The sequence below is a fragment of the Balaenoptera physalus genome (assembly GCF_965194825.1).
Source record: "Balaenoptera physalus genome assembly, chromosome: 2".
Taxonomy (NCBI): domain Eukaryota; kingdom Metazoa; phylum Chordata; class Mammalia; order Artiodactyla; family Balaenopteridae; genus Balaenoptera; species Balaenoptera physalus.
Window position 1 is genome coordinate 142472369 of NC_138883.1, and position 274343 is coordinate 142746711.

The 274343-nt window shown below is 49.7% G+C and overlaps 13 protein-coding genes and 1 pseudogene across 55 annotated transcripts; 8 read left to right on the forward strand and 6 right to left on the reverse strand.

Moving 5' to 3' along the window:
• The first annotated feature begins 3027 nt into the window (after positions 1-3027).
• Positions 3028-5352, forward strand: LOC309654581 (molybdopterin synthase catalytic subunit pseudogene; annotated as a pseudogene). The gene has a single exon. The product of its transcript is annotated as a molybdopterin synthase catalytic subunit pseudogene (transcript).
• A 31402-nt stretch (positions 5353-36754) lies between these two features.
• Positions 36755-75524, forward strand: SEMA4B (semaphorin 4B). 3 transcript variants are annotated; one of them, XM_082448631.1, is made up of 15 exons: positions 36755-36913; positions 50369-50623; positions 64969-65132; positions 65295-65357; positions 66944-67042; positions 67716-67827; positions 68107-68220; positions 68359-68510; positions 69411-69592; positions 69716-69866; positions 70929-71139; positions 71241-71356; positions 71580-71746; positions 73518-73603; positions 73874-75524. In XM_082448631.1, the coding sequence occupies exons 2-15, from the start codon at positions 50515-50517 to the stop codon at positions 74614-74616; spliced, it is 2469 nt and encodes an 822-aa protein (XP_082304757.1). In that variant the 5' UTR covers positions 36755-36913; positions 50369-50514; the 3' UTR covers positions 74617-75524. The 3 variants fall into 3 exon arrangements, with proteins under 3 accessions (XP_082304757.1, XP_082304758.1, XP_082304756.1); XM_082448632.1 differs by lacking the exon at positions 36755-36913 and having other exon boundaries at positions 50191-50623; positions 73874-74193; positions 74874-75524; XM_082448630.1 differs by lacking the exon at positions 36755-36913 and having other exon boundaries at positions 50194-50623.
• A 633-nt stretch (positions 75525-76157) lies between these two features.
• CIB1 (calcium and integrin binding 1) lies at positions 76158-79391 on the reverse strand. 2 transcript variants are annotated; one of them, XM_082448902.1, is made up of 7 exons: positions 79211-79391; positions 79031-79065; positions 77858-77966; positions 77091-77241; positions 76834-76952; positions 76653-76756; positions 76158-76410 (listed from the first exon to the last, which is right to left on the reverse strand). In XM_082448902.1, the coding sequence occupies exons 1-7, from the start codon at positions 79259-79261 to the stop codon at positions 76389-76391; spliced, it is 591 nt and encodes a 196-aa protein (XP_082305028.1). In that variant the 5' UTR covers positions 79262-79391; the 3' UTR covers positions 76158-76388. The 2 variants fall into 2 exon arrangements, with proteins under 2 accessions (XP_082305028.1, XP_082305029.1); XM_082448903.1 differs by having other exon boundaries at positions 76653-76741; positions 79211-79382.
• Positions 79392-79498: 107 nt separating this feature from the next.
• Positions 79499-95612, forward strand: GDPGP1 (GDP-D-glucose phosphorylase 1). The gene is made up of 4 exons (XM_082448816.1): positions 79499-79980; positions 80219-80333; positions 92762-92818; positions 94259-95612. The coding sequence occupies exon 4, from the start codon at positions 94268-94270 to the stop codon at positions 95423-95425; it is 1158 nt and encodes a 385-aa protein (XP_082304942.1). The 5' UTR covers positions 79499-79980; positions 80219-80333; positions 92762-92818; positions 94259-94267; the 3' UTR covers positions 95426-95612.
• A 114-nt stretch (positions 95613-95726) lies between these two features.
• On the forward strand, positions 95727-110033 carry TTLL13 (tubulin tyrosine ligase like 13). Its single transcript, XM_082448920.1, is given in 19 exon segments — positions 95727-97963; positions 98470-98737; positions 99078-99118; positions 99853-99947; positions 101807-101961; positions 102436-102592; positions 103166-103309; positions 103927-104012; positions 104425-104533; positions 105009-105202; positions 106646-106712; positions 106714-106755; positions 106760-106812; positions 106814-106828; positions 107323-107503; positions 107795-107980; positions 108544-108859; positions 109232-109308; positions 109312-110033. Coding segments are annotated over 18 exon segments (2352 nt in total). The 5' UTR covers positions 95727-97963; positions 98470-98480; the 3' UTR covers positions 109489-110033.
• Positions 110034-110179: 146 nt separating this feature from the next.
• Positions 110180-116678, forward strand: NGRN (neugrin, neurite outgrowth associated). The gene is made up of 3 exons (XM_082448872.1): positions 110180-110400; positions 110792-110902; positions 115581-116678. The coding sequence occupies exons 1-3, from the start codon at positions 110237-110239 to the stop codon at positions 116194-116196; spliced, it is 891 nt and encodes a 296-aa protein (XP_082304998.1). The 5' UTR covers positions 110180-110236; the 3' UTR covers positions 116197-116678.
• A 592-nt stretch (positions 116679-117270) lies between these two features.
• VPS33B (VPS33B late endosome and lysosome associated) lies at positions 117271-140718 on the forward strand. Its single transcript, XM_082448719.1, has 23 exons — positions 117271-121429; positions 124992-125072; positions 125419-125480; positions 126914-126963; positions 127159-127226; positions 132042-132087; positions 133161-133255; positions 133553-133657; positions 134056-134152; positions 134377-134454; positions 134805-134878; positions 135180-135266; positions 135430-135520; positions 136057-136131; positions 136379-136443; positions 136564-136618; positions 137545-137591; positions 138182-138314; positions 138936-139009; positions 139502-139603; positions 139758-139833; positions 139936-140052; positions 140347-140718. Exons 1-23 carry the CDS (start codon positions 121334-121336, stop codon positions 140424-140426), a joined length of 1854 nt encoding a protein of 617 aa, XP_082304845.1. The 5' UTR covers positions 117271-121333; the 3' UTR covers positions 140427-140718.
• A 3394-nt stretch (positions 140719-144112) lies between these two features.
• Positions 144113-173915, forward strand: PRC1 (protein regulator of cytokinesis 1). 4 transcript variants are annotated; one of them, XM_082448686.1, is made up of 15 exons: positions 144115-144297; positions 156366-156498; positions 156864-156986; positions 158824-159057; positions 159141-159311; positions 160631-160780; positions 161086-161233; positions 162037-162173; positions 164763-164858; positions 165959-166105; positions 166322-166432; positions 169276-169386; positions 170618-170794; positions 171121-171162; positions 172733-173915. In XM_082448686.1, exons 1-15 carry the CDS (start codon positions 144287-144289, stop codon positions 172802-172804), a joined length of 1863 nt encoding a protein of 620 aa, XP_082304812.1. In that variant the 5' UTR covers positions 144115-144286; the 3' UTR covers positions 172805-173915. The 4 variants fall into 4 exon arrangements, with proteins under 4 accessions (XP_082304811.1, XP_082304812.1, XP_082304813.1 ...); XM_082448685.1 differs by lacking the exon at positions 172733-173915 and having other exon boundaries at positions 144113-144297; positions 171121-172715; XM_082448687.1 differs by lacking the exon at positions 171121-171162 and having other exon boundaries at positions 144116-144297.
• On the reverse strand, positions 156994-191382 carry RCCD1 (RCC1 domain containing 1). 13 transcript variants are annotated; one of them, XM_082448789.1, is made up of 10 exons: positions 190548-191382; positions 188934-189227; positions 188447-188846; positions 188145-188266; positions 185216-185311; positions 184396-184566; positions 183855-183884; positions 183200-183285; positions 160505-160630; positions 158326-158880 (listed from the first exon to the last, which is right to left on the reverse strand). In XM_082448789.1, exons 2-10 carry the CDS (start codon positions 189106-189108, stop codon positions 158851-158853), a joined length of 1236 nt encoding a protein of 411 aa, XP_082304915.1. In that variant the 5' UTR covers positions 189109-189227; positions 190548-191382; the 3' UTR covers positions 158326-158850. The 13 variants fall into 13 exon arrangements, with proteins under 13 accessions (XP_082304921.1, XP_082304915.1, XP_082304909.1 ...); XM_082448783.1 differs by having other exon boundaries at positions 188447-189227; XM_082448794.1 differs by lacking the exon at positions 184396-184566 and having other exon boundaries at positions 188447-189227.
• Positions 191383-191492: 110 nt separating this feature from the next.
• UNC45A (unc-45 myosin chaperone A) lies at positions 191493-205027 on the reverse strand. Of its 4 annotated transcripts, none has more exons than XM_082448610.1 (20): positions 204890-205027; positions 204504-204665; positions 204235-204271; positions 203760-203935; positions 201908-202000; positions 201232-201399; positions 199574-199742; positions 199153-199323; positions 198105-198276; positions 197053-197353; positions 196151-196245; positions 195775-195916; positions 195255-195395; positions 194925-195052; positions 194650-194716; positions 194062-194175; positions 193719-193834; positions 192741-192858; positions 192476-192631; positions 191493-192353 (listed from the first exon to the last, which is right to left on the reverse strand). In XM_082448610.1, the coding sequence occupies exons 1-20, from the start codon at positions 204893-204895 to the stop codon at positions 192096-192098; spliced, it is 2790 nt and encodes a 929-aa protein (XP_082304736.1). In that variant the 5' UTR covers positions 204896-205027; the 3' UTR covers positions 191493-192095. The 4 variants fall into 4 exon arrangements, with proteins under 4 accessions (XP_082304736.1, XP_082304735.1, XP_082304734.1 ...); XM_082448609.1 differs by having other exon boundaries at positions 192479-192631; positions 204845-204990; XM_082448608.1 differs by having other exon boundaries at positions 204845-204988.
• A 3061-nt stretch (positions 205028-208088) lies between these two features.
• HDDC3 (HD domain containing 3) lies at positions 208089-209754 on the forward strand. Its single transcript, XM_082448904.1, has 4 exons — positions 208089-208264; positions 208573-208628; positions 208736-208976; positions 209281-209754. The coding sequence occupies exons 1-4, from the start codon at positions 208153-208155 to the stop codon at positions 209409-209411; spliced, it is 540 nt and encodes a 179-aa protein (XP_082305030.1). The 5' UTR covers positions 208089-208152; the 3' UTR covers positions 209412-209754.
• Positions 209755-213694: 3940 nt separating this feature from the next.
• Positions 213695-234420, reverse strand: MAN2A2 (mannosidase alpha class 2A member 2). Of its 7 annotated transcripts, none has more exons than XM_082448571.1 (25): positions 234225-234418; positions 233763-233965; positions 232759-232908; positions 231931-232188; positions 231715-231859; positions 229831-230002; positions 229254-229381; positions 228864-229037; positions 228315-228501; positions 225671-225848; positions 225159-225361; positions 224771-224953; positions 224484-224598; positions 224180-224247; positions 223848-224013; positions 223094-223330; positions 222725-222847; positions 222314-222428; positions 221917-222050; positions 221595-221736; positions 219435-219568; positions 219041-219115; positions 217288-217482; positions 217017-217127; positions 213695-216263 (listed from the first exon to the last, which is right to left on the reverse strand). In XM_082448571.1, exons 3-25 carry the CDS (start codon positions 232888-232890, stop codon positions 216111-216113), a joined length of 3528 nt encoding a protein of 1175 aa, XP_082304697.1. In that variant the 5' UTR covers positions 232891-232908; positions 233763-233965; positions 234225-234418; the 3' UTR covers positions 213695-216110. The 7 variants fall into 7 exon arrangements, with proteins under 7 accessions (XP_082304697.1, XP_082304700.1, XP_082304699.1 ...); XM_082448572.1 differs by lacking the exon at positions 213695-216263 and adding an exon at positions 216497-216839 and having other exon boundaries at positions 234225-234420; XM_082448574.1 differs by lacking the exon at positions 232759-232908.
• Positions 234421-239347: 4927 nt separating this feature from the next.
• Positions 239348-252550, reverse strand: FES (FES proto-oncogene, tyrosine kinase). Of its 4 annotated transcripts, none has more exons than XM_082448633.1 (19): positions 252282-252549; positions 251678-251899; positions 251314-251487; positions 249836-249932; positions 249522-249705; positions 247468-247605; positions 247276-247395; positions 247018-247140; positions 246698-246884; positions 246492-246575; positions 245764-245973; positions 245300-245422; positions 244888-244941; positions 243957-244075; positions 243569-243663; positions 243330-243453; positions 242926-243083; positions 242688-242810; positions 239348-242259 (listed from the first exon to the last, which is right to left on the reverse strand). In XM_082448633.1, the coding sequence occupies exons 2-19, from the start codon at positions 251888-251890 to the stop codon at positions 242117-242119; spliced, it is 2469 nt and encodes an 822-aa protein (XP_082304759.1). In that variant the 5' UTR covers positions 251891-251899; positions 252282-252549; the 3' UTR covers positions 239348-242116. The 4 variants fall into 4 exon arrangements, with proteins under 4 accessions (XP_082304759.1, XP_082304760.1, XP_082304761.1 ...); XM_082448634.1 differs by having other exon boundaries at positions 252393-252548; XM_082448635.1 differs by lacking the exon at positions 244888-244941 and having other exon boundaries at positions 252282-252550.
• Positions 252551-253527: 977 nt separating this feature from the next.
• FURIN (furin, paired basic amino acid cleaving enzyme) lies at positions 253528-266542 on the reverse strand. 12 transcript variants are annotated; one of them, XM_082448647.1, is made up of 18 exons: positions 265624-265937; positions 264364-264471; positions 263488-263610; positions 261042-261381; positions 260564-260662; positions 260355-260450; positions 259905-260033; positions 259718-259794; positions 259335-259423; positions 258633-258805; positions 257975-258187; positions 257409-257509; positions 257184-257287; positions 256990-257107; positions 256699-256878; positions 256171-256295; positions 255963-256073; positions 253528-255708 (listed from the first exon to the last, which is right to left on the reverse strand). In XM_082448647.1, exons 4-18 carry the CDS (start codon positions 261216-261218, stop codon positions 255113-255115), a joined length of 2388 nt encoding a protein of 795 aa, XP_082304773.1. In that variant the 5' UTR covers positions 261219-261381; positions 263488-263610; positions 264364-264471; positions 265624-265937; the 3' UTR covers positions 253528-255112. The 12 variants fall into 12 exon arrangements, with proteins under 12 accessions (XP_082304773.1, XP_082304771.1, XP_082304772.1 ...); XM_082448645.1 differs by having other exon boundaries at positions 263442-263610; XM_082448646.1 differs by lacking the exon at positions 264364-264471.
• Positions 266543-274343: the final 7801 nt, after the last annotated feature.

Below are 274343 nucleotides of genomic sequence, written 5' to 3' on the forward strand. Positions count from 1 at the left end.
CCGAAACTCATAAGAAGTGGCTAGGGACTTCCCTGGTGGCGAAGTGGTTGAGAATCCGCCTGCCAATGCAGGGGACACGAGTTCGATCCCTGGTTCCCGAGGATCCCACATGCCGCGGAGCAGCTGAGCCCGTGCACCACAACTACTGAGCCCACGTGCCACAACTACTGAAGCCCACGCACTGCAACTACTGAAGCCCACACGCTGCAACTACTGAAGCCCACGCACTCTAGGGCCCGTGTGCCAGGACTATCGATCCCGCGTGCCTAGAGCCCGTGCTCCGCAACAAGAGAAGCCACTGCAGTGAGAAGCACGTGCACTACAACGGAGAGTAGCACCCACTCTCCTCAACTAGAGAGAAGACCAAAAGCAGCCAAAAAAAAAAAGAAGTGGCTAAAGACAAAATTTCAGTGGGAGTTCCCTGGTGGCCTAGTGGTTAGGATTCCGAGCTTTCACTGCCGTGGCCCGGCTTCAATCCCTGGTCTGGGAACTGGGATCCTACAAGCCACGTGGCCAAAAAATAAAAAAAAATTCAGACATCAGTTTATGCAGGGAGGTGCTGGTAAATGTTTTTAACAACCAGGGTGTGTGTGTGTGTGTGTGTGTGTGTGTGTATGTGTGTGTGTGTGTGTGTGTGTGTGTGTGTTGATTTGTAGCATTTCTGTGGTGTAGATACTTCCACCATGGCCAATGTCTAACTACCAACATAATATCACTGAACACAGTTGCATAGTATTTCCATTTTATAGTATTTTTACCAGGTAGATACAATAACTGTAAATATCCTCAAGAGAAGAAATACTACAGTAAAAAGGAAGTGATGAGTTTTGAGTCTTTTAATATGTTTTATTTAATTGTAAGTTTACATAACTTAATTTTTAATAGTGGCTATGTTTAATAACTGGCTGACAAAATTCCTGAAAGTTTAACGATTGGTTCTCATGAGCCTGTATAAGCTGGCTGCAGCCTCCGCTGAATTAGCCCACGGGTCCTCATTTGGATCCTGTATCTTGGACAAATAGCATTCGTGTTTAAGTTCAGGACCTGGCAACTGGACAAGTGCTAAGGGCAGGTTCAACGTACTTCTTAAGGACCAGTACTCGTTCCCCTGGTAACAGTGTCCTTTCCCCCAGGACACAGCCCAAAAGGTGACCTTTTACTTCCCTGGCTCTAAACTGTTTATCATTCTGACCCACCAGCACCTCCCCCAACTTCAGGGCAGACTGTCTCAGGAATGCCTGGGACATGCACGTAGGGCATCATGGCCGGCCACCTGCTGAACCCACGTCAGGTGCTTACAAGGTCAGCCAGATGGCCAGAAGGAGAGCAGAAGGCCTGAGAAGGAGCTGCCGGCTCCTGGGCTCTCAGCCCTATGGCATCTGCGTTGTTGGGCTAGGAATGCCCTTGGCAAATATACCCCATCGGTCCACTGCCCTCCTATGTTTCAAAACCTGGATCCAAACTACCATTTCTCAGTTTAACCTCACTTCTCTCCATTGCTTCTCTACCCCTGCAAATAACAGAGTCATAATGTTGACAAGTACGGGCACTGGGTGCTTGTTCTAGAATTATCCCACTTAAGCCTCATAACAACCCTATGAAGTAGGTGCTATTCTTATCCCAGTTCTGTGAATGAGAAATCCAAGACTTGGGGTGGTGTGCTCATTTGCCCACAGTCATAGGGGAAGGACCTGGTGTTTTTCCTTTCTCCCTCAACTATCTTCCTTCACGTGGTAGCCTAAGTTCATACATGCTGATTTTGCATTCTTCAACATGTTGCTTCCTCCTAAATGTTCTCAGCCTAGAGATGGTGGTGGAAGCCATGGGTCTGAAAAGATTGCTCAAGGAGAGAGTGTGCTGTGAGGATGGAGAAGAGGAGGGAGCGGAGATGAGACCCTGACGGGCACCTACACCTGAGGGCCCCTGAGTAAGAGGAGACGCAGAAGGGCTGTCACAGAAAATGTGAGATAGCCAGGGGATGGACCGCAGTAGGGAAGTTACAGAGTGGATGAGGAAAGGCGCACCGAGACGTGTCCCCTGGATTTATCCGTCCAGAGACATCCATGACCTTGGCAGGGGCCGTTCCTCCATTGCTCTGCTGGATGGTGAGGAGGCTGCAGCAGGGAAAGCAGGAACTCAGCAGATGAGTTGAGGAAAGGCTGGGAGCTAGTAAAATGGGTCAGCCAGTGTAGACCTCTCTTTCAAGATGAAGGAAGCAGCCTGCACGCTGCGTTGACCTGGCGCCTAGGCTTCCGCGCTGGGATATCGGGCTGGGGTTCCCTGGCGGGATGGTGCCACGGTGCCAGGTGACGGCCTGGAAGACGAGCTGGTTTCTAAAGGCACCCGCGATCTTTGCCCTTGCTTCTCAGATTGTTCGTTTCTAAGAAGACAAGTTTTCAATTTAAAAAGAAATGCACTTAACTAAGAATTCTTTGATGAAATGTGCTCCGTCTGTGCTTTTGCGAACCCTTGATTATTTGCAGACCTCTGATTATTTCGTAGAGAATGATTTGCTCTGAGTCACAGGTGGAAGTGTTGTATTTTGCAAAAAGTGCTGAAATAACAGGAATTCGCTCAGAGACAGTTTCTGTGCCACAAGAAATAAAAGCATTGCAGCTGTGGAATGAGATAGAAACGCGCCATCCTGGACTGGCTGACGTCAGAAATCAGGTGATATTTGCTGTTCGTCAAGAATATGTCAAGGGCTTCCCTGGTGGCGCAGTGGTTAAGAATCTGCCTGCCAATGCAGGGGACACGGGTTCGAGCCCTGATCTGGGAAGATCCCACATGCTGCGGAGCAACTAAGCCCGTGAGCCACAACTATTGAGCCTGCGCTCTAGAGCCTGCGTGCCTAGAGTCTGTGCTCCTCAACAAGAGAAGCCACCGCAATGAGAAGCCCGCGCACTGCAACGAACAGTAGCCCCCACTCGCTGCAACTAGAGAAAGCCTGCGCACAGCAACGAAGACCCAACACAGCCAAAAATAAATAAATAAAATAAATAAATTTAAAAAAAAAAAAAAAAGAATATGTCAAGTTTGGAGATCAGCTCCTCCTGCTTCAATCAGGAGATGAAATTGTCATTATCCCCCCATTAGTGGAGGATAGTGCTTTTGAGCCACCTGGGAAAGGTACAGATGAAGTTGAAGAGAAATCTAAAGATATAATAAAATTCACATCTGAGAAACTTTCAGTAGATGAAGTCTCACAGCTGGTGATTTCTCCACTCTGTGGTGCAATATCCCTATTTGTAGGAACTACAAGGAATAACTTCGAAGGGAAGAAAGTCATTAGCTTAGAGTATGAAGCATATCTACCAATGGCAGAAAATGAAGTCAGAAAAATTTGTAGTGTCATTAGGCAGAACTGGCCAAACACATAGCAGTGTTCCATCGACTTGGCTTAGTTCCAGCGTCAGAAGCAAGCATTATCATTGCTGTGTCCTCAGCCCATAGGGCTGCATCCCTCGAAGCTGTGATAACTTTAAAAGCCAAGGTGCCCATATGGAAAAAGGAAATGTATGAAGAATCATCATCATCTTGGAAAAGAAACAAAGAATGCTTTTGGGCAACCGATGATTAAACCACTTAGGTTTTTAGAGTCCTAAAATTTAAACTTGGTAAATTCTTATCTTTGATCATGTTTTGATTTTTCTTCTCCAGAAGATAGTTTATGGAACATAATCTCTTATGTTACACCAGTGGAACAAAAGAGAGAAAAAAAAGCAAAATAAATGAGTGTTTAGGATGAGGGCTTATATGGGAACTAGAGATAGAGGAAAGAAAGGCTTTAGGGGGAAAATGGAAGAATAATTTAAATGTAAGGAAAGTTGCCTGTGGTAGACATATTATTCTATGACTAAGTTCTAACCGTAACTTGACTCGCACTGAGGTGTGGCCCCTCCTCAGTGACTGTCTCAGAGGCTGCCCCCAACCCCCTACCCCTATGCCCAGTGATATCATTGTTGTCAGGGATGCGTTTTGGGAATGTAGGCAGAACTGGAAGGTAAAAAATGTCCTTATCGGATACTCTTGGTATGATATATTTTTAGAATGTATATATTTTTAAAATAAGCTAAATAAACATGATTTTAAAAGTTTAAAAGCAATATTTTCCTGTTTTTAAAAATTCAGTGATAATACCTAAGATATTTCATCATATGAAGCTTTCTAGTATTTCAGAATCAATAATCTCGCCATAATACTTATTATATTTTATTAGTTATTAGTATTGTATCAATATATAAATTAGCATAAAATTGTTGTAAAACAAGGCAAACTAGCAACAAGGGTGCTTTGTGTTATAATGTTAGTTATAAAATTTTACCCACAACCAACTAAAAAGGAAAATTATATGATTATTTGGTAAAATATTTTCAGATAGTTTTCTTTTTAGCTTAAGCAACATTATCATTAATAAAGTTATGTTTTCTGCCCAAAAAAAAGAAGGAAGCAGAAAAAAAGAATAAAAAATACAAAAAAAAAGGAAACAATTTAAAATTTTTTAAAAAGATTTAAAAAAGAAGAAAAGAAAAGAAGAAGGAAGCAGAAGGGAGAGCCAAGGTGGAAGGAGGCCTTTGAGAATTTGGGTTTTAGATTGGTTGTTTGGTCGGTTGGTAAGCTGGGACTACCTTTGGCAAATTTATTTATTTATTTATTTGGCTGCGCTGCGAGGCTTGCGAGATTTTAGTTCCCTGACCAGAGATTGAAACCAAGCCCCTCAGCAGTGAGAGTAAGGAGTCCTAACCACTGGACCGCTAGGGAATTCCCAATCTTTGACAAAAAAAAAAAAATTTTTTTTTGGCCACGCAGCTTGCGGGATCTTAGTTCCCCAACCAGGGATCAAACCTGCGGTCCCTGCGTGGGAAGCGTGGAGTCTTAACCACTGGACCACCAGGGAAGTCCCTTTGGCAAATTTCAATGCTGAGGTGAGGCTGAATATGCTAGTGAGAGAGGAGGGTAAAGGCGAGAGGTGGCTGAGACCACAGACCCTGAGGGGTCCAAGCCCCAGACGGCAGACAGGAGAACCTCCACCTTCTTTCCTGGGGAGGAGGGAGCCGTGATGGTTGCTGCCTGGTGGCCTCTTTTTCCTCTGACGAGTGGGAGGCAGAGAGTGAGGGGGATGAATAGTCGGGAGCACTAAGGAGGGTGGTGGAGTTTATGACAGCCAGTTTGGGAGAATTGTAGAAGGAGGTTGGCAAGAGATGAACTGAAGTAGGAAGTAACACATGTGCAGAGGGACAGTCGCCACAGGAGTCCTTGCCCAGCACCACAGACAGGCTTCTTTGTGAATGCTGGTGTGTCTGTAGCCCTTCAAGCTCATTAAGTTCATTCACCATCAACTTTCTTACTGCTTTTGCCACCAGGAGGGGACAGTCTCTCCCGATACTAAGGACAGCTCACTGTGACTCCCAGTAAGAACTGCATGAGGGTGTTTCTGGATTTCTTTCCACCACGTAAGTTTACAAGGAGAAGCCAGTTGTCTGTAGCCTGGAAAAGGGCTCTCACCAGACATGGAATCAGCCAGCGCCTTGTTCTTAGACTCCCAGCCTCCAGAATTGTAAGAAGTAAACGTTATCTGTTTCAGCCGCCAGTCTGGGGTAATTTGTTACAGCAGCCTGAGCTGACTGGGACAACATGCATAGTAACCCCATGCGCAGAATGAAGAAGTGAGTCGTTTTGCCCAGAACAGAGCAGGACTTCCAGCTCCAGATCAGTGAATTTTCCACTGTGTCACGGGAGGTACTGCAAGGTGCCGTGTTCTCCCAAAGTCTCCCCTCACTTAATTAAACAGAAAATATGTCCTTGGAACTGGCCTCCCTGGACTCAGCATAGATATAGGAATTCATCAGAAGCATTAACCCTTTTCCTTTGAACCAGATTTACCTCTTCAGTCATTTAAACCTGAGTTTCATTAGGAGGTAATTAGGTTTCCTCTCTGATCAGTTGGTGGTGGTTACACAGAAGGCCCACCTGGAAAAGTTCTGTGATCAATTAGCCAGGTCTGCCAGGGGCAAGGCCTGCGGGAGAGTTAAGACCTGTGCACTAAATATACGCCCAAGCTGGTAAGAAGTGGAATGAGTGATAGACGTTAGGATTAGCTTTGCAAAAAAGCTCAGAAAGGAAAGAGATAAAAGATTTTACGGAAGTCTAGGTTTTTCTGTCTCCTGGGTGAATAGTTGAGGGTGGTATGCTTGCCGATTGAGAAAGTTTATGTCTATTTGGGGGAGTCAAGGCAGGGGTGTCCAGAAGGGAGAAGCACAAACAGCAGCTCTTGGAGTTTGGACACCCCCATCCCCTCCCCCATACCACTCCCACTCCACCCCCCACCCCAACCTTGAACTCAGGGTACAATGAGCAGGGCAGTAACCAAGATTCCTGGGCAAAGTTTCCTCTTGGCACCCAGACCTGAAGAGATCAGGGAGGCCAAGGGTGTGTTGAAATAGCCTGGCAGGACGAATGCTGAGTTTGTCTTCCTGCCGGCGGCAGGCACAAGATGTACCAAATACAGCCTGGTCCTTTGCTCTAGATACAAATGAATCTAGATTTTTGGGGGCCTGAAGCTTACACAGTTGGGTTGGCTGGGCAGGGGATTCTTTTTAAGAAAATAATACAAAATTAGGTAGACCCTTGGAAGGGATCTATGTGAGTGAGGGATCCTGAAGCTTAAGCTTCAGAAAGGGATATGTGTGGAGAAGAAAATAAAATAGTATGAGGAGATAAAGCGTAAGGAAGGGGAGGCTACTCTGGACTGGAGTAGTCAGGAGAGGTTGACCTCTGAGCCACAAACCAGATGACAAGGATCTGTGCGAAGAGCATTCCGAGCAGAAGGAACAGCAAGTGCAAAGGCCCTGAGGCTGAAACGGTCTTGGAATGCTGGGACCAGGAGAAGATCAGTGTGCCTGGCATATGGTGAGCTAGGGGAGAGGGATGGGTGGTGAGTTCAGAGGAACAGGCAGGGACTGCTTCACATTGGGCCTTGAAGGCCTGGTAAGGACACTGTTATTCCAGGATTGGTGGGAGGCCATTGAAAGCTTCTTTTTTTTCTTCAATATTTATTTATTTGGCCGTGCCAGGTCTTAGTTGTGGCATGCAGGATCTTCGTCGCAGCATGCGGAATCTAGTTCCCTGACCAGGGATCGAACCCGGGCCCCCTGCATTGGGAGCGCGGAGTCTTAACCACCGGACCACCGGGGAAGTCCCTATTGAAAGCTTTTAAGTGAGGCTAAATATAAAAAGAGCATTATGGTGGCGTGTGGATAATGGCTTGCAGAAAATCCTAAAAGAGGGTAGCCAGTGGAAGGTGGAGGTGTGTCAGCAGGACCTGGTCCTTCCAGGTCTGACAGGGGGACAGCCACTGGGACAGAGGGGTGGCTCCTCCCGTTTCCTCTGAGGCTCCCTCTGATGAGCCTCTCCCAAGTACTGTCCTCACATTCACCCCACAGAGCAGTTTGGGAACAAAAGGGCTGCCCTGTATCTGCACTGCTGGACTTCATGGTCTGAACAGCTTCTGAAGGCCTGGGTCGAACCCATGGGATAGAGACAACCTCAAGGTACCCTTAGCAACCTCCAGGGACCTCAGGAGTGAGCACCCTTGTTTCCAGAACATCTGCCAGCCCCGTTTGGGGTGGAAGGGAAGGACGCCCTCTGAGCACCCCGCTGCCGTCTGGCTGGGACTGCGGTGGCCACATGCCCTCTCCTCCGCCTCCAGAAGGCTGATCTCCGTGGGAGCCTCTGAGGTGCTCCAACCGTAGAAACATGCCACACAGGGGAAGAGGAAGAAGGAATTGTATCGCTGCAGGTGGCTAATGAATAGGTCTGCCCTGGGGCCAGGAGGGAAGGAAATGTGGAGTGGGAAGAGAATCTCCAAGCCAGGGAAGGAGGGGGGCGGTGGGGGCCTGTGGAGCTGAGCATCAGTGAATATGGCGTGTGCCTGGGAAGCCCTGGCCTCTCGCAGGTTCCTCTCCTCCCCCACTGAATCTGCAGGGACTAAGGGCCTCCCTGGACAAGGCCAGGACAACATCTTTGCATGCCCTGGAATCTAAGACAAGAAACCGGGGACTTCCCTGGCGGTCCAGTGGTTAAGACTCCGCACTTCCACTGCAGGGGGGCACGGGTTCAATCCCTGATCAGGGAACTAGGATCACAGATGCCCAGCGGCACAGCCAAAAATAAATAAATAAAATATTTTTTAAAAATATTATCTTAAAAAAAAAAAAAAAGACAAGAAAACAATCACTATGGTAGCCCAACTGTTTGGGACTTGGGAATGGGAAGACCCAGGAGGTGAAGAGCTGGTCTCCCGGTGGAGTCTGCTGCTGGAGTGGATTTGGGTTTGGGCACCGAGTTTGAGATATCCAAACAAAGGGCTTGGGGCCAGGTCAGAGTGATTCTTAGGGGGCCAAGAGGAAAGTGTTTGCCCACAGTTCAAGTAATGAGAGGAGATACAGAGACAGAGAGAGGGAGAGAGGGAGTTAAACTGTAAAAGAGGAGGTAGAAAAACAGCTTGATAAAACTTGAGAAAATGGTTAATTGGTTATGGGATCCCAGCGGGCCTCTCTAAAAGGGAACAATAGTTGGGGTGTTGCTGGGGATTCCCAGAAAAAACCAACCAACCAACCATCAAACAAAGAAACAATGGAAATAAAGACGCAGATGTAGAGAATGGACTTGAGGACACGGGGAGGGGGAAGGGTAGGTAAGCTGGGACGAAGTGAGAGAGTGGCATGGACTTATATACACTACCAAATGTAAAATAGATCGCTAGTCGGAAGCAGCCGCATAGCACAGGGAGATCAGCTCGGTGCTTTGTGACCACCTAGAGGGGTGGGATAGGGAGGGTGGGAGGGAGACGCAAGACGGAGGGGATATGGGGATATATGTATATGTATAGCTGATTCACTTTGTTGTAAAGCAGAAACTAACACACCATTGTAAAGCAATTATACTCCAATAAAGATGTTAAAAAAAAAAAAAAAAGAAACAATGGAGAGAGACTGGAAACAGTGGTTGTGGCCTGGATCCTTTACGCCAGTGATGGTGGCAGTCCACGGTGAGACCCTGCCCCCAATCAACAGAAAATTAAGGCAGAAAAAGCTATCTTTGGGACTTCCCTGGTGGCACAGTGGTTAAGAACCCGCCGGCCAATGCAGGGGACACGGGTTTGAGCCCTGGTCCGGGAAGATCCTACATGCCACGGAGCAACTAAGCCCGTGCGCCACAGCTACTGAGCCTGCGCTCTAGAGCCCGTGAGTCACAACTACTGAAGCCCACGCGCCTAGAGGCCGTGCTCCGCAACGAGAGAAGCCACCACAATGAGAAGCCCACGCACCTCAACGAAGAGTAGCCCCCGCTCGTCGTCATTAGAGAAAGCCCGCACGCAGCAACAGAGACCCAACGCAGCCAAAAAAAAATATCTTGCCCCCCACTTCCCATTGGTAAGCACTAGATTATTCTCTATATCTGTGAGTCTGTTTCTTTTTGTTATATTCACTAGTTTTATTTTTTAGATTACACATATAAATGATATCATATAGTATTTGTCTTTCTCTGTCTGACTTCTTTCACTTAGCGTAATACCCTATAGGTCCACCCATGTTGTTGCAAATGGCAAATTCTCATTCTTCTTTATGGCTGAGTAATATTCCATCGTATATATATATACCACATCTTCTTTATCCATTCACCTGTTGATGGACACCTGTGTTGCTTCCATATCTTGGCAATTGTAAATAGTGCTGCCATGAACATTGGGGTGCATGTACTTTTTCAAATTAGTGTTTTCATTTTTCAGAATATATACTTAGGAATGGAATTGCTGGGTCATACGGTAGTTCTGTTTTTAGTTTTTCGAGAAACCTTCATACTGTTTTCCACAGTGACTATACCAATTTACATTCCCACCAACAGCATATGAGGATTCTCTTTTCTCCACATACTGATATGGAGATAGCCATTCTAACAGGTGTGAGCTGATATCTCATTGTGGTTTTAATTTGCATTTCTCTGATGAGTAACGACGCTGAACATCTTTTCATGTGCCTGTTGGCCATCTGTATGTCTTCTTTGGAAAAATGTCTATTCAGATCTTCCACCCATTTTTCAATCGGGTTGTTTTTTCTTTGTATGTTGAGTTGTATGAGCTGTTTATATATTTTTGATATTAACCCTTATCAGTCATATCATTTGCAAATATTTTCTCCCATACTATAGGGTGTCTTTTCAGAAATTGGAACTTTTATGCCCTGTTGGTGAGAATGTAAAATGGTACAGGCACTGTAGAAAATAGCATGGCAGTTCCTCAAAAATTAAAAATAGAATTACCATATGACCCAGCAATTCTGCTTCTAGATGGATACCTAAAAGAATTGAAAGCAGGGTTTGAAAGAGATATTTATATACCCATGTTCATGGCAGCATTAATCATAACAGCCAAAAGATGGAAGCAACCCAGGTGTCTACTAATGGGTGAGTGGATAAACAAAATGTGGTTATACATACAATGGAATGTTATTCAGCCTTAAAAAGAAAGAAAATTCTGACACATGCTACAACATGGATTAACCTTGAGGACATTATGCTAAGTGAAATAAGCCAAACATAATACAGTATGTTTCCACTTATATGGAGTACCTAGAGTAGTCAAATTCATAGACAGGAAATAGAATGGTAGTTGCGGGGGGCTGGGGGAATGGAAAGTTATTGTTTAATGGGTACAGAGTTTTGGTTGAAAAGAGCTTTCGAATGAAAAGAATTCTGGAGATGGATGGTGGTGATGGTTACAAAACAAGGAGGATGTACACCTAGAAATGGTTAAGATGGTAAATTTTATGTTATGTGTATTTTACCACAATTTTTTTAAAAAGTCCCTTCCCACTGCCACTCTGTCCCTGCCACTGGGAATTTCTCACTAGACACATACCTGCCAGGCTGAGGCTCCTGCTATTTTGTTCTGGCCCCTTTTCACTTTTCTGACCTTCTCCCCGTCTTCTCCTCTCTTTTGGGGGTCTCTTTCTCCAAGTTCTTGTTAACGACCCCTGTAAAGCTGTTTAGTTCCTCATGTGTTTAACCATGCCCTGGTACCTCCCTTTCCTCAACCAAAGTGGCTGATCCAGATACTTTCCAAAACAAAAACTGTTCTCACCCTGCTAAATGCATTGAAAACGTGGCATCTGGTGTATACAGTGGCCTCCTGAGAAACTGAGTCGTCCAAGTCCACAGCTGAGACTCCATCTTCTCTCCACCAGCTGCCAGGACGTGGGTAGACCTGGGGGCCCCAGGAGTGAATTTGTCAGAGTAAAAGCTGCTCTGGGCAGCCTCTTGGCAGCATGCTAACAGCCCCTGCCGGCAACGTTCCATCTGTCTGAGCATCACAGATCAAGCCTCAGAAGTGCAGGGCCTGAGGAGAAAGCAGAGAACGATGATGGCAAAGAGGGATCCCCAAACCCAGGCCAGGTGAACTCAGTGCAGGATGCAGAGGTGCTTGGGGACCACAGTTGCAGGGGTGACAGGAGGTGATGGAGGACTGGACATTGAGAAAGTCTACACCTGCGTGTGTGTGTGTGTGTGTGCGCCCATGTGTGTAGACATCCCTGGAGAGGTCGTGGGGGTGGTGAAGATTAAAGGAAAGACCAGGAGCTCTCCCAATGGGTGAATATGACAAAATCCTGCAGGGAAACAGACAATGCATTTCCAGGCATAGATCTCCAAAGCAGAGGCAGGAGAGGGCCCCTGAGAAGTCTTCAGAACAAAAACCACCACTTGATAAGTGCTTACCAAGTGCCAGGCGCTAAACACTGATAGTAGCTTCAGTTACTCCTGCTACATTGCCAGGCAGGCCCTGTTCTAAGCCAGCTGTCTAATAAACATACAGTGCCAGCCACATATATAATTTAAAATATTCTAGTAGCTGCATTTTATTTTATTTACTGTTTAAGAAGTACAAACAGGGGACTTCCCTGGTGACGCTGGATAAGACTCCATGCTCCCAATGCAGGGGGGCCCGGGTTCGATCCCTGGTCAGGGAACTAGATCCCACATGCATGCTGCAACTAAGAGTTCACATGCCGCAACTAAGGAGCCAGCGAGCCGCAACTAAGGAGCCTGCCTGCTGCAACTAAGACCTGATGCAACCAAAAATAAATAAATAAATAAATAAATAAATAAATAAATAAATAAGTATAAACAGAAGTTAGTAATATATATACCTAATGTACACATGGGTGATACCCAGGGGGAAAATTAGTAACTGCTCTGTATTTTAAAAAGTTTTTTTAAAAGTGAAATTAACTCTAAAATATATTCTATTTAATCTAAAAGATGCAAAATATTATCAGTGAGATGTTTCACAATCTCTTTTCTTATTAAGTCTTCAAAATCCGACGTGAATTTACACTTAACGGCACATCGCAGTTTGAAGGAGCCACATTTCAAGTGCTCAACGGGTGCAGGTGGCTGATGGCTACTCTACTAGACAGAGTAGTTTAGGTATATTAATTCTCAATATATGTACTTTAGATACATTAATGCACTTAGTCCCCATCATCATGCTTTTGTAATCCTCACTTTACAGAGGGCAGAAGCACTTTGCCCAAGGCCACCCAGGAGGAAGGTGGCTGAGCCAGGACCTGAACCACCAAGTTCAGCAAGTGTGGGCTGGGGATCTGGTCTCCTAACCGCTGTGCTGTGCTGTCACCATTACGTGTCTCATCTCCCTTAGGACTTAAAGAAAAAGGCTGCCTACTCTTATTCTCTCTGCTTTACAGAGTGGGAACTGAGGATAAGAGAGCCTAAATGGTCTTGCCCTGTAGGTGGTCCCAGTGGGATCTGAACCTACGTGGAGCGAAAACTTGGGAGACATCATCTCACACTGCAGTGCATTCCAGGGAAGGAAAGGGCGTGGCTACCTGCATCCCACACTGAAGGTTAAATCCGCTTTGAAAAGTTCAAAGGAGGGACTTTCCTGGAAGTCCAGTGGTTAAGACTCTGCGCTTCTACTGCAGGGGGCACGGGTTTGATCCCTAGTCGAGGAAATACGATCCCACATGCTGTGCAGCACAGCCAAAAAAAAAAAAAAGTAATTCCTGAAGCTGTGCGTTTCTCATGACCAGCGATAACCTTCAGTGTGAAAATCTGAAAAGCCAAGAGCTTGTTTTATTGCCTTCTCTCTCTTTATAATTACACAGTATATTCGTTTGCTAGTGTTGCCATAACAAAGTACCAGAGATTGGGTGGCTTAAACAACAGAAATTTATTTTCTTACGGTTCTGGAGGCTAGAAGTCCAAGATCAAGGTGTTGGCAGGGTTGGCTCCTCCTGAGGCTTCTAGGTTTGCAGATGGCCATTTCCTCCCTGGGCTTCCCTCTATGAGCATCTGTGTCCTAATCTCCTCTTCTTGTAAGGACACCAGTCATATTGGATTAGGGTTCACCCTAATTACCTCATTTTCACTTAATTACCTCTTTAAAAGCCCTGTCTCCAAATACAGACACATTCTGAGGTACAGGGGGTTAGGACTTCAACATTACAGATTTGAGGGACACGATTCAGCCCATAACTCATGTGTTATATTTCTGTGATTACCAAAGCAACATATGTTCACCATAGAACATTTCCAGAGATGAAGACACTAAGGTAATAATCTCTGCAAAAATCATTCTTTTTCGTAGTTTTTTGTGAAGTATATAAAGTGAAAGTGAAAGCCTACCCCTTTGTCTCCACTTCTACCCCCTCCTCCCCAAAGAGCATGACTGTAATAATGAGGGGCACATCTCACACCTTTTCTGGGCTTGTACAAGCTGCTGCCAGGAATGGCCTTATCCAAGCATCCCTACCTGGTCATGCCATGTTCTACATTGTCACCTGTTTCTGGAGAAAACATCCCTTGTGCTGGGGGATGCTGTGGACTAAATCTTTGTGCACATTCACAATGATTCTAGAATTGTACTGTAGGAGGGTATACAAACTTCATCATTAGAGCTTAGATTTAAAAGGAAATTGTAAAAAGAAGGCATATAAGGATAAGGGAGACCTGTCGGAATAGCTTCCGTAAGGCACTGAAATGTTTTGTTTTTAAGGGTGTGACTGGGATTTTTTAAAAATTTTTATTGGAATATAGTTGATTTACAATGTTGTGTTAGTTTCTGGCACTGAAATGTTGACTGTGCTTGACCTTAGGTAAAGGGAGCAGTACGTTATTTTTCCTTACTCCTTCCTACTTAGCTGGATTGTCTACATTTTCTTAAATGAGTTTATATTACTTTTTATAATGGAGGAAATAAATGTAATAGAATACTGCCAGGGAGAACAATGAAAAGGAGCTATTAGTTCTCTTCAGAGCGAGGAGATGAAAGAAAGAGCAGGCCTGCTGCTAGATGCTGGGGGCGGGATGCTGGAAGGTGGGAGCCCATCAGGCGATGGGGCCTTTGCCTTTCAGACCTGGAGGAGAAGTGTGTGTGTGAGTAAGCACCGTCGGGGAGGAACTAGCTCTTAGCTAGCCCAAGGTGGGTTAGAGAGTTTGTAAATGAGCTCCTGGCTCCTCGAAATAATGTTCTTTGGCCTGGAGTAATTATATCCCCGCCACTGGGAAATGGGACTCTGAGTCACTGCCTGTGGTTTTTGAGATATTACAACAGAAAATGAGCTGGAAGGTTGGAGAGGGTCAAAAGGCCATTCCCGATTTTAAAAGGAAAAAAAGTGGAGACTTCAAACATTGAGTTAAGACTCCGAGCTTCCACTGCAGGGGGTGCATGCTGCGAGGTGCGGCCAAAAAAAAAGCCTCTGTCCTGTTCAACATTCTTAATCAATTGCTAGGGATTGGGGTACAGCAGAAAACCAAGAAATATACACCCCTGCCCTCATGGAGTTTATAAACTGGTATAATCTATTCGTTTATTAAGGAAAATTTGTTTTTGTTTTAAGGAAATACAACCACTTCTTTGACCTCATTGAGAGAGGTATATGTAGCTCATGTAACTGTGCATTCGTGGTTTACAGGACTTTGCTGCCCAACAGGTGAGACAGGTCGCAAACCTCTGCACCCAGGTAGAGCCTGGCAATGCCCTAGAGCAGTGTGACTGGGCAGCAGGTCCATGCAGGTGAGACACAAGTCACTCCCCCGGGGCACAGCCCCGAGCTGAGGCCACTCTTTCACTCACTTCAGGAGACGCCACTGCCTGTCCACCCAGCGGCCATTTCTCACCCCTTCCTTTCTAAAAATGCCACCATCCTCCTGCCTCTGGTTTCCACCTCTCTTCCCTGTATCCATATGCCTCAGCGAACGTTGCCCCCACCCCAGGAGTGACCCCATTGGCCTAAGGGGAATCCTATGCCCCTTGAGGTGATTGGTTCAGGAAAGGACATGTGACCCAATCTGACCAATGTCCTGAGGGGAAGTCCAGGGAAAGGGGAAGGGTGACTTCTGGGAAGTTTTCTCCCTCCTAGGAGAAAGCCACAGTGTACCGGTTAGGAATGTGTTCATCAGCGAGTAAGAGAACACACCCCCCCCTCCGCCCACACCCTGACAAATAATAGTTTAAGAGTGAAGATATTTAATGAGCTGTGTACAAAGTCAGGAGGTAGGTGGTTCCTGGTGTCGGTTTGGTGGCTCCAATAATATTAGGATCAACATCTCTGTGACTGTCTTTGTCTTTCATTTATGGTGTCAAGAAGGCTGCCACTCCAGCCATTCTGTCCACGTTAAGGCAGGAAGAAAGGGGCTATCCAGTGACACCTGTGCCAGAAATTCCCTCGTACTCTCCCACTTCCGTCTCATTGGGCAGGACTGTGTCCCGTGGCTGCTCCTCGCTGCAAAGCGAACTGGGAAAGTCAGTTTTTAGCTCTTCTTGTCCAAAGAAGAAACAGGATGGGAATTCCCTGGCGGTGCAGTGGTTAGGACTCGGTGCTTCCACTGCAGGGGGCCCGGGTTCGATCCCTGGTCAGGGAACTAAGATCCCGCAAGCTGCGAGGCGAGGCCAAAAAAACAAACAAAAACAAAGAAGAAACAGGAAAGGGAGAAGGGGGTTGGGAAATGGAACTGGGTTAGCCACAAACAGAAAGTGACAAACCTAATTTCTGAACATCTCAATGTCTAGAACTGCTGCTGCCATCTTGGTTCCAGCCTGAGCAGGAAGCAAGCACTGAAAAGGCCAGAGCGGAGAGATGGAAAAACCCCTGCGTCCAAGGTCAACAACCCAAATGGAAAGTGAGCAAAGTAGGTGAAGACAAAGTTCACAGAAAAGGAAAAACAAGTAAGTAGCCCTTAAGCATAGGAAAAAATGCTCAACTTCACTCATAGTAAGAGCGATTCAAATTGAAATAACACTGTTACACCACTTTTCACCTATCAGATTGGCAAAAATCCAAATGTTTGACAATACATTCTGTTGGTGAGGAAGCAGGGACTCTCATGCATGAAGGGCAAAATGGCACAGTCTCCTATGTCAGGGAAGGAGTGAACAAAGGAACACGTGAACTGAGGTCTTTATGTCCTCACTGAGATGCTGTATCAGCTTACCTGGAAACCACCCTCTCGTGGGACTTCCTATTAAATGACACAATAAATGTCCTCACTGATTAAACCAGCTTGAGTAGGGTTTCTGTTACCTATAGCCAAAAATACCCCAAATGATGCCCTGCCCCCCACCCTGAGCCCAGGAGCAAAGTTATTCTGTCCAGAAGCCAGATCACAGAGTCTAATTGGGTCATTCAGGGACTAGCCAAATCCAAACAGGTACAGGTCCAAATGCTGAGGTCATCAATGACAGCAAAATCCCTCCCAGAGAAAGGGCCACAAGCTGTTCCAAAAGCAGTGGGTGAGCAACTGCCTAGGGTAATATACAATCCTTATAGTCATGAGAAGGGGCTGCATCCTGAGTGGTTAAAAGGCCTGGTGGAATCCAATGTAGAGGTGATCCTAAAAAGTTGGAACTTGGGGTGATAAGATGACTGCCTTGGGCTTTCTTGACCTGATGTCTTCAGCTATTTGGTTCATCTGATTGTCTTTATTTGAATTTCTTATTCACTGAGCAACTTTCTAGTTCCTGAAGATTTCCAAACTGTGTGGCAATTCTATACCCTACTAAAATGAATCAATTAGCATTCTCTTTGTCTTTTGAAAAATTACTAGTGAAGAATGGACAGACCCAGTGGAATCTCTCAATCCTCGCACCCAACATTCCTCACTAATGACCTTCCTGGTCTGAGATGTGGTTAAAACAGTTGACTCCTGCCCTCAAGCTACACCACTTCATGTATTGCATTTCATAACCCCTGACCTCTATACTGAACCCAATGACTGGAGCAAACTTCCAGGCTATTCACAGTCAGAGTGCATGGCTACCACCTGCAGTGTACTACAGCCCCATCCATGTATAGGCCTGCATCAGTCCTGCCCAAGTGTTCGCTGCCATGAGAGTGAGAATACCTGGCTTCTGGGATTGGGAGACTTCATGACTCTGGGGATCCAAAAAACTTGGTTGGCTCTCTTCTAAGACAGAGGCAGGACAAAGGCATAATCAGTAGAACCTCACCGAGGTTGTACTGGCAAGGGGTACTCTGATGCCCCCAGGTATAGCCTTGGGTCGGCTAGAGGCAGTAAGAGGTGTACATGTGGGCCAGGTATCCCTGGTAGTGGTTCATGTTTGACCATGTGGCAACCCAATGATAGGAGCAGGAGGGTGGGAAGGAGTGTGGGGTCTTTGGCAAGGGTGGAACAGTGAGAGGAGGTGCCAGGTAGGCCACCATGCCTTGGAAGCATAATGGTTGTATCTCCAAAGTTGTGTGTTGCTGGCCTCCTTCTTGACAACTATCCAGCCCCAGAAGGCCTCAGTCTTCGGGCCTGGCATTCTTCAAGACTCCTCTCAGACCATATTTCCAGCAAGTGTCCTGCCATCAGCCTTCCACCCACTCTGATTACTGCTCTCAGCACATGTATGTTTAGTTTATACCCTGCTGTTAATTTGTGATTGTTTGCAAGTTGTGTCATGTGTGTATATCCTGTCTAAGGTGGACACAGCCCCTGAGATCAGGATCTGTCTTGTAGTTTTTTTTCTCAATCTCCATCGTCCTCCTCCACAAACACTACCACCAGCAATAACAATGAGCACCTAATACAGGGCATTACGTATTGTAGACAAAAATGCTTGTAAATAAGTTAATATCACCAATGCTCAGAGGTGTGCCCCCATTGCAGACAAACACTATGCAGGTGAAAAGCTGAGTTTTCAAAGCTGAGAAATGTGTAGAGAGGAGCTCTTTACTCTCACAGTTTATTTTATGGACGAGGTATCCACTTGCCCTGACAGGGCTGTGAGAATCACAAAAGAAGTGGAAGGCATGTTCCATAACCTCACGGAACATATTAACCTGGGAAGACTCTTCATAGAACTGGAAAATACCGAAAACAACAATTTTCAGACATCCCATCCTCCTGCTTTAGCAGATAAACATAAAAGAAATTAGAGTCAGAAAAATTTGCTTTGGCGTTGGAAAATCTGAAATAGCTTTTTCTAGAAGTCTTACTATGAGTTTCCTTGAGATATCAACCTAACTTATGTGATTTGTGTTCTCAGCTTTTCAGAAATGTATTTCCTTTTTTAAAACTTCCCTAAAGTAAAGTAAAGGTGTAAATATGTCGTAGTCCGGGAAGACCAAGGTGCTGGCTGTCTCCTGGCCACGAGGGGGCATGGTGTCCCTAGTTCTGAGCTCAGGAGCCGACTCTGGTGACCCCAGCTGTGCCCAGGCTCAGCCTAGCTGGGACTTCAAGCCCCTCCCTTTAGCCCAGGTCAGGGGCTCAATGGACACCAGACCTCTTCTCCTCTTTGGGCAGCTCCTGCAACGGGTACGTCTGGGGTGCAGAAGGCGACGAGCAGTCAGGCTGGGAGGAGGTCATGTTTAAATTACAGACTGGGCAGGAGTGATGTGCTGGCAGCTTCACCCAGGAGCCAGAAGGGCGGTGGTGTCTGGGGCATGACCTTGGGTAGCTGGGGTGCTGGTTAGGGTGTTGGGCAGAGCCTGGCTGGCGAGTCTGAGAGAGCATGGGTGTGGCAACCACAACAGAGGTGGGGGCCACACGGGGCCTGTGAGATCCACTGTCCTGCCCGGCCAGCTCCTCTGAGCCCTGCCAGAATTGGGACTGTGTGGTGTGGCCCAGGCCAAGTCCACACTTTTCAGCAAGGTCCTCTGTGGTCTGGCTTCAATCTGCCTTCCTCAACATTGCCTTCTCTAAAAGTAGCTCTTCTCCTGCCAAGCTGAATGACCTGCTCTTCTCCCAAATGACTTGCACTTTACTTCACTCACGTATTCATTCTCTTATGCATACCATGCAATAAACATGTATTGAGGAACTTCCCTGGTGGTCCAGCAGTTAAGACTCCGCGCTCCCAGTGCAGGGGACCTGGGTTCCATCCCTGGTCAGGGAGCTAGATACCGCATGCAGCAACTCAAAAAAAAAAAAAAAAGATCCCACGTGCTGCAACTAAGACCTGGCGCAGCCAAATAAATAAATAAATATTAAAAACAAAAACAGGGACTTCCCTCGTGGTCCAGTGGTAAAAAAATCTGTCTTCCAATGCAGGGGACGCGGGTTCAATCCCTGGTCGGGGAACTAAGATCCCACATGCCATGGGGCAACTAAGCCTGCACGACACGACTACAGAGCCCACACGCTCTGGAGCGCATGCGCCACAACTAGAGAGAGAAAGCCCACACGCCACAACTAGAGAGAAGCCCGAAAAGATCCTGCATGCCTCAACGAAGACCCTGTGTGCCACAACTAAGATCCGACACAGCCAAAAACATAAAGAAAATAAATAAAATATATTTTTTTAAAAAAGGTAGGATCTTTACATGTATTACCTCATTTATTCCTATTTTTTTTTAAAAAAACAGGACTTCCCTGGTGGCTCAGTGGTTAAGAATCTGCCTGCCAACGCAGGGGACGTGGATTCGAGCCCTGGTCTGGGAAGATCCCACATGCCACTGAGCAACTAAGCCACAGCTGTGTGCCACAGCTACTGAGCCTGTGCTGTATAGCCCGTGAGCCACAACTACTGAGCCCGCGTGCCACAACTACTGAAGCCCGCACGCCTAGATCCCGTGCTCCACGACAAGAGAAGCTACCGCATTGAGAAGCCCGTGCACTGCAATGAAGAGTAGCCCCCGTTCGCACCTAGAGAAACCCCACGCGCAGCAACAAAGACCCAACACAGCCAAAAATAAATAAATTTATTAAAACAAACAAAAAAACAAAAACAAAAAACAAAACGTACTGAGTGCCCACTGTAGCCAGGCACCATGGAGATACAAGACAATGTGCCTTCACGGACAAGAGTCTTATGCCTCCATATCTTTATTCATGCTTTTCTCCCCCCTCACTCTCTGCCTGGCCAGATTTTACCATCCCTCAGTGACTTCCTCCAACCTCCCCAGCTCCAGGAAGTCCCTTCTGATTACTCCAAAGTGAGGAAAAGTACTTAGTCTGTCCATTCACTGTTATATCCTGAATGCCTAATACTGTCCCTGGCATAAGTAGGGGCTCAGTAAATGTTTGTTGATTTGAATGAATCAGGTAATCTTGTTTGTCTCTGCCTTCACAGCCCAGATTGCCTAAAACTTTCACTTGGCAAGTCATCAAGTCCTGCCTGTGACATCTCTCCTACTGAACTGCTGTGTTTATTACCACACAATGCTTGGTGGCTGAGTTAGGCAGGGCTCTTAACTCACAAGGTATGGGAAGGAACTTATTGGCTCATTGAAACACACCACCAGCAGATGGGCAGGAAGGGTTGAGCCTGCCTTAGGGACGACAGGAATCTGAGATTATCATGTCAGGACACCCTGCTACTCATCATGGCTTCTCTTTTTGAGGTCTTCATCCCCTGTTTTTTGCAAACAGGCTTTCTGCATCCAGAAAATCGCTGTCATTGGTCCGGATTTATATCCTTCGAGCTCACCAATCCAAGAGGAACAGGATTTTCCTCTCCAGCTCCAATTTTGAAATCCTGGTAAAAGCTCTGATAGCCTTGTTTTTCTGGATCACACCCTTCTCCTGGACCAATCACTGTGACCAGGGGCAGTGATGTAGACTGATTGGCAGCCCTTACATGAATGGCTGAGTTGGACCAGAGAAAGAGCAGTTTATCCCCCAAAAGATGATTGAGAGAAACAGGCATGGTCCTTGGGAAGAGCTGGGACCACCACCTTGATGTGTATCTACAACAGTGGTGGTGCCTATGTTTTCATGTATATTCCCTGTTATTGGGGGTAAGAAGCATTTACTCATAACAAGAACTTGAAAAATATTGGCTGATTTATAGGAAAAGGAGTTTAGTGTTTTGTCTTGTTTTTGGCTGAAATCCCTGGTGGATCTTCCCTGGTACTTTGCATGAGCCTACAACTGTCCGCCTTGTTGCCGCTGCTGTGGGTGGTGTCGTCTGTCCCAGGGTGTGGAACTAGAGAGAATCCTGGTAGCCATGTTATGACTTGAGCTGTCACTTCTGTTTTTCCTTCTGAGAAAACCTTCTAAGCCCAGCAGTGTGCGTAATACTGGCTTTTTGTCTCAAATGGGGAATGGCTCTAAGACTGGTTTTTCTATTTGTGTTTCTTTGTTTATTTTGGTAGAAAGCAAAGACGGCAATTTTGTAAAATGGCACCTTCCTTGAAAGGTCTCAGGAATGGGGCCTTTTCAAAAGATGAGGCATGCCTCTCAGGAGAGCATCAGGATTTCAACAGCCCTATTGCATAATGTCATTGTACCTATTTCTTTGATGAGGAAACAGGCTCAGTGGTGGTAACATGCCAAGGTCACAGAGTTATGGGAAGTGGGGAGGAGGACAGAAAGACTTGTCTGGATGGAGAGCCATGCGCCAGAGGCTTTGTATATCTCAAATCATTTAATCGGCACTGCAGTCCTCTGAGATCAGAATAAGATGACAAGCTTGGAAATTTTTAAATACCTTGCCGAAGGTCATAGAGGCAAATAGGGCCGGGATTCATTGATTCCAAAGCCCATACTGTTTTCACTTCCTTATACTGTGTGACCTTGCACAGGTCACTTTATCTCCATGTGCCTCCATTTCATAATCTGTAGTATGTAGATGATAATAGTACATGCCTCGTGGGTTTGTTGTGAGGGTTAAATGAAATGTCTCTTGCACATAGTAAGTGGACCTATTGTTGTTGTTATTATATCATGAGACCTCCCTCCGGGTCACAAGTCAGGCCACTCCCTGTTGCAGAAGAACCAGATCCCATGGGAGCCCCTTCCTGGCCCTGGTGCTCCTGAGGCCCAGCTGCAGGTGCCTGAGAAAGTCTGCAATGGGAGTAAAGGGAACAAAGCCTCCAGGTGCTGGTTGATGCTTTGTCTGGCTGCAGGCCCATTTCCTGCTCAATCAGGTTGCTCTTGGCTGGGTGAGCTCCTGGAGTTGACCACCGCCCCCCTCCACTGCCAGCTGAGGGCTGAGCACTGGGCGTAGTGATGCAGGACGAGGCCCAGCTGGGCTATGCCCTTCCTTTCTGGAGCCCAGCCCTGGGATCTCACTGGCTGAAGCTGGAAGCCTTGGGGCACTGGGCCCATCTTCCAGCTCTGCGGCCTCAGTGAACCCCCTCCCATCCTCCATTGGTGGGGTGGCCCTGGGGGGAGAGGCTGGGCCTCAGGGACCAGGATCAGAGACGTGGGCTTGAATGCCAGCCCCAGGAAGGGAGCAGTGGGGCCCCCTAGGCAAGTGGCCTTTCTCTCTGCCTCTCAGTTTTCCTAGTATGTAGGTTTAGGAGGTTGGCTGGTTCCTGGATAAAGCCCTTGAAAGCCCTAAAAATTTCTTGGGGCCCCCAACATGGCATGTAAGAGATGGAACTTCCAACCCAGTGCAGGCTGATCTTAGTTCAACACAAACTAGATCATGTTTCACTAGCCTCTCCTGAAAACCCACTGCAAGCCCTGGCCCGCTGCCCTGCCTGCACTCTCCCCCTACAGCTCCAAACCACCAGCTTCTCGAAGTTCCTTGAACAGGAATTTATTCCTGCCTCGGGGCTCTTGCACTAGCTGTCCTTTTGCACTGGAACACTTCGTGCTCCAGGTCTTCTCGTGGCTGTCCTTGTCACTCACGTCCTAGTTCTCAGGTGCCACCTCCTCCAGGAAGCCTTCTTTGGTCACCCCCTCATCTAGCCCCATCCCTCCTTAACAGCCTCATCCTGTTTCATTTCACTCAGAGCACTCACCTCTCTCTGAAGCTACCTTGTTTTTATTTGTCTCCCTTCCTATTGTCTGTCTCTCCACGGGAATCTAAGCTCCATGAGGAAAGGGCCTTGCCTGCCTTTCCTTCTGCTGCCTCCGCAGCTCCAGTGCAATCCCTGGTGCTCAGGGGCTCTCTCAAGATGGCCCCTTCTGTAAGACCCACTTTAAAAATTTTTTTTTTTTTTAATTTTTGGCCACGCTGCGCGGCATACGGGATCTTAGTTCCCCAACCAGGGATCGAACCCTAACCCCCTGCAGTGGAAGCACAGAGTCTTAACCACTGGACCGCCAGGGAGGTTCCTGTAAGACCCACTTTTGAACGAGGGTCTTGGTGGCCATTCCCTTCACGCCTCTCTGCTCTGGGCAGTGGACCGGAGCTACAGTGAGGCAGCTTTGCAGGTGTGAAGTCACTTTAGGTTTCCAAAACACTTTCACACACGGTGCCTTATTTAAACCTCATGTCACACCTACCTGTAAGACAGGTAGGGCAAGATCAGAAGCCCCGTTTTATAGATGAGAAAATCGAGGCTCCCAGAGGCTTAAGGAACTTGCCTAAAGTCATATGCGTCATAGGTGCTGAACCAGGACTAGACACTAAGGAAGCTCTTTCCAGGACTCCAAGCCAGACATGAGAATGCCTTAAAAGAGAAAAACCCACATTCCAAACCCATTTTTCCATTAGGTCATGTTACAGATGCGCAGATATTCAGAATTAGTGCGTGAGGGGGTAGTACTCTGATCTCCGAGGTTCTTTTCTGCTTGGTTTTTCTTTTTTTTTCTCATTTTATTTTATTTAAAAAAATGTTTTTATTGAAGTATAGTTGATTCTAAGTTTTTCTAGAACTCTATGATATATGTGTTACCCTTAAGTCATATTCAGGGAAACTCTAAAATTTGCCCTTTTTCTTGGCTGAGAAACCCCACTTTCTTCCCTGCTCTTCAGTAGTGCCTCTAAATAGTACCTAGTACCTAGTGCTTAGTGTGTAAGTACATGGTACTTCGTACTCTGCATAGTCGTATGTTACACCCAGTTTCACATATATTCAACTGCAGATGAGGCTCAGAGAGACAAAGGGACTTGCCCACCAGGAAAGTGGCAAAGGCAGGTCTAGAACTCAGCTGTAGAACCAGCTGGCCTGACTCCCAGCAGGGTGTCCTGCCCACTGTGCTCATCTGCATGTGAATTCACTTCCAGCTGCACGGAAGATGGAGTTCTTCAAGGCATAAATGGTTCAAATCCTAAGGCCATCTTTAGATGCCTTTATTAAGCTCATTAAGAGTTTATTAAAGTCCTGCCATGGCCTTCTGCTAGATCTTGCAGCAAGAGAGGGAGGAGATGAGAGGCTTCCAGCTGCATCCTTACGATGGAATACACGGCAGTTCCTCCAAAGGAGGGCTATACTGATTGGTAACTTGATTTGTATGTGCCTATGTGGCCGTGCAGGCGTACATAGAGTCAGTTTGGAAAGATGTACTTCAAAATGTCAATAGTGCGACTTCCCTCATGGTCCAGTGGTTAAGAATCTGCCTTCCAATGCAAGGGACGCGGGTTCAATCCCTGATCGGGGAACTAAGATCCCACATTCCATGGGACAACTAAGCCCGCGCGCCACAAATAGAGAGAAGCCCGTGCGTCGCAATGAAAGATCCCGAGTGCTGCAACTAACACCCAATACAGTCAAAAATAAATAAATAAAAATAAATAAACATTAAAAAAAGAAAAGAAAAGAAACCAAAATGTCAATAGTGGCCTCTCTGGGGATGGCCTGCTGGGTGATTTCCACTGTCTTTTTATGCTTTTTGGTATTGTCTGAGGAAGCGTTTCCTTTATAATCAGAAATAATAATAATAAAGCTGTTTTCATCTTAAAAAGGAATTGAGAAAAGCCATTGAAGAGAAAGGAATGGGAAGAGCTCTTGATAGGCACGTGACCAATGTTTTCGGTCAAATCACTCTGGGAATGGAATGCAGGAAAACCTGTGTCAGCCACTATCGGACCCTCTACTTGGGGGCCATTCAAAATACGAATGTAATAAGGAGTAATTAGACATCTTCCTATGAATGAGGCCAGCACTTATAATCTTCTTGGCACTCTCTTTGAACAGCTCTCATCTTTCTCAGACTCCAAACGATTAATGTCACAGCCCTTCCCAAAGATTGTGTAGTGGCACTCGGAAGAAAACTGAGAAGTGAGAGGACTTGTTTATGGATAATTGTCTGAGTGAGTCAGAACTCAGTCAGAGAGCTCTGGAGTTTCCAGGCCGTTAACTTATCTGCCTGAACCTATGAGTCAGGATCAGTCCAGCCCAAGTTGCATGTGTACGTGCTTCCCTGCCCTGCTCTCCCAGGCCAGCTCCCAGCCTTCACACATGCACATGCACAGGCTCTCACCAGCCTCTGCATCCGTACATCCTGAGAAGGGTGCAGGCACCCTTGGCTTATTCATCTCTCTCTAGGAGGTGCCCACAGCCCTCTTGAGTGCTGAGCTCAGACTGTAAACTAACGACAAGATATGAACCAAAAAGGGAAAGTAAATAGTGGTCCTTCCTTTCCCAGAAATGTTGCAACAGCCTAGCCGTAGCTTAGAGCATGTATTTTGTGAATAACCAAAAACAACCTATATGTCTGTCAATAGTGGTCAGTTGTAAAACATTATGGTATACTCAGAGAATAGAATACTATGCAGCTGTTAAAAAGAATGAAGTAGGGACTTCCCTGGTGGTCCAGTGGTTAAGACTGTGTGCTTCCACTGCAAGGGGCCCCGGTTCGATCCCTGGTTGGGGAACTAAGATCCTGCGTGTCGCTGTGCGGCCAAAAAAAAAAAAGGAATGAAGTAGACTTAGGTAAAGTGACATAGGAAATGGTTAGTTTTAAGGATAAGAGGGAAGTTTCATAGCAGGGTGTATATTATGTTCCCAATTGTGTGAATGTGTATTATGACTTTTTTTTTTAATATTTATTTATTTATTTATTTGGCTGCGCTGGTCTTAGTTGCGGCGTGCGAGATCTTTTTTTTTTTTTTAAACATCTTTATTGGAGTATTGCTTTACAATGTTGTGCTAGTTTCTGTTGTATAACAAAATGAATCCGCTATACACATACATATATCCGCATATCCCCTCCCTCTTGCGTCTCCCTCCCACCCTCCCTATCCCATCCCTCTAGGTGGTCACAAAACACGGAGCTGATCTCCCTGTGCTATGTGGCTGCTTCCCACTAGCTATCTATTTTACATTTGGTAGTGCATATATGTCCATGCCACTCTCTCACTTTGTCACAGCTTACCCTTCCCCCTCCCCGTGTCCTCAAGTCCATTCTCTACATCTGCGTCTTTATTCCTGTCCTAGCCCTAAGTTCTTCAGAACCTTTTTTTTTTTTAGATTCCATATATATGTGTTAGCATACGGTATTTGTTTTTCTCTTTCTGACTTACTTCACTCTGTGTGACAGACTCTAGGTCCATCTACCTCACTACAAATAACTCAGTTTCGTTTCTTTTTATGGCTGAGTAATATTCCATTGTATATATGTGCCACATCTTCTTTATCCATTCATCTGTCGATGGACACTTAAGTTGCTTCCATGTCCTGGCTATTGTAAATAGTGCTCATGCGAGATCTTTAGTTGTGGCATGTAGGATCTTTTAGTTGCGGCACGCAAACTCTTAGTTGTGGCATGTGGGATCTAGTTCCCTGACCAGGGATGGAACCCGGGCCCCCTGCATTGGGAGCATGGAGTCTTAACCACTGGACCACCAGGGAAGTCCCACGACTCTTATTTTTTAAATTATAAATGGATATCTTCTCAAAGGATAAAAACTACAGAAAAATTTAGACTAAGACATGAAACTCCCCATCGCCACTTGCAGCAGTCAGGATAGGCTAGGTTATGATGTGGTAACAAACACCTCTAAACATCTCTGGCTTAAAACAACCAAGATTTCTTTCTTGCCCATGCTTAAATTCCCAACGTGGCTTGCATAGGCTCAGCACTTTGTAGTCAGCACCTTAGTCATCATTAAACTCTTGTGATGCCACCATCCCAACGTGAGGCTTCAGGGCTCACCACTGCAAGGGAAGAATGCATGAGAACTGCACAATGGTTCTTGAATGCCTCCCCCAGAAGGGACACGTGTCACTTTTCCTCACATTTCACTGGCCAGAGCAGTCACGTGGCTACACCTAACTTCCAGACAGTATGGAAGTATAGTCCTCCTATGTATCCAGAAAAAGAAAGGAGCTGGAAATATTGGTGAGCCCTGGTAATGTCTACCACCCACCCCAAACCAGCTGCATCCTTCCAAGCCTTCGTGTTTACATTGATATACATAGTAGTTCTACAGTAATTTAAAAATAAAACACAGGTTTGTTAGTCAGACAGACCTAGCTTTGAATCCCAAGTAGGTTATTCACCTGCTGGGTTCCCTTAGACAAGATGCTTGATCTGCCCAAGACTCAGTTTTCTCACCTGTACCTGCTTCCTGGGCCAATGCAGGCATGAAATGTAGTAGTATAAATGGAACCTTTAATAAACAGTAGCTTACAAAAGTAGTGATGTCTAACTAGGACATAAAGAGTACTTGAGGGTGGTTGTTTAGAGGGCTGGAGGTGGGGTGTACAAAGAAATATGGGAAAAGAAAGCCCCTTTCCATCTATCAGAGTTTTTTTGGGGGGGCCACGCCCTGAGGCATGCAGAATCTTTGTTCCCCGACCAGGGATCAAATCCATGCCCCCTGCACTGGGAGCACAGGAGTCTTAACCACTGGATCACCAGGGAAGTCCCTATCAGAGTTTTCTAGGGCAATATCTGGACCAGTTTTTCGTGTATCCCATGGCCCCAGCTGTGCTGTGGGCTGGGAGAGAGGAGCATCTTATTGGCCCCAGCAGTAGCTGCCTGGTGAGATGCAGCAGTGGATCAGGTGCAAAACAGCTGCCCTGCATCAACCAGCCCTGTTCAGTCGATCTGGGCTCTGCTTCTTCCCACCCTTGTCTTCCCAAAGCTGAGTGTGCTGTTGAAGAGAATAGCTTTCTAGTTAAAGAAGGACCAGCCTTCATATATAAATATGTTGTTTGAAGAAATAACAATCATCACAGCTTTAGAGGATAATCTGGCAGCATGTATCAGAAGCCTTAAAAATACACAGACACTTTAATCCAACAGTCCACAGTGAGGAATTTATCCTAAGAAAATAACAGAACAAGTGAATAAAGATGGATTTTTATTGCTCATAATGAAAAATTGAAAACCTAAATGTCTAGACATAGGGGATTAAACAAACTATAGAATGCTTAATTTATCCAACTATATCTAGACATGAAAGGATGTCTATTGTCCACTGAAAAGTTATATGGAAAAGAGCAATATGTATATAAAAGTGTAGATAGATAGATGATAGATAGATAGGTAGATAGATAGATAGATGTCCTCTGATCTCACTGTTGAAAAAGTATATAGTGAATTCCCTGGTGGTCCAGTGGTTAGGGACTCTGCACTTACACTGCCAAGGGCCCAGGTTCAATCCCTGGTTGGGGAAGATCCCACAGGCCGCACTGCATGGCTAAAAAAAAAAAAAAACGTATACAAATATATACCTTATATATGCTTTGACATTGCAAAAGGATAAATGCCCGAATATTAGCAGTTATTTCCTCCAGGGGGTGGGAATATGAATTTTTGTTTGTTTGTGCAAAGAACATGATTAAGTAATAAAAGACAAAGTTATTTAACTGTGTCTCTTTTTTTTTAATTAATTAATTAATTTATCTTGGGCTGCGTTGGGTCTTCGCTGCTGCACGAGGGCTTTTGCTATTTGTGGTGAGTGGGGTGTGGTGGTACTCTTTGTTGCGGTGCGTGGGCTTCTCATTGCGGTGGCTTCTCTTGTTGCAGAGCACGGGCTCTAGCGCACAGGCTCAGTAGTTGTGGCGCACGGGCTTAGTTGCTCCACGACATGTGGGATCTTCCCGGACCAGGGCTCAAGCCCGTGTCCCCTGCATTGGCAGGGGGATTCTTAACCACTGCGCCACCAGGGAAGTCCCTATTTAACTGTGTCTTCAGCAACTTTTCATTATCAATCAGTGCTTAAGGTAGTCTGCTCACCTCTGGAGGGGACTGGGCCCTGGGCTGGGAGTCGGAAAACCTTGGTTTGTGCTGTGTGTGACCTTGGGCAAGCTACCTGGGGTGGGAGGTATTTGTATAAACTTTTTACAAATAGATACAGACACATAGAAAGGACCCACATTGTGCCCGAGATCCCACAGCTCAGGGCACCTGAACTGGATTCTGAACCAAGGTTTCCCGATACTGGTTAGGATATTCTTACACTACCTTACAGCCGCCCCTCTCTGAGCCTCACCTCTAAGATGACAGGGTCAGAATACAGTCCCTTCCAGCTGAAAAGATTTAATGTCCACACGAAGTTGCCCCTCCCCCCCATTCCTCGTGCATCACGGGCCCAAGCAGTTGGTATGCGTGCCCTATTTGTCAGATGCCAGCCTTCCCCAGGGGAAGGGACTCCAGGCTGGGGGTTAGAGAGTTCTGGCCTGCCCAGGGCCATCTAGAGGGGGGCGGGGGTGGGTGTACTCTTTGGCCAGGCATCTGGCTGCCTGCCTACAGAGCCAGGCGAGAATTGCCCATGAGGGCTGGCTGGGGGCCGAGAACTTGTTGTCTTTCCCTTTAAACAGACACAGGCTGTCTGTTGAGATTCTGGAAACATCTGACCTTTTGCAGAGCATCTCAAGAGTCGTCATGGAGGGCTGGAGAGAGGTCCTTCGCTTTCTGTAAATGCTTTAACCCTTTCCACACAACACTTAACAATAATAACAACAAAAAAGATCAGTTGCCGGCGAGGAACTAGAAAGATTTGTTGGGCCTGTTTCCTTTGGGTTGTCTGGGGGGGTTAAGTAGTGCCTGGGGGCAGAGAAGAGACTTTTAACCCAGACATCTCCTGCATCGCTTTCTCAGCTCCTGGTCTTGGGGGCCAGAGCCTAGAGGGAGGTGAGGGGCTAAAAGGAGAACAAAGAGGGCCTGGGACTTCAGGGCAGAAGCAGGAACTGCTCCTTGACTGACTGAGCAATGTATTCCTTCATACTTCTTACAAAGGTTTACATTTGTTTACAAATAGGGCACCTGCTGTGTACCAGGCACTGTGTGAGGCAACACAATGGCAGCACAAGGGCAAGCAAACCCAGACAGAAATGTCCCATGCCTTCGTGGAAGGCTTATTTTCTGGGGGAGTAGGCTGTGATAAAATAATCATAAGCACAATGTCAAATAGCAATAGGGTTAAGTGCTGGGAAGGAGACAAGCCGAGCTGAGAGTGTCTGATGGTGGGGATAGAGTTTAGGAAGGTCAGAGGAGGCTTTCCCAAGCAGACCTTGAGCAGGGGTCTAAAGCTTCTCTGCTTGGGACTTCCCTGGCTGTCCAGTGGTTAAGACTCCACACTTGCAGTGCAGGGGACCTGGGTTTGATCCCTGGTCGGGGAACTAAGATCCCACATGCCACGCGGTACAGCAAAAAAATAAGTAAATAAATAAATTCCCACTAAAAAAATAAGTAAAAAATAAAATAAAGCTTTCCTGCTTGAAGATTGAGCACAATATCTGCATGCAGCACTCAGAAGTGCATGTGAAAGTCTGAGAAGTGGTGCTAAGGGTTGAACTAGGAGTCACCAGTCTCTGTACAGCTTAAAACTGGAGGAGAACCTTCCAGGTAAGAGCCCTGGGGTGGGAGGGAGCAGACAGCGGGATGGGAGTCAAAGGCTATTTGTGTGCGTGTGTACAGTGGACCCTTGAACAATAACAAGGGTTTGAAATGCGCGGTTCCGCTTCTATGCAGATATTTTTCAATACGTATGTACTACACAGTCTGCATTGGTTGAATCTGCGGATGCAGAACCATGGATACAGAGGGCCAACTGTAAAGGAGGGTTTTGGACGGCTCGGGTGGGCACCCCCAACCCCCATGTTGTTCAAGGGTAATATTTTTTTTAAGTGGGAGAGACTTGGGCACCTTTAAAAGATTTTAGGAGTAAACCAGTGGAGAGGGAGGGAGTGGAGAGGAAGTACAGTGAGGGGATAGACGGAGGAGGAGCAGTTCCTACAGTGTAGGTTTCTCAGCTTCGAATGCAAGCTGGCATCACCTGGGGAGCTTAGAAAATGCTGACGTCTGGGCCCTCCCCTAGAGGCTCTGATTCAAATGATCCGCAGGTGCAGCCAGCTTCCCCAAGTGACTCCAATGTGCAACCACGGGGAGGTGGGGGGGGACACCACTACTGTGCTGGAAAGAAGTCTAGGAGGTGGAAGGGCGATGATGGAAGGTCCTCAGATTTAGACGTATGATGTTATTACCAAATGTATTTGTACCTATAGCCATTGTATTTGTGTGGGTATGTTAAAAAGCACTAATTTGTTGTGTTGAAACATTTAAAATAACTGCATTGGTTGTAACCTGGTTTTGGCATGCTCTCTACCTAGCACAAGACTACCACCCTTTTCCTGAAAGTAGCCTGGGTCTCTCTCAATGCAATTAGGAAAAAGATAAGGGAGACCCCATCCGATGACTTCTATTCTGTATGTGAAGTAAAGGGAGGGTGTTGGAAGCTTGGGGAGAAGGTTGAAGAGAGTTGTTACAGAGAATGGTACAGAGAGGTGACCATAGAAATGAGTAGGACAGCCAGGTGGTGGTGAGGGTCCATCTGATGACCTGGACTTTGCAGTGGAACCTTCTGCCCTGAGTGACGCTCCCCAGCCACTGCTCAGGAAGAAGCACTGAGAAGGTGGATCACAGAGCTCATCCATGGCTTTTGCCAGACAGTGAAAATATAGCAGCAATAGAGTTTAGGGAATTGAGACAATAACGCTGTTGCAATGGTGAATCGTGGACTCTAAGTTGGGTAAGGAGGGAATGAAGAAAGGGGAAGGAGAAATGGGATGGATCAGGAGAAGGTAGAGATGCTGGTGAGGTCCAAGAAGGGTCAGAGGGAGTCTGTTAAACTAGAAAGCTGGAAGGAAAAGAGACTGTGCCAGAGAGAGGGATGCCTGAACCTGAGGACCTTGGTAATGGAGCCAATTACTGGCAGTAAATGGGAGTGGTGGCTGAGGTGAGTGGGGGAGGGCACTGGAGATCTGAGAAACCAGATTTAGGACATGTCTTCCACATGGATGCTGAAGTCATTAAGGACAATGACAGGACTTTAGGTGAAGAGAAGGATGGGGAGCCACGTGCCAAAGTCTCCAGTGACTACAGGGGAATGGCCAGGAGGTGGGTGGGCAACCTCAGGGCATTTACCAGAGGATGGAAGAGTGTGGTTCAGGAGAGGCATGGGGATATGATCATGAAATGTGTGGATGGAGCCTCACGTCCCAGGAGACCTGGGAGAGGTAGGGGAGGGGTGCAGGATGGAGGACAGCCAAGAAGTGCAGGGTATTATGGGAGATGCCAGTGAGGTAGAGAAAAAACTCAGTGAGGTAAAGGTTTTAAGAATATGGCAGTTCTCAAAGTTTGCTTTCTCCACCTGCAGCAGTGGCATCATCTCATCACTTGGGAACTTATTAGATATGTAAATTTTGGGGTCCCACCTGAATCAGCTGGGTGGGGCCCAGAAATCTGTGCTTTTAAAAAAAAAAATTTATTGAAGTATAGTTGATTTACAATGTTGTGTTAATTTCTTCTGTACAGCAAAGTGACTCGGTTATACACATATATACATTCTTTTTTTATATTCTTTTCCATTATGGTTTATCATAGGATACTGAATATAGTTCCCTGTGCTGTACAGTAGGACCTTGTTGTTTATCCATCACATATATAATAGTTTGCATCTGCTAATCCCAAACTCCCAATCCTTCCCTCCCCCACCCCCCTTCCCCCTTAGCAACCACAAGTCTGTTCTCTATGTCTGTGAGTCTGCTTCTGTTTCATAGATATGTTCATTTGTGTTGTATTTTAGATTCCATATATAAGTGACATCATATGGTATTTGTCTTTCTCTTTCTGACTTACTTCACTTAGTATGATAATCTCTAGGTCCATCCATGTTGCTTCAAATTGCATTATTTCATTCTTTTTTATGGCTGAGTAATATTCATATATATATATATATATCTCCACATCTTTTTTATCCATCCGTCAATGGACATTTAGGTTATTTCCATGTTTGTAAATAGTGCTGCTATGAACATAAGGGTGCATGTGTCTCTTCAAATTATAGCTTTGTCTGAGTATATGCCCAGGAGTGGGAAGCAATCTGTGCTTTTAACAAGCTTTTTGGTGATTTTTATACATTGAGACCCACAGGAATATGGTATTGGGAAAAGTGATTCACTTTATGGAAAAAAAAAGAGCTGAATCTCATGAAATCTAACATCACATGAAAAAGTGGACTCCATATGGATTAAAGACCTAAATGTGTCCAGAAAACTATGAAGTTAATAATGTAGGGCTTCCCTGGTGGCGCAGTGGATAAGAATCTGCCTGCCAATGCAGGGGACTTAGGTTCCATCCTTGGTCCGGGAGGATCCCACGTGCCGCGGAGGAACTAAGCCCATACACCACAACTACTGAGCCTGCGCTCTAGAGCCTGCAAGCCACAACTACTGAGCCCACATGCCTAGAGCCTCTGCTCTGCAACAAGAGAAGCCACCGCAAGAAGCCCGCGAACCGAAATGAAGAGTAGCCCCCGCGCACTGCAACTAGAGAAAGCCCGCGTGCAGCAACGAATACCCAACGCAGCCAAAATTAATAAATTTTTTAAAATCTTTTTAAAATTTAAAAAAAAAATGTAAAATGTTAAAGATGTTAAAGAATATCTTTGTGGCCTTGGGGCAGGAATTAACTTTTTTTTTTATATATATAAATTTATTTATTTATTTTTGGCTGTGTTGGGTCTTTGTTGCTGCTTGCGGGCTTTCTCTAGTTGCGGTGAGCGGGGGCTACTCTTGGTTGTGGTGTGCGGGCTTCTCATTGCAGTGGCTTCTCTTGCAGAGCACGAGCTCTAGGCATGCGGGCTTCAGTAGTTGTGGCACACGGGCTCAGTAGTTGTGGCTCACAAGCTCTAGAGTGCAGGCTCAGTAGTTGTGGCGCACGGGCTTAGTTGCTCCGCGGCATGTGGGATCTTCCCGGACCAGGGCTCGAACCTGTGTCCCCTGCATTGGCAAGCGGATTCTTAACCACTGCGCCACCAGGGAAGCCCTACAATACATCTTGCAAGAAGGCATATGAACAAAAGCATAAATTAAACACCTTAAAATGGTAGCCTGTGGGGGGAGGGGTGGAAGGAAGTGGAAAGATAAAAGGAAATGAACAGCCACATTAATCAGGGACCCTGTGCAGACCATGGTGATAACATGCTGTGAACTGAGAAGGTGATTAACTCAAGGCTCTCTGCACCTGAGGTCCCACAGCCAGGAAAGGGGGTGGGTGGAGGGGGATCAATAACGTTAAAGATAAGGCCTCTTTTCAATACATTAAAGATGTTTCTCTTTTTTTCAATAAAAGGCTGGAAGAAGGTTGGAGGAGGAGGACAGGCAGGAAAAGGAGGTGGGCAGAAAGGGCAGAAAAAAGAGGAGGGAGAAGAAAGAAAAGATGGAGAGAAAGGAGGGGGGGTGGGTCATGGACGTGGACGGCATTCTTTCCTGGGGGCTCTGGGTTGGACTGGAGACGGAAAGGGTCAGGGTTGCCTAAAGCCCTCTGGAGCTCTGAGGCCCCACGGGGGAGGCCTATATTTCAGAAGCTCCTCTGAACAACCCGGGCTCAGCAGGACACGATGTGCTCCGTGTGCAGGAAACTCAGCAGTGCTGATTTTTGCATATCTTCCTGTCCCCCCCCACCAATCCAGTAGTGTGTGGAAGGCAGAGTTAATAAAGTGATTGGACTATTTTTAAAGCCATTTGCACAAATAAAGTGCACCACCTTAGCTGTAAGCACAGCGACCACCAATTGGAGACTGTGAGTAGGAAGGAAGAATACAAAGAACAAAAGGTAATGAAGAAGTATGTAAAGCCTTATTGATAAGGATGCTCATCTGGACATTATTTATGATAATGAAAAATTAGTAAAATAAGTTAAATGTCCAATAGTAGAGACTTGGTTAAAAATGTATGCCACATTCATACAATAGAATACACTAAAAATGAAGGTATGAGAGAATTTTTGATGTTACAGAAAAATGTCTGTGATATATTGCTGTCCTAGGGAAAAGTCACAAAGAGTATGCACTGAATAATCTTTTTTTCCAAAAAATGTAAATGTATAACTGCATAGAAAAGAGACGGGAGTATCTTCACCAAAATATTAACAGCAGTAGACTTAAGATCCGTGCACTTTACAGCATGTAAATTGTATCTCAAAAAAAAGTTTTAGAAAATATCAACACTAGTGGTCTCTGGGTAGGGTGATATTTTTCATTGTGTTTATGAAAAAACTTTATGGTAGTAAATATGTGGTCACTTTTGTAGACAGACAACAGAATAACCACTTCTTTCTATGTGTGGGAGAGCATTCTGTGGGGAGTCTGGCAGTCCCTTACCCCACTCTGTCTAGAGGAGAGGCAGCAGAGAAATGGCGGGCACTTAAGCCTAGCCTGGCCTGGGAAGAGCCTGGCACTTGGCCTCTGTTTTCACCAGCCCGTTGACCAGCCAGCTCTGGCCAGCTCAGCCACTTACACGCCCAGAACTAGTTGTTTCAGGAACTGCCCTGAGAGCTGCTGTTGCTTTCCTGGAAGATAGGAGAGCCAGGAGGCAAGGGCTGGAGAGGGACGAGCCAAGGTCACTTGATAAACGCTAGACACTATTTACAACCATATCTCTCACCCCTCCCGCACATCTCCTCGTCTCATTTCACTCCCACAGCGCGGCCCAGGGCAGGTTAAGGGATGCGGTGAGCAGCATTTCCCGCGGGCGGAGACGTGGGTGGTTTCGTGGCGGGTGGCTCTGCGGCTCGGCTCTCCCTTGCCTCTTACTGCAAACAATGCTACCATTATTGAGAGCTGACCATGTGCCAGGTGTGTGCCTACATAACTGCAATTTCTCATAACCCTGTGAGGTCCCTACTGTTCTGAGGCCTACTTTCCAGATGAAGAACTCGAGGCTCAGAGAGGTTAAGAAACTCGCCCTAGGTAACACAGCCAGGTGGGTGGTAGTAGATCGGTGTCAGTAAATTGGCTTTACTATGCATGCGCAGGTAAGGGGAACCAAGTTTGGTTCAGCAACAGATCTAGGGTAACAACCCGGCCCTCCGGATTCCAGCTAGCGAGATTGCCCCCTGCAGGGCCTAAGTCAGGCCAGGCAGAGGCTCCCAAGGTCAGGGAGGGGGCGGCCCCATAGGCCCCACGGCCTAAGGGAGCCGCCGAGCCGTCGCGGGGACAAGTCCCGACTAGGACTAGTAGCGAGCCTAGTGTCGCCATCAACGCCCGGGGGCAGAGGCGGGGGACTGCTGGACAGCGGGCGAGCCCCGGAGGGCGCCTCTGGACAATTCCATCAACACAGGCGGGGCGGGGCTTGGCGGCAGCCCTGCATTTCCGGGGACGCAGCGCCGGATCGAGGGTATTCGCGGGGACATCCCGGATCCCCAGGGAGTCGGGCCGGCCTGGAAGCAGGGACGAGTCTGGGGACACTCTGAGAAGAAGGGCTGCGCCGCCGCGCAGAGGTGACCCTGTTGTGGGCGGTGGTTGCGCGCGGGCCGTGAAACTCAGGTAGGCGCAGAGCACAGCACGGTCAGGAGCCGCGGCCCCGGTAGGAGGCGGAGGGAGCGGAGGCCACCCCGAGGCAGCCGCCGCCCCTGCCCCCCACCTCCCGCCGGGCCCCTCTCCCAAGAGGGCGCCACCTGCACGCTCTGATGGGCACCGGCGCCCGCCACTGAGGGAGCCTGTTGTCATGGCAGCGCAGGAGGCTGGGCCCACGTTCCCATGGCCACCCGGGGCCTCTGAGCCAAACCTGCAGCTGAGAGGCAGTAAATCCTGGCCCTGGAGGGAGATCATTTGGAATTTGGGAAAGGCCTGGGTTCCTCCTCAGAATGGTCTGGGTATGACCTTTGAGTTAGGCTCTTTGTCATAGCTTCTACTCTCTGAGTGACAAAGTGGACATAGGGGTTAGGAGGGAAAGGAAATTGGGGTCCTGGAAATGAGGCTGCTCTAGTGGCGTCCGTGGAGCCATTCTGGTCTGGCAAAAAGACTCAGGGGCCCTGGGTCACCTGGGTAATAAGGTCGTCAACCTCTGCTCACATTTCCTGACCTGTAATGTGAGTATGTCATTTGGTTTATGAATCACAGGTTTCTTGTAAGGGTCGAATGCCATAAGGACAGGGAAGCACACAATCCAAAAAAAATTTTTTTTCTCTGTAGATGGTTTAGCACTGGAAGAGATTTAGAAATCCAGCCGGTCCCACCCCCTTATTACCATAGGAGAAAATGGATCCAGAGAAGTTAAATTACTTCCCAAGGTGACAGTGAGTTGGGAAGGTCAGGATTTGAACCCAGTCTCCTGACTTCCAGGCTGTGACTGTTTCCTCTGGTGGTTATTATTACTGAAGCTCAGGGAAATCTGCGGTATGTCTCCTTGCAACCCGGGGCTCAAACTTTTGGTGACAGGTGATCTAAAGATATGGACATTGGCAGCAGGTGAACCAAAGATGGGAAATGGAGGCTGGCACCTTGAGGAGAGCTGAAAGAGCCTCTCTCTCTGGTGCATAGGTCCTATGCCTTGGGGCTCTTGCTTTAATGTCGTATCTGACAGGATTGCCCTAAATTAATCCCCAGGAGCCAAGCATTCAACAGCTTTCCCAAATGCCATCTCTTCTGAAGCCAACAAATCTGTTGAGACTGTGTGAGCAGGAAATCCTTTGGCTGCCCTAAAGCAGGGAAGTGGGACTTCCCACATCAGTGAGGTGCCTTTCCTTTGAACAGGTTAAGAGGAAGGTGGACAAAGAGATCCAGGGAGGAACACTTGAATGAATCATTTGGAAATGATTTGAGACAGTCAACTAGAACAGAAAACTCATTTATTCATTTAGTAAACATTTACTGGGTGCCTGCTATTTCCAAACATTTACTGGGGCTGGAGATTAAAAACCTGAGTTAGGCAGGTCTGGTCCCTGCACTCAAGGAGCTTTTGGAAGAGATGGGAAGAGAGGGATATGATGTGTAAATGAGTATTTCACTATAGCATCATGAGTGACTTGATGGAAATCTGAGCAGAGTACCGAGGGAGCTCAGAGGAGCAACTCTGGAAATCAGTTGAAAACAGCACGATTCTAGCCTGTGAAGCCTGGGAGCACTTCTGGTGCTCTGCCAGGTTGGCCTTTTGTTGGAGACAAAGGAATAAGTGAGTGAAAGTGTCTACAGAAATGTGGACAAGGGTGGGTATTCTCTGGAAAGAAGAGTTTAAGGAATCTTGATGAACTGGAAGCTCTGTGAAGGCAGAACCATGTCAGTTTCCTTCAGCTTCAGTGATGCTTAGAAGGCAGCAAGTGCACAAGAACTATTTGTTGAGTGAGTGAAAGAAGGAAGGGAAGAAGCGGAGAGGGAGAGAGGGGAGGGAGGAAAGAACAGCAGCTTACATTATCAAGAGGAGGATGGCTATAACTTGAGACAAAACCCTGGTTGAAATTCTAACTATATGTAGAGCATCTACATGGGGTTCTGGATTCAGATCCAGTTTCTGGTCCTAGTCCTAACTTACCACTTATGTGACCTTAGCAAGTCCCTGAACCTCTCTATGCCCCATTTCTCATCTGTAAAGTGGTAGTATCATAATTCCTGTTTCATCCTGTTGTGAGAAATAAATGACTGGTTGTAAAAAACTCAGCACAGTGGCTTGCTTATAGTAAGTGCGCAATAAATGTTAGCCTTATAAATGTCAACTTTGCTTTAGGTGGAATAGTTTGCCAAATAATTCATGTCAAGGTTATATAACCACTCCTAAATGAGGTATAATTTCTTTTTACCTGATAAAGGCTAATTCTGAAAGTTCCCTTTGTCTTCAGACTAACACACCTCAAAGAAATTATTCTTTGCTTTTTTTTTTTTCCGCGGGGAGGAGGGCAACAATCTTTTTGAAATCAGTTGAAAGCTCGGATCCCTCTCATCAGAAGTGGCACATCATTCTTGGGGTTCACAGCTCACTGAAGCTGACCCTGGTGGTTAAGGGGCTCCCTGCTCTGTTCCACTGCTCACAGGCTGTAAGGAAAGAGCTAAGGCTCTTAGATAAAGAGTTTGAGAGGAGCAAGGCGGGTCTGCTCCCTTTCAGGGGGCTTGTGGGGTCCCTGTGGACTGGGTGGGTCTGGCCCCAGGTCCAGGCCCCTTAGAGCCCCCTCCTTGGCTAGAGCCAAGCTGGGTCCACTCAGAGCCTCGTGGCATCCTCCAGCCTGACACTCAGCACATAAATGGTGCTGTCAGGCGTCCCAGGAATCTCAGGCCTAGGTAGCTGGTATGGAAGATCCCTGTCCAAGCATGGATCTTTGGTGCCTCCCTCACATTGGCTTTCTGCGAGCGTTGTCTCCTGGTGCCATTGCTTTCGGGTGGCAAGTGGGCACACCACCAGGGTAATGCATTCCTCCCTCCATCCTATCAAAGCAGTCTTTGGAGCCACAGGAAATCAATGGAACCCACCTGTTCAATCCCCAACCTGATGGGCTCACCTGTCTAGGCCCACTCTCCGCAGGCAGTGCTGGAACCAAGAACAAGGCTCTCTGGGAGAAAGAGTCGTAGCCACCAGGTAACCTAAGGTGACTGGGAAACTGCAGAAGTCAGAGAGCCCCTCTTCTTTGGGAGGGGAGAGCCTTGGTCCTCTGGAAAGGAAGCTTAGTTCCCTGGGGTGGAGGAAGGGCCTTGGCTGGGTCTTCTTTCCCTTCATGTAGCAATGGCCAGGGGTCTAGGGCTCAGAGTAGGATTTAAGGAAGAAGAACTTGGGGGCAAATGGAGAGGTAGATTCCTGGTTTCTTGAGATCTTGGGAATGGAGGGGCCTCAGGTCTGATAAGCCAAACTAGAAACCAGACTGTGTCCTAGACCCTTATGCTTCTCGCTCCCCATCCTTACCTGGCCTAGAACATCTACCTCCCACCTGTGAGTGGCTGCAGTGGTTTCAGGGGAAAGAGAGCCTCTGAGCAGTAATTGTGCCCCTGCGGGATGACAGTTGCCAAGCATCAGCGAGGCCAGTTACCCAGGGTCTCCAGGCCCCTTTGGGGAGCAGGCCTGTGGGCACAGGCAGACAGGCCCTCCTGAACTTGTCTTGGGGGCAGGGACATGACAGTGGCAACTTTGTGTTCTACCGTGTCGAGGCAGGGACAGGCTGAACCCTGCTGGTTGCACCACAGCCCTGTGGGGTAGGGGGATCCCCTCCCAGGGAGTGGCCAGCTCAGGCCCCGACAGGCCCCAGCAGGGGTGGCGCTGGGGAGGGCGGCAGGCTCTTCACCACAGCGGGCGCACCTGGGGCCTGGGCTGGGCGGGCCGGTTCCTTCTCCCTGTAAGAGTTGCAGCCTCAGCACTAGGTTTGTAGGAGGCGGCTGAACCTGAGCGGAGAGCCCAGAAGGGGGTCCTCTGGGTTGGGCATCTAGGATGGTCATGGCCACTTTTAGGTAATGAGGTGAACCGATAATATAATGTGCGTTCACCACAGGCCAGCGCTGCCAGTCACCTTATGTGCACTGTCTCATCAGCTCTCCTAAGAGCCCAGGCAGTACTGTTAGCGTTCCCATCTCACAGATGAGGAAGCTGAGGCTCGGAGAGATCGTATGGCTTGCTCACAGTCCCCAGAATAATGGATGGTGCTGAGATTCTCCTTATGGAAGAACTGGTGTGTTCTTCCCCTGGATTTTTTTTCTTTTTTAGTTTTTGGCCACACCCCACGGCATGTGGGATCTTATTTTCCCCCGACCAGGGATCGAACCCGCACCTCCTGCATTGGAAGGCAGAGTCTTAAACCACTGGACTGCCGGAGAGCTCCCCACCCCTGGATTCTAATCACTTGGCAGAGCAAGCAACATAAGCGACCAGTGGAGGGGCGTGCGGTTTGGGGAACAGAGATGAGGCCATTTACATTTATTGACAGACCCTGGTTAAAAGCCACCTGTGAGATTTGAAGGCAGTGTTCGTGCTGGCCCTGTGAATGCCCTCTCCTGCAGAGGGCACTGCCCCAGGGAAGCTCCTGGCCCCCCGGGATCTGGAACTCATTGGCTGACTTAAAAGCACACACAGGGTGGGCCAGCTGGTGTCACTTCCTCATCAAAATGTACTGATGCTGCAGCCAAGCCACTGCCAAGCCCCGGAGGAGGAGACAGCAGCAGTGTGCCCAGCCAGTGCAGGTGGGGAGCTGCAGCTGCAGGTTGGCATGAGAGGAGGGCTCAGGGCTACGAGGGGATGGTGGCAGGGGTCCAAGGCCCGGGGAGCTGGGCCGTAGCCAGTGCGTGTCTTCGAGGCCTTACTGGGCAGCCTGCCAGCCAGAACCCGGGGATGGGAGGAGCTTGAGTGCTACTCCAGGAGGAGGCGGGTGGGACCTTGGGTTCAAGCTCCTCTGGGCTTGGTAGGAGGCCCCTCCTCCACGGCCAGCAAACAAAGCAAAGCCGTGGCCTCCAGAGTAGAATTGTGGGGGCTGGAGAGCCAGGCTCCGCTGGGTGGGAATGAGAGCGGGCAGGCCCGGCTGGGGGCAGCCTGGCAGGGGGCAGCCTGGCAGGAGCCATGAGTACCCAAGGACAGGGCTGGCCTGCACCTGGGCAGAGGCTGTACCTATAGATGATTAATGAGTACTGATGGCTTGAGAGGCTGACTGTGGTCTGGACTGACCATTCCACTGCCAGCACTTGCCCTGAGCCTACACTGCGTGTTTCCTTTGTGCTGAGCAGTTTAGTGAGGCAGTGGACTCATGTGTTCATTTGCTTTATATTTTTAGCCATGCTTCCCTTTATTTTCTTTCTCTTGTAGCCTTTCATATTTCTCTTCACTTTCTCCCCCTTGTATAGCTAGTCTCATTTTCTTCTTTCACCTGATTCTACAGGTGAGGTGTTGTTTGTTTTTTTTTTTACCTTTCAGTCTCTTTGTTCCCCCCCCACCACTGGCATGATAACAGGTATAAGGTATACATTTACATATAGGGAAATGGACAGATCTTAAGTGTACAGCTCGAGAAATTTTAATATTTGTATACACTTGGGAAACCAACATCCAGATCAAGATATGGAATATTCTTGTCATCCCTAAAGTTTCCTTGTCTGCCTATGAGGCACGTGGTCCTGTTTTGTTTGGCTTCTTTGCATGTACTCCTATGTGCGTTTTACCTCTCATTCTTGCGTTTTTATCCTTCTTATGTGTGTGTTTGTGTGTACAGGAGAGACAGAACCTCAGAGAGAGAGAGAGAGAGAGAGAGAGAGAGAAGGAAGGAGGGTGAGGATGGATGGGGAAAGGCTGTGTAAGTGTAGACGGAGAAAGGGCCAGACTGATGCCTGCATCTTGCTGGCTGGGGGCACAGAAGAAGTGTTGCTTTACTCTTTGTCTCTTTTTTTTTTTTTTTTGAATTTTACTTTATTTATTTTTTATACAGCAGGTTCTTATTAGTTATCTGTTTTATACATATTAGTGTATATATGTCAATCCCAATCTCCCAATTCATCCCACCACCACCACCCCCGCCACTTTCCCCCCTTGGTGTCCATACGTTTGTTCTCTACATCTTTGTCTCTATTTCTGCCCTGCAAACTGGTTCATCTGTACCATTTTTCTAGGTTCCATATATGTGCATTAATATATGGTATTTGTTTTTCTCTTTCTGACTTACTTCACTCTGTATAATAATATTCACTTCACTTCAGTCTCTAGATACATCCACGTCTCTACAAATGACCCAATTTCGTTCCTTTTTATGGCTGAGTAATATTCCATTGTATATATGTACCACTTCTTCTTTATCCATTCGTCTGTCGATGGGCATTTAGGTTGCTTCCATGACCTGGCTATTTTAAATAGTACTGCAATGAACATTGGGGTGCATGTGTCTTTTTGAATTATGGTTTTCTCTGGGTATATGCCCAGTAGTGGGATTGCTGGGTCATATGGTAATTCTATTTTTAGTTTTTTAAGGAACCTCCATACTGTTCTCCATAGTGGCTGCATCAATTTACATTCCCACCAACAGTGCAAGAGGGTTCCCTTTTCTCCACACCCTCTCCAGCATTTGTTGTTTGTAGATTTTCTGATGATGCCCATTCTAACTGGTGTGAGGTGATACCTCATTGTGGTTTTGATTTGCATTTCTCTAATAATTAGCGACGTTGAGCAGCTTTTCATGTGCTTCTTGGCCATCTGTATGACTTCTTTGGAGAAATGTCTGTTTAGGTCTTCTGTTCATTTTTGGATTGGGTTGTTTGTTTTTTTTGATATTGAGCTGCATGAGCTGTTTATATGTTTTGGAGATTAATCCTTTGTCCGTTGATTCGTTTGCAAATATTTTCTCCCATTCTGAGGGTTGTCTTTTCATCTTATTTGTAGTTTCCTTTGCTTTGCAAAAGATTTTAAGTTTCATTAGGTCCCATTTGTTTATTTTTGTTTTTATTTCCATTACTCTAGGAGGTGAATCAAAAAAGATCTTGCTGTGATTTATGTCAAGGAGTGCTCTTCCTATGTTTTCCTCTAAGAGTTTTATAGCGTCTGGTCTTACATTTAGGTCTCTAATCCATTTTGAGTTTATTTTTGTGTATGGTGTTAGAGAGTGTTCTAATTTTGTTCTTTTACATGTAGCTGTTCAGTTTTCCCAGCACCACTTATTGAAGAGGCTGTCTTTTCTCCATTGTATATCTTTGCCTCCTTTGTCATAGATTAGTTGACCATAGGTGCATGGGTTTATCTCTGGGCTTTCTATCTTGTTCCATTGATCTATGTTTCTGTTTTTGTGCCAGTACCATATTGTCTTGATTACTGTAGCTTTCTGGTATAGTCTGAAGTCAGGGAGTCTGATTCCTCCAGCTCTGTTTTTTTCCCTCAAGACTGCTTTGGCTATTCGAGGTCTTTTGTGTCTCCATACAAATTTTAAGATTTTTTGTTCTAGCTCCGTAAAAAATGCCACTGGTAACTTGATATGGATTGCATTGAATCTGTAGATTGCTTTGGGTAGTAGAGTCATTTTCACAATATTCATTCTTCCAATCCAGGAACATGGTATATCTCTCCATCTGTTTGTGTCATCTTTGATTTCTTTCATCAGTGTCTTATAGTTTTCTGAGTACAGGTCTTTTACCTCCATAGGTAGGTTTATTCCTAGGTATTTTATTCTTTTTGTTGCAATGGTGAATGGGATTGTTTCCTTAATTTCTCGTTCTGATCTTTCATTGTTAGTGTATAGGAATCCAAGAGATTTCTGTGCATTAATTTTGTATCCTGCAACTTTACCAAATTCATTGATTAGCTCTAGTAGTTTTCTGGTGGCACCTTTAGGGTTCTCTATGTATAGTATCATGTCATCTGCAAACAGTGACAGTTTTACTTCTTCTTTTCCAATTTGTATTCCTTTTATTTCTTTTTCTTCTCTGATTGCCGTGGCTAGGACTTCCAAAACTAGGTTGAATAATAGTGGCAAGAGTGGACATCCTTGTCTCGTTCCTGATCTTAGAGGAAATGCTTTCAGTTTTTCACCATTGAGAATGATGTTTGCTGTGGGTTTGTCATATATGGCCTTTATTATGTTGAGGTAGGTTCCCTCTATGCCTAATTTCTGGAGAGTTTTTGTCATAAATGGGTGTTGAATTTTGTCAAAAGCTTTTTCTGCATCTTTTTATACTCTTTCCAAGCCACCCCCTGAGCTCTTTATAAGCACCGGCATTCTGGCTGAGAAAGACTTGCCTACAACCCAGAGTGGCACAGGGGAGCAGGAGGCACAGCGTTGGCTTGGGAACCACTCTTTAGCCCACGGGAAGTCAGCTCAAATGAGGTTTTTCTCTGTCAGTCATCCTCCTGTTTTTTCCGCTCTGGGGAGAACAAATTAGCACACTGACGGAAGACAGTGGAGCCCACAAGGCCTGAGGCCACCATGCTGGGGGCATGGGATAGAGGGCTCATCTCCAGGCCAACAGTTGGGTCCCTCATTTTGTCTGCCCTGTGGAGATCCTGCTTGAGTGCCATGCTAGGCAGTGGGGTTTCCAAAGACAAGACCCGTTACTGTCCTCAAGGGGCCTGCCACCGAGTTGGCATAAGACACACTTGAAGCATCTGAGCAGCCATGAGCAGGATATAATTAACCACCAAGCGAGTCTACATCAGCCCCTGCCTCATCTCATCGGAGAGGAGCATAGCAGTCAGACAACCCATGTGTTGCCAAGACACTAGGGCAAACCAGCCTTGCTGTGTGTGGCAAGGCTGAGAAGCTACCTGACATGGAAATTCAGGCACTCAACAAATTCTAATTGACCACATGCCGCTATCAGGCCCTGTTCTAGGTAAGAGCAGTAAGCAGAAGATAGAAGGAAATGCTATGGCTAGTACCTTGATTTCAATAAGATTTCTTGCAATTTTTTTCATATTATTGTTATTATTTTTTTTTTGGCCATGCTACGCGGCTTGTGGGATCTTAGTTCCCCAACCAGGGATTGAACCCGGGCCCTCAGCAGTGAGAGCATGGAGTCCTAACCACTGGACCACCAGGGAATTCCCTCATATTATTCTTATGGATAATATGAAGAAATGTGGGCTGAATGGTACAATAAGGAGGATACATAGCTAATTGTTCAACCTACAAAGGATATTGATCAGTTTCAGCCCGGATGGAGGTCTCCAGTGGGCTCTGTTTTTGGCCCTGTCTCACTCAGTTCCCCCCCCACCGCAAATTTACAAAACACTGATATAAAAACACCCATAACTTTCTATATTAACCAACTGTTAAAACTTTGCCACAGTAGCACTCACACTCTTTCTTTCTTTTTTTTTTTTTTTTTGTTTATTTATTTATTTATTATTTTGGCTGTGTTGGGTCTTCGTTGCCGCGCGTGGGTTTTCTCTAGTTGCAGCAAGTGGGGGCTACTCTTCGTTGTGGTGCGCAGGCTTCTCATTGCAGTGGCTTCTCTTGTTGTGGAGCATGGGCTCTAGGCAGGCGGGCTTCAGTAGTTGCAGCACGCGGGCTCAGTAGTTGTGGCTCGCAAGCTCTACAGCACAGGCTCAGTAGTTGTGGCGAACGGGCTTAGTTGCTCCGCGGCATGTGGGATCTTCCTGGACCAGGGCTTAAACCCGTGTCCCCTGCATTGGCAGGTGGATTCTTAACCACTGCACCACCAGGGAAGTCCCCACACTCTTTCTTTCTAATACATACACACAAAGAACATGCTTGTTTTGGCTGAATCATTTGAAAGTAACTTGTAGACATCATGATACTTCATGTCTACAAACCTCAGCAGGCATCTCCAAAGAACAATGACATTCTCCTAAGAACACAATACCATTATTATAACCTAAGAAAATGAACAATAATGCCATAATATCATCTAATACACAGTGCGTGTTAAAATTTTCCCAATTGCTCTATGGCTTTTTTTTTTTCTTCAGGATTCAAACAAGGTTCACATATTGCATTTGATTATCATGTCTTTTTAGTTTCCTAACCTAAAACAGTTCCCCTGTCCTTTTTGTCTTTTCATCAGTTTGACCTTTTTGAAGAGTCCAGGTTATTTGTCTTGTAGAATGCTGGACATGTCTGATTGTGTCCTCATTATTAGATCTGGGTTAGATGCTTTTGCTACAATGGTTGATGAGTTGTATATTTCTTATTGCTTCGTATCAGGAGGTAAATGATATCAGGTAGTCCACTACCAGTGATATTACTTTTGGCCACTTGATTAAGATGGTGTCCACTGGGGGGAAAAAAAAAAGAAAAAGATGGTGGCCACCAGAGTTCTCCCTTAGAGAAACATTTTCCCACTGGTAATTAGTAAAAGTCATCTGTGGGACAGATTTTGAGACCTTGTTAATATAGTTTCCTAAAAATCTGCCACCCAAAGGTTTAGCATCCACTGATTATCCTTGTTTGAATCTCGATTTTCTAAGTCTACCATTTCTTCTACATTTATCCGGCAGCACTTTTCTACAGAGAAAAGCATCCTTTCTAGCCCTTATCTTTCTCTGTCTGTGCTTTGCCGAGTTTTACTGTGGACTAATGGATTGTTTTATTTTGATGCATTAGAATCCATTACTTCATTATGCTTTCTGTTGCTCAAATTGTCCCAAGTTTGGTCATCCAGCTGGCCCTTTTGACATGACTCCATTAGTCTTTAGTCACTTCCTTGTTTTCCGGCCCAACACAACGTCCCAGGCTCACCTTGTACTTTCCCTTTCATTTCTCCAGGGAGTCCTGGAACCTTTTATTGGAGAGTAGTATTTAGAAACCAAGAAGTGGGTGCTAGGTCTGCTCACCTAATATTTTTATCAATGATTTTAATACAAGGTCAAGAATGCTTATCAGATTTATAGATGACTCAAAACTGGGAGAGCAAGCCTAATGTATAATAGAATCAATATTCAAAATGACCTCAGTAGGATGAAATCTGGACCAGAACCAATAGATTTAAAGGAGATCAGTATAAAGTCTTGTGCTTAGGTTGAAGAAGTTAATTGCATAATTTCCGGTTTGGGGGAATCCTAGACCAAAGTCGATATCAAAAAGTAGCTCTGGTTGTTTGTTGACATGTACCAGCAGTATTCCATGACTCTCAGGCTGCATTCATTCATTCATTTGTTCAGCCAATACTTACTGAGGGCCTACCATATGCCAGGCACTGTTCTAGAGGCTAGGGATATGTTAGTTCCCTTCTCAGTCAACATTCTTGGGGGTGAGAAGGCGGCTAGGGAGTTCAGACAATAAAGAAAAACCACAACAAATAAGCAAATCATATAGTGTTTTAGATGATGAGCGCTTTGAAAAAACATCTCAGGGCAAGGGGAATATTGGGGGAAGTTCTGATTCTTCAAGAAGGTTATCTTTGAGGAAAGATTTGACAGAAACAAGGGACTCAGTCACTTTCTGGAAAGAGTGCTTCAGGCAGAGAGAGTAGCCAGGGCAAAGGTCCTAACACAAGAGTGTTCACAAGTGTGCCTGGGGTAGAGTGAATGGGGGAAGAGCAGTGGATGATGCAATGGTGGTAGGGGTGAGGTAGCCTAGGGCCTTGCAGACCACTGTAAGGAACCACTGGAGGGTTTTGAGCAGAGGAGTGCCATGACCTGACTTTGGTTTTGAAAAACTCCCTCTGGCTGCAGAGTTGAGAAAAGATTGTAAGGGGCGCAAGGGTGGAAGAAGGGAGACCAGTTAGGCGGCCCTTGCAGCATCCAGGAGAGGGCAGTAACTGGGCCCCCAGGAGGTGGTAAGTGATCAGACTGTAGATTTGCTAGTGGACTGGATGTGAGGAGCAAGAGAGAAGAAAGGAATTAAGGTTTTTAACCTGAGCAATTTAAAGATGGACTTGCCATTAAATGAGATGGGAAAGGCTCACACAGATGGAGCATGTTTTGGGGAGGGAGAAGGGAGAGATCAGGAGCTTGGTTTGTTTGAGACCATGTTGAATTTAAGATACCGGTCAGAAAACACAGCCTGGTAGAAATGTTGAGGCCAGTTGGAGTTTAGGACCGAGGTCCTAGCTACAGACAGAAGCATGGACATCACTGGCTAAAGATGGATTGACACCATTAATAGCGGCAAAGTGTCCCAGGCCTAGGCAATGCTGGAACTACGAGTAGTTGGTGCTGCCCACGTCCCATGTGGAATTCTGTGTCCAGGGCTGGGAGCCCCTGTAAAAGGGGTACTGCTGGCCTGGACCGTAGCCATAGAAGGGTATTGGGATGGTGGAGGTACAGAAATCATGGACGCTTGCTGTGCATGAGGAGACCTGGGACCACGTGAGCACTGTGCCCACCCCCTGACAGCCACCCTGTGGGAGGCCCTGGGAGTAGGGTGAGAGCAAAAGGTGCCAGCTCTGAGAAGGCTAATTTTGGCTGAGGGTGAAGAGCCATTGCGGCTAATTCCTGGAGGAACTGTCCCCACTGCCATGGAAATGACTGGCAGAGGTTTTCAAAGTCCTTTTGACTTGAACTACAGGAAGAATTACATTTTACTGTGATCCTGTGCACACTTAGGAAAAGTTGAAACAAGTTTCCTAAAGCTTACTTATCCTTTCTATGGTCATTGCACTTTGGTATCTTCCATTCTATTTCTTTTTTAATGCTGATAGGGATCCACTAAATTGACTTCAGGATCCACTAAGGGATCCAGTCTGCAGTTTGAAACCCCTGGTCTCAGCACAACTGAACTCCACCCCTGGGTATTCACACTGAAGGAGGATTGAGGGTGGGTGCCTCTGGGATTCCAGCCTTAGGGAGTACTTTCCCCTGCCAGGCTACGTGCAGGTTGTGGAGAAGGTCCACCTCCTTGGCAGTACATTAAGTCCTATTATCCCACTTAAGCTAATCTTGCCCGGATCCCCCCATCCGAGGTTTGGCTTCGTGCGGACAGAATTCCAAGCGTGGATGAGCCCGCAGGGTACCTAGATTAAGTGTTAAGCCTGTAGTGAACACTCAAGACCTAAGGTGGAATGACCCGTGCAGAAATTAGGTGCAGAAGCAACTAGCCCCGGAGTCAGTACCAGCTGGGCGGAGTTCATTTGGTTACGGACAAGTGGGTGCCAGGAGCAGTGGGGGGGGGGGGACGGGGTGCGGCAGGGATAAAGGGAGAAGACACGGGAGCGCAGTGGAGAGACCCAAACGTTTTCGCAAACGAACGCGCTGAGGGTCCTAGAGGAGCCGGAAGGGGCCGGGGCGGCTGTGGGAGGGTCTGAGAGGTGGGGGCGGGGAACTAGGGGTCCGCTTTCCTCCGCGCCCCCGCGCTCCCGCGGACTCGGCTGGTACTGATCCCCGGGCTTGGCCCCTTGCGGACGCGCACCAAGCTAGGTGCACCCAGCTGGCGCCCCTTGAGCCTCCAGCGCCCAGGAAGGAGGAAGGGGGAAGGGGCGGGGCGGGCACGAGCGGAGCAGGGAGAGGCTGGACTAACTGCCCAACTTCCTCCTTCAGCCCCTCCCTCCCGCACTCGCGGGCGAGCTTCGACCGAACGGAGCTGGTGGAGGACCGCGATTCCGCTGGGGGCGGAGGGGCTAGGGTTCGCAGCAGCCCACGTGACCCCATTTCCCACCCGGTTCCAGCCCCCAGGTCCGGAGGCGGGGGCCCGGCGACCGACTCCCGGGCCGGACTTCGCGGTGGGGCCGCCGCCCGCGAGTCCTATAGAGCCACCTGAGCCGGAGCCCGGAGGACGCCGTCGCTCCTCGTTGTCCGACTCCCGCGCGCCGCGATGGGCCGGGGGAGCCGGCCGCCGCCGCCTCTGCTGCTGCTGCTGCTACTGCTACTGCTACCGCCGTCTCCGATTCGGGCGCTCGCCCCTCGGATCAGCCTGCCTCTGGGTGAGTGCTGGGGCGACCCCGCGGGGGACGCGGGCTGGGGTCTGGGGGAGGGGAGGCGGCCGGAGAGGTGCCTCGCGCGGAGATTGTGGTGACAAAGGAGGGAGGGAGGGAGGGGGTCTGTCGGAGGCTTGGGGTCCATTAGGACCCCTCCTCCTTTCAGAACGCTCCTGGGAGGGAGGGAGAAGAGAGGAGAGCTGTGGGGCCGCGGGCCCCTTTCTTCCATTCTTTTTAATGGGCAGGGAGGGGGTCTCTTGCCCGTTCTGTCGCCCCTGCTCGCCCCTTGGTAGGGCGCCCTTTCGGCGGTGGCGCCCCACCTCGTTCCCCACCCCCGGTGCTGGCTGCCCGCTGGTCCGCCTGCCCATCTGCTTGTCTTTGATGCTGACCAGAGCCAGCCGCAGTGCCCCCACCCCCGCCCCCGAGGGCGGCGCGGGGTGGAGGGGGCCTTGGTTGCCGTCCCATAAACACTGGGGTTCTGGTATTACAGCAAGTCGCAGCAGGACTCGGGAACCGCGGCGGGGCGGGTGCCCCATTCTCCCTCCGCCTCTTCACCCTGGTGGGCCAGCGCAGCCCGCCCCCCCTCCCAGGCTTGGTGGGATCCCCCCAGGGCCTGGGAGCGACCATACTAGGGATGGGGGCAGCTCTGGGCTCCGAGACTTCCAGGCCCTGGGAAGGACTGCTCCTCAGAGTCACCCTGGAGTACCGTCCTCATTGGCCACGTCCCTCGCCTGGTGCTCACGTCTGCTTCTCTGGCCCCCTCCCTTCCAGCCCTCCACTCTCCCCTCTCCTTACCAACCCCCCCCCCCTTTCATCTGGTTGCTTTTCCAAGTCTTTGAAATCAGAGGGACCTGGATTCCAGTCCCATTTCTGCTACTGGGCAAGTGACTCCCTTTTCCCTGTGCCCCAGTTTCCTCATCTGTAAAATGGGCACTGTCATAGGTATTTTGCAAGGCTATCTTGGAGATTTCATGAAACCAGGTGTATTACTAGGCAACATATATAGATGCCCAATAATGTTTCTCCAAGCCCCTTAACTTGTTGGTTGTCACACTGAATGAATTAGAATAAAGGATGTATAAATTAGTGTTTACAGACTAAAACTGTACCAGGCTTCCTTCTCTTTACAGCATCCCACTTCTAAAAGCATTTCATTTACAAAAGGAAAGAGTAGCAGAATCAGTACTTAAATTAAGTCAGGGCCTCTAGGGAAACCCTACCTGAAACATTGCAGGATAATACTGAGAAGATGGCCTGGGTTCAAATCCTGCCTCAGCCACTAGGTAACCGTGTGACCTTGAGCAAGCTGCTTAACCTCTCTGGGCCTTGATTTCCTCATCTGTAAAATAGGGATAATGATAGCACCCACCCCAAAGTTGTGAAGGTTAAATCATTTTCTGTTTGAAAAGTGCTTAGGGCAGGGCTTGATACGTAGAACCCGCTTAATAAGTGTTAGTTATCATCATTGCTACGTGTTAAGCACAGGCTTCATTCTGGCATATCCTGCCCAGAGCTGGGGTGTGTTAGTTTGACCACAGCCCCTTGGGTGCTCCAGCTGGGTAAGTGAAGGTAACAGGTGTATCCGGACCCAGGCCTGCTGCCTCGCTACTCTTTCTGTTGTGGCCACCACTCCCTTTGCCCTTAGACCCTCTCAGCTCTGCAAAAAGGCGAGGTGAGGGGGGAACAAAGGCTCTGATGGACTCCACTTCTGGCCCTGGGAAAGCTGGACTGGCTCACGGGGCCATGTCGACTGTAGCAGGTATTGTGTCCAACTCTGAAGCTGGCTGGGGACCACTCATAGTGTGACTAAAAGGCAGAAGGGGGAGCTGTGAGGAGGAACTGAGAGGACCTGCTTCCTGGGAGCAGCTAGAACACTTGTTCATTACTACCCACTGCCCTGAAACCTGGCCCACTTCCACGTATTCAGCACCATGGCCTGGCCATAGTACAGGCTACTGTCACACACCAGCACCCTTTGCACAGGTCAGGTGGTGCTATGGTCTGGATGTCTGTGTACCCCCAAAATTCATATGTTAAAATCCTAACCCCCCAAAAGACTGAGACACTCAGGCTCACCTGTGAGGACCCACAGATGCACACATTTTGTGCATGGCACAGAGGTGCCCAGTTGAGGGGTGGAGGGCCTGAAATGCAGTTTCTACTCTGCTTTCCAAGCTGTGGAGCCTAGAGAAAAAGACCTTCCGCTCTGTTCTTGAGGCTGGGACTACCCAGAGGGGACCTCTTTTTCTAGTTCCACCAAAGCCCTGGCATCGTTGAGCAGCACCCCAGCCCCTGAACTCGTGAGCATGCATCCACACTTTGCTGAGCTGCACTGCGCTGCACCCAGAGTGCTCGCCTCCCTGGCCTCCCTCCAGGACCTTGATCCCCGCTGCCCCCCTCCCATCTACATGCAGGTCCTCCCAGCCAGCTGGGAGCCCCAGAGGGGGATCCCTGGTGACTGAGCAGGCATACCCTCTGAGCATGGCCTGAGGCGGTTTCCTGCCTCATCCCTGGGGGCTCATTAGATGTTCCTGGCAGTGTGCCCATACCGGGCAAGCCCATGGTGACCATGGGATGCTGGGCTTGAAGCCCCAGGCCTCTCCCTTACAGAAGAGGGAGAGAGGCATGGAACAGAGAACATACCCTGCTTCCTGCCACCTGCCATCCTGTACTGAATTCCCACCCAGGCTCTCCAAGGGCCCGGAGGCCTAGGGAGAATGGCCTGTGTCTGTGGTTTAAAACAAAATCCTTGGAAGTAGAACATCCAGTTTGCATCTGAGGTCCTTCGTATGGAACCCTCATTACTGTTGATCAGCAGCAGATTCCTGGGGCCATAAGGAGGGGGTTCCCCACTTGTGGTCTCACCCAGTGGACAGGAGTGGGAGGAAGACTGGGGGCTCCAGGGTCAGCTAGGCAAGCAGTGGCCTTAAGAGGAGGTTTCTTGTCTCTGTGAAAGGGACACTTCAAAGAAGCATGTGGAATTTTGGTTCTGTTGCATCAGAGACTGCAGTCAGGACAGAGGCTTTGCAGTGGTTAGGAGCAGGAGAGATGCAGAGTGGAAACAATGGGCCCGGATGTGCAGTGCCTTCCAGCCTGGCCATGTGGGCAGAAACAAAACAACCTGCTCCTATGCTCATGAAAGTCATATCGGGTCCCCTTATTTGGGCAATTAAAAGGAGTTATTAATTTCCCCCTGCCCCAGAAGTGCCTGGCTGGAAGACTCTGGACACAGTGTTTCCAAACTAGACTGGATATAAATCCCTAGGCCTGCAAACCGCAGTCAACAAAACCCCATTGAGCAGAGAGAACAGCGCATTGGCCTGAATCAGCTGCTTGTCCTCTGACCTGGAGCGGGCACCCAGGGTCATGGCTGCCCTGAGAAGCCCCATGCAAGCCACTTTCGAAGTCTTTTCCTGGCTGGGTACCGGCCTCCCTCCTTGATGTGGCCTCAGCTTGACATGAGCATTTGTCTTCAGCTCTGTCCTGTGGTCTGTCATCTTCATGGCCCTTCAGCACAGAGCTGTAACCGTGGTGCTAACAGACGGCTCACCGCACAACCTGGGGCAAGTGCCCACCTCCTCCAAGCCCATTTGCACATTGGCAAGATGGGAGTAATAGCAGGATCCGTCTCTCAGGGTCCTGAGAGGATTACGTGAAATAATGTGTGTAAAGTGTTTGGCCCGGTGCCTGGCACATGCTGTGTCCCCAGTAAAAGGTAGTGGCTACTCTTCTTTGTGGTGGAAATTCCCTGCCCGCCTTGCTGGGTGAGGTTATTTGCATCAACTGGGTAGATACTGGTGAGCGCTGGCTGTATGCAGGCCCTCTGCTAGGTGCTAAGACCTTATGGCCAGGGAATGAAGTGGTGCAGACCCCACCCCCTAACCCAGGGTAGGAGACCAAGCAAGTCCCCCGAGGGCTGATTGGAGGCCATCGTCAGGGGTCCTGCTTAATTTAGTCCACTTTTCAAGTGCTCCTGGTTCAGCTCTTTCAAAGTCCTCCTCTGCCCCGAGAACCTCCTCTGCCTGGGGCTGGACCACACCTCTCCCTCCTCCCTGTCCCTGGTTGCCTCCACTCTGCCCTCTGCATAACCCACATTTAGCTGGGTGTTGAAATGCCTGTGTGCCAGCCCAGCAGAGCTCTGAGCTTGCACAACTTTTGGGGCACAGCTAGATACACCTGCACGTCCCTCTCCTAGACAGGGGAGACAGAGAGGATGGCACGGGGCCTGGAGAAAAAGCTGGACTCAGGTCATGTCCGTCACGCCTTCCTTTGTCCCCTTTCTTAGGGCCTGTGGCCCCACTCCCCCATCCCTGGGTGCTCAGGATCGGAGGCCTCTGATGTGGTCCTCCGTGTGGGTCGAGGGGGAAGAGGAGTGAGAAAATGGGGGACTCTTATGGTCTGGGCTGGCCTGACCTCAGGAGCTCCTGCTGCTGCTTTTCCCTAGCCAGCACCCCCGCCCCTCCCCCTGCCTCTCCTCTTCCTCTCATTCTGACCTCCCTGTCCTGGCCATGCTCCCCCAAGTCCAGGATGGAAAGTAGAGCCCTGTGCGGTCTCCCTCGTCACTCTTTAGCCACCCACCACTCCTGTGTGACTGTCTCCACTATGGGGCAGGAACCAGCCCTTAGGTGGCACAGCTGGCGTCCTTATGTTTGTGTTCCACCATCCAGCACCTAGAAGGTAGAAGGTAAGGTAGCAGGTATAGGGCTACTGTGGGCACCAGGCTTTTAGTATATTATTTCCACTTACATGGTAGATGGAATTATCCCCATTTTACAGTTAAGATAGCTGAGGTTCAGAGAAGAGAAGTATCTTGTCCACGTCACACAGTTCTGCCTTGCAAGCCTGCGACCTGACCTGTTCTCCGTGGGACTTGTTTGGTCTGTACTCATGGGTCCATCTGAGAAGCCCGTCCTGACAGCTTAGTGGCGTTCAGAGAGGTGAGGGGCCTGTGGTGAGGGGGTTTCAGTGGGGATAATAGACAGTAGACAGAAACCTCTCATTTTATCTTTAATTCTTTTTTTTTTTAATTTAATTTATTTATTTATTTATTTTTGGCTGCGTTGGGTCTTCGTTGCTGTGCGCAGGCTTTCTCTAGTTGCAGCGAGCGGGCGCTACTCTTTCGTTGTGGTGCACGGGTTTCTCATTGCAGTGGCTTCTCTTGTTGCAGAGCATGGGCTCTAGGCACGCGGGCTTCAGTAGTTGTGGCACGCGGGCTTAGTAGTTGTGGCTCACGGGCTTAGTTGCTCCGCGGCATGTGGGATCTTCCCAGACCAGGGCTTGAACCCGTGTCCCCTGCATTGGCAGGTGGATTCCCAACCACTGCGCCACCAGGGAAGCCCCTTATCTTTAATTCTAAAGAGGGGCCAAGTGAACTGACTTGCTGCCTCTCTCTTGGACTCCCCTTGCCCATCCTCTGAGAGAGGTGTTAACTGGAAGAGGGAAGAAAACCACCCGGGAGGGAGCGCCCAGTGTGTGCTGGGTGCTGGCCTGGGGTATGGAGGTGGTATTGTTTCATCTTGTACAGATGAGGGACCCGAGGCTCTGAGAAGAGAACTCATATTGTCAGGGCCGTGCAGCTAGAAGTTTCGGGGCGAAGCCTTGGACCACAAGCTCTCTGCCTCAAGAATCACATTCTTTCCATGAGAACATCTGGCTCCTGCTTCACCTGTGAAATGTACAAAAGCAGCGAAATGACCCAGCTCAGCCCTTGAATAATTGATAGGTTATGTATTTCCATCTGGTAAAGAAATCTATTGAGGTCACTCCTTGGATGGGACAAGAGATCCAGCTAAGGCCCTGATGGCACAGCCATGGTCGGAAATAGGGCAGACCCGGCAGACTTGGCCAGGAGCGCGGTGCGCCGGAGACTGGGGCAAACGTCTCAGACAGACGTTTGCAAACGGGGGAGCAACAGGCCAGAGCCAGCATGGAGATATATTTTGTTTGGCATCCAAGTGTTTTAGAAAAATTTTAATGAGTCACCAATATTTAAAACTCAGGAAATTTTCTATAAAAATCCAGGTTTCCAACTCTTCTGAAGACCTGATGAGGCTTAGCCCTCATTCCATTGAGTAACAATGGTCTGGGGGGAAGCAGCAGCTACCCCTTCAGAGGGGCTCCTGCCTGTAGGAGGCTCCACCCCCACCTGCCCTTGTCCCCTTCCCTGTACAAGTGGGCTTCCAAGGTGGCCAGGGGCTGGGAGTTTACTCAGAGCAAAGATGAGGAGTGGGGGTGGGTGGGCGGCATGGGTAGGGCCAATCCTAATTGTTGGTGGCCCCCTAACCCTGGGAGCTTGGCATTTCCACGTGCTGCGTTTATTTGGTCTTCCCAGCAACCCTGCGAGGACTCCCTCCCAGAAACGGCAGGTATCTTGTCTAACTGGTCAGTGATAATAGTAAGGACTCACACACAGACCTTGTGACTCTGCTTTCCGGTCCCTGTGGCCTCTCCCGTCTCCCTGCAGCACTTTCAGCTGTCACACTTCCATCTAGACCCTGGGATTCCAGGACTGAGCTCTGGGGAGGGGACAGGGCAGGGGCCATGCTTCTCAGACACACTCTCGCGATCATGAGGCTTCAGGACCTCTGGACTGCCCCCTTGGAATCTGGTGTCCGTCCCTGGACCAGAGTACCCTGAATTGGGACTTGGGACTCTGTTAGTCATTCATTCAGTCAACGAATGTTTATTGAACAACTCCTTGGAACTCCCCTGGCCAGATGACACAAATATGGACTACAAATAATAAGACAGTTTTGATCCTCAAGGATCAAAGCTTGGTAAGGGAGACAGGCACCTGAGGCCCATCATCGTCAAACAATGTGGCCAATGCACCGCGAGAGGTGTGAGCAGGAAATGATGGGTGCACAGGGAAGGGGCCCTCGCCCAGCTGGGGATTCAGGAAGGCCTCCTGGAGGAGGCGAAACCGAGCTGAGTCTCAAAGGATGGGTAGGAGTTAGTCAAAAGGAAGGGCATTCCGGGCAGGGGGACTGCCTGGGCAAAGACTGGCGAGGAGAAATAGGACCTTGAGTCGAAGTTCACTCCTTTGAAATGGGAGGGGGATGTGGCAAGGGCTGGCCATTAGGGGCTGGGACACAGGGACACAGGACCGTGACAGTCCCCAGAGAGCCCTCTGACCTCAGTGTAGCAGCTGGGCTGGGGGCAGGGGCCAGTTGGGAGGCTGCTGCAGTGGCTCGGGTGAGAGAGGGCAGTGGCCCGGTTCAGGCCCGAGGTAGCGGGGATGGTGAGGGGAATAGATTTGGACAATATTGAGGAGGGAGACTTGGCAGGATTTGAGCATGGATTAGATGTCCACGGTGAGGGAGAGGGAGATAGAAAGTGCGACTCACAGGTTTCCAGCCCGCTGAGCTGTGCCACCCAAAGACGCAAGATCCCAAGCCGAGGAGTGGTCTGGAAGAGGGCGGTGGAGGAGGTGCCCGTGGAGGGTCTCCTGCATAGTGGGGTCTGGCGTACTGGAGGACGACCTGCATACTGGAGGATGAAGAGATTTGGGAGTTGCCAGCATCCAAGACATTGAAGCGATGGGCATGGATGTGTGGCCCAAGGGCCAAGGGCCGACCCTAGTGAACAAGAACATTCAAGAGCGAGGCCTGGAGAGGCTGAAGGTGATTAATAATACAGACTCGGGAGCTGGTGACCCAGGTTCAAATCCCAGCTCCACCGCTCTTCCTAACTGGGTAACTGAGGGCAAATCATTTCACGTGTGCCTCGGTTCTCTCGCCCGAAAAAAGCAGATGGTAATTCCTACCTGACAACGACCTGGCCAGAATTACGTGCACCAGCCCATTTAAAGTGCTGAGTAACTGCTACAGCGCATCAGCTCCTGGAGGGATGGAGGCCCGGGAGGAGTGTGAAGGAGACGTGAGGCGACCCTTGAGATCGGTGTGGCAGACCCCCAGAGGACAGGGGACCCCCGCCAGGCCGTGCCCCTCGGCATCTGGGGTTTGGCGGCAAGGCGATGCCCGGGCCCTGGCGAGTGTGGGCCTGGTTCAGGCCTGACCCCCAGGCAGGGAGTGAGTGGGAGGTAAGGGATGGAGATGGCGCTGGGTGGCTCTTCTCAGGAGTTTGGCTGAGAAGGGAGGAGGGAGGCACACACATTTCTAGGATAGATATTGAGGGAAAAAAAAATTCTTTGAGAGGCAGAGGTTGATGACACAGGATTCAGTTTCTGAGGAGATGGAGGATGGGAAGTTGAGGTTGTTTATGCCTGATGGCCCCAGTTTCCTTAGAAAGGGGGGGCCTCTGAGAGGAGGAGGATGGGGGTAGAGGCTTCAGGAGAGAGGGGACAGCCAGTCCCGGGGCAGAGGGCCAGAGGAGCTGACCTTGGTCCTTGGTGGGCGGGTGGGAGTCAGGCTTCCAAGGTGATGGCAGCCCATGACAGGTCCTGGGTGAAGACTCAGTTGTCCAGATGGACACAAGGAGGGTGTCTGAGAGGGGTGGGGGCCACCTGGTGATTCTGGCAGGAGCACTTGGCCAGCTCACCTGGGGCGGTAGCAGCAGCCAGCTGGGAAGCGGGCTTTCCCGAGCATGCCTGCCCCAGGAACACAGGATGCTTCTAGGCTGGGTTCCCTTGATTTCTTGCCTCTTTCTTGGTTACCTCAGTCCATGGGGAGCACTTGTGGCACACAGTCCCCTTCCCCTATCAAGAGTGACCCTTGCCTGGCTGGGGTCGCTACCCTGGCATTGGCCTGTTGACAGCAGTTTGGCGTGCCGCTTCCAGCCGGTCTGGCCACCCTGCCCCGACATTGGGCGGGGGGGAAGGAGGACGCACAAACAGGTCGGCGGCATCCAGGTCGATGGCCGCCTTGCCCTAGTTTGCTGCTGAGTCAGCACTCCTGTCCTGGAGGTGGTGCTTCTGCTGGTGCAAGTGGGTCCAAGGGTCCCGTGTGACTCCCTGGGGAAGAGGTGCTCCAACAGAGCCTTGGGAGGCTCTCAGGGGTTTGTCCAGGGCCCAGACCCCTCTCTGGGGACCTTGTGATTCAAGCCGAGGGGCAGCCAGCTGCCCACTACGCCCCACCCCCGTTCCTGCTGGGAGCACCTTCCAGGCCCTGACCGCGCAGGGAAGCTGGTGTCTTCTGGCCTAGTCCTGCTGGGGCCTGTGGGCGGCGGGCTGTTAAGGCCAGGTCAGCGTCAGCTGTGGTGCCCCTGGAGCCACAGTGGAGGGAAAGGTGGGGCGGGGCTCTGAGTCAGGGCCCTGCTGCAGCGCCTGGTTGGCAGGGTGGGGATTGCCCGGGGTGGGGATGGTGCTGAGCCCTGTTCCCGCCTCACCCCAGGGAGCTCCAAGCTTCCGGCTGAGTCACAGGCCAGGGGAGAAACTCTAGATGAGGCTGGGGGCTGAGTTGTTCCCGCATCACTTCCTGCTGAGAGCCCAGGCCCTGAGGGTGTGGGAGTGGGGCTCTGCAGGTAGCTCTGACCCTCTCCGAGGGCGAGGCCGAGGGTGGGGAGGACTCAAGGCCTCGAGGTGGAACAGCCCCAGGCCAGCCGCCATCCTGCCTTCTTGGAGCCCTGGAGAAGCCACTGGCTCAGGCCTGCCCAGGCTAGATGGGACGGTTTCATCCCACCTGGGAGAACTGGCCACAGCTTCAGGCAGCCCGGCTTTCTCTGCACTGGACTAACCCGCTGGGTAGAGGGTGTGGAGGATGTCTGAGCAGCACAGGTAGCCCAGGAGACCACACAAGGCACTCTCTTTCCACACAGAGAGCAGGGTAGACACTAAGACTGACCCCAAGGTGGGCCAGCACTCATGGAGCTGAGTGCACAAACACTTCCTTTTAGTCACCTCTGCAGATAGCACCCCAGAGCGAACACACAAGCGTGGACAAGCCCTGTGGTAGGGTGTACACACACACAAACACACACATGGGCGAGCTGAGGCAGGAACCCCACTCAGAACACCGCCGAGCAGGGACCAGCTCTCACACACTGCATGGGCCCCTGACACCGGCCCGTGTCTGAGCTGTAGCTCTCTGCTTGGCCGTGAGCCCCTCATGTGACCAGACGCAGGCCTACGTGAGAATGGCCCAGGATGAGTTTGTTAGCCACGAGGACCAGGGAGGCCCAGCTCTTCAAAGCAACCCTGTTTCTCTGGCAGCTCTCGCTGGGCTGGATTTTCCTGCAGGGCTTTTTGATTTTGTTTTTGATCCACTCGAGTGTTGATCGTGTGCCAGACACTGTGCCAGCACTAGGACAACGTGTGCGAAGTTGTTTTGAGTAAAGCTCCCAGTAAATGTGGGTTATTATTATGTATGTTATTATTTACATATATAATCTCATTTCTTTTTGTAACAATCCTATGAGGCGAGGTGGTATTATCCTCATTTTACAGATAAGGAAAGTGAGGCTCCAAGGTGTTAAGTGGCTTGTCCTGGTAGCAAACGGACACTAAGTGACAGAGGCAGGATTTGAACCCAGGTCTCTGACTCGAGTCTGTGCTTCTAATCTCTGTCGCACTGAGACTCCCAGTTGGTAAGCCAGCCCCACTGACTGGCCCTGGTGAAGTCCACAGGGCAAGAGGGATTGCGGAGGGCCAGGCCTTCGGGACACCATGGCTTTAAGTCTGAGAGACTCAGGGCAGAGGGGTGGAGAGGCAGCGCCCCCAGAATGGGAGTGCGTGGTGTGAGGGGCCCCTTGCCCGTTTCTCCCAGGCATTTTCTGTTCCTTGGCCGTTTCACTGACTGGACTCCCAGTGTGACTGGAGGAGGTCTGGGGGCCTCTTGAGCAGCTGGCTTCTTTGGAGGGCTGGGCTGGACCAGGGCTGGGCAGCTGGCGCCCTGGCTGGCCCTCCAACCTGGCTGTGCTATGTCTGCATGACCCTTGGCAAGTCTCCCCACACCCCCCAGGCCTGAGTGAGTCTGAGCTGCCACCTGGACTCAAGCTTATCTCTGACCTTTGGCATTTCGGTATCTGGACAGATTCCAAGAGCAGCCTCCTGCCCAGACTTACGGGACCCGCCTGGGTAGAAATGCCCCTCCTCTGTAGGCAGATAAGCATGGGCATATGTGAGCCAGCCCTTGCTGTCAGGAGCCTGGAGGGCTGCAAAAGATGAGGAGGGACTGCGGTAGCCGTTTGCCCTGGTCTAACTGACTCCTTGTGAGCCTGCTGTGGGTTTTATTTTCATTATCCCCATGATGTATATGCGAAAACTAGAGTTCGGTGAGATGACGTCCACACTGCCCTACAAAGGACCTACCTACACGGTGCTTCTCAAAGTGTGCTCCTTGGGCCTCCAACTTCAGAATCCCCTGGGAGCTCATAAAATTGCATGTTCTCAGGCCCCATCCCAAGCCAGCAGCGTCAGAGTCTCCAGGGGCAGGTCGTGGATCTAGAGTTTCGATCTTCCAGGTGCTTTTGCTGCATCCTGCAGTTTGCAGACCAGGAGTCCAGAGAGGAGACCTCCTGAGCCGGCCTTCTATCACAGCTTCTGTTTTGCTGTGGGGCTTTTTGTAAGTTGCTTAACGACTCTGAGCTTCAATTTCTTCATTTGTAACCTGGAGATAGCAGCAGTTTCTACCTCACAGGATCATCATGGGCACCCAAGGAGTTAATATCTGCAACATGTTTACCCAACACCTTCCTGTGGTGGCCAACGGGAGGGGTCTCTTTTGAGGGGGCGGTTCTTCCCGGACCAGAATGCAAAATGGTCAGGTTGCTTGTTCCAGAAGGCTGACCAGCTCATCAGCACAAAGTACAAGCAACATAATTGGGCCCCAATTACGTGTTGGGAAATTTTCTGGTTGGGAAAAGTAGGGGGTTAGTGCTGGAAACTTTCCTTGGGCCTCCCAGTATATAGAGTGCTGATAGGAAGTGGTGAGGAGCTGGGAATTTGAGGCAAAAGACCTGGAGTCTAGTGTGATTCTGGACTTAAGTGTTCAAAGAGAGGCCTTAACTTCTCCAGACCACAGCTGCCCTGTGTGGTTTCAGTAACAGAGTTCAGGTTCCGGACATTAGGCTGGACTTTGCCCTGTGAACTCCCAGAGCAGTCCCTGTTTTGGCTCTGGTTCTAGAGTGACAAGCCACTTAGTTGCAGATTCCCTGTAGATTCCTGCACTGGTACCTTGTGATACTACCCACCCTCATCAGGAAGTGAACAGCCTTGGAAACTCCGTCATTCCTGTTTGCTGGTGGGATGTCCCAGTATATGTGCTAGGAAGTCCTACCGAAGGGCTTCCTTCACCATTAGCAGCCAGGTAAAAAGCTTGGCTTCTCCAGAAAGACTGGTATGTGTTCTTCCTCTTGAATAATGAGGACAAGGTAACTTGATTTCCGTTTTCTCTTTGACCACTGGGAGGCTCAGCACTAAATGTGGAGCCCATCTCTGGTAGCTGTGTGAGGACCTTATGACCTGCTTGTGTGAAACCTGTCCTTCGTTTCTGGTTTAGATGTTTTCTTCAGATGTGTTTTTTCCTCCACTCCTGATTTTAGTGTTTATATTTTACTACCTTCTTTTCTTTGTGTTTCCTTGCCCTTTGTGGAACCAGGCCGGGGGTATGTAAAAACACTCACCATGTAAACACACATGAAGCTGTCTTCTCAACTGCTTTGTTGGCATGTTGCATTTTTTGCTTCCTCAGCTTCATGAAACTATTTGTCTTCGTGGTTGCAATCCACCGGTCAGTTAGGAGATGCCTGGGGTTGGGTAGGGTGGCTGCTTTTTGCTTGTTTTTCTTTTCTTATCAGCTGCTTTGAATTTTTAAAATAATTTCTCTCCAAATCCATTAGTCACTGAAAGCACAGATGGTATCGTGGTGGATAGATGTGTGTGTTTATTTTTTTCTTCTTCTTCCTTTTCTTCTCTCTAATTTATTTCTTTAGCATTGCACAAGTATAACCTGTAGAATCCAAAAATGATAACAAGTGCAAAGGGAAAAAAAATTACCTGTAATTCCACCAGGGATACCGCTTTCCAGCATTTTGTGATTCATCCTTCTGGATTTTTTTCTATGTTTATATTTTTCCCACAAACAAATAGAATCTAACTATGCATACTGTTTTATAACCTTCATTTAATGAAAGATACTTGAAATTTATATCAAAGATACATGCACATAATTTTTTTTTTTAAGCATAGAAGGACTTATTGTGAAAAGCAGTAACTGCCTCAGTCTTCCCCAGCCCCAGGCCTGGGTAAAAGGGGCAATTTTAATCATTTAGACTTCTTGTTATACAGTGGTTTCCTCCACTTAAGTAAAACGCTTATCCCACGATTTCTTGGCTTATCTGACTTACTGTCTTGCTGCTGAGAAAAATAAAGCTTTCCATCAGTTCCATCACCCTTCCCCACTTCCTCCAAACATTTTCTGCCACTATATTTGGTTACCTTTGCAATTTAAAATAAGATACTTAAGGACTTCCCTGGTGGTCCAGTGGTTGAGACTCTGAGCTTCCACTGCAGGGGGAGCTTCCACTGCAGGGGGCGCAGGAGCTTCCACTGCAGGGGGCGCAGGTTCGATCCCTGGTCAGGGAACTAAGATCCCACATGCGGGGGGCGGGGCGGGGGGAGGGGTGGAAAAATAAAATAAAATAATATACTTAAGCCTCAGTGTCTTGTTCCACTAACCACGGACAGTCTCTTGTGGCCCTCATTGCTCTCAGAGGAAGATATGGAGACTCGACTTTTTCCTTGACTCCTCTGGCCCCCAGCATCACAATGCCTGTCTGTTGTACATTCAGTGTAACATTTACATTCTGTTTAATAACCATAAATCTTCCATGAGTGACTGTGAGGCAGTATAGTTGAAGACCAGCGCCCCATGTTTGCGTTCCTCTGTAAATCATGTTCACTGCAGCCCACAGGAGTGGGCTGTGCTTACAAGTCCTTCTCTTTGGGTCTAACCCCACTCAAAGGAGAATGTTAAATATACTTTCCTTTCTTATATTCCATCAGGTGCTCAAAATCCATCACTTTATATTTTAGTTCGCTTCATATTTTGACCATGGTTTTTTATGTAACTGTTTGCTTGTTGGTCTGGAGTTTCTAATACAACAGCATTTTACCAGCTGCATAGTATTCCAGCAAAGGAAGTATTTGGGTTTATTTTCACCCAGTCCCCTGTGGTTGGGCATTTAGGTTGTTTCAATTTTTCATTAACGTGAATGGTGCTATAATTGATGTTCTTTTACATTCATCATTGTGCCTTTGTCTCATACATAATGTTTGAGGGTCCGGGAATGCTGCTCCCCTTAAATCCGATTGCCTTGTCCCCAGCCCCATGCCACCCACTGCTTTGCTGATCTACCTTCAGTCAGATTGGCGCGTTCTAGAGGTTGGTATAGGAGGATTCTTGTGGGAGGGGGGGCCCCCAGGAGGTAATGTCCATCGATCGTCCTCTCTCCAGGCTCTGAAAAGCAGTCACTTCTCAGATTTGAAGTGGATCACATCTCCAACTACACAGCCCTCCTGCTGAGCAGGGATGGCAGGACTCTATACGTGGGTGCTCGAGAGGCCCTCTTTGCGCTCAACAGCAGCGGCAGCTTCCTGCCAGGCGGGGGGTACCAGGAGGTGAGATGATGCCCGGGGATGGCTAGCCTGGGTGGAGGATGCCAGTGGGGAAGATGGAACTTCTGGGTCCGAGGATGATGCAAACGGGAGAGGGGAAAGGAAAAGAGGGACATATCCTTCGTTTCCACTTGCACACTTACCTTCCCCTTTCTAATTCCCCAGCTGCTGTGGAGCGCAGATGCAGAGAGGAAACAGCAGTGCAGCTTCAAGGGCAAGGACCCACAGGTGAGCTAGCACCTGGAGGTGACCTGGGCTGAAGGAGGGATGGAGGGTGGTAGATCTGGGCCCAGGATGGAGGCAGGAGGTGGGAGCAGATGCAGCGAGCTGTGGTAGAAAGGGCATAGGCTTCTGAGATGGCCAAACCTGGGTTTGAGTCTCAGCCCTATACTTACTATGTCTGTGACATTGGACAAGTAAGTAGATTTGCCTCTCTGAGCCTTGGTAAAATGGGGATAATGATGCCTGTCTCACTGGACTCACCGTGAGGATTCAGTGAGCTAATAGACATAAGGCACCTGGCACATAATAAGTGCCAAATAAACATCAGCTTCCAGCATGAGCAGTGATTGGGTGGGGGTGGGAGTCTGTCCTTCTGAGGGTGGTGCCTGATGTAGCAGGTCTGACATAATCCTGGCTTGGTTTTGGCCAGACCACTGGGTGGGAGCCAGTCCAGCCTGGGGTTCTCTGGGAGGACTCCCCACCATTCCCAGAGGCCTTCCTGGTCCTGAGTGCAGCAGAGGGCAGTTAAGGTGAAGGCAGAAGAGCACCGGACTTGGGGTCAAGACACAGGTTCAAGTCCTGGCCACCCCTGATTTCTTTTATTCAGCAGAAATGTATTAAGCACTTGCTCTGTGCCCAGGTGCTTTTAGACACTGGTTATTATATCATTGTGAAAAAGAAGGTCAGGTTTAAAAGGTGGTCAGGTTACACTTCATTTAAAAAGTGACATTTGAGCCAAGATTACTTGGCTCAAATGAGGTGAGGGAGTTGACATGGAGGAGGAACAGGACTATAGATTTCACTCTGAGTGAGGTATGTGGGGAACCACTGGCTGGCTGAGCAGGGCAGTGACGTGGCCTGGCATGCGTTTGCAAAAGGTCCCTCTGGCCGCCGTGGTGGAGAGCGGCCTCGTTGCGGCGAGGACAGAGGGAGGGAGACCAGTGAGGGGCAAGAGGCGATGGTGCCCGGACCAGGGTTGGACCAATAAAGGGAGTGAGGAATGGTTGGATCCCGGATGTATTTTGAAGATGGGGCCACCAGGATTTCCTGATGGAAGAACCGGGGTGGCGGGTATCAGAGGAGAGGCGAAGCTGGCTGTGAGGCTCGGGGCCTAAGGAACTGAGAAGGTGGAGTAGCCGTCAGTGCAAGGGGGCAGATGCCAGAGGAGAGAGTTTTGGGGGAACAATCAGAAGCTCAGTAGGAGATGCCTGTTAGACACGCTTGCGGAGGCGATCCGCAAGTCTGGGGCCCAGGGTTCAGGGCTGCGTGTTTCCTCCTGCTCTGGGCATAGCTGCCTCACCAGGTGGGGCCGAGACAGCTCAAAAGGGAGGGATTCTGTGCCTTCACCCCAGACTGAAGAGAAGTTTTCCAATCACGGAACTACCTGAGGCCCAAGGTCCCCCTCCTGCACACACGCTCCGTGGTCCTCCATCTGCTCTGCCCCACGAGGCTCCTGGAGCCTCATTTACTCCAGGATTTGAGTACTGGGGAGCAGAGGCCTCACCCCCAGGGCTGGCCTTGCATCCGTGGGGAGGGCTCGGCGGTGCCCCCTGGTGGCTTGCTTGGGCCTGACATCCTCCTCCCTCCTCCAGCGGGACTGTCAAAACTACATCAAGATCCTCCTACCACTCAACAGCAGCCACCTGTTCACCTGTGGCACCGCGGCCTTCAGCCCCGTGTGCACCTACGTTGTGAGTGCCCCTCCTCACCCCGGGCTCGCCCTCGGCTGGCCTGGGAACTGCCTGTCTTTGTGCCCCAGGGAGCTGGTCTCTAGCACTGACCCCTGGTAAAGGGCAGGGCCCAGGGGGAGGCTTCTTGACAGCAGTGGGCCCCGAGAGCCCTGAGGCCCAGCCCCAGCCCTGATGACCAGGTTGCCCTGCAGGGGGCGGCGGGGGGTGGGATTCCCCAGGCACAAAAATCCTGACTGACCCACAATCACACCCTCTTGCTTCCTCCAGCTCTTTCCCCCGCCCTCACTCAATTCCCGCCAGCCCACCACGTCCACCCTCCTCAACACACGCATACCCTTACGTTTCTGCCCTACGCACGCCTTCATAAAGGGTGGCATTTTGAGGCTTTGGAGCAACCAGCTTTGGAGTCAGACATACCTGAGTTTGAATCATGTCGCTGCCCTTTCCTGGCTCACATTGCCTTTCTAAGCCTCCTCTCCTCTCTGCTACGTGGGGCAACAGTGCCCACCGCGTCAGGTCCTGGTGAGACGGTGCTGGGACTGTGCCCGAGGTGCCGGGATGAGAAGGACGGCCCGTCAGACCCCTCCCTTCTCTCCAGCACACCTCCCTGTTCTCCCGCCGAGCCCGCTCACTCCCTGGCGTGCCCCTGAGCTCTCCCATCTACCCCCTGCAGAACATGGAGAACTTCACTCTGGCACAGGACGTGGTGGGGAACATCCTCCTGGAAGATGGCAAGGGCCGTTGTCCCTTTGACCCCAATTTCAAGTCCACGGCCCTGGTGGTGGGTGAGTGTTGGGGGGCAGTGGGCAGGATGGGCTCATTGAGGCTCCATGTGAGGGCGGGCAGGGGAGCAGGGTGGGCCCCAGGTCTGAGCTGGTGGGTCATGCCACACCGATTCCCAGGGGGTGCGACGACCTTGGGCTGCCCTCGGGTTGGCTTTTCTTAGTTCCTACTCCCTCCTCTGTCCTCCTCAAACAAGAAGGGCAGCACTCGTGTCACTCCAGGCCCTGAGCGGGAAGGGGCTGTGCTGAGGGCTCATTCCCATGGGAATGTCCTCTTGGCAGATGGCGAGCTGTACACTGGAACAGTCAGCAGCTTCCAGGGGAATGACCCGGCCATCTCACGGAGCCAAAGCCTCCGCCCCACCAAGACTGAGAGCTCCCTCAACTGGCTACAAGGTGAAGTCCTCTTGCCCCTCCCAGTGGGCTGTCACGGGGCCCCAGGGAGGGGGCCCTGTCCCCCCAGCAGGGCCTGAGAACAGAGCCTTGCCTGTCTGGGATCCCTGGGCTGACTGCACTCCCCACTGGCCCCCACAGACCCAGCGTTTGTGGCCTCAGCCTACATTCCCGAGAGCCTGGGCAGCCTGCAAGGGGACGATGACAAGATCTACTTCTTCTTCAGCGAGACTGGCCAGGAGTTTGAGTTCTTTGAGAACACCATCGTGTCCCGCATTGCCCGTGTCTGCAAGGTGAGCAGGCCGGGCCATCCCAGAGACCCCGAAGGCTCCTCGGGTATAGACCCAGAAGGCCCCGCACCTGTGGCCTTCTCCTGTCCTCCAAGAGGAACGGCTTGGCTACTGGCTTTTCTCTCTCTCCTTTTCAGTTAAAATGTCTCTGTTTTTCCTTATTTTAAAAAACATGAAAATGTAGAAAAGTACACACGAAAATCACTTACAAGATAAGACGCACCGTGGTATCGTTATTAAGAGCGTAGACTCCAGATCCAGGCTGCCTGGGTTCAAACCCTGCAGGTCATGTGATCTTGGGCAGTTTCCTTACTGAGAAATCTGCTCGTTTCCATCTCTGTTCAGTGGGAATCATAACAAAACTCCCTCAGGGTTGTTACGATCTGTGTAGGGCTTTTAGAGATGTGATGAGCAACCACTAGTTGTCAACTATTGGTGTTATTATCCCACCGTCCTACCACAAGAAGTGACCACTGTTAACAAGTTAGAGTGTTCCTTGCTAATTTTTTTTTTTGGCACATGTGTAAATACATACGTATTTATATTATTTAAAACCATGTACAAACAAGAGTTATACTGTAATGTGATTCTTTAGCTTCCCTTTTTGCTCAGCGGTGAATCGTGACATCCTTCCACATTTGTAGATAGACTCCCCTTCGTCCTTTTCCCTGGTGTCCCACAGTAAGGAAAGCGCTGTCATTTACTTAGCTAGCCTCCCGGTGAGGGGACCTGAAGGCTGCCACCTCAAGTCTTCTTGATTTGAAATGGACTCAGGCCTGGCTTTGGGTCTGTCTGGCTCTTCCTGGCGTCTGTCTCAGCCACCACTGGGGAGGGGGCAGCGAGGAGCACCAAGTGTCCCACCCCTGCTCATGCCTAAGCCCAGGCCCTCTCTCCCTCTCCCAGGGTGATGAGGGAGGCGAGCGGGTCCTGCAGCAGCGCTGGACGTCCTTCCTGAAGGCCCAGCTGCTGTGCTTGCGGCCTGACGATGGCTTCCCATTCAACGTACTGCAAGACGTCTTCACGCTGAGCCCCAGCCCCCAGGAATGGCGTGACACCCTCTTCTACGGGGTCTTCACATCCCAGTGGTAGGGCCCCCAGGACCTAGCTGGGAACAGGGTGGGGGGGACGAGTTGGGGCAGGGATTGGGCCCCGCTGGCCTCATTGTGAGCCCCAGGGCTCCTGGGCTAATCTGGCCATTTCCTTGGTAGGCACAGGGGGACCACAGAAGGCTCTGCCATCTGTGTCTTCACCATGAGGGACGTGCAGAGGGCCTTCAATGGCCTCTACAAGGAGGTGAACCGCGAGACGCAGCAGTGGTACACCGTGACCCACCCGGTGCCCTCGCCCCGGCCTGGCGCGGTGAGTGCTGCCCCCGTGCTGGGAGGATGGGTCCCCAACCGTGCTGGGATCACTTGCTTTCTCTGAGTCTGTTTTCTCACCTTGAAAGTGGGGACAAAGCCCAGGCCTGCTTGTCTTTCTGAGTTAGATGTGACCATGAATGTCGGGGTGGCTTCAAACCTGCTTTAGGCTGGGCAGGGGTGTCCCCCATCAGGACGCTGACTGCACGTGCCTCTCCCCAACTCTACTGTGAGCTCCTTATTTATTGATTGACTGACAGGCCATGGGGAAATAGTCCTTTCTTCTTTCCTTCCAGCCTCATGGGCTCCCCACAAAGCAGACCTTGAGACAAGGATGTGAGTGCCAGCAGTTTTTAGGAGAGGTGATCCCAGGAAGAAGCAGGAGGGAACAGGATTGTGGGAGGAAGGGGCGGAGCTAAGAAAGTGTGTGTCACTGAGCTGCTACTGCTGTGGGCACCTGGAGCTCGTTCCCTGGGGCCCTGGGAGGCTGCGTGGAGCACATCTCAGCATTGTCCCACTGGGGTGTTTGTCACCAACTCCTGTGCAGTTGAGGGACACTCCAGGGTATTAATTCCTGGGGCTTTTACAGAGAATGACCTGGGGCAGAGAGAATCAGGAAGCGCCCCCTGGCAATAAGGGAAACTAACTGCAGGCACCCTCATGCCCCTACACTAGGAAGCCTTGGTCAGCCAGGGCATCCTGAGAGAGCACTGGCGAAAGGATGCTACAGGAGCAGGAAGTGTGGTCATGCTTCTTGAGGCTTGCGGAATGGGGTGGGGGAATGGTGGGCAGGAAGGAGGGATGGTTGGTGGGCAGAGAGGGGTAGACCCTGGCAGCTGGGGCCCTTGGGCGCCCCACACCCTGGGCTTTGCCCTTAGGCCTGTAGATCAGCGCGCTGGCTTCGCAGAACTGGAGTGCTGTGCTGTGGCTTCCAAGGGCGGGGCAGGTACCCCTGCTGTTCACTGGGGAGACAGGGCCGGCAGTCCCAGTGGGATTTGCAGGATCCACATCCTGCTTCCTGCCCTAAGTGCCACTCGCCTCAAGCCACCGCCTTCTCCTTCAGTGCATCAACAACAGCGCCCGTGAAAGGAAGATCAGCTCGTCCCTGCAGCTCCCCGACCGTGTGCTGAACTTCCTCAAGGACCACTTCCTGATGGACGGGCAGGTCCGCAGCCGCCTGTTACTCCTGCAGCCCCAGGCCCGCTACCAGCGTGTGGCTGTCCACCGCGTCCCTGGCCTGCAGCGCACCTACGACGTCCTCTTCCTAGGCACTAGTGAGTGCCCACAGCAGGGCAGGCTCGGAGTCAACGGGGCATAGCTATTGGGACGTGGGCCTCAGGCTCCGCGCAGGGCCTGAGTGCTGTCCATGTTGCAGGTGATGGCTGGCTGCACAAGGCGGTGAGCGTGGGCCCCGGGGTGCATATCATTGAGGAACTCCAGATCTTCTCATCAGGACAGCCCGTGCAGAACCTGCTCCTGGATGCCGACAGGGTGAGCAGAGGAGGAGTCCGAGCAGCGTGCTTGGGGTGCCTGACCCCCGCCCCAGCCGGATGGAGAGATCCAGGCTCCTGGCATAAGCTCTCAGAATGTGGGGGCCCGGGAGCATGAGAGGAGGCCCCCTGTGGGTGGCTTTTGTGTGCACTCGAGCCGGGTGCAGCTCTGGGTGGTGGCCCTGGCTGCCCGCGCCTGCTTCTCATCCCCCATGCCTGTGCAGGGACTGCTGTATGGTGCCTCACACTCGGGTGTGGTCCAGGTGCCCGTGGCCAACTGCAGCCTGTACCAGAGCTGCGGGGACTGCCTCCTGGCCCGGGACCCCTACTGCGCTTGGAGCGGCTCCAGCTGCAAGCACGTCAGCCTCTACCGGCCTGCGGTGGCCTCCAGGTGAGAGCTCCTGAAGGCCCCACCCACTCATCCATCCATATGCACTAGGCCTCCGAGTGCCTTCCCTAGGCCCTCTGTGGAATCACCACACAGCCTCATTTGTGTCCACTGTCTGGGAATAATTATTAATCAGCTCCCCTTCTGACTCTCATTAAGTGTTATAGTTCAAACGATAAATTATGTTTGCCTTACCCATCTGTAAAGCAGAGACAAGATTTGGTAAAGTATGAAATGTCAGAGCTATGAAAAGCTTTGCAGGAGAATGTCGACCGGCACGTGAATGTAGTTAAGGAACAAAAAATAACGGCTACATAACAGTCCGTTAACAAACCCATTAAGGGAATTCCCTGGCGGTCCAGTAGTTAGGACTCTGCGCTTCCACTGCAGTGGTCACAGGTTCGATCCCTGATTGGGGAACTCAGGTCCTGCAAGTGGTGCAGCCAAAAACAAACAAACAAACCCATTAAAAACTGTTTTCAAAATCACTTACTTAGATTTAAAATTTTCATATAGAAAAAAATAGATAAACAAATAAAATAAAAACTACCCTAATCCTACCACCTAGAGAGACTTACAGTGAGATTTTAATATATATCCCCCCAGATTTTTCTACATATGTGTAAAATAAAAATACACATATTTTAAGTAAATATGGGATCTGTCCTATTTGTAGTGTACATACTTCACTCAAGGGGATACCTGGTTCGTTTTATATTTCAAAACACCATGTATGCGTACACATGTGTACACCTGAAGGCACACTCAAAAAAATGCTGCCTGCCATTCTCGCTGGATGGTTGATTGTGACTTTTGTAATGTTTTTAGCCTTTGTGCTTGGTTTTTTCCGGTTTTCTAAAAACAAATCAGTGCATGTGCATTGCTTTAAAAGAGACAGGTACATACATACAGATCCAGCTGTCCTTCCAGACTTTTTCTAAGAGCTCAACTCACTGCTTTTGTAATTCAGGGAAGTATTAACAGTACCTTTTTTTTTTTTAAATATTTATTTATTTGGCTGCACTGGGTCTCAGTTGCAGTACACAGGATCTTTCGTTGCGGCACATGGGCTTTTCTCTAGTTGTGGCACACAGGCTCTAGAGCACGTGGGCTTAGTTGCCGCGTGGCATGTGGGATCTTAGTTCCCCGACCAGGGATCGAACTCACATCCCCTGCGTTGGAAGGTGGATTCTTTACCACTGGCCCACCAGGGAAGTCCCTACGGTAACTTTTTTTTTTTTTTTAATTTATTTATTTTATTTTTGGCTGTGTTGGGTCTTTGTTCCTCTGCGAGGGCTTTCTCTAGTTGCGGCGAGCGGAGGCCACTCTTCATCGCGGTGCGCGGGCCTCTCACTATTGCGGCCTCTCTTGTTGCGGAGCACAGGCTCCAGACGCACAGGCTCAGTAGTTGTGGCTCACGGGCCTACTTGCTCCACGGCATGTGGGATCTTCCCAGACCAGGGCTCGAACCCGTGTCCCCTGCATTGGCAGGCAGATTCTCAACCACTGCACCACCAGGAAAGCCCCCTACAGTAACTTTTAACTGAAGTAAATACTGTGTAGACAGAGGAGATGCCGGCCCAAACCCTGCGGGGTGGGGAATCCACCCAGGGAAGCCGCTTGCCTTTCACCCCCGCTTTGGGCCTGGTGGTCCCCGAGCCCTTCCCCAGGCCCACATCTGCAGGGCTGCGTGAGGGTGTATGCTGCACGGAGGGTGGGCAAATGCGGTCTTGCGGGGGTTCCTGGCCCATCCCGGACTCTCTTTGGTCCTCAGGCCATGGATCCAGGACATCGAGGGGGCCAATGCCAGGGAACTCTGCAACACTTCCTCGTCCAAGGGCCGGAATTCTGTACCAAGAGGTAAGGTGCCCCGTCAGAGGGTGGAGGAGAGGTGGGGGTCAAGTGTGCCTAGAAGGCTCCTGCAGCCACTGCTGTGTGTAAATGCCTTTCCTCACTTCCTCACCCCTTTGGCCCTGCAAGCAGGACCCTGGCAAGTGAGACCCCCAGTCCCCGAAGTCCCCAGAGTTGCTGTTACAGCATGAGGACCATAGCCCAGAGGGAGGTGGGTGAGCCTGGGGCTACCGTGGACGCCAGCCCCTTTACCCGGGACTGTGCCTCTTTTGCCTGCAGGCGAGAAGCATTGTGAGCCAGTCCAGTTCCAGCCCCACACAGTGAACACCTTGGCCTGCCCCCTCCTCTCCAACTTGGCAACCCGGCTCTGGCTGCACAACGGGGTCCCCATTAATGCCTCGGCCTCCTGCCGCGTGCTGTCCACCGGGGACCTGCTGCTGGTGGGCAGCCAGCAGGAGCTGGGGGAGTTCCAGTGCTGGTCGCTGGAGGAGGGCTTCCGGCAGCTGGAGGCCAGCTACTGCCCAAAGGTGGTGGAGGACGCAGTGGCAGACCGAGCAGACCGGAGTGGCAGCGTGCCCGTCATCATCAACACGTCTCGGGTGAGCGCACCAGCCTGGGGCAAGGCCAGCTGGGGTGCAGACAAGTCCTACTGGACCGAGTTCCTAGTGATGTGCGCACTGTTCGTGTTCGCCATGGTGCTCTTCATTTTATTCTTCCTCTACCGGCACCGGGGCGGCATGAAAGTCTTCCTGAAGCAGGGGGAGTGTGCCAGCGTGCACCCCAAGACCCGCCCAGTGGTACTGCCACCTGAGACCCGGCCGCTCAATGGCGTGGGGCCCCCTAGCACCCCACTCGACCACCGAGGCTACCAGGCTCTGTCGGACAGCTCCCCAGGGCCCCGGGTCTTCACAGAGTCAGAGAAGAGGCCGCTCAGTATCCAGGACAGCTTCGTGGAGGTGTCCCCGGTGTGTCCCCGGCCCCGGGTCCGCCTGGGCTCTGAAATCCGGGACTCCGTGGTGTGAGAGCAGACTTCTAGAGGCAGCCTCCCTCTAGGGGCCAGGAGTGCTCAGAGAGGGTCTGCTGGACCTCTGCTCCTCGTGGAACACAGCCGCGGTGCCCAGCCCTCGGGAGCGATGGAGCCAGCTCGCCTGCTGTCGAGAGGCAAGGCCCCTCCACCCCAGATGGCCACAGCCCCACAGGGCCTGGCTCAAGACCAGGGCCTGCCCGAGTGGGCAGAACAGTGCTCCTTATGTAAACTGAGCCCTTTGTTTCAAAACAGTTGAAAATGTGAAACAAGAGAAAACAGTGAGAGAACACAGAACGCCATGCACACGGCCAGGCCAGCCCAGCCTCCGGACTGGGAGGGCTCATGCAAAGTGGTTGTTGGAGACAGAGTTGGACATCCCACACCAACTGGCCTCTTCCACCTTCTGCCTTATCCTACTGCCACAGGCTGCCCCTTCTCACGGCACAGCCAGGGGCCAGCTCGGGCTCCAGTGGGTCCAGCCTCGCCAGCTGGCCAAGTTGTTGCAGCCATCGTTCTGTCACCTCAGGGACCGGAGGGCCACACTGGCACCACAGCCCTCACAAGGCCCTGGGCTCAGACCCACCTCCTGGACCTTTCCGGCCTGTATCAGGCTGCGGCCACATGAGAGAGACAGAGGGCAGCGTGAGCCCAGGAGAGAGTATATGACAATGTACACCTTCCCTCAGAATTCCAGGAAGACTGTTGCCTGCCTTCCTCCATCCCAGCCTGCAAACCTGTGTCCCTTTTCCCCACACCTGCCCTGGCCTCCTCTTCAAAACCAGTCCCCAGTTCACCCCTACACCTTGCAGCCTCCACTCTACGGTATGTTGATACTGCCCAGCACAGGGGCCCTGAGTTTATGTGGGTTTTGTATTCTTTTTAATAAAATGCACTTTACTTTTTTTTTTTTTTTAAATAAAATCTAAAGAATTGAAATTGAATCGTGCCCCTTCCAAAAAGCAAAGGACTGTTGCTTTTTGAGGCTGGTATAGTTCTTTGAGTTCTGGGAGGTTCTAGGCCTCCTCTTTCAGGTGCTAGTGGGCCAGAGCCAGCCCAGCCTGGCCAACCACACCTCCCAGCAGAGCCAGTTTCTTAAAGTGGGGAGTTTAACCAAACACTGATGGGTGGGGGAGGGGACTTGTTCACTTTACTTCAGTCCCTTTACTTTGCATCCCCAGTTCAGTTCCGGGATGGGGCACAGGGGACAAGGTCTTGAGTTTTCTTGTTTTAACTTGAAAAGAATTTTTATCTTTAAAATGATCATACAGTAAAACTAACTTTTTTCTTTTAGTACACAGTTCTGCAAGTTTTAACACATGTAGAAATTCATGTAACCACCACCACAATCAGGATACAGAAGAGTTCCACCCCTCACGTTACCCTTCATACTCACACCCTCACGAGAGGGGTGGGAAGCACGGGGTACAGCCTGACTTCCTGCTGTCCGCTTCTTTAGATCCTTATTCCCAGTGTGACCCAAGGCTCCTACAAGTCCACTCCTTCCTCATGCCAGCGTTTCTAGTGTCACACAAAGGCTCAAAACTTCTAAACCTTTATTATTGATTAGTAGAAACACAAAAACAGCGATGACAATGACAGTGAGAAGGGGAGAGGCTTCGACGTGGAGGACCCTCCCCTGTCCCCGGCAAGACTGCACAGTGCCACCTCCAGGCTGGGCCAGCTTGGCCGGCCCTGGCAACACAGGGGTAACCTTGGAAACTGGAAAGTTTCTTCGACAGGGTGCTGGGACACACGCTGTGGCTCCTGTCACAGGACAATCTTAAAGGAGCTGAACAAAAGAAGAGTGCATTGGGTTTTCTGCTGGCAGAGGAAGGTAGGGACTAAACCCAAACTTACCTACCTCTCCCCCAAGACCTTTTGGAAAGGGCTGTGTCCCATATCTGAGTCCTCTCTAGAAGAAGAGCTACTCTAATACATTCAGAGGAAGCAGGAGGCTTTCTCTAACCCCAGGTACCGCCTCCCATAATAACGTCACAGACTCAGTGCAGCAAATGAGCACCACAGTCATACCTGGCAAAGTCTGGTGAGCGGGAGATGACATGCTGGAATTCAGAAAGATTGATGGTCCCATCCCTATCAATGTCAGATTCTTCTAGGATCTGGGAAAGGGAAAGCTTCAGGCCAAAGCCCAACCCTTCCCTCCTGCTCCCTGGCCCGGCCCAGCCGAGCCGAGCCCGGCCCCGTTGCTCACATTGTCAATGAGCTGCTTCATCTCTGAGGCACTGAGCCGTGTGTCCTCACCCTCTCCCGTGAGGCAGTTCACCAGCTGGCTCAGGTCTTCTCTGTTCAAGGTTCCGTCATCATCAAAATCTAGAAAGCAGAGACACAGGAAGCCAAAAAGGATGTAGTCAGGATGAGCTCCAAGCTCCTGACCCCCAGCACCCAAGCAGTACCCCCACAAAGACCATGTTGGAAGGGGTGGTGTTCCACCCGGCCCCTGGGTTTTACCGAAGATGCGGAAGGCATAGTGGGACTTGATGTCTGGGGTGGCTGTGTCACTGAATACACTGAGGAGGTCCAAGAAGTCCTCAAAGCTCAGGCTGTCTCTGGTTGGGGAAGTGGAGAAGACCCTGCAGATTCGCTCCTTGAAGGGGTTGGCCTAGGCAAGAAAGCCTTCTATGAATGCCACAGGATGCAGCCCAAGTCACACACTCAAACCCCACTGGGAAGCTGGAGGGAACAGTTCAGGCTCTAGAGGGGAGAACAATCAGCGCTTTGGGGCCAGCACGGAGGTCAGGAGGACCAACGACCCAGCTGGGGATGGCTTCCCAGGAGTCAGAGCTTAACCCAAAGGCAGGCCTGGGAGCACAGAAGGAAGAGGAAGGCATCCTAAGCAAAGAGAACAAGATAGGCTAGTTACTTTAAAACACAAAACATTTAACTGAGCACTTACTGTGTTACAGGCACTAGGCCAGGCACTTTGCATAGCAATTTTCACAGCAGCCCTATGGAGAGCAATCAGCCTCTGGAATAGGGTTTCTCAAGTTTTAATAAGGTAATTCAACTCCTCTTAAAGGATAAAACTTGTTTGAACCTCCAAGAATATGTCTGAGAATCCCAGTTTGCAAAACACCCTTCTATATAATTCCCTTGGATGATTTTGGTAAAGCCCTAGCCCCCAGGAAATCAGGGCTAAAAAGGGAAAAGACTAGAATGGGGACCAGTGACCACAGGATCTCAAAAGGAGTAGCAGAGGGAGGCTGGGGGGCTGGCACCTTGAGCTCTGGAAGGCTGAGGATCTGCTCCAAGGACACTCGTGCCTGCAGTGACTCCTCCACACTCCGGTGCTCCTGGGGAAGCAGCTCACAAAACCGCCTGTGGGCTCTGGCAGAAGGAGGGGAAACTGTTGTTGTCCCTTCCTGAGTGTATTACATCCCCACTCCTTGCCTTGCTACCCATTATAAACCAGGTGAGGAGCTAAGCCCCATACACAGGATGTCTGAGTCTCAGGCATAAGCCAAGAGGAGATATATCACAAGACAGTATAGGCTGGGAGTCCATTCTTGCAATGGGTATTGACTGTGGGCCCACTGTGTCCCTGGCACTGGGCCCTGGTTCTAGACCCCCCCGAGGGATAGAGAGGTCTGGGAAGGAGCCAGAAGTTGGCCCTGAAGAACAAATGAAAAGAGCTGAACTGAAATCTCATTCTCATTTCATTTCAAGAATCTCCTGCTGCTCCTCAAAGCAGCTACCCTGAACTATCTCCTCCTTAGGCACCATCTCATTCCCACTGGGATTATTTTTGCCCAGAGAAGTTCAGGAATCTTCTCACTCAAGTGCCCTGGCCACATAAAGCTTGCCCACAGCTAGGAAGGGGGTTCCAGTCCCAGTTCAAATCCTCCTACTCAGTCTTAGGCAAATTATCAAACTGTTTCATTGTCCCCATACCTCCGTCGTGAGGGTTAAATTAGGTAATGTAGACAACCTCGTAGCACAGCCTGGCACATGGTAAGTGCTCAATAAGCGTTAACGGTTACTGTATTATTCAGGTAAAGGAGGAGCCAGGCTCCCCAAGGCTTCTCTGGCTTTGCCTGTAGGTAAAGCAGCCCAGAACTACAGCAGCCCCTGCCGGACTGGAGCAGGAACTTCGGTTATGCAGAAGCCAGTGGAGCGAGGTCAAAGAGCGCCCAACTTTGTCTGGAAGCTGCGCGGTGAGTCCATGGTGCACAGCTGCGGCCGCCGGCGCCAGCGGGGAGGTCGTGCCGGGAAGAGGGCACAGCCTAGCGCCCGGGGCCCTGCACTCCAGTTCCGGCTCAGCTCCTGACCTCAGGCAGGCCCCTGCCCCTCCCTCTGGCGGGGCTTCAGTTTGCCCACCTGTAAGCACCCGCCCCCCACCCCCGAAGTCGTCCCTAGAAGATCCCGGAGGTGAGGTTCGAGACAGCACTTACAGGAGGATCTCCTGTTTGGTCAGGAACGTCAAGTCCTGGAAGGCAAAACAAGACAGGGGGTCAGCGGGCGGCCCGGGGCCAGAGGCCGCGTCCGCCGCCCTGCCGCCGCTCGGGGACACCCCCCTGCCCCCCGAGCGCCGGGCCGCGCGCAAACTCCCTGGGGACTGGCATTTCACGCACCTGGTACTCGACCAGCAGCTCCTTGGACAGGCGACTGCCCGAGCCCCCCATTGCCGCGCCGCGCGTACAGCTCCGCCAACTCTTCTCGGGACGCCGGCAACTTTCTCACTTCCGCCCTCGGGCCGCGTCACCGCCCAGTCCCCGCGGCAACCGCTCCTGGGGCCACCGCCCCCAGGCCCGCCCCCTCCTTAAAGTTCCCAGGCGCTCCCCGCCCGGTTCAGCCAGCTGGATCCCGGCTCTAGGCAGATCCCGGCCAGCTGCAGGCGGGGCCCGCGGCGGGGCCGGACGCTCCAGGGCGGAGCCCAGGCCGCACGGCCCCGCCTCCTGGATGGGCGGGACGGGCCGCGCCCCGTGCCTGCGTGCAGGGTGCGCATGCGTTAAGGGTGCCACGACCTCGCTATGGCCCCGGCAGGATTTGCGGGGAAGGTGTGCGTGTCCGCCTCACCTGCAGTACGTGGCGGCGGGGGCGGGGCGGCTTTGTGCGGAGTCCGGTAAGGGGCATTAGGGAAGTGTTTGGAGCAAGGGTAACCGAGAAACCGTGTGACTCGCTGAGTGGCCCGAGGCGGTCGGCTGCCCCTCTGCCCAGCGAGGGCTCTTCCACCCAGACGTTACCACCGGACGTTACCACCGGGCACCTGCCGTACGTGTTGCAACCCTCATACCACCTCTCCAGAAATAACCATAACCTTTCTGCCTACTGAGGCCGTTTACTGAGGGCCCACTGAAGCGGTCGCTGTGCATAGCTTCAGTTCTTACAACAGTTCTGCAAGGTAAGTTCCCGTTTTACAAATTTGGAAATGCAGAGGCTCAGGGGGGTTCAGTGACTTGTCTAGACTCGGGCATTTACAAAGCCATCTCTCCAGTCTAAGGCTCTAAGAATCTGCCCTGCTGTACTCTTCACTCCAGCCTACATGCTGTCCTCTGACCCCACCCTGCGTCCACACTGCATGCTGGGGGAGGTAGGGATCGAAGCTGACCTGTTTGCTCTTGTCCTCTCTCAACTCCTAGGACAATGCTTGACACATGGTAGGCTCTCAATATTTATTGGATGCATGCATGAATGAATTAACCTACACTGTTCCAAAAGGTGAGGATCACAAGCTACTGCGTGGAGGAGGTGGAGGTGCGGTTAATTTTTTTTTTCTAACATCTTTATTGGAATATAATTGCTTTACATTGTTGTGTTAGTTGCTGCTGTATAACAAAATGAATCAGCTATATGTGTACATATATCCCCATATCCCCTCCCTCTTGCGTCTCCCTCCCACCTTCCCTATCCCACTCCTCTAGGTGGTTACAAAGCACCGAGCTGATCTCCTTGTGCTATGCGGCTGCTTCCCTCTAGCTATCTATTTTACATTTGGTGGTGCATATATGTCCATGCCACTCTCTCACTTCGTCCCAGCTTACCCTTTCCCCTCCCCGTGTCCTCAAGTCCATTCTCTACGTCTGCGTCTTTATTCCTGTCCTGCCCCTAGGTTTTTTTTTTTTTAATAAATTTATTTTATTTATTTTTATTTGTGGCTGCGTTGTGTCTTTGTTGCTGCACGTGGGGTTTCTCTAGTTGCGGCGAGCGGGGGCTACTCTTTGTTGCGGTGCGCGGGCTTCTCATTGTGGTGCCTTCTCTTGTTGCGGAGCATGGGCTCTAGGTGCATGGGCTTCAGTAGTTGTGGTGCGTGGGCTCAGTAGTTGCGGTGCACGGGCTCAGTAGTTGTGGCTCGTGGGCTCTAGAGTGCAGGCTCAGTAGTTGTGGCGCACGGGCTTAGTTGCTCTGCGGCATGTGGGATCCTCCCGGACCAGGGCTCGAACCCGTGTCCCCTGCATTGGCAGGCGGCTTCTCAACCACTGCCCCACCGGGGAAGTCCCCCCTAGGTTCTTCAGAACCATTTTTTTTTTAAGATTCTATATATACATATCAGCATACGGTATTTGTTTTTCTCTTTCTGACTTACTTCACTCTGATAAAAGACTCTAAGTCCACCCACCTCACTACAAATAACTCAATTTCGTTTCTTTTTATGGCTGAGTAATATTCCATTGTGTATATGTGCCCATCTTCTTTTTTTTTAATTTATTAATTTATTTTTTTATTTTTGGCTGCATTGGCTCCTTTGTTGCTGCACACGGGCTTTCTCTAGTGGTGGCGAGCGGGGGCTACTCTTCGTTGCGGTGCGTGGCCTTCTCGTTGTGGTGGCTTCTCTTGTTGCAGAGCACGGGCTCTAGGTGCGTGGGCTTCAGTAGTTGTGCCACGTGGGCTCAGTAGCTGTGGCTCGTGGGCTCTAGAGCCCAGGCTCAGTAGTTGTGGCACACAGGCTTAGTTGCTCTGCGGCATGTGGGAACTTCCCAGACCAGGGCACGAACCCGTGTCCCCTGCATTGGCAGGCGGACTCCTAACCACTGTGCCACCAGGGAAGCCTGTGCCACATCTTCTTTATCCGTTCATCTGTCAGTGGACACTTAGGTTGCTTTCCATGTCGTGGCTATTGTAAATAGAGCTGCAGTGAACATTGTGGTACATGACTCTTTTTGAATTATGGTTCTTTCAGGGTATTTGCCCAGTAGTGGGATTGCTGGGTCATATGGTAGTTCTATTTAGTTTTTTAAGGAACCTGCATACCGTTCTCCATAGTGGCTGTATCAATTTACATTCCCACCAGCAGTGCAAGAGGGTTCCCTTTTCTCCACACCCTCTCCAGCATTTATTGTTTGTAGATTTGTTGATGATGGCCATTCTGATCCGTGTGAGGTGATACCTCATTGTAGTTTTGATTTGCATTTCTCTAATGATTAGTGATGTTGAGCATCCTTTCATGTGTTTGTTGGCAATCTGTATATCTTCTTTAGAGAAATGTCTGTTTAGGTCTTCTGCCCATTTTTGGATTGGGTTGTTTGTTTTTTTGATATTGAGCTGCATGAGCTGCTTGTATATTTTGGAGATTAATCCTTTGTCAGTTGCTTCACTTGCAAATATTTTCTCCCATTCTGAGGGTTGTCTTTTCGTCTTCTTTATGGTTTCCCTTGCTGTGCATAAGCTTTTAAGTTTCATTAGGTCTCATTTGTTTATTTTTGTTTTTACTTCCATTTCTCTAGGGGATGGGTCAAAAAGGATCTTGCTATGATTTATGTCATAGAGTGTTCTGCCTTTATTTTCCCCTAAGAGTTTTATAGTGTCTGGCCTTATATTTAGGTCTTTAATCTATCTTGAGTTTATTTTTGTGTATGGTGTTAGGAAGTGTTCTAATTTCATTCTTTTACATGTAGCTGTCCAGTTTTCACAGCACCACTTACTGAAGAGACTGTCTTTTCTCCATTGTATATTCTTGCCTCCTTTATCAAAGATAAGGTGACCATATGTGCATGGGTTTATCTCTGGGCTTTCTATCCTGTTCCACTGATCTATATTTTTGTCTTTGTGCCAGTACCATACTGTCTTGATTACTGTAGTTTGTAGTATAGTCTGAAGTCAGGGAGCCTGATTCCTCCAGCTCTGTTTTTCTTTCTCAAGATTGCTTTGGCTTTTCGGGGTCTTTTGTTTTTCCATACAAATTGTGAAATTTTTTGTTCTAGTTCTGTGAAAAATGCCATTGGTAGTTTGATAGGGATTGCATTGAATCTGTAGATTGCTTTGGGTAGTATAGTCATTTTCACAGTGTTGATTCTTCTAATCCAAGAACATGGTATATCTCTCCATCTGTTTGTATCATCTTTAATTTCTTTCATCAGTGTTTTATAGTTTTCTGCATACAGGTCTTTTGTCTCCCTAGGTAGGTTTATTCTTAGGTATTTTATTCTTTTTGTTGCAGTGGTAAATGGGAGTGTTTCCTTAATTTCTCTTTCTGATCTTTCGTTGTTAGTGTATAGGAATGCAAGAGATTTCTGTGCATTAATTTTGTATCCTGCTACTTTACCAAATTCATTGATTAGCTCTAGTAGTTTTCTGGTAGCATTAGGATTCTCTATGTATAGTATCATGTCATCTGCAAACAGTGACAGTTTTACTTCTTTTCTGATTTGGATTCCTTTTATTTCTTTTTCTTCTCTGATTGCTGTGGCTAAAACTTCCAAAACTATGTTGAATAATAGTGGTGAGAGTGGGCAACCTTGTCTTATTCCTGATCTTAGTGGAAATGGTTTCAGTTTTTCACCATTGAGGACGATGTTGGCTGTGGGTTTGTCATATATGGCCTTTATTATGTTGAGGTAAGTTCCCTCTGTGCCTACTTTCTGGAGAGTTTTTATCATAAATGTATTGAATTTTGTCAAAAGCTTTTTCTGTATCTATTGAGATTATCATATGGTTTTTATCCTTCAGTTTATTAATATGGTGTATCACATTGATTGATTTGCGTATATTGAAGAATCCTTGCATTCCTGGGATAAACTCCACTTGATCATGGTGTATGATCCTTTTAATGTGCTGCTGGATTCTGTTTGCTAGTATTTAGTTGAGGATTTTTGCATCTGTGTTCACCAGTGATATTGGCCTGTAGTTTTCTTTTTTTGTGACATCTTTGTCTGGTTTTGGTATCAGGGTGATGGTGGCCTCGTAGAATGAGTTTGGGAGTGTTCCTCCCTCTGCTATACTTTGGAAGAGTTTTAGAAGGATAGGTGTTAGCTCTTCTCTAAATGTTTGATAGAATTCGCCTGTGAATCCATCAGGTCCTGCACTTTTGTTTGTTGGAAGATTTTTAATCACAGTCTCAATTTCAGTGCTTGTGATTGGTCTGTTTATATTTTCTATTTCTTCCTGGTTCACTCTTGGAAGGTTGTGCTTTTCTAAGAATTTGTCCATTTCTTCCAGGTTGTCCATTTTATTGGCATATAGTTGCTTGTAGTAATCTTTCATGATCCTTTGTATTTCTGCAGTGTCAGTTGTTACTTCTCCTTTTTCATTTCTAATTCTGTTGATTTGAGTCTTCTCCCTTTTTTTCTTGATGAGTCTGGCTAATGGTTTATCAATTTTGTTTATCTTCTCAAAGAACCAGCTTTTACTTTCACTGATCTTTGCTATCGTTTCCTTTATTTCTGATCTGATCTTTATGATTTCTTTCCTTTTGCTAACTTTGGGATTTTTTTGTTCTTCTTTCTCTAATTGCTTTAGGTGTAAGGTTAGGTTGTTTGAGATTTTTCTTGTTTCTTGAGGTAGGATTGTATTGCAGTAAACTTCCCTCTTAGAACTGCTTTTGCTGCATCCCATAGGTTTTGGGTCGTCATGTTTCCATTGTCATTTGTTTCTAGGTATTTTTTGATTTCCTCTGTTTTCTTCAGTGATCTCTTGGTTATTTAGTAGAGTATTGTTTAGCCTCCATGTGTTTGTATTTTTTACAGTTTTTTTCCTGTAATTGATATCTAGTCTCATAGCGTTGTGGTCGGAAAAGATGCTTGATACGATTTCAGTTTTCTTAAATGTACCAAGGCTTGATTTGTGACCCAAGATATGATCTATCCTAGAGAATGTTCCATGAGCACTTGAGAAGAAAGTGTATTCTGTTGTTTTGGGATGGAATGTCCTATAAATATCAATTAAGTCCATCTTGTTTAATGTATCATTTAAAGCTTGTGTTTCCTTAGTTATTTTCATTTTGGTTGATCTGTCCATTGGTGAAAGTGGGCTGTTAAAGTCCCCTACTCTTATTGTGTTACTGTCAATTTCCCCTTTTATGGCTGTTAACATTTGCCTGATGTATTGAGGTGCTCCTATGTTGGGTGCATAAATATTTACAATTGTTATATCTTCTTCTTGGATTGATCCCTTGATCATTATGTAGTGTCCTTCTTTGTCTCTTGTAATAGTCTTTATTTTAAAGTCTGTTTTGTCTAATATGAGAATTGCTACTCCAGCTTTCGTTTGATTTCCATTTGCATGGAGTATCTTTTTCCATCCCCTCACTTTCAGTCTGTATGTGTCCCTAGGTCTGAACTGGGTCTCTTGTAGACAGCATATGTACGGGTCTTGTTTTTGTATCCATTCAGCCAGTCTATGTCTTTTGGTTGGAGCATTTAATCCATTTTCATTTAAGGTAATTATCGATATGTATGTTCCTATTACCGTTTTCTCAATTGTTTTGGGTTTGTTATTGTAGGTCTTTTCCTTCTCTTGTGTTTCCTGCCTAGAGAAGTTCCTTTAGCATTTGTTGTAAAGCTGGTTTGGTGGTGCTGAATTCTCTTAGCTTTTGCTTGTCTGTAAAGGTTTTAATTTCTCTGTCAAATCTGAATGAGATCCTTGCTGGGTAGAGTAATCTTGGTTGTAGGTTTTTCCCTTTCATCACTTTAAATATGTCCTGCCACTCCCTTCTGGCTTGCAGAGTTTCTGCTGAAAGATCAGCTGTTAACCTTATGGGGATTCCCTTCTATGTTATTTGTTGCTTTTCCCTTGCTGCTTTTAATATTTTTTCTTTGTATTTAATTTTTGATAGTTTGATTAATATGTGTCTTGGCATGTTTCTCCTTGGATTTATCCTGTATGGGACTCTCTGCGCTTCCTGGACTTGATTGACTCTTTCCTTTCCCATATTAGGGATGTTTTCACCTATAATCTCTTGAAATATTTTCTCAGTCCCTTTCTTTTTCTCTTCTTCTTCTGGGACCTCTATAATTCGAATGTTGGTGCGTTTCATGTTGTCCCAGAAGTCTCTGAGACTGTCCTCAATTCTTTTCATTCTTTTTTCTTTATTCTGCTCTGTGGTAGTTATTTCCACTATTTTATCTTCCAGGTCACTTATCCGTTCTTCTGCCTCAGTTATTCTGGTATTAATTCCTTCTAGAGAATTTTTAATTTCATTTATTGTGTTGTTCATCATTGTTTGTTTGTTCGGTCCTTGTTAAACGTTTCTTGTATTTTCCCCATTCTATTTCCAAGATTTTGGATCATCTTTACTATCATGACTGAATTTTTTTTCAGGTAGACTGCCTATTTCCTCTTCATTTGTTTGGTGTGGTGGGCTTTTACCTTGCTCCTTCATCTGCTGCGTGTTTTTCTGTCTTCTCATTTTGCTTAACTTACTGTGTTTGGGGTCTCCTTTTCGCAGGTTGCACGTTTGTAGTTCCTGTTGTTTTTGGTGTCTGCCCCCAGTGGGTAAGGTTGGTTCAGTGGGTTGTGTAGGCTTCCTGGTAGAGGGGACTGGTGGATGAGTTGGATCTTGTCTTTCTGGTGAGCAGGACCATGTCCATGGGTGTTTGTGGGTGTCTGTGAACTTAGTATGATTTTAGGCAGCCTCTCTGCTAACGGGTGGGGTTGTGTTCCTGTCTTGCTAGTTGTTTGGCATGGGGTGTCCAGCACTGGAGCTTGCTAGTTGTTCAGTGGATTGGGGCGTTAGCGTTGGGACGGAGTTCTCCGGGAGAGCTCTCACCAGTTGATACTACATAGGGCCAGGAGGTCTCTGGTGGTCTAGTGTCCTGAACTCGGCTCTCCCACCTCAGAGGCTCCGGCCTGACAGCCGGCCGGAGCACCAAGACCCTTTCCGCCACATGGCCAGGTATGTGGGGAGTTTCTTGCCTTTTGGGAAGTCTGAGGTCTCCTGCCAGCATTCAGTAGGTGTTCTGTAGTTGTTGTTCCACATGTAGATGTACTTCTGATGTATTTGTGGGGATGAAGGTGATCTCCATGTCTTACTCCTCCACCATCTTGAAGATACTCTCTGATCCATGTGTGAAGCTTCCAGTTCTGAAGCTTTGACAGGATTTCCTTCCCTCCATTCACAGCCACGTTTCTCTGCTAGCCTGTTGTTGGCAGGAGCCAGTTCCTCACAAGCTGGTGGACTGAGGAGGTCACTTCCTCACTGCTTGTTGGCTGGAAGTCTCAATCAATTCTTTGCCATTTGAGTCTTTCCATAAGGTACCTTACGCATGGCAGGTGGCTTCCATGTATATATGTCTCTGCGGATTCTCTCCCTGGTAGGCTGCTCTCGCACCAGCGTTCCCTGCCAGTCATGGAACTTCCAGAAGCTGAGGAGGCATGCTCCGAGGTTAATTATTTTTTATTGTTGTTTGTTTTCAGCTTTAATGAGGTATAATTTTTTTATATAAATTTATTTATTTATTTATTTATTTTATTTTTGGTTGCATTGGGTCTTCGTTGCTGCGTGCAGGCTCTCTAGGTGCGGCAAGTGGGGGCTACTCATCGTTGTGGTGCGCGGGCTTCTCATTGCAGTGGCTTCTCTTGCTGCAGAGCACGGACTGTAAGCACGAGGGCTTCAGTAGTTGTGGCACACAGGCTCAGTAGTTGTGGCTCACGGGCTCTAGAGTGCAGGCTCAGGAGCTGTGGCACACGGGCTTAGTTGCTCCACGGCATGTGGGATCTTCCTGGACCAGGGCTCGAACCCATGTCCCCTGCATTGGCAGGCGGATTCTTAATCATTGTGCCACCAGGGAAGTCCCAGTGAGGTATAATTGACAAGTAAAATGTAAGGATTAATTCTTGATTCTAACAATTTCATTCCATTTGCTGATCTTTGTAAAGTCTAAATATAAGCATGTCAGTCTCAGTTTAAAACCATTAAGGGGTTAAATACCCAAATCCCAGCCCTCTGTAATCTGACTTCAGCCTCTTTCTCTCTCTGCCGTCTCCTCAGACTTTCTGGGTTTCAGCCACTATGGGCTCTCAGTTCCTCTTCCATCTTATTCTCAGGGAATCCTTTCCTGATAGCCTAGACTAGATTAGGAATCCGTTTTACACTCACAGAGGACCCAGTGCTTCCCCTTGACAGCGTGTATCATGTTTGCTGTCTGTCTTTACTTGGGTGGTGACTGGGTTAATGTCTGTTTCTCCTGCCAAACTGCAAGCCCCATGAGGAGCGATGGAAATCATGATCTTCAGATCTAAGGTGTGGCAGTTGTTGAGTAAATGCTTGCTGAGTGATGGTAATTTTCCCAGCACTCAATAATAATAAGGTGATCATCTGAGAGTGACTTAGTAAGACTCACTGTATCAACCCGTGAGTCCCACCATTGTGGAAATATTCCATTCCAGAAAGTGGAGGCTGCAGAGCAATGGGAACACCAAAACCAGTCAACGTGACTGGAGTGTAGTCTCTTGACAGTAGGCTTCTTCTGTCCAAGAAAGGGTTGGTCTTCAGTTAGTAAAAGGCAACTAGCAAGAAGCTGTCATGGTGTCTCCTGTGCTAGACTGAGGAGAGGGAGAGCTGACCAGCTAAGGCAAATAAATCCCTGGACTTCAGGGTGAGACTGTGTCTCTTCATGGTGAAAATATGGGAATTGGCTCTGCACCATGGTGACCATCTGTGATCTAGATCACCCAGCCACCTCACTTGACTTTGAATCCTTCTTCACTGAACAACTTTTTGATTATAATTTTGCTTCCTGTATGGAGGAGGGTCTATATCGACCATCCACTAAGAGCATGTTGCACTATTTGGCATACTTCTCATTATAAATTTTTTTTTAATTAATTTATTTATTTTTTAATTTTTTGGTTGCGTTGCGTCTTTGTCGATGCACGTGGCATTCTCTAGTTGCAGCGAGCAGGGTCTACTCTTCGTTGCAGTGCACGGGCTTTTCATTGTGGTGGCTTCCCTTGTTGCGGAGCTCGGGCTCTAGGCGCGTGGGCCTCAGTAATTGTGGTTCATGGGCTCTAGAGTGCAGGCTCAGTAGTTGTGGCACACAGGCTTAGTTGCTCCACGGCATGTGGGATCTTCCCGGACCAGGGCTCGAACCCATGTCCCCTGAATTGGCAGGCGGATTCTTAACCACTGTGCCACCAGGGAAGTCTATAAATTATTAAATAGTTATTCTGAGTCATCCAGCAGTCCCTGGTAAGTCTGGTTAGCATATTGTCCTTCCTGTGCCCGATTAACCCTTGACACAGTGATAAAACTGAGTGGCTGATTTAAAAATAACTCGTAGTGCTATTTTTAAACAAAACAATTATTTTGTTTCTTGCTTGGATCTTTCAAAAGTTTATTCATTGATCATTTTTTTATCAAAGTACCAACTCTTGGATTTGTGAATTCTAACTTTTTTTTGTTTTCCAAGACATTTCTTTCCCTGCTTGTAATATTATTTCCCTCTTCCTCTTTTCTTTGAGACATTACATAGGATGGCCACACAAGGTTTGTCTGACGCGGTGATATTTGATGTTTGATGTTTGAGACCTAAATGAGCCAGGCATGTGAAGAATACCTGGGAGAAGGGTATTTTAGGCTGAGAGAACATAAAGCACCAAGGCCCTGAGCAGGAGCAAGTTTAGGAAGAGTGAGGAGCAGAGCAGGCAAGGGGAAGAGTGGTCTGGGAGGAGGTGAGAGGGCAAGGCACCACTAAGCCTTGAGAGCCCAGAGGCCATGATGAGGAAATGGACTTTGTTCTAGGGGCTCAAGGTCACATCCCTAGTGAATGGAAGAGCCAGAATTCAAACACCTTGTCAGCCTCCAAAACCGAATCTCTCACCTTCCTGCCAGGATGATACCAACTGCACAGGCTTGTTGTGAGGGTCACCTGAGTGGACTTGGAAAGCCCCCAACCCATGCCTGGCACAACATAGACATGCGAACAGTGTGCCCTTTCTCCTGGTTTTCCTATGTAGGTTCAGTCCTGTTGTGTGGTCACTATGATTTGTCACTTTCAAGTGTTCCTCTTTATTCCTAGGTATTGTTTTTGCCTCCTAGTTCACTTGAATATAAATACAACCATACCCACTCTCTATTGATTCTATTGACTGATATGTCTTTACTCGTATTTTTAGCCTTGTGGTATCATCTTGGCCCTAGGTCCTTGGTCCTAGCCCCTGGCTTTTAATGTTACTCCAAATTTGTATCTAGCCCAGACCTTACCCTTAACCTCCAGGTTTGGCTGTCCCACTGCCTACACCACTTTTCTTGGATGCCCAGGCTGCATCTCAGAGTCAATAATCAAAACTGAACTCTTGGTCTCTCCCTTCCTCTAGTCAACCTATTCCCACCCCACTTCCCCAGCATCTCCATCTCTGTAAATGCCACTGCAGTGCCTAGTTCCTGATGCCGAGTCACTCCCAGCTCTTCCTTTTCTGTCAGTCCCCATAGTCAGCCTGTCAGCAGGCCCTGTTGGTTCAGCCTTCAAAACATGACCCATATCCCCAGCTCCTTTGTCTCTGTTGCCATCTGTGTTGTCCAGTCGCCCTCACTGCTCACCTGGCCACCAGAGTGGCCTCCAAAGTGATCTCTGCTTCCCCTTTGCTCCCCTACAATCCATTTTCCACACAACAGTTAGAAAAAAGTTTATAAAATACCAGACGATCCTTATACTTAGAACCTGCCAGTGATTTCTTACTCCGTTTAGAATAAAATCCAAGTTCCTGACCATGATGCATAAGGCCCTGCAGCTAATCTGGCCCCTGCCTTCCTCTCCAGCCTCATGGGGGGGCCCCCCTCCCCTGGTCGGCCATACCCCAGTAACATTACCTCCTTTCTGTTCCTTGCACAGGCCATCCGCCTGCCCTGCGAGACTTATGGCCTTGGACTTACAATTTCCTTTGCTTAGAGTACACTTTCCTCAGCTCTTCGTTGTAGGCCTCTTCTCATCCTTCCTGTCTTAGTTCAGCTGTCATTTCAGAGGGCCCTGCGCCGCCCTCTTGTAGAAGTGGGATGCCCTGATCCCACCCCTTAGTCACCCTCTGTTGTATCACTTGTTTATTTCCCACAAAATGCTATCACCATGGGTAGTTAATATTTTCCTTTTGCTTATCATCTGACTCCACCCCAGGATGTAAGCTCCATAAGGATATGTGTGGACTTTGTTCTCTTTATTTGCTACCATTTTCCCATTGCCTCATACACAGCAGTTACTTCATAAATACTTGGGTTTGTGGCTCAGCTGAACGTGGAGCAGGGTGCACAGAAGAGGTGGCCCCAGAATGTCAACAGTGGGGATGACGTAGGCATTGATTCTGAATGAATGAATGAGTGAATGAGAGAATAAGTGAATACTTAGGTTTAGCTCAGCAAATTTTTGGATTTCTTAAATCTATTTTGAGACTCAAATTTTTTCAAGTTGTGGTAAAATATACATAACATGAAATTTACCATCTTGACATTTTAAAAGTTGTGATTAAAAAACACGTAGCGTAGGGACTTCCCTGGTGGTGCAGTGGTTAAGAATCCGCCTGTCAATGCAGGGGAAACGGGTTTGAGCCCTGGTCTGGGAAGATCGCACATGCCGCAGAGCAACTAAGCCCGTGTGCCACAACTACTGAGCCTGTGATCTAGAGCCCGTGAGCCACAACTACTGAAGCCGTGTGCCACAACTACTGAAGCCCGCTCGCCTAGAGTCCATGCTCGTCAACAAGAGAAGCCATTGCAGTGAGAAGCCCGCGCACCACAGCGAAGACTAGCCCCCACCCGCCGCAACTAGGGAAAGCCCGTGCGCAGCAACAAAGACCCAACGCAGTCAAATATAAATAAATAAATAAATTTATTTATTTAAAAAAATATATGGCAGTCTTCATAAGGTAAAAATAAAAAAAAACACGTAGCATAAAATTTAACACCTTAACCATTTCTGAGTGTATAGTTCAGTAGTGTTAAATATATTCACATTGTTTGGTAGCCAATCTCCAGACCTCTTTCCTTCTTGAAAAACTGAAACTCTGCGCCCATTAAACAACAAACAATTCCTCATTTTCTCCTCCCCCCAGCCCTTGGGAACCACCGTTCTACTTTCTGTCTCTATGAATTTGAGCACTTTAGGTCTCTTATATAAGTGGACTCATACAATATTTGTCCTTTGGTGACTGGCTTATTTCACTTAGCATAATGTCCTGAAGGTCCATCCGTGTTGTAACACACGTCAGCATTTCCTGTTTTTTAAGGCTGAATAACATTCCATTGTCTGTATATAACGCATCTTGTTTATCCATTTATCTATCGATGGATACTTAGTTGCTTCCACCTTTTGGCTGTTGTGAATAATGCTGCTATGAACATGGGTGTACAAATATCTCTTTGAGACCCTGCTTTTGGTTCTCTTGGATATATACCCAAAAGTGGGATTGCTGGATCATATAGTAATTCTATTTTTAATTTTTTGCGGAGCTGCTGTACTGTTTTCCATAGCAGCTGCATCACTTTACATTCCCACCAACAGTGCACAAGGGTTCCAATTTCTCCATATCCTTGCCAACACATGTTATTTTCTGTTTTTGATAGCAGCCATCCTAAAGGATGTAAAGTGGTATCTTACTGTGATTTTGATTTGCAGTTCCCTAATTAGTGATGTTGAGCATCTTTTCATGTGCTTGTTGGCCATTTGTGTATCTTTGGAGAAATGTCTTAGGCTCACTTTCAATAGAATAATTAAAGATTTTATGTTTTATTGTCAATATTATGCTTAGCTCGAGTTTAAAAAAAAATTTTTTTATTGTGGTAAAAGACGCATAAGATTTACCACCTTAACCATTTCTAAGTGTGCAATTCAGTAGTGTTAAGTATAGTCCCATTGTTGTGCCACCAGTCTCTAGAACTTTTTCACCTTACAAAACTGAAACTCTATATTCATTAAACTCAGCTTGACTTTTAATATGTTGTTTTGTATGTTTTTTGTTTTTTCTGTTTTACTAATATGAAGTTTCTGGACCAGCAGAGCTGAGGGTACCCAAACTTGTACTGAGGCAACTCTACTGAGGTAAGCTTCATTCTGAAGTCCCATCTGGGCCAACAGCAGGTCGTCTCCCTGACACCTCTGGGTCCACAGGGCTCCAGGGGCCCAGTGGGAGATGAAGACAGGCACCTATATTTCTGCCTTAAAGGATTGGCCTAGGGCACTTATGATTGGCCATGCTCACCCAAATGGTTCTATGCATGGCCATTTGGAATCACTACACAACAGTAGAAAAGCTGTTCCCACAAAGGAGTGGTCAGCTTTGAAGCCTTGGCCATTCTCATGCACTGGAACACCGGTGCAGTTTTCTGGAGGGCAGTTTGACAGACTATATATCAAAAGCCTGAGCCATGAGCCTACTCTGACCAGTGGTCTACTAAGATTTTATTTTAAAGGAAAATAGAAACATCTGCAAAGATAGATACACAGCATGTTCATCACAACATTGCATATAATAGTATGAAATTGGCAGCAACCTAAATGTACAACAGTTGAAGATTTGTTAAAAAATTAAGATCCGGGACTTCCCTGTGGTCCAGGGGTTAAGACTCCGCACTCCCAATGCAGGGGGCATGGGTTTGATCCCTGGTCGGGGAACTAAGATCCCACATGCCACATGGCAGAGGCAAAAAAAAAAGGTCAAGATCCATCTACATATGAAAATGAGGCTAAATGTAAATTGTGATTTTTCCCTGGGCACTGGAATAAGGGTTGTAATTTATCTTTATTTTTTTAATCCATTAAGAAAGTTTACTCAATATATATAATTTTTAGAAAGAGAAAGAATTTGATTTATATATATATATTTTAATAAGTGTGATAGATTCTGACTCTTTTTATTTTATTTATTTATTTATTTATTTTTGGCTGTGTTGGGTCTTCGTTTCTGTGCAAGGGCTTTCTCCAGTTGCGGCGAGCGGGGGCCACTCTTCATCGCGGTGCGCGGGCCTCTCACTGTCGCGGCCGCTCTCGTTGCGGAGCACAGGCTCCAGATGCGCAGGCTCAGTAGTTGTGGCTCACGGGCATAGCCGCTCCGTGGCATGTGGGATCTTCCCGGACCGGGGCACGAACCCGTGTCCCCTGCATTGGCAGGCGGATTCCTAACCACTGCGCCACCAGGGAAGCCCTGATTTATATTTTTAATTCAGTAAAAACGTATGCTAATCTGCAGGTGATAATTATAAGTGATTTCTGTGTTTACAAAATATTTTACCATTGGCATATATTACTTTTCTAATCAGAGCAAAAAGTAAAGGTTATTTGAAAATAAAAATAAGAGAGTTCCCTGGTGGCCTAGTGGTTAGAATTTGGGGCTTTCACTGCCGTGGCCCAGGTTCAGCCCCTGGTCGGGGAACTCATATCCCACCAGCTGTGTGGCACAGCCAAATAAATAAATAAATAATAAAAATAAAATCTTTGGAAATGGGATAGCATCATGTATTTTTCACCTTATGATTGTTTCAGGTCAGCCCCATGGCTATTCCACATGGTTCAAATGAAACTTCCTATTTGCTACCTCCAAACAAGGAGGACTGGGGAGGGCACGGCATTCCTGACTTTGTCTATGGGCAGAAGGAACTCGTGCCAAAACGGATTCAGTGGCCAAGGAACGGACCCAGCCTTTTGGACACTCTGCCACTGTCTCGCTTTGACTCTGCCCTCTGCTTGGCTTGGAGGCAGCGGATGGAGCTGGGGCTGTTCCGCTACTGTCTGGGGGAGCTGCAGACCCAAACTCTCCCTGGTGCCGTGGGGTTTGTGGCTCAGCTGAATGTGGAACGAGGTGTGCAAAGAAGGAGCCCCCAGAACATCAGGAGCGTGAGGCAGGCGTTTGACCCTGAACAGTTTAACTTCAACCAGATCCGGCCAGGAGAAGTCCTCTTCCGCTTGCACCGGGAGCCCGATCTCCCCAGTGCTCTCCAGCAAGACGACATCCTTGTGGTGATCAATGTCAGCCCCTTGGAGTGGGGCCACGTGCTGCTGGTGCCCGAGCCCGCCCGAGGGCTCCCCCAGCGCCTGCTGCCAGGGGCACTGCAGGCCGGGGTTGAAGCTGTGCTGCTGAGCTCACACCCAGGCTTCCGAGTAGGCTTCAACAGCCTGGGCGGCCTGGCCTCAGTGAACCACCTCCACCTGCATGGCTATTACCTGGCCCACAGACTGCCCGTGGAGGGGGCCCCAAGCGAACCCCTGGATCCTGGGGGCCGTCTGCACCTGCTCCAGGCCCTCCCAGCTCCTGGCTTCCTCTTTTACACAAGCGGGCCAGGGCCCGACTTGGAAGCCTTGGTAAGCAGGGTATGTCAGGCCACTGACTATCTGACTGACCACGAGATTGCACATAACTTGTTTGTGACCCGGGGGGCTCCACCTGGAAAGACATCATCTTCCTCAGCCCTCACAGGGGTCCGAGTAATTCTTTGGGCCCGGAAGTCCAGCTTTGGGATAAAGGAAGGCGAGGCCTTCAATGTTGCCCTCTGTGAGCTGGCCGGGCACCTCCCTGTCAAAACGTCCCAGGACTTCAGCAGCCTGACAGAGGCTGCGGCTCTGGCCGTCATCCGGGACTGTCTGCTGCCCCCAGCCCAGGCAGGAGAGGTGCAGGCAGCACTGGTGGCCTTGATAGCCAAGGAGGAGCAGTAATCCTTCCAGAAGTATTTATTTTGTAACCGATCTAAGTCTCTTTCCAGAAGGCTGTCCATCATGGTCATGTGGACACTTTCATGAATGCCTTCTCACCTGTCTCAGCCTAAGGGGAAGGATAAAGAACTGGTAAGTGGTCTCTTTAAGGAGGAGGAACCTTGGAATAAATCGAATGAATGAGCCCTCATGGATGTATCTGCTGCTTTTCAACTTTCTTCTTAGATAAGCCTCAGGAATGTCAAACCTATTGTTAAGAAGAGAGTGTGTGCAAGAGTTAACACACTCCTGACTTGTATATGCCAACTTTTCTCTTCCTTTCTTATCAAATCTTAGCAAAGTGATAGTTTATCACTTCCTCTGTTCTTGCCTCTCTGCCTTTTCTCCCTTTGCCCACCACTGAGTTGTATTTCTTTATCCTGCCCCTACATATGTCCCCTCCATCCATATGCCCTATTTATAGCACATTCTTCACCTACCTGGCCACTTTGAATTTTCCTTCAGCCCCAAAGCTGAGCTGAGTGTTCTTCACATACATCATTTCATGTGAAAACAAGTTGTCCTCACAACTTGAAAGTTGCAGGTCCTCTTAATACCCCCATTTAACAGATGAAGATATGGAGACTGACAGAGGTTTAGTAATTTGTCCAAGGTCAGATGGCTCAAAAGTAGTGGAGTCAGGACTGCAACACAGGCAATCAGATACCTGAAGCTGAGCTGGGGCTGTGCACGTGTGACTGCCATGTTAATAAAGTCTCATTGAGATGAAGCAGAATATGCATCACAACCCATTTCATAAGAAAATCAGTTAAACATTTAAATTCCTATAAACAGTTTTTGGTCACCCTCATGTTTTGGACACATTGCAGTAATTTCAGCTTAATGCCTCTTTGTGCAAGCCTTTGCAAATATGGGCTCCAATAACATCACTTTATTTTGCTCGCTCACTCTCTGAAGGGAGTGCAGATGACCATTAGAGCAAAGTGGACTTTGTGTGTCGAAGGTGATGAGTCCAAATACCAGGATTTCCCCAGTTTTTCCTTAGGATTAATGTTTAGAGGAAAGCCTTCTCTGGCCCCAAATAAGTTTTTCCACAAAAAGTAAAAGTCAAATAGGTTTTCTTTATGGTGGTACTTCTTAGCCATGTATACTTTGTGAATCGTCGAGAAGGGGATTTATGGAAGCTTTTTCTGAGCTTGAATATGGAACACTTAGGAGACCCTTTGTATCCAGAGCCCTGGGCTTTGAGCACAGTAGGTAAGTAAGAAGGGACAATCCAGCTCAGGGGCCCTCTCCCGCTTTGCTTGCTTTTTGTGTGTTTGTTTTCTTTTTTGATGGAGGGTCTCTTGTACTAAGGGGTTTTGGACTTGATCTAATGGGAAACCTTGAAGAGTTTTAAATTGGGGAGTAACAAATATGCATTTTAGGGAAAATACTTAAGCTGCAGTGGATGGATGGATGGATGAAGGAAGGAAGAATAGAATAAGGGAATCCAGTTAAGAGGCTGCTTAATGGTGGCAATTCAGGCAAGAAATGATGGTTCAGGTACTAGAACAGTGCCTGGAACGTTAAATAATTGTCAAAAGAGTGAGAAAAATGTGCGTCCTGAAAGGCAAGGGACTCCAAAGCATTTCAAGGAGGGGGTAATAGAATATCATACACTGAAGGGAGGTCAAGAAATCAATGAATCGGAAAATGTACATGTCTTTTTAGAGGTGAGAAATTTTTAAAGTGTCCTTTAGATTTAGGCACATGGGATAATCTTAAGTGACAAATTGGGCGGAGTTTGGTGGAGGTGGCAATCAGAGGTAAAGTGGATGGACATCAGGAAAAGATGGCGACAGTAAAGGAGCAGTCTGATGAGCACCTCCAGGGCACGTGTGATAATCACGGCCGTCCCTCCCAAGTGCTGGGACTGCGCTAGACATGGTTACTAAAAACACTGAAGGAAGGCAAGCAGGTATTCGTCCCGAACACTGAGTTGGCCAAATTCCGGGAGCTTGGCCCGCGGGTTGAGGAAAGGGTGGGGGTGGGGCTCGTGCGAACTGGAGTGAAAGCGGAAGGACTAGAAGTCCTATCACGCATCGGGTCAGTTGCCGCAAGAATCAGCCCTCCAGTGCCAGGCGCTCGATTGCGCTTCCTACTGCAGCCCCGGGGCAAACGTCTCAGGCACCCGCCCAAGATGGCCTCTGCTGGCGCCCGAGTGGGTGTGGTTCTCGGAAAGGCCCCGCCCCCAGAACGCTTCTCCAATGGGGGCCGCCCTCGTGTCCATGGCGACGGCGGCGGCGGCTGCCTGCTTGCTTAAGGCGGCGCCGCCGGGATCTCCAAGATAGGTGTGAACCCCGGGTGCAGGGGGGAGCGGGACCCCCTCGCGATCGCCGGGGACAACCATTCCTGTGGAACAAGGAGGCGGTCCCGGAGGCCCAGCAATGCCCGGGATGGAGCAGGAGCCGGCCGAAGGGCGGTCGTGAGCGACCAGCTGAGTCCAGCACCAGGCCGATAGGGGCGGACCCGGCAGCCCCTCCGCTCTCGGAACCTGGGGTGGGCAGTGTCCGCCGGGGGCATCCCCTCCGCTGTCAGAGCCCAGGGTGTCTTGGCCATTGGGTGCCTGGCCCCAGTGTGTCTGTATGGAGAAACTGAATCATGGGACAGGGAAAAGGCTGGCCTAGGCGACCTGTGGTCTTAAGCTCTATTTTTCAAAGTGAAGTTCCCCCCAGCACCCCTAGCCATCCCCCATCACATTCAAGAACAAAAAAGCTACGGTCGTGGTCCCTGCCAGCTCAGTTCAGCTCCTACATGCACCCCAGAGTATTGTATGGAGTGATCTTGGATAATTGGGGCTTGTCAGCGAATCTAACATCTCATAGGCATCCCACGGACCCCATTACCTGTTTGGAAACATCCCATTCTGTAGTGAGACTGCTCTGTTCTGAAGGAGCAGCAACATTCCCTTATAACACCATGAAGGTCCTTGGGTGGATTCCTGCCGGCCTTCCTGGGCCTGGAGGGAAGTCACATACATTTCACTCCCACCCCTCTCTCCTCAGAATCTAAGAGGATGGAGCCAAGTACCCGTAAGACCAGTGAATCAGAGGAAGACTATGGTGAAGAAGAGGAATCCGAGGAGTGTGTTAAAGGGGAAGCTACCATCCCTTCTAACCCTTCTCAGCAGGCACTCTCAAAGGCTGACTGTAATGCATTTAGGAATGGAGTTCCTTTATCCATTGTAGCCAAGAAAATACCAAAGAAAATCATAACCCCAGCTGACCCAGATGAATTAGAAGTTGGGAGGAGAAAGAGAAGGCGGAAACACAGGTAACCGTTCCCTGGACCCCGTCACTTGCCCAGGTCCAGAGAGTAACCCTCTGCCCTTCAGCAGTCAGGCTGGGATCCAAAGTCTTCCCTTTAGCCTAGGAAAGAGAACAGGAAATACAGGAGATCATTAGCCTTTTTGTACAACAAAAACAAAATTCAGAATCACTCGGTCTGGCTTAGTTTAGAATTTCAGCACGTTTATATCATCCTGGTCTTTCCTGTAAGTGGCTTCTAGAGAAAATGAATTGCACTGTTAATCTGTTGGGTGTCTCTTCTGGGTGCCTGGCAGCCCAGGGTCCTTCTCTCCTTCTGCCTGATTTCTGCTATTCCTCCATTCCAGACCCCTGGCCATCAATCTGACCAACTGCAAGTATGAGAGTGGTAAGCACCCAGCTCGTCACTCACACCACTTGACATAAGAGGACATTTAGGGCTGCGGCTTTCACTCTGGAGACGGTCCCCCCAATCTGCTCCCAGCCCGTGGATCTTGTTAGGCTGGCCTATAACCTGTACTGAGCCCCCTGGCTCAGCTACCAGTAGCTGACACATCACTGTTCCAGTTAGTCTCAGCAGTAGAGTAGGAATCTCCAGTTAGCTAACAAGAAAAAAAAATGACAAAAATCACCATCCCTCCCCCCGCCGCACCCCAGATTTTACCAGAGATGAGATGAGACCAGGTTAAAACTTTTTTCAAGGCAGCTTTTGAGGTGGCTTCAGCAATTTAAAAAAAAAAAAATCACCAGCTAGGTTAGTCATTTCTTCCTCCCCTCATCCCCACTGGCATCTGTGCTACGGGTGCCCCAAAGTGTGAGGCGCCAGTGTGACCCCTTCCGAGGGTCAGCTCTGCAGGCCAGAAACCATCCTAATTGAGAGGACTGACAGGAACAGAGATCCAGTCTCTAGTTTTCTGTCAAATTTTGGAAGGGCCCTGACAGCCTCATGAACTTGGAATTGTCGCAATGGTAACTAAACTGAGGTAAGCAGAGCTGAGGTAAGAACTACCTCCTTCTTCATCCCGCTCTCTGGTCAGGTCTGTTCCTTACCCAACCCAGCTACAGTCCCAAGGTTTGCTGCCAGTGCCCAGGCCGGCTCCACTGACCTCCCTCTCTCCACAGTGCGTCGGGCAGCCCAAATGTGTGGCCTGAAGGAGGTGGGGGAGGACAAAGAGTGGACTGTGTACTGGACAGACTGCTCTGTCTCACTGGAACGAGTCACATGAAGAGGTTTCAGGCACAACCTCCAGACCCAAGATCCTAAAGGAACTATGCCCCAGAATGACTACTCCTACCTTTGCACCCAGGCACCCGAGGCTGCCACTCTTGGTGGCTATACCCCTGTGCAGAGCAGGAAAGGCCATGGCCAGGGGCTTCTGCACCAATGGAAATATTCTCCTCGTAGGTCTCGTAGGGAACTTCTGTTATCTGAAGGAAGTGTCTGCTGGGCACATCCTATCTCAATATATGCTGCTTGCCTGGAAGCAAGCTCAGCTGGTCCCTCCAGGGCAGGTGAGCCTATCTTAGGGGGAAGACTGGGAGCTTCAGAGCTAACAGTAGAGCCAGCTGAATGATCCAGCCTTCTAAGCAGCTTAGCCTAGCACTCCACATCCATTAAGAGTCAGTGTGGGGTCCTGCATGGCAGCAAGAAAGTCAGGAAAGATGGACCAGGGTCCACAAGAAGATATTACTTCTTTTTTTTTTTTAATAAATTTATTAATTTATTATTTATTTTTGGCTGCATTGGGTCTTTGTTTCTTCGCCCCTTGGAGGGAGGGGGGGCTGGGGGGACTACTTTACATTGCGGTTGCGCGGGCTTCTCATTGCGGTGGCTTCTCTTGCTGCGGAGCACGGGCTCTAGGCGCGCAGGCTTCAGTAGTTGTGGCTCGCAGGCTCTAGGCGCGCGGGCTTCAGTAGTTGCGGCTCACGGGCTCTAGAGCGCAGGCCCACTAGTTGTGGCGCGCGGGCTTAGTTGCTCCGCCGCATGTGGGATCTTCCCCGACCAGGGCTTGAACCCGTGTCCCCTGCACTGGCAGGTGGATTCTTAACCACTGTGCCACCAGGGAAGCCCCAGATATTACTTCTTCATGGTATTTTTGTTATCCTCTAATTGGGTCTTTGTGGTGGTTAGCAATAAAATAATTTAAAAGTGTCTGTAGGCTTATTTTGAGGGAAGCCAAGCAGGGAGCTGAGACTATCACCTATCCCACGAATTATGGGAGAAGAGCGAGAGCGAGAGACTGCTAGAAGCGCTTAAAAAGCCCCTAAGAAGGGGCATGCAGAGAGCAGTTGTGAGATGAGGGTAACAATAACAGCATTTATTGAGGTCGGACACTGTTAAGTGCTTTTACATTCTCACCTCATTAAATCCTCAAAAAGATACCCTTATGTTTTTGTTTTGTTTTGTTTTGTTTTTTTGGCTTCGGCCACAGCTTGTGGGATCTTAGTTGCCCGACCAGGGATCGAACCCGTGCCCCCTGCAGTGAAAGCACCAAGTCCTAACCAATGGACCGCCAGGGAATTCCCAAAAGATATCCTTATGTTAAGGACACTAAGGCTCAGAAATACTCAGTTCACACAGCTCATATGGGGAAAAACCAGAGAGCACTGAACCTCCCAGCCCTGAGGGCCAGAGCAGCGGGGGTTTCCAGCAGGCCACCCTGGCAATGCCTTGCCCTCTGAGAGTGCCACTGCCGTGTATTCCCTGGGGCTGCTCCTTAGTTTCCTTTCTCTTTGGGGAAATGTTTTCTCATTTGCTTTGTGTTATTCCGCACCAGTTATTCCTTTAGGGCTAGTCCCAGGTAGTCTGAGGGATGTTATACGGTGGCTAGAAGGCCCAAGGTCCTGGCTAGCCCTTCTCACCGCCCCTCATTTGCTAACCTTGCTGTGTATGTGTGTTTTGGGGAGAGGCCAAGCGGCAGTTTCTCACCTGCCTTAGGGAACCTTCCTTTTCTCCCTTGGGGACTTGGTGCAGTGTTTACCTTCACTGTGACTTCTCCCTTGACCTCCCCAGTCCTTCTCCACTGCTATCTGGAATGTTCAGGCCCCAGGAACTGCCCCTTACTCTGGGCGATAGTATAACCAACTGGCTCTGTTTCAGAAAATCAACCACTTCCCTGGCATGACAGAAATCTGCCACAAAGATCTGCTGGCTCGGAACCTCAACCGCATGCAGAAACTCTATCCTACTGAGTGCAACATCTTCCCGTGCACCTGGTGCCTCCCTGCAGAGTGAGTGAGCCTGGCTCCCCAGGTTGAGATTCTGGAGGAGGAAAGGGTTCGCCATCTCAGTTCCCACCAGACTCTGGCTCTGGGACCTAGAATGTCTCAGGGGGACGGAAGTAGAAGGGAAGTTTTAGCTGAAAAGAAAAGAGACAGTTAAAGAAAAGTAGGTCTCAAACTATTATGTATAAAATAAACTACAAGGATATATTGTACAACACAGGGAATAGAGCCAATATTTTAAAGTAACTATAAATAGTGTATAACCTTTAAAAATTGTGAATAACTATATTGTACACCTGAAACTTATATAATGTTGTACCTCAACTATATAATTAAAAAAAAAAAGAAAAAGAGAAAAGTAGGTGTGAGACTGATTACTCCAGGAAGAGCAGGGATTGGACAGCAGGAAGAACTCCCCAGGGTCCTGGTTCAGCCATCATGCACAGAAACCCTCTGACCACCACCCTCCTCTGCATATAGCTATGGGGACTTCCAGTCCTATGTTCGTCAGGGAAAAACCCGCACTTATATCTGTAAGCCAGACAGGGGCTGTCAGGGACGTGGCATCTTCATCACCCGAAATCCATGGGAGATCAAGCCAGGAGAACATATGATCTGCCAGCAATACATCTCCAAGGTGAAGGGTGCCTCAGGACCACCAGGTCCCTCTGCCAGCACTGGGTGCCTCATCTCCCCCAAAGCCAGGGAGGAAGACAGTTTTAGGCTCCTATCCTTCCTGCCATCCTCGTTATCTGGGAGGCAGCATGGGCCATGGTTCAGAGCCAACCTGCTCTGAACCTGAGTTTCTCTACTTTCTAGATATGTGATCTTGGGCAAATTTCTAACTTTTTCCATGCCTCAGTTTCCTCATCTGTTAATGGGCATAAAAACAGTAACTACCTTATATGGTTACAGTGAAAAGAAAATTTTTTTTGGTTACTGTGAAAGTTAAATGAGTTATTATGTATTTGAAGCGCTTACAACAGTTTATGGTACATAGTAAGTACTTCAAAAGTACAGTCGGCCCTCCCTCCATATCTGCAGATGTGGAACCCGTGGATATGGAGGGCTGACACCATTTTATACAATGTAGTTGAGCATCTGTGGAGTTTGGTATCCATGGGGGGTGGGGGTCCTGGATCCAGTCTCCTGCAGATACTGAGGGACCACTGTATTATTACTTTTCCCTGGTGGGTTTGCATGCTCTCAGCCCTTCCTCATTGATGGCTTCAAGTTTGACATGCGAATCTATGTCCTGATCACATCCTGTGACCCTCTTCGGACCTTCATGTATGAGGAGGGTCTGGCCCGCTTTGCCACCATGCCCTATGTGGAGCCCAGCCACAGCAACCTGGTAAGAGGCCAGCTGGGGAACTTGCCTGGCAGTCCAGTGTTTAAGACTTCGCCTTCCAATGCAGGGGGTGTGGGTTTGATCCATGGTCCGGGAGCTAAGATCCCACATGCCTCCTGGCCAGAAAACCAAAATGTAAAACAGAAGCAATATTGTAACAAATTCAATAGAGACTTTAAAAAATGGTCCACATCAAAAAAAAAAAAAAATTCTTTAGAAAAAAAAAAAATCCTAAAAAAAAAAAAAAAGAGGCCAGCCAGCAGCACTAGGGTGCAGGGCAGCACCCTCTTCTCTTCCACTGCCACGAGTGCTGAGGTTCTGTGGAGAAACCAGGTAGAGGGGCTTGTCACGCAGCTAGCTTGTCACACATGAACAAGGGGTGAAGCCTGGAGCGCCTTGGCACCTGGCTGGAAGGACAGGATTCAGGGGGTGCTGACTGCGGAGAAGCCATGCCTGCAGGAAGGGCACGCCCCTTCCCCAGGAGCTTACAGGACAGTCCTCCGTGAAGAGGGACAGGAGATGAGCCATCGAGGGGAGGGGTAGGTAATCAGAAGGCAACGAAGGGCTGGAGAGAAGAACTGCATGGAAGTAGCCTGACCACAGGGCCACTCTCTTCCTGGGATGACATCTGCAAGCATCTGGCCAACTATGCCGTCAACAAACACAATGAGAATTTTGTCCGGAATGATGCTGTGGGCAGTAAGAGGTATGCCCTACTCTGTTTTCTCCTCTTTCTCTGGCCTTTAGCCCCACAGTCTCAGCAGAGCTGAGTTGGCCCTTGGGAGGTTGAGCTGGCTCAACCTTTATAGACCCCTGTCTTGTGCCTGACCACCAAGTGCAGCCCCAAACCCCACCCTATAATTAAACCCTGCTCCAAGCTGGTGGCAACCCCTTAAAGCACAAGGAACCTAGGCATGGAATTAGGATTAGTGTTAGGGAGCTTCCTGTCTGCAGCCCGGCCCCACTGGTCTTCCTCTGAGCACTGGGCCTCACAGGAAGCCGTCAACACTCAACGCCTGGCTGCAAGAGCACAGCTATGACCCCCGAGAGCTGTGGGGAGACACTGAGGACATCATCATCAAAGCCATCATCTCAGCACATTCTGTTCTTCACCACAGCTACCGAACCTGTCTTCCCCAGTATCTGAGTGGAGGTACATGTGCCTGTTTTGAGATCCTCGGTTTTGACATCTTGTTGGACCACAAGCTGAAACCCTGGCTGCTGGAGGTGAGGATTATCTCCCAGGCTTTGCAAAACCAAGGTCCGCCCCTGAACAGGTCACCTGGGATAGGAGTGTACTCAGGTGGTAGAACACAGAATGGAGGATGCAGAGGCACTAGGGTGGATAGGATCTAGCAGAAGGTGTAAGACATTTGCACTTTTGACCTGCTAAATCCAATCTTGGTGGTCTCTGGCCTCCACCATAGGAACCCAGGTTTTGGATCCCAAAAGTTCCTCATGTAAGCCTTGCCTTTAAGGACACTATAGCTATAGAGTCAGGCTGTCTGATTTGCTCTCACCAGCCTACGCACTGGAGGGATCTCTGGCAGAGTCCTGTGGCCTTGGAAGTCAGAACATCCAGCTTCCTTGGCTGAGGCCACTGGAGGGGGGTGTCTCTCCTAGAACCTCCAGCTGGGCCTGCAAGAATCATGACGTGCTCAGGTGGTCTAGGAAGGGGATGGATAATGACTCCTCCCGGCAGGTAAACCACTCTCCAAGCTTCACCACTGACTCACACCTTGATCAAGAAGTGAAGGATGCACTTCTCTGTGATGCCATGACCCTTGTCAACCTCCGGGGCTGTGACAAAAGAAAGGTGATAGAAGAGGATAAGCGGCGAGTCAAGAAGCGGCTTTTCCAGTGCCACCAACAGCCAAGAGAAGCCAGGGGCCCCAGGTGTTTGACATGTGTTTAGTTGTGTAACTTACCTTCTTTTGTTATTACTTTCCTGAGAGTAAAAGTCCTTCTCTAGATGGAGAAGGCAGTCTGGGGCTGATTAGCTATTAAAAACTTTTTTTTGGCATCGATAATACACCACATATCATAGATAAGTGATGCATTATCTATGCAAATTCCAAAGACACAGTGAATAGTCTCTCTCCTACCCTCCTCCTCCAGCTACACAGTTTTCCTCCCTGGAGCCAATCAATGTTCCCTGGGTCATGTGTATACTTTCACAAACATTTAATGCACATATATACATGTATTTATATAAATTGTTTTTCTCCCTTTACCCAGACAATAGCATAACTTTCACACTGTCTGTACCCTACTTACCAATGCATTTTAGAGCTATTTCCTATTAGTATGTAAGGAACTTTATGGGGTTTGTTCTTTTTTTTTTTTTATTTTCAACAAAGCTCCTCTAGAAACCATTACCTAAGAAGGTTTATAATTATGAAACAAAGAAAACAGTTTAGTCATTCAATAATAGGTTATTGTTTAAATCAGTATTGTTTACCCAGTTGTTTTAATTGTAAGATGGGTTACAAACATGGTAATGTGTTGCTGATACTCAATTATAATTTGTTAATGATAATAAAAATGAACTTGAGTAGAGCGAGGATTATTCCTGTAACAGCATCACTCTTCACCACTTGCATTGCGATATGCAGGCCAGTGTGTATCTGATTTGCCATGATATCCTGAGGACCTGGCACACAATAGGCACTCAAATGTCTGTGTGAATGAAGGTGAAGTATAACTGTAAATACCCTAGGTATTCCCACGAGACTGGACTGTGCACATGTCTTTCAATGAGGGAAAAAGGTTGAAAACTACTGGACTTAAAAAACTACAGTACGATCATAGAATCAGAATACTAGGCAGCCATTTAAAAATGTTATATGATCCCATTTTCATCTAAAACAAAGAAGGAAGGGAAGGAAGGAATAAAGAAAGAACAAAGTAATGAGTGGCAAAGCCAGGGTTCAAACTCAGTAAGTCCTGCCCTACAGTCCATGCTCATAGCCAATATGCTTATTTCACAGTAAGATTAGAGGTTTTTATCTTCTTTTTGCTCTTCTAAATTTTCTGTAATTAACATATACTACTCTATAATCAGAAACCTAAAAGACTATGATAACTTGGAGTGCTAGTTTACAAGTGGACACCATTGCACTTAAGATGAAAACCAGATTTCTGAAAGTCAAGCCTATTTTCATAGCTACACACAGGTGGGACTGGCCACAGATGGGCTTGGCAGCTTTTTGCCACATGGGCGGGGCCAGAAAGGCCATGAAGCTAGCAGCAGGTTCTCAAAGCCTCAGCCAGCCTTCCTCTCCCTACTGAACATTCTCACAGTCCTTCCTTGACTCACCCTGAGCTTGGTTTCCACAGGCGAGAACAAACTGAGTCATCCCATGCAGCAATGCTGGACCAGGAACGCTATGAGGATTCCCACCTGGGGGGGATACCGGCGGTTCTACCCTGGGCCTGACATGGAGAAGTACGCCCTTCTTCAAGCACAATGGCTCCCTCTTCCGGGAGACTGCTGCTTCCAAGGCCAGAGGAGTGTGCCAGGTACTTTGCCCTACATTCTCCTCTGTCCACCTGGGTGGGGGCAAATCCTGAAGCTGAATTGCTCCTCAGCAGGGTGGAGAGGAAGCCAGACACTTGAGGAAAGAGGAATGGAGTTACAAATTCTATCAAACTTTTTTTTAATCTTTAAAAAAATTTTTTAAATTGAAGTATAGTTAATTACAAAGCTGAGACTTCCCTGCCCCCCCCTCGCTTTTTTTGGCTGCGCCGTGTGGCTTGTGGGATCTTCCCCGACCAGGGATTGAACCCAGGTCCTCGGCAGTGAAAGTGCCGAGTCCTAACCACTGGACCACCAGGGAACTCCTTCTATCAGACTCGTAACGACTGAGTTTAGTAGGTTTCCCCATCTTCCGTCTCCTTCCTCTCCCATCAGTCCCCCAAACAGATCAATTTCCTACTCTTCCCCCATCCCCATTTTCCCTCACCCCCTTTCTAACACAATTTCTCCGGTATCTGAAGCTGCTGTGTCTTGTCAGGCAGCAACTAGAAGAGATCCGCCTTAAGCAGGAACAGCAGGAGACCTCAGGTAATAAGAGGCGAAAGGAAAACAAGGACCAGAACCAGGGTGAATCAGGAAGGGAGAAGAGCCAATCCAGGGCCCGGCTCAGGGGCCTTTCCACCCACTTGGCTTATAGGAACCGGAACCGGGAGAAAGAGGTGTCAGGGGTTTTGCAGCTCTTGCTTTTCTGCAGGAAAACGGGTTGGGACTACGAGAGAAGGGAATCTCTGCTGTCCTCTCCTCCTCTTGTAGGAGAGATGAGTTCCTAATCAGTATGTTGAATCTGACCTTTTGGAACAGGAGGTGAGAAAGTAGATAGCAAAGGGAACCTTCCACCAAGGCCAGGGAAGGGACGGAGGTAGAGTGGGCAGGAGTCTTTCAGCCATCCTTGTTGATGACTGGGGACTCATCCTTGGAGATCCTGCATTCATCTCTCATGTACCTTGTAGCTGCTACCAGTACACCTGGACACTATGCAGCCGCAAGAAATTGTGGAAGAGGAGGAGTTGGAGCGGATGAAGGCCCTGCTACAAAGGGAAAATCTCATCAGAAGTCTGGGTATCGTAGAGCAGATCACCCGCATGCTGTACCCCAGCCACCGGGGCCAGAAAAAACTTCATGAGTATCAGATGAGGGTCCCTGCACAGCCTCTCATAGAACAAGGGAACAAGGGCTCTACCGCACATGGTGGTGGCCACAGCCAAGGAGGCTAATGTGATGGTGTCTGGCAGTGGAGCCTGGGAAAGCAGTGTATGCTGGGCCTTGGGAAAGGGTCTGTTGGTTGCTTTTGCATGTGTTCCGAAGCTCCCTTGTTTCTAGTAATGACATCCAGCCAAGAGCAGTCTCACTTACAAGAGACTTGTTCTCTATATTCCTATCTTGCAATAACCCCAAACTCATGACTGACAACAAGGCCATCACCCTCAGCGGCTTCTGTGTAATCTCTCCCTAGCACTGCCAGTGCTGTGGCTCTAACGGGAGATAAATAAATGATCTTGGGCCAACAAAACAGCTACCAAGTTCACTATTCCCTGGGCTAGTAGCAAACCTGTTGGGTCCTCTGTTTTTGTTGAATCCCAAAGGAGTAACTGGTTAAATAGTGGGCATGGCCTAGAAGAGATTTTTCTTGTCTTATTTTCTTCCACCACACCATCCAGCCTCACAAGAAATGTGGTAAGGGGCTACTCTTCTCCTCTAGGCTAGATTTCACCAGGACGGGCTGGGCAGTCAAGAACTGCAATGTGTGAATCTGGTCCCATTGGTCCTCCTGAGAAGGGCCGCCAAAGAGCAGGGTCCTCATTTCCTGCATCCAGTTCGGCCCCATGAATTGATCCCCAGGATCTTAGGGCCACTGCCAAGCATGAATGCTGCAATTCCATATCATTCCTGGTGCCATCTGCAGCCCAAGAATGTCAACTGGATGAGAGATCCAGCAGACATCAGCCCCTGTTCATTGTCAATGAAGACATGTGGAAGGCGCTATTTTTCCAGCGCCAGAATCAGGCTCACTAGCCGTTAAGTATGCAAAACTAGCTTTGGTCACTCTGACCTGTATAAAGTCCCACTAGCAAATATTACAGCTGGGATGCTCCCAAAATATTATTTGGCACTTCCAGCAGTGTGGGGATGGAGGAGGTAGTGGACCCATTTATTTACCTCCTTCTGTGTACTAAACCCTGGTGATAGACATGGCAGAAATACATCCAACAAATGTAACAGGGATATGGACAAGTAAACACACCAATTACAATACAATGTGGTAAAGATGCTGGAGGGAAGCATGAGATGCCATTCCTCTGTGTTGGTAATTGGGCAACAGTTGGGAAAGAGGTGAGCAAATCTCTTCTGTGAATACCAACTCAGGGGGACCCATGTTTCCACTGCAGAAGGCCAAACCAGCAGAAGGCTAGAAGCCATAAACCGAGCCCTGGCAGGATCAGTGCCACCCTTTTTAACCCCAAGCTAGGGCTATCTTCTGCAACGGGAAAGAGTGGTAAGTGGCTCATGGACTGAATGCACCTTGCCTTCCATGCTAGACTCTGAACACAGAGCAGCCGAGGCCTGGCATCTCACCCTCTGCCCTACCTCTGCACCCCTGCTGCAGCATACCCCTGCACTCCTCGACATCAGGCACCAGAGGTAAATGTAGGAAGGAAGCCCAGAACTCAAGCTGTCCTGGAGAACCCACTCAGGTTTCCAAAAGGGCAAAGCGTCTTCTATCTTTGCTAACTCAAAGACTGCCACCAAGCTTCAGTGTGAAAAGCCCTGGCCAGGAACCCTGTTTGCATAAGGCAAAACACAAAGACACCAAGAATTCCTCAATACCCTAAGATTATTTTCGGATGGGTAAAGACTAAAAGATGAAAAGGAGCCAGGGCCGGCCATGTGCTCATCTCCGTCCTTCAAACCTTAGCCTGGATTTACCGCTAATGATGAGTCTGAACCCTGGGTGCGGCCCGGGGCTGGAGGTTATCCCGGCGACAAGAAGTCCCTTTCCCAGAGGAGCCGAGTTCCCACGGCATGGAGCTTTCGCCATCAGAGAACCGCCGAGGGGACGTCCTGACAGCCGCTGTGGCGGAGACAGGCCGGCCTGGGCAGCCGTTGGGGCAGAGGGGCGGCTCTTGGCAACTGAACTCGTCTTTTTATTAAAGTTTATGCTGTTTTGCAGGAGCGTCCTCTACCTCATACCCGCCTCCGAGTTTCAGAGAGGCCTGCTCCGTAATTACAACGGGTAAGGGTGGGTAGCAGAGCAGTTCAAGCCCAGAAGCCACGCCCCCAGACGGAAGCGGAAAAGACGCGCCTGCCCCTCAGCTTCCCGCCCAATTCCGGTCCCGCCCCGCGGCTTCAGGCGCTACCCTGTGGGGGGCGGGGGAAGGCTTTTTCTCGTCGACATGGCGCTTGCTCTGAACTCCTTGCTGGGCGGGGGTGTCCGTGCAGCGGTCGCTCGCTGTGGGTTTGCTACCCGGGGCGTGGCGATCCCGGGATCTGTCGGCCGTGAGCCGGACCCCGATTCCGACTGGGAGCCGGAGGAGCGGGAGCTGCAGGAGGTGGAGAGGTACCGGCTCCTTCCCGGGCCCTCAGCCTGAAGCAGGGCCTCGGGCCTGGGCGCCCAGGCCGCGCCCCCTTGGCGCCGGGCGTCCTGCGGCGGCCCTTATTTCTCACCCGTTGTCAGGGGCACAGGGGCAGCTGTTAGCTCCTTTGGGACCACGAGTCCCTTCACCAAGGACGTATTTCATCACCCATTTAAAGAATTCGGCAACAGCTTATGGGCTGTTGTTCTTGGTGTTAGATTTCTGGGGCGGTGTTCGGAGCAGGTCTAGGCTGACAGACATGGCCAGGTTGTCCTTGCAAAGAGAAGCGGGCTGGGCGCTCTGACTTAGCCCAAGGCTCTTAAACCACCCAACTGGCTTCCACGCATGGCTTCTGCCCTTGGTTCTCTCTCTCAGCGCCCTGAAACGACAGAGAAAAGCTATCCGGTTCCAGAAAATTCGGAAGCAAATGGAGGCGCCAGGTTCCCCGCCCAGGACCCTGACGTGGGAAGCCATGGAGCAGATCCGGTAAGACTGTTGGCAGTTAGGATCTGCTGTGATGAGAAGTGAAGGATACTAGGACTTAGAACTTAGAACGTTGTTTTTGTATTTTTTGCTTTTTATCTTTCAAGATTTCTAACAGAAAAGTCAAGTAACAAGATAAACGTCGATGAGCCCATCTAGATGTAATGGTTTTTAACGTTATGACACGGTTCATTTTTTGCTGAAATTTTTAAATAGTAAGTTACAGGCGTCACAACATTTAACGCGTATATAGTAAGTAGATCATGACGTTCTTGATCTAAGGACCAGGGATGGAGCTTCCATGGTTACGTTGCTCTGAAGAGAGGATCCGTATCTTAGAAAAGAGATCCTCTTTTAAATTTTAAGTTTTTTGTTTTGAATAGATAATACATATGGCTCAAAATTAGAACAGTATAACAGGGCATACGCATTGAGAGATGTTAATCCCCCCTAGGCTCCTATGGATACTATTTTTAATAGTTTTTTGTGTCATTTTCTAGGTTTCCTTATGCAAATAGAAGCAAGCACGTATGAATACAGAATTTTATTTTCACTTCTATAATCACAAACAGTAGAATACTATAAATGCTGTTCTATACTTTGTTTTGTTCACTTAATATGTTCTGAAGCTCTTTTCACTTCCCAAGAGAGAGCTCCTCATTCTTTTTTGTAGATGCTTAGTAAACTGTAGTTTATTTTACCAGTCTTTTATGGTGGGCACTTGAATTGTTTCCACTCACTTGCTGTAACAAATAGTGCTCCAGTGCATAACTTTGTATACTCTAAATATCTGCCAGAAGTATTTACACTTACATAAATGTATGTGTTGCATACATTCCTAGAAGTAGGGCTGCAACTGAACCGAAGGGCAAATGGACTTGCATTTTGATAAATATTGCTAAATAGTCCTTTGTAGGTCATGTTCCTTTTTCCATTCGCATCAGAATAACTCTGGAATTGAAACTTAGAATAAAGGGGGTTTTATAGAGCTGATCAAGATTCTATGAGCCTGTAGCATCTCTCCCCTGTCAGCTTCCTCTTCTATCTTGAACACCAGCCTTTTCAACCCTTCCATCTTCCCACCTGTCACCTCCCCTTTTGTGATCAATAAATATCTTTTTATTTCAGAGAAAAAACAGGCTATTAGGTAAGAACTGTTTAAAGCTTTTTGGTCTCCTCCTTACCTTCCACTCTCAATCTTGTGCTCTGTTCACACCTCTGGGGAAGTGGTAGTCCTTCACTTGTCTAGGACCAGTTCTCTGGGTGCTGTAGGTCAAGTCCCTACCTAATTTCTCAGGGACCTACATCTGTCAACTTAAGGTTGTCCATGTTGTGTGCCGGTCTCAGTCTGTAAATAACCAGTGTTGTGGCTGAGCCAGCCCTTGTGGTTCTTAAGACTGCAAGATGCCCTTCAGCAATAACCATCAGGAAACTGCTGGGTGTAGGGGGGTGGGGGGGAGGGTTATTACTTACAGGACCTGGAAATTATATGGCACACCTGAGGCCACACAGCGAGGTCATGGGTAGAGAGAGGTGCAAGGGCCTGGGGTTCTGCTTTTATTGGGGTTAAGGGTGGGGGCCTAGGGTTTTGAGGGCTCACTCTTTATTGGTGAATTTAACAGGAATTGTTTTTAATTTTTAAATTTTATTTTAAATTATTTATTTATTTATTTTCGCTGTGCCAGGTGTTCGTTGCAGCATGCGGGATCTTTAGTTGCAGCATGCAGGGTTTTTTTTTTTTAAGTTGCGGCACACGGGATCTTTAGTTGCGGCATGCAAACTCTTAGTTGCAGCATGTGGGATCGAGTTCCCTGACCAGGGATCAAACCCGGGCCCCCTGCATTGGGAGCATAGAGTCTTAGCCACTGGACCGCCAGGGAAGTCCCTTAACAGGAATTTAAAGCACAAGAAGAGAAAAAGCAAGTGGCCCAAGTGGTTAGTTATTGAAGCCAACCATAATCTCTAAAACAAACGTGCCAGTGGAGGGATGGGGGGAAGCCTGGCTTTTTATATAGTTGTGTGGCTGGCATTGTGTTTATTGGAGATAGCCATCTTTTGAAGTGCATGCCTTGGCAAGCAAAGCTTAAGTCAGTCACTTGGATTACAAAGAAAAGGAAACCCAGCTGTCAAAGCTATACTACACTCCCTCGTCCTTTAGTTCCCTGCTGGCTCCCTGGCTCCCTACCCTCATTTTTGTTTGTTTCATCACAACAATGAAACTATTATCCACGAATCTACCAGTGACTTCCTCAGTGCTAGGCATAACTGACACTCAAGGCTTTAGCCTGACTAACATTTCTGCAGCATTTGACCTTGTCTGCATTCTTGAAATTCTCCCTTGACCCAGGCTACCACTCACTTCTATTTCTAGGACTGGTTTTCTGTTTCCTCCCTGGGCTCCCCGTCTTCCTCCTGTATCTTAATTATTGTAGTTTTTAGAGTTGTGTCCTTGGTCGTTTATCTCACTCTGCATATTTTCCTGCCTAATGCCAGCCACTTGCATGGCTTCAACCACTCCTGCTATTGGCTTATAACTTCCAGATCTATCATGTCCAGTCCATGTTTTTCTTCTGAACTCTATATAGTCAACTGTGCACTAGATATCGCTGTTTGGCTGTCACACAGGTTCCTCAAACTCGACATGTACAAAATAGAATTCATCATTATTCCCTGACAATTTCATTCTGCTCCTATTTTTGCTAAAACCCCAAATGGTCCCACCAATCACCCACTCTAAAGATACTGAATCTTGGGACTTCCCTGGTGGCGCGGTGGTTGGGAGTCCGCCTGCCAATGCAGGGGACACGGGTTCGAGCCCTGGTCCGGGAGGATCCCACATGCCGCGGAGCAACAAAGCCTGTGTGCCCCAACTACTGAGCCTGTGCTCTAGAGCCTGTGAGCCACAACTGCTGAGCCTGCGTGCCACAACTACTGAAGCCCGCGTGCCTGGAGCCCGTGCTCCGCAACAAGAGGGGCCACCACAATGAGAGGCCCGCGCACTGCAACGAGGAGTGGCCCCCGCTCGCCGCAACTAAAGAAAGCCTGTGCAGCAACAAAGACCCAGCGCAGCCAAAAATAAATAAATTAATTAATTAACTAAAAAAAGAGATGCTGAATCTCAGCCTATTTCTTCGCCCAATATTTAGTTCCACTTGGCCTTCCTAAAATATTTCTCAAGTCTCTTTCCTCCTCTGCTCTCATTGCCACTGTCTCGGTTCAGACTGCCTGGATTACTGTGACAGCCTCTTGCCTGATCTTTCCATCTCTAGTCTTGCACTGAGAAACTACTGTTACTGAACCAGGTTCATTTGCCTGATACACAGCAAGCCATTGCTGAGACCCCGAGGTTTGCAGCAGAGAAAAGGTTTATTCACAGGCAGCCAAGCAAGGAGATGGGAGAACAAGTCTCAAATCTGCCTCCTTGAAGGAAGAGGCTTAGGATATTTATGGGGTAAAGAAGCAGGGTGGTCTGAGGCTTCGGGAAAGGTGATTAAATGTTAGAAAAAGGTGAAGTAATTGGTGCTCTGCACAGGGGTATCTGAGTTACCTGGTCTTCATGGGATGCATGTTCAGAAAATGGTGGGCAGCATTAGCATGATCTGAGGATGGAGTTTTGGGCCCTTGACATTGAAAGGTCACCCATTCGACACCTGTACAGGCCCAGCTGAATGGTCAGTGGTCTCAACTAGTTTGAACTGGGCAAAACTAGCCCCCTGTTCCTGAACAACAACTTAAGCAACTGTTACCAGAGCAACCCATGGTCAGAGGTGTTATCTATAGGGGGCAGTTAAAGGAGTCTTGTGATATATTGTCTAGGCTATGTGAAGCTTGGAGGGTATGCAGTTTGCATGAACAATTAAAGCAAGCTTGGTCAGTGAAGGCAGGTTACAGGTTATTATTCATTAAGCAGGTTATAGTTCAGGGAATCTAATTGATGACTGCCCTCTTTCACTACCACTGGATTGAGCTTCAAAATGAAAATTTGCTCATGGCATTCTGCTCCTTAAAATCCTTCCTTGGTTCACTGTTGCTTTGGGATAGACTCCAGAATCCCTAAACATGACGTGATCTTGCTCCTGCTCCCACTGTCACACAGATTGAGCTGTTCCCAACAAAGGTGATGTGCTTCTTTGTGTTTCACCTGCTGCTCACTCTACCATCAGTACCTTTGACCTTTCTTCCTCTCCTCCCCTCTGCCAGCTTATGACAACTTCTCATCTCTTCAGACCAGCTCTAGCGTGGACTTCCTGAAGCAATTCCTGGGCCACCCTGCAAACGTGGTGATAGCCTGTCCCTGCCTCTCCCTCCCCGGTGCTCTCACAGCATCCTCTGCTGGGATATTTCTCATAGTGTTTTTGTATGTTACTGTATCTGTCTCCACCACCAGACTGTATGTTCTTTGAAGGGAAAGACAGTCGTCATGCATCCCCAGGATCTAACTGGGGCCTGCCGTGCAGTGAGAGGAATTCAGTTGATATGAAATGAAATGACTAAAAGTAGTTGGGTGTTGCTGTTAGCACACAGGAATGGACCGCAGCCATTTAAGTGGCACAAGATAAACACTGCGTTTACAGTTTTTCCAAGCCCTCTTCTTTTCATGTATTTATCACTAGTATTATCAGTTAACTGTTCTGATAGGAGACTTCTTCACAGATTGAAAACCTGCTTCTTTTTTTCATAGGTATTTACACAGGGAATTTGCAGAGTCCTGGTCCGTTCCCAGATTGGCTGAAGGCTTTGATGTCAGCACTGATGTGATCCGAAGGGTTTTAAAAAGCAAGTTTGTGCCCACATTGGAGCAGAAACTGAAGCAGGATCAAAAAGTCCTTAAGAAAATTGGGCTTGCCCGCTCGCTCCAGCAGCTCCCAGGCTCTGGGGATACCTCAGCACCGCTTTCTGCAAGCCATTCTGTATCGGGCTCTTTGCTGATGCCAGGGGATGAAGCCTCATCCAAAGGCCATGGTCACAGCACAGCTTTGAAAGTGACAGAATTGAACACTCACAGAACAAATACACCAAGGAGACAGAAGGAAAGGAATAAAGGAATCCAGGGACTGGAGGAGGAGAAGAGCTTTGTGCCTGTTGCTGCAGCCCTCGGTCATCCAAGAGAGCTGCAGAAGTTCTCCACCAGTGACTGTGGGGACACCAGAGGAACTGACAGTGATGGATTACCAAGTGACAAGAAGCTGGCAGAGTTGAAGGCAGGGGAGCCAGGTGACCAGAACTTTAGCAACAAAGTCGTGCAGAGGGGACGAGAGTTCTTTGACAGCAATGGGAACTTCCTGTACAGAATTTGAGCTGGAGCCTGGCTTGTGGAAATGCCACATGAAACACAGCTGGGCAAGTATATTTGGTTCTGCCTGGATTTCTGTGTGTGGATTATCCACCTTGGAATGGGGGGTAGTGATGAGCCTGGAATGTGGGCTGAAAGAGTGTCTTGGATTTGAATCTGACAAAGGGCAGAGAACTTCACAGGGTACTTATGTGTGGGAGCGGGGTGAGTGACTGGGTAGACTCCAGCCTCCTGGAGCACTGCTCCTCCTCTGACCCACGTGGATCTTCAGGACTCACCCTTCTTGCTTGGACTCTCTGTATGTTGAAACCAGCCTGTATTGCATGTGTTGTTACAAGTTGCTGTGATACTTGTAGTATGTTTGGGAGGAAATTAAAAGTTTGTCTTCTCACCTCATTTACTTCTTGATTAATGAATACTAACAGTTCTGGAACTGCTTAGTCAGTTATCTTCATTATGTGCAAAATAAAGTAAAATGTAGCAGTCTGTGTTGATTGATGCTCTCTGGGATTGGGAGGGTTTACCTGTGAAGGGAAGGGAAGGGGCAAAGGGTCCCTTGTCTAAATATTGGGAGAGAGATGGGGCCAGAGGAATCCCTAATAAAGGGCTCTGTGCCTATCAGCCCTGCTCAGTGATGGACTTTGACAGCCAAAAACTGGACATTAGGCCTTCCCTAAACACCCAGTCTAAAGCAGCTCCTCTTTCAGTTGCTAGGGCTCTAAAACAAAATGGGGGTGTGGGGATTTGACCAAACAAAAAATGCAAAGCAGGCAAAGGCTTTACAGGCTCTCAACGTAACCTCCAGCCACTTCCAAAAGCTTAAGTAGTATCTTATTGTACAGCTTTAATCAGATTTTTACAAGGGTGTTGTGATTTAGGCAAGAATAGATAATAGATCCCTTTTACAAATATGGTCTTGGGACTTCCCTGGTGGCGCAGTGGTTAAGACTCCGTGCTCCCAATGCAGGGGGCCCGGGGTTCCATCCCTGGTCAGGGAACTAGATCCCACATGCATGCCGCAACTAAGGAGCCGGCGAGCCACAACTAAGACCCGGTGCAACCAAATAAATAAATGAAAGTAAATAAATACATGAAAAAAAACCCAAATATGGTCTCAGGTTTTTGGATATGCCCAAGGTCACATAGCTGCAAATGAGTGACAGCAGTGGGACTTGAACCCAGGTCTGATTCCTAATTCAAGGCTTCAAAAATTCCAGGAATCTATCACTGCCTGGCATAATTTCTGTTAATTCACTGATTCTTTTAGAAATACTTTATTAATATCAGAAAGTGATTATCAAAAGACAAATGGAGACATATTCAAGCAACATAGGAGTCCAATGACAGTTCTCAACAATGTCTCATTTTAACAATTTACCAGCAAAAATTGGCTATTCAGAATTTAAATACATGCAGGATGTTTTTCTAATGAAAACATTGATATTCCAACCCTGTCACTGACAGCCTGGTCATGTGTCTTGTTGCTATTGCAAATGTCATTCATGGCAATTATAATATCACTGTACTGTTAACTTGAGCATCTGTTCAGTAGAAATGGGCAAGGCCCTATCACATGCCAGTCAAAGTTAGGGAATCCAGCTTCTGGTAATAGAGCAGTGGACAGATAAGGCCCTTGTTCTCACTGCTCTGTCACTATCATGTAACTTATAATAAAAACGTCAATATAATTATGATTTTTAAAAGGGTAATTTGCCATTAGAACCTTAGAGGAGGGACTTCCCTGGTGGTGCAGTGGTTAAGAATCTGCCTGCCAATGCAGGGGCCACGGGTTTGATCCCTCGTCCTGGAAGATCCCACAAAAGCCGCAGAGCAACTAAGCCCGTGCAGCACAACGACTGAGCCCACGTGCCTAGAGCCCGTGCTCCGCAACAAGAGAACCCACCGCAATGAGAAGCCCGCCCACCGCAATGAAGAGTAGCCCGTGCTCGTCGCAACTAGAGAAAGCCTGCGCGCAGCAACGAAGACCCAATGCAGCCAAAAATAAAATAAATTTATTTAAAAAAAAATAACTTAGAGGAGCAAGATGCTATTTGAGTGCTTAAATATGCATTTCTAACTCCTGCAAATCATTTGTGCCCTTTCCCCAGGGGACTATGAAAAATTAGAAGCTTTTATTGCTAGCCTGGATATGTTTTCCATTTACCTCATCCACCACCATCCTAATGCTCACTAGCTTAAATCTTTTGTTTCCATTCTTGTAAATGCTAATCTAAGGCTTTTGCACTTACTAGTTCTTTGTCCCCAGATTTTCACTTGGCTGGGTCCTTGCCATTCAGGCCTCAGGTCAAATGTTACTTTCTTAGGCCTTTTCACCCTAGTCTAAAACAGCTCCCTTCATGTTCTATCACCACACCCTGTTTAATTTTCCCTAGTATTTGAAATGTATTACTAATGCATTATTTGTCATCACCCACCTTGCCCCATTAGAATGTAGATCCCATAAGGGTAGGAGACCTGTAGGTAGGAGACCTGTTCATTGCTGTAGTTCCACTCCCAACATAGATTTCTTTTTTTCTGCCTTTTCTTTTTCGGCTCTGCCACGCAGCAGGCAGGATCTTAGTTCCCCCACCAGGGATCGAACCTGTGCCCCCTGTAGTGGAAGTGCGGAGTCTTAACCACTGAACCGCCAGGGAATTCCCCCAACATAGATTTCAAGATTGGTTGAGTGAATGAAGAAATGGCTGGGAAACCTTATACCAATCAGCCAATCCACAATGGCAGAAAGCCCGGCCTTTTACCTTTGCCAGCCTGTGCATCCAGATCTCAACCAAGAAGGCCTAAACTTCCTGCAGGTTGACCTGTTCCTGCTCTATGCTGACAGTGTGTCTCAGATCCTAACCCACTGGCATTGAGGTGTTTGGGGAAATTGTCCCCTTCTCCCCGGCCCCCCACTGCCCCATCCCAAGCAGGGAGGCTGGACAGGTGAATGGGGACTCAGCCTGTGTTCCATCGGGTGGGGGTCATAGGACTCCATGGTGCCCTATTCCCAGGCAGTCCTGTTTCATGACACAGCAAAGGACTTTGACATCACACTGGATGGGGTGGAAATTTGGGGGTGCAGGTGCAGCATCTGGTGGAGGAGGCAACAGATATCAAGACTGCTCAAGCTGGAATAAAAGCAACTGTGGGTGAAATGGGCACCTCACAGCAACTTGGGGCCAAACTCAAGAGGCTGGCAAACTGTACGACAGAAGGGACTTAAATCCCTGCAACGTGGCAGGTGTATATGTCACTCATCTGTGAAGGGCAGCTTCTACCTTTCTGTGCAGCCAAGATTTGATCTAAGGGGAGGGGGTGAGAGGAAGCTCAGTAAAAAATACTAAACAAGCTCTTGAAGCCCAGTGTGAGCATAAAAGTTTTGTTTTGTTTTTTTGCTTAATCTTCTATTATAGAAGTTTTCAAACATTCGAAAAGTAGAATATTGTAATGCAATAAACCCCTGTGTACCCATCACCCAGCTTCAACATTTAACAAATGGCCAATCTTTCTTCATTGCCCCACAGATCCCCTTGGCTTACTTTAAAGCAAATCCCAGACATCATATTATTTCATCTGTAAGTACTTCAGTCTGTGTCTCAAAGAGATAGGGTCTCCTTTTTAACATAGACATATAAGCCATTACTATACCTTGAAAGTTTTAGGAATTCCTTATTATCAGCTAATATCCTAATAATATTCTGGTTGATTTCTTTGAATTAGGATCCAAACAAAGTCCACACATTGCAATATTGCATTGTGTAGTTATGTCCCAGAAGTCTTTTATTCTAAAGTAGTTTCCCCTTCCACTTTCTTCTCATTGTCATTTGACAGGTTATTTGACACATATAATTTTCTGCTTTTTGGACATGGTTGATTTTATCCTTGTGATGTCTTTTATCATGTTTCCACTACCCTCTGTATTTCCTATGAACTGGTAATTAGATCCTGAGGCTTGATCAGGTTTAACATGTGCTTCCCATGCATCTCACCAGGAGATGATGATGTGATGTCACAATTGATTAGTGAGTTCAGGTATTGTCAGCCGGATCTGTCCATTATAATGTCTCTCATAAGCTTTTTTTTTTTTTAACAAGGTAAATATAGATCTTTACCATCACCCCTGAAAATTCCCTAATTTTCTTCCCAATTTTCATCCCCAAAGTCAATCATTTTTCTGAAATTTTTCACTATAGTTTTTCCTGTTCGAGAACCTGATAGAAATGGCATGCAGATGCCACTCTCGTGTCTGGCTTCTTTCATTTATTCAGTTATTTTTAGTGTATGAATATGCCACAGTTTATTTACCCATTTTCCCACGAAGGGCATTAATGAGTCAAAACTCCGGTATTGAAAGGTCACAGCTGGCGAGACTTGGCTTCCATTGGCTCCTAACGCGTTCCTCTTCTCTCCCCTCACACCCGCCCCGCAACTCCACGCGTCTGGCCTCCCGCAGTTCGGAAGCCAGAGAGCTCCCAGCTTGCAGCTAAATTTGTGGAGTAGATTTGATTGACAGCCCAGATCCTCAGTGATCAATGCCCTCCGGATTCCGAGTTGGTTTCGCCGATTTCACCAAGTTCTAAAAATCGAGCAAGTGCCCAACGCTTGCTTGAGTGAGCTAGGAGAATTGGGTGTACCCTTCAAAGTTAGTTTAAGGTATAATTCTTTTATCACAGGAACACTCGCCTCTGGTTAGGAATGAAACTGAACCTTGACGCGTTGCCGCTCGTTTTCAAATGTCCCTTCCAGGACGCCGTCCTTTTCCGGGTACGCTGAGCGCAGGGCGAGTGCACGGGACTTCCGGGAGGTCTAGGAAGTCGTCCCTCTCTTTGGCAGGAGGCGGGTATCTCTGCAGGTGTAGACCCTACTCCTGCGGACCGGCAGAGTGGACCGGGAGGGGTGGGGTGGGACAAAGTGGCTGCAGGCCTGAGGCGAGGTCCCCCGAGGCTGCGGCTGTCCGGCCAGGAGGTGGCCATTCATTCCTCCAGTGTGGCTGAGGAGCGAGGGCCCCTTCGGGGGCTCTTTCGAAGTCCGTGCCCTTACCTGAAGGAGAGCCATCCTGCGCTTACCCTGGGGCGCTGCCGGCCTTCTCAGAGCGGAGGGCGTACGCCTTCTTCCACCCTGCGGCCCAGGTGACCGCTGCCATGGCTTTTCCCCATCGGCCGGATGCCCCAGAGCTGCCTGACTTCTCCATGCTCAAGAGGCTGGCCCGAGACCAGCTCATCTATCTGCTGGAGCAGGTCAGTGCCTGTCACGCTGGGGGCCTTTACTGTATCAACAGCCAGCACTCACTGGATGCATAGTTCTTTCTTACTGAGCTCCCTTGGTCTTGCTCTTGGCCCTTGGTATTGTCCTTGCAATTTATGTGGCAGGTCCAAAATGAAGCACTCAGGGAGGAAAACTTGGGACGATCTGGCCAGAGAGTTAATGGAAATCCCCCCTCCCCCCCTTTTTTTTTTCATACAGACAAGGGAGACACCACTAGTGCCAGGCATCACTGGGGATGGAAAGGTGGTTAAGACAAATTTGTCCTTAGGGTTCTTACGTTCCAGTGGGAGCAGTATGAAACACAAATTACCACACACAGGGTATCATGTGGTGAACGAGTGACAGCTAGGGTGCCTGAAACAATCATTTCTAGCTGGAGTGATCTAGGAGTTTCCAGGAGCTGGAGTGTGAAGATAAGCATATTTTCCTTGGAGATGGGAGAGGATGTTCCAGGCAGATGGACCGGTAGGAGCAAAGTTGAGGAACCAGGGAAGGACAGGCATGTAATACAGAGAAGAGAGGGATGAGAAGTTACACAATAGGCATTAGGCAGCTACTGAAAAATTTTCCCCAATATGTGACATGAAACAGTACTTGAAGATGATTCTAATAGCCATTGTGAAGTTGGATAAATGGGCAAAACAAGAAGGCCAGTGAGGAGACCATAGATCAGATTGAAGTAATAAAGGCCCACACAAAATTAGTGGCAGTGGAAATGAAAGGAATTGATGGGTTTTTTTGAGTCAAAGACTCAAAGACATTGATTGGTCGTAAAGGTTAAGGGAGAAGCAAAGCTGAGTTTGACATTTTTAACTTGAGCTAATAAGAAAGTAATGCTGTTACTGTAATTTTAATGGATTACGTATATAGTCATTTGTTTAATGTTCATATTCCCCACTAGATTGGAAGGTCCTTGAGGACAGGGACATACCTATTTTGTTCAACATGTATACCTAGTGAGTACCTAGCTTAGAATCAGGCACTTAGCATGTGCTTAATAAATATTTGTTGCATGAACATTGAATAGAAATGAGAAAAAGAATTAGAAAGAGGAACAGTTTTGGTGGGGGAAGTTGAGTAGTTTGGGTTTGGATAGGGTGAAGTTAAGATGCTAGTAGGAAATACTGCTTGTAACATCAGCAGATAGAAAGGTAAAATTGCAGCTGGGGTAAAGATGGGGACTTGGGAGAACCTCAGGGGATGTGGGACCATATTTTCTTTCTCTGTAATGTGTCCTGTAGTGGTAGCACAATGATTGGCACATGAAAGACACCCAACAAATGTCTGAGGAATTGAAAAGAGATGCTAGTTAGAACCACTAGTTCAGGTGAGATCCCCATGAAAGACAGTAAATGAGACCAAGGATAGAAACTTGTAAATAGAATGACCTGAGGAAGAGCTGCCCACAAGGGTGACTCAACGTGGCCAGAGTGGATTTCTGTGCAGTAATGTCCTCTTCAAACTAACTTCCTCTGACTTAATTCTTATTAATGGGCACTGCTATTCAGGCTTGAAACCTCAGAATCATCTTTGACTCTTCTTCCGTCCTCACACTTAACTAAACCAGTTGCTGAGTCCTGTGGATATTTCCTTACACCTGGCTTTTTTTTTTTAATTAATTAATTTATTTATGGCTGTGTTGGGTCTTCATTTCTGTGTGAGGGCTTTCTCTAGTTGTGGCAAGTGGGGGCCACTCTTCATCGTGGTGCGCGGGCCTCTCACTATCGCGGCCTCTCTTGTTGCGGAGCACAGGCTCCAGACGCGCAGGCTCAGTAGTTGTGGCTCACGGGCCTTGTCGCTCCGTGGCATGTGGGATCCTCCCAGACCAGGGCTCGAACCCGTGTCCCCTGCATTGGCAGGCAGATTCTCAACCACTGCACCACCAGGGAAGCCCTACACCTGACTTTTAAAATGGTGATTATAAAATAACACTAACAAATTCTAGAAAATGCAGAAGGTAAAGTGTAAAGAAAAGAAAATCACTTATAACCCTACCATCAGATACAAGCACTGTTAACACTTATTTTCTTTCAAGTATTTTTAAAAATTCTATTACACGTTCCATGTATCTCTTAAAAAACCTATTTTTGTTCACATCACCACCAGCCTAAATCAGGTCCTCATTCATTACCACAGGCTTGGGCTGCTTGTTTGTCTTTTGTTTTCTTGCCGCACCCCACTGCATGCCGCACTTCCCCGACCAGGGATCGAACCCTCACCCCCGGCAGTGGAAGCACAGAGTCTTAACCACTGGACCGCCAGGGAGGTCCCTGGGCTGCTTGGACTGTTGCATTAACCACATAAGTGTAGTCCTTACCTCTAGTTTCTCATGTCTCCAATCCATTTTACCCACAGTTCCCAGATTTACCTAATGAAAATTCCCAGCTGATTGGATGCTTCAGTGTACAAAAGCTTTCTATTTTTCCTTGTTCCATAGAGGATCAACACCAAACTCTCTAACTTGGCATTTGGGACCCTTCATGCTCTAATTCCTGTGAAAGATTTCAATCTTGTTTCACACCATTCCCCTACATCAAGATTTCTCAGCCTTGGTGCTATGGACATTTTGGGCTGCTTAGTTCTTTGTGGTGGGACTGTTCTGTGCATTGTAGGATATTTAGCTGCATCCCTAACCTCTACCCACTAGATGCCCGTAACACCCCCTGCCCCAAGGTGGACAACCCAAAATGTCTCTAGACTTTACCAAATGTGCCCTGGGGGGCAAAATCAGCCCTGGTTGAGGACTACTGCCTTACATGTACCTTACCCATCAGGCAAACTGAATTGCTTGTTCTGCCCTTACCATTCAACCTGTTCTCTTTCCCTGGCCTTTGCTAGATTGCCATCTCAATCTATCACTGCCAACATCCTACCCATTTGTCAAAGCCTAGTTGAGAGGAAACTTTCAATGACTTCCCCCTCTCTTCTGCTCAGTATGACCTCTCCTTCCTCTGGACAGATGAAAAAGCAGCATCAAGAGTGATGAAGCAGGAACCAGATGACAGGGATTTGGCCTGGGAGAGTGGGTGTGTGGGTGAGGACTGTCCTGGGTTAAGTTTTCCGCCTTGAACATAGGTTATTTTTGTAATTAGAAGAAAAATGCCATTTAAAGAGATATTTGGCAGTTAGTTGAGGGGCTGCAGGATACACGGCGCGGTTTTCTTTTGTTTGGCTTCGTTCAGCAGGAAATCGATTGGGTTATCAGGAGACAGAGTGGAAGAGGCAGTGGAGTGGAGGAGCAATGATGTAGAACAAGGTCACAGGCAAGCAGGAGGGTTGAGTGACAAGGACTTAACCTTAGAAAGAAGGTGAAATATCTTTCCACTGGTACAGAAAATGAGAAGACAAAATAGGTGAATATGTAGAGAAATGTCAGCTGTGGATATAGGCAATAAATAAGGTGCTGGGGTAGATGAGGTCTAGTGCCCTTCCAACTCAGAGACTGTGCTTCTATTAAATGGATGGCTAGATGAGCTGTCAGCCGAGGGAGCTTGTGTGACCTGAGAGTAACCCAAGATACTGTGTCTCCTTCAGCTTCCAGGAAAAAAGGACTTGTTCATTGAGGCAGATCTCATGAGCCCGTTGGATCGAATCGCCAATGTCTCCATCCTAAAGGTACCTGCCCCTTTCCCCACGTGTATCAGGCCCCTTTTTCCTATTAAGCAGTTTTTCTTTTGATGAGCAGTACATATTACTGAAGAGTGACTACCCTTATAGGGTAAATAGAGGATGGCAGAGTTGCAGTGACAAGGGGGGATTGATACTCTTTGTATTGTTTTATTTTTGGTTTTTCTATTGACAGTTTGAGGAAGGTTCAGTGGGATGGTTGTCAGGGAGGTACTTGGTCTGCTAGAATTAGTATAAATAGGAGGGAGCCCTTCCAGAAGACCCCTGTCATTGTATCAGGCTTTGGGTTTCCAAGCACACTTATGTCCATTGTTTTGTTGGATTCTCTCTGTAGCAACATGAAGTAGACAAGCTGTACAAAGTGGAGAACAAGCCAGCCTTCAGCTCCAGTGAGCAGTGAGTGTCTGGGAGACTCTGTCTCGGCTCCAAGCTGGAGGAGGTCCCTACACATTTGCCTTTGATCAGTCCTTGGCCGAGATCTGGCACCATGATGTTTGTGACATGGTTCACTTCCCTCCTCTTTTACAATTTCATCCTTAGGTTATGCTTTAGCCTCTTAATTGGTCTCCCTTTCTGCGGTTTCTCCCTCCCTTGTCCTCTTCTCTCTTTAACCCAATCTACCATCTCTAACCAGATTGATTAATCTTCAAAAATATTTTCACTGGGCTCTCCTGAAGCACCTTCAGGGCTTCCCTTACTTACCGAGTGAGGTCCTCGTTTTTCGTCATAGATTCCAAGGCTGCCTGCAGGGAGGCCTCTCACCCCCTTTCCAGCCTGGTCTCTTTCACGTGCCCACTACTCAGCTCGCACTTTTGCGTGCTTCCCAGCTCTGCACACGTACCTCCGTGTTTTTGGCCACTCCACCCACTCTGCCTGAAATTCCTCTCCTCACTGTTCTTGCGACAAATACCCAGCCTTCAGAATCCAGCCCCGCCTCCTCCACGCAGCTCTCAGTTGCCATTCTGGGGTGATTTTCTCCTCCTCTGGACTTACATGGGGTTCAGTGTTTGTCCTGTTCACCTGGCACACAGTCACATCCTGCGTGTTGTCTGGTGTTTGTTTTTATTTTTAATACTTCTCAACTTAAGTAATGTACACCCTCCCTTAGAGGAAAAAATTCTCCTAGATACATGGAGAATACATCCATGAACCCCAGTTTGAAGAACACTATTTTATATACTTTCTTGTATTGTTTTTTAACACTTGATTGTTAATATACTCCATACATATATGCATCTTATTTTGCCCAATAGACTGTAAATTATTTGAGAGCAGGAACTCCTGGGTCCACCATAAGGCCAATAAGTGCCCCCTGCCCACCACGATATACCTGTTTTATCGGGGGGAGTCTTGTGTGTGTGTGTGTGTGTGTGTGTGTGTGTGTGTGTGTTTAAACTCTTAATTATATACTCATTTTTTAAAAAAATATTTATTTATTTATTTGTTTGGTTGCACCAGGTCTTAGTTGCGGGAGGCGGGCTCCTTAGTTGCAGCAGGCGGGCTCCTTAGTTTTGGCTCGCCGGCTCCTTAGTTGTGGCATGCTAACTCTTAGTTGCAGCATGCATGTGGGATCTAGTTCCCTGACCAGGGATTGAACCTGGGCCCCCTGCATTGGGAGCGCAGAGTCTCATCCACTGCGCCACCAGGGAAGTCCTGAGTCTTGTGTGTTTGGTATGTGGTGAGCCAAAAGAGCTGGCAGGGCTTTGGCTGGGGTGAGAACTGTAGCAAATGGTGAAAGAGTTGACATTGTTTAAGTTTCTTCTAAGCTGCTATCACCAACTTCATGATTTTTCCTCGCTGAGGTTTTTTCCCCCCCTTCTCTCCCATAGATTGTGCTTCTTGGTCAGACCTCGCATCAAGAATATGCGGTACATTGCCAGTGAGTGTGCCATGGTGTTCATTATAACTAAGACCTGGGAAAGGGTGGGAAGGTCTAAGGACCTTGGCCATAAGAACCCTTTAATAAGAAAAGAATTGTTTGGGTAGGCCATACTCCTCGTAGAGGCTCTCTGCTTCCTTGCTTTTAGTCTAACAAAGGTCCATGGCTTTCGGGTTGCATCCTTTCTGTCTGTAGATCTTGTCAATGCTGACAAAATGGCTGGCCGAACTCGGAAATACAAAGTGATCTTCAGTCCTCAGAAGGTGAGTTTGGACCCTGGTGGAAATGACATAGGGTAGAACAGGATTGGGGACTGGGAAGGGGTAAGGGGCCAACAGCTATATCTCCCTCAAAGCAAATTATAGGTGACTGAGTAAAACACCTGTCACTTTTTTTTTATTACGGTAGCAGAGTCTGTCATCAAATTGCCCCGAATATAGATTGTACAGTTGTGAGAGGTGTGTGTCCTCTACATAGATTTCTTTAAATGAAAAGATTGACATTTTTGAAGTAGAACCTGCAATGTATCCCTTCTAACACCAATTCCTATATAGTAATGGTGCACAATGTTATGGCTTTTCAATGACTTTCTCCCTATATCTCTTTAATAACAAACACAATAAATCTTCACCCCCCGCCCCATGCTCATCGAAGGCATGTGGCTGGGCTGCCCTTGGGTTATCAGAACCATACCAATGTACTTTGGAAGAGGCTTTTCTTACACAGGGTGCAGTAAAATGGTCTCTAAGCTTGGAGCAGCTGAGGGAACTGAAGCCCACAGTCACATAGTGAATTAGCATAGCCAGGCTAGGTTTCTTCCATCTTTACCTCAATAATTGCAGTAAGTGTTAGGTGATCTGTCATAGTATCTCCGTTTCTCGATTCCGTCAAGTTCCCCTGTCATCCCCACATCAACGGGGTGCATTGTAGGTACATCCTCAACCTGATTGATTGGGAGGAATGATGTACCAGGTCTATACATTGCCCGTCGTAGGACTATACAGTTATACCAAGTAGTGCATGCCACACTTAGAGCAGGTAGAAATTAAAGTTGAAAGGACAGGGATTTATTCCTTTGCAATTTTCCCAAGAAAATTCTAAAGAAAATAGAAGCAATAGGTAAGACTAAAGACACTGAAGCCAAACTGTCTGGCTGTGAATCCATGCTTTAGCACCTATTACCTGTGTGATCTTGGATAAGTTACTTAACTGCTCTGTGTCTCAGTTTTCTCATCTATAAAATGGAGTTGATAATAGTACTTATCTCTTTTAAATGAGATGACTTTCAGTTTCTATTAAGAAGTCTAGAGGAATCATAGGCTTATATTGTTTTCTCATCATTTAAAAGGAATAAGAGGAAAGAACCAGTGATCTTCCTTTGAAGATCATTTGAAGATTGATAGCACAGTCTTACAGCTATTAATCCTGTTTAGGAATATAAATATATCAAGTGTAGCATTATTACCAGGGCAAGAAAATTATTGAGTAAAATAACCAATCAGAATTACAGGTTACTTTTGAATGTTATTAAAGGAGCTATAGCAGTAATTTCTAGTTTTTGGAGTCTTACAAGACCCTTTTTTTCAAATTATACTTCCAAGGACAGACTTGTTTAAACAGGGAATAGAACAAGCTGGTAACAGTTTCAAATAATGCTACAAGCCTCCATATCACACAGAAAAAGAAAATTGATATTTTTATGAAGTTTTTCTTTCTAACACCCTATCTAATCAAATTCTTTGACCTAATTTTCCATCACAGGACAGTGTCTTCCTTAGTTGCTGTAGGGAAGAGGAATTTTCTCTCTCTTCCTGAGACTCCCTTTGTTAATTATGAAGATTGGCAGTTTTCAAACTGGGCTATGGAGTTCCATTAGTTAGCATTAAAAGTAGCCCTGTAGGGACTTCCCTGGTGGTGCAGTGGTTAATAATCCACCTGCCAATGCAGGCGACACAGGTTCGAGCCCTGGTCCAGGAAGATCCCACATATCACGGAGCAACTAAGCCCGTGTGCCACAATTACTGAGCCTGCACTTTAGAGCCCACGAGCCACAACTACTGAAGCCTGTGTGCTACAGCTACTGAAGCCTGGGCGCCTAGAGCCCATGCTCCACAACAAGAGAAGCCACCGCAATGAGAAGCCCGCGCACCGCAACTAAGAGTAGCCGCCACTCTCCGCAACTAGAGAAAGCCCGCACACAGCAACGAAGACCCAACACAGCCAAAAATAAATTAATAAAATTAATTAATTAATTTTTAAAAAATTTAAAAAAAAAAGTAGCCCTGTAGGATTTCAGTTTTACTGACATAAATGAATGAGGGATGAATAGGACTCTTCTGTGTAACCATAAAATAAGGAGCACATAGCATTAATCTTCCACACCTCATAGAATTATGAGGATCAAGAGAGGTATAATGCTTTTATTTTTTATTTATTTACTTTTTAATTTTTTTTTTTTTTGGCTGCGTTGGGTCTTCGTTGCTCCACGCTGGCTTTCTCTAGTTACGGCGAGCGGGGGCTGCTCTTCGTTTCAGCGCTTGGGCTTCTCATTGTTGTGGCTTCTCTTGTTGCGGAGCACAGGCTCTAGGCGAGCGGGCTTCAGTAGTTGCGGCACGCAGGTTCAGTAGTTGTGGCTCGCGGGCTCTAGAGCGCAGGCTCAGTAGTTGTGGCGCACAGGCTTAGTTGCTCCGCGGCATGTGGGATCTTCTTGGACCAGGGATTGAACCCGTGTCCCTTGCATTGGCAGGTGGATTCTTAACCACTGCGCCACCAGGGAAGTCCCTTTTTTAAAAAAATGTTTATTTATTTATTTGGCTGCTCCGGGTCTTAGTTGCAGCGTGCAGGATCTTTAGTTGCAGCCTGCGGGGTCTTAGTTGGGGCATGCATGTAGGATCCAGTTCCCTGACCAGGGCTCGTACCCGGGCCCCCTGCATTGGGAGCACAGAGTCTCAACCACTGGACCTCCAGGGAAGTCCTGATGGCACAGTCTTACAGCTATTTATCCTGTTTAGGAATACAAATATATCAAGTATAACATTATTACTAGGGCAAGAAAATTATTGAGTAAAATAACCAATCAAAATTACAGGATACTTTTGAATGTTATTAAAGGCGCTATAGTAGTAATTTCTAGTTTTTGGAGTCTTACAAGACCCTTTTTTTCAAATTATACTTCCAAGGACAGACTTGTTTAAACAAGGAATAGAACAAGTTGGTAACAGTTTCAAATAATGCTACAAGCCTCCATATCACACATAAAAAGAAAATTGATATTTTTATAAATTTTTTCTTTCTAACACCCTATCTGATCAAATTCTTTGACCTAGTTTTCCATCATAGGACGATGTCTTCCTTAGTAGCTGTAGGGAAGAGGAAATCTGTTTCTCTTCCTGAGACTCCCTTTGTTAATTATGAAGATTGGCAGTTTTCAAACTGGGCTATGGAATTCGATTAGTTAGCATTAAAAGTAGGTCTATAGGGACTTCCCTGGTGGTCCAGTGGTTAAGACTCCTTGCTTCCCCTGCCGGGGACGCGGGTTCGATCTCTGGTTGGGAACTAAGATCCCACATGCTGCATGCCACGTGGCGTGGCCAAAAAAAAGGCCTATAGGATTTCAGTTTTACTGACATAAATGAATGAGGGATGAATAGGACTCTTCTGTATAACTGTAAAATAAGGCGAACCTAACATTAATCTTCCACACCTCATAGAGTTATTATGAGGATCAAGAGAGGTAATGCTTTTAAAACACTGAGAACAATGCCTAGTACATGTGAAACAAATAATACACATCCACTATTATTATTGTCATCATCATTATCAGACAGAAGTGCCCTCAACTTTCTTCCTCATTACCTCCAAATATTTCACCCTTTTCCCACCTGTCTCAAAGGAGGATGAGGGAATTCCCTGGTGGTTCAGTGGTTAGCACTCTGCGCTTTCACTGCCAAGGGTGTGGGTTCAGTCCCTGGTTGGGGAACTAAGAGCCCCACGAGCCATGCAGCATGGCCAGAAAAAACATAAAATAAAAAATAATTTACAAAAAATAAAAAAATAAAAGAGGACGAGACACTGGCCTTTCCCCATCTAAGAGCGGAGGCTCCCCTGTGTTCTTGGCCCCATCCCTGCCTGCTTTCTCCACTCTCTTGCTTCATCAAGTAGACTCTTTTATATCTTCAACCATATCTATCCCTTCTAAACAGTTCTCTCTCCTCATCTCTTGTCCCTGACAGCGACTCTCCCTTAATTTGTGGCCAGACTGAAGAATTATCTGCTGCCACTTCTTCTGCTTCCTCACGTCCACCTTCATCTTTTAATCTAGTCGCCTAAGATCTCTGCTGTCAAATCCAGTGATGTCTGTGTCATGCTTTTCCTACTTAACTTCTCTGGCATTTGAGACTGTTGCCCATTCTTCCTTGAAACTCTGCCTTTAGAGGTGCTATTTAGGGGTGCTGTTTTCTCCTAGTCTCACCTCTTTATGTATTCTTTCTCGGTCTTCTCTGCCCGATCTTGGACTGTGCACCCTTTTAATTTTGGTTCCCTAGAGTCCTGTCCTAAGCTCTCTTCTCTCTGTGTGTTCTTTTGGACAAACTATCCACTTTAAATGCAGTATATGTGCCTTTAACCCCCGAGGCTGTCTGTCCAGACCTCCCTCGGTGTCTGCAGAGGTCCCATGGACATGTCCTAACCAGAACTCCATCCCTCCTCTCTCCACACCATTGCTTTTTACCTCCACCTGCTCCTCCTCCTCTGTTTCTATAGCACTGTCACGCCCTGCTTCCTGTCTCTGCCTGCAGGACCCACCCCTCCATGACAGCTGAATACCTTCTCCTTTATAAAGCTTTTCCAGTCAGGGAGAAAAAAGCAATTGACTTAATAAATGAATGAAATGGCTGAAAAGGAAACAAAGCGTTGGGCCAATGATTCCAGTGGTCCTTTCTAGATCTAAGAGTCTGGGTTCTCTTGTCTTTTTCACTGGGTTCAATAAGTGTGGTCCTCATCAGTGACCACAGAGGAACTCCAGAGAAATGGAAAGAATGGCGAAGGGGGTTACTAATCAGCTTCCCTTTCTCTTTCAGTTTTATGCGTGCGAGATGGTGCTTGAGGAAGAGGGCATCTATGGAGGTGAGAGGAGACGGATATGAGTGGAAAGGGGGAGGACGTGTGCAAGAAGGCCGTGATGGTTGTTCCCCGTCCCCATCTCCTCCTTTTCCCTGCCTCATTCCTGTTGGCCTGGCAGGAGGAGAGGGTCCTGAGAATGGGAAGGAAGACCCCAAATTAGAATACTAGTGGGGCTATAGTTGAAAATCACCGGTGCTCTCTTCTTACCTCCCAAGACGCCCACAAGCAAAAATCGTGCCTTCCCTCCTGTATGTATTCCTCACTCCATCCTCCATGCAACACAAAGCTGGTCACCGTCCTCCCTACTGGAAATCCTGCAGTGGCTCAGATTAAAGCCCAGAATCCTCAGCATGGCCTCCTGCGCCTCTACAGTCTGGCCCCTTCCTGGCCCTTTCGCCTCATCATGTGCCGCTCCTCTCTCCTGACTCACTACCCTCCAGCCATGGGGACTTCACACACCTGTTCTTGTTGCCTAGAATATTCCTCACCCTACGGCTTTTTGCCTACCCAAATCATACTCAAATTCTAAGCCAAATGTCTATTCTTTAGGGAAGTCTTTCCTGTACCCGTAGTTGAGGTTAGATCCCTGAAATGTTTGTGCTCATAGGTTGCTGTTTTACTTCTTTGGAGCATATAACTGTAGTTAAATTTGTCTGGTGTGTACTCTCTCACTACATTGTCAGCTCCAGAAGTCAGGAGCATGTCCATTCTGTTTACCACCATGTCCCCAGTATTTAGCCTAGCGCCGTACATATGTGGCTTTCTGTCAGTATTTGTCCAATAATGCATAAATGAAGGAGTGTTTCATCAGCACTTTTGGTTGGCGATCTAATGAAAACACACCACTGATCCCACTGTATTACAGGCTGTTACGTACATGTCTCCTTTCCTTATCAGCCTGTGAGCCCCTTCCAGGCAGAAACTGTATCTCATTCATCTCTGAGCATCCCATGCTCAGTGCAGTACCTGACGTGTGGCAGGCACTCAGGAGTTTCTGCATGGCTGTAGTGGAGCTTCCCTCTTAAGGTGGAGCCACGTGCCTTCGGCAGGGAGGCTGATGCTCTCTGTACCCACAGATGTGAGCTGTGACGAATGGGCCTTCTCTTTGTTGCCTCTTGATGTGGATCTGTTGAGCATGGAACTACCAGAATTTTTCAGAGACTACTTCCTGGTAAATGCAGGGCCCTTGGGTCTTGGCATCAAGGAGTCGGGACAGACATGGGGTCCTGTGGGCTAGAAATATGGATTCAACCTTCATCAAGCTCATAATTTATCATGAGTGATAGTAATTTGGAGATGGAATACTACCGCTTGATGTTCATGGGGCTTCCTTTGGGGCCAATGAAAATGGACTTTTGCAAGCGTTGCCCAGACCCTGCCTTTCTGCGCAGGGCTTCTAGGCCTATCCACTTTCCAGATGGATCTGTCGGGTTGATCCATATCTTTGTGGCCCATGTGGTCCCTGCAGGAAGGAGATCAGTGTTGGATCAACACTGTGGCACAGGCCTTGCACCTCCTCAGCACGCTCTATGGACCCTTCCCTAACTGCTATGGAATTGGCAGATGTGCTAAGGTGAGCAGTTCTGTGTCCTGATAGCCCCTATTCACTTGTTTTCTAACCACCAAGGATTATTCATGGGCATCTGGGATGTGAGGTATATTCTTTACCTTGCTCTCATTGCTCCGGAGTAGGTCCCCGGAGGGGAGAACTTGTGTGGTTAACAGAATGGCAAGAGCCTGGGACCTCTGGGTAGCATCCCTAAATCTTTGGGGGCGGAGAGACTCCTTCACTGGTGTGGGGCAGGATGGGGAGGGGTAGGAACAGGTGGGAGTAGAAGAGATAATATTGTTAATAATTAGCTCCTCTCGAGGTCAAGGAGAAGGATCACATGGAAAAGGGTTGGGTTCTGTAGGTGTGGGGCTGTACAAGGGACCTGGACATAAGATTGCGAATGTCTTGGGCCCTGGCAGATGTCACATGAATTGTGGAGGAAACTGGAAGAGGAGGAGGATGGTGAAACCAAGGGCCGAAGGCCAGAAATTGGACATGTCTTTCTCCTGGACAGAGGTAAAGTATGCTCAGCAGTCCTCTCATCTGTCGACCCTAGAAGATACAGGAATATGGGAAACATGGTGGCACAGCTGGGATCCTCAAGTTGGGGCTGTGAATGCCAGCGTTCACTGGGGGCGTGGGCACTTGGGACCCATGGAAGGCACTTGAGTGGATACTGAGCAAACTGGGTGGGAGGCTGCATCGGGGAGGACCCTCACGGTCGGGGATCTTGGTTTCAGACGTGGACTTTGTGACGGCACTTTGCTCCCAGGTGGTTTACGAGGGCCTGGTGGATGACACCTTCCGCGTCAAGTGTGGTAAGTGGCATCTCGGCGAGAGGGAGGGGTCCTCAGCTCCTGGGGCTTCCCACGGTGAGGGTGCAGGACTTGTGGGAGAGACCCAGGCTTGGAGTGAACTGCTGCCTTCCAAATAGTTTGGGGGAACGTTTAAATCTTCTTTTCTTTTTTTTTGGCCACGCTCTGTGGCTTGTGGGATCTTAGTTCCCTGACCAGGGATGGAACCTGGGCCCCTGCCATTGGAAGCTCAGAGTCCTAACCACTGGACCACCAGGGAAGTCCCTGGGGGACCTTTAATGGCAGTTCAGGAAAGGGAGGGGGAAGGAAGGACTCATCAAAGATCCTCATAGCTGTTTCCTCTGCTCTCAAAGGGAGTGTCGACTTTGGCCCAGAAGTCACATCCTCTGACAAGAGTCTGAAGGTGCTGCTCAACGCCGAGGACAAGGTGAGCACATGGGTGCCAGCAGAGGATTTCCCCAGGGCCACTGCCACCATGAGGCTGTGGGCCCCGGCACTGGGAGGAGAGGCCGAGTCCCCAGGAGAGAGGGACACCCTGCCAGTTAAGAGCACAACCCAGAGCACATAGCAGGGATTTGACATGTCCTGACTGATACCAGCTCAGCTTTCTTTGTACTTCTGCTAGAATAGCTGAGCACTCTCCCTGTGCTGTTGTTACCCTGATGAGGCAGGAAGGAACAAGGTATAAGTCTGTATAGTAATTTGTTCCTGTCTTATTCCCCTTGCAGGTGTTTAATGAGATTCGTAACGAGCACTTCTCCAATGTCTTTGGCTTCTTGAGCCAGAAGGCCCGGAACCTGCAGGCCCAGTATGATGTGAGGCTCCCAGCCCAGGTCCTCCGTCTGTTTCCTCAGTGGCTCCCCAGGCTGCTGCCCTTTGGCTCCCCTTCTGATGCTACAGTGGGTGGGAACTGAGGGAGGGTAGTGCTTGCTCACATCTGAGGGCAGAGGGGCTGACCTCATGGGAATGTCCCCACAGCGCCGGAGAGGCATGGACATCAAGCAGATGAAGAACTTCGTGTCCCAGGAGCTCAAGGGACTGAAGCAGGAGCACCGCCTGCTGAGTCTCCGTAGGTTTCAGCTTGAGGGTAGGGCAAAGGGATCCCTGCAGAGGAGATCTGGGAGGAGATCCCTGTTCATTTGGAAAATAGTGCTCTTCTTTGGTCTAAAGTGGAAAGAAGTGCTCCTGCACCTTGCCTTAAGAGGTCCTGGGCTTCCCTGGTGGCGCAGTGGTTGAGAGTCCGCCTGCCGATGCGGGGGACACGGGTTCGAGCCCTGGTCTGGGAAGATCCCACATGCCGCGGAGCGACTGGGCCCGTGTGCCACAGTTACTGAGCCTGCGCGTCTGGAGCCTGTGCTCCGCAGCGGGAGAGGCCGCGATAGTGAGAGGCCCGCGCACCGCGATGAGGAGTGGCCCCCGCTTGCTACAACTGGAGAGAGCCCTCGCACAGAAACTAAGACCCAACACAGCCATAAATAAATAAATAAATAAATAAAAATTAAAAAAAAAGAATTAAAAAAAAAGAGGTCCTTATTCTTCTGGACAATAAAGAGACATTCTTCCAGAACCAGGTATATGTCACCTCCCCTTTTGTCCTGTCTGCAGATATCGGGGCCTGTGAATCCATCATGAAGAAGAAAACCAAGCAGGACTTCCAGGAGCTCATCAAGACTGAGCATGGTGACTTGGCTACTTCTCCTGCTTCTGCTTCCCTGGCTCCCAGCCCCAGCCTGCCCTGAAAAGATGCTCTCTGGCTCTTTCCAGCTGATGCTGGCTGTGTGGAATGTTGGTTCCTGCTAGAAGCCCTGGGGGCCCCTTAACCCACCCCAAGGATGGAGAAAGAGATGAGGAGACAGACACCCATTAGCATAGATGGCAACAGCTGAGCCGCTCCCCCAGTAACAGGCTCTCCTCTGATTATTCGCAGCGCTGCTGGAGGGCTTCAGCATCCGTGAGAGCACCAACTACATTGAAGAGCACATAGACCGGCAGGTGAGGTGGGAAGGGGGAGATATTGGGAACAGCGTTTAGAGGTGAGGCTCAAGCGGAAGCAAGAGGAGAGAACGTGTGTTATGAAACTTGAATTCTCCTTGACTCTTTCTTCCTGTGCAGGTGTCACCCATAGAAAGCCTTCGCCTCATGTGCCTTTTGTCCATCACTGAGAATGGTGAGCCCCAGGGACCAAAGACGCCAGATTGAAAAGCTGTACCTTAGGGATAGTCCCCTGTAATCTCGTGGATTCTTTCCCCTGTAAAATAAAGCAGTTTTTGTTTTGGGTGAAACATTCCCAGGTCATAAGGTAATTTATTGTTCCAGCCCTAAACAGGACCACATCCACCCTCCCCAACCCCCCGGCACAAGGCCTGTCCCATCGTAGGACTGCAAAGGGGTAGAGCTGAGCGGCATTTCTCTCATCATTCCATCTGGCCTCCTACCCTCAACAAGATTTCATAATCAAGATACAGTCCAGGAAAAACCAATTTCATAAACATTTTAAAAGCTCAGATTCTGCAGCCTTTCATGGCAACTTGTTTTGAATGTTGAAGTCTTCCAGTTGGCAAATATTCTTTAAGGTTGCTTTCTACCCAAAGACGTTATTTGCTTATTCTAAATCTCCTTTATTGTAGTTGGAAGTCCATTTCTTCTTACCTCTGTGGAGAAAAACATTTAAGACTGCAGTTTGGGAGCTCATGTGAACACTTTTCCTATTCCTCACTAGCTGTTGAGCAGTTCCCCAGAAAACTGGCCCATAGCCAGGGAGAAATGCACGGGAAGGCCCTTGTCCTCCCTCCTGCCGCATCCCACCCCCCACTACGGATTAGATTAGCTTTCGTTTCGGTGTCCCTTCCTCGGGGCTCTTCCTTGGAACTCTCAGATCCAGGCTATATCTTTCAAAAAGCGAGTTTAAATTTAGGAGTCAATTTAGAATCAACTGCATAGGATGCAAGGTTAATGTTATGTACTGACTCCTTCCTTCTGACTAGGGTTTTTTTTTGGTGGGGGGACGAGGGTTGGTTTGTTGGTTGGTTGGTTGGTTTGTACACTTTAGGACACCTCAACTGGCTCATGAACCTTTATCTTCCTTACCCTCAGGTTTGATCCCCAAGGATTACCGATCCTTGAAAACCCAGTATCTTCAGGTAAGGCCAGGAGACCGTGTTCTTGAGGGAACTTGGTGGAGGGAGGTCATTGGACATTTTCGAAAGAGGCAAAAGAAGAAACGGTCCCTTTCCTGTCCCCATCACCCTCCTGTTCCCATGAGCCTCCCTCTCAGAGGTTGTGGGGATGGTCACCTTTCACACGCAGAGACCCTTCCCACTGCCCTTGTTTCACTCTGCTCCCCTCTTATGTGGCCAATGCGGGGGGAATTTGAACAATTCAGCTGTTGGACCCAGTGGAGAGTTCTTATTCCTGGGTTCTCCATTTATTTAGCACCTTGCGAGGCGTCGATACACCTTTCCTTCCAGGTCCTTCTCAAGTCCTACCTCCTCTGTGAAGCCTTCCCCACCTCCTTACATCGATAGCTTTCTGTGCTCTTTAATTGTTCCGTGCTGCTTTTATTCTTTGTTTGGCATCTGGTGATTTCTGATATGAAAATCTTCCCCACAAACAAGTGTGCGCTGTTCAGGACACAGAGCGCATAATCCTCCTCTCCCCCACCTCCGTATCACCTAACAGTGCTAGGCCCTTGGTGGACGCTCGGTAGAGAGCTGAATTGCATTTTCTTCAGAGCTATGGCCCCGAGCACCTGCTAACCTTCTCCAATCTGCGGCGAGCTGGGCTCCTAACGGAGCAGGCCCCGGGGGACACCCTCACAGCCGTGGAGAGTAAAGTGAGCAAGCTGGTGACGGACAAGGCCGCAGGTGAGCAGGGAGTGCAGGTAACCCCTTTCACCCTCCTCGGCTGTTGTTGCCTGTTCTCTCAATGGGCAGAGCACCCTGGTGGGGAGAGAATGAGCTGGGGAAGGAGAAAGTGGTTCCTTACTGTTACTGTCCTGACTGCCACTACTTCTGCTTGTAAGAGCAGCTTCCAGTTATTGAACACTGACGTGCTAAGCCTTTTAGATACACTTTCTCATTTAATCCTCGCAAAGTTTCTATGTGGTAAGTTTTATTATCTCCATTTTACACATGAGGAAACCGAGGCTTAGGGAGGTTAAGTGACTTCTTCAGGGCCCCTTAGTAAGTCAGATTTGACTCCAAAGGCCGTACACTTAACCAGTAAACTAGGATCACCCTGTAGATTGCATTTAGTAGAGGGCTGGTACCCTGTAGGAGGAGGAAGACTGCGGGTGGGAGAAGGGTGGTGATTGTCTTAATCAGTTCCAGGGAACTGTAGGTGAACGGCTTTGAGGGGGATCTTCAGATGTGATAGGTCCTGCTATTTGAGAAGAGGGGGTCCTGTCATTTCCTGAGTGGTATCACCTGCGGCAGCATCATTAATCCATAAACCTTAGATGAAACCAGCGCAGATTTCTTTCCCAGGAAAGATTACTGATGCCTTCAGTTCTCTGGCCAAGAGGAGCAATTTCCGCGCCATCAGCAAGAAGCTGAATCTGGTATGTAGAACAGGGGTGGACAAGGGAGGCAGTGGGGTCAGTCCTTCGTGAAGTACTTTGAACCCACAAAAACCTCTCTGTCATTTTGTTTTTATAAAGATCCTTTTGTGTGGTAGCATTATAGCATGAGCTTAATAATGAGACAAGACACAAAGGTTCATTCATTTAATAAACACATAACTCACACCTACCAATGTCAGAGAATACACTGAGTGCTGCTTCAGTGACAGACATGTCCCATGTCGCTGAAGGGTCAGAAGGGGTCCCTCCTTCCAGCGAGCGTGGAAACTCATTCAAGAGAATCAGCAGGCACTGAACAGCTTTCATCTTTGGTTATGGATTCTTTTTTTTTTTTTCCTCCAAGGCTATTGCTGGTTCTCACTTTAGTTGAAGTAAGAACTGTTCTTAGGGGTATGCCACTTTTCTCTGACCCTGTAAAGGACTGGAGGGCTGAGTGGTCACTTGCCTCATACAGTCCCCTTTGCCCTCTAGATCCCACGTGTGGATGGCGAGTATGATCTGAAGGTGCCACGTGACATGGCATATGTGTTCAGTGGTGCTTACGTGCCCCTCAGCTGCCGAATCATTGAGCAGGTGAGAACGAGTGGCTCGCTCCTGTTCATATTTCATGCTCTCTGCTTTCTCTTAGTCCCGGGCCTGGCCCAACTTTTAACTACCTGAGTGACTAGCAAGAAATGTGACAGTCTGGCTGCTGCTAGACTTGAAACTAGCGCTTGTGCCTTCCCAGGTGCTGGAGCGGCAAAGCTGGCAGGGCCTGGACGAAGTGGTGCGGCTTCTCAACTGCAGTGAGCTGGCATTCACAGGTGCGTGGCCTTGCCCAGTGGGGGCGGGGTGAAATGAGAGGAGGGCCGGATGCATCATCCAGTAGTGCCGGTGAAGAGCTGAGTCTGGTCTGGTCTTTGTAGACGTGACCAAGGAAGACAAGGCTTCCAGCGAGTCCCTGCGCCTCATCTTGGTGGTGTTCTTGGGTGGTTGCACATTCTCTGAGATCTCAGCCCTCCGGTTCCTGGGCAGAGAGAAAGGTGAGATCAGGCTTCCGTGGGATCTGGGGGACAAAGGGCAGCCCTCAGGAAGGCTTCTTTACTGGCCTCTGGGTACCACTTACTGCCATCTTGCTGTGGGCTGAATAGCAGGAAGCCCAGTTCCACCAAGCGTGGCAAGTTGCTGTGCCCAGGAGCATGGCACTGACACATCTATGACTATAAACTGGTGCTCTGACCCAGCCAGGGCCATGGAACTGGAGGGGCTTCACATGGCTGGTGGTAGGGGCTTAAATCTGCTCTCAGTAACGTATGGTGGTGCTTTTGACTCCTTAGGGTACAGGTTCATTTTTCTGACGACAGCAGTCACCAACAGCGCTCGCCTTATGGAGGCCATGAGTGAGGTGAAAGCCTGAACTTTTCCCGGCCAGTGTTGATGTCTTCCCTGGACATGTTCCTCAGTGGGATGCAGGAGTTTGAATCCCAGCTGCTAATAAAATGTCTACCAACTATGCTCCTAAGAGCTGGGGAGCAGGGAACTTATTTGGATTTAGAGAACATATCTGAGGAGAGAGTTTACTTCCTGCCCCAGGATATTTCTTTTTTGTTTATGAAGTACAGCCCATGCTGATGAGATAAGGAGGAAGAGGATCTTTTGCTAAATCCTGTTTGAGTATCATTGTAAATAAAGCCTCTACTCTCAATGTATCAATATTATGTTTAGTTCTAGACAGGCACTTCCATGTTTACTGGTGAAGCAGAGGGGGCTTTACATAGGGGCTTCGTGTATTCCGCGGCATGGACTGGGTAGTAGCTCTGGCCCTGGTCTGGTTCTTCCTTGAAACTTGCACTGGTCTGGTTCTTCCTTGAAACTTGCACTGTACTGGACTTTCCTCAACCATAAAATGAGGATTAGATAGATGATCAGTACGCACCCTTCCAATTCCAAAATTCTGTGGTTCATTACACTTTGGAAAAAATGAGCTTGCTATTGTTTTAACTTAAGGAGTCGCTTGAATTTTAAGCCTTTTGTTTCTTATTGCAGAATGAAAGATTGTGTCCCTTGTTAGAGCAATTTCAGGCATTGGCAAACTGTGCTCCTGTAAAGGTTACCAGTGCCCTCCTAAGTGCTGATTCTAGTGACCTTTCTTTCCCTTTACCCTTTAAAAATTGTGAACACTAACCACATCTATTAGTGGTTGTCTTCTAAGTTGATCTCACTGATGATCCCCTTTACCTTCTTGTAATTCTCATATTCAGCTTCCATGACACACTTTTTTGTCCTCCTGCATTCTCCTAGGCTGCACTTCCGTCTCCTTTGGTTCATCTCTCTGTGTATCCTCCTTTGTTGCATCTCCTGTCTCTGTCCTTTATTGTTATCCACTTGCCCATCCCAAACTTTTGTCTCACTGCTGAGCTTCACGCGATTATTTACAACCTGGTCGTTCCATGGGCAGTTCACACTCAGCATGTCTAAAATAAACTCTCACACTGAACCTTGTGTCCCCACTTGGGATCCCTAAGTCTGCTCCTCTTCATCTGTTTCCTTAATTGACATTCTCATCATCTACCCAAGTTTTGTTCATGCAAGAAATTATATCCTTGGGACTTCCCTGGTGGTCCAGTGGTTAAGACTCCGTGTTCCCAATGCAGGGGACCCGAGTTCAATCCCTGGTCAGGGAACTGGATCCCACATGTATGCCACAACTAAGAGTCCGAATGCCACAACTAAAGATCCCACATGCGGCAACAAAGATCCCGCGTGCCGCTACTAAGACCCAGTGCGGCCAAATAAATAAAATTTTAAAAATTAAAAAAAAAAAGAAATTATATCTTTGACCTCAGATTTTTTTCTTTTTATCCCCCACATGCAGCTGGTCCCCTTACCCATTATTTCTAAATGCTTCTGGTTCATCTTCTCACCATACCCATGGCAGAGGTACTTGTTTTTGGCCTGGGCTTTTGCAAAACTGTCCCTCCCAAGCTCTGCCTCCTATCTGTTGCCCAATCCACAGTGCTGCCACGTCTTTTTTTTTTTTTTTTTTTAATTGGGGTATAGTTTTACAATGTTGTCTTAGTTTCTACTGTACAGCGGAGTTCCCTGTGCTATGCAGCAGGTTCTCATTAGTTGCCTATTTTATACATATTAGTGTATATATGTCAGTCCCGATCTCCCAGTTCATCCCACCCTCGGTGTCCATACGTTTGTTCTCTATGTCTGTGTCTCTATTTCTGCCTTGCATGCCACTTCTTAAAAGAAAGATCCAAACCTGTGGTGTTGGATCATCAAAAGTATTCTTTCCATAGGAGAATGATAATGCTATATGAGTGCAAATTCCAAGGAAAATGCAGTACCTCAAGTATCTAGCTAGAATCTTGACAGTGCTACGTGCTAGTGTGCAAGATCAAAGACACTGCTGACAGGGCTGTTAGTTTGTAGAAAGAATATGTGGCAGGCAGAAAAAATTCTATGGCCAAATGAATAAACAGTGGCAGTGCATTCTAGAACAGCACTGTTCACTAGAAATATAAAATGATCCTTTTTTATACACATTACAGAGTGTTTTACATGCTGAGTATGTGCTCTGAATTGATATCTTCCAACGGTTCTATGACTTTGTTAGCTTCAGAATTACAGTGTAAAGCACATGATAGCAAAATCGTCTTATCTCTGGATACTTAGAACCGTGGCCCTGGGAACCTGTCTGAAGATCACAAGTTTTTGAAGCTTTCTGGAAAACTCTCAGGTTAATCAACAAAGAGCACAAGTAAATTTAAAAAGTGGTGCCTGCAGGCCACATACTAGTGGTGCAGATGTTTGGCACGCTGCTCATGAGTTAAAGGATGTTGAAAGCACCAATGAAGTTTTTCCGAAAGTAAGAAAAACACGGTCTGGAAGGTGAAGCAAACAGGCATCCTTTACTTTTCCTTCATGGAAAAGACAAATGAAGAGAATTCACAGAAGTTACAGTTGACCAATACACATGGGGAAAATGTGCAATTTCAGCTATTATCAAGCAAGTATGAATCAAACAAGGAAATGCCACTTTTTGCCTAGCAAAGAGGTTTAAAAGGACAGTAGTACTCCATACTGCTGAGGGTGAGGAGGGTACTCTTCCAGTGAGACTTCCTTGGTGGTGAGGGCAAATTAATAAATACAACCTGTCTGGAGAGGGAGCATAAAGTAATTACACTTCTAAGAACCAACCCTAAGAAAATAATGCAAAATGCAAAGATTTAGGTATGAAGACATTTATTTGTAGAAAGTACAACCTAAATATCCATTGATGGCAAAATAGTTGAATTATGAATCTACACGCCAATATATTATGCAACCATGAAAAAAGGAAAAAGTGATATATAAGCATTAAGGCATGTAGCAAGGATACAAAAGTACTTTGTCGATTTTGAGTTTTTAAATTTTTATATAACAATTATATAAATTCAGGTAATTTGAAAGAAAACCACGATCCAGGTAATCTCCATTCATTTACAGTCGTTACTTGGGCAAGTCACTCAGACCTTTTTGAGACAGTTCCCTTTGTAGAATGGCGATAATACCTAGCGGGATGGTTGGGGAGATTAAATGGGATCACTCGTCTAGAAAGGTACCAGGTCGGTGAGCAGGGTTCAGTGTCCGTCCCTTCCCTTTCCCTTTAGGTCATGGTTTCCTACATCTGGGGAAATTGCTCGGTCCCCAGGCTTGCTGCCTGAATGAGCAAGGGAAACAAATTATGGCGCCAGGCTTTTCTGTTAATCCCTCTCACGTCACCTTGCCGGCTGAGGGCGGCAAGGCCGTTTACGCGCCACGCCGGGGAGATCCGGACACCGGGCGGTCTCTGGGCGGCGACACGCACTTCGAATCAAAACCGCGCCGGGGCCGGGCTGAACTCCGAGGAGGTTGCCGGCTCGCGAGGTTTGGACGTCCCCTCCCGGCTACAGAAAAGCGAGGCAAAAGAGGCGCGCGTACGCGCACACAGCGACCCCGTCTCCCGCCGGCGCGCGAGCGCTTCCCATGCCCAGTGCGCGAGTCCCCGCCCCTAGCCACGGCGCGCCGGGGGGCGGGGCGAGGCGGGGCTTCGCGAGGAGCCACGGGACGCGGCACCAATCGCGGGGCTCCTCCGCCTCGGCGTTCGGTTTGAAATTCTGCGGAGGCCTAACGGCTCGTGGAACGGCTACCGGGAGTGAGACCGCCGGTGCTTGCGGGTGGTTGCTGCGCTCGGGCCCGCGTGGAGAGGGTCGGGGCCTCGACGCCCGCCCTCTTGGAGCGTCCGCCATGAGGAGAAGGTGCGGGTTGTGAGGGAATAGAGGGGACGTGGGAGGCATCTGTGCCGGTCCCGGGCGCGGGGCGGTGGCGGGGCGGTGCGGAGTCCGAGAGGCCGCCTTAGGCCGTGGGCCGGGGTGTCTCTTCAGCCGGCGCCCGAGTGAGGCTGGAAGAAGCCAGGCACGGCTGGGAAGCGGCGAGCCGGTGCACGGGCCGCGGGCCCTTGGCGGGGTGGAGGCCAGACCTGACGTGCGCCTTCCCCGGGGCCGCGGGCCCTTGGCGGGGTGGAGGCCAGACCTGACGTGCGCCTTCCCTGGGGCCGCGGGCTCCCGCAGGCCCCGACGCCCGGGTGCGGGCCGAGCGCAGGTGCCCGGGAGAAGCGGCGGGAGGCCAGGCGGGCCCGCGGCGCCCCCGGTGCCGGGCGGTCAGAGCTGGCGTCCGGGAGCCCCACCCTCTCCGCCAGCAAAGCGTCTCAGGTGCTGCTTCTTAGCACCGACGGCTTGTCCTAAGTCCTGAGTCTTCTATGGTCAGTGTTTCTAGTTTTTCTTTAAATAAAGCCGTGCAGTTTTTAATTTATCGTTGCTTTTCGATGTATCTGGGTTGCAGTGTTAACACTTTACTTGAATTGGAAAGATAGCTTGGTTTTCGTGCAAGTTGAAAAACTCCGATAAAGGAATTCTTTTCCTGTCGTTTTAACAACTTCTCAGGCAGTGCTGGGAAAGGAGTGTCCGAATTGAAATTGGGACCAGACGCACCACAGTGCCACCTATCAGCCTTGTGACTTTGGGCAAAAATGTTGAATGTCAGTTTGCTCATCTCTAAAATAAAAATAATGTCAGTGCATAGGACTTTTGTGTTAAAAGCGATGCAGATGTTAACCTTATTTTCTATAAGTAGTGGGTGAAGCATTGTGATGATTCATTATTAAATAATTTATAGTTACTAATCAAACTGATTGATGTATGGCTTTGTAAGTTTCCTCCTTCCATGATTACTAATTCCGAGCGTTCTTTTTCAAATGCTTGCCCTCGTGAGAATGGGAATGGAGTACAAATCACTGGTACCATTGGAAAAACAGATCTCAGGTGTAAGGTTGTGGATTACAAATATCTTATATAAAAGACAGCACATTTAAGCTGCTGTGCATTTCAGCTAATGATGCATTCTGAGGACTAGTAAAATTTTAAATGACATTTTACAGGAAACTCTTACTCCAAGTCCATTAACAGTTTTTGGATTGTTCAGGCATCTACTGCTTTCAAGAAAGTAAATGAAGGGGGAGGAAAAGTTATCAATTAACTTTGGTTCCAGGCTGACAGATATAATTAGGCTTTAAAAGAGCAACTGGAATTACTCTACTAACAAAACCAGACCTTCAGGTAATCTGGATTTCAGGTATTCATATTTAGAGAGGACTATGAGAAGTATGCCTGAGGAACATGGTTATCAGAATGGTCACTGAATTAACTATTGGCTATCGATTTCTGAAGCAGATTGTACAGAGGAGCTTAACAAAGCTTCTCTGGAGGGCTATTTAGGAAAAAATAGGACTTTGTTTCAGTAGAATGCTGCCAGAAGGTAGGAAATCATTTAGAGGGTCATTTGGGATATCTTCCAGTCTAGTGACTTAGGTTCAAGAGACTGGAAAAATTGGCCCCCTTTTCAACCTCTGTATTCTTGGGTGGTATTCTTGTAAGCACCCTCAGTTTTTCAGTGATGTACTAAGAAAAAAGTCTCAAGTTTGCACCTTTTAGGGAATTACCTGAAACCATGTAGAAAGGCACTACATAATTGTACCATGATGATTATTTTTTTAACATTTTTTATGCTTTTATTTATTTTTAAAGTCTTATTGAAATTTACAATGTTGTGTTTAATTTCTGCTGTACAGCAGAGTGATTCAGTTATACACATATATTATTTTTTAAACACTTTTATTTATTATTTTTTAAATTTATTTATTTATTTATTTATTTTTGGCTGCGTTGGGGTCTCGTTGCTTCGCGTGGGCTTTCTCTAGTTGTGGCGAGCGGGGGCTACACTTTGTTGCGGTGCGTGGGCTTCTCATGGTGGTGGCTTCTCTTGTTGTGGAGCACGGGCTGTAGGCCCACAGGCTTCAGTAGTTGTGGCTCACGGGCTCCGTAGTTGTGGCTCGCGGGCTTTAGAGCGCAGGCTCAGTAGTTGTGGCGTACCGGCTTTTAGTTGCTCCGTGGCCTGTGGGATCTTCCCAGACCAGGGATCGAACCCGTGTCCCCTGCATTGGCAGGCGGATTCTTAACCACTGCGCCACCAGGGAAGCCCCACATCTTCTTTATCCATTCATCTGTCGATGGACATTTAGGTTGTTTCCATGTCTTGGCTATTGTAAATAGTGCTGCTGTGAACATAGGGGTGCATGTATTTTTTCAAATTATAGTTAGTCTGGGTGTATGCCCCATGGGTGGAATTACTGTATCATATGGTAACTCTGTTTTTAGTTTTTTGAGGAACCTCTACACTGTTTTCCATAGTGGCTGCACCAACTTACATTCCCACCAATAGTGTAGGAGGTTTCCCTTTTCTCCACACCCTCTCCAGCATTTGTTATTTGTAGACTTTTTATGATGGCCATTCTGACCAGTGTGAGGTGGTACCTCACTGTAGTTTTGATTTGCATTTCTCTAATAATTAATGATGTTGAGCATCTTTTCATGTGCCTGCTGACCATCTGTATGTCTTCTTTGGAGAAATGTCTCTTAAGGTCTTCTGCCCATTTTTCGATTGGGTTGTTTGGTTTTTTTGTTGTTGAATTGTATGTGCTGTTTATATATTTTGGAGATTAAGCCCTTATCTGTCGCATCATTTGCAAATGTTTTCTCCCATTCCGTAGGTTGTCTTTTCATTTTTTTATGGTTTCCTTTGCTGTGCAACAGCCTGTAGGTTTGATTAGGTCCCATTTGTTTATTTTTGTTTTTATTTCTGTTGCCTTGGGAGACTGACCTAAGAAAACATTGGTATGATTTATGTAGGAGAATGTTTTGCTTATGTTCTTGTCTAGGAGTTTTATGGTGTCATGACTTATATTTAAGTCTTTAAGCCATTTTGAGTTTATTTTTGTGTGTGGTGTGATGGTGTGTTCTAACTTCATTGATTTACATGCAGCTGTCCAGCTTTCCTAACACTGCTTGCTGAAGAGACTGTCTTTTCCCCATTGTGTATTCTTGCCTCCTTTGTCAAAGATTAATTGTCCATAGGTGTATGAGTTTATTTCTGGGCACTGTATTCTGTTCCATTTATCCAAATGTCTGTTTTTGTGCCAGTACCATGCTGTTTTGATTACTGTAGCTTTGTAGTATTGTCTGAAGTCTGGGAGGGTTATGCCTCCTGCTTTGTTCTTTTTCCTCAGGATTGCTTTGGCAATTCTGGGTCTTTTATGGTTCCATATAAATTTTAGGATTATTTGTTCTATTTCTGTGAAAAATGTCCTGGATAATTTGATAGGGATCACATTAGATCTATAGATTGAGTAGTATACCATGATAATTATTATTTACAGTGACTGCACTCAGGTGTCGTAAGATCATACAGCTTTTTTGAAACATCTTTATTTGTTCAAATATTCTTCTTGAATCTTTATTATATATAAGACACCATTCTAAGTGGTGGGGATTCAGCAGTGAACACAACTGACATCCTTGCCCTTTAGAGGTTACATTTTAATAACAAAAAAAAAAGGTAATAATTAAGCAAATTTTACATTAAATGGTAATAAGTGCTATGGAGAGAAATCAAGCAGAGAAAGGGGATAAGTACTGAAGGTGTGGGAAAGGGGAGTTGCAGTGTTAAAGAGATTGGTCAGGAAAGGCCTCCCTGAGAAGGTGATCTTTGAGAAAAGACCGAAAGGTGGCAAGGGGCAAGCCATGGGACACCTAGGGGAAGACAGTCTAGGTTGAGGGAATGGCAAATGCCAGCGCCTGAGGTAGGCCAGTGCCCGGTGGGTTCCCGAAAGAGCAAGGAGTCCAGTGTGACTGGAGTAGATTAAAGGGCTCTGGAGGCCTTTGTAAAGTCAGAAGATTTTCCTCTAAGATAAGGAATCACTGGAGGATTTTGCGGGCATGGAGGCTTGTGGCTTCCGTGCACACAATAAGCTTAAGGAGGCCAAGGCAGAAGCAGGGAGACCAGTTAAAAGACCAGGGCAGTGGTACAGATGAAGCGATGATAGTGGTGACCTGGACCAGGGAGGCAAAGGCAGAAGTGGGGAGGGGTGAGATTCTGGCTGTCTTTTTTTCTCCCCCCCTTAATATTTATTTATTTATTTAGGCCGCACCGGATCTTAGTTGCGGCACACGGGATCTTTAGTTGCGGCACGCGAACTCTTAGTTGCAGCATGCGTGTGGGAACTAGTTCCCCGACCAGGGATCGAACCCAGCCCCTCTGCATTGGGAGCATGGAGTCTTACTCACTGGACCACCAGGGAAGTCTTTTGAAAGTAAGGGTAATGGCAGGGATGTAAGAAAGAGGTGTCAGAATGATATAAGAATTAAACTCGTATAATTGGAATGTTATAAAGAGTTTTTTAATTCTTTGAAAATATATAAACAGAAATATATAAACAGCTCATGCAGGTCAATATTTAAAAAACAAACAACCCAATCAAAAAATGGGCAGAAGACCTAAATAGACATTTTTCCTAAGAAGACATACAGGTGGCCAAGAAGCACATGAAAAGCTGTTCAACATCACTAATTATTAGAGAAATGCAAATCAAAACTACAATGAGGTATCACCTCACACCAGTTAGAATGGGCATCATCAGAAAATCTACAAACAACAAATGCTGGAGAGGGTGTGGAGAAAAGGGAACTCTCTTGCACTGTTGGTGGGAATGTAAATTGATGCAGCCACTATGGAGAACAGTATGGAGTTTCCTTAAAAAACTAAAAATAGAATTACCATATGACCCAGCAATCCCAGTACTGGGCATACACCCAGAGAAAACCATAATTCAGAAAGACACATGCACCCCAATGTTCATTGCAGTACTATTTAAAATAGCCAGGTCATGGAAGCAACCTAAATGCCCATCAACAGACGAATGGATAAAGAAGAAGTGGTACATATATACAATGGAATATTACTCAGCCATAAAAAGGAACGAAATTGGGTCATTTGTAGAGATGTGGATGGATCTAGAGACTGTCATACAGAGTGAAGTAAGTCAGAAAGAGAAAAACAAATATTGTATATTAACGCATATATGTGGAACCTAGAAAAATGGTACAGATGAACCGGTTTGCAGGGCAGAAATAGAGACACAGATGTAGAGAACAAACGTATGGACACCAAGGGGGGAAAGTGGCGGGGGGTGGGGGGTGGGGGTGGTATGAATTGGGAGATTGGGATTGACATGTATACACTGATGTGTATAAAATAGATAACTAATAGATAACTAACAACTGCTGTATAAAAAAATAAATAAAATTCAAAAATTCAAAAAAAAGAGAAAATTATACTGTCATGAGAACTGCTTCTAGAATATTTGGTAATTCCAAACACTTGTTAAAGTAATCAGCTCCAAGGGAGGGTTAACTTTTTCATTATAACAAATTGTGTTTAGGCCCATCTGCTGGAGTTTAGCAGTCCATCTGCTGTATAGGTGTTTAGTTTTTAATTGATTTTGAGATCTATGAATTTTATCCCAATTTCATGTCATTTTATTTTGTAGAAGTAATTTGACTAAATGAATTAGCAATCATATCTGTTTTTCAAGTAAGTCACAAATTTCACAACTTCCTATTATGTGCCAGATATTTTTAAATAACAGCTTTATTGAGATATAATCCTCATACTATACAATTCACCTATTTAACGTGTTACAATTTAATTATTTTTAGTATATTCAGAGTTGTGCAACTATCACTGCAGTCAGTTAACATTTTTATCATCCCTTTAAAAAACTCATACCTATTAGGGGTCAATCCCCTTTTCCCACCCACCTCCCTCCCCTGAATCCCAGCCCTAGGCAACTGCTAATCCACTTCTTTCTCTATCGATTTGCCTATTCTGGATATTTCACATAAATGGAATCATGATATGTCCTCTTTTGTGACTGGCTTCTTTCACTTGGCATAATGTTTTCAAGGTTTATTGTCAAATATTATTCCATTGTATAGGTATATCATATTTACCTGTTCATTAGTTGATGGCCATTTGGGTTGTTTACACTGTCTTCGTTGTGGCACACGGGCTCCTTAGTTGCGGTTTGCTGGCTCCTTATTTGCAGCAGGTGGGCTCCTTAGCTGTGGCATGTGGGCTCCTAGTTGTGGCATGAGAACTCTTAGTTGTGGCATGCATGTGGGATCTAGTTCCCTGACCAGGGATTCAACCTGGACCTCCTGCATTGGGAGCACGGAGTCTTAACCACTGGACCGCCAGGGAAGTCCTCTTGTAGGTTATTTTATTTTATTTTATTTTATTTTTTAATTTTTTAAAAAATGTTTATTTATTTGGTTGCACCAGGTCTTAGTTGTGGCACATGGGCTCCTTAGTCACGGCTCACTGGCTCCTTAGTTGTGGCTCACTGGCTCCTTAGTTGCAGCAGGTGGGCTCCTTAGTTGTGGCATGCGGCCTCTTAGTTGTGGCATGCATGTGGGATCTAGTTCCCTGACCAGGGATTCAACCTGGGCCCCCTGCATTGGGAGCACAGAGTCTTAACCACTGCGCCACCAGGGAAGTCCCTCTTGTATAGGTTATTTTACATAAAATGCTAAAATTAGGATTTTGACTTGTGGGTTCTTTTGTCTTAAAAGTGAAGTGCAAAGGGATTATTTGTCTGAGGAAGCACTGTAGTTAAACTTGAGTTAATTGAGATTATATTAAATACCTTGATACCTGTTAACATTTCTAAAATGGAGTACAGTAAATTCTTTCTTTTTTAAAGGAATTCCTTTATTTTTATTATTTATTTATTTATTTATTTATTTTTGGCTGTGTTGGGTCTTCGTTTCTGTACAAGGGCTTTCTCTAGTTGCGGCAAGCGGGGGCCGTTCTTCATCGCGGTGCGCGGGCCTCTCACTATCGTGGCCTCTCTTGTTGCGGAGCACAAGCTCCAGACGCACAGGCTCAGTAGTTGTGGCTCACGGGCCTAGTTGCTCCGCGGCATGTGGGATCCTCCCAGACCAGGGCTCGAACCCGTGTCCCCTGCATTGGCAGGCAGACTCTCAACCACTGTGCCACCAGGGAAGCCCCCTTTTTTTTTTTTTTTAATAATTCCTCTTGGCTGCGCCGGTGTCTTAGTTGCGGCATGCACGTGGGATCTAGTTCCCTGACCAGGGATCAAACCCGGGCCCCCTGCACTGGGAGTGCCAAGTCCTACCCACTGGACCACCAGGGAAGTCCCTGTAAATTCTTTTAAACACTCTTCATTATGGGGGTATTGATAATTGGCCGTCCGGTATATAGGCAGCTGGTATTTGTGCAGAAGTTTTTCTTGAACTAGGACAGGCAACATTTGAATTGGGATTTCTTGGCTAGAGAAATGTCTTGGATATGAATATATTAAAACCTAAGGAGGACTTCCCTGGTGGTGCAAGGTTGGGAATCCGTCTGCCAATTCAGCGGACATGGGTTTGAGCCCTAGTCCGGGAGGCTCCCACATGCTGTGGAGCAACTAAGCCCGTGCACCACAACTACTGAGTCCACGCGCCACAACTACTGAAACCCGTGCGCCCTAGAGCCCGTGCTCCACAAGAGAAGCCACTGCAATGAGAAGCCTGTGCACCCCAACGAAGAGTAGCCCCTGCTTGCCGCAACTAGAGAAAGCCAGTGCAGCAACGAAGACCCAACGCAGCCAAAAATAAAATTAAATAAATAAATAAATAGAGAGAGAGGAAAGGAAGGAAAGAAGGAAGGAAGGAAGAAGTGAACAGAAAAGAAAAAAAAAAACCTATGGAGAAACTGATGTTCTTGGAGATCTAGGCTGGTGATTCAGAACCCCTGAATATGCTGCGACAGAGAGGGGGCCAGTGAGAGCCTCTATCCTCATCATTTGCACACAAAGAGCTTCAGTGACTTGTTCGAGGCCTCCTGGCTAACTGATAGCAAAGCACATCCAGAGTTTAGTTTCTCTGGTGCCAGAGTGGTCTCTTTGTTATCCAGGTGTACCAAGAAAGGAGAGAAAATCTCTGTTATTTAAATGCTGTGTGAAGCAGACTAAGGGTTATCATTTTTAAAGTAAAGGTTTTTTGAGAATTCCCTGGCGGGCAGTGGTTAAGACTGCGCTTTCATTGCCGAGGGTGCAGGTTCGATCCCTGGTCGGGGAGCTAAGATCTCACAAGTTGTGCAGTGAGGCCAAAGAAAAAGAAAACTGAAGTTTTTTTTGAAAGATAAAACACAAGGTACACAGTTAAATTTGTGCTTCAGATAAACAGTGAATAATTTTTTAAATAAACTTTTTGTAATTGAAGTATAACATACATTCAGAAATGCACACAAATCAAGTGCAAACTTGATGGATTTTCATAAAGTCAGCACACTGTAACCCCAGGACGATGACAACCACTATCCTGACTTCTCAAAGCAAAGCTTAGTTCTGCCTGTTTTTGAACTTTGTATAATTGGAATCATGTAGTGATAGATGCTTGCTTATATGGCTGTTTTTCCTCTTCTTCCCCAACTTTTTGTTCTGTTTTTCCATCTTAGTTGTTTCTTTTACCTCCCTTTTTTTTTTTTCTTTAAGAATTGAGGTATAATTTACATACAGTAAAATTGACTCATTTCACATGTACAGTTTGAATTTTGGTCACTGTGTATAGTTATGTAATCATCATCACCATTAAGATCTAGAACCATTCTGTCACCCTAAAAATAGTTGCCTTGGGCTTCCCTGGTGGCGCAGTGGTTGAGAATCTGCCTGCCAATGCAGGGAACACAGGTTCGAGCCCTGGTCTGGGAAGATCCCACATGCCGCAGAGCGACAAGGCCCGTGAGTCACAACTACTGAGCCTGCGCGTCTGGAGCCTGTGCTCTGCAACAAGAGAGGCTGCGATAGTGAGAGGCCCGCGCACCGCGATGAAGAGTGGCCCCCACTTGCCGCAACTGGAGAGAGCCCTTGCACAGAAACGAAGACCAAACGCAGCCAAAAATAAATTAAAAAAAAAAAAAAGTTGCCTTGTGCCCCTTTGCAGTTGATCCCCTGCCCCAATTCCAGGCAGCTCATTTGCTTTCTTTCACTATAGTTTTGCCTTTTCTAAAATTTCATAAGATAGAATCATATAGTATGTAGTCTTTTTGCATTTGACCTCTTTCATTTAGCATAGCTCAACGTGATGTTTCTGAGATTCATCCATGTTTTTTTATTCATTGCTGTATTATTCCATTGTAGGAATGTACTGTTTCTCTATTCTGTTGATGGACATCTAGGTTGTTTCTACCTTTATGATATTATGAGTAGTGCTGCTTTGATCATTTTGGTACATACCTTTGGTACATATGTGTACATTTCCGCTGGGTATGTATGTAGACATGGAACTGCTGGGTTCAGCTTTAGCAGATACTGCCAACAGTTTTCAAAGTGGTTGTACCAATTCACACTCCAAGCAGTAGTATATGAAAGTTCTGGCTTTTCTGTATACTCACCAACACCTGATTATTTTTTAAATTTTAGCCATTCTGTAAATTAATAGTTGTAGTTTAAGAACAACAACAAGGCCACCTACTGAATGGGAGAAGATATTTGAAAACAGTATATCTGAGAAGGGGTTAATATCCAAAATATACAGAGAACTTACACAACTCAACGTTGAGAAGAATGAGCAACCTGATTAAAAAATGGGCAGAGGATCTGAATAGACATTTTTCCAAGGAAGACATACAGATAGTCAACAGGCACATAAAAAGATGCTTAACATCACTAATCAAAAGGGAAATGCAAAACCACAATGAGATAATCACCTCACAACTGTCAGAATGACTATTATTATTATTATTTTTGTTTTTTAAAATTTTATTTATTTATTTATTTATTTATGGCTGTGTTGGGTCTTTGTTTCTGTGCGAGGGCTTTCTCTAGTTGCAGCAAGTGGGGGCCACTCTTCATCGCAGTGCACGGGCCTTTCACTATCGCGGCCTCTCTTGTTGCGGAGCACAGGCTCCAGACGTGCAGGCTCAGTAGTTGTGGCTCATGGGCCCAGTTGCTCCGCAGCATGTGGGATCTTCCCAGACCAGGGCTTGAACCGGTGTCCCCTGCATTGGCAGGCGGATTCTCGACCCCTGAGCCACCAGGGAAGCCCAGAATGGCTGTTATTAAAGACAGTAGATAACGCGTATTGGCGAGGATGTGGAGAAAAGGGAACGCTTGTGCACTGTTGGAGGGGATATAAATTGGAGTAGCCACTATGGAAAACAGTATGGAGATTCCTCAAAAAATTAGAAATAGAACTACCGTATGATCTAGCAATTCCACTCCTGAGTATTTATCCAAAGAAAACAAAACACTTAATTCGAAAAGATATGTGCACCTCTATGTTTATTGCAGCATCCAAGATATGGAAGCAACCTAAGTGCCCATCAGTAGATGAATGGATAAAGAATATGTGTATATGTTTGTGTGTGTATGTATGTATGTGTGTGTGCATGCACACACACACTGGAATATTACTCAGGCATAAAAAAAGAATGAAATTTTGCCATTTGTGACAACATGGATGGACTTAGAGGACATTATGCTAAGTGAAATAAGTCAGACAGAGACAGACAAATACCATGTAATTTCACTTATATGTGGAATTTAAAAAGATAAAACAAATGAACAAACATAATAAAATGTAAACACAGTTATAGATACAGAGAACAAACAGGAATTTGCCAAGAGGGGTGGGGGGTAGGGGGAGGAAAGAAATAGGTGAGGCAGATTAAGAAATACAAACTTCCAGTTGCAAAATAAATGTGTCACAGGTATGAAGTGTACAGTGTGGGGAATATAGTCAATAACTATGTAATATCTTTGTATGGTGACATATCATAGCTAGACTTATTGTGGTGATCAGTTGTGAGGTGATTATATCAAATCACTGTGTTCTGTAACAGGAACTAACATAGTGTTATAGGTCAATTATATTTCAAAAACAAACAAACTCATAGAAGAGATTAGAGTCTTAGGTTACCAGAGGCTGGGGGTGGGGAACTGGATGAGGGCAGTCAAAAGGTTATAAGGAATCAGTTTTAAGATAAATAAGTACTAGGGATGTAATATAGAACATGATAAATATAATTAGCACCACTGTATTTTAAAAAATATTTATTTATTTAATTTATTTATGGATGGCTGCGCCGGGTCTTCTTTAGGCATGCAGGATCTTTAGTTGCAGCATGTGGACTCCTAGCTGCGGCATGCACACAGGATCTAGTTCCCTGACCAGGGATCAAACCCGGGCCCCCTGCACTGGGAGCGCAGAGCCTTATCCACTGGACCACCAGGGAAGTCCCAGCACCACTGTATGTTAGTTATGAAAGTTGTTAAGAGAGTAAACCCTATGAGTTCTCATTACAAGGAAAAAAAATTTTTTTCTATTTCTTTAATTTTGTACCTATATGAGATGATGGATGTTTACTAAACTTATTGTGATAATTACTTCATGATGTATGTAAATCAAATCATTATGCTGTATACCTTAAACTTATACAGTGCTATATATGTCAATTATAGCTTAAAAAAACAGGAAGGGAAAAAATGAGTAACAAAATCGCAATAAATTGCCAGCTATTTTATAAGAGCTGACATTTTTGTCTGTTTTTTCTTTAATAAAAGCATTTAAAATTCTGTATTGTACTGCCATAGGTAGAATCATTGATCAAAGTCCAGATTCTGAGTATTATTCAGAAGATTGAATTTCCACACTGAATTGATAATATGATACTGGATTTTGCTTTGCCAGTGTTGTGGTGTTTGGAGGGGGAAGGATAGGAGTGTGTTCAAGATGAGTTAAGCTGAATGCTTGTTTTCAATTTGTTTTAGCCTTGAGCCCACTGCGAAACTAGTTTGTTTAGTTTCGTAAATACTGCTTTTAGGCTGGAGGCAGTGGCTCATGTAGCTGGCTTCTCTTTTGCTTTTTAGTGAGGTGCTGGCAGAGGAATCCATAGTATGTCTCCAGAAAGCCCTGAATCACCTTCGGGAAATATGGGAATTGATTGGGATTCCAGAGGACCAGCGGTTACAAAGAACTGAGGTTGTAAAGAAGCATATCAAGGTGAGTTGAGTAATACTGATCTCTTTGTAGTGGGACAGGGGTAAGGATGTTGGTTTCTCATCTAAGATAGCATATAGAAGTGACACTAGGATGTCACAGGCTCCTCCTGGTTTTTTGTTTGTTTGTTTGTTTGTTTTGGCCACGCCGTGCAGCATACAGGATCCTAGTTCCCCGACCATGGATCGAACCTGTGCCCCCTGCATTGGGAGCGCAGAATCTTAACCACTGGACCGCCAGGGAAGTCCTGGTTTTGTTTAAGTCCTTCCTTTAAAATTTGAAATTATGAGGGTTTTGGTGTTATTTGTTGTTTGAGGCCAATGGAGAAAACACCCAAAACTTTTATGGGACTGTTTTATCTCTCGTAGGACCTCCTGGATATGATGATTGCTGAAGAGGAAAGCCTGAAGGAAAGGCTCATCAAAAGCATAGCCATCTGTCAAAAAGAGCTGAACACTCTGTGCAGTGAGCTACATGTCGAGCCATTTCAGGTACATGGCAGGGTGTCAGGGGATCCTGCTTGGGTCTGAGATTTAGGGAAGAACTTTGATTTGGGGCTACATACAGGTGGAAAGTTTCCTTGTAGGGCTGATACTGGACATGAGAAATGGGGAAAATGTGCTGCCGAGTTACTTGGTTCCAGCAAAGCAGTTTTCACTTATGTGAAGAGTTGCCCTGTTGAGAGGTGAAGCAGCTAAGTGTTGCAATGTTTTAATCAAAAACAAGCCTCTTACTATCAATTTGTAGGACACAAAAATTTTTTTAAACTCTGAGCTAGGCATAGACGATATCATTCCATTCTTTCTTTGAAAGAAAATGAAGAGAGCTACTTAGGAAACAAAAGTGACTAGTGATATAAGGAAAAGTTACCCAAAAAATCTGCCTCTGTGGATTTTTTCATACCCGAAAGCTACATATCCCTGAACGAGCCAGAATGGCCACTTGAGAAGAGATGTATCCACAGCTGGAATATCAAGAGAGCGTAGTCAAATTCAGGGCATGCCATGTTTATCTGTGTACTTTGCTGAGAGGTTGCTGTCCTGTGGTCCAGCACAAATCGGACTTGAATGAGGACACCAGCAAGCATGACATGAATGACAGAGGGACCCCAAAACATATCCCTGGCTAGAACCGGTAAAAACAGTGTTGGGATCATAAAAATGAAGACAAACGTGGAGTTTGGGAAGGTAATTAGAATAGATGTGGGTGCAAGGACAGCACACAGTGGCTAATGTGGTACCAATAAGGTCTCAGGTCCTTCTCCCTGTTCCAGAAAGAACTGCCTGGGTATCTCAGTGGAGTCAGCCTAGGAGGAGGAGACTGTCTTTAAAGGGTTAAGGCTAATTCATTTCTGGTAGCCAAGAGCAGTCAGGTGGACTGTGACATCAGTAGAGCTTCCTGAAATCAACACAAATGGCATAAATATCATTGATTTTGGACAAATAGTTTCTTTCTTTAGTCTTTTTTTTTTTTCTACAAAGGGTTTTTTAGTAGAACAGTGGCAGGATCTGATATATATATATATATATTTTTTAATTAATTAATTTATTTATTCATTTATGGCTGTGTTGGGTCTTCATTTCTGTGCGAGGGCTTTCTCTAGTTGTGGCAAGTGGGGGCCACTCTTCATCGCGGTGCGTGGGCCTCTCACTGTCGCGGCCTCTCTTGTTGTGGAGCACAGGCTCCAGACGCGCAGGCTCAGTAATTGTGGCTTACGGGCCCAGCCGCTCCGCGGCATGTGGGATCCTCCCAGACCAGGGCTCGAACCCGTGTCCCCCGCATTGGCAGGCAGACTCTCAACCACTGCGCCACCAGGGAAGCCCTTTAGTCTTTCTTTTTTTTTTTTAATTTTCAATATGAAATTGGGTGAGAAGTTAGATATACAGTGGTACATCTCCCTTAAATTATATGACAGTTCTTAGTTCACCAATGTTGAATAAAATTTATAGGACATATAACTGCCACTTTTCTTTTTCTCCTGCTTATCAGTTAGGAGTAGAGCAAGGAGTACTAAATTGATTTTTATTGGTTAAGTGATGTTTAGGATTATTGGGATAAACATTTAGTTGGGAGCTAAATATACTACCCTATAGCTAATTCAAAATAAGCTTTTCAACCAATTTTTACCTCTTGTAAAAAGTGCCCTGGTACCTTTCCTTATTGGGGACCTTTGTTAGGGGACCCTCTTTGTGCCATATTCTGTTAGCTGTAAGTTGATTTATTTGTAAGTTTAACTAAAAGTCTGTCATCCTAGTCCTCTTTCGTTGTCTTCTCTTCCTTTGAAGAAATCCGCTTGGAACCTTAACAATGGTACATTGTCTCATACAGGAAGAAGGAGAGACGACCATCTTGCAGCTAGAAAAGGATTTGCGCACTCAGGTAGAACTGATGAGAAAACAGAAAAAGGAGAGAAAACAAGAACTGAAACTACTTCAAGAACAAGATCAAGAACTGTGTGAAATTCTTTGCACGCCCCACTATGACATTGACAGCACCTCAGTTCCCAGCTTAGAAGAGCTGAGCCAGTTTAGACAACACGTGGCAACTTTGAGGGAAACAAAGGTGTGCTTACATTCATACTTACTAAAAGTCATTTGACTTTCCTCTAGGTATCTTGTAATCTTTTTTTTTTTTTTTTTTAATAGGCATCTAGGCGTGAGGAGTTTGTCAACATAAAGAGACAGATCATACTGTGTATGGAAGAATTAGAACACACACCAGACACAAGCTTTGAAAGAGATGTGGTCTGTGAAGATGAAGATGCCTTTTGTTTATCTTTGGAAAATATTGCAACACTACAGAAGTTGCTACGGCAGGTAATGTCTACTCAAATTATGGCCTGGGATCTCCATAGTATCCAGCAATCTGAGAAAACTGCAGTTTTTTCCTTTAAGAGAATGAGATAGGGCTTCCCTGGTGGCCCAGTGGTTAGGAATCCACCTGCCAATGCTGGGGATACGGGTTTGATCTCTGGTCCGGGAAGATCCTACGTACCGTGGAGGAACTGAGCCCATGCGCCACAAGTACTGAGCCTGTGCTCTAGAGCCTGCCAGCCACAACTACTGAGCCTGCGCGCCTAGAGATTGTGCTCCGCAACAAGAGAAGCCACCACAATGAGAAGCCCTCGCACTGCAGTGAAGAGTAGCTCCCTCTCGCCGCAACTAGAGAAAGCCTGCATGCAGCAACAAAGACCCAGTGCAGCCAAAAAAAAAAAGATAATAGTATTATATGAAACACAACCTTGATTTTTTTTTAAACAAAAACCTTAATTTATATATAGCTCTGAGAATGTGAAATTGAGATTTTTTTTTTAATGTTTATTTATTCATTCATTCATTTACGCTGCGCTGGGTCTTTGTTGTGGCATGTGGGATCTTTTTTAGTTGCAGCCTGTGGATTCCTTAGTTGCAGCATGCGGACTCTTAGTTGTGGCATGTGTGTGGGACCTAGTTCCCTGACCAGGGATCGAACCCTGGCCCCCTACATTGGGAGCAGGGAGTCTTACCCACTGGACCATGAGGGAAATCCCCTGAAATTGAGATTTTTGGATGAAATAATAATAGTCATTTGAATTAGCTTAGTGTTTAATTGAAAAAAAAATTTTTTAATTAAAAATTTGAATCCTGGGCTTCCCTGGTGGCGCAGTGGTTGAGAATCCGCCTGCCAATGCAGGGGACACAGGTTCAAGCCCTGGTCTGGGAAGATCCCACATGCCGCGGAGCAACTAGGCCCGTGAGCCACAATTACTGAGCCTGCGCGTCTGGAGCCTGTGCTCCGCAACAAGAGAGGCCGCGACAGTGAGAGGCCCGCGCACCGCGATGAAGACTGGCCCCCGCTTGCCGCAACTAGAGAAACCCCTCGCACAGAAACGAAGACCCAACACAGCCATAAATAAATAAATAAATAAATAAAATTAAAAAAAAAAAAATTTGAATCCTAATTCTTGGGGTCTGAGATCCTATCATAATGACAGCCTTACAGTTTGTTTTCAGAAGTCATGAAAACACACCTCTTCACAGTCTTGTAAAAGTGCTTCTTCTCCATGTGGGTACATATGTGTCTCTGTGGGAGGCCAGAGGGCCAGTTTTCTCTGTGCTGCTGTCTTTGCTATAACCACTGGCTTTCCTTGCTGCAGCTGGAAATGCGAAAATCACAAAATGAAGCAGTGTGTGAGGGGCTGCGTGCTCAGATACGAGAACTCTGGGATAGGTTGCAAATACCTGCAGAAGAGAGAGAAGCTGTGGCCACAGTTATGACTGGGTCAAAGGCCAACGTCCGGAAAGCGGTAAGAAACCCAAAGGGTGCTGGGTCAGCATTTTGGTGTCAAGTCTGATGTCTTTACCAGCTTCTGCCTTGAGTGAGCCTGTTTCTAAGACAAGCGTCAGAAATGAGTGGCAGTAGCCTGCTCATCTTTTATCTTTCGCATATGTTTCTTAGATTTCTGGCTCCTATGATATCATTGTTATAAAGAGTGTTGACTTACCTCTGTGGTTTTGTATTGTAATTTTATTAAAAAGGGGGAAAATATTTTGCAAACCTACGTGAGTATACAAGTATGACAAGCACTTTTAACAGGTCTCTTTGTTTCAGCTGCAATTAGAAGTGGATCGGTTGGAAGAACTGAAAATGCAAAACATGAAGAAAGTGATTGAGGCAATACGAGTGGAGCTGGCTCAGTACTGGGACCAGTGTTTTTATAGCCAGGAGCAGAGACAAGCTTTTGCCCCTTACTATTCTGGTTCGTACAGAAGCGTCGCTCTTCATGTGGCCTGCTCACTTGTCTTTTACAAGTGCAGACATTCACTGGGAAGTATTTCCTCTACTGAACAGACATTGCTACCTTTCCAGGCCATTCAGCATAAATTGCCATTCCCGTTCAAATGAGCATTTGCAAATGCTATTGGGAAATAAGGGATCTCTTGGTTTCTGAAGCAGTATATCTCTGTAGCAGTTGTGAAGCTCAAGTTTATCAGGTGCTTACTCTGTGCCAGGCGCAATGTCAGACTCTTAACAGGATTATCTGACTTAATTCTCATGTCAAGAGATGAGGACACTGAGGCATGTAAATGTTGAACAGCTTAACCCAGAGACACACAGCAGGTAAATGGCAGAGCCCACATTTGAGCCCACGAAGTATGACCCCAGGGCCCAATGGAATTCTAGTCTGACCTGAACTGAATATAAAGATGAAGCCATCTTTACTAAATTCAACATTTTTGGACATTTTCTGTGACTCAGCCCTCTATTGGGCAGGGTGGAAAGGAAGAATATGAAAGAAACCTAAGACAAGGCAAGAGATGACAGAGTTTTGAGAATCTTAGTCCTTTTAGTCCACACCCTAGTCCCTTAGTCTCTAGTCCGTCCCACCAGGCTGATTGGGACAAACCTGGCTTTTATTATCCACAACATACACTTACTCGTGTATCATTTTTACTGTAAGGAAGAAAATTCTGTTTCCATTTTAGGGGGATGAGGGATTAGTAAATTGGGATACTAAACACTAGAGGGATTTTTTAAAACTACTGGGCCTATATCTTGCAGAGGACTACACAGAAAATCTGCTCCAGCTCCATGATGCCGAGATTGTGCGGTTAAGAAACTACTATGAGGTTCACAAAGAACTCTTTGAAGGTGTCCAGAAGTGGGAAGAAAGCTGGAAGCTTTTCTTAGAGTTCGAGGTACTGCGTTAGTTTTTGTCTGTTTTCCTTAGAGTACAGTGAAGTGTTAAGAAAGCGTCCCCTGTATAGAGTCAGAGGCCTGTTTCCTTTGCTCTTTACCAGGTTTCTAATACCATCTTTATCATTAAGTCTGTAAATTACTGCTAACCCATCTGTATTTGTCAAGCTTATATGCAGAAACATGTAAGAGAAAACCCCAAAATTAATGCCTTCAATAAGGTTGAAGTTTCTTGCATAAAGGAAGTCTAAAGGTAGGCAGTGCAAGGCAGGTATGGCTATTCCACAGTCAGGGGGTCCCAGGCTTATCCAGCTCATAGCTCCTTTACCACTAAGGGGTGGATCTTATCTTCCAGTCCAGGGTGGTTCTAGAGCTCCCACCACAGCGTTTCAGGCAGTGTGGTGGAGGAGGGAACACAGAAGGCATTGCCCCTCCACCCCCTCTAAGAGGTTTTCCCAGGCTCTCTTCACAGCACTTCTGCTTAAATGCCACACCAACTACTGTAGCGAGGCTGGGAGAATCACTATCGCAGATAAATTCAGGTTCTATTACTAAGGAAGGAGAGAAAAATGGATGTTGGGGCAGGCAACTCTTCCAACTTTTGTTATTATCTTAGCAAATTGCCTGGGTATTTGGAGCACATTTGTGGTCTGAATTCCTTTTGTTTTGATAGACTTAGCACGAATAGATTCCCTTAGAGCATTTTAGAGCTCAGAACTGGGACTAGGATGAGGCAAGTGAGGCACCTTGGGCACGAAATTCAAGGAGACTCATTCTCAGGTTCATACTGGTCCTGTTAGAGCTTGAACAGGCCTTTAGAGAATCCGGAGTTTAACTCCTTCAAGTTTCCAGGCAAGAAACTAGGACTCAGAAGTGGAAAAAACTGTGAGAGCCCACAGCTGTTTAAGAGCAAGTGTTCTAGTCCTCAGTTACTCCTTACTTCTGGTTGAAAGCAAGAAGGAGGAGTAATAAAAGTCAATAAAGAGCTCAGCCATAAACAAGAATGAAATTTTGCCTTTTGCAACAACATGGATGGATCTACATAGGGTATTATGCTTAGTGAAATAACTCAGAGAAAGGCAAATACTGTATGATACCACTTATATGTGGAATCTAGAAAATAAAACAAACTAGTGAATATAACAAAAAAGAAACAGACTCACAGATACAGGGAATAGACTAATGGTTACCAGAGGGGAGGGGGAAGGGGGGAGGGGCAATAAAGGGGTAGGGGTTTAAGAAGTACATACTATTATGTATAAAATAAATAAGCTATGAGGATATATTGTACAGCATGGAATATAGCTAATATTTTATAATAACTATAAATGGAGTATAACCTTCAAAAATTGTGAATCACTGTGTTGTACACCTGAGACTTATACTGTAAATCAACTATACTTCAGTGTAAAAATAAACCATGTGTACACACACACACACACATATATATATATAAAGACAGTAAAGAACCAAATAAGCGACCCTTGTTTACATGCCAGTATTTAAGAAAAAATAAGAAACTAATTACCATTCCTTTTAGTTATTGCTTATAATCAAGCAGTCTGGAAAGGAAATAGAATTTATCAGTTTGGCCCCCAAATTGTCAAGATTGTTTCTAAACTTTTCTGATTATCTGCCCCGTTTTTTTTTTTTTTTTTTTTAAAGATTTATTTATTTAATTGATTGATTGGTTGCTATGTTGGGTCTTCGTTTCTGTGCTAGGGCTTTCTCTAGTTGCGGCAAGCAGGGGCTACTCTTCATCGCGGTGCGTGGGCCTCTCAGTATCGCGGCCTCTCTTGTTGCGGAGCACAAGCTCCAGACGCGCAGGCTCAGTAGTTGTGGCTCACGGGCCCGGTTGCTCCACGGCATGTGGGATCTTCCCAGACCAGGGCTCGAACCCGTGTCCCCTGCATTCGCAGGCAGACTCTCAACCACTGCGCCACCAGGGAAGCCCTCTGCCCCGTTTTTTAGTGTATTCGCCTAATTTATATTTACAAATTATACACTTATATTACTGTTCTGATATACTGTATACACTGTAGAATAACAAAAAACAGAAAAGTTAAAAAGAATAAGAACCCTAACATTTTACATTTTTTGTCCATTTTGTGAGGGTTAATTTAATAAAAACCAGATTATCTATAAACCCCTTAACTGAGCACATTTAAGCTGCATTGTCTCAATATGTTGGAAGTGAGTGGGCAAGTAAGGGTGCCACCACCAAACCCTCTGAGTGTAGACCTCCCCCTTGTCCTTCCGCATACCTCATTTCCTGTTGGTGACATCTGAACCCAGGAAGGGAGCCAGTGACATTGTGCATTAAATATTAAAGCCTGTCTTACTTTTTAGACTAAAAAGGAAACACTAGTTTTCCTGCACCCCAGTGTATGATCTTGCATATGCCTCAGAGTGTTCACACCCCACTCCCTGCCTTAGGAAGCCACGATTTCTCACTGCTAAAAGTGGATGGGAATGCAAAACTCTGAAGTCTCCCTAAAAATATGTATCTGTTTATGAGAGTGAGGATTCTTAGCAGAAGTGACTGGTCTGACTGTCCGGGGTTCACTCTAATTAAAATGTATTTTTCACAGAGAAAAGCTTCAGATCCAAGTCGATTTACAAATCGTGGAGGAAATCTTCTAAAAGAAGAAAAGCAGCGAGCCAAGCTCCAAAAAACACTCCCTAAGGTAATATTGTTGCTGAAAGAGTTTTTGGTGCTTGGCTACAAAATACCTCACTTTTTGTATATCTCTTGCTTTGAATCATTTTTCCTTAAGTAAGGATAATAAGTATATACTGGGCCTACCTAGTATAAGCAACTGAATATCAAGTTTTATTAGCTTTTTAGGGCTGCCATAACAAAGTACCAGAGACTGGGTGGTTTAAACAACAGAAATTCACCTTCTCACAATTCTGGAGGCTAGAAGTCTGAGATCAAGGTGTCAGCAGAGTTGCTTTCTTCCGAAGCCTTTCTCCTGGCTCCAGATAGTAGTCTTCTCCCTGTATCTTCACATGGGCTTCCTTCTGTATGTGTCTGTGTCCAAATTTTCTTATACGGCTACCAGTCATGTTGGATTAGGACCCACCCTAATGACCTCATTTTAACTTAATTACCTCTGTGTCCCAATAAAGCCACATTCTGAGGTACTGGGGATTAAGACTTCAACATGTGAATTTGGCAGGGGACATAATTCAGCCCATAACACATGGTAACCTTTTGAGAAAGTGCTTTGGATCTCATTACTATTCTCTATTTTAATAATAATAATAATAGTTAACATTTATTGAATTAAGTGCCATATACTGTTTCAAAGTGCTTTCCATTTATTAATTCATTTAATTGTCACAACATCCTTAAGAAGTTGGTATTATTAATTCCATTTTTACAGATGAGGAAACTGAGGCACTGCAAACTTAAGTAACTTGCCTACCTCTTCACAGCCAGTAAGAGGTAGATTCCAGATTGGAGCCCAGATAGTGCCGCTCTAGTGTACACTGCATATTTAACGTTGCTGGTTTCCCCCAGTGCTGCCTCCAACTTCGGGCACCAAAACTGTAGTGGTCAGGCTCTGGGTTCTCGCCTTTTCCCACCTTCATGTGTATTATGAATGAACCATCCCAAGACTGATTTCTGGCCACTCCAACCTGTTCCCACGTGGGTCCAGCTACCTGAAGTCAGGCGAATGATACTCTGGGGAGGGAGGAGGCATTCTTCGGGAGAATCATTTCTTTTGGGCTTCACACCAAAAATTTGAAGTAATTAACATGTCCTTGTTTCTGGTCTCAGTTGGAAGAGGAGTTGAAAGCAAGGATTGAAATGTGGGAACAGGAGCATTCAAAGGCATTTGTGGTGAATGGGCAGAAATTCATGGAGTATGTAACAGAACAGTGGGAGATGCACCGACTGGAGAAAGAGAGAGCCAAGCAGGAACGAGTAAGTGAACCCAGTTTGGGAGGAGGAGAAGATAGCATGAGTGAGCAGCCCAGAGTCTCTGCCAGGGCTCTAGGTTGGTTGAAGGAGTAGCTCATGGCAGCTCTTTTTAGCTCTGGGTGCAGAGACTTGCGCTAGATTTCTGGCCCTGCCTCTGCCCCCATCCCAGACCTGTTCTCCTTCTGGGATTTGTCACTCTTGCTTCTGACTTTCACATAGCAACTAAAGAACAAGAAGCAAACTGAGACAGAGATGCTCTATGGCAGTACTCCGCGAACACCCAACAAGCGGCGAGGACTGGCACCTGGCACGCCGGGCAAAGTGCGCAAGGTAAACATGAGGCTGCATGAACTGCCATGTCTGAGGCATTTTTGAGGCTAGGGCTCTGCCCATCTCTTGCCTTCTGTTCTGCAGAGATGGGAAAGAGTTTTTCTAGCCTTCCAGGTTGAGTCCATTTGACAGTGTGAATGCAATTCCGCAGTTCAATCCTGAGTAGGGACTTGACAGTGACAGTCAAGGAGGGGCCAGCTTTGATGTGTGCCAGTTGTTGAGTCCCAGATTAAACTCGGGGGCCAGCAGCTGCCAACATTCTGTAATGATGAGAACCTTCAGAGGTTCATTCTGTAATTCCAACAAGTGACCATGGCACTACGTGAAAGAAGACTTTCATGCTTGGCAAATGGAATACCTAATACTCCTTAATCTCTAGAGCAGGAAATCAGGGAGTTCTTCCTTCCTTCCTTCTTTCTTTCTTTCTTCCTTTGTTTTTTTTAAACCATTTCTTTAATAAATGAAGTGGAGCATTATTTTCCTCTTCCCTTGCAACTCATTTTATAACACATAAAATGTTTTAAAAATCACCTGTAATGTAACTCCAGGAGAACCAATGAGAATATTTGGTGTTTTTCCTGCTTCTGTAAAAAGCTTTTTAAAATAGTGTATTTTCACAAAATAGAGATCACATATAATTTTGATTTCTGCTTTTTCCCTAGTTGGTATTGGTTGTGATTTTTTTTTTTCATAGCATCAAACTTTCTTCAAATAACATGCTCATTCTTAGCTATATATTCTATTCTTTTGATATAGTGTCATTTACTAAACTAGTTCCCTATTGTTTGATATTAGGTAGTTAATTTTTTATTAGGAAAATAATGTGACGAAATTTTAAAAACATGTTATAAAATTCTAGAAAGGTTTGGGGTTTTTTTTGGCTGTGTTGGGTCTTTGTTGCTGCGCGTGGGCTTTCTCTTGTTGCGGTGAGCAGGGGCTACTCTTCATTGCGGTGCGTGGGCTTCTCATTGTGGTGGCTTCTCTTCTTGCAGAGCATGGGCCCTAGGCGTGCAGGCTTCAGTAGTTGCGACACGTGGGCTCAGTAGTTGTGGCACACGGGCTTAGTTGGTCCGCGGCATGTGGGATCTTCCCGGACCAGGGATTGAACCCGTGTCCCCTGCATTGGCAGGCAGATCCTTAACCACTGCGCCACCAGGGAAGTCCGAAAGGTTTGTTTTCATTAAAAGTTTGAAAATCTCTCTATTAGATGCTGAGAACACAAAGATTAAGTGATACGGCCCATGATCTCAAGAGTGCTGCATCCAAACATTTCTCAAGTGCTGGCTGCACTAATCATTCAGTCTGTGATACCAAAGCAGTTATAACAATTTACGCTTCCAGTGGTAGTGCCTAAGTGCTACGCTGGCTCCAATCTTTGCCAACATGTGATATTTTCAGACTTTACAGTTTTTGCCCATCTGATGGGTGTGAAGTAATGTCTCATTATAATTTTAGTTTGCATTTTCCTAATTACTAATGAAGTTGAACCTTTTGACATGTTCATTAGCCTTCTGGATGTCCTATTCTGAGACAGTTTTTCTGTTGGAACATTTGTTTCTTTCTTGCAAATTTTATAGGAATTCTTTGTATGTTCTGGATGCTACTTCCTTGTCAGTTGTGTTACAATAGCTTTTCCCAGCATTTGTGTGTGTCTTCTGTAGCTTGTCTTTTTTGTTGTTGTTGTGCTGGGTCTTAGTTGTGGCAGGTGGGCTCCTTAGTTGTGGCATGCGAACTCTTAGTTGCGGCATGCGTGTGGGATCTAGTTCCCTGACCAGGGATCGAACCCAGGCCCCCTGCACTGGTAGCTCAGTGTCTTAACCACTGCGCCACCAGGGAAGTCCCTGTAGCTTGTCTTTTTACTCTTTATGGTGTTTTGTTGATGAACGAAAAGTTCTTAATATCAATATAGTAAAAATGTTTTCAATCTGTTTTCGTAATGGCTTGTACTTGCAAATAACCTACCCAGGACCTGAGGCACACAGATATTTTCCTGTGTTGTATTTCCTAGTTTGTGTCTTGTATTTGAATAGTCTTGCTATCCCATTTAATGTTTTTAATCCACCTAGAGTTTTTCCAATTAAAGAAAAAGCTTACAGCTTTATTGAATAAAGTAGACACATAATATTTAACGTGTACACGTTAATAAGCTGTGATATATGTATGCACCGTGAATCCCTCACCACAATCAAGACAGTGAACATACCCATCACACCCAAAGTTTCCTTTTGCCCCTTTGTTTTCTTTTTGCTTCCCTTACCACCCATCTCCCTCCCCCCACCCACTTCCCACTAGCTCCTGGCAACTGCAGCTTTGCTCTGTTACTGTTGATTAGTTTGCATTTTCTAACATTTTATATAAATAGAATCATACAGTATGTATACTTCTGTGTCTGACTTTTTTCATCTGTTGTTGCATGTATCAGTAGGTTACCTCTTTTTATTGTTGAACAGTATTCCATTGGACATATATACCACAGTTTGCTTATCTAGTTGCCTGTGTTGATGGATATTTGGCTTAATTCTAGTTTTCTGGCTGCTACACATAAAGCTGCTATAAATATTTATATGTAAGTCTTTGTATGGATATATGCTTTCATTTCTCTTGGGTAAATACCCAAGAATGATATGGCTGGGTCTTATGATAGTTGTCCGTTTAACTTTTGGAAACAAAATGGTTGTCCCATTTTACAATTCCATCTGCTGGCTGGAACACTGAACGCTTTTCACAGGTGTCCTCAAAGCTCTTCACCATGAAAACAATCTTCCCATCCTCACTCTCTGTAGTGTAGGGGTAGGCTGCTAAGCATGTCATCTCACATCAGTAATCTCTGTTCTTCTCCTTAGCTGAACACTACCACCGTGTCCAATGCTACGGCCAACAGCAGCATTCGACCTGTCTTTTCGGGGACAGTCTGCCGCTCCCCTGTGTCTCGCCTTCCACCTTCTGGCAGCAAGGTTAGTATGCTCTGTGTACAAGCACATCCCCGACACTGCCCCAACCTATGTACTCCGGGGACTGCCGGGAGGTGGAGAGATTGAATACTATCCTCTGGACTGAGAAGGAACTTTGAGGCCGAAAAACAAAGCAGGCAGCTTCATAAAGCGCAATTATGAAGTTTATTGTGGGTAACTTGCATACAGGCAGAATCGGGCAGACGGTGACCCAGAGGCATTTGCAGCTGCACTCAAGCACGAAAGAGATACGGGAGGGATTTAAGGGGGCCAAAGCTAAAAATAGAATCTGACTACTAGGGAGAAGCACATCTGTAGTGACAGGAACTGGGTGGTTTTCCTCCCCCCAGGGTCTCAAGACCATTAATCGTCTACATCAGCAAAAGGCATTCTTCCAGTTTTCTTATCAGATGAAGGCAAGGGTCAAAGTTGATAGGGAACTTATCTGGCTTGGCCTCATTCCTTGTAAGCTGAAGCTCAGTCTTGCAGGAAGGGGAGGGGATGGGACTGCAGGCCTAAGATGGAGCTGACAAAAAGGAGTCAGTATGGTTCAGCCATACAGGGCCCCACCTAACTTATTCCACTTTCTAAGATCCCTGGATTCGGTTATCATTGAGATGCTGAAAGTTGACAGATGTAAGCTAGCTAAATCTGTCAAAAACTAAATGAGAGAAGAGAATGGTCATTTTGAGCCCCATCCGGTATCAAGGGAAGCACTGGGATGTGACTGGGAAACTGAAGAGTCTCCATAGGCTCAGTTCAAAGCCTGGTCTTCAGTTGCTACTGAGCAAGGTCCTTGCATGTGGGTCCAGCCCAGTGACACTGGACAACTAGATGCAGATAGGTACTCTCACCCAAGGAGGGAGTGAGGAGTGCGTGCTAAAATGTGTTCAGTCTTTCAGGTATTTTACAGACTATGCTCAAGATAAGGGTTCTGCAGATCATTAAGAATTTGTATGTTTTTAAACCAAAAGTAGGGACTTCCCTGGTGGTCCAGTGGTTGGGACTCCATGCTTCCAATGCGGGGGACGTGGGTTTGATCCCTGGCTGCTGGGGAGTAAGATCCCGCATGCCGCGCGGTGTGGCCAAAAGATAAAAATTTAAAAAATAAAATAAGCCAGAAGTATAGGATTACAGACACACGAATAATATAAAGATGGTATCAGCCTTTGATAATTTGTGTGTGTGGTCATTATAAGGATGATACATTGGTCGATCTTTCTTTTCTCTACAGCCAGTCACCACTTCCACTTGTTCGGGGAAAAAAACACCCCGTGGCATCAAGCATGGAGCCAACAAGGAGAACCTGGAGCTCAATGGTAGCATCTTCAGCGGTGGGTACCCTGCCTCGGCCCCCCCACGGCGCAACTTCAGCATTAATTCTGTTGCCAGCACCTATTCTGAGTTTGCGGTAATTCACCTTTTCTAATATCTACCAGTCCCTGGGGAGCACACAGTTGGGGCAGAGTGGGTATCTTCCCAAGGGCACCCAGGCTATTAGTTAGGACAGTTCTTTGGAGGCTGAGAATCCCTTTCCTGACTTGACCATGGCATGAGGTGGGGGTGGTTTAAGGGTGGTATATAGGAAGAAAGATGGCAGCAGCAAGCAGACATTTAACCTGGATCCTTCTGCTTAAGAAATACCATTCCCTGGCTGCAGGAGGTGAACCTTCTAATCACTGCCCTGGTGCTCTCTTGGTGGAGTTCTTGGTAATTGTCTCAATTCTTTGTTCTTAGAAGGATCCGTCCCTCTCTGACAGCTCCACTGTTGGGCTTCAGGTCTGTATGGCAACCCCTGCATGTCCCATGTCCCTTTTCCAGACTGATCTGTCATCTGCTGGCTTCATTCCCATCTGGGCACAGGGCTACACTAACCAATAATCTCAGCTGTACTATCATAAAACCTTTTTTTAACAAAGGAAGCAGGAATTCCTAATACGGACTTCAGAAATAATAAATATCTGGCTTAACTTCCCAACAGACTGACTAACCTGCCAATTAACTTGTTCAGACTTGAATTGGATTCTCAGCCCCATCTAAAGTCAGGCAAAGTTTTTTTATCATGTTATTTCACAACAGAAAACTTTCACCCTCCCCAGCTGTGACATTAAAGGCCTCCAATGTGCTGCAAGGAATAGAGGCCCCACCACGTGGGGAGGGGAGCCCCAGCTGTGTGCTGCCTATGAGGTTCTTGGCCTGTGTGCTGATTATTTCCTGGAGTATATGTCTTACTAACCCCTCAGAGCTGAATTGCCAACTTTCTGTCTACTCTGAGCTAGCCAATGCTCATTTCTTGCCTTTGCCTATTTTCTACCACATTGAGCTGCTAAAGCATATATGAGGCACTGGAAGAAAGTAATTTTTTCCCACAATGCTCTTCAGCTCCTAGTAACGTACTCCACATTTACCAACACTTAACTGCAGTGCCCTTTCCTTAACAATGTGTGTTCTCTCTTCCCTCAGTATCTAACTGTTGAGAGGTGAGCCTGCCCCTCACCCTTGTGGGGGATACTGAGTTAAAGCCTAGGGCATCGACTCTCTTGCTGCAGTGATGGAGAATGTGACAGCTGCCCAAGGCTATCGTTCATTTTGAGCACTGAAGCTAGCTTTATATTCTTTTACTTTTGTCAAGTTACTTGACAGGGGTGGTTCTACCTATAGAAGGTGGGTATTTGTCACTCTGGCTAGCTGATTGCTGGACAGAGTCCAGCTTTCTCTTTTGTTTGCTCAGCCAAGCCCGCTTCATCCACTTGCTGCTTACATATATCTGTTTCTCTCTGGCTAGGCCGAGGGAGATTCTTCTGGTTTTGGTTGCTATGGCTGGTAGACTCCACCAGGCAGCACTGAAGCCAGTAGACTAACCTCTACTAACATCTGTCCTTTCTCAGTGGTCATTACTGCTCTGTCTTCTGCTTCTATACCATGTGCTCCAGCATGAGATCAGATCACCAGCAGGTTACAAGGCCCTCAGCCCCAGGGATTGGTAGATATATGTTCTGGCCCATTGTTTCCTAAAGGGCTCAAAAGACCAAAGCTTGTTGCCTACCTAGCTTGACAACTCAGAGAGTACTTTGTGAAGTATAAAGGATTTCTCTTCTGTGAGGTTTTAATAGAATGGACTGGCTGAGGAAAGGGATCAAGGGGCATATGTGCACATGCTTAATCTGTGACTAAGGTGTTCAGCGTCCCTCCCCTTTTGTTCCTAACACAGCCTGTGCTGGGCTAGGGACCACCATCTTAGAGAAACAGCCCTCAGAGGGCTGTATGCTGACACTCACCCGTGCTTACAAGGGCAGGGCATGCATGAGAGGGGACAGTAATGCCACTGATGTTATTTATTTTTCAACAGCGAGAACTTTCAAAGGCTTCCAAATCTGATGCTACTTCTCGAATCCTCAATTCAACCAACATCCAGTCCTGAGAAGCCCTGATCAGTCATCCAGCTGAGGTTTCCTATGCCCTGTGCCTAATTATACAGGGGTGGCTTTAATGTTTCTTCAGTTTAGATGCGCTTGAAAGCCTGGACAGGTTCCATTACCATGGGCCTAACTTACAAAAGTGAATGAGTTACAGATGAGAGTCCATCATAAGCTTAGTACGTCCTTAGACACTTGGTTTTATTTTGACTCAAGAAATACATTAAAACATAGTTCATAGCAGTAAGTGTAAATTTTAGCATATGGAACCTAATTTCTTTTCCTACCCCGTAATTGTACTTGCTAAAGCATGATCAAGGGCTTGTTTTACTTCACCATTGTGTAGTTTAATGATTGACTATGCCCAAGCTTGGGGTATGGGACATGAAGCAGTTTTGGGCTTGTACACTTATAATTAGCAATTAACGTCTTTTTTGTTTAGGGATGTTCAGTTAATGCTATAGCTTCAATAGCTTTGCTCTCACCTAAAGGCCTGTCCCCACCACACAGGACAGCCTTCCTCCTGATGAAGATGTCTGTGTGTCAGAAGTTAGGATGGCCCAACTCACTGCCAAAGAGGTGACAGGGAGGCTGGGAGCACCTTTGTTAAATTGTGTACAGTTTTGTTATATAGGCCAGTGCTGTGGGGGTGTGTGTGTGAACACACGTACTTGTCTGCACTCTGCTTCTTCAGTTTATCTCTGGGTCCAGTTCCCCATCCCTGTGCGCCCTGTGCCTGAGTTCCTCCACCCTCTGCACTTGCCAGCCAAGTTGGGAGGCTGTTTGGATGGGTTGGGCCGTTTCTGTCGTGGAGATCTGGAACTTTGCACATGTCCGTACTGGGGAGCTGTTCCTGCTGTAGCGTCCACGATGAGGCTCCTTCTTTACCTACCCTATGTATCAATCACTACTGTGCTCCCCAAAGCACTATTATTTATTCTCCGTCTGCCTGCACCAGTACTACTGTCAGCACAGTAAATGGTTCTTGGAAGCTTACCAGTGTGGATTTGGTCTGTGTCAGCCATGCTGTTTAGGCATACGTATAAATGTCCTGATTTTAAAATATAAATATTCTTAAAAATAAATTAAAATGTGTATACTTATATTTCAAAGATATATACTGTGGTGTGTGTTTTCGTTGTTCCCCATGTCACTTTTTGGTTGGTTTTTGTCTGTGGAAAATAGAAAGGACTAAAAGAAATACAAGAAATTTTTAGTCGGGAGTATGATTTTCACATTCTTTTGAGTGTTTGTAAATTAAGAACATCTCTTATTCTGAGAAAAAAGTTTTTTTGAGAGGAATAAAAAGCCTAAATCCTGATGTATAAAGAGGCTGAGGTACTATTAGGAAACTTCTGGTTTCATTGCTATGTACACGTCTTTGTATGGAGATATATTTTCTTTTGGCTAAATACCTAGGAGTGGAATAGCTGCATCATACATATGGTAGGTGTATGTTTAACTTTTTAAGAAACTGCCAAATGGTTTTCCAAAGCAGTTGGACTATTTTACATTCTCATCAATAATGTGTAAGGGTTCCAATTTCTTTTCTTTTTTTTTTTTTTTTTTTAATAAATTTATTTATTTATTTATTTTTGGCTGCGTTGGGTCTTCGTTGCTGCGCACAGGCTTTCTCTAGTTGTGAGTGAGTGGGGACTACTCTTCGTTGCAATGCGCGGGCTTCTCATTGTGGTGGCTTCTCTTGCTGTGGAGTGTGGGCTCTAGGTGTGCAGGCTTCAGCAGTTGCAGCACATGGGCTCAGTAGTTGTGGAGCGTGGGCTCTAGGTGTGCGGTCTTTAGTAGTTGCAGCACATGGGCTCAGTAGTTGTGGCTCGTGGGCTCTAGAGTGCAGACTCAGTAGCTGTGGCTCACAGGCTTAGTTGCTCCGCGGCATGTGGTATCTTCCCAGACCAGGGATCGAACCCGTGTCCCCTGCATTGGCAGGTGGATTCTTAACCACTGTGCCAACCAAGGAAGTCCCTGAAGGTTCCAATTTCTTCAATCTTTTCCAACACTTTGTATGGTCAGTCTTTATAATTTTAGCCATTTTAGTAGCTGTGAAATGGTATCTCATTGTGGTTGGAATTTTCACTTCCCTAATGACTAATGATGTTTAACATCTTTTTGTGTACTTTTTTGCCATCATTCTTATCTTCTTTGGTGAAGTACCTGTTTACTATTTTTGGCCATTTAAAAAATTGAATTGTATTTGTTTTTTATTTTTTTGGCTGTGCCCACGTGGCTTATGGGATCTTAGATCCTCAACCAGGGATCGAACCCAGGCCCTCAGCAGTGGAAGTGTGGAGTCCTTACCACTTGACTGCCAGGGAATTCCAAAGCTATGTTCTTACTGTTGAGTTTTGAGAGCTCTCTATATATGCTGCATACAAGTTCTTTTATCAGGTGTATGTTTTGCAAAGATGTTGTCCCCATCTGTGGCTTCTTTTTGTTTTCTTGAAGTATAATTGACATACATTATATTAATTTCAGGCTGCTTTAATTCTTTTAACAGTGTCACTGAAGAGCAGAGGTTTAATTTTGATGACATCCATTTGTTCTTTGGATTGTACTGCTGTTGCTCTAAGAAATCTTTACCTAACCCAAGATGATAAAGGTTTTCTCCTAGAAGTTTAAAGTTTTCAGTTTTACATTTACGTCTGATTCATTTTGGCTCTGTGTGTATCATCTATCTGTATGGCTCCAGGTATGGCTTTAAGTTCATTCTTTTTGCATACAGGTAGCCAGTTGTCCAGCACCATTAGCTGAAAAGCTAAACCTTCTCCACTGTACGTTTCTGTTCCACTAATCTATTTGTCCTAATGACAGTACTACCCTGTCTTAATTACTGAGGATTTATACAAATTCTTGAAATCAGGTAATGTTAGCTTTCCAACTTGGTGCTTTTAAACGTTATTTTGTCTGTTCTGCTTACTGTGCATTTCTGTAAGAGTTTTAGGAAAAAAGCTTGTCAATTTCTACCCAAAAATCTGGTAGGATTTTTATTGGCATTGCATTGAATCTGTGGACCACCTGAGGGAGAACTGACAACCCCCGAACAAGGCATATCTCTCCATTTATTTAGGTTTTCTTTAATTTCTCTCAGTATTTTGTAGGTCATGTTTACAGATCTTTCACATCTTTGTCAGATTTATCCCTAAGTATTTCATGTTTCTTGATGCTATTGTAAATGGTATTTTTTAATAAGAATTTCTTGTTGTTGCTTGGCTACATATAGCAGTTGATTTTTGTATATTGCTCTTGTATCCTGCAGCCTTGCTAAACTTATTAAAAGAAAAGTGAGAAAAAGAAATACATTCTTTACAGATGATTGGCTTTGTGTTGCAGCAAGCCTTTAATGCTTAGCCAGGCTGTTTACAACTCTGCCTTAGCTTTCAGTCTTGCTTGTGTGGAGCCTGAATGCTAGACAGAAATGAAAGCTTATTGTTTTCTCAGGCATTTCTGAGCAAATATCCAGCCCTGGGCATGTGTTATGCTTTGATTCCCCAGTATACTGTGGGACCTTTTAAAAGGCCTTTCTCCCTATCATCTCCTTTCCCAACCTCTTTCTTCCCAGATCTTTCCCTTGCCCAGGTTATTGCAGCCAATACTTGTGCCTTTAAATACTTTCAGCAAAAGCTGCCCAGCCCTGGGAACATTAAGTCTGGCAAAACAAAGGTGAGCTCTTGCACTGATCCTCCAGGGAGCTGCCAGATAGCCTGTAACCCACAACCACCATTCTGTGAGAACTGTTTTCCTCCCTCTGGTACTAGCAACCCACCCAAGCAACTTCCAGGAACTTTAACAGATCAGTGAGTGCCCTTATGTTCCCCCTTCATTTTTCACTTTTTCCCTTTTGGGAGTCGGATGTTAAAGACTAGGACATTCAAAAGTATCTGCATATATGGGGAAAATTAGAAAGTGACCATGATACCTAAGAAAAGGCTCAGAAAAGATAATATTACATTTACACCTAAGGCTGATCCTTGGTACAGAGAGAGACAGCCTACGACAATTAAAAAAAAAAACAATGGCAAACCCTGGAAAAGGGGGAGAATCTGATTCCCGGAGTTACCATATTACCAGATTCAAATGTCCAGTGTTCAACAAAAAATTCACAAGGCATGCAAAGAAACATGAGAGTATGGCCCATTCAAAAGAAAATAAATCACCAGAATCTGTCCCTGAAAAAGACTTTTAATGGCAGCTATATTTATTAGACAAAGACTTGCAAACAATGGTCCTGGGGACTTCCCTGGTAATGCAGTGGTTAAGAATCCGCCTGCCAATGCAGGGGACATGGGTTCGAGCTCTGGTCCAGGAAGATCCCACATGCCACAGAGCAGCTAAGCCTGTGCGCCACAACTACTGAGCCCGTGTGCCACAACTACTGAAGCCCACACACCTAGAGCCCGTGCTCTGCAACAAAGAGAAGCCACTGCAGCCTGCGCACCACAATGAAGAGTAGCCCCTGCAAGTGGGGGCTTAATATTTATTTTTATATTAATATTTTATATAAATATTAATATTTAATATTAATTAAAAATAAATAAACCAGTGGATCAGAGGAAATCACAGGGGAAATTAGAAAATAATTAGAATGAATGAAAAGAAAAACAAAACATACCAAAACTTATGGGATGCAGCAAAAGCAGTGCTAAGGGGTAATTATAGCTGTAAATGTTCACATTAAAAAAACAAGAAAGATCTTAAGTCAGCCAGCTAACTTTCAACTTAAAAACTAGAAAAAGAACAAACTAAACCAAAAGCTAGCAGAAGGAAGAAAATAAAGATTACAGCAAAGATAAATGAAATTCGTATAGAAAAACAATAGAGAAAATCAGTGAAACCAAAAGTTGGTTCTTTGAAAAGATCAATGAAATGGATGAACTTTTAGCTAGATGGACTAAGGAAAAAAGACACAAGTCATTAAAATAAGAAATGAAAGCAAGGGGACTTCCCTGTTGGCTCAGTGGTTAAGAATCTGCCTGCCAATGCAGGGGACATGGGTTCAAGCCCTGGTCTGGGAAGATCCCACATGTCACGGAGCAACTAAGCCTGTGTGCCACAACTACTGAGCCTGCACTCTAGAGCCCACGAGCCACCACTACTGAGCCTGCACACCTAGAGCCTGTGCTCCACAACAAGAGAAGCCACTGCAATGAGAAGCCCACCACCGCAGCAAAGAGTAGCCCCCTCACCTCAACTAGAGAAAGCCCCTGCGTGGCAACAGAAGACCCAACGCAGCCAAAAATAAAAATAAATTTATATATAAAAAAATGAAAGCAGGGACATTACTACTAATTCTACAGAAAGAAAAAAGGGTTTTAAAAGAGTACTATGGGGACTTCCCTGGTAGTACAGCAGTTAGGACTCCTTGCTCCCAGTGCAGGGGGCCTGGGTTCAATCCCTGGTCAGCAAACTAGATCCCACATGCTGCAACTAAGACCTGGTGCAGCCAAATCAATAATTTTTTGTTTTTTTAAAAGAGAGTACTATGAGCAATTACTTGTACACCAACAAATCAGATTACCTGGGTGAAATGGACATGTTCCTAGAAACACAAAACCTATCAAGAGTAAATCACAAAGAAATAATCTGAATAGACCTATAACTAGTAAGGAGATAGAATCACTACTCAAGAATTTCCCAGGAAAGGGCTTCCCTGGTGGCGCAGTGGTTAAGAATCCACCTGCCGATGCAGGGGACATGGGTTCGAGCCCTGGTCCGGGAAGATCCCACAGGCTGCGGAGCAACTAAGCCCATGTGCCACAACTGCTGAGCCTATGCTGTAGAGCCCTCAAGCCACAACTACCGAGCCCGCGTGCCTAGAGCCCATGATCCGCAACAAGAGAAACTACCACAATGAGAAGCCCGCACACCACAACGAAGAGTAGTCCCCACTCACCGCAACTAGAGAAAGCCCGCATGCAGCAACGAAGACCCAACACAGCCAAAAATAAATAAATAATTAAAAAAAAAAAAAAAAAGAATTTCCCAAGAAAGAAAAGCCTTGGACCTAATGGCTTCACTGTGAATTCTACCAAATAGTTAAAGAACTAACACCAGTCCTTCTCAAGTTTTTCCGAAATATTTCAGGGGAAGAAACACTTCCTAACTCATTCTGTGAGGCCAGCATAACTTTGATACCAAAGCCAGAAGACACTACAGGAAAACTACAGACCAATATCCCTTTTGAACATAGATGAAAAAATCCTCATCAAAATACTAGCAAATAGAATTCAGCAACACTTGAAAAGGATTATACATCATGACCAAGTGAGATTTATTCCTGGAATACAAGGATGATCAACGTAACATGCTACATCAACAAAATGAAGGAAAAAAAACACATGATCATCTCAACTGATGTAGAAAAAGCAAGATTCCGTGCCCTTTCGTGATTAAAAACACTCAATAAAATAGGAAAAGAAGGGAACTACTTCCACACAATAAAATCCGTATATGAAAATCCCACAGCAAACATAATACTCAATGGCTTTTCCTCTAAAATCAGGAACAAGGCAAGGATGCCCACTTTCACCACTTTTATTCAACATAGTAATGGAAGTTCTAGTCAGAGCCATTAGGCTATAAAAGAAATAAAAGGCATCCAAATTAGAAAGGAAGAAGTAAAAGTATCTCTGCAGACGAATGATCTTATATGTAGAAAATCCTAAAGACTACAAAAAAGCTGTTAGAACTAATAAATGACTTCAGCAAAGTAGCAGGATACAAAGTCAACACACAGTTGTATTTCTATACACAATGAACAATCCGAAAAGGAAATTACAAAAATGATTCCAGGGCTTCCCTGGTGGCACAGTGGTTAAGAATCCGCCTGCCAGTGCAGGGGCCCTGGGTTCGAGCCCTGGGCCAGGAAGATCCCACATGCCGCAGAGCCAACAAAGCCTGTGTGCCACAACTACTGAGCCTGCGCTCTAGAGCCCGTGAGCCACAACTACTGAAGCCCGCGCGCCTAGAGCTCCGCAACGAGAAGCCACTGCAATGAGAAGCCTGCGCACCACAACAAAGAGTAGCCCCGGCTCATCGCAACTAGAGAAAGCCCACATGCAGCAGCAAGGACCCAACGCAGCCAAAAATAAATTAATTAATTTTAAAAAATGATTCCATATATAGTAGCATCAAAAAGAATAAAATACTTAGGAATTAACCAAGGAGGTGAAAGACATGTACAATGAAAACTACAAAACACTCCTGAAAGAAATTATAGACATAAATAAATGGAAACACATCCCATGATCATGGATTGGAAGACTTAATGTTGTTAAAATTGGACTTCCCTGGTGGTCCAGTGGTAAAGAACCCGCCTTTCAATGCAGGGGACAGAGGTTCGATCCCTGGTTGGGGAACTAAGATCTCACATGCCGCAGGGAAACTAAACCCGTATACCACAACTACTGAGCTCGTGCGCCTCAACGAGACAGCCCACGTGCCGCAAACTACAGAGCCCATGCGCTCTGGAGCCTGCACGCCAGAACTAGAGAGAGAAAATCCGCACGCTGCAACTAGAGAGAAGCCCGAGCGCCACAATGAAGAGCCCACGCCACAATGGAGGATCCCGCATGCCTCAGTGAAGACCCCATGTGCCTCAACTGAGACCCAACACGGCCAAAAAAAAAAATTTTTAAAAAAATTGTTAAAATGTTATTAGTACCTAAAGCAATCTATAGATTCAGTGCAGTCCCTAAAATCTCAAGGACCTTTATGCAGAAATAGAAAAACACTACAACTCATATGGGATCTCAAGGGACCCCAACAGACAAAACAATTTTGAAAAAGACTAAAACTGGAGGACTCAAACTTCCTGGTTTCAAAACCTACTACAAAGCTATAGTAATCACAACAGTATTGACATAAAAAGAGACAGACATATAGATCAATGAAATAGCCCAGAAATAAACCTTCGAATATACAATCAAATGATTCTTGACAATGGTGCCAAGGCCATTCAATGAGGAAAGGACAGTCTTTTCAACAAATGGTGCTGGGAAAACTGGATAACCACATGCAAAAGAATGAAGTTGGACTCCTACCTAACACTATATACAAAAATTAACTCAAAATGGATCAAGGACCAAAATATAAAACCTAAAACAATAAAATTCTTGGAAAACATAGGACAAAAGCTTCGTGACATTGGATTTGGTGATGATTTCTTGGATATGACACCAAAAGCATAGGCAACAAAAGAAAAAATAGACAAATTGGACTTCATGAAAATTAAAAAACTTTTTACATTAAGAGACAGTATCAACAAAGTAAAAAGGCAACCAACAGAATGGGAGAAAATATTTCCAAATCACTTATTTGATAAGGGATTAGTATCTAGAATGTGTAGAGAACTCCTAAAACAACACACACACACACAAAACCAGATTCAAAAATGGGCAAAGGACTTGAATAGACATTTCTCCAAAAAAGATATGTGAATGGCCAATAAGCACATGAAAAGATGCTTAACATCACTAATTATTAGGGAAACGCAAATCAAAATTACAATGAGATACCACCTCACACCTATCAGGATGGCTACTGTCAAAAAAACAGAAAACAAAGTGTTCGGTGAGGATGTGGAGAAATTGGAACACTTGTGCACTATTGGTGGGATTGTAAAATGGGAAAGCCACTGTGGAAAACAGTATGTAGGCTCCTCAAAAAATTAAAAATAGAATTACCATATGACCCAGCAATTCCACTTTAGGGTATATATCGAAAAAAATTAAAAGCAGAGTCTCAAAGAGATGTTTGTAAACTCATGTTCATAGCAGCAGTATTCACAATAGCTAAAACATGAAAGCAACCCAAGTGTCCATCAACCAATGAATGGATAAACAAAATGTGGTATATACATACAATGGAATATTATTCAGGCCTAAAAAGGAAGGAAATTCTGCAATATGCTATAACATGGATGAACCTCGAGAACATTATGCTAAGTGAAATAAAACAATATTTATCTTATAAAAAGATAAATACTGTATGATTCCACTTATATTAGGTACGTAGAGTAGTCAAGAGCACAAAGACAGACACAAGGTATAATGATGGTTGCCAGGGGCTGGGGAGAACAGGGAGTTATTGTTTAATAACTGTAGAGTTTCAGATTTACAAGATGAAAAGAGATGGGAATGGATGGTGGTGATGGCTACACAACAATGTGAATGTATTTAATACCACTTAAAAATGATTAAGATAGTAAATTTTTTGTTATGTGTATTTTAACTCAATAAGAAAAAAGAAACAAATTCCTATCAGTAAGAGAATATAGCGCTTCCCTGGTGGCGCAGTGGTTGAGAATCTGCCTGCCAATGCAGGGGACATGGGTTCGGGCCCTGGTCTGGGAAGATCCCACGTGCCGCAGAGCAGCTAGGCTCGTGAGCCACAATTACTGAGCCTGCGCGTCTGGAGCCTGTGCTCCGCAACAAGAGAAGCCATGATAGTGAGAGGCCCGCGCATCACGATGAAGAGTGGCCCCCACTTGCCGCAACTGGAGAAAGCCCTTGCACAGAAACGAAGACCCAGCACAGCCATATATAAATAAATAAATAAAAATAAATAATTAAAAAAAAAAGTGAATGGGAAAATTCCTCTAAAAAAAAAAAAAGAATATATAACTTGAGGTATAACTCATACAATGGAATACCATATAACAATAAAAATGAATCAACTGCACGACACCACAGATGAATCACACAGTGCTGATGAAAAAACAAGACATAAAAGAACATACACAGAATGATTCTATTTACCTAAAGTTCAAAAGCAGGCAAATTATATTGTATAAAGATGCATACAAGGAATGGTATGAGTCAAAATGAAAACAGGTGTATGAATAACAAAATAAGATGACCTCTAGTGGTTCCCAATCTTAGCACTACCTCCAAATCACAGGGGGTGGGGTGGGGTGTGGCAGCCTAAAAAATCTACCCACATCTAGGTTCCACACCCCTAAGTTCTGATTTCAAATCTCCAGGTGTTTGTTTCTTTTCTTTTCTTTTTTGGGCCACGCTGTGCCACGCGGCTTGTGTGATCTTAGTTCCCAGGCCGGGGACTGAACCCGCGCCCTAGGCAGTGAAAGCGCAGAGTCCTAACCACTGGACCGCCAGGGAGTTCCCTCCGGGTGTTTCTAATGTGAAGACAAAGTTGAGGACGCTGCCTGCTCTAAGGTGGAGCAAGAGGGCTGTGATAGGGAAGGCCAGATGTGGGGCCTCTGGGGTGCTGGCAATGGTCTTCCTTGACCTGGGGGGAGTTTCACAGGTGTTAGCTTCATAATTTTTTACTCTACATTTATTTTATGCCCTTATCTATACATGTCAGCTCTTCTCTTTTTCCACAGCATACACGTAGGTGTTCCAGGGCCCACAGCTCACGGTCCTTACTTGGAGTTGCTTATCTACAAAGTACTTCACACGGCAGGGCCGATCCAAGCTGGTCGTGTCTTTGTGGCCAAGCTGTCCATATTTACCTAAAGTGAAATAAGCTGCTTTGCCATCCTCTCCACTGGGCCTTGTGGCTTTTCCCCTCCAGGAAGGAAAAACAGCCCACTGACTGAAGTGCTGGGCTTAAGCCACCACTCTGCTGGTGTCTGCTCCATGAATTCAGGAGACCAGCACCACAGAGCCTCCAGGACCAGGCAATTCCACAGGTCCCCAAGAGGCAAGATGCTCCTCCAGGCTCCCCACTCCTAAGCTCAGATGTTCAGAGCAGAGATTTTTATTTTATCTTTTTCTCTACCCAGTGCCAGACTAAAAGATGTTTCATGACTGCTGGCTAAATATTCCCTTAAGACAAATACTTTTTCAGAAAAGTAGATGGGAAATACTGATATGTGGCCCTATTTCTCTCTTGTCTGGTCTCTGCCCCTCTGAGTGTGCCTATATCTGTCCCAGAGAAGGGAGTAGACAGCTTTCAGTCCCAATGGTCAGGCCGAGGCCCCTGCTTCCACTTCTCTGCATGGCTGTTGTCACCTGCCCTCTACTCCCAGGTATTTCCTCCCCTTGGTTTAAGTGTCACAAAAGCAAACCTTTTACTTACCCCAGCCCCAGGTGTAGAGCTCCCCCGTTCCTGCAACCAAAGGACAGCAAAAGGACAGTAAGGGGCTGACACCACTGCTCTTTGACTAGGCATTTGTCCAGCTCGGCCTGCCAGCATGTTATGGTCACCATGAGACTTACTTGGCATAGCAAAACATATCCTCTCTCTTTTTAACAACTGTCTAGTCGCATTTGGGGTGATAAAGGATCCAAACTGAAAAAGTTCACCTCCCTATATGGGGACTGATTGGCCTGCAACTCACAGCTGCTGAGTTTAGGACAGCCCTGCTGTCACATGAAAGGCTGGCAACACTAGCCTCCCTCCAGAAGGAAGAACCTTCGGGGCCTGACAGGCTGGGGAGCCACTGTTAAAGCCCCGTGGGAGTGTACTGAGTGGGGCAGCTACTCAGTACATGTCAAAGACGCTTAATTAAAATGGTAGTTTTTTAGGTGACCACACCCTTTTCTGCAGCCACCAGCTAGAGAGTGGGGTGGAGGGACCTCCTGCTCCATCCTGAACCAGCCTACCCAGCCCCACTCACTTGTCACCACTGCTGTGTGCCGGGATCCACAGCTGGCCTTGACTGCATCTGAGCCCAGGGGGAGGTCCAATAAAGCCGGGAAGGGCTGGACAGCTATGAAGGGGGTGGAGGTTCCATCCTCACCCCCGGCTACTCTCTTCACTTCAGAACCATCTTCATTCAGTCCTGAGGCTTCAGAGAAGTAATAAGAGTGATGATGATAATGATGCTGAACACTCACTGAGCGCTGATCTAAACCTCATTCATATACTGACTCACTCACTACAACCGCTGACACACTTGCTCTAGCTCCAAAGCCATCGCTCCCAACCCCACATTCCCTGGGAAGTGCTGGAGTTGACAGGTTTGTGGGGCATGCAGTGCTGACACTGGCATCAGCCTTGCCGTGCTCCCTCTCATAAGGGGCTCAGAGTCCTTCATTGTGTCCTGGGGTCCCAAGGATGTCACATACCCTTTTGAGCACTGTAGCTCTCAGGCCAACAATATGGCCAGGAGTCAGGAATGACAAAAACGTGTGGAAATCAAGAATTGACCCTCACCAACAGACTTGTGGTTGCCAAGGAGGAGAGGGGTGGGGGAGGGATGGATTGGGAGTTTGGGATTAGCAGATGTCAACTATTATATATAGACTGGATAAACAACAAGATCCTACTGTGTAGCACAGGGAACTGTATTCAATATGCTGTGATAAACCATAATGGAAAAGAATATATATATATATATGTATAACTGAATCATTTTGCCATACAGCAGAAATTAACACAACATAAATCAACTATACTTCAATAAAATATATCAAAAAAAAAGAATTGACTCTCACCTTCTGAGGTTGTCTTTCCATCCTCTGCCACGCTCTTGGTGGGCAGGGCCAGCTGCCCTGATTCATTCCAGCCCCAGATATAAATATCCCCAGCCTCTGAAAGAGAGATAAAGGGGCCCCATTAACAGACTGTGATCGCCCCCTCCACCTCCTAAGCATGTGCATCCATCTAGACTCCACTACACCCCACTAGCTCCCTAGAGACAACTCCTGCCTGCCCTGCCCAAGTCAGCACTCCAGGCAAAGTGCTTCCCTCAGGCCCCAGGAGCTTCCTTGTCTCAACAGGGCCCCTTCCCCCTTAAGTGCCTTCAGGTCACCCTATTCTTAAAGGAAGTCTCTTGCTGGCTCTTCCTCTCCACTTTCACTTTTTCCTTTTGTTGTTAAATTGCACCCCTCACTCACCCCGCATGAGTTTGGAAATGTGGCCCTGGAAGTTCCCCAGTGGTCTTTTTTTCACATCCACTGAGCCCAGGCCCCTTTCGTCAGCCCTACCTGCCACCGGTCCTGCTGAAGGCCTTTTAAAAAACTTGTTTTGGGCTTCCCTGGTGGCGCAGTGGTTGAGGGTCTGCCTGCTAATGCAGGGAGCACGGGTTCGAGCCCTGGTCTGGGAGGATCCCGCATGCCACGGAGCGGCTGGGCCCGTGAGCCACAATTACTGAGCCTGCGCATCTGGAGCCTGTGCTCCGCAACAGGAGAGGCCGCGATGGTGAGGGGGCCCGCGCACCGCGATGAAGAGTGGCCCCCACTTGCCGCAACTGGAGAAAGCCCTTGCACGGAAATGAAGACCCAACACAGCCAAAAATAAATAAATAAATAAATAAATAATTCTGCTAAAAAAAAAAAACAAAACAAAAAACCTTCCACCTTCCCCCACCTCTGCCCTGCTCATCTTAATCTCAACCACCATCAGCTCTTTCCTAGACAACAAGAACCTTTTAAAAAAAAAAAAACAAAACTTGTTTTAACTGAGGTGGTATTGGTTTACAACATTATATAAGTTTCATGTGTACAGCATTATATTTTGACTTCTGTATGCACTACAGTGTGCTTATCACCAAGAGGTTAGTTTTCATCCATCACCATCCAGCCAACCCCCTTTACCCATTGCACCCTCCCCCTCCCCCGAAGGCCTCTGGAAGCTCTCACAGCACTGGAGTTGGTTGATTGGAGCAACAGCCCTATGCTAAAAATTCACTAACAGCAGTGGCTAATTTTCATCAAGTGCTTATTCTGTGCCACTGTTCTAAGCACAATATCCCCATTTTATTCAAGAGAAAACTTGAGGCACAGAGAGGTTAGGTCCTCTGCCCAAGATCACAAGGGGCAGGGTGATGATTTGAACCTGGGAGGTCCAGTCTGAAGCATCCGTGCTCCAACCACGCAACACCAAGGCCTCAAATGCCTTTTGGACCTTAGTGCGAGACTTCCCATTGGGCTCACCTTCCAGCCCTCTCTTCTCTTCCCTCCAGCCCAGTCGTTCTCAAGCCTGACTGCTGACCCAGGCCCATTACATGTGAATATGGACGGGACAGTACAGGCATAGGTAGTTTTTAAAGACCCCTGGTGAAACCATGCCCCATAGAGTTAACAGAAGCTGATAACTAATAGAAATTCCTGAACTTCTCTTACAGAACAACAGATGAGGTAACAGCCTGTTAAAACCCCTTTGCTTGTTAAGTGCCTTCATTGATTAAGTTCACTTTCGTTATTTTTCTCTTTAATCGCATACCTTCCCAGCTTCATGCAACTCAGTTGTTTCACAGGAACTTGGAGTCAGCTCCTGCCCAATGAAAGCCAGCTGGGGACTAGTTGGGGCCACTGACCCTAAAACTGGGCCTGTGCAGATGTCCAGTGGATGGCCTCTTGATGTCAGAGGGCTGGAAAACTCCACCCTCAGATCATGCTAAGCGCCTCCACTTTTTTTTTTTTTTTGGCCACACTGCGCGGCTTGTGGGATCTTAGTTCCCCAACCAGGGACTGAACCAGGGCCCCTGAAGTGAAAGCGCTGAGTCCTAACCACTGGACCGCCAGGGAGTTCCCAAAGCGCCTCCATTTTGAATATGCAGAAGCATGTGACCCAGATATGCCTGCTCAGAACACTGATTACCTCCCCTTCTTCCCTACCTCCAATCACCTTTCCCCACACCTAAGACCACCCTGCTTATCCCATAAATACCCCAACTCCCTTCAGGGAGGCAGATCTGAGACTTATTATTCTCCCATTTCCTCTCTTGGCTGCCTTGTGAACAAACTGTTTCTTGGCTGTAAACCTTGGCATCTCAGCGTCTGGCTTGCTGAGCATCAGGACCTGGTCGGTAACGATATAAGTGGCGGCCAGAGCCCCAAATGCAGATCCTTGCAAAGATCATTCGTTCCCAGCCGCACCCAACAGCCTAGAAATCAGCTGCACCTGGATCTCCTGCCAGAGTGGTGAACACAATCTCAAGTGAAACTCCTCATTCTGGTCCTGGGTCACCAGCCATGGCACCACCAGAGCTCACACTCACCATCATCATCCTCCCAGTGGGCATCCAAGTGTCCACTGTGTGCCACACATCACGGCCACCCGGGCAACTGCTGCCTTCTTTTTTTTTTCTCCTTAGCTCGGTTGCCCCTCACCCCTTCATTCTCCCTTGGGGAGTATTTTAGAAAGACAGCCCTGGCTGGAGGCAGACGGAGGGGAGGGGTAGTGAGACCAGTAACAGAAGACAGGAAACAACTGTAACAGTCCGGGTGCGAATGGGTGATGGTGGCGGCAGAGGGGCTGAATCTGAGAGGCATTAGGGAGTCATGAATGACTGGGCTGGCTGATGTGGGAGGAGCCTGGGAGGAGGCCCGGCTAGGGCACCCATCAATCTGCGAGAGAAGGAGGAAGGTTTGGAGCCTACGAGACCTTGAGCTGGTTTTGGAAAAGCACTAGGTCACTCACCACTCACACACAGAGAGTGCCAGCCACCTGCGGCCACCTCAGCCATGGTTAGGCCCTGCAGCGCCTGCAGCAGCCTCGGCTCCGGCTCTGCCTCCAGAATCCCGTGGCCCAGCTGTCCGTGCCTGAGCAAAGGAGACCCTAGTCAACTACAGTCACACCAATGAGTCTCCCTCCCCTTCCCTCCCCAATCACTCTTTCCTGCCCCCTGTATGCTCACCTCCCACTCCGAGCCACATTTACCCGCACCCCACCCCACCCCCACCCCCCGTCATCGCCGCAAAAGCCCAGCCGGCCCACCTCACCTGCCCCCGCCCCAGGAGAACACCTGGCCCGCCGCGTCCAGCAGCAACGCGTGCTCAGCGCCCAGCTCCAGCCGGCGCGCCCGCAGTGTCGGGGCCAGAGGCCGGTAGAAGGGCGGCCGCGGGCTCACGTAGGCGCGAGCGCAGGGCAGCAGCGGCAGCGGCCCAGCCTGGGTCTCATCTCCGCCCGGTCCGTCTTCCCGCTCGGCCTCCGGCACGGCCTGGGCCCAGAGGGGCTCCCCGCGCAGCGCCGAACCGGGCGCCCAGGCCTGCAGCTCCGTCCCGGCCCCGGGTCCCGGCCCCGCCCGCAGCACCACCAGGAGCTCCTCCGACGCCCACGCGTCCCTGCAGCCGCCCACCGCTCCGACGGCGAAGCCAGACAGCTCCACCTGGCCTCCTCCACCTGCGGGAGGCGGAGAGCTGGCTGGGGAGGGGGCGGGACACGCACCCAGGGCTGGGGTCGGGATGGCGCCGGAAGGGGGGCGCTCACGGGTCACGAAGGCGGTGTAGCTCCAGCTCGCGCTCACGCGGCAGACATCGAGGCCCGCACCCGGCGCCCTCAGAGGCTCGGGGCTGTGTACCTGGCGCCCGCGCCCCGAGCCCAGCGCCTGCCCGAAGCCGCAGAAACCGAAGCCGAACCAGGCCCCGCGACGCTCCTCGGCCATGCCCGGCAGCGCCCTCTGCTGGCTGCGACCTGGCTGGGGCGGCCGGCGGGACGGAGGGTTAAGGCTAGAACTCGAAGAGATTCTTCCAGATGCCTTGCGGTACACTGAAGCTGCCTCACCTGTAAAATGGGGGAAATGCCATCCTCCTAACCACAGAGGCAGACGATGTGCATTCCTCCAACATTCGCTGAGCGGGAGCCTTGGCTAAGTCCTGCCAGATTTAGGAAGATTCTGAGCTGTCTAGAGTGGGGCACTTTCCCTGCCTTCCCTTTTGATTCAAACAAGTTTGCTGTCCCACAAAGTGGGCACGAGGTATTTAAATGGCTTCTCTCTTAGGCGTTGGACTAGGATCTGAGTCCCTCCCCCTCCAAATTCCCAATGCCAGGCACATTATCCCATGTAATCTTGGGAACTAGAATTGCCCCCATTTGACAGCAGAGACTCCCAGAGAAAGTAACCCTTACACAATCACATAGCTTAGGACCGAGAGGGGCAGAAGGCTGAACTCAAGGCCCATAATTTCCACATACAGTGCTCTTCCCACCAGTGGAAGGCAGAGCATTTGAGAAACAATGCCCTGTACGGGTTAGGACCAGTTCCAGGGTTCACATGTTTGCCTCTGCAGCTAGCAGTGCCTGTGTCCTCAGCCAATTTACTTAAGCTCTCTCAATCCAATTCAATTTCTTCAGTTTCACAAAGCTGGGGAGTAGGGGAGGTGATGTTTGTACCTACCTTGTAGAATTGTTTGGAACAGATGCAAATAAAGGGTTCAAGTGTTGGCACCTACCATGGTAAGCACATGGTATCAGCTTATTAAGTCCAGTACTTAGAACTGATAAAAATGACCACTGGATTTTCAGGGACCTATATAAACACAATTTCAACTGGACCTTATCTAGCCACTTATTCGTTCCACATGCATTTATTGATCCCTTACTCTAAGTCATTGAGGACCGCTGTCTACTTCCAAGGAGCTCACGCATAAATGGGGAGACAGATGCACAGTCGAGTGGCACGGTAAGGCCACTTTTTCCGTACAGCATGTTCGGCTTGATCAGAATTTCCCTGGCATTTTCAAGCCTGTGAAGTCAGGTCCTGGGTCTCTCCTTGACCCGGGCCTGGGCTCCTGCCCCTTCCGGGTCAAATCCCAGTCCTAGGAGGCCTCTGACCTTGATTTTGACCCTGTGCCCTCCACCCCCTCAGGCAGCTCCTTCCAATGGGCAGTCTTGAGGGAGGAGGAAAGGCCGGGGCGCAGGGCGGCCACCCAGGAACGAGGCTCCTGACAGCCCAAGACCTGGCTGGCAGCCGCAGGAAGGAAAGGTTTGAAGAGCCGCGCCCTGAGCGAGGCGCCCATTGGCTGCCGCCGCCTCCCCGGGGCCAATCACCGGAGAGAGTGGTGACGTCACCGCGCGGGGAGGACAGCCTTGGGCCAAGCTCACCTCGGTTCGGGCGATCTCCGCCGCGGCCTGTCCAGTCCTAGCTCGATCAAACAGGTCCCAAGGCCTACGCTAGGCCGCTGCGGCCTCCGGCGGGGAGTGGGCGAAACCTTCGGTGGGCGTGGGCTCGTTGGGCCAGATGGTCCCGTCCTCCGCAGGCACGCGCGGGGCCGCGGAGTCAGTATTAGAAGCACTTGGGGGACGATGAGAAAGAACTGAGGGGTTGGCGACAAGCGACCCCAGTGACGGGCGCCGCCTGTCAGTCCTCAGTCTGGGATGGCGGCAGCTCGCTACTGGACACGCGCGGGTCTAAGGCCCTAGAAGCAGCACCCGAATTAGGCGGGTGCTGGGCAGCTTTTACCTTCCATTGGCTCGGGATCTGTCACTTACCTCCGTTAAGCCAATGAGAGTCAAGCTGGGCTTAGTCCGCTCTGCAGAGAGCGGAAGTAGGCTCTCAGGGACCACCCGCCCAGGCAGGTGGGGATGCGCGCAGCGGTCCAAGCTTAGCTCCAACCCCGCTCAGCTACTGAAGCTTCCCTCAGGGCTTTCCCACCCCCAGATCCCGAGCTCTGCCTGACTGGAGGTCACTGAAAACTCTCAATACAAAGGCAGAAGTGGGCTTCCCTGGTGGCGCAGTGGTTAAGACTCCACCTGCCAATGCAGGGGACACGAGTTCAAGCCCCGGTCCAGGAAAATCCCACATGCGGTGGAGCAACTAAGCCCGTGCGCCACAACTACTGAGCCTGCGCTCTAGAGCCCCCAAGCCACAACTACTGAGCCCACGTGCCTGGAGCCTGTGCTCCGCCACAAGAAAAGCCAACGCAATGAGAAGCCCACACACTGCAACAAAGAGTAGCCCCCGTTAGCCCCCCTTCACTGCAACTAGAGAAAGCCTACACAGCAAGGAAGACCCAAAAGCAGCCATAAATCAATCAATAAAGGCGGAAGTATTGAAAAGCCTAACGCATGTGTTTCCATGCAAAAGGATACTTTATTGATTCACTTACGTTTACCCTTTGGCCCTCTACAAGGATTAAGAGGCAATTCAGCGGGCCCTGGGGTGGGAATTCATTGGATTCCTTCCGCAGAGGTGGCTGTGCTGCTGAAAAGCTGCCCACATAGGCTCAGCCATGCCCAGCTCCTGCTCCACACTCTGGCCCACAGCCAGCCCTCCCTGCCCACTGACTGGGCACATATTTTGAGTTCCACACACTTTTATTAGAGGATCAGGGGTGGTCCTGCCAGCAGGCTCAGGTGAGGCTCACAGCTGGTGAGGCTGCTTGCTGGGTCCTTCCCAGTGCAGGGAGTCCACAGGCTGAGTTAGGACGCGCCTTCCCCATTCCCAGCTGTCTAAGTAGTACAGGAAAAGTTCCCTGCTGCGTGAGGCTAAAGGCAGTAATGGCAGAGCAGGGCTGTGAACGTGTCCCCTGACTCAGAACAGAGGACATCAAAGGGCAGCTGGGCAGGAGACACCCCAGCACCCACCAGCCAAAGCCACGTCTGCCCTCGCTCTCTGTGCTGTGATAGGTAGCGTGTGTGAGAGGCAGGTCCTCACTTTCCATCCTGGCTGGGTCTGATAAGCCCATATTCCACTGCTTTCCCCAGACAAGCGGCAGCAGCCCTCGTGACGGGGCTCTCCTTGCCCTTAGCCAGCACTGACAGGATCTCCAGCATCTCACTCTCCATCAAGGTGCTGGCAATCTCGCTCGAGGCCTCCACCATGTTCAACACCACCACAGCGCCCCGGTGCTGTAGCTCCTGGTTGGGGCTCAGAAGCAGGGCCTGCAGGATCTCCAGCCAGTGTGTGGTCTGCAGGAAACAGAGCAGCGTGACCACCGAGCAGCAGGGAACCCTGGCAGGGCACTCACTCACACACCCTGGCTGGGGGTTCCTGGCCCACCTCCCCTGCCTCACCAAGAAGGGGCACTGACCACCTGGGGGATGCGGCTGCAGAGCGAGGGCCGCGTGGAGGTGAGCACGGCCAGGCCCCCGGCAGCCGCCCGCCGTAGCAGCTCGTCGTCCTCTCCACTGTACAGCACCAGCAGCTTCAGCCGGTCACTGCCCGTGGCTTCAAAGAGATCCTGCACCTGTGGCCGGAAGCGGGGAGTGCACCAGGTCAGCTGGGGCAAAGTCCAGCCAGGGACAGGTACTTCTGCGTGCCTGCCTGCCATGACCGCCTCCTGGACCAACCCTCACCTCCTTGCTCATGGCCAAGTTACACATGCACTCGGTGGCTGCCCGGCGGATCATCTCATGCTCCTCAAACATGTAGCCCTCAATCATGGGCACAGCCCTCTCCTTCAGGATCTTCTGCCTGTGGGTCCAAGGGTGGAGGGTCGGCATCATCAGAGCGTTGGCATCCATCACCCCCACCCCCGCTTCCCCACACAATCAAACCCGGGGCCAAGGATTTCCCTGGGCAATATCCAAAGAACCCCTGCACCGGGGATGAAACCACCAGGCAGTGGTTTCCAGCCTTCTAACCGGGCCTAGGAGATAGCATAGGACCTTGGGAAATGCTCTAAAGTAGGAGTTAGGAGACCCGGGTGGTGATGATGGCGATGCTAACACCTAACATTCGAGCCCTCACCCTGACCCAGCACTCGGACTATCTTACTTAATCCTCGCCACAGCCCTACGGTGAAGGTGCAGGTGTGATTATCATTACTATTTTGCAGAAGAGGAGACTGAGACTGAGTGGCCCAAGGACACAATCAGCAGTAATAGCTCATCTGTACTGCTTGGGCACATTGCCAGGAGCCAGGCACCTATGTAGTAAATGCTTTTATATGTATTTTCTCATTTAATCCTCCTCGCTGCTCCTCCACGAGCTAGGTACTGTAGCCATCCCATTTCACAGAGGGGGAAACTGAGGCACAGAGGAGTTAAGTTACTTGTGAGATTATACACTAATAAACAGTGAACCCAGGATTTGAACCCAGGCAGCCTGACTCCAGGGCCTGCGCTGTCATTGCCCAGTCCCTTGCTATCTCACGGGACACTGCACAAGTCACGCCTCTCGGCCTGTCTCTTCCGCTGTAAGATGCAGAGGAGTCACCGTGAGGAGCAAATAAGTGAGTGACTGGGGAGTGCTTTCCATGCTGTAAAGCGCTTTCCCGGGGATGGTCCAAACCATGATGCCCTGCCCAGGCCCCACATCCCAAGGGACCTTACCGGAGCCTCTCGCTGATCCCCGCCAGGTTCGTTAGAGCCATGAGCGCCTCAAAGTTCTGCAGGCCGGAGCAGTTGAGGTGCAGGAGGGAGACCAGGGGCCGGACCACCTCGTAGATCTGCGATATGCACCCACCTGTCAGGGCTACGCACCCCTGCTCCCCCAACTCCACCGGCCCTGCAGATGGGAGGGAGTCCAGCCCCCAAAAGAAGGCTGCCCTTCCCACCCCCAGGGCTCAGCAAAGCTGACACTTCCCCAAGGAGGAGCCGCAGCCCGGGTCAAAGGCCATCAGGGCCCCGTGAGGGGGTGGAGGACAGGCCAGCGCTGGGGCAGAAAGACACGCACCCGCTCGCCAGGAAAGGTCATCTCTGGGTTGGAGGTGATAGTGAGCTTGGCAAGAGCCTGGGCTGCCTTCATCTGCCCCACGTCAGTGCCTTCCAGGGCCAGCGGGAGCAGAGCCTGTAGGGACAAGCCCATCAGTGTCCAAGATGTGCCCGGGAACATAAGGCCCAAAGCGCGAGGCTCTGAGGCCCTGACTGTGCTGCCCTCACCTTTCCCCCCCATTCTCTCCCCAGGCTTGACAATGATACTCCCACTCCCACCCCTCTCATCTCTCTGAGGCCTCCCAGTAAGCTACCCAAACACTTCCCGAAACAAATATTAAGGAATAGACGTGGATTGTGCCCGGCACCAGAGCCATGGAGGTCAATGACACAAGGGAAAGGAGAAGAGCTCAGGACCCTAATAGGCACAAAGTCCGGGGCTCTGAAGAGCCCCCGCCACCGCCCCCCAGCATCTCTCACTCAGCAGGAAGACATTCCTGCTGGTCGCTAATAATACTTCTCCGTCCCACACCCAACACTGATCTCTGGTGTAGCAGCCACTCAGTGATGTTTTATACGCCATCGGGAAGGAGTCTGTAAGCCCGCTTACCTTGCCCCCTCCCTGAGCAACCACGGTGCCGCGGTCCTCGGACTCCTCCACCAAAGCCAGGAAGACCCTGTGGGGAGAAGGCTGTGCTGGACGGGCGGGCCCGGGCTCTGGCAGGCAGACCCTCCACTCCTGGGCTCAGCGAAGGAAGGGTGCCATGCGGGTGGCCCCCTGCTCCGAGGGGCCCACGGCACCGGTACCTGCTCCCGCTGTAGTTCCATCAGCAGCCTGGAGGCTGACGGGCTGCAGCAGGTCCGGTGTAGCTGGGGCAGGCTCACCTGGAGAGCAGCTCCCTGCAGGAACTGGTCAGCACAGGGCTCTCGGTCTTCACCATGCACGTCATGGCCGACACCACACCAGCCGCCAGCAGCTTCTTAACCCGAGCCCGCACGAAACTCGGTTTGTCCTGGGGGAGGAGGCAGCTGAGCACAGGGGCCTCGGCTGATTAGGCAGGGAAAGGGGAACCCTCCTCACGGCACAAATTGATGAACATGAAAACAAAGGGAAAGAAACCCGCTTAAACAGAAGGCTCATCTGCTGTGGATGTCTCGGGTCAACTGGCCCCAATGACACGGAGGCCCCCAAACCCCTCCTAGCAGCCCCCTCACCTTGGGGTGCTGCTCGGGCACGTGCTGCTTGGCATACTTGGCCAGCTCCACCATCTTGGGGTCCGGCTCCTCGTAGTCGTAGCTATTGGTGCAGTTCACCAGCGCCGAGGCCACCGCAAAGAGCACCGACCTCTCCTCGGACTGCCAGGAACAGAGGGGCCATCAGTGGCCATCCCAGGGGAAAGAGCAGCACCGGGATAAGCGCTGCCCAGGCTCCCAGTTCTACCCTCAACTGGACCACGCGGGCACCAGGATGAATCTGGGAACCGCCCAGGCCCCAGGGTGGCCCCAGACTTTGGGAGCTCACACACTTGACCACCCCAACTGCTCCAAAGAGATCGTCCTTTTCGACCCTGCTGGTGCAGGCCAGTATGCCCAGGCCACACAGAGCGGCCACTCGGGCTACCAGCCCCCCCTCCCTGGGATCACAAAAGCCATTGGCCAAGACCTGCCAAGAAAGCCCCATAGGCTCTAATCCTAGACAGTGTCCCCGGACGACTGCAGGAGCCCATGCAGCTACCTTGCTGAGCTGGAACAGAGCCTTCAGCGCAGCCTCATCCTCCACAAACTCCTCCTTCACGTCGGCATCGAAGGTAAGGTAGGCCAGACCCTCCACCGCCCAGCGCCGAGTGCCCGCATCGATCTGGTCATTGCACAGCCACCTGGGGGCATGCAGGGCACGGATGACCATCAGAAAGGTGGGGGGACAGGAGGGGCACATCAGGACCAAGGGGGAAAAGCCAGGGGCTGGGGCATCCCCGCCACAGACGGAAGTAGTTCACGTGGCAGCGCAGGAGGGTCTGCCTGGGGGAGGACAGGGCAGTGAGGAGGCCCCACCCTCCTCTTTTGAGGTCTGGCTGACAGGTCGGGAGCCACAACAGTGCTAAATGACTCACTTTCGACACTGCTTGGCCAGTTTGAGCGTGGAGCCTTCAGCAAACTGCTTCATGCTAAAGTCGGTCCCTCCGGCCGAGCCGAGCTTACAGAGTCCCTGGTGGAAGAAGCGAGAACCAGCTGTTGGCTGAGGGACGGAGGCAGAGCAGGGCTCCTCCACAGGTGGCGTGGGCTCCCCCCCGGGCACTCTGCCAGGCTCTCTGGAGGCCATGCACACCGCCACCAGGTTACCACCTGGAACACCGGGCAGCAAAATCACCTACTGGGGTAGCAACGTGACATGGCATCTGGTAGAGACTGACATATTGACCACCATGCTGGCCTGGGCCCCAACCCCTCCCGATCTGCACCGGGATTTGCTGTTCCTTTCCATATCATACAAGGAAGCTCTTTACAGATGGAGCTAAGATCCGTGTGGGGAGAAAACGGGTACCTTAGGCCAGGCCAGGATCCTCACGGAATGGAGAAACCCAGGACTAAGTGCTCCAAGGAGGAGGACCAGCGTCCTCAAGGTGCAGGGCTGCAACAGGCTCAGGGAGGCCAGGCAGTCCCCACACCACCCGCTCCTGGGGCCGCCTGCCGGCCTAGCCTGTCCACACAGCCCTCTGACCCGCCTGCCCAGCGTGTCCTCCATCGTCTCCTCCTGGAGCCGCTCCCACTGCCCGCAGGGGGCAGCCCAGCCGCCCTGCATTCTCAGGTGTCCTCTGTGTACGAGGCTCATCTCCCTGACCTGACCATGAGACCTGTGGTAGCAGGAGCCAGGGCCCCTGCCTCCGGCCTCGACAAGGCCCTGCACGTCTCATACTGTCACCCAGCGTGTGCTGGGATTGCACCCTGAGACACCAGCCAGCCCAGGGCCCCTGCCTGGCTGCCTGCTTGCCCAGCCCAGGCCTGCCCGTCTCACCACCAGCGCCCGGATGCGGATGCTGTCCTTCTCGCCACGCCTGTACAGGTCCTTCAGCAGTGAGACACCATTGGCTGTGATAAACGAGGCCCGCTTGGCCTTGCCGGCCGCGTGGATCAGGGCCTCCACGGCCACCAGCTGCTCCTCCTCCTGCTCTGAGGCACACAGAGCGATCACACTCTCCATGACGCCATTCAGCTCTAGGGCCCGGTTGCCGGCGTCACATGGGCCCTGCAGGAGGCAGGACACCGTCTGGAGGGCCCGCAGCTTCCCAGCCAGCCCTTGGCCCTCAAACCAGCTCCTGAGGAGTACAGGGTGGCAGCTATCACATCAAAGCCAGCATAAAGGGACTCTCCTTCCCTCCCTTCCCCTCTACTGGCCGGGCATCTGCACTACTTGAGCAGCAACAGCAAGAAAAGCTGCCGGAATTCCCTGGTGGTCCAGTGGTTAGGATTCTGGGCTTTCACTGCCGGGGGCCCGGGTTTGTTCCCTGGTCGGGGAACTAAGATTTTATAAGCCACGTGGTGCAGCCAAAAAAAAGAAGAAGAAAAGAGAAGTTGCCAATGGGAAGACTAGGACATCCTCTGGATGGCAGTCATTGGCGTTCTTTATCGAGGCTTTCATTCGAGCCTCCCCTGATGACACACTACCTAATGTAGATCACTCTCACTCACACCACCCTGTTTGCCTCCTTCCCTGTACTCACTAAAATCTGAACTTGTGCTGCTTATTTCCTGACTTGTTTTCTCCTAGCTGTGAGCTCCTTAAGGGTAAGGACTGTCATACTGCACTGCTGTGTCAGAACGGACACACAGTAAGGGCTCAGTGAACACTATGTGCTTGAGGACATTTGTTGCACTAGAGAAGTGATTTGAGAAAGAATGTCCCTGGGGAGGTCACTCTGGAACAAGATGTGGCCCTTGGGACCACCCTGTCTGGCCCCCGCTAGTCCTCCCCAAGGCTGCTCTCCTTGTGAGAAACCTTTCACTGCTGTCCCTCCCCAAAGAGTCAGAACTCTCACGGGAACCCTGGCAATAGGAGGCTTCCCTTACTTGATGTAGTTTTCACAGAGTCGGTGGAAATTCTCCCTCTCGGCATCACACTTCAGGTCATCGAAGAGCTTGCTGAGGAGAATGGAGGCGCTCATGCGGCTGTTTGCTGTCACCGTGAGCTCCCCGGGAGGGTCCTGCACGGAGCCCCCCACCTCCAGAATCTTTTTCAGACCTGAAAAGACACCCTATTTAGACAGCAGAACATGAGTTCCAACCCCTATAAGCAAAGGGAAGAGGTTTCCTGGGAGATGCATGCAAAGGCAGGACCACTCTTGCACGAGGTCAGAGTGCAGACAGGCTCACAGAAGCTGGTGGGCTGGGGGCAGGCGTGGGGTCAGGGAAGGACCTCAGAAGTAAGGTCTGCATGCAGGCCCTGCCCATGGGGGTGAATGCTGTCGGGTTTGGAGGTTCCTCATCTGTAAAACTGAAGGGAAAACAACATCCACGCCTCATAGGATAATTGGGATAACAAGAAAAGATGAGTACCCAACAGATGTACTCAGGCTGGGACTTTGCCAACCTTTCCTAATTTATCTTTTAAGGGAAAAGAGAAGTGTGAACTTATATATTAAACTTGAAGAATTTTTTCCCTGTATATAGAAGTAACACACACTCATTGAAAACACTTCAGATACAGAAAGCTGACCCGGCCTCCCTGTTAACCTGCTCGTGGGCCTGCTCGATGCGCGTGCACGTGCACACGAACGCGGCTGAAGGGTCCAGTGTTCCCTAAGGGTACAGCGCAGGCCGCATGCACTTCAGTACAGACACACGCTGGGTGCAATTCCTCCTGGAGACGAGCAGGCCCAGCTACCCAAGCAAGATGCAACACACACTTGATCTTTCTCTGTCTCTCTGTATTTATTTATCTATTTATCTATCTACCTATTCATTTATTTACTTATATGCCACACCACAACGGCTTGCAGGATCTTAGTTCCCCGAGCAGGGATCGAACGCAGGCCCTCGGCAGTGAAAGCGCAGAGTCCTAACCGCTGGACCACCAGGGAATTCCCTTTCTCTCTCTTTTTAAGACTCTGTCACCTACCTTGGTCGATAACCCAGAGGGTGAGGCTGTTGTTGGGGTCCTTAGGAGACTTCCGGGGCACCACTTTAATCAGGAGGGTCAGGGCACTGTCTCGGCCTTGGCCCGAGACCCCCACCTCAGTCAGTAGCTCCAAGAGGTTACTGATGAGGACCTTCAGCTCCCGGGCGGGATCTAGCAACAAGAAGACATTAGTGGGCTCTACAGTGGCCTAGCCCCAACTTCCCTGGTAGGGAGAGGGGACCTGCAGCCTGAGCGCTGGTTTCCAGCCTACCCCAGAGGCGCCCTGGCTACTTAGAACCTCGAGTAAAATACTGTCAACAAGCCGTATTCCTGAACCACCTGCGGCTGCAGCTGGCCTGGCTGGCTCAGCCCCTTCTCCACGAGAGCCACACCCACAGGACACAGACTTGCTTCCACTCACCCACGATGATGGCGCCTTCTTTGCCACGGAAGCCCTTCTTGACGCCTTCCTTGAGGGCATCAAACATAACCTGCAACAGGTGGCAGGCAGCCAGGGACACGGCCTGGTTTTCCACGCCCAGGATGGAGACCACCCTCCGAGTTCCCAGCACGCTCAGGGTTGCCACTGTCTGGGTGGGAGAGAAGTGGGCAGAGCTTCCAGTTGGTGAAGGGCAGCCATGGAGATCCCTAACTGGGGGTCAGAGAGGGTGGCCAGAGGGGGGAAAACATGTGGTTTCAAGCGCAGCTCCCCGTGAAAGCAAAGTGGGCCTGCTGAGGGTGAGGCCAGGGCAATGCCAGGATTATCTTGTTGGAAGGGCTTCCTAAAGAAACATTCCAGGGGACTCCCCCACTCTCTCTCTCCTCGGCTCCAATCAGAGAAGACAAGGAATACTGTGGCTCTGACGGCAGCTGCTTTGGTTCGTGTCTCCCCAGGAAGGAGAAACATAAGCCTGGACAAAGCTACCTGAATACCCGGCCCAGGGACACCTCATTCCTCCCTGATACCAACCCTGAGGTTCTGTCTACATCCTGGGGATGTGGACATACATGGAACGAACCATAAGGCCTCTGCCCCCATTTCTGAGCTGGAAAAACCCCGAAGGTCTACTTGGGTCCATCCCCATTCACAACAGGGATGGGCAGGAAGGCTAGAGGAGGCAGGCGGAATTCACGTGGCTTTACCGTTCCTACTCCTGGGAGACCCAGAAATAGAGCCCGATCTTGGCCTGAAGTGTTCATAGAATGTTTCACATTTCCACCCCTGATCTAGGAACTGTGGGCTCCTCTAAAAGCAACCAAGGGTCAAGTCCCTGTTCCCTAGGTCCAGTCAGTTCGGGCAAGAGCCAGAGCATGGACTTTGTGACACTGGCCTGGGGCAGGGATGTTCCTGCTGAACTGTCTGTGCAGGACACCCACAGTCTACACTGAGAACCATCTCAGGGTCCTGCCCTACATATCTGGTCTCGATGGTAAAGATGCTGCGGGTCACATCACTGACCACATCAAGCACTGTGAGGACTCCTGTCCAAGGGAAATGCCAGCTTGATGGTGAGGGAAGGACAGGTGCCCTGTTCTTCGCATGCAGCTTGCTTTTACCACACGGACAATGAAGGGATCAATGACCAGGTGTCTCTGTGATCAGCTGCAGGAGAGTTCCCTGGTCCGGGAAGATCCCACATGCCGCGGAGCAGTTAAGCCCATGCGCCACAACTACTGAGCCTGTGCTCTGGAGCCCACGAGCCACAACTACCGAAGCCCGCGCGCCTAGAGCCCGTGCTACGCAACAAGAGAAGCCACTGCAATGAGAAGCCCGCGCACCGCAACGAAGCGTAGCCCTCGCTCGCCGCACCTAGAGAAAGCCCGCGCACAGCAACAAAGACCCAACACAGCCAAAAATAAAATAGATGAAAAAAAAAAAAAAGTGCTCAGGGTGTCAGTGGGCTGCTTTTGCTCTTTCCTGGCTGCACTTTGTCCCAAATCATGTTGGTCTTCTTGTGTCATTTTAATTTTGCCTCTCGTTACGTATCTCCTTATATCTTGTCTTATGAGAGGTGGAAGAGTGGATGGACAGACAGACTGACTGAGGCAGTAACTAGACCCTTCGCCCCACCCACCCACCCGTGATTGGTGTTCAGAGCAAATGCCGACTAGTGTGCGCAGGGCCGCCAGCATCAGGTCTGGCTCTCCCGTGTCCAGCAGGCGCTGCAAAAGCTGAACCCCGTTGCTCCGGAAGATCTTCTCAGCTCCAGCATCCTCCCGGGCCAGCACCACCAGGTTCTGAGACGCCTGCGTCAAAGGAAGTGCACATAACGTGAACACTGTACATGGCACAGGGCAGGGCGAGTAGACGCCCTGAGCTCTGGACCTCACTGCTTCCACTTAGCAGCTGAGTGACCTTAGCCATAAACTTAACCTCTGTGAACTTCAGCTTCCTCTTCTGTAAGTAGAGAAAAGAGCTTGCTCTTGGCATTGACAGTTAGAATAAATGGAGTCCTGAGTTCCTGGCAAAGCCTGAAGGGCAGAAACAGTGCCTCAGTCACCTCTGTACACCCAACTCCAAGCACAGGACCTAAGCACCAACAAGGTGCTTCGGAACACTGGTTCCCTCTCCCTGGCTCACACTTAGGCCCCAGGCCCTCTGAGCTCCCACCCAGGCTCTTTGAGCCCAGCTGCCCGATCTAAGGAGCGACGTGCAGCAGGCCAGGCCAGCAGGGGCTCCCAGGGCCAACATCAGCACACAGGGAGGGATGGGCAGCACTGGGGGAGTTCAGCTCCCACTCACACAGTTCCATACCTTTTGCTTTTTCTCAGTGCCTTTTTCTTGTGGGTCCAATAATATCTGAAACATCTGCTCCACTTTGGCATCCGTCGAAGACATGTATCTCACCTACGACAAATCAGCAAAGCACGGGAGGAACTGCCTCTCTTGACCGGAGACAACACATTCCCTCTTTGTTCTCTCCGGCTCCTCCCAGGGCCTGGCTCTTGACCCTGGGAGGCACAGAAGAATGCCTGGGCTTAGGCTTCGCACCAAGCTACCTTGGGCAGGAAGAGACTTGCCTGGCAGCTTCTCCCAAACTCCCCGCAGCTGTTTTCTTCTCTGAGCTATTTCCCACTTGGGCAGCAGGGGGCAGCGCTGATGCTGAAGGCAGGGCCATTCAGAAGGGGTGGCGTCCTGTTAGCCACGAGGCAACCCACTCCCAGGGGACCATGTACGTTGGGCAGCCTGGTGCGCGGCCCGTGGCACTGAACCAGCATTTATACCTCCTGCAAGGGAGCCAGCAAGTCATGAGGTAGCTGCTGACACGCCTTTTAAGTCAAGGATTCTCTTTTTGATGTTTTTTTAAAAATAATGTGAATGACCAAGCTCATCCTAGGCCCTCTCCCTCCCTAGGGTCCTGGGCGTGGATAGCAGCACATGCCTAGCATGTGTGCGCCGCTCCCCGCTTCCCCTCCTGCAGCCATGGCAGACGTGGTTCATGTCACAACACGTTCTTCTCCTAGGCCCAGGCGACCTGCTTCCTAATCCTTCTCAACACAGGGTTCTAAGCAGCCCCAGCTGATCAGACAGAGCTGACACTGAGAGTGCTAACACTGAGACCTTTCCCAGGTCTCAACCTTTTGATAAGGTGTTTGCCATTATATTACTTGCTTCCACTGGGTCGGCATTTTAACACCAAATTATCTGGCTAATTCAAGCTTGATAATAGTTCATGACAATCTTTAGATTATTTTCTCCTAAATTAATTTTTAAATATGTGTATCACACAATGTCTATTTAAAAAAACAACCAGAAGAAGCAAAATCTTTTTTGAAAAGCTCTCTCAATCCTATTCCTTTCCCTAGCAGTCATACTGTCATCATTTTGATGCACGTCTTTTAAAATATTTTTCTTTGTGTTTACATACCCAACTGTACCCGTGGAAAAAACATGGTATTATCTTGAGTGCATTTGGGGGGGGGATCATTTTAACATAAACGGTATCATACTATACGTTATTATATATTTTGCTTTTTTTTCACTTACAAGTGTCAGCTTTCCACGTCCATATGTGTTGATCTGCCTATTCTTAGTAACTACAACGTAGGAGTCTGTAGTAAGGATGTCGCTTAGTTTATTTAGCCATTCCCTACTGCTGGGCATTTAGGCAAGTTCCAATTTTTCATTACTACAAACAAGGCTGAAACAAACATACACACACCTGCTTGTATACACGGGCAAGGCTTCTCTAGGGAAGACAGCAATAAGTAAACATACTGAATCATAGGACATGCTCATTTAAAATTTTAAGAGATATGCTAAAGGACTCTCCAAAGGAGCTGTGCCAATTTACATACATCCCCTCCAGCAGTCATGAATGAGCCCACGTCCTCCCGCAACCTCACCCCTTAAGTGTGTCTCCCTCCTTCTAGCAATGTGTACAAACTTTAAATGTTTGCCAAAAGACCACCAAAAAAAACAGCACCTTACTGTTCTTTTAATTTCCTTTTACGTAACCACTGGCAAGACTGAGCATCATTCTATAAGGTCATTTGCCATCAGCATCCCCCTTCCAGAGAACTGTGTTTACACCTTTGATCCAGATCCATTTACCAGTGCCCCTCTACCACTGGTCAATGCCTCGCTCTCTCAACTACTCACACACCTTCTCCTGAATCTGGCCCGCGATGTTCCGCAGGGCCTCCTGGAAAACTTTGTTCTTGGGCTCCAGGCTCACACATCTCTGCAGGTCAAGGACGGCCTGGTCGAGGCGGCCTAGCTTCTCTAAGGCTTGGCTCCGCCGGTAAAGTGCTTTGACATCCCCACCGTCCTTTTCAATGGCTGAGCACAAACAGGAGCTCTGTCAGCACCCATGAGGCCACCATCTCCAGGCAAGAGCAGCAGGGAAAGATCTCGAGGGGCAGAGGAAGGTGGGGGGACGGATGTGGGGCTCAGTACTTCAGCCTCAGAAAAGGTGAGGGTAGCTGCGGAAAAGGAAATGCCCCAGGAAGTGGGAAAGAAGAAAGGCAGATGTATTTCAGGGGTGAAAAGGAGGAGGAGAAAGTGACGGTGCAGTGGTCCCGGAATCCTTGCCCACCCCAGAAGTCCCACAGCTCCACACAAGGGCCACATTCCCCTACCTTTGGATGCCTCGGTTTCTGCTTTGTCGTAATCTTCCTGTAAGAGAAAGAACAGGCCTCAGAGGCTGGTTATCTCCTTTTTCGGGCACAACTGGGCAACAAAGTTGTTTTCCTTAGTCACGAGGTTCCCCCACCACCTAGAGACCCAAAAGACGTGTAACAAGTGTGGGTGGCCTGAAAAGGCGAACGTCCAGTCGGAGCCCAAGCAACAGCGAGGTGGGCAAACAGGGGTCCGGGCAGGCCAAGGGAAGAGCAGCCGGCTCGCTCACCAGCTTGAGGTGGCAGGCGGCCCGGTTCCGGTGCAGAATGGCCTGGTCCTGGGGCGTTGCGCCCAGACCCAGGGCTTGGGTGTAGGCCGTCAAGGCGCCTTCGTAGTCCCCGCATTTGAACAGCTCGTTGCCATCCTTCCGCAACTGTTCCACTGAGCTGGCCTGAGGAGGGAAGGGGTGGAAACGTCCGAGGTGGGCTCAGGGTGAGCCGGGGAGCTAGGGGCAGAGGAGCCTGGGGTCGCGGGTGAGTCCCATGGAGGGCCAAGGTTGAGGGAGGAGGAGGCCCGAGAATGGTCAGTGCAGGTGCGAAGCGGTGAGGGCGCAGGGGGATGGGTACGCACTCCGGGGTTGGCGGGCCGGGGCTCGGGGGTCCCTGGACCACTCACGGTCATTGCGCAGCGGACGTCCCGGGCGCGCGCAGGCGTAGTCTCTGGAGAGTGGTGCGTCTAGGCTCGGGAATCCGCCGTCGGCTGCCCCGCCCCAGTCTTGCGTCAGAGGCGGTGGCAGAGAAGGGGCGTGGCCAAGGCGAGAGCACGCCGGGAAGAGGGGCAGGGCGCTCGGCCCGGGTCCGCAGGCGCAGAGAAGCCCCAGGCGCGCTTAGTCTGTTCCCGCCGAGACCGACAGGGGGCGCGCGGCGGAGGACCGAGGGGGGCGCTCGTGGCTGCTCAGGCCCGGTCCCGGCCCAGGTCCCGGCCCAGATCTCGGCCCCGGCCCCGACCGCGGCAGAAATGCACGAGGTCTGCAGTCATCAGGGCCACGAGCAGCAGGCTGTAAAGGCCCCGTGCTAGAAGCGGGCCCGGGCCCCTATGGGAGAGGGTAGAATATCAGGATGCTGGCCCAAGCCGCGCTCTTGTTGCTGCAGCCTGTGGGTTAGAGCCCCTGAGAGTCTGGAGAAAGCCCAGAACTCCCTACCCAGAAAAGTGTAGAATTTGAAAATACAAATTCAGGGAGCTCACAGGTACCCTGAAGCCATCCGTGGACAGATTCAGGATTGAAAACCCCGACTATAATAACGTGTAATCCAGAATACAAGATCCTCTCAGTATTGACACCCGTCCCACCCCACCCACCACACAACACCTACAACACCCCTGAACTTTTCCTTCACAGATTTGTTTGTAATCATGTATTTACGTGATTTTATGTTTGAGATCTGTCCCTCCACTGGTCTGTAAGCTACAAGCCTCCCACCCCAGAAATTAGGAACAGAGCCTCAGGTACTGGAACACCCTGTCAATGTGCCAGTGGCTCTGGGGCTGGAGTTCTCACCTGAAGACGGGAGAAGGCGGAAGGGCAGAGAGATTGATCTGGTACAAGGCCTCAAATTCAGACCGAGTGCAGCAGGAGCCCCCTGCAGCCTGCAGGTGGCAGCAGTAGGCTTCCTCCGGGGTATCAGAGAGCCGAGGACAGAAGAAACCGGGGTAGCGATGGCCATCAGCATCCCAGGCGGTCTGGCACAAGTGGGGATGGTGCGCCAAAGCTGAAGGGAGGGGCAAGAGGGCTGGAGACAGGCAGGAATGATCTACCCACACCCCACTCCACCCCTTTTGGAGAATAAAAGGGATCAACCATTATCAGAAGGGCAGGCTTCCTTCCTCCCCACAAGCTCCCCAGAGTAGCCTATACCCTGCTAAAAGAGTAGGGTACTGGAGGGGGGTGCTGCGCAGAGGAGAGTGCTGTACCTGAGAGAGAGGTCGGCTGGGCAAGCGTCATCCAGCTGAAGAGCAGCAGTAGCCCCACAGACAGGCCTGTCAGCAAAGGGCCTGGCCTCCTCTGGAAGCCCATGAGAGGTCACCTCCACCTCAGCCCTGGTCCTAGAAATCCCAACATCTCTATTTCTAAGCCATGGCTGCAGGCAGTAAGGAAATAAAATCAAAGCCCCAAAGCACCATTAATACAAACCTGAAGCTTCTCTGTCACAGACCTCTAGAGAGAAATGAAAGTGACTGAGTTTCTATCTTCTATTGGAAAATGGGAGGATTGTAGCTCCAAGCTGCCTAAGGTTCTCTGAGCTGAAGGGGAGAAGGCTCAGAAGGCTAGAAGACCGAATGAGGAATGAGAGAGAAGTTGAGCCACTAGCCTGAAGAACAGACAAGCATTAAGAACCAAATATGTTTCTCTCTATACACTCTCAACTTTCAGGCTGCCATGGAAGCCATGGGAATTCTGATTGTTCCACTTCAGGCCCCAGAGACCTCAGTTCCAGCGTTTGGAGCTTCCCTCTCTAACTTCTGCATCATGGCAACCACCAAGACTAGCTGAAAAGCAAGGGTGAGTGCTCTCATTAACTTTTCCCCTGCGCCCTCATTGACCCCAGCTACCAACCAAAGTATAAGAGCTACCAATCTGACTGGAGTATACTTAGCAACCAGCCAACCCCATTTCACAAGAAAAGCTCTTACAGGGTCTCCAGGTCTCTCTTACCAAACCTCATACTTCATAGATGCTGTCTGCTGAGACAGGGAATTTCTCGAGAAGGCCAGAGGCCACCAGCCAGCAGTGTTGTGTTGTTCCAGTGTCTACTGAGGCCTAACAACGTCATGCTCCCAGAACAGCAGTGACACCAGTCATAAGGGGCCCACAGCAGTGCCTGGGGACTGAAGCAGGAACCCTCACGGCACAAGAAAGAAATGCAGACTTTGTTCCCAGCGCCTGACAGCAAAGAAGACAGTTCCTGCAGAAACAACACTGCTGCCTGGGAGCCTAAGTCTGAAACAGTTAGGGAGGGCTCCCAGTGCAGGCTCCAATTTCCAGAAGGTTAAGCACTAGGGTCTTCTGGGCCCAAAGGTGAGGCTCCCATGCCCATAGCAACCGGGCCATTCTTGCAGGGAGAACAATTTTTATAAATTTATTTATTTTATTTTATTTTTGGCTGCGTTGGATCTTCGTTGCTGCGCGCAGGCTTTCTTTATTTGCGGCTAGCGGGGGCTACTCTTTGTTGCGGTGCATGGGCTTCTCATTGCGGTGGCTTCTCTTGTTCCGGAGCACGGGCTCTAGGCGTGCAGGCTCAGTACTTGTAGCACGCGGGCTCAGTAGTTGTGGCTCGCAGACTCTAGAGTGCAGGCTCAGTGGTTGTGGCACATGGGCTTAGTTGCTCCGCGGCATGTGGGATCTTCCTGGACCAGGGCTCGAACCCATGTCCCCTGCATTGGCAGGAAGATTCTTAACCACTGCGGCCACCAGGGAAGCTCAAGAACTATTTTTAGAGCACTTTGAGAATTTTCAGAGCATTGACAGCTTGAAAATTGTTTTGTCACGGCGGGAGAGGGCCCTCCTGGGAGAGGCTGTCTCTGGTCCAGAGGCTAGGTGAATTGCCCTTCCTCCAAGTTGCCAGTCCCCTGTGCCTTCCTGCCCTGGACACACTGAGAGGCTGCTGGCTTATGTCTTGTCTGTTTTCCTCCTTCCCCCAGGATGTGGGTTCCCAGAGCCAGGCCATATTCTTCTTGCACCCTCAGCAAAGCCCACTTAACCAGGGGCTGCGATATTGAGGGCAGCTTCCCACACCCAGTGCCCTCACATCAGCCCCAGAGAAACTCTTCTGGGCCAGACTCCACAATCCCCGGGCCTCCGCGGCGCTAGGGGGCGCTGTGGACGCTCGGTCCACGCTCCCCGGGCTTCTGGGATCGAAGTCGCCCGCCCCACTCACGCGATGGGCTCCGAGGCGGCCCAGCTGTTGGAGGCTGCTGACTTCGCGGCTCGCAAGCACCAATGGCAGCGGCGGAAGGACCCCGAAGGGACCCCCTACATCAATCACCCTATCGGTGGGCGCGCCGCCGGGGGAGCAACGGCTGTAGCATCTAGGGGGTGGGGACCGGGAAGGGAACGCGGAGGGCGTGCACCTCATCGAGCACCTAGTCCGTACCAGGCTTTGTGCCAGGCACTGTTCGTGACTCACCACAACCTGGGGCGGTAGGCATGACTGTTCCCTTTGTACAGTGAACATCCAAAAAAGAGTAAAGGACTTGCCCAAGGTCACCCAGCTAGTGAGGGGCCACATCTGGCTCTACAAAACCCACAACACGCCGCCCTGGGACTCCCTCCTGTCTGACTTCCTGCTTTGCCCCGTCAGGTGTGGCTCGCATCCTGACCCACGAGGCAGGAATCTCTGACATTGTGGTGTTACAGGTAACTTTCCTCCTCTGCTAGGAGGCTGGGGTGCGGGTCAGGGGCCCCATTCAGCTCTGGGTTCCCCTTGGCAGGCGTCACAGGACTGAGTGCGAGCCTGTCCCCAGGCAGCCCTGCTCCATGACACGGTGGAGGACACAGACACCACCCTGGATGAGGTGGAGCTGCACTTTGGGGCACAAGTGCGGCGTCTGGTGGAGGAGGTAACAGATGACAAGACTCTGCCCAAGCTGGAGAGAAAGCGGCTGCAGGTGGAGCAGGCACCCCACAGCAGCCCTGGGGCTAAACTGGTGAAGCTGGCAGACAAGCTGTACAATCTGAGGGACCTGAATCGCTGCACCCCAGAGGGTATGCTCCTCTACCTGCTCTGAGGGAAAGGGGAGGGGTATCCACCTTCTGAAGGCACAGCTTGGTCAGTTCCACTGAAAAAAAGCCCAGGTGTTCTTGTTAATTCCCTAGACTAATCTTAGTAGACTCTGATCTTCTTTCATACACTAGAAATGCAGTAGCTGGGCAAAGGGGAAGTATTCAGAACAAATCCTTCCATCAGGAACTCATCTCACAGCCCTGCACCAAGCCCTCCAGGAAGTGGGCAAAATCCAGTGCCTTCCTGGACGTCAACATGAGCAGTTTTCTGTCCATTCTTATGCAGGATGGTCCGAACACCGAGTCCAGGAATACTTCGAGTGGGCAGCACAGGTGGTGAAGGGGCTTCAGGGGACAAACCAACAGCTGGAAGACGCTCTAAAGCAGCTGTTTAAGGAGCGGGGGCTGACACTCTGAGCAGTACTTGGAGCCATCCAGTGGCACAGACTCCATCCTTGCCCAGGCCAGAGAAGATTCATACTTCAGCCTTTCGGTGCCTCCCGAGCTTCCTCCTGGTTCACTCAGCCCAGATATTAGAGACCAAATACACGTGTCCTTTCTCACTCTGAAGATCTGCCAACTAAGCTGAGCCCCAGATTGTGGGATGATGCGCGCCAGCCATTTCTAATGCATTCACTGCCCTTCTTCAGGCCTTGGGTCTGATTGCATGGTGGGATCTCTGGCCCCTCAGGGACTTGGGCTTATATATAAACGCTAGTTCAAAAGTCATTATGCAAAATAAAACATTTGGATAAAGGTTTGAGTTGCTGCTGCTCCTTCTCCAGCCTCCCCAGTGGGGAACCGATGGGGGGAGGGGGGATACCTGCCCTTCAGTAGGGCAGGGTTCCAATTGTGTGCCCCTGGGACAGATCCCTCAGGTTGAGGGCCTCAACCCCTCGGAGACTGGCTTCCTTATCAGTAAGATAGGTTGTGTAATTATCAGGGTTGGATTATGTGACGTGCCTGACACACAGGTATTCAAAAATTGGTAGGCTTCCTCATTAAGAAAGTTGAATGGGTTGACAGATACATAGGAAAGGAGTGCCAACCTGCTTACTGGCAGCTCTTGCTGAGCACAGGAGAGTCCCCAGAAGCAACATGATAGGGCCAGTGGGGGACTGCGGGTCCCTCAAACCCCGGGTTGCAACGGAAACTTGCCGAGGTTTGCAGCCCACCCCCAGTTTCACCGTCATCACATCTCTGGTTCCTTTGGTTGCTAAGCGACAGGAACTTCCGGGCGCCTGGGGAAGTGGCCTGGGAACTCCACCCTTGGAGCCCGGCGGTAGGCGGGGTCTGGGTGAGGGGGCGGACCTTCTCAAGGTGTCCGCGTGAAGGGATCCCCAAGTGATCGGTTTTTTGGTCGGTGCTGAGCAGCCGAGGCCTATTAGCCCACTTGAAAAGGGTACATCTGTGGGGATGAGGAGGTTGTTAGGTCAAAGGCCACTTCGTGGTCACGAGGTGCTTGATGTTTTTTACAAAACCTTTTCACATGTGTTACCTCACCTGTTCTTTATAATAACCAGATGAGATAGGCAGGGTAGGGATTATTGTTCTCATTTTACTGAGATGAAATATGAAGCTCTCAGAGGTGAGACTTGTTAATGATCAACAAGACCAGAATCCCTCTCTCTTTTTGCCACACTGCTGGGCCTTTTTAACCAGACAAAAATGACCACAATTGAGGTTAGCTCCAACCACGCTGGACATAGTAAAGATCAAGTCTGAAGAGGCTAGTGGATCTGGATTATGAGTCTGGCCTCCCTAGATAACCTGTTTGATCTGAGCCAATATAGTGGATTTTTTTTATTCAATAATTTTTTAAAATAGTCAGAGACTTTTGGAAAAGTGGGAAGTACAGCATAAGTAACTTTTTCCCCTGAACCATTTGAGATTAACTTGCTGACCTGATGGCCTATCACCCCTAAGTACTTTAGTATTTGGACAAAGAAATTCTCCTGTATAAACCAAACTACAACCATCAACATCAGGAAATTAATGTTAATACATTACTACCCTAACTCTCTGATTATACGGGGCTTCACAATTTACTTGTATGCTTAGTTTGGCTTTTGCTGGGCTGGGAATCAAAAGGTTTACTTCCGGCCTAGAATTAGAATGACAACAAAGAGATTCCTGGCCACTCTGAGGATCTGTCCTTAAATGGTCTCCATTTCTCTGGAGCTGCATGGCCTTGTCTTCTGTTCATGGCTGTAGCTGGTCTCTCCATTCTTAGTCAAAGGAGACTTCCTCTTGTTTTGAGTATGACCATGCTTTTACATTTTAAAAAAAATATATTTATTTTGGCTGCTCCAGGTCTTAGTTGCGGCATGCGTGTGGGATCCAGTTCCCCAACCAGGGATCAAACCCAGGCCCCCTGCATTGGGAGCACGGAGTCTTAACCACTGGACCACCAGAGAAGTCCCTTGTTTTTCCATTTTTCATATTTTGTTTAGCATTCTTAGGCATTAGGAGTTGAGGGGGCAGCAGTACAGGTGTGCTTACTCATCTAGTTTGAATGCAAGTCCCCAGGCAGTCTGACAAGAAAACCTGTCTTTCCTCCACTGAGCTTCTCAGGCCTCCACACCCAATGCTGTCTTACATCTTCATCCCTGTCATGTTCCAAATGCCAAGGAGGCCTCATCCCCAACCCCACATAGGCTTCCTGTGCCTAGACTACCTAATTTCAGAGTTCCTTCCTTCCAGGTTTATTCTCAACTAGGGAGGTCTAAGTCAGGAGCCAAAATGGATGGACACTCTTTGCAGCACTTGGTCCTGGCAACTATTATGATCAAATCAGATTTCCCACTGACCCTAAGTAAAACTGAGGTTTGTTGTGAAGGATCTGGTCTCTCATCTATTTTTTTTTCTATGAGAATTGCTCCTTCAAGTGTTTGTACGCATTTTTGTTAGGGAGAAACAAAAATTTAGTTCAGAGGTCTCTTTTGGATGGTTAGCCTCATTCCTACCACCCAGACTACGATTTCCTTTCTCTGTGAGGGCATGAGTGTCATTAGCTAACCACAGTGACAGAGAGTGTGGTAAGCAGGTCAATTTCAGGTAAAGACGCCACTCTCTCCACACAGGTCATACCCATCCCCTAGGCAAGCCAAATCAGAGCACTGTGTGGGCCTGGCCCACCCTGCATGGGGGGACTCAGCTCTTACAGTTTGAGTCTGCCTTTCTCTTCATGGTTCCAGCTGGCCATACAGCCCTCCCTTCTTCATGGAAACAGTATGATTCTATGGATGGAGAGTTGCAGAGAAGAACAGAATTCTATCCATTTCCAGTGGCTGAAGTTGCTTCTGTTACATCCTGGTTCCGTTTTTGTTTTTTTTTTAATGTGTTTTATGTCACTGAAAATTGATTTGTTCAATAACCTGGTATCGATATTGCATACTGGAAAGAACATTTAATTGGCTTTGCCACTGACATAGGTGAGTTCATGTAACCTCTGTGGGTCTCAGTTCCTCATTAGCAAAATGAGAGGGTTGGACTAAATGGCCTCTATGTGCCCTTCTAGAACTAACATCATACATGTTTGTAATTGAAGAGAAATTCCGTACTACTTAACGGAGGATCCTGCATTGAAAGCAGGCCCTCTTGGGGCAAAGGGTGTCTGCCCCCTGAGCTCACTCTTTCCGCCTGAGTTCTCCCTTACTCCTAAGGTCCCTGGTTGATTTTTTTTTTTTAAGAAACACTCAAAAATAGCTTATTAGAAACTGTGTGTCAGATTATCAAATTATATTGACACAATGATTTCTAAGTTCTTTCCAATTCCAGAGTATGGTTTATAGGTTAATTTACTTATATTCTTAACTCCAGGCATTGATCTAAGAAACAGACCAACACTTTAGCCTATGGTCTCTACAAAGGCTGTAGTTTTCTGCAAATCACATTTTATAAACTGAATTACATATACACATGATTTAATTTTTAAACATTTTTGAACTGGAAAGGTGCATTTTTCTACAAAGGGCAAAAGAGATATCTTTTTTCCTACTTGATACCATAAAGGGAAGTCTGTCAGAATGGAGATGGTACAGTTATCAGAGTTCATAAGACAATAATACTTTCAACAAATGGGATCTAAATAACTGTAAAATTGAGTGTCCTTTAAGAAATGGAAGCTGAAAAGTATATTCAAAAAATTTCAGTCAAGCACAAGTAATCCACTTTCCTGAACTGCAAACACTTCCTCAAGTATACATAAGGGATCTGGTTCCGGTTTTGATGTAACCCTCAGAACTGTGAGGCCTCAGGGCCAGAGCCCCGTGGGAAAGGGTTGCTGCTAGCCTTAAAATAGTAGGCCCCTTTCCAAATTACGTGTGCAGAAGACTCACCTGGGAGCTTGTTAAGAATGCAGATTCTTTGGCCCCTCCTCCCAGAGATTGGTCCAATAGGTTCTGCCAAGGAATCTGTCTCTCCTCTCGTGCACTAAGGGAGGGTTTTGGTTTTTGCTCTTGTTACAGGTCGGTCTCTGGGATCCGTGGCTCTGCCGCACAGATGCCCATTTCAGCCTGCGGGCTGAAGGAGGAGCCCCAGTCAGGGCAGGCCAGGAAGCTGGACTTTCAACAAGGAATTCTGGTGATTCTGGACCACACCTTGAGCAATGCTGCCTTATGGAGTTCTAAAAGGCCAGTGTGTAGGAGTAAACATTTCAGTTCCTGGCAGATGAATAACTTCACTGCACATCTAAGACCTCCAGAGAGAACAGCCTTTATTCTGCTAATTTCCTCGGGGGTTCACAGATTCTCCCTTATCATTTGATTACAAATTACATTATACTTGCAAATAACGCCTGCTATAGTGTAACCGCTTAGAATCCTTTACTAATATGATTATAGTTCATATTTACTGAGCTCTTATATGTACCAGGCACTGTGCTAAGCACTTCACACTGATAATCTTCATTCTTTCACTATGACAGACAGGATTCCATGTGCCCTGGCCTGGTGCTGGCAGCAATGCCCTTGGATGACCCGGAAGAACTCAGCTGGTCACTGCTGAATCTTTAGGTCACTGCTTAGCAGGCCCCAGTGACTTGCTCCAAGGAGCCCAAAGCAAGCTATTCTCCTAAAGTAACTGTACTCACCAATTTTTGAAGTGCTGCAAATATTTTCTCCCAAATCTGTCATTTGTTTTAACCTTGGTGGTTTCCATCATATACAAACTTTCAATATATTTTTGGTGGTAAAATCTGTTTATCTTCTCCCTTATTATATCTTTTAGGTTTCATGTTGTTTAGAAAAGACCTTCCCACACCAAAGGTATAAAAATATCCTATATTTTCCTCAGTAATTCTGTAATTTTTTTGTTTTTTCTCTCTAGAGCTAATTTTTGTGGAAACTGTGAGGTAGAGAACTCTTACTTTGATAGGCAGTTACCTTAAAGTACTCTTTATTAAATAGTCCGTCTTTTTCCCACTTAAAATACTCCTCGGGTCCTGTACCAAACCCCCTCACACCTGGGTCTGATGCTAGGCTCTCCCTTTGGTTCCAGCAGTCTGATCCCACTCCAGGTCACACTGACTGAACTCATGGTCAGTCGAGAGTCCCCTGGAAATCTCGTAGGACAAGTGTCTTTTACCCACCTGAGCACCACCGCCCCGGACTCACCATCATTCAGAATTTTCTTGGTCTTCTCACACATTTACTCTTCCAAATGAACATTAGAACCCATTAAATTCCAAAACGTATCCAATCTCACTGGAATACATTGAATTTATGAGCTGATTTGGAGAGAACCAGAATCTTTATAGAAACGTGATGTGCCTTGTTTGCTCTGTTGTCTTCAGCTGATCCTGTTGGATTGTACAGGTCGGCCGTTCTTTAACCCTTCCTCATCTCTCTCATCTGCCACACTGCAGGGGTTAGTAGTGCCAGAACACGGCTAAATAATAGCATGTCCTTGACTAATTTCTGACTTTACTGGGAATGCCGGTGGTATGTGACTCTTTAGAATGCCACTGACTGTTGGTTTCAGATAGAGACACCTTTATCTAGGTTAGGATGTTTCTTTATAATCTTAACTTACTAAGAGTTTAATAAGGGATAGATTTTAAATTTTACCAAATATCGTTTCAGCGTGTCTAGAGACTATCATAAATTTTTTTCTAATAATCGAAGCTGCAGTGAAGGCTAATGAGCAGCCACGGTGCCTCCTAACTTAGTGTACATCTCCCTAGTCCCCGCGCCAGGAAGTGAATACTTCTGTCGAAGGATGTACAAGGCGAAGCTTCAGGGCTGCCTGTAGGGATGATGACGAAAGCTTTCTCGAGTTGCCCACCGCAAGTTGGAGGCTTCACTTTCTTTCCAGGGAAAGGAAATATGCCCGATCAAACGCCCCCATGATGGGAAGCAGCTCTTCGGGACAGTGGTGTCCCGAGTGCAGGACAGAGTGCAGGAACCAAAGAGGAGTCAAGTAGGGTGGCCTCTGCCACCATTCCACAAATCAACACACAGACCAAGTGCCCAGTCTGAGATGGGGTTTTGGTACCTGAAGTGTCCTATGACCTCCGGTCATGACAGTCTTCACGAGTCCTTCCTGCCACACTGCAGCGCCCGGCCAGGGCGTGAGGGTCAGGGAGCACTAAGAGTGGAGCCGTCACAGAGAGCAGCGATTCCTTCTACTCCTCCACCCCACTGCGAACTCTCGGTCCCCAGCCCCCTCCTCCTGGCATCGCTCTGCTTCTGCTTGTCACACACCACAGGACTCCCCTAGAGCCAGCTCTTGCCTACCGTGACCCTGACGCTGGGCTATTACCCACTCAGGCTCCCCTGCTTCTCCTCCATCCCATTCAGGGGAAAGGATGGGTGCTTGAGCCTGCACCCAACTAGGTGGACACGCACAACCCAAAGCAGAGGCTGGCACCACCCACTCTGACCGAGGGCCTTCTCTCCTACATCTCACTGGCGCCTGCCCTATCCACCCAACGCTGGGCTGTGGGTTGCCCCCGAACACAGAAGCAATGATAAAGAGAAAATGAGGGCAGAGCCCAGTCTGTCACAGTTCTGAGAGGTAGATCAGGATAGGAGACCTGGGGTGGCTTGTCCAACCCGATCTTATGTGAAAAGGCCGTCTCTGTGGATGAACTTTCTCTTCAGGCCACAAGAAGCCCTAGCCCAGGCGGAGGCGAAAGGTGGCGATCTCCATGGGCTCCAAATAGATGTCAGTGCTGTTGGAGGGCGAGGCCAGGGGGTACAGCAATGTCAAGGAGGTTGGCTGCAGGAAAACCACATCCAAGCCACGGAAGAGGCTCCCCAGGGCCACCTGTGGGGAGGAGAGAAGGCGCAGGGCAGTGCTGGGGGCTGACACACCAGATGCTGCTGCTCTTCCTCTATATAACTTGTATGAATCTCACAGAAGCTATGGGCCTCTCCGCAGCAAGGTGCCTACATACACAGGTGAGTCTGCGCAACCTTGAAGCCTGTCCACAGACCTTAGGGTAGGAACTGCTGCACTGAGCTGTGAGCTCTTTGAGGAGAGGGACCATGTCTTTTGCTTTTTTTTTTTTCGGCTGTGCCATGCGGCTTACAGGATCCTAGTTCCCCGACCAGGGATTGAACCTGGCCCAAGGCAGTGAAATCACTGAGTCCTAACCACTGGACCACCAGGGAACTCCCAGCAGGGACCATGTCTTGATTCACTTCTGAATCACTGGTGCCCAGCACACGGAGGCATTTATCAGTGCCAGCCTTTGCTGGCTTAAACAATGAACAGAGTATGATGGCTTTTAGTTTTTAATTCCTGGTGTTTCCATTTGTTTGATAGAGGTCCGTACACATGAAACAGAAGTTCTCCACCTGGACACCTTGTCTGGAACTGGCCCCTGCCAGGCCTCAGAGGCTTTGAAAACACATGTCAACAGCTTCTCCCTTGCTCTCCGTAAAGCCCCAGAATAACCCTGACACCTCCCCCCTCGCTGCCCAGCCTCACTGCCACCTCACCAAGCTCTCAGCTTGCCATCCCCAGTGCTCTGTTTCCCTGCCCTCCTCTCCCTTCCCGCACGTGGGCCCTGCTCACCTTGCCTTGGCTTGTGGTGCAGTTGAAGCCCAAGTTCTTGGCCTCAAGGCCACAGTCAAAACCCTTGCGGTGTAAGAGAAGCGCAGTTTCGGCTGAGGGCAAGCTATCGTCCTGGTGACAGACACACAGGGCAGTGGGGAGAGGGGGGTCTCTGCAGGGCTCACAGGTGTAGCAGCACCTCTGCCCGGCAGGCAGGGCTGGGACGGGGAGGAGTCTGGGCGAGGAGGGGCAGGGTCCGCCCCGGAGGGTCAGCACTGAGCGGGACACTCACCTCTGCCTGGAGCGTCCGCAGGTTGAGCAGGTGGAAGTCACAGGGCAGAGAGGAGGCCAGAGGACGAAATGAGCACAGAGCAGGGCCTGGGGGCTGCCTCTTGGCCACAGGCAGGGCGAGCACGGGGGTGTTCAGGTACATGGAAGTCAGGTGACTGAGGAGGGACGGGTAGCTGGTAGAGGGGCCATCTTGGACCTGAAAGATTGGCCCGAGACGTGGGTGAGGAAGTGGAGCGCGGGGAGCAGGAGGATAAAAGCACATCCAGGTCAGTTTCTTTGGAGAGAGCTTCCCTGATGTGTCTGGATACAAGGGGTGCCTGACTCCAGGACTCTTCAAATGCGGTCACTTCCCACCTCACACAGCTTAGGAAGGGCTACCTCACCAGGCCAGCGCTCCTCTAACTCTGGAGGCTTTCTGCTTCCACAACACCATCGTGAGTCACACACTCCCATCAGCAACATCTCCTGTCACATAGAGATTCTCAGTGCAGGGAGGAGAATGGAAGACAGACAGACGGATGCTTCACCATGGAGGATGGGCCCCTGATGGAGAAAGTCTCTGGGGCAACCCTGCAGCTTCAAGCTCGACCCCGTGTCCACAGCACCAGCCCTGATGCTCGGGCCCGGCAGTCCCCACAGCTGTGCTGACTGAGGACTACTCCTTAGATGGCTGACCTGGACGTCACACTCACGGGCCTAAGCTGGACTTTCCTCCACGGCGGCTACTCTTCCATATTCTGGATTTCTGCTCTAAGCACCACCTGCCTTCCTGCTGTCCAGAATCTCGCACTTCCTTCAGCCACGATCTCCATTCCCACCTCGGCAGTGTCCTCACGTCCACCCCTGGCTTCTCCCTCCCATGGCTCATTTCAAGCCACCAAAATTTCCTGCTTGAACAACCTTTAAGCTGTCACCCCTGCCTCCGGTCTCCCTGAAGATCCACCTGAGTCCCTGCTGTGGGAGTGACATGCTTAGGGCAAAGTCCCAACAGTGTTGTCCCAGCTCAGATCCCTCAGTAGCCTCCAGGAGGAAGTCCAGACTCTTCGCCAGGCACTGAAGGCCCACTACAGTCTGCCCCAACCTACCCCCATGGCATCCCAGCACTGGCCACTAGAACTTTCTGCAATCAGGGAAATATGCTATATCTGCACTAGCACAGCAGCTACTAACCACTTGTGGCCACTGAGCCACTTGAAATGTGGCCAGTTTGAATGAAGAATCAAATTGGTTATTGTGTTTTGTCTTAATACGTTTAAGTGGCCACACGTGGCTAGTGGCTATCACACTGCACAGGCGCCTCTGGTCTAGCTGAGTGAATTCACGGCTCTTCCCATTCACGTTCCTTCCTGCCTCCCACCCTCTGCCTCGGTTCAAGTGTGTAGGGCAGACCCCCATTCATCAAAGACGTGCGTGGATGACACCTCCTCCAAGAAGCTGTCCTTGATCCCCTTGGCCCACTATGTTCTCTCACTCCTCAGGACCAGTGGACATACCCCTTTTCGACCTTATATTTTCACACACATAGCTTGGCCCCCACCCATACTCACAAGTCAATTCCTAGAGCTCTGAGGCAGTATCTTATGCATTTGCAGGCCTCTCAGTCCTTACAGCATAGCGGGTGCCCAGCAGCTATTTGATGAGTGAGGGACTGAGCCCCAGACAGGGAGATGGAGCAGCGGGCTCTGCCATCCGCCAGCTCCAACTCCAGCTACAAATAACTAACACTAGTCCAACACCCCATCGCTGGCCCTTACCTCTCGGTGCCCGCTCCTGCTGCTGTGAAAGATCAAGCCCCTAAACATGGCTGCCAGTTTGGAGAAAAAGCCAGGCTGGTGGGGGCAAAGAAAGCCATGAGATGAGCGGGGCAGGAGCAGAGCAGGTTAGAGGACACAGGGGCGGGGGTGGGAAGGTGGGAGATGAGCACGAGGAGGGCACAGGCGACAGGGTGCTGTGGAGAGGGAGGTGCCAGGCTGCATGAGATGGAGCAGCAAAGCATCAGACTCACTTCCCCGCCAACCCAGGAATCAGGCCCTACTCTTGCTACCCTTGCCCACCTCTAGTACGCTCCCCAAGCCCTAGGCTGGAACCCCAGGGCCACCCACGGGGCCTAGCCTGACCTGGCTCCCTAGGGGTAGGCCCAGAACTTACCTCCCTGCCCAGGGTTCGCCGTTCCAACAGGAGACGGAAATGGTTGCAGGTTCTCTTGTTGTCCTTGAGCCCTTGGCCCAGGCCCCGGTTGTCGTCCTGCATTAGTCTCCGGTCCAAGATCACCTCCAGCTGGCCTAGGGAAGTTAGCTGTGAGCCCCCAGCCTGCCTGTCTCACCCCCAAGCAGACACCGACCTCTGGAAGCAGCAGCCCACCAAAGCCCCAAGGGAAGAGCCCAGGGAACCGGCTGGAAGCTGAGTCACTCAGGGCACAAAGCCGCTGTGGAACCTAGAGCTGGAAGGGGCTGAGTGAAGGACTGTGACCCTGGTAGTTCACTGTCTGTGCTCCACGGCTCAGGAGTGGGGGCCGGCCCGGGTGCCCAGGCAGAGAACCGTCTCTAGGCTGGCTGCATGCAACAAAGTGAACAGCAAACACAACAGCCATCAGCAGCTGCTGCAGAGGCCCTGACCCGGGGCAGGTTTTCTCAGGTTGGGTGGATTCTGTTGTGACTGGAACACACGCTTCCAGCCCTGGTTCTATGTGGGGACAGACTCCAGCTCTGCCTGCCACGTCTGTCAAAAGGAGGGAGCAAGAGGACAGACAGATGGCACATCAGGCAGAGGCTCAGATTAGGCGTTATTTGGGGTTGCCCTGCAGACAAGAGATGGCAGAGAATCCTTTGCTTTTTTTTTTTTTGGCTGCACCGCACACGGCATGTGGGATCTTAGTTCCCTGACCAGGAATTGAACCCACGCCCCCTGCGTTGGAAGCGCGGAGTCTTAACCACTGGACCTCCAGGGAAGTCCCTAACCTTTCCTTTCCTTTAAAAATATGTCTGGGGGGACATCCCTCGTGGCACAGTGGTTAAGCATCTGCCTGCCAATGCAGGGGACATGGGTTCGAGCACTGGTCCGGGAAGATCCCACAGGCTGCGGAGCTACTGAGCCCATGTGCCACAACTACCGAGCCCGTGTGCCACAACTACTGAAACTGGCGTGCCTAGAGCCCGTGCTCCACAATGAGAAGCCACCACAATGAGAAGCCCGCACACCGTGACGAAGAGTAGCCCCCGCTCGCCACAACTAGAGGAAGCCCGTGCGCAGCAACGAAGACCCAACGCAGCCAAAAAAAAATTAAAAAATAAAATAAAATAAAAATAAAAATATGCCTGGGGAAGGGGCTCACTCAAAGCTGACATATGTTGGAATGAGGATTTTTCCCAGCATCTGTTTTTTCAAGAGTCTCTTGAGAGGAGCCCATACAGACAGCTCTATCTGCACTCCCATCACCCCAGCCCAGATTCTGACTTACGTAGTTCCTCAGTCTTTACCCTGCGCAACCACAGAAAGGCACACCAAATCCTAAAATGGACCCCTTGCATGTAAAACAATCGCCTGTTAGCGCACTGTTTTCCAGAAGGGCAGAGACCAAGGGAGGACGCTGGGCTGGGTTAAGAGTTTTACAACCGGAGTGATACTGGGCAAAGGGGCAGCAGAGCCTCATGCCTTCCAGCAGAGAGTCAGGTTCCCACTGTGCTTGCCATCGGCCCCGCAGAGCCTGGACTGGGCACTCTTGGCTCAGTCCTGCACAAAGGCTCTGCCCCAAGGACAGACGACCTGAAGGCCTCAGAGGCCACTAAGTGCAAACTGTTCACTTTACCCTGAGGCTATGGGAGCCACCTGGGCTGGCCCAGTGTGACCAGCTCCAGGTCAGTCTCCTCATGTCCTCGTTTTGATTCTTAAGAATGTCATTCTCTCTTTTTTTTTGTCATTCTCTCTTTTAATGACCATTGGTAGGAAGGCAGGAAGTATTTTTCTCCTTTGCTAAATATTTCATTATAACACTGACTACACTTTTCCAACTGTCCCTACTGCCATCCCTGTCAGGAGAAGGTGGCTGCACGCCTCAGCTAAGAATCACCCTTCAATACCCTGATGCTTCTTGAGGGGATCCAACAGGCCACCCACCCCCCAGTCACCTCCACAGCTGCCTCCACCAGGGGAGAGGGTGACGGCAGGTGTCTGCCTTCCTTTCATCTCCCGCTGGTGTGTGACTGACAGACAGGAAAGACACAGAGGCCCACAGAGAGGACAGGCCTCGGTGGCGGGGATGGGCTTCTCGATCTTGCCCTCTCCCCCCCGAATAGCACCTGCTCCCCTCACCATCGTGGAGGCTGGAGACGCCCAGGGCCTGGGCAGTGTGCAGCGTGAGGCGGCTCTGTGCGTCCTGGAGGCAGGCCATGACCGGCATGGGGTAGAAGTTGGCCTGCAGGGGCAGCTTCTTCAGATACCGCCGGGGCTGCACCTGCGGGGGCAAGGCCAGCAGATCAAGAGCATCCGGGCACCATTTGGGCCCCGATCACTCTTGCCTTCGATTCCTCCTGCTCTGTCAGAGCAGATCACCTGCCAGGGCCTGTGATGCAGGCAGTAAACAGTCCAAGTTCTGTTCCATAGGGTCTCTGGGGCCCCAGGCCTGAGGCATCACCTGAAAGCCATTGAGGTCCGTGAAGAAGGTGCCCTGGCTGTCAATGTCTGTGTGGATGCGCAGGGCCAGCTCCTTGTTGACGTAGTCCCGGATGTCCACCAGGGATGACACGTCCAGAGACAGCCCCTCCACCCCTGGGCACAGGACAAAGGGAGAGGCCGAGTGGCGTGAGCCACAGCCTGAGAGACTGGGCTGGGAGAGGCTGTGCCCAAGCCCCGGGCAATTCCCAGCATTTCTGGCCAAGCTCTACTCCCAAGAAAGTTAAGAATCATCCCCATCTCAAATGATACATTTGTTGGGAACAGATGCATGAATAGACAACGGGCAGAAGGAAAAGCATGTCACAGCCCACGGAGCCCGCACCTCCTTCCCTACCTTCCTCGTCTGCAGGGCTCACCTGGCAGGTTATAAAGCCGGACTACCTGGTGAACGTGCTCATAGTAGGCAACCACCTCTGAGAAGAAAGGGCCTTCCGTGATGCGCAGCACGGGAGGGTCCTTGGGGACGTAGGGCTGGGGAAAGAGCAGGTGGCTGCTGAACCCACGGCACAGAGAACAAAGCAGGGAGATGCTGGCCCGCGGTCAGGCAGGAGGACTTGTTCCCAGCAGGCTCTGGGCTGAGACCCCTGGCCGAGCCAGGCCCAGGCCCCCAGGCAACGTTCCTCAGTCTCCCACCCTCCGCAGGGGCAGTGCAGGTGAGGCACCTTGGCAGGCAGGGTCGCCCTGGACGAGGCCCGTGCCCTTCTCCCTGCCCTCCTCTCCTGAGGCCTCCAGGGCCTGCTGGGGTTTGCAAGGTGTCTGTAGGGTACCTTGGCCTCGCCGTCAGGCAGGAAGAGGTAGGCTCCACTCTTGTCTTTGGACGAGCGGGTGCCATAGATGAGGAACTCCATGTCCACCCGCTGCTCCTGCTCCTCGTCCACCCTTCGGATGCTCTGCCAAGAGACACAGCCCTGACCCCTGGCCCCACACCCGCGTGTCAGGCCCGCCCCCGGGAGGGCATGGACGAACTTCCCCCAAGGAGCCCAGCCCTGCTTCCCTGTGCTGTCAGCTCGGGGCCCAGACGGCCCGCTCCCGGGTCCACCATGAGTCAGGTGGCAGCACACTCATGGGCCGGAGGCAGCTCCACGACCCCCCCGACATGCGCGCCCTCCTCCGGCTCCCAGCCCCTGGCCCTTTACCTTGAGGAGCCCGGTAAGGCCTGAGAACCAGACCTGCATATAGCGGTTGCTGAGGGCGAAGTCGCTGGTGCCAGAGTCAATGACGCGTAGAGGGAACGCCTCGTGCCTGCTGACGGACAGCTGCCGCCCATGCAGGTAGATGCGCACGGAGGAGGGCAGAGTGCGGGGCCCGTCCAGACCCAGCTGCAGCTGCAGCACACCCAGGCCCAGCGCCGGCAGGCGGACGGGCACAGACACCTGCGGGCACGGGAAGGGTGAGGAAGTGTGGGCCACGGCATGGGTGTCTGTCTTGGATGCAGGCCTGGGGTTCTGGCCCTGAGAGCCTGAGCAAGTCCCTGCACCCACTGGGGCCTCGGTGCCCTCCGCCCAAAGCGCAGGTGATGTTACTTGCCCCTCGTCAGACTTTCATGAGTCTCAGATGATATTTGGAAAACTATGAGATGGTAAACACACGTTAAGCTTTCAATAAATATTTGTTGAATGAACAAACAATGTGGCAACATAACTGCCATTTTTACTATCATATACTATACCAAACTTCCCCTTCCTTTCAAGGACAGACTCAAAGCCCAGGAGTGACTCTCCTCTGGGCAACCCCTCTCCCCAAGACTCTGGTCCCCAACCTGGGGAGTAAGAGGGCTGCAAGCAGGAGGGTGGAAGCCAGTGTCCGTGGGCAGTGTGAGGCTCCGGGGAGAGGCCAAGGATCAGCACAGAGGGCCGAGGCCGGGCCCCACCTGCCAAGCCCCCGCCTCACCTGGTAGACGTCAGGGACCATGTCAGTGGCAGAGCTCCAATGCGCGCTGACCTGCACGGCCAAGGGCTGACCCTCCTCTGTAAGGACCCGCACCCGGGGTGAGCTGACCAGAAGGGACACTACGCTGAGCCGCTCCTGCTCCAGTGGGTTGAACAGCACCACGTACCTGTGAGCAGAAAGCAGGCTCACCCAGGAGGCCACCGCTCTGGGGCAGTGGAAGCAGGAACAGTGGCCAGGCCAAGAGTCCCTCAGTGGTTTGGCAGGGTGGGGGCGGGAGGGTGCCCAGAGCCATGAAGGGGCTTTGCCTCTGCGCCTGGCCCAGCTCGGCTCACCTGGGTGAGGAATCCAGCTGGATCACTGTGTGCTCTGGTAGGGCATCGTGATTTAAGCGGGTGTCATCCTGGAATGAAGTGGGTGGGAAGAAAGAACTATCATGGGGCTCGGCCTGACTCGGAGTCTTGCCTCCCCCGACCCCCCCCCAACCTATCCCAGATGGGGACCGGCAGCTGCGCCAGGCACAGATCTTTCACTCCAGGACCAGGAAGGAAAAGAAGGGCAACGCCCTCGCACCACAGTTCTCGGCACAGGGCTGCACACCAGAGGGTCCCCCTGAGCAGGTGCAGGAGCGGGGCTCACCATTTGCAGGAAGGGCGCCTCAGGGTCAAAGTGGTAGCTTTTCTTGTCCCCCAGCACCAGATAGTGAGCTGCGTTAATGATGACCTGCTTCAGGTTGACAAGGGAGCGCAGAAGCCTGGGAGGGCGGGCAGGAGAGGGACCATGGGAGAGGTGACCACCGAGAGACTGTCCACCTGCCAACAGGGCGAGCCCTTGGCAGGCCTGCCCACTGACTGCCCGGTGCATCCTCCCTTTTGGGATGGTGGGCCGAGGCGTGGAGCTGATGGGGAAGAGGAGAGGGCTCCCACCTGATCCCATAGTCCACAACAACTGCCTCCTTGGCAGTGCCAGTGATGGCGTCGTGGTGCTGGAAGAGCCCCAGTGTGCGCCGAGCTTCCGTCAGAAGGGCGAAGTTCGAGAGCGGGTACTGGCTGGCCAGTCCAGAGCGCCGGGCATGAGCCACAGCCAGGCTGTACAGAATCTCTGCCCCCCTGCCCAGAGAGAGAAGTCAGCCTCCTGCCACACAGCTCCCTAGGGCCCACCCTCACTCTGCAAGCCCCACTCCTCTTCCTTTCACCCCTTCTCCACTTGTCTTGGTCTCCATGCCCTTCTAGTCCCTTCTGAGCCAATCCAGCCCCTCCTTAAACCCCAAAGGCTTACTCTATCCCTCCAGCCTGGAAGGGGGGCAGGTCTCACCGCAGGTGCGCTTCCAGGACGCGGTCCAAGCTCTTGTAGAAAGGCCGCGAAGTATAATAGCCTGTCCAGTAATGGTCCTCCCGGTCCGCGTAGGAGAAGAAATCCCCGCTCAGCACAGGAAACCCTGGAGGCTGGGCCCCTGGCTCCACCCCTGTCCTCTTGTATAGAGCGTCAAAATAGTCGGAGAGGGTGCCAAACTGGGCCTGTGGGGACCCCAAAAACACACTTCCATCAGTTCCAGAGTCTTCTGGGAATTGTGGCCCCCCAGTGCTGCAGTGGAGGCTAGGGGCAGGGATTTTTGCCTATGCAGAGGGTAGTCACCATATGTCCTACCTTCTGGACCTCGAGAAGCTGAGGAACCTGGGAAAGAACTGTGACATAAAAGGGAAACCGTGCCCAGAGTTGGGAATGAGCCCTTGCTTTGGAGCAGTATCGGGGAGCATGAAATCTCACAGGAAGGGCTGGGCTGCAGCACCACCGAGGTCCCCTCCCCAGTGAGTGCCCCTTCACACCTGCACGTGGAGATCAGGCTTGCTGTTGAGGAAGTCGAAGAGCCGCTGGTAGTTGAAGAACTGGGCATCCCACTCCTGGGGCTTGTCGTATCGGAAGTCATCGCCCAGCGGCACCAGGAGGACGTTGCTTCGGAACAGCCGGGACTTCTTCCTGTACTGGTCCAGGAGCAGGCCTGCCCTGCGGTGGGAACGGGGACGGGCCCCACATGGAGTCTCACATTATAGGATCCTGAGCAGAGCCAGCCTGAGAGGAGCCCTCCGATACATCCTCATCACAGAGTCACTCGGCTTGCGGGTAGATACCTCATGGGGTGAAACCCAGTCCCAGGGAGCCCAGCGTTCTCCAAACAACTCGAGAGTTCTTCCTGATGCGTGGCTTCAATTCCCTGGCCCCAGTTATGCCCTTGGATACCACAAAGAACAAACCAGTCCTCCTTCCCCATGACGGTCTCTCAGACATATCCAAGATGTGCAAACATTCCCTTGTGCTTTCTCACCAGGCTTTGCAATCCCAGCCCCTCTATTTGGTCCCTACATAGCAGTTGAGAATCCAGTCACCAGTAGTTCTCTGAGCAGCCCGTCTGCCAGGATCCCAGAGTGCGGGGCCCAGCGCTGAATAAGGGAGTCCAGGGGAAGGCAGACCACACACCCCAGTCTGGCCAGAGCTGCCGTGGGAGCGGCGTGTTTATACAGGCATGTCTGGCAGCCCCCACTGTCACCCCACCATGCTGACATCAGTGATCGTGTTTTCTGTGCATGCGGCCCAGCAAGATCTTTTCTCATCCTGAACTTTCCTATTCTGTTTGCTGAAGCTAAGGGTAGAACCTTACATTTATCTGATAAATCTTATCTGGTTAGATTCAACCCACGTCCCAACCTACTGAGATCTTTTGGGATCCTGACTCTGACACTCCAGCTTTGTTTGCCACCAGTTAGTGATGCAGCACAGCCCCAGAGTGAAGAGCCTGGACTTGGGGACCAGACTACACCAACACTAGCTCCGTATGCACTAGCTGTGTGACCTTGGACAACTTACTTAACCTCTCTGGGCCTCAGTTTCTATAAAATGAGAGTAACATCAGTACCTACTGTCATAGTATTATGAGAATTACAATGAACTGAGTGAATTAATATTTGCTAAACACTTAGAACAGTGCCTGACACTGTTCTACATAAACATTTATTATTTCCTTTTTCATCCAAGTCATTAATGCAATCAACAGAAAAACAGACCTGTGGCATTAAAACCTCTTTCTCTTTTTAGACCAGCCTGGTAATTGGCATGTTATGGGTGTTACAGTTCAACCAGCCACTAATGTACTTAGCCATGCTGGTGCAGCTTGTTCTATTCCATTTTGCTCTCAAGAAAGGACTCCTCAAATACCACCTTCCCCTAATTTATCATCCTTGTAAGCCTTTTAAAGGAGAAAACGAGAGCTTCCCTGGTGGCGCAGTGGTTAAGAATCCACCTGCCAATGCAGGGGACATGGGTTCAATCCCTGGTCTGGGAAGATCCCACATGCCGCAGAGCAACTAAGCCCGTGCGCCACAACTACTGAGCCTGCGCTCTAGAGCCCGTGAGCCACAACTACTGAGGCCCTGTGCCACAACTACTGAAGCCTGACCTAGAGCCCGTACTCTGCAACAAGAGAAGCCACCGCAGTGAGAAGCCCGCACACCGCAACGAAGAGTAGCCCCTGCTCGCCACAACCAGAGAAAAGCCCACGCACAGCAAGGAAGACCCAACGCAGCCAAAAATAAAATAAATAAATTTAAAGGAGAAAATGAGGTTATCTCCCATGACTTGCTCTCTGTAAACCTGGCCTGGCATCTGTAGATCACAGCTGCTGCTTTCAGAAAAAGCATGCCTTAAAAGCCCTAGATTCTTGCTTGGAATCAGCATTTAGATTTCTGGATTCTGGAAACAAAAGACCACTTTCTTTCCCTTCTGGTCACGTGTTTCACCTCTTGGACATCATGGAAATCGGAGGATTGCAACATGAAAACCCGTTCAACTTGTTATATTCTTAAGGCCAGTCCAGTTCCGGCTAAATCATTGCTTAGCTCTCTCTTAATCCACCTTTTCCCAGGGGAGCTGATTTCAGCAACATCTTTTGGGGTCCCTAAGGATTCTCTCAAAGGGAACAGGTCTGTTTTCTCAGAGGCTGGAGGCTGTTGGGCGGGACAGAATGTGCATCTGAATGGGATTCTGGGTGCACAGACTGAGGATCCCTGGTGACTTCAAGCCAAGGCAGGAGGCCGGCCTGAGCTTAATGCAGGCCTACCAGACTGAAGGCTGTGAGGCACTGCACCTAATCTGAGAATTATTCGCCTCTGAGTCAGTCCACTGGCTCCGACAGTTTGTTAGGACACTGGAAAACATACTCATTTGGGAAAATAAAACCATTCTGGAAAAGGTGGTTCCTTAGAGCCACTCACTCTAGTTTTCCAGGAAAACACAGTAAAGGAACTGTCACTGCAAGGGCTGTGGGCCTGAACTCACCAACCGAGCCCACCCCCATTTTATGAATGTGGAACCCGAAGCCCCCATGCAGCAGAGCCCAGACCAGAAGCCAGGTCTCCTGACTCCTCTGCAGAGTGAAAATGACACCACCACACTTAGTCCAGGTCTGGGAGCAAGTACCTCTCGGCCACGTTTGTCTCTGTGATAGCCCGGGGCGGCACCTTCCAAGGGCAGTTGATGCGCCCCCCGGGCAAGCGCTTGAAATCAAACTGGCAGCAGATCTTGGGATCCGGGCCACATGTATGGGGGACGTCATAGCTGTAGAAAGGCATCATGTGGCAGAAGATGTCTGTGCTGGAGTCCGAGTCTATAGAAAACACACCAAGCTGTCAGCCCCCGGAGCTGGGCACAGGGATGCCGGGGGTGGGAGGGGATCTGCTCCAGCTAAAGGCGTGAACTAGACTTAAGGCTGCAGAGGACATGCAGGCCAATGGTCAGGACACAGGGAGGGCTCTGGAGCCCACAGCTCCTCCAGGAGACAGACAGCAGGCTCCACAGAGGCTAGAGATCAATGTGATCCCCACCTAACCTGAAGGAGAGAGCTTCTGACGGTCTGCACCAGTGTTTGTTGGTCTGCTCTAAAGGACAGATGGGTCTTATTTCCGATATCCCTGCCCTTTCCCAGTGGGAACCACTGCTGTGACCCCCCTCCACCCTACCTGGCCTTACCCCAGGTTTGCCTCCACATGAACTCCAGGCTGTGGGTGGCAGCAAAGTGCTTCTTGATAGCATAATGTACCCTCTGAATCAGCATGCTGGTCAGGTTGGCACGGCGCAGAAGGTAAGGCATGGTGGGGCTGTATCCAAAGGGGTCCACCGCCCAGCCTGAACGCGGGGTTGCACCTGGGCAGGGGCATGGAAGCCAGAGGCCTGAATGTCTCAGGGCCTGGCCTCCCGGCACAGGGGCCCCAGATCCCGTCTTGCCATCACACCACACCCATGCTGGTGGAATTAGCCTAGCAAAGAAGCACCCCCTGCCAATCCTTGTGCCTTACAGCCCCCTGCTGTCCTCTGGGCCCAGCTATGGGGGCAGACTCCCACTCCTGAGCCCGGACTCACCGAGGTTTTTCTCCAGCCACTGGTGTCCCTCAATGAGCTGGTCAATCAATGCAAAGTAGTGGGAGTTGGCCTCATCCGGCATTACCCAGCCTCCTGTTGCAATCTCCAGCTGCCCATTTCCCACCAGCCTGGAGTTAAGGACTCACACTCAGCCTGGGGCAGAGACCCTCTGCTCAGTCCTGCCAACCAGATGCTGGGACCTGTGTGTACTGGCCTCACTGAGCCAGTTCACCCAAACCCAGGACCAAGACAACAGACATGCGCCCTCCTCTCTCTCCAGCCAACCACCATGCTGTCCTGGCTCTGCTTATTCCTGGACCTCTGTCTGTGCTTCCAGGGGCCAGGCCCTATGTTTTCTCTTCCCTGTGCTCACACTACTTTGATTTCTCCTAACACTAGTGACCCTCAAATCAGTTCTTGCCTTCTTATTCCTGGCCCCTCTACCATCACTCCTCATCTCTGCCAAGGTTCCCCTTGCCTCTCCCTGACACCTTGGCACCTGCAGCTCCAGGAGAGGACTTCACACCCATCCTAGGGCCCAGAGGATAGCCCTCCTGCCTCCCCAACTGGCACTGGCCTTCGGACTGCTGCTCTCTTTTGGGCATTGATGTTGTCCCACCACTTGGCGAAGAAGGAGACTTCTGCCCAGATGAAGCGCCGCCGGGGGTCCTCTTGCAGCTTGGACACCATGTTGTTGAGAATGTGCTGGGTCTGCTCTGTGTAGTACTTGTCAAAGGTCTTGAGCCAGCCTGGGGAGCCAACATAGGGTCCCCTGAGGATGCCACCATCTTCTTCAACTGTCCCTCCCTTACCTTTGCCATCAGGAAGCCCACCCCAGCCAAAGCAATCTTAAGAAAAACAGAGCTGGAGGAATCAGGCTCCCTGACTTCAGACTATACTGCAAAGCTACAGTAATCAAAACAGTATGGTACTGGCACAAACCCAGAAATATAGATCAATAAAACAGGATAGACAGTCCAAAGATAAACCCATGCACCTATGGTCAACTAATCTATGACAAAGGAAGCAAGAATATACAATGGAGAAAAGAGAGTCTCTTCAATAAGTGGTGCTGGGAAAACTGGACAACTACATGTAAAAAAATGAAATTAAAACACTCTCTAATACCATACACAAAAATAAACTCAAAATGGTTTAAAGACCTAAATGTAAGGCCGGATACTATAAAACTCTTAGAGGAAAACATGGGCAGAACACTCTCTGACATAAATCACACCAATATCTTTTTTGATCCACCTCTTAGAGTAATGAAAGTAAAAATAAACAAATGGGACCTAATTAAACTTAAAAGCTTTTGCACAGCAAAGGAAACCATAAACAAGACAAAAAGACAACCCTCAGAATGGGAGAAAATATTTGCAAATGAAGCAACGGACAAAGGATTAATCTCCAAAATATACAAACAGCTCATGGAGCTCAATATCAAAAAAGAACCCAATGAAAAAATGGGCGGAAGACCTAAATAGCCATTTCTCCGAAGAAGACATACAGATGGCCAAAAAGCACATGAAAGATGCTCGACATCGTTAATTAGTAGAGAAACACAAATCAAAACTACAATGAGGTAACACCTCACACCGGTTAAGAATGGCCATCATCAAAAAATCTACAAATAATAAATGCTGGAGAGGGTGTGGAGAAAAGGGAACCCTCCTACACTGTTAGTGGGACTGTAAACTGGTACAAACATTATGGAGAACAGTATGGAGGTTCCTTAAAAAACTAAATATAGAACTACCATATGATCCAGCAATCCCACTCCTGGGCATATATCCGGGAAAAACCATAATTCGAAAAGATACATGCACCCCAATGTTCACTGCAGCACTATTCACAATAGCCAAGACATGGAAGCAACCTAAATGTCCAACAGCAGAGGAGTGGATAAAGAAGATGTGGTACATATATACAAAGGAATATTACTCAGCCATAAAAAAAGAAAGAAAGAAATGCCATTTGCAGCAACTTGGATGGACCTAGAGATTGTCATACTGAGTGAAGTAAGTCAGACAGAGAAAGACAAATATCATATGATATCACTTACATGTGGGATCTAAAAAAATGGTACAAATGAACTTACTTACAAAACTGAAATAGAGTCACAGATATAGAAAACAAACTTATGGTTACCAAGGGGGAGAGGGGGGAGGGATAAATTGGGAGACTGGGACTGACATATACACACTACTATACATAAAACAGATAACTAATAAGGACCTGCTGTATAGCACACGGAACTCTACTCAATACTCTGAAAAGACCTATATGGGAAAAGAATCTAAAAGAGACTGTATATATGTGTACGTGTAACTGATTCACTTTGCTGTACAGCAGAAACTAACACAACATTTTAAATCAACTATACTCCAATAAAAATTTTAAAAAGTAAAAAAGAAAGCCCACTCCACACCCTGGCTCCCAGGGTCTGCTGGGCCCTCACCTGGGTCATTGTGAGAGTGGGGGACCACAAACACCTGCAGGTCTTCGGTGTCCCAGTCGTGCGGGCTATAAGAGATGTCAAAGCCTTGCTTCCACACGCCGCCATCCACGTTGTCAAATGGTAACTCCTCTGATACAGTCAGCATCTGCCAGGCAGGAGAGCAGCTCAGTGCCCCAGCCATGGCCACTGTGGGTCCCTGCCAGTTCTGACTCTTACCTGCAGCTCTGGCTTCTGGCCCCGGACCCCCAAAGCAAATTGGCAGTCTTGAGGGGAGATGGAGAAGAAGCTGGGCCGGGGCTCTGGTGGCACCACCCAGGAGCCATTGGCCATATAGTACGGCAGCAGGGCAGGTGGGCCCTCCACGTTGGCCGTCAGCTCCAGCACAGAGTCCTTGATGTGGCTGATGATCTCATGATTCTCCTCCAACAGCTGCTCCAGCTGTTCAATGCGGTTCTGCAGCACAGAAATTTGACTCTGCCAAAAAACCAGAAAGCAATCACCCCCAGCTCCTTATGTCACAAGAAGGATCTCTGCATGGGGCCCACCACCTGAGGCCTGACTATGATCCTTCCCTCCCCAGTCAAAGGCAGGACCATGAGCCTACAGGGTTGGATTGCTCTGGTCAGATAAGGGAAGAGGTGTGAATCACTACTGAAGACTGCAATCCGCTTGGGTTGGGAGTACCCTCACTCTCTAGCTTATGGATGGCAAAGATTTCACCTCCCATGCCTATTCTCAACAATCGGCATTGCCTATCAGGAGCATTGTGCTGACAAGGACTGCACTGGGGCTTAGTGGGAAGGGATGCTGCAATCCATTAGCGATGTCTGCCAATAATTCAGGAGGACAGAGCAGCAGTACATATTGCCATTTTCCCTCCCTCCTTTCTTTTTGCCATCACTGCTTTCAGCTTTGAGTTTCTAGAAAATCTGCCTATTGAGAAGGAATGTTCTTGCCCTGGGCTGACATGACTCTCCAGCTGGGGCAATAACCCGATCCCAGATGATTTGTGTATGAAGAGATCAGCAATCAGGCATGACTCACCCGGGGGAAGTTCCCACCGTTCTGGTGTCGGGTGGGATCATGCTGCACTCGATCCAGCATGAGGTAGAGTGAGAAGACAGCCACACAGAAGATGGCAGCCCCACACACTGTCACCTGCTTTTTCAGCTTCATACTGGCCTCCACACACACCTGGCCGGAGGGATACCAGATGTAGCTCCAGCAGGCAAAAATCCCTTTGGTGGTCTTTCCACCAAATGCCCCAAGGAGTTCCTGAGGGCTGCTCCCGAGGAACACCAAAGAAAAGAAAACTTCTAAGCACTGAATCCCAACACTGGCTATGGATCCTGACCCAACCTGGATCGTATTGTCTTGGCTGAGACACAGAAAGCACTAGTAAGAGGCACATCTGAGGCCGGTCCTGCCTGGTCCTGGTAGCAGCTTTGCCCCTAGGGTGGAGATGATGCTCTCTCCCAGGCAGATGCTATTAAAAAACACGCCCGGAAAACAAAACTTCCCAGCTGTGACTTCTGAGTTCGCCATACAACTTCCTGATTACAACCAGCTGCCCACAGAGCTTGCCTACAAGAAAGACACAGCCAGTTAAATGACGTGGGTGTCCAAGCTCCCTGGCCATGTGCCTCTAATTTCAGAGGAATATACTGGTATCTATTTTGATTTAAAGGATACAGACAAAGCCCCAAAAGCCTAACAAGAAAGCCTTTCTCCCTGCCCGCTTGCATCAGACTGGTACTCACCAGAAAGAGTGACTGGCACAGCTGCTCTCTTATTCAGAAATGCAGAATGAATTAAAAAAGAAGCCACAGCTTATGTTTCTAACATAAAGAGTCCTCTCCCTGTTAGCTCTGACTCCTGCAGTGGGTAACTTTCAGCCTCTGCTTAGAGTATTTAGGGGACCCCCTGGAAGCCAGCAGTGATTGATGTCAAAGATAACCTGGGTAGAGAGAAGCTAGGCACAGCTGCTCGGCTGTGGGGCAACTTCAGAGAATCAGTGTCCTCTGCCACCTCCCGCGGCCCGCACTTGCCTGCTGGGCGGAGGGAGACAGTTAGCTGGCGGCCGAGCGGCGGCGGGAGCGGCAGCTCAGGAGTCTTCCTCCAGCCCTCGGGCTAAGGAGCTCTGTCGCCTCTGCAGCGTTGTGCCCTATTTAGCGCGATCTTATTCCGCTCAGGAGCCTCCAGGCAATATTTTTAGCCCTGGGAAGCTGAGTCCAGGCCAAAGTAGGTGGAGCTGGGGAGAGAGAGTTGGATCTCAGAGGGGGGCCGGCACCTGCCGCCGGGTCTTCGGCTGCTCGCCCGCTCGCCGGCCCAGCCCCCTCCCGGCCCTCGACCCTCCCCGGCTCTGCCGGGCCCCGGAACCGCAACGGCAACTGCCCCGTGCGGGAGCTCGGGCCGCCTCCGACTCCGAAGCGCCGCACGCGCTCCTGCCGCTCAAGCCCGGCCTCGGCCGGGGCAACTGGAGCCCTGCCCGCGCCCGCCCAGCACGTTACCGTCTGCGGCCGGCTTCCGGGCCCCGCCGGCCGAGCTGCGCCCCTCACATCCCCGGGGGCTGCGGCCCGCGCGAAGGCAGCGACGCAGAAGGCGGGCGTCCGCCCACCCGTCGCTCCCACAGGGGCCAGGCCGCCGGCTCCGGTTCCCCACGCTGGAGGCCGCCGGGCAGAGCGGCGTGCGGGGCGGGGACAGCCTCGCCGCGCCCCCGCGCCACCCCAGCCCCGCCTCCTCGCCTCGGCCCCGCCTCCGCCTGCGGTGCGCCCAGCCGAGCCGGGCGAGTCGGGCCACTGGCGTCCCTAGCTCAGCTCCGGTGGGTCGGCCTCGCGCTTCCGGTGCGATCTGCGCCGTGGCCCCCGGCGCCGGCAGAGGGTCCGCAGTGCGCAGCCGCAGCCGCAGCCGCAGCCGCAGCCCGGACCCGGCCTGGGGGAGTTGCGGGTCCGCGAGGAGGGGCGTGCAACTTGAGGTTTTACTGAGTCTTCCTAGAGTAAGCGCATTAATTACCAGTAGTAGAAACATTCCTCCTCCATTTCACCAACTGAACGGTGAAGTACATTTTCCAGCCGCCTCCTGGTTCTGGTGTAGGTATCCTTAATTAGATGCAGTTACGCTCCTCAGGCAAAGGAGTGCTGCCTCCTGTTGGTACCGTGCGTTAATCACGGTCCCTTTCCGTGCTTTCCTCCGGTAAGGCCTATAATTTTCTTGCTTGTTCTTTTACTGGACATCTGGGTTGTTTATAATTTTACAGCATAATAAACCACGCTAGTGAACATCTCCATGAATTCCACATGTCTTCTTTTTAAACTATTACCTTAGGACAAACTTTCAGCGGTGAGGTTACCAGGGCCAAAGCTATATGACTGATGGTACTTGGCATTCTGTTGCTCCCCAAAAGGGTTGTGCCAGTTTCCACCGCCAATTACAAACTGTTGAAAATTGCTTAAGCAACTTTTTGGTTGATTAACCAGATTTACAAACCCATCTCATTGTTTTAACTCCCATTTCTTTTATCACCATCAGAAACATTTTTCTAGGTTTATTCGCCAACTAGCATGCCTGTTACTAAGGTGGTAGACCTAGGCTGGGTTCGTCATCCTCTGTGTCTCTGTGTTTTGTCCTGTGTTCTGGGAAATTTATCTTCCGACCTGTCTACTGAATTTTCCATTTTGGCAATCATAATCTTATTTTCAAGAGCTCTTATTGATTCTCTGGTGGTTCTTTTCTTTTTTTTTAACTGAGATACAACTTACAGTATATGGCACAAGTCTTAAGTGTGCTGCTCATGTATATAAATGGATATACAAGTATAATCACCACTCAGATCAAATTATCACTTTCTCATCACTCCAAAAAGTTCCCCTCTATCAAGAGGTCAAGCATTCCCTAAGTGCAGCCTGGTAGCTAACAAGGCCACAAATCCTTTTGCACAAATCACTGTGCAGCTGCCAGGTGTGCCTACCACACTTCCATGCGACCCAGCCAGTAAGAGGATGACAAGCCCCAATGGGTCCAGACAGCTATTACTCACACAGACAGCAAAAGCAAGACCAACATGGTGTCAGCTTTCCCTAGTCACAGGACAGCACTGAACCAGAGGGACCAGATGACAGGCACCACGATGGTAGGTCTGTCTGTGGCTGAGAAGCCAACTCAACTGCAGTCAGACAATTTTATGACCTGCAGCTACACTCTTAAGTGGGGGGAGGAGGGTGGGGCAAGGTGGAAAGGACTACACTTAACTGAAACTAGGAAGACGGATGAGAAGTGGGCTTGTGGGGCTTCCCTGGTGGCGCAGTGGTTAAGAATCCACCTGCCAATGCAGGGAACACGGGTTCGAGCCCTGCTCCGGGAGGATCCCACATGCTGTAGAGCAACTAAGCCCATGCGCCACAACTACTGAGCCTGTGCTCTAGAGCCCGCGAGTCGCAACTACTGAGCCCGAGTGCCACAACTACTGAAGTCCGCCTGCCTAGAGCCCGTGCTCTGCAACAAGAGAAGCCACCCAATGAGAAGCCCGTGTACCGCAACGAAGAGTACCCCTGCTCGCCACAACCAGAGAAAGCCCGTGTGCAGCAACGAAGACCCAAGGCAGCCAAACATAAATTAATTAATTAATTTAAATATTACATTTCCTTTATTAAAAAAAAGATCTCATTTCCTTGAGCACCCGTAAATCCACTAGTTCCTTGATCAAGACTGTGGTCCCCCCCACTTCCCCATCCATAGCCCTCTGCTTCTTGGTAACCACTTGGCTAGGTCAGGAGAGGTGACCAGTTGTCCCTGTCCTAATTACCACTATCCTAATCATGACACTTCTCCATTGGGAACATCCCTTACAATCAAAAGAAGTCTTAAACATACTTCAAACATCTATTCCCACAATACATTCAACAATGTTATTTACAACCACTTGGGTGTGTATTAGCTTAAAAAGTCTTGGGCTTCCCTGGTGGCGCAGTGGTTGAGAGTCTGCCTGCCAATGTGCGGGACACGGGTTCGAGCCCTGGTCTGGGAAGATCCCACATGCCGCGGAGCAACTAGGCCCGTGAGCCACAACTACTGAGCCTGCGCGTCTGGAGCCTGTGCTCAGCAACAAGAGAGGCTGCGATAGTGAGAGGCCCGCACACTGCAATGAAGAGTGGCCCCCACTTGCCGCAACTAGAGAAAGCCCTCGCACAGAAAAGAAGACCCAACACAGCCATAAATAAATTAAAAAAATTAAAAAAAAAAAAAAGTCTTACCCGGGGATTTCCCTGGCAGCCCAGTGGTTAGGACTCTGCACTTCCACTGCATGGGGCGTGGGTTCAATCCCTGGTTGGGGAACTAAGATCCCGCATGCCACATGGTGCGACCAAAAAAAAAAAAAAATTAAAAGGTCCCACCCCCAAACTACCTCAATCTGTTGTCCAATTTGAGAGCTATTTCCAAATCTAGTAAGAGTGAGTTTTCAGCCATGCTGAATCCATGAGGGGGATTCCATCCAGGGGACTAAAAGGAAGTGATAGACTCTCCCATTATTGTCCAAGGGTGCTTATCAGATGACAGGAATTTATCTTGGACAGGTCACGGTTTCATTATAGCTGTAAAGACCCACTGCAACAAGCCCTGATTTGTCCGTATATTTTCCTCCTCCATATCCACTTCACTGACCAGAATGGTTGTGGCCAAAGTGGCTTGGAGCATGGGGTCAGTTGTTAACACCCAAATGGCTTCCATTCCTTGTCATCTTACATCAGAATTTGCATAGCACTCGCCTTTGCTAGTCGGATAAGCCATGCTTCTATCGTTTCATTGGACTTTTGCCCAAGTCTGTCTCTAATTTCCCTCCTTTCTTACTCATTGTAAGAGTGGATCTCAGCCCATTTCTGAGTGGCAGACTGCCCTTACTCACCAGATAGTGTTCTATCTGTAGTCACAGTAGGAGGGTGAGTAATAACCAGCATATGCCTTCTTTAACTCTGCAAGACCCTCTTTGATTTCCAACGCTAAACACCAGTGGAGCTCATTGGGGATCAGGAACAATCGTCATAGACCACTTGTCTCTGATGTCACCAAACAACTCAGCAGTAAGTGGACACTTAGTGTACGCTAAGTCCACCAGAGTTCTAGCCCATACTTGACTTGACAGCCCACATTAAGAGCACTGTCTCTTCTCCAAAAAAAGGGTTGTGACCTTACCAGCCTCACATTAAGTACCAAAGTGGTCAAGTGGTCAAGCAGTCCCTAGGCGCAGCATGGTGGCTAACAGGGCCACAAGCATCTACTACTGCAGCCACTGGGTGGGCCTGTCACACTTCCAGAGACTCAGCTGGTAAGGAAACAACAAGTCGCAAGGATCCAGACAGCTCATTACTCACACTGACAGCAAAAGCAAGACCAGCATATTGTCAGCTTCTCACATCCCTCCCTAGTGCCGCAGGATGACACTGAACTGGAGGGACAGGTGACAGGAGGCATGGTGATAGGTCACTCTGTGGCTAAGGAGCCAACTCTAAACTCCGGCCAAGCAGTTGTATGGCACCTGGCCTTACTCTACGACAGGAGGGGGCCTGATGGAAAGCCCTGCACTCAACTGAAACTAGAAAGATGGATGAAAAATGGTCTCCCATAATACAGGGAGTCTCCTCTCTAGGCTGCTATGTCCCCTTGCTCCAGGAATAATAGTGGTGTATTCTGTCAAGACTCAAGTCACGGCTTCCCTGGTGCCGCAGTGGTTGGGAGTCTGCCTGCCAATACAGGGGAAGCGGGTTCCAGCCCTGGTCCGGGAGGATCCCACATGCCACAGAGCAGCTGGGCCCATGCGCCACAACTACTGAGTCTGCGCTCTAGAGCCTGCGAGCCACAACTACTGAGCCTGCGTGCCACAACTACTGAGCCCGCATGACACAACTACTGAAGCCCGCACGCCTAGAGCCTGTGCTCTGCAACAAGAGAGGCCGCTGCAGTGAGAGGCCCACGCACCGCAACGGGGAGTGGCCCGCGCTCGCGGCAACTGGAGAGGGCCCGCACGCAGCAACAAGACCAAATGCAGCCAAACATAAATAAATAAAATAAAAAGTTCCCTTTAAAAAAAAAAAAAAAAAAGACTCAAGTCACCCTACTCAAGCCTTGCCTACATGGCCAATGTAGAGACATGCAAGGTTGTAAGGCTGCCACAGCGGAGCTGTTCCCCTACATGCTCATACTGCTTCCTGTCGGAACCCCTCAGACATAACTACTATTTTCATTTTTCTATAGCTTAGTTTTGCCTGTTCTTGAACTTCATGAAATGGAATCATAAGTATGCACTTTTTCACATAGCATTTCTTTGTCAACCTGTCTTTGAGATTCATCAGGGTTGGTACATGTACTTATGGCTTATTCTTTCTTATTCTTATATAGGCATTTGGGTCATCTCCAGTTTATTCTGGTCCAAACATCCCTTTTTCCTTCTGGAACTTCAATTACTCATATTTTGGAGTCCCACATGTTTCTTAGACTCTGTTCTTTCCATTTCTTTTTTTCTCTCTCTCTATTTTAGTTTAGACTCAATCTATCTTCAAGTTCACTAGTTCTGTCTTCTGGTTAGGGAACTAATCCTGAGACTGTGTGTTTAGTCTCTATGATTGTGACTTTATCCTTTAGCTCTATGAATTTTTAGAGTTTGTAATTTCAGACATGGCATTTTTCAGTTCTACCTGCTCCTTTGATTCTTTTAAAATAGATTCCAACCCTGTTGAAATTCTCTATGTTTGCACCTATTTTGTCCACCTTTGTCTCCGTTTAACATATTAAGCATAGTTATTTTAATTTAATTTAATTTAATTTATTATTTTTTAAGTATTTATTTATTTATTTAGTTTACTTATTTTGGCTGTGCCGGGTCTCAGTTGCGGCACGTGGAATCTTTAGTTGCAGCATGCAGACTTCTTAGTTGCAGCATGCGAACTTTTAGTTGCAGCATGCATGTGGGATCTAGTTCCCTAACTAGGGTTGAACCCAGACCCCCTGCATTGGGAGCATGGAGTCTTACCCACTGGACCACCAGGGAAGTCCCAAGCATAGTTATCATTTGTGGGTCTGCTTCTACAGTTTATTTTTCTCTTGTGTATTGGCCCCATTTTTCTCCCTTTTTGCATGTTTTATAGTATTTGAGTGTATGTTGCATATTGGGTATAAAAGAAAGGTAAAATATGATGTTATTCTCTTCCCCAACTTCTCCCTGAGGGTTCCCAGAGTAGCCAGTTACCTTGATATAATCAAGCATTGAGCTGAGTTGGGGCAGTTATAGTTCTGATAAAACTCCATCCTCCCCTGGATCGCCCCTGTCCTCTGAGATTTAGGAAAGCCTGGCCAGTCTCTGTCTCTTCCAGCCCTTCAAGTGCTGCTTTAATGAGATTTTGAGGTTAGCTCTTTAACCTCCCAACCCACACAGGTTCAAAATCTGGCCAATGGGACTTCCCTGGTGATCCAGTGGTTAAGAATCTGCCTTCCAATGCAGGGGAGGCGGGTTTGATCCCTGGTGGGGGAACTAAGATCCCACATGCCGTGGGGCAACTAAGCCTGAACACTCTAGAACCTACGTGCCACAACTGGAAAGAAGCCTGCACTCCGCGACGAAGAGCCCGCGTGCAGCTGCTAAGACCCAATGCAGCCAAAATAAACAAATAAATAAATATTAAAAAACAACAACAACAAACAAACAAAGTCTGGCCAATATCTTGAGGGGGAGACCAATTATTGTTTGTTTCAGGCCTCCTCCCTCTAAACACCTGCCTTTCCAGCCCAGCCCCTTCCTAGTAGCCCATACTGCTCCAGAACTCAGCAAATGTTCCATGGGGGAAAACTGGCTGTGCATTTTGGGTTCCTCCAGGTACCAATCCATAGCACTGTCCCTGTAAGCACCAGAAAATCCATTTCTTTTTTTCCCCAGTACAGCCTTTCTGTTTGGGACAATTCTGATCATCAGAGATGTCCCATCTCAGCAAATGTCTCAGGGAAGAAAACAACTGCCCATCATCAGTTCACCTTGAAGGGGCTTTCTCCTCCTTGAAATTTTAATTCATATGGTCTTTCTTTCTTAACACCCCTCGCCATTGTCTTTAAAAATTATTATTTTCATCTTACATTTCCTCCTAGTTGTTGCAATGGGCGTGGGGACCTGCGGAGACCTACCACATCCTACCCAGAAGCAGAAGTTCTTCAGTTCTGCTTTTTACCACTTCTAATGGCGATACAATTTGAATTGTTAGTGTTTTTACTTAGTCACACTCTAACTTGATTTCCTCTTGTTGAAACAAGTATTGTCTTTTATCTCTTTGAAAATAGATATCAACTACTTCATGGCCATTTTATCTCAAAGTTCTTACTGCTTTGCTCTTTGGCGCTATAAATCTTTCCAGGTTTCTGTTTTTCAGTCTATTCATACTTCTTTGTCTTCTTCTTCTTTTTTTTTTGGCCGCACCATGCAGCATACAGGACCTTAGTTCCCTGACCAGGGATCGAACCCGCACCCCCTGCAGTGGAAGCACGGAGTCTTAACCACTGGACCTCCAGGGAAGTCCCTCTTTGTCTTCTTGACCTTCACCGTTGCTGCTAGAAAAGTTTCACATAACTTTGTAGGTTTCAGGTGAATTTAAGGGAGGAGGTGAGGGCTCCCCGCTCTGCTACCCATTGCTCAGTAAACTTGTCTTGAGAGATGGGAATAGTTTTCTTTCTCTTCAGCTACTCCAGTCCCCTTGGAGTGGAACTCTAACTTCCCCTGACACTCTCCTCTTTCTGTTTCTCATGTGACTGTGGTACACAGACATAGTGTCTCTGACATTTATAAGCTAATGACTTTCAAACCTCAGTTGCCAGCCTTTACTTCCATCTGAGCCTCCAGACTTATATGTCACACTTACATCCCCACAGGCCCCTGAAACGCAACATCTCCAGACTCACCGTACTTCCTGCAGCTCTGCTCCTCTGCCTGGGATCCTAATTCAGAAATAACACCACCATCTGGTCAAGAAGCCTGTATATCATCCTGATCTCTCTCCCTCTTCCCCAAGTCGCACATCCAACAGCTACCAAACCATGTCAGTTCTGCCCTGTGAACACTGCCCGTCTTCCTCCTTCCCCACAGCCACGGTACAGGGCCTCTATTCCTTCTAAGACCTGCCCTCTAGAGGAGTGCACATGCCAAGAGCACTTGATGGGCACAAATGGTTTTTATTATTTCTGCCTGGAAGAGGAATCCCTGGCAGGAACAGGGATGCACAGCAGACACAGAGCTGCATCCCTGCCGGCAGCATAGATACCGCTGGCTGGAGTCCAGGACGATGAAGAGCTGTCCAGCGGCGTGACCTGGAGCTGGTGAGGAGGTATAATCTTGCCTGCAGAGGCCACTGGCTTGAGAAGTGGGGCCCCAGTCTCACCGATGCCGCTTTCGGATGCTCTGCAGCTCCTGGTAGATGGTGCTGAAGCTGGGTCGCTGCCCGGGCTCAGAGGCCCAGCACTGCTCCATGAGTCTGAACACAGCGTCGGGGCACAGCTCGGGGCAGGGCAGGCGGCCCCCTGTGAGGACAGGCACAGCACACCAGGCATGAGGAAGGGGTCTGAGGGGCCCTGGCAGCCCCTGGGCCATGCCATGAGCAATGGGAGCTGCTTAAGGTACAGTGTTCTTAAGGAGCCCCTTTTCTTCAACAAAAACACAGAGATTCTAATCTCAAGCCACCATGTGCTAGTTGTGTGATCCCTGCAAACCTCAGTGTTTCCTTCTGTAAAAGGGACCTATTAATCCCGACCTCACATGTTATGAAGAGTAAATGAAATAAACGATGGCCTGACACACAGCAGGATTTCACTGGATGGTAGCTCTAGGATTATTCTTACTCTGCCTCAGTGGGAAGGATAGGGCGTTAGGAGGCCTGGAGGAGTCCAGCTGGAGCGGTGGGAAGAGGGCTTGGCTCTGAGGCCACTGTCACACCGCAGGGTTCCCTTACCCTTTTCCACAAACTCCCGAGTCTGCTGATTGCTGAGGTTGGGGTAGGGAGAGGCCCCCAGGCTGAAGGTCTCCCAGAGCAAGATGCCAAAGCTCCACACGTCGCTCTCAGAGGAGTAGCGGCCTATGAGGAGGTGAGGCGGCGTGAGTGGGCCACACCCATTGGCCAGAGAAGGGCAGGTGGCGGGACCCATGCCCAGCCTCGGGCCCTGCAGCCAGAGCGGATCAGGCCCAGGTACCGTAGTTCAGGGCCTCCGGTGCGGTCCACTTCACGGGAACTTGTCTGAGACCCCCTGAGGCTGCATAGATCCCGTCGGCTTCCTCCCGGGACATCCCAAAGTCACTGATCTTCAGGACATTCTTCTCTGTCACTAGGCAGTTCCGAGCGGCCAGGTCCCTGGGCAAAAGCAGGACAGGGGCTCATTTAGCCAATATCCACGCAGCACCTGCCACCTGTCCGGCCCGGGCTCCCTAGACACAGCCACGAGCCGAAGCTGCCCCTGTTCCTGGGATGCCTGGTCCGTCAGAGAGGCAAACTCCACCCCCGGAGCTGGTGCCTGCTAGTGAGGGGCAGCAGCGCCTGCATCTGGTGCGGGGGCGGGGGGGCGGGTGTCGGGACTGCCTGCCGCGCCCACCCCCTCACCGGTGGATGCAGCACTTGCTCTCCAGATACTCCATGCCCGCAGCCGCATCCCCTACCATCTGCAGCAGAGTCTTCACCCTCAGGCGGGCTCCCTCTGTCCGGAGGAAGGTCAGGAAGTCGCCCCCTGGGAGTGGACGGTGGGGACGGGGAGCTCGATGAGCCTTCCGGGGGTCGGAGGCGGCGGGGAGACCTAGCCCAGCGGCGCACCCCAGCCCTGGAGGTCAGCTCACTCTGCTCACCCTGCACGAGCTCCATGACGATGTAGATGGGCTGCTTCTGGGTGCAGACGCCGATGAGACGCACGATGTTGGGGTGGCTGTACTGCTTCAGGATCCTGGGGGCGGGGGCGCAGGGCTGCTCAGGCTCCCACCTTGGCCGGGCAGGGGGTCTTACACATTCACCTCGTCGGCCCCGGGAGCCCAGGGAGCCTGAGGCAGGGTGAGAGCAGGGCAGCAGACCTGGAAGTGTGACTTTGGGTGGGTCCCAGAGCCTCAACCCTTCCACACTACGGGGGGGCGGGGCTGTGAAGATGCAACGAAGTCAAGCACTTCCGAAGTCAAGCACCCTGCCGTGCGCAGAGGAGCTCTTGTATGTGGAACCTCCAGGGGTGGGTATTTCATCACCCACCTCGCTTCCTGCAGAAACTTGGCCTTGAGGTCAGGTGGGAGCGTCTCGCGGCAAGATTTCACGGCCACCAGGGTGTTGTCAGCTCTCAGGCGTCCGCTGAATACTTCGCCAAAGTTCCCCTGAAACGGTCTGGGGCTCCTATCTGTCTTCCCTGGACTGTGGTCCTCTCCTGCACTTGGGGCACAGCCCACCTTGTCCCCACCGGCCCTTGCCTCAGTGTCCCCATGCTCAGACCTGCTCATCCCGGCTCTCTGGTTGGGGGACGAAGCGTACACGTGGGACAGGCAGGGCGAGTCACCTCTGATTTACCATGTTCACTGAGAAGTGACATGGAAGTCCAACAATCACTTTTGCTGGGGTTGGTAAAGCGTTCTGGTTTTTAGGAAAGTGACTTCTTTCCTGAGTAGGTATTTTATTTTATTTTTCTTTCTTTCTTTCTTTTTTTTAATTTTTATTTTTAGGCCACACCACGCAGCATGTGGGATCCTAGTTCCCTGACCAGGGATCAAACCTGCGCCCCACCTCACCGTCGCATTGGAGGCGCAGTCTTAACCACTGGACCGCCAGGGAAGCCCCCTAAGCAGGTATTTTATGGCTCATGTGAACAGAGCGTGTCTCTCTTCCCTGAGGAGGCAGGGGTTGGGGGGGAAGTGTGTGCGTGTGAGTGGGGTGGGGTGGGTGCTGGTGGCAGAGCCGTCTCTGGGGAGCTTCCAGGGCAGGTGCTTTCCCCCCGGTTTCCTGCAGGACAGCGTATGGCGGTGGCTGGGCAGGGAGTCAGGGGTCCAAGTTGGAACTCAGACTGAGGCAGGGAGGCTGAGAGTCCTCTGAGGGTGGGGCCCTGGTGTGACTCGGCCTTTGGGATGGAAAGAAGTGATACTGGGGGAGGGGAAAAGCAGGCGGCCAGGAGCCTGGCAGAGCGCACTCAACTCACCCGCCCAATCTGCTCACCCAACACCAGGTCCTCGTGGCTTAGTGCCCACTTGTCCTGGGGAAGGGAGGAGTCGGAGGGGGGGGTTGCATCAGAAGTCAGTGAAGGGAGGGAGTGCTGAGCCCTATCAAGGACTGAATACCCCCTCCCAACGCTGTGTCTTTCATTTCTTGGCACCTTGGTTCGTTGGTCTGCAAAATGGGGGTTGGACACAGGATCACACTTAGATGACTCAGGGACCAGGCAGGGGCACTAAATGGGTGAGCACCAGCCGGGGGTGTGTGGCCCAGGGAATGGGATTGACCTTGACATTCCAAACCTAGAGGGAGGCCGGCCCCCTGGGGAGTGTATGGGACCTGGAAAGCCCTTTTCCTGCTCTGATTCTGTGTGGGCCCCAATCCTGCCACAGACTCACCTTGGGCACAGCCCTGTTCAGGATGATACCGCTCTTCTTGGTGAGGGGCTGCTGGGAGCGCAACAGGTGGTCTATGAGCAAGGGGATGCTGGGAAAGCCATCTCCTTCCAGTCGGTACAGGTTCTGCGGGGTAGGGGGAACTGGGGTCAACAGCCTCCATTGCTGAGGGGGCCTGAGCCCTGGGAGAGGAGAGAAAGAAAGAACGGCAGGGAGAAAGGGCCTGCCTGGGATGAGAGGTAGAGACCTTATGCTGCACGACAAGCCTGCTCCCCCGTCCTATGGGAGGACGCACATCTCTGTTTGGTTGCAGGGACTGGGTGGTCCCTGGGGCCCCTTTCAGCTCTGCCAGGGAGACATCTAAGACATAGCAGCTCCTTTCTACGCTCCCTGGTGAAGGGGAAAGGAGGGGAGGGAGGGGAGGGAGGGGAAGGAAAGAGAAAGGCTGGGGTTCAGGCCCCACTCACGTCAGCATACTGGATGATGAAGTGTCGGGGCTGCCCATCCCACAGCACAGACAGCACGTACTCCTGCTTGCCCTGGCTCTCCCGGACCAGGAAGTCCCCGGAGTGTGTCAGCAGCTCAGCCACCTCTGCCCGTGGGATGGCTCCGTGGTACCACAGCTGCTCATGCAGGGGCTTCTGCACCTCTGGAACGAGCTGCAGCGGTGGGGGGAGCTAGACAGGCACAGGGGAGGAGCAAGGAGGGGTCACTCAGCCAGCCCATCAGGGGATGCCACTAGGCCGGCCAGTTGGGGGGTGTCCGTCTCTCTCTCATATACTCCTCGTCCTCACAAACCACGCTAGTGCCACAAAGAGCCATCTGCAACCCTTGGAGCCAGCAATAAACTCACCCAGGCTGGGTGATCCCAAACAAAGCTTTTGCCTTTTCCTCCAGGCCACAGCCCCCAACCACTCCTGGAGCAGAGAGAGCCGCGGGGTGACGAGGCTGCAGGTCCCTTCCACACACGTGGGTGGTGGAGAGGAAGAGGGTACAGGGGTGGCACGGAATCCCAGGGAAGAGAGGGGCTCCCCAGTAAAAGTGGCCTGGGAAGAGCCTCCTCTCTAGGGCAACCCCGTGACTAAACCCAAAGCACCGTGGTAGGAGGGGCTTAGGGGGACGTCCCTGAGACCGCTGGCCTGGCCCACCCCTTAGAGAAGGGCAGAGGTGTGGGTCCAGGCTGGGCTCCACTCACCGAGAACTTGGGGCGGAAGATTCCTGAGATGTGGCTCTTAAGGATCTCCAGGGTGGGTGTCCTTCCCCCTTCTCGCTCCTGCTCCTGAGGCCAGGGACAGACGTCAGCGGGTGGCCAGGCTTGGGGAGGGGGAGGGCGAAAATGAGGAGCGCGGCCCCGGGTGGGCGGGCAGGGCTGGCGGTGCAGGCTGTGGGTGGGCGGCTCACCGAGGACGAGGTGGAGTGGCGGTCGTCCTGCAGGAGCAGCACGGGCAGGGGCTCACTGGGGCCCAGCTGCTCCAGCTTGGCCTGCAGCAGCTCCTGCTGGGCCTGCAGCTTGGCCTGGCTGCACAGCGCTACCTGCAGCCCCTGCAGTGCCTCCTGCAGCACCTGCTTCTTGCCCAGCAGCTGCACCCTGTGGGCAGGGGCGGATGGTTGGGTGGGGGGAGAGAGGGGCTCAGCCTGCAGCTGGCGGCCAGCAGTGGGTCAGGCAGGCCGGAAGGAGGGAAGGGAGGGCCAGGAGGCTGCTGTAGGCGGGCCCCACTCACCGCTCCCGGGGGTGGGTGGTCTGCTCCTCAGTCCAGAGCTCGTGCTGCAGCTGAGTGACCACCTCCTGCCGGCTGAGCACTGTCTCAGTGGCCACAGCCAGTTCTTCTGTCACTGAGGTCAGCCTGTGCCCAGAGGAAGGGCAGTGTTAGAGCCACGCCCCTCAGATGCATCCCTGTGGGGCCAAGCAAGCCTGCGGGCTGGCCACAGCTCTGTGTGGACGGCGTCCACCCCCGACCCCGAGCCGAGCCACCACACACGTGTGCTGCACGCTTTCCACAGTCAGCTCGTTCAGCTGCAGCTCCCCGGGCTCCAGCAGTTCAGCCTCCTCAAGCAGCGACTCATCAAAGGTGACACAGGGTGGGACGTCAGGTGTGGACCTGTGGGGGACAGTGCCCGTCAGTGCACAGGCCAGCAGCCCTGGCACCCAGCTGCTGCAAGGAGGGGCTTACCCATACTGTTGCAGGAAGCCTTGGTACTCGGCCTCGGGCTGGATGTGGGCAACCGCTGCAGCCATCTCCCGGTGAATGGCCACCACCTCGTCCTGCACCAGGCTGCTAATCTCCAGGTATTCCTGCAGGATCTCCTTCCTGCCCCCAGACGGGACCCCAGGTCAGGGGGGCCTCAGGCTGGACAAGGCTAGGAAGCTTGGGGCCTGTGGCACTGGATTTGGACCCACCCTGGGGTTGATCCTCCCCACCCATCATTTACCAGTCAAATGACCACAGGCAAGTTACTTAGTGTCTCCCGGGAGTTTGTAATAAGGCCCCAATGACAGCCTATGTGCAGAGTGTGTGGTTTGAGGAAGTGCTCAGTAAATGTGAGCTACAAATGTGCCTGCCCTGGGCATAGCCCCACAGCTGGGGCTCCGGGGCTCTGATACACACGTAAGCCATCGATGTGCTGCTGACCCCGCATTTATACCTCCCAGAGCTCCAGTCTCATGTAACTATCTACCTACTCTAAATGTCCTGTTGGACATCTACCAGTTGAAAAATGAACTGCTGGGACTTCCCTGGTGGCGCAGTGGTTAAGAATCCACCTTCCAATTCAGGGGACACGGCTTCGATCCCTGGTTGGGGAACTAAGATCCCATGTGCTGCAACTATAGAGCCCACGCACTCTGGAACCCGCACGCTGCAACTAGAGAGAAGGCTGCACGCCACGACGAAAGATCCCGCGTGCCACAACTTAAGACCCGACACAGCCAAAAATAAATAAATAAATATTAAAAAAAAAAAATGAAAAATGAACTCCTCTTCTTATCTCCTGAACCTGCTTCTCCCATAGCATTCTCCATGTAGCCTCCACCACCCAGGGGCTCCGGGCCAAATCCTTGGAGTCATCCTTGACTGCTCTATCCACACCCCACTTCCAGTGCATGAGGAATTCCCACCGGCTCCACCTTCAAAGTATGTCCAAGACCTGACCACTTCTCCCCTCCATTGCTACTGCCCAGGTCCAGTGGCATGGTCTGTGGTCTGGATCACTGCAGTAGCCTCCTGCCTGGTCTCCCTGGTCCTGTCTTGCCCCCTGAAGTCTGTTCTCAACACAGCAGTCGAACTGACCTCACTAAGACGGCTCAGATCATGCTGCTCTTCTGGTCCACCCAGAGCCAAAGTCCTCACAATGGCCTGCGGGACCCTCTATCATCCCTGGACTCCTCCAGCCCTGTGTCTGACTCTGCCCTTCCCTCACTCTGCAAAGGCTGCACTGGCTTCCTTGCTATTCCTTGATTTCAGGCACTCTCCCACCTTGTGGCCTGTGCGCCTGTGATTCCTCTTTCTGGAATGGCCCTTCTTCAAAATCCCCCTGGCTCACTTCTGCACTTCTGAGGCTTTCCCAGACCACTCCATTTAAAACAGCAAACCTGGGACTTCCCTGGTGGTGCAGTGGTTAAGACTCCACGCTCCCAATGCAGGGGCCTCGGGTCTGATCCTTGGTGAGGGAACTAGATCTCTCATGCATGTTGCAACTAAGAGTTTGCGTGCCACAACTAAGGAGCTGGCGAGCCGCAACTAAGGAGCCCACTTGCCGCAACTAAGACATGGCGCAACCAAATAAATAAAAATGGCAAAAAAAGAACATATGCCTTAAAAATAAATAAATAAATAAATAAATAAACCAGTAACCTCCTGCCCTGTCCCCCTGCCTCCCTATCCTCTTTTCTTTTTTTATTTTTCTCCATAGCACCTATCACCTCTAACATGCTTTCTACTTTACTTATTGATTTCCTTTTCTTTCTCCACAAACGAATGATCCTAGAGGACAGATATTTTTGTCTACGTTCTCTGCTGTATCACACAGCAGAGCCTAGAATGCTGTTCAATAAACATAATAAAACCCTGCAATAAGGGGCCCAGAATAATGTAATTTGGATGTAAACTGACTGGCCCAGGGCGTGTTCTCACGTGACTACACGCCTGTCACTTTTACAGGACTGCGTTTTCTGGACCCTGCCTCTGGGCTTCAGGGCTGTGACGGGGGTCGGGGGGTGTGGGCTTACAAGATGCACGCCATCTCCTGGTGCAGGTCCTGCAGGGACTGGAGCAGGCCGGGCAGCATGAGCCGGTGGTGGTGCTGGTGATGTAGCTGCGCGGCCCGCACGCCCAGCACATAGCGGTTGTGGTGAGCGAACAGCTTCCACAAGCTGCGCACGTACTTGTCCTTGGCCTTGTCACGGTCTTTGTCTGCCAGGTCGGGGGAAGGAGGCGTGGGTGACAGCACAGAGGCCTGGGTAGCACCTCCCTCCCCAGGTACCTGTGGACAGGTCTGGGCTGGCTTGGGATTCCCATCCTGCCAGCGAGGGAAGCCCCGGACCTTTGCTGGCCTCCTGGTACTTGCGTCGGGCCTGGGCGCTGTCCCGTGCCAGGGCTCGGTACTGGCTCTTCAGCTTCTCAATGTCCTGGCTGTGGGTCTGGAGAGAGAGGAGAGACCAGTGTGGGACAGCAGGTCCCCAGAGGATTCCTGCCCGAGGTGAAGCCCTGGACAGGTTCTGCAGTCCAGGCGGGCAGCACATCCAAGTTCATCCTTCAGCAAGGGCCTGGAGACCTCTGGGATTTAGCCATTGCTGCTGAGGTTAAGGTCAGAGGAGTCGGGCTAAGGACAGGCCCCCAGGGGCAGCAGAGAGCCGGACTGGGCAGGCGACAACTGTCCTTCCTTGGCCTAGAGTGGTATCTGGTGGCAACTAAGGTCCAGAGGCAGGCATGTGTGCTTGGTTTAACACTCTGTTGATGCCATCTTGAAATTCTTAATAATTTTTTGACAAGGGGCCCCGCGTTTTCATTTTGCACTGGGTCCCACAATTATGTTCCTGGTGGTCAAGACTGGAGTTCTCATCCCAGTTGCCTGTTTCTGCACTGGGGTACTTAGGGCAAACTCCACTCCTCTCCTCTGAACCTCAGCTTCCCCATCTGTAACAGAGCTAAATGCACAGACTAGATCAGCCCTTTTCTTAAGGGCCAAGTGGTAAACATTTTAGGCTTGTAGGCCATGCAGTCTCTGTTGAACTTGCTGGGCTCTGCCACTGTAGCTCTTTAGTAGCCACAGATAATATGAAAACATATGGGCAAGGCTGTGTTCCAGTAAAACTGCCTGCAAAAGCAGGCTGACCCCTGAATTAGATGATCGTCTGGGAAGAGAGGAGTGGGTGAAGACTGGCCACCAGGGGCCGCTGTGGGTCTGCAGCAAGGCTGGGTTTGCACTGGTAGAAGGGGTGTGGTGCAGGCGGCTGCCCAGCACACTGAATAAGAAGGCTAAAGCATCCGCGTAAATAGCTCCAATCAAACAGCCTCTAGTCAGAGGAGCTGGGCAGGATTCAAGTGCAGGCAGACCCACTTCACAGCCCCAGTCCTTAACCTCCGAGTCAGGGGGCCACGCTGATGCCTTGTGGAGTCTCTGGGTCCCTGGGAGGAGCCAGCCTGGGCCAAGGGCGGGCAGAGTAGCCCTCATTCCTGTCACTGTCTCTCGGACCTGAGGGCCCGCTGGTGCAGTGCAGGAGGTGGGTCACAGGTCCTGCGCTCCTCCCAGGCAATGGCTGGATCACTCATCCTTGTATTCCCAGCACTCTGCTCAGGCACAGAGTAGGGTGACAGAAAAGGCGTGGAGAGGCCCTGCTGCAGCCCGGCCCAAGCTAAGGCAGGAAGGGGGGTGAGGGAAGGAAGCTGGGGGGTGGGCCTGTGGTCAGATACTTACACTTCTTCAGTGAGTCCAGGGGTTCCTTGCAAAACCAGCCCTTTTCAGCTCAAAATGTAGGCAGAAATGACCAGGAGAAGCCCCGGTGCCACCCACCCACCTACCTTGGTGAGCTCCTGCTGGAGCTGCTGCCACTGCTCGTTGTAGGTCTTGCGCAGCTGCTGCCGCTCCCGGATTAACAGGCTCAGCTTGCTCAGCGGCCCTGAGTTCAGATCTTCTGCGTGCTGCCTCAGCAACCGGCTCAGGCCCTCCGTCTGGCTGGTGATCTCTGCCCAGGACTACAGCATGGGGTGGGCAAGGCAGGGAGTTGGGGACAGTGGCTCCCACGCCTGGGCCTGCCCAATCTCCAACCCTCCCCAGTGGGCTCCGGGAAAGGAAGGGGCAGGCAGATCTACCCAGCACCCACAGGGCTTTGTTGGTCGAGGGCGGGAAGGGCGGTGAGGAGCCTAGGGCCCTGTAGAATCCCACCTGACTGATGGGGCTCTGGGGGCTGATGCCCCGGCTCTGGCCCCCGCTGTCCTGCAGTGACATGTGGTGCAGCAGCCCAGCGTATTCTCTGTCACTCTTGACACGCTGGGCCATCCACTTCCTCATGCCCTCCAGCAGCCGAAGCTCAGCCTCCTGCATCTGCTGCACTGCCCCGTGGCCCTGGGGACTGCACAGCTCCGAAGAGAAGCCCATAGTGTGGTCCTGGGGACCAAGAGAGGAGAGGCCACCACTGGGGGCAAGGCAGAAGCTGGAGACGGGCGGGCAGGACAGGGAAGCTAGGGGCTGCCGGGCCAGGAGGAGCCGCAGGCAGGCAGGAGGTGGGGGCCTGTCCCACTGAAATGCAGCCATGGGTACAGAACACGGTCTGGGCTGGGAAAGCCCTCATTGCTTCCTGTGTCCCAGGTCAAGGCCTGGTGCCAGGGGTCTCCTTCCCAGCCCTGGAACAGAAACTTCCCGGAGCCTCCCTCCCTGGGCCCTTCCACCCAGCACCCGCTGCAGGGGCAAGGTGTTCACAAGGCTGCCCCTGCCGGTGCCCCAGGCAGCCGCCGCCCGGGACCCTGCCCTTCTGCGGCCCCTGCCTTACCTGGTCCCGTGTCGCGCTCTCTGATCGCCTGCCGGGCCCCTGCCCACTGCCTGCTGACCCCGCTCCCCGTGCCTGCCGCTGCTGCCTCCTGGGCCTTGGGGCAGGAGTTACCCGCGTGGGCAGCTGATCCTGGGGCCGCCGAGGACCGACTCAGACTCAGGCCCGCACCACCCGGGGCCAGTTCCTGATTCCGCGTTTCCTCCTCCTGCGGTTTCAGTTGGCCCCGGCCCCGGGGCGGGCCGGCTGAGGGGAAGGGGCGGGCGGGAGCCCCCGACGCCTGCCCGCCCCCCTGCCCAGTGCAGGCCGCTGCCTCAGCCGGCCACACGGCCACGGAAACGGAAGGGAGGAGGGGGCTGGGAAAGAATGGCCCAGAAGAGAGCAGCCTGCGCCCGGCACTCCCCAGGGCCCAGACAGCGCCCGGGAACACGGGGAACGGCCCAAGGGGGCGGCGGTGGGCGCCTGGCACAGGGCCGGGCTGCAGGATTGCGTTGGGCCGGGGAGTCTGGGGGTCCAGAGCCTGGGGGCGGGCGGGCAGTCCGAGCAGCAGGCCAGGGCGGCCCCAGAAGAGGAAGGGGGAAGCCTAGTCCAGGCCTTCCCCACCCCACTGGATTCCCCAAGGAGAGCTCAGGCGCCAGCCTCCATTTGAATAAAATTTCCAAGTAAATATCCCGAGGAGAGGCCTGCTTCTCAGGCACAGATCCTGGTGGAACTGGCATGGCTCCTCCACCCCCAGGCAGGGGCTTCCTGTCCCAAGAGAGACCTGTGGCAGGCGAGGGCCCTGGGCTGGGGAGTGGAGAGGTATGGCGTTCCCAGTGTGGGACTCAGGATCTCCCCAGCAAAAGCCATCTTGGTCCAGTTAGGCCCCACCGAAGGCCTCAGCCCTACAGCTGGCGGCCAGGCTACTTCAGCCAAGGGAGACCCTGAGCAACTGGACACAGGCCATCACTCTCCACCCTGCTGGAGTCCAGGCCTGTGGGGGTGGAGGTGCTCAGCTAGTCCCACCCCTGGGGCTCATTAGTCCCACCCCTGGGGCTCATTAGTCCCACCCCTGGGGCTTGTCTCCAGCTGCTATCCCTTCCACACCCACCTAAAGAAGGCTTTGAGCGCCACGGGAAGTGGACTTTGGGCACTTAACAGGTAGGCAGGACATCATGTGGGCATGTAACTCGCCCCAGCCCTCACCCGCAGCCCATCCTGGACGCAGCCCCAGGTCCTGGGAAGAACATCACCACACTGGAGACCAGGCCTGGTTTGCATAGTCTGCATGTTTAATCACTTTAAAACCTCTAACATTATCTCGTGTCCATTAAATAGAACCAACAATGCTGGGCCTGTTTAAATTACAAGAAAAAAAAAAAATCACTGTGCACCAACCCAGTATCTTACAAAACCAGCTGGGCTGGCCACAAGGGTGGGGTGGGGGATGGGAGAGGTGGGGGCACCCCTGGGCAGGTGGCTGGGTGCCAGGAGGGGCTAGGGGAGAGAAAGAAAAGGGGGCTCCCAAACGGGAGGGGACTGATTGTCCTAATGGGAGGGGTACAAAAGGCACGTCAGAAGAGGGGGACTTGGGGGGCAGGACAGGTCAGTGCTTTCTCCACCAGGGCACAGTGTTGGAGGGGGGCTCAGTGCCACTGCCTGCCCACCCCTGGCACTTGGAGAACCAGTGACCCATGAGCCCTTGGCACGAGGAGCCCCATCTGAAATGGACGACAGCCTGCCCCTTCTACTGTACTCCTCCTTTCCTAGGGCCCGCCTGGCCTGGCCTGCCTCTTCAGGACCTGGGGCTCAGCTACTCCTCAGCAACACGCTGCAGACCCCCACACCTCAGGGCTAGGGCAGCCGGGGGGAACAGCAGGGTGGACAGTGGGTGTGGGAAGGTGGATGGTCCAGCTGCTACCCCCATTAAAAATACCAAAAAAAAAAAAAAAAAAAAAAAAAAAAAAGAAATCAGCATCTAAAGTGAAATAATCACAAAGTGAAAATATATCCTCAAACAGCCCCTGAGATCCCCACAGGGGAAAGCAGCATCGGGTGGGAGGCGGGAGAGGCCGGCTGGGCCACCGTCCCTCCCCACCACCCACCCAGGGGCTCCGGGACTGTGAGTGCCAACAGCCCAGGCAGCCCCGGGCTCAGAAAACAGGGACTTGGGCCCTGGCAGGAGGAGAGGGTGCCAGAGAGGGGAGGGTGGTCAGCACACCAGCACGGGGCCGGGCCAGTCTCGCTCAGCAGGCAGCCAGCTGTAGTGGAGGTGGGCAAAGGGACAAACACGTGTGCACACACGTGTGCACCCTGGAAGTGCCTGCCTTGCCTTGGTCCCTTCCCTTGCTTACTGCTTCCGCCCGAGGCTCACCAGAGGTGGGGGACAGGGTCAGGGATGCAAAAGCCCTTAGAGAGGTGGCCTCCTCCTTCAAATACCCCCTAGGCCAGCCTCCCTGCTGCCTGGATGGGGACCATTATTGCTTTAGAGGAACAGGGAACGGGCGAGAGCTGCAGCCCGGGTCAGGAATCCCGTAAGGGAAGGGCTGCCCCTCTTCACTCCGCAGGGAACTCTGGCTGGGGCCTGGAACTTGGAAAGCTGCCCTAAAGGTTTCACTCCTTTCTCCACACGCAGGCGTGCTGGGGGTGGGCAGAGGCCCTCCCCTGCTCCCCAGCTGGTCCTGGGGTCCCACCTCAGGCAGCCGGGGGGCCCAAGGGTAGGGTGGGAAGCCGTCTCTGCCTCTCTTGCCTCCCAGCTGGGGTCCAAACCCAGTCCCAAGATAAAAAAATACTTTGGTGAATTAAAAAGTGCCCCAGGAGGGGATGGGCTCGAAGGGGCGGGCAGTAGGCGCTCGTCAAAGGGCGCTCTGGTCTTTGATAAAGGCGGTCCTCTCGCCCCGGCCCTCGTCCTCTTCTGAGTCGGACGGGCACTCCTCCTGCCAGGCTTCGGGGGGCAGCCCCTTGTAGGAGATGAGGCCACGGTCCATGGTGTACACCTTCACCCCTCGGAAGCTGAAGCCCGAGCGCAGCTGCAGGACCAGGAAGACAGTGACGAAGACCAGCACGATGAAGGCGCAGCTGAGGCCAGCCACCACCTCGGGCAGGTGCGAGGGCAGCAGCCCCTCCCGCAGCCGCGGCTCTGCCTCCACCTCCGCGGGCGGCGGCTGAGGTGGCTGCTGCGGCTGCGGAGACTCACGGCTGCTCTGGCTTTGCCGGGAGCACGTCTGCTCCACAGGGTCCAGGGAGGAGTGGCTGGGGCAGCTGAGGCAGTCTGTGGGGGCTGGCCCCTGGCACGTGGCACACGAGGCGTGGCAGGGGGCACAGACGCTGGCCCGGATGATCTCCACGTCGTTCTCGGTGCTGTAGTGCGTGTCGAGGACTTGGGGAGCGAAGCCTGGAGGGCAGCGCTGGACACAGCTCTTCTGGTGCAGGGAGAAGCCTTCCTCGCACACTGCCGGCACGGGGCAGAAGGTGAGCGTCAGCCCAGCCGCCCATGGCTGTTGGGCCCTGAGCCCCACGACAGTGGCAGCCTGTGGACCTGCAGCCCCAGGCAGTCACCGCCGTCCCCAGGAGCTCCCACCCGCCCCAGGACTGTGGTCACCCTGGGGGTCCCAGCGTCCCTTCACACCCCTTTTCCTCCTTTAGGACAGGCGCCCTCTGTCCCCAGCCTCAGGTTCCCAAGCCCTCGCAGCACCCACGACTGACCCACACAGGCCTGGCTGGACGTGAGGGTCTTGCAGCCGATGCTCTCAGGAGGTGTGGGCAGCCCCTCGGGGGCCGTGCCGTACAGCACGAGGGTGAACTTGGTCAGTGTCCCTATTGAGGGGGGAGGCAAAAGTCAGAAGCCACGCCCGGCACCTCAGACTCTGCCAGCGCTCGTCCTCCATCCCCAGCCCTCGAGCACCCCCAATACCGTAGTTGTTTGCTTCGCTGGTGTTTTCAATCTCCAGGACCCACTCGCCAGAGGGGTCCTCGTCCCAGGAATGGGTCGTCATGAAGGCCCAATCGTTAAACCCGTCTGCAGAATAGTCGTGCGGCCTGGGGAGGAAGGTGCACGTAGCTGCCTGAGGCCTCTGGGGGATCCCAGCCAGGGGACACCGAGCCCACAGCACATGGACCACACACCCTCCCCCCAGTGCAGCATAACCCCGTTGGGCTGGAAATGCCTGCTGGGTGTTTCCCAGCAGGCCAAATGTTCTCAACCAGAAGATTCTGGAAATGTGCAAGGGTACTACGCATGGGAAGGCACACAGACATGGCATTTAATAGGCAGAATCAGGGATTCCTACAACATGGGACAGTCCCATAGGACAAAAACCATCCTTCCCAAAATGCCAACAGTGGAAAAGTATTTGGTGCCCTTCAGGGCTGTGTGAGTGAATGAATGAATGCATGTGGATGTGAGGGACAGGACAAGCTGGACAGAGGAGAGGGCAAGCACCTGGCGGCCAGCAGGGTGGAGCGGGTGCCCATGGGGCTGACCAGGTGGATGGCCAGGTCACCGCGGCGGTTGTAGGACAGGGTGAGCCGCGCCTGAGTGTGTTCCAGCCGCGTGATGTGGCTGGGCTCCCCCAGGCAGGCGGTCACAGTCTTCCGCACCTCCAGCCGCTTCCCGATGTCCCTGCACGGAGAGCACCGTGATGGTCTATCAGCCTGGCCCAGGGGGACCAGCGGGCACCCCTGCGCCCCTCAGGTCCCACCTGCCCCCTCCCAGCCAGGGTCCAGCCCTCACTTGGGCTCAGTGAGGATGTCGATGATGCACTTCCGCTGGGGGGTCACCGTCGTCCAGTTCTGGGCCAGAGCCACCATGGCACCTGCGTCCAGTAACCCGTAGCCATACGAATGGCTCACTGTGGGGCAGGGAAGGCGGGGTCAGTTGGGAGGCACACAGGGCCCCCGCAACCCCCAGTCCAGCCCTGTGCTCACCTTTGCGGCCCACACCATTGGTGGCCCAGTCGTTAGCATTGAGGTGCGCTGGCTTTGAGGTCTGTACCACCAGGTGCTGCATGTCCCGCCAGGTGAGGTTCTTACTGCAGAGGAAGGACGGAGAGGCTTGGGGGCTGTCTCTTCGGAGAGAAGCTGGAGACCAAGGGCTGCCTTGCAGGGGGCGCTGGTGGGGACAGGGTTGCGCCTCAGCCCCCACCCACTTACTTGGCCTCCAGGGTGAGAGCGATGATGCCCGCTGCCAAGGGGGCAGAGGCAGAGGTGCCTGTGTGAGACTCCGTACACTTCTGCCGCAGATCAGTGGTCACCTACCAGGAGGACAATGATGTTGGGCCTGTAATGGGGGGAGGGCACCAGAGGGGGGCCACCTGCCTGCCCTCCCTCTGCCCACAGGCCCTGACCACCATAAGCAGGAGTGGGGAGCCAGGGCCAAGAAACCTTGGTCCCACCTGCTGCCTTGCTAACTTGCTGTGGACAGGCTGATGCCTGGCCCTTTCCGGGCCTCAGTTTCCCGAGGAATGAGAGGATTGAACTAAAGGTTGGCGATCATTAAGAGCAACGCATGTTTTCAGGGAGAGTCTTCTCAGGGGCTTCACCGATGGCTCCAGAGTCCCCAACAGTCTTGGAGAGCTCCCTAGCCCCCATCCCATGACGCCTTAGCCACCACCACCCAGCCACGTGCGGGTGGAAGGCAGATGGGGTTGGAAAGGGGGCCCCGGGCAGAGCCAGCAAGCAGCCCCGTTTCCCCAGCCGCCACCCAGGGCAGGACTCACGATCTGCTTCTCGTTCTGGTTTCCACTGCTGTAGGTTGTGGCCAGCGTGGACGAGCAGGCCTCACTGTACCAGGGCACGTTGCCGGACTGCGTGGCGCTGCTGATGGACAGCGTGTAGATGCTGTTGGTGTAGCCGTCGCAGTTGCAGCTGTCATGTTCCCGGCCCCCGTTCCCAGAGGCCCAGACAAAGATGGAGCCCAGCCCCCCACGGCCCTGTGGACAGAGTGGGCTGGGGTCACTCGAGAACAGGACTTGGGGGAGGCCTGGCAGGAAGATGCTGCTCGAGACTGGGAAGGCTGGAGCATCCTTCTCGGGGGACTCTCTATCCAGCCCCTGTTCCCCTGGGAGACCCCTGGTGGATCTCATCCTTTTTTGCACAAAAAAGAGAGACACAGACCACCAACCAAAATGCTCAGAGTGGTGATTCCAAAGGGTGGAATTATGGGTAATTAGTATTTACTTTTCTCTTTTTTCCGTCCTTCCAGTTCCTTAACATTTTAGTAACATTTAATAAACAAACTTTGTGTAAATTAAAATTAAACACAAGAATAAATAAATAGGAACAGAAAAACACAAAGAAGTATGGAAAAGGTAGCGCCTAGTTTACCCCCCGAGGCTGGGCCTGGTTTCTAGGGCGGGGCCAGGACCCCCACCTCACCTGGCTGACCCCCCGGAAGAAGGCCTCCTCAGCAAGGCGGGCTGGCCCATCCACGGTCTTGCCGTCGTCCTCGGGGCCCCAACTGGCACTGTAGATGTGGATGTGGTTGGGATTCAGGCCCAGCGAGCGTGCCTCTACCGCATCTGTCACTTCACCGTCCAGCATGCGCACCCCTGGCCATGGAGGGGGGTGGGGAGAGGGATGCTGCGTGGGTCCAGCTGCCAGGAGCTCTCCCTGGAGCACACCCAGCCTTGCACCCAGAGGATGGGCAGGGGAGGGCAGAGGATGGTGCTGGGAAACCCTGAGCCCCTAACTCACTGGCCAGCCTCTGCCTTTCGAAGACAAGACGCAGGGGAAGAGGGGAGATCTCCCTGGGCCCCAACCACACATTCTGGACTAGGATGAGTTTCTGGGGTCCCAAAGGAGCATGGTGATCAAGGCCTGCCATGTAAGGACTCAGAGTGGACAGTGAGGATTTAGGGAGACTCCTGCTAAGAAACACTCCCTCTGCCCCACAGCACAGGGCCACCAGCACAGGTGGTTCAGCTTTTTGAGTTACTAAGAACCCTCTAAAGAAGAGCCATGTGGTCAAAAGGATCCACAGCGGGAAAGTGGCAGACACAGGCTAGATGGGAAGTGAATAGAGAAGAATCCCACTGGAAGGGTCCTCCCAAAGACCGGGTAGCCAAGGCCCACACCCACCTCCAATGCGGGCATTGTAGGCCACGCCTACACCACAGACACCGTTGTTGGCCACTGCAGCCACCTCGCCTGCACACCGTGTGCCATGCCTGCCGGGGCCAAGAGCACAGCATTAACAGTGGACAGAGCATGGTGGGTGCAGCCTGAGGAGCAGGAAGGGCCACATGCATGCCCCTCTTCCTTTGCTGTCCCACATCTGTACACAGACCACACCCCCCCCCGCTCCTCTTGGCCTATGGCCACCTCCACGCAGACCGAACCTTCCCTCAGAGCCCCAGCTAGACCAGGACTATGGAAAAGACTTCAGCCTCTCGGGAAGGGCACATCTGCTTCCTCAGTGGAAAACAGAAGGGAAGCAGAGGCCAGGGACCCGCAATTCTTACCTGTTGTCATTCATCTGCGTGTACCGAGGCTGGGGGTCAGGGTCCTGGTCATTGACATCGAAGCTGGCCCCAGGATCCTGGAAAGGACATGGCCATCATCAGGGTCAGCCTGAACACACCGGCAGAACAGGACCATCCCTAGACTCCCCTCGCCAGGGATGGCTGCCTCCCTCCCCAACCTCCTCACATAATTGCCTGCCAAGTCCGGGTGGTTCTTCTCGATGCCATCGTCCAGAATGGAGACCACGATGCCACGCCCCGTGTAGCCCTGGGCCCAGGCCTCCTTCACGTTCAGGTCCCGCTGGGTGACACCAGACTGCAGAGACACCCACCCCCGTCACCCAGCACTTACGAGATGTGGTTGCTGGGTGAGGTTACGGGAACCTTGGAGAATCCCTTTGCCACCCCCAAAAGCTCCTTCTCCACCCGCCCCTGCTCCTCAAATGCCACCACTGGTTGTCTGGGCTCATGGAATTATAAAGAACTCTGGGAGGGCACTCCCCAGGCCTCAGCAGGATGGGCTGGAGTAAGATTACTCAGCAGACAGAGGAAGACTGACAGGAGGCCTCGAAGTCGGCCTCACCCACTCACGGGACCCCTCAGTGGATGGATGGATGCAGCCAGGGAGGCAACGTACCAGGTACCACTGCTGGGGAAACTTGGGGTCCGTGGGCTCCTGGTACACGTCCCGTTTGGTCCGTCGCTTTGCCACCTGCTGCTCCAGCCACTGTACCTGTGAGGGAGTGAGGGAGAGATGGTGTGGGTGGAGGAGTGGGGAGGGAGAGCAAGGCCTCCTGAGAACTGAAAGGGAAGGGTGGCAGCAGGAGGGGCTGGGGCCGCACTCACTTGAGGTTCCCGCTGCAGCCGGCTGTGCCGCGGGCGGTGAGGTGACAGGGACCGCTTTGTCACCGCTCGATGCCAGAAGTGGTAATAGTCGCCGAAGATCTACAACAGAGCAGGGAGACTGAGCTGGGCTTTCCATCTGCCAGTCCTCATGGAGGCGGGGGATGGGGGTGGACAACCGGCTGCAAGGGGAGGCTCACCACGGCAGGGGGTGGTGGGCATCTGCTCCCCGCCCAGGACCCCACAAGGAGGTGCAGCGGGCTGAGGGGGACTCACCCCCCTGGGATACACCGGTCCACTGAGCAACCTAGGCTAGAAGCCCAAGGGCAGGACAAGCCACCCATAACATGCCTACTACCCAGATGCCCCTGAGAAGACAAGCCCCAGAGTTCCTGCTCTGGGTGCCGGAACCCCTGCCCTCGTTGGCCCCACCCCCTGGCGATGTCCTATGCCTCAGCCAGCAGGAGGGAAGAACACCTACCTGGCCCAGGTTGAGGAAGCCATGCTTGCGTGCCACACTGTCAGCCACGGCTGGGCCTCCAGGAATGCACACGGCCCAGGTGTTGGTGAAGACCTTCTGGCCACGGACATCGGCCGCCAGCAGGACCAAGGCTCCTGCTGCTGCTACCACCCATAGCAACCAGGGCCTCAGCTCCATGGGGGGGACAGGTCGCCGGGACCCCGGAGCCCCCGTCTCCTTGGCCTGGTCACAGGGCCTCGGCTCCCGCGTGCCTGCTCACTGACTGTGGCCCGGGGCTGACTGGCGGGGGCATGGGACCGAGACGGGCAGGACTGCACGGGGAGGATGAGGGCTGCCGGCTCTGAGAGGAACAAGGGAGGAGAAGAGGGAGAGTCAGTCGCTCCCCAGCCACGCACTAAAGCTGCCTTCCCACCCCACGGCTCACTCCAGGCCTGAAAGGGGCTCTGGGGGGGAGGGGTGAAAATCCAGCCCCCCAAGGTGAGCCGGATAGATGGACAGAAGGACCGCCTCCACACGCAAGAATACGGAAGTGGGATGAAGAGGACCAAGGCTTGAGTCGCTCAAAATTAGAAGCAACAACTGAATAAATGCTTGCCAGAATTGAAGTCAAAAAGGTGGGCTAGGGACTTCCCTGGTGGCGCAGTGGTTAAGAATCCTCCTGCCAATGCAGGGGACACGGGTTCGAGCCCTGGTCCGGGAAGATCCCACATGCCGTAGAGCAACTAAGCCCGTGCGCCACAACTACTGAGCCTGCGCTCTAGAGCCCGCGAACCACAGCTACTGAGCCCGCGTGTCACAACTACTGCAGCCCATGCACCTAGAACCCGTGCTCTGCAACAAGAGAAGCCACTGCAATGAGAATCCCGCACACCGCAACGAAGAGCAGCCCCTGCTCGCCACAACTAGAGAAAGCCCATGCGCAGCAACAAAGACCCAATGCAGCCAAATATAAATTAATTAATTAATTAAAAAAAAAAAAAAAAAGGTGGGTTATAGGGACTTCCCTGGTGGCACAGTGGTTAAGAACCCACCTGCCACTGCAGGGGACAGGGGTTCAAGCCCTGGTCAGGTAAGATCCCACATGCCATGGAGCAACTAAGCCCGTGGGCCACAAGTACTGAGCCCTTGTGCCACAACTACTGAAGCTTCCACTCCTAGAGCCCGGGCTCCACAACAAGAGAAGCCACCGTAACGAGAAGCCCTCGCACCACAACGAAGAGTAACCCCCGCTCGCCACAACTAGAGAAAGCCTGCGCACAGCAACGAAGACCCAACGCAGACAAAAATTAATTAATTAATTATTTTTTAAAAAGGTGGGTTATAAAGCAGTAGGTACCTATAATCCCGTTTTGTTTTTAAAAAACTATTTATACGTGTATATTTATATAAAACCACAAAACATAATCTGGAAGGACACATGCTAACAATGGTTCTCTCAAGGTGGTGAGAATTATGAGTAATTGTTATTTTCTTTTGTGTCATGTATATTTTCCAAATTACCCAGGTATATTTTATAAAGGAATAAAATGTTAGCTTTTTAAAGTTTTTTAATGGGCGGTGTCTACACAGCTCACTAGGGCTTCCTAGTTCAGCAAAGCAGACCCAGCCATAGGGAGTTACCTGCAAAGACCCACAGCCCCTGGCAAGAAAGAGTGGGTAACCTAAGGTGGGATGGGGGCTTTGGGGGCTGAGCACGGGGAGGGGGGATCGCAGTGGCTTCACCCTCCCTCTTCGGCCCAGACCATCAGCAAAGTCAGGGGCTCAGGCTCTTTTTTTACACAGTTTCCTGGGAAACGCTGGGGCCACCCAGCCCTGGCCTGCAGGCCTCCAGCAGCCCCCTCGGTCGCTCCACACCCACCAGCCTTGCGTAATCTGAGCCCGGGCAGCCAGGGCAAACACTGGCTGCTGAGCCAGGAGCGCCAAGGTGAAGCTGAATCAATAGTCCGAGTGTTGTTTTTCCTCCTTCAGCAAACAGACAGCAGGACCTCTCTGCCTGGGGCCACATAACTGTCCCCACATAGGGCCCCTGGCTAGCCAGAAGCCAAGCCCCTGGGGTGGGGAGAAGCTGGGGGAGGTCCCGGTGGGGCTGCCGGAGGTGTCCCGCCTCAGTGCCAAGCTTGTTGAGCACAGCGCCTGCCCACACGGCCCCGGATGCCCCCACCACTCCCAGGGCCCAGCCCCAAAGGAGGCCACTCTGCTGGACGGCAAAATGAAGCTCCCCATCTCACCCGGGCCCCGGAGAGCTGGACAGGCGGGCTCACCACTGGGAACACTCCTTTTCCAGAGACTGCCCTCAGCCACAGTCAGCCTCCCTGCCTGCTCCTGCTGCAGTCCCACCCTGCAGGCTGGAGAGACTCAACACACAATTCCTGGAGTATTTTCAGTTTACACCAAAATAACCTGACAGCTGATGGCAGGAGGCATCCACAATGCAGCTCCTCCTCACCCTGGATGGGCAGAGTCCATAGGGTTCCCGGACAGGCCTGGAAGCCACAGCCCCATGATGCCTTGGGTGACCAAGTTCCGGAAAGCTGGTCTGAGCAATGGCTGGGCAGCCAGACATCCAGCCCTAGGGGGTGAAGGAAATCCAAGCCCCTCATTTAACAGAGGATATGGAGCCCTAGGGGCAGAGCCAGATAGAAACAAGCCCTCTTCTCCCCTTCCTGCCACAAGAGCGGCCTCTTGGTTCCAGATGTCAAGAAAGGCCATCTCCTGACCACAGTGCTGTGAGCCGTACTGGAACTCCCAAATCAAGACTGGGTTCATCTGCGTCCAGCCCAAGTTCTGGGACATTGTGGATGGAGCTGCAGCTGCTTGGTGGTAAAGGTGATTAACTACTTAATTACCTTGCAGCACCCAAAAAGAAAGCGGGCTTCAGGCACAACCAAACAATCCCCCAAGAAAGGACCAGCCTTTGTCTGCTCAGCATCCCCAGCCACGGTGAGCCGTAGATATGGCTTCCACAGAGCCTGAAGCCTCCAGACAGCCCTGCCTCAGCATCCTGGAGGGAGGGAGGGATGGAGGGAGGGAGGACCCCCTCCCAAAAGAGCAGGCGCTGAGAACAATGAATGAATGGGCTTCTCCCCACCCCCATCCCAGACTCTGACTCACCCTCTGAGTCCCAGTTCGGCTCAAACCCGGAGGCTTGCTGTATTTCCAGCCTCCTGTGAAGCCCTCTCACATGGGAGTCAGCTCCAGGCTGTGGCCACAGAGAGACCTGTGGGTGCTCTTCGTGGCTGTGTTCTAGGCCAAAGCCCTTTTCTCCAGTCCCAGGAACCTCCTGACACAGACACCCACTCTGAGGCAGCCAAACTGAACCTACCCCAGGTCCAGCTGCTGTTTCCCAGGCACTGGGGGTCTGGCGTGGACAGGGCTGCCTGGGAAACCTGGTCCCGTCTCTCTTTCCAGCAAAGAAACACCAAGCCAGGTCCTGTAACAGGCACTGAAGGCTGTGCTGAAATTCTGAATTCCTATCTTTACTCAACTCATTTGCTATGTGATCTTAAGTCACTTCCTCTCTCTGGGCCTCAGTTTCCTAGATGGTAAAACTCCTAGACCAGAGGTTTTCAAACTTTTTTTTAAAGACACAGAATCTTTAAAAAATCAAATCTTATGTGGAAGCCCAGTATAGGAAATTGTAAAACTTGGGCCACTCTGGTTGAAACGGGTCACGCTTGGCTACTCTCCTATGCTGTGCCCACACCTGGCCAGCAGCTGCCCAGCCCTCACTAGGCCACATCACCTGGGTTCCCCTCCCACTTCCCAAGTCAGAAAGAATTCTGACACCCTCCGGTGGAGGAGGGTCTGCACCCCCAGGGGCAAAGGGCTAGGGGATGGCGGGGAAAGCAGGTACTGACCTGACAAGTGACTGCTGTAAGACCTGTCTGGCAAGCAGGCCGCCCCTCAGTCCAGCCACCCCACGGGGGCAGCAGGGGTCTCGGCCAGGCCTCCGCGGGAGGCAGCCCCGGAACCTACCTGAGCCAGCCTCCCAGCGCCCGCGGATCCCGCACCTGAGTGTCTCGCCGCTCAGGTGTGCGGGCGGGGACGAGGCCCGGGCCGTGAATAATCCCCTCCGCCTCGCGAACAGCCGCTCCTCCCCTCCCCCGGCGGGAGCGCAGGCCCTCCCCAGCCGCGGAGTGGGCGAGCCGGCGGCGGCCCCCGAAGGACTGCGGGGAGGCGGGAGCACCCGGCGCCTCTGGAATTCTCTCGCCATCCCGCCCCCAGCGGGGGCCCCGCTGGCGCTTCCTGAGGTCAGAGGGCTCGCCCCGGCCCCAAGCGGAAAAGTACCGGCACCTACAAGGGCTGGGAGCCGAGCCGGGCCCGACGCTCTCAGGTGGGCTGCGGGGCGCCCTTCCTGCTCCCCACGGCTTCACCCTCGGGGCCGGCCCGGGGGCCAGTTTCGAAAGCCGGGCGGGCAGCCGGGCCCGGGCTGCCTCCGCGCCAGCGACCCCGACCCTCCCCCGCCTGGGCGCCCGGGCCGCGGAGCCCGCTCCTCCGGCAGAGCGGCCCAGTCCGACCGGCTCTCCTCGGGCCCGGCTCCCGGCGCGCTGCCTCCACCGGGCCCCGCGCCCTCGCCGCTTACCCTAGGGAGCGCGGGCGGGGAAACTTTTCCAGGCGAGCGCCGCGGCGGCTCGGGCGCCCCTCGGCCGAGCGGAGAGCCCGGCGGCGGGGCCTGGGCTCGACGCGGTCCCCGCGCCCGGCAGCAGCGTCACCGCGCGGAGGCGGGGAGGAGCGGCGGCGCGGCCTCGGCCGGGCCGGCGACCAGGGCAGGGCTCGGCCTCGGCCTCGGCTCCGGCTCCGGCTCCGGCACGGGCGGGGGCAGCGGCCGGGCCGCGGCGGCGGCGCGGCTTGTTTACTCGGGCCGCTGTCAGCGGCTGCGGCGGCCGGGGCTCCTCCTCCTCCGCCGCCGCGCCCCCTCCCCCTCGCGGCGCCACCTCCGCGCTCCCCAGCAGCCGCCGCAGCGGTCCCGCCGCCCTGGCCCGCCGCGCCGCCCATGCCGCCCGGCCCCGGGCCCGCGTTCGGAGCGGGAGAGCCGCAGCCCCCGAGCTCCGGCCTTGCGGGGCGCCCGCTGCCTCCGGCTCACGGTCGGGGCAGGTAGGAAGTGGGGCCAGCGATCCCAAAGCCCTCGCGGCCGCCCGGCGCGTCGCCCAGGCCCCACTGCCCGCACCCCCGCCCCGGGCTCGGCTCTTCGTGCCGCGAGCTCCCCGGGCCGGCGGCCGAGGAGACCCGAATTCGGAACCCCCGGCAGGGGTTGGGAAGGGCTCGAGGCGTCACTCCGAGCCCAGTCTCGGCCGGATTCTGGGGAAGCTGGCCTTCTTCTCCCCCCACTTCCCCACTCCTAAGCCACGAGTTTGGGCACGACCGAGTTAAGTGCCCTGGGATGACGCACCTGGGGTACCCCATCTGAGGTCGGGCTTCACCGCGCCTGGGCAAACCTCCTCGTGGCCTGCAGTTAGAGGACTCACGATTTTATTTGCATTTATATAGACAGGTGGATAAGCAGAACAAGTAGCCCATCCCCTTTTAATTTTTTTAAAACTTTTTTTTTTTTTAACTCCAACCGCCTGCCAGGCACCAGGCCAATCACTTTATATTATCTCCTTCTCATGTACATTATTTAATCTACATAATCCTTTCAGGCTGACATTATTAATCCCATTTTACAGATAAGGAAACTGAGGCGCACAAGGTTTAAATAATTTGCCCAAGATACCACAACTAGCAGGCCTCAGAGCCTGGAAGAGATCTAGGGCTTTGGCAGAGCCTGAATCTGAGCTACTTGCAATATACCAGCCGGCTCCTCTCCCTCCCTGGGTCCCTGCCCTAGAAAACGTCTGTGCTACTTGGCCGAGGCCACCACTGCTTGAGCTGAGAGAGAAAAGAGGGGAAATGTGGCCAAAAGCTCCCCAGGCTGGGTTATTCCAAGGTCGCAGAGCAGTCTCTGCCCATCCTTTCCTGCTCGCTTTGAGATAACCTGGCAGAACAATATTATCCTGTGATCTCTTCAACACCGGTTTGGGGATAATGACAAAAACGAGCACCGAACACTGCAGAGCATGTTCTCTGAGCCAGGAGTAGTTCTCAGCTCTTTCCGTGTGTTAACTTATTTCATCCTTACCACAAACCCTGTAAGGTGGATACAATTTTCCTTTAGGGATCTTTCATGTATCACTATCTACAGAGGAGGAAACTGAGGCCCAGAGAAGTTAAGTAACATTCGTAAAGTAACTCACTAGGTGACAAGTCAACCAGCAAACCTGCGTTTGAAACCCTGCAGTACTAATTTACACTATGCCACCTTAGACAAGTTACTTAATTCTCAGAGCCTCAATTTACCCCTCTGTAAAATGGAGATAATATTCAACTAGTGGGATAAGGTACTGTTTGGGCACCTGTACAAACAGTGCAAAAACCGGAAACTCAGGGAAGAATGTGCAGTGCTAAAAGTTGAGCCGGGAGATAAGTCCAGTTGGCCCCCTCTTGGAATGGGAACTGCCCCCCACAGGGAGCAAAGACTCCTAGGGGCCACCCTGGGGTGGCTCCAACTAGCAGCACCAGCCACAGTTGGGAAAACAATACTTCTTCAGTCAGACCTAGGCAGGAAGTGAGTCACGGTTCTTCCTAAGTCTGTGAGCAAGAGATCCCTATTGAGGGGAAATGGGGACAGGGCTGGTCCCATCTAGCCTCAGAGTCCCCCAGTGCCCTTCCCCCTTGTCTGACTTACAAGAAAGGTAAACCCGGAAAGAAAGCAATCCTGTCTGCCTCTAGGTGCCCCACCCATCCTGGAGGCCGGCCCCAGGGGAGCCGAAGTGGGTCTGAGGAGGAGGAGGGGCTAGCCCTGTCTCAGGCGGCTGCCACCCAGCAGAGGCACTGGAGCTTCCCAGTTTCTCCCGACAGCCGGCCCCTCCAATCCTGCCTTTGGCATAAGGAGAATTCTTTCAACTGTTGCTCAGAAGTGCATCACTGAGGGAAGGAGAGAGGAGAGGACCGAGAGAGTAAGCCCCTGCCCCGGAGGATCTCCACCTTAGTCTTGCTCCTATTTTAGGGTTTCACATACAACTGTATTTTACAACGATTTGGTTGTTTAAAAGAATGTGGAGGGGGGCTTCCCTGGTGGCGCAGTGGTTGAGAATCTGCCTGCCAGTGCAGGGGACACGGGTTCGAGCCCTGGTCTGGGAAGATCCCACATGCCACGGAGCAACTAGGCCTGTGAGCCACAACTACTGAGCCTGCGCGTCTGGAGCCTGTGCTCGGCAACGAGAGGCCGCGATAGTGAGAGGCCTGTGCACCACGATGAAGAGTGGCCCCCACTTGCCGCAACTAGAGAAAGCCCTCGCACAGAAACGAAGACCCAACACAGCCAAAAATAAATAATAAATAAATAACAAATAAATTAAAAAAAAAAAAAAAGAATGTGGAGGGAATTCCCAGGTGGTCCAGTGGTTAAGACTCTGTGCTTCCACTGCAGGGGGCAAGGGTTCAATCCTTGGTCAGGGAGCTAAGATCCCTCATGCCATGCAGCGTGGCCAAAAACAACCCCAAAAAGAAAAAAAGAATGTGGAAGACACCTCCTTGCGAAAAGCCCTCTGGAGAGAATCCCAGCTTGCCACAGCTGGTGACTGCTAGCCAAATTCTTTTTCTCCTGGAACAAGTCCTGTGGGCAGGTTTTGTTCTCTTTATCACTCCCAACAATTTGTCTGAGGCCTTAAAAGCCAGAAGGAGCTCAACTGCCTGCAGAGCCCAGGTCCACTGACTTGGGGCCCTAAGAGCCCAGGGCCCTCTGGATCACAGTTATCCGTTTTACACAGCAGTTAATAGGACAGGGGGCACCACGTGACAGAAGTCTGGCAACAGGGTGGGGGGCGACCTATGGGGTGGAGCAGGGCCTGATGGGTAAGGGCTGAGGGAGGAAGGGGCTGTGACCAGTTCCCACCTTCCCAGCAGGGGGCCGGAGGAGCCGTCCAGCCAGCCAGGCCTCTCTTTATCCTTGGATTTGGGGCTAACCTGGGAGACTCCCAAGAGCAACCGTTGTCCTATGGTAAAATCCACCCAGTCACCCTTACCTCAGGCACTCCCACTGTCCCCTTGGAGTGCTCCGGGGGTCCCTTTCTCTCAAAATCTCTGCCCCACTCTCAGGCACCTCAAACAAAGCCTTTGCAGCAGCACCCACACCTGGGCTTTTTCTTTTCTCTCTTTTTTTTTTTTTTTTTGGCTGCACCACTCGGCATGCAGGATCTTAGTTCCCGACCAGGGATCGAACCCACGACCCCTGCAGTGGAAGTGCGGAGTCTTAACCACTGGACCGCCAGGGAAGTCCCCCGACACCTGGTTTTAATCAAAATGTCTGCACCACATCCACACATACATAGAAGAGCAGACAACAAAATTTAATTGGTATTTTCTCTAAAAAGGTGGGGATTTGAGAGCTTTTTGTTGTCTTCTTTTTGCTTACCTGCATTTTCAGGAATTTCTACAATAACTTTTAGAATAAGATAATTAAAATTTTAAGTCATGCAAAACTGAATAAAGCATGCCCATCCTTCACCATCTAGCTCCAGAACACCTGGGGTCCCTCCTGAACGCTGCTGGGGCAACAGTCAGCCTCCTCCTATCCCATCACTGGGCAGGGCCCTTCCAGTTCTGGCTAAACCACTTTGGGAAAACCTCCTTTATAGGACAGGCAAACAGGGTGTCTGTGTGGGTGGGGGGAGGAGCTAGAAGTGATGTGGTGGTGATGTATCTGGTCACGCTGGGACACGATTGCAGCACGGTCAGCCCTTCTCATGTTCCCAATTACTGGGCTAGCTCCGCACTTACCTTTTACCTGCTGGCTCTGCTGCCTCCCCAAGTCACTGGTCGGCTTAATGGCTGGTTCCCTTCTGCTGGCTCTGTGTCTTTTGCCTTGCCTTCAGTGCCCAGGCAGTGCTACCCACAATTGGGCACCAAATAGGTGCTTTGTGTGCACTCTAGTCTGGCAGACATTCATTGAGCACCTGCTGAATGCCTGGCCCTGGGACCTCAAGCTGAGTCCCTTAGAACTTGTCCTCAGGAAGCCAGTGACCACCTCTGGGAGACTTAGGAGGTACCTGAGACATGACAGTATCTTCCTGAAGCTTCACCCTCCCTTCTGGCCTTGCAGTTCCAACAAGCTCTGCCCTTCCTTCTCCCTCTTGATACAAAAAAGTAAAACAGTCAGTTAACGACTTCTTGTTGAATTTTCCTATCAGTTTTGTTACTGGAACAGGGTTTTGCAACCTCACACTATTGACATCTTGGGCCAGGTTATTCTTGTTCTGGGAACTGTCCCTTGCATGGTAGGATGTTTAGCAACATCCCTGGTCTCTAAACACTAGGGGCCAGTCGCACCCCACCCCCATTATGACAACCAAAAGTGTCCCCAGACATTGCCGAACATCCCCTGGAGGGGGCGTGTAAAGTTGCCCCCGGCTGAGAACCACTGGTCCAGAGTGAGGACTGGGAGTGGTGCGGGAGACGGTTTGTGTGCCAGGGTTCCAGGCATCAGGGGTTGTCTGCTGGGAAATATGCGCTGAGACAGCAGGCAGCAAGGGAGAAAATTCCCAAACCCCAAACCGCCTGGCATGGCAATGCAACAAATGGGGCCATTTAGTGTTCAGGGCAAACGATCTTATGTATCTCCACGACACCTGAGGACATCGCTCTCAGGAACGTTAATGATAATGCTGAATTGAGGAAAGGAACAATCACGTTGATCACACTCTGTTTACTGAGGTGGGGAAGTGGGTGAGCCAGCTTCGCATTAAATATGTATTTAGAAAGCAGATCAGCGGTGGCTGGGGGCAGAGGGGCGGGGCAGGAGGAGACTTTGGGGAGTGATGGATAGGTTCGCTATCCTGATTGTGGTGATGATTCCATGGGTACACACAAATGTCAAAATGGATCAAGTTGTACGTTTTAAATATGTGCAGTTTATAGCGTGTCAATTATATGTCAATAAAGCTGTTTTTAAAATGTATTTCATTGTTTAACATTTTAGTGCTTGAAAGGCATTATTTTGGAAATTTACTAACATAAAGTAGCCATTTCTTGACTGTGCCAGATGAATGGGGGGAGGGGTGGCGGTCACTGCAGTACTTAAAAAGGAAACAGCAAAAAAGAAAATGATCACGGGCCTTAAGGCTGACCTAAGGAAGGAGGAAAAGGGATGCCGAGAACATTCAGCTCCGACGTCTTTCGATGAAGCCAGCGAGAGCCTGTCCGCTGGTTTAGAGGAAACACTGGAGAGTTTTTCCATTGGATGATGCTATCAAACCAACGTGTCTGGAACGGTATTATCAGGGGCTTGGGGGAAAAAAAACCAAATGTACTGCTGGCTGCCAGGAAAGGAACAGATGAATCTGGAAATTACAGGCTCCTCCACTACCATTAATCCCTAAAACAAACACTGCTGGGGGAAAAGCCAGTTAATACCTGGAGGAGGGCGGGTGCTATCCCTCAGTGGGGCTGGTACAGCTGGGGAGCGGAGAGCCTTTATAGGAGCAGGGTGCACGGGAAAGTTGCCAGAATCGACTGTGCCCAGGGGGGTGCACTCAGCAGGGAGGGGTGCCAAGATGCCCAGCAGGAGACCTGGGGGCGGCCAACAATGAGGGGCGTCTCGCGGACAGTTCAAGTGCTTTTTAGCTGATGGAGACCTCCACCGAGGGTCTCAGAAGTCTGGAGCAAGGAAGGGGAGCAAGGAGAGGCCTAGCATGGGGATGTGTGACAATAAAAATCTGTTTGTGGAGAGTTGACTGTGCACCAGGCATTTCAATCATTCCTTCCTCAGATATTGACTGGGTGTGGTGCGGGACCTCCTCCAGTGCTCCAGTTGTGAGGGAAGTCCAGACAGCAGGTAACTAAGCCAGTTTATAAGAGAAGTTCAGATCCTGGTAAGTACTCTGGAACAAAAATAACAGAGGGTGGTGTAGTAGTGCCTGGGAGAGGGGAGGGTACTGTCCCTGGGATGGTCAGGGAAGGCCTCTCTGAGGAGGTGATATTTGAGCAGAGGCTTAAGCAAGAGACAAAGGAGTGAAGATCTGGAGAGAGGGAGTCCCAGGCAGTGAGCAGAGGAAACCAGGGTGCATAGGCCTGGTGTGTGAGCTTGTGCACTTGGAGAGCAGACACTTCTCCGGAGCGCCGTGGGAGAGGGTGACAGTGGGAAGAGATGGGATGAGAGGGGTAGGCAAGGCTAGACCATGCAGCATCTGGCAGGCTGGGCTGGATGCTGAATTGAACAATGGACAGTTTGGAGGAATTTTACTAATTTGGGCCTTTTCAAAGGCCCCTCTGACTACCATGGGGAGAAGACACGTCATGGGGGGTGAGGGTAAGAGTGGGAGCCCCACGACTATTCTATGCAGGAGGCACCATTTGTGACCCTCCCATGTTACATGTGGGGTGAGGGGTCTGGCTTGGGGATGTCGGGGTGACTCTCATAACCCACTAAGTGGGTCTGTGGGCTCCTGAGCAGGGAGCAGGCCTGGGAAGGATGGACGGGAGCCATGCCACTTGTCTGCCCTGGGAAGGCAGAGCCTCCTCAGGCCAAGAGCTGGCCAGGGCACCCAGGCCTGGGGCCCCACTGCCCAACCGCTTGGGTGGGTTCAGGTGCTTCTCCCTAAATCACATCCCTGTCAGCATCTTTAGCTTCAGACTTGGCAAAAAGGGATTGATTGCCCTGAGTTAACAGTAAAACTCCCAGAGCACTCACTGCTCATTCCCTAGCAGGCACCCTGCTATGTGCTTTCCTCTCATTGCCCCCTTTACTTCTCATAGCAACCCTGAGCCAGGCACCATTGTTATTCCCATTTTACAGATGAGGAAACTGAGGCCTTGAGAGCCTGCTTGGAGTCACAGGAAGAGGAAGATCCAGGATTTGAACCTGGGGAACACACAAACTTAAACCACTCAGCTTTCTGCCTCTAGAAGAGGGTGAACAAGGGCTGAATCAGATGCCGATTCCTGAGGCACCGTGATGTGGTGGCTCAGCTGTGATTCACCTTTTACTTTTTCTTGGACAAGGCTTGCTCACCTGCACTCTCCCAGTCATAATGTTGATGTTTCTATAGGGTGTGTGCTGCAGAACCACAGAGCTGCCCTTCCCCCCATCCAGTGTGCTGTTACCAGCCCAGCCCTGGGCTCAGATCCAGCCCTGACACTTGCTTGAATGCTACCCCCAATCCCTGGGCAAATTACTTAACCTCTTAGGGCCTCAGTTTCCTCATCTGTAAACTGGGGTAAAAAATATCCAGCCCATCAGGTGATACCTGTAAAGTACTCACTCAGCACAGCGTCTGGTCCGCAGTGGTAGCTACTATGATTAAATTACACCCTCCTTCTTTCTGAGGCAGGCACACTCTTCCAGTGGGCTGGCTGTGGAGGCTTCTGACTCTTCTGCATTGGTCCAAACCCAGGCGTTCGTGGATGAAATCTCTGCCCTCCCTGTGGCCCTTCTTTGGTGCTGTTAGGTGATTTCTTTTTTTTCCTAGGAGGAGAGCGGCCAGTCTCCTTGCATTGCTGCTGTGCTGAAAGCAGCCTTTGGTGTGGCCTGGTCCCTGGGTGACACATGAGGTGCCTTGTAACCATTTTGCAAGCTGCCTGCTCCTTTGAGGTCAGAGGTCAGCAGACCGTCCTCTGAGGCAGTGCTTCCCGACATGTTCACATCATGACGTGCAGAAAGTGTGGGCAGCCGCTGGGGCAAAGGGACCAGGCTGATTGAGGCTGGTGGGGTCTTGGTGGCAGCTGCCACCCCACACCCCAATGCCTGCTTGGGGACTGGAGGCTCTAGAACCAATTTCAGGAACAGGAGCGGGCAGTGCTCGCTAAGGGGTGCCTGGCGGTCAGGCCATGTCACTGCCAAGTCCTCTCATAGAGTCCTGGGCAGGGCCAGTCTTCTTAGTTCCCTGACCAGGGATGGAACCTGTGACCCCTGCAGTGGAAGCGAACAGTCTTAACCACTGAACCGCGAGGGAAGTCCCGCAATAGGGCTCTTTATCACTGACATGGTCTCAAATCTGAGTCCTGTACATTCCCTTCATGGGAAAGAGACCCCTGCAGCCTCCCCAATGCTGATTGAGGTGTAAATTATTTTTGTTTTATTAGGTATACTCCTTATAGTTGTCATGCAGTCATCAGGCCAAAATGATTCAAAGGTCAAAACTATACAGAAAAATACACATAAAGCAATCTTGCTCATACTTCTGCCCCTTCTGTGCAGCCCCCTTCCACACTTGAGTACCAATTTTAAAAAAATAATTAATTTATTAATTTATTTTGGCTGTGCCGGGT

Coding starts and splice junctions, on each gene's coding strand:
- SEMA4B (XM_082448631.1), top strand. CDS start 50,515: ATGGGCCGGGGGAGCCGGCCGCCGCCGCCTCTGCTGCTGCTGCTGCTA. Junction 67,043..67,715: donor GCCCCGTGTGCACCTACGTT/GTGAGTGCCCCT, acceptor TACCCCCTGCAG/AACATGGAGAACTTCACTCT. Junction 71,140..71,240: donor CGTCCTCTTCCTAGGCACTA/GTGAGTGCCCAC, acceptor TCCATGTTGCAG/GTGATGGCTGGCTGCACAAG.
- CIB1 (XM_082448902.1), bottom strand. CDS start 79,261: ATGGGGGGCTCGGGCAGTCGCCTGTCCAAGGAGCTGCTGGTCGAGTAC. Junction 76,757..76,833: donor TGAAGCAGCTCATTGACAAT/GTGAGCAACGGG, acceptor TTTGGCCTGAAG/CTTTCCCTTTCCCAGATCCT. Junction 76,411..76,652: donor CGCTCACCAGACTTTGCCAG/GTATGACTGTGG, acceptor TCTTTTGTTCAG/CTCCTTTAAGATTGTCCTGT.
- GDPGP1 (XM_082448816.1), top strand. CDS start 94,268: ATGGCTATTCCACATGGTTCAAATGAAACTTCCTATTTGCTACCTCCA.
- NGRN (XM_082448872.1), top strand. CDS start 110,237: ATGGCGCTTGCTCTGAACTCCTTGCTGGGCGGGGGTGTCCGTGCAGCG. Junction 110,401..110,791: donor GAGCTGCAGGAGGTGGAGAG/GTACCGGCTCCT, acceptor TCTCTCTCTCAG/CGCCCTGAAACGACAGAGAA. Junction 110,903..115,580: donor GAAGCCATGGAGCAGATCCG/GTAAGACTGTTG, acceptor TTTTTTTCATAG/GTATTTACACAGGGAATTTG.
- VPS33B (XM_082448719.1), top strand. CDS start 121,334: ATGGCTTTTCCCCATCGGCCGGATGCCCCAGAGCTGCCTGACTTCTCC. Junction 125,481..126,913: donor GCCTTCAGCTCCAGTGAGCA/GTGAGTGTCTGG, acceptor TCTCTCCCATAG/ATTGTGCTTCTTGGTCAGAC. Junction 133,256..133,552: donor TTTTCAGAGACTACTTCCTG/GTAAATGCAGGG, acceptor TGGTCCCTGCAG/GAAGGAGATCAGTGTTGGAT.
- PRC1 (XM_082448685.1), top strand. Junction 156,987..158,823: donor TACATGTCGAGCCATTTCAG/GTACATGGCAGG, acceptor TGTCTCATACAG/GAAGAAGGAGAGACGACCAT. Junction 166,106..166,321: donor AGAGAGCCAAGCAGGAACGA/GTAAGTGAACCC, acceptor ACTTTCACATAG/CAACTAAAGAACAAGAAGCA.
- RCCD1 (XM_082448783.1), bottom strand. CDS start 189,108: ATGGCCGAGGAGCGTCGCGGGGCCTGGTTCGGCTTCGGTTTCTGCGGC. Junction 183,286..183,854: donor GCTCTACACCTGGGGCTGGG/GTAAGTAAAAGG, acceptor ATTTCACTTTAG/GTAAATATGGACAGCTTGGC. Junction 158,881..160,504: donor TTTTACAAGACTGTGAAGAG/GTGTGTTTTCAT, acceptor TTTTCTCATCAG/TTCTACCTGAGTGCGCAAAT.
- UNC45A (XM_082448608.1), bottom strand. CDS start 204,895: ATGACCGTGAGTGGTCCAGGGACCCCCGAGCCCCGGCCCGCCAACCCC. Junction 204,272..204,503: donor CCGCCTGCCACCTCAAGCTG/GTGAGCGAGCCG, acceptor TTTCTCTTACAG/GAAGATTACGACAAAGCAGA. Junction 194,176..194,649: donor TTGCTCAGGGAGGGGGCAAG/GTAAGCGGGCTT, acceptor TTGTCCCTACAG/GCTCTGCTCCCGCTGGCCCT.
- HDDC3 (XM_082448904.1), top strand. CDS start 208,153: ATGGGCTCCGAGGCGGCCCAGCTGTTGGAGGCTGCTGACTTCGCGGCT. Junction 208,629..208,735: donor CTGACATTGTGGTGTTACAG/GTAACTTTCCTC, acceptor GCCTGTCCCCAG/GCAGCCCTGCTCCATGACAC. Junction 208,977..209,280: donor GAATCGCTGCACCCCAGAGG/GTATGCTCCTCT, acceptor ATTCTTATGCAG/GATGGTCCGAACACCGAGTC.
- MAN2A2 (XM_082448571.1), bottom strand. CDS start 232,890: ATGAAGCTGAAAAAGCAGGTGACAGTGTGTGGGGCTGCCATCTTCTGT. Junction 224,014..224,179: donor CAGCTGGATTCCTCACCCAG/GTGAGCCGAGCT, acceptor TTCTGCTCACAG/GTACGTGGTGCTGTTCAACC. Junction 221,737..221,916: donor CGGACCTCAATGGCTTTCAG/GTGATGCCTCAG, acceptor TTGCCCCCGCAG/GTGCAGCCCCGGCGGTATCT.
- FES (XM_082448633.1), bottom strand. CDS start 251,890: ATGGGCTTCTCTTCGGAGCTGTGCAGTCCCCAGGGCCACGGGGCAGTG. Junction 246,885..247,017: donor ACCACCCACCCCCGGGAGCG/GTGAGTGGGGCC, acceptor CCCTGCCCACAG/GGTGCAGCTGCTGGGCAAGA. Junction 246,576..246,697: donor GCCACTCCACCTCGTCCTCG/GTGAGCCGCCCA, acceptor CCCTGGCCTCAG/GAGCAGGAGCGAGAAGGGGG.
- FURIN (XM_082448648.1), bottom strand. CDS start 261,218: ATGGAGCTGAGGCCCTGGTTGCTATGGGTGGTAGCAGCAGCAGGAGCC. Junction 258,806..259,334: donor CTACAATGCCCGCATTGGAG/GTGGGTGTGGGC, acceptor CTCCATGGCCAG/GGGTGCGCATGCTGGACGGT. Junction 257,288..257,408: donor GCTCTCACCCTGGAGGCCAA/GTAAGTGGGTGG, acceptor CTTCCTCTGCAG/TAAGAACCTCACCTGGCGGG.